The sequence below is a fragment of the Astyanax mexicanus genome, chromosome 2 (assembly GCF_023375975.1).
Source record: "Astyanax mexicanus isolate ESR-SI-001 chromosome 2, AstMex3_surface, whole genome shotgun sequence".
In the NCBI taxonomy this organism is placed as follows: Eukaryota; Metazoa; Chordata; class Actinopteri; order Characiformes; family Acestrorhamphidae; genus Astyanax; species Astyanax mexicanus.
The window spans coordinates 54539698-54784869 of NC_064409.1; the positions used below are offsets into that span (position 1 = coordinate 54539698).

The window sequence follows — 245172 nt, forward strand, 5'->3', positions numbered from 1 at the left end:
AAGGGCCACCAGCTGAATAAAATATCTTGTACATGATAGTCTGAATATCCACAGTCCATAATAGCATTAGATGAAGAGAGTGCACTCTTTCCTTACCTGCAACACCAGCCCACTTTCCAAAGGCTACGATTCTGAAACCATTCTCGTCCACCATTTTCTCATAATCAATGAGTCGCACATTCTGTACAGAGGAAAATCCCGACTTAACAACCTTGAAACATCTCTTTTAGCAGCTTTAAACTAATCTGGATTGCATTAGCTCTAACATAAAAATGTCATTATGTAGAGCTTTACCTTTTTAAGGATATCATCTAAAAGCCCCATGTTGGGCTCCTGAGCTTTGATGGTGTGAGAAAAGAAAGCGTAAGTTTTATGTGGAATAACTTTTTCTTCTGGAGGCCTCTTCACACCTACAATGAGAGAAGCCTCCGAGATGTCCTCCTGTAAGATGGCTCCTGCTTTCTCATAGTACTGAAAGAAAGAAATCAGTATGACTCAGATGTACTTGGTTTGAATCTGTGAGTTTGTACAGTTTAGTAGTCTGCTATTCCGTCTTGTTCTTCAGGATTTTGCTCACTTACTCTGTCGTGGATTGCTCTCCTGTTGGAGGGCTGCACCAGGACTTTATAGCCCTCAGCAGTGATTTCCTTTACATGGCGAGGAGCAAGGGGTGCACGCCTCTCCCATACGTTGACGTCCTCACGACGGATGCCCATCACACCCTTGTAGTGGTTTGACCTCCGCTGGCTGCACATGCAGCCCCTCACCCTTCTGCCCTGGTTCCTGGCAAGTCTCAGCATGGTTTACCCAGGCTTCAGAAAAGAGAGTTACAACTGCACAAATATAATGAGAATGATTAAATGATGAATAATAAAAAACAAGCTGCTTGTCAGACAGAAGGAGAAGACTGCAGCTGACCACAATTCTGCCAACTGAATAATTTCTGGAGGTAAACGTAAGGTTGCAGACCTGGGTCGACCACATGTCCTATACTAAAGACTTTAACTTTACATTTATTGATACACATCACATTGCTAATATTTTCTAGATTAAAGATTTGAAGTTACTATTGCATGCTTGCCTATAGAATATTCCTGATAGAACTTGTAGAATAGAATGTAATCTTGATTTTTTTATGTGCAAACTGTACATTGCAATTTGTACTTGTAGTTTTGATGTGAGAACTTGAATGTACATGTTTCAGGATAGTACAACTCTACAATTGCACAACTTCTTATACATTTCACTCCATAGAGCTGTTGCATAATTGATTTATGGATGTTACATAATTAATGAACAATTATAGAAGCTTAATTTATAATGCAAAAAAAGGTAAGGATGGTGCTAGTAACATGTGATTTTTTTGCACAAATTTTTATCTCTGGAACAATCTGTTACACTAGTATCACAGAAGGAACAATTAAACCAGAGCCCTGAGAACAGTGTGTTCTCACATGAAGTACAATACACATGCTGAAAAAAATAACATGTAACTTTTTTCAGTCAACATGCATCACCATCGCTCTAGACTGGACTGGACTGGATTTAAAGTATAAAAATTATAAACAGATAACAGTATCTGTGCATGGTCTTTTCACTCAGTAAGATTTAATCAATCTGTATCTTCTGTACACTGAGAACACAGGGAAACATTTGTAATTAGAGCCTGGGAAAGGAAATACAGATTTTAGTTGACAAGTTCTCAAATAAAAAAGTGCTATTGTTTTTACATGTTCTCACATTAAAAATGTACCTGCATATTTTAGTTAGCAAGTTCTTACATAAAAAAGTAAGTAAAAAAAGTAAAAAAGTAAAGCACAGCTTTAGTTGACAATAAACAAAAATAATTTATATTCTACAAGTTATCAGATCAGGTTCTACAAGTTCTCACGTTTTGCAACATACTTTACCTCCATAAATTTTCAGCCCAAGGGAAAGAAGTGTCTGATTAAAAAAGGACACCAGAGTCTCAATAGTTGAATTATTTACTATTCAGAAAGGATGAAGTCTTTATTCACCAAACTTAAAGATCTTGTGTCTGGTGTCCGGAACCTTTTTAACCCAAAAGAGCCCATGGTGACATACGTCTTACAGACCATTTAAAATGTGTAAAAAGTTGTTATACAAGTCTGTCCTTTCCTTTACCTCATGAAGTCCCTAAGTGACATAATGATCATCCTGAGAGCATCACAGGACAGGCATGTGAATGTGTGATTGTTCATCTGACTTTTTTTGCACAATGTTTGCGTGCTGGGTTAGTCTTTAAGATATAGATAGCTTCTATGTATTTTTACATATATTTTCATATCTGTTTAAACCAGTTTAACAATTCAAATGCTTTAACTAAATGTTTTACATTTTACAGTTGTATTTTTACTAAGTGTTTTTACAATTGCATCTAAAAACATTAATGTCATTAAAAAGTTACTTTATTTCAGTAATTTAGTTAAAAATGTGAAACTAATTTACACACAGAGTGATTTATTTTACAGCCAATGAAAACCCAAGTCAGTATCTTAGAAAATTTGAATATTATCTAAGACAAATCAGAACTTTTGGATGTAACACAGTCGACCAACACCTGTGGCGATTCAAATCATCACTGATCATCAGTTAATTTTGCATTTCATTTGTAAATCATGGGACCAGAGTCTAGAGGAAGAGTGGAGAGACACACAGCCACAGCTGCTTGAGGTCTAGTGTGAAGTTTTCACAATCAGTGATGGTTTGGAGAGACATGTCATCTGCTGGTGTTGGTCCACTTAGTTATATCAAGTCTAAAGTTAGTTCAGTGTTTTCCCAGGAAATCTTACGGCACTTCATGCTTCCTCATGCTGACTCTGACAACTTTTATGGAGGTGAGGCTTTCATTTTCCAGCAGGACTTGGCACACTGCCCGCACTGCCAAAAGTACCAATTGGTCTTAGACAATTAGAATATTATATAAGATACTAAAAAACTGGGTACTTATTGGCTGTTTCTCATTTTGAACTAAATTACTGAAATAACAAAACTTTATTATACATTCTGTTTTTTTGAGATGCACAAACATATTAATTGGCTTGTGCCTTTAGACCTGTTTTGTTAATCATAATAAAGCAGTGGTTCTCATTTCTGGTCTTGAAGATCTCCTACCTTGCATGTTTTGGGAGCTCACTTGCTCTAAACCACAGGATACAAATTATCAGCTTCTTATTTAAAGTCAAAACCGAAATTTAAGTTTTGATTTGTATCCACAAGCTTTTAAAAATATATCATTTATGCCATAGATGGTTAACAGTCATGGTCCCACAGTAAAAAATAAACATAAATGAGCTGCTGCCTGAACTGATCTGATGAAATTTTGAATTTGATATGAGTATTTAAGAATTGGTCTGGGCTCTGATGGATTAAAACACCTTTAATTAGTCACTAAATGTGTCAGGTTAGCTGGTTAGCGAAAGTCCCCAACCGTCACCAGTCTGTTTTCACACTTTTCAAGGCTTCAGAAATTAGCCTGTTCCTATGCTGATGGCTACTGTAACTATAGTGAGGTCACATGAGGTGGTTAGATATAAAGCAGAATGGCTCTGAGGGGTCCAATGGGCTAAGCGCTGCGACTATGATCAGGAGATCGCTGGTTCGAATCCTGTTTATGCAGCTTGCCATCATCATCATCAGCTACCGGAGCCCTGAGAGAGCACAATTGGCTTTACTCTCTCTCTCTGGGTGGGTAGATGGCACTATCTTACCACATCACAGCAGAAGGGTGATGTCTACAGCAGGAGGCGTCTGTGAGCTGATGTATCTGAACCGAGTAGCTGCGCTTTCCTCCGAGCACGCTGGCTACTGGGCAAGAGGCTTCACCCTCCTGGTGTTGGGGCATTACTAGTGATGGGTTTGGTAATTGGCCATGTAAATTGGGGGTGAAAATGGGAAAACAATTTGAAGATGAAAAAAACAAATGAAGCAGAATGCAGGTTAGCTTGATGGTTATAAGGTTAGCGTTAACCCTTTACCACAGCGCTCGCGGACAGGCAACAAGTGCTTCACAGGGTCTGTAAGAGGTGAGAAAACAGAATATAACAGGGCAGGTTAGCGGCGTTTACATACCTTTCAGCGTTAAAAGCGTGGCGAGTGGACTGAAGCGCGGCCTCGACCCCCGGTAATCTCATTAACAGCCGGGTGGACTGACAGACAGCCGGGCAGAGCCGCAGGTAACGAGACACACAGACAGACCGACAGGCAGACAGACCGCAGCGGGCTGGAGGAGGAAAAGGAGGCTCTGAACCCCCGAAGGACAGACTCTTCTCAGGACGGAGGCGACCTCCACTCGTCGTACGTGCAGCAGCAGAGTGTGTGTAATATACAGTGTACCCTGTGGGTCTGTACCGTAGACTGGTCTGTACACAGCGGCTGTCACAGGGCTGTGGGAGCGGGGCAGGCAGGCGGTGTAATGTGAGCCGAGCCCCTGCTCTCACCAATCACAGCCCGGCTCCTGGATCTGCCTCCTGCAGCCCGCGTCGCGCGCTTATGACTTCAGCAGGCAGGAGAGAGCGGGCTGCTGCACGCCAGCCTGAGAGAGTTATTTTTATCCACACGTGTACACATTTCTCTACTGGGTTACAGGACTGAGCTGTGTTCCCTGTGTACACATTTCTCTACTGGGTTACAGGACTGAGCTGTGTTCCCTGTGTACACATTTCTCTACTGGGTTACAGGACTGAGCTGTGTTCCCTGCTGACATGATTTGGACAAGACTTTTGTGTACCTACATTTAAACACACCAATGCTGTTAGAACCAGCCCTCACAGTGTTTTAATATGTGCTATTCCATAACCTGGGTTACAGGTTTGTTGTTCCTGTGTCTAAATTAAGGCCGTAAATACCTTTCTCGGTACCAGGAACGCGAGAAATGGACTTAGCTAGCTGGCTATGTTCTTGGAAAGAATGTTCTCGACAAGTTACCATAAAAAAACAAATAACTCACAAGACAGACATGTATAAAGTACGAGACTTGAGTAAACAAAGTAAGTTACAGCCTATTTAAAAGTGACTTAGTTAAGCAATAGGCCTAGTACACAGCGGGTGTGCTATTAGTGCTATAATCGGGTGTATTATTGTGATTAAACCACAGCTCAATTATCGCTGATTATTGAAAGATGTTGAGTTAAAGAGGACAAGAAAATGTGTTCTGTTTTATTATAAACACTCCGTGAGTTAAAACAGTTCCATTGCTGCCCTGTTTGCTGTTTAGCTGCATAGTGGCTAGGTTACCTGTATGTGGCAGAGTAATACATGTAGAGCTTCAATTACAGGGCATTACCGCCTGATAACAGTGTAACAGAGTTCAAACATACAAGTGTTTTATTGTTAGAATTCCCCAAAAATCTTCTCCTTATATTCTTCCTGTATTGATATAGAGTGGCTGGGTTGGAATGGCTCCTCCCCTTTTCCCCTCTTATATTTCCTCCCCTCACCCTGCCTCTTCCCTTTCTGTACATGATGTGTAATGGAGAGGTAGGTGTCAGAAACTGCTTTGATTTTAATCCAAAATAATCCTATATTTTAATATAATCGTAAAACTCCAAATTGTTCTATATATGTCCCCAAGTTTATTAACAACTATTGTACATTAAAATATCTTGCTAGTAATCAATATTAAAACTTTTAGATGCATGGTTGTGCACTGCTAATGCTACAGCACATGGTCTATGCTAGCATGCAGGCTAACTAGCTAATTATTCCCTGTTTTTATATGCTTTTATACTTAAGAGAGGAGCGGAGAGGAGAAAAGAGGTGCCAATCTAGCCAGAGCTAAAGCCTGTTTCTGTTTATCTGTTTATCAGGTATGAGGAGTTTTATTTTATGTGTTAAAAAGTTTTGTAGAGCGCTTAGGCTAAGTGGCTAAATGGCTGAGCTAATTATGCTAGTTTGAGCATGGTCTAACCTATTAAATGCTAAGCTAAATATCTTTGACTCTGTTATTAAGTTTTATTATCTTGTAAGCCTGTACATCTCTGCAAATATGGGCCCTTTCTGTACATGATGTGTAATGGAGAGAGAGGAGCGGAGAGGAGAAAAGAGGTGCCAATCTAGCCAGAGCTAAAGCCTGTTTCTGTTTATCTGTTTATCAGAATAAAATCCAGTAAAGACACAACGCAGAGTCTGTCATCTCTAACCACCGGTCACAACAGCACTCATAAAACACCTCTCAGCCAATCACATTCCAAGGTCAGAAGTAACTGTGGTATAATAGAAGTTGAAGAGTGCTTTTTGCCCTGCCAGCACTCCTTATAAAACGCACGTCTGGGCATCCACCCGCCCCTGGTAAATCGCCTTTTACACCGTTATCCAGGCTCAAAGTAACCCCACACCTTACTGGTAGAATTCGGATAGCCCTGACTTCTAAAACGAGGCATTAATCATTTTTAAAGTACACAAGCAGCTTATTAAAAACCACTGTTTACAACCCGTAACATAGCCTAATCTCCGGGCACTGCCATCTTAAAGTAAAGTCATGATCAGTACAGTGATTTATCAGGGGCAAATGGGTGCCCCGAAGTGCCCATTTTAAAGAGTGCTGGGCAAAAAGCACAAAATTACTGGATCTCGGAAATCTGCAGGAGGGCGGAGGTGGGCTATTTAACAAAGGTTCTCCTTTAGGTGGGAGTACTAAAGTATTCAGCATTTTTGTACTTAAGTATTGCAAGTAGTGTATTCTAAAATGTACTACTCAAGTACTGAAAGAAAAATGACAAAGTACTAGAGACCCAGGCTTGAGTAAGAAGACAAGTGTTAAATTGTACTGTCAAATAAGTGACTTGCGTAAAAGTTGACAGTTCTTTAAGCACAGCACAGTATTGCATTATTTAGTTATTATAGAAAGCAGTGGAAAGGCAGACTGGAAGCAGTGTGGTCTTATAAGACCAGTTTAATCCCTTGATTCACTTAGTGATAAGGAGCTTCATCAAACCCGGTGACTTTAGTGATAATGTGGATTTGGAATGATTTGTAGTAGAGTAAAAGTATAAAGGAATTAAACTCACCCAAATAAGTGGAAGTAGGAGAAAAAACAATACCCCAGTACAGTACAGATACAGAATTTCAGTACTTAAGTACAGCAGTGAAGTAATTGTACTTCACCACTATACATCTCTGTCACAAGAACACAACAATAAAATCAGCCTTTCAAATTAGTTCACTGTTATTCAAAGCTAGCTAGCTTAACCAGCTAGCTAAGGCTACCACAGGAGGGTGTATTAGACTCACCATATAAACGTACAAATAATCACTGTTTGTATCAAATTGTTCTGACAACAATACTACCAATTTTGCACCTACTTTTTTTAAAAACAGAAACAGGAGAGGGTGGAGAAAAGTATATTTATATCTCATGTGGGTTGCATTTCTTGGTTGCTACTTCATAGAAGGCTGTTCCAAACTACTGGAACTTCATATTCAATTCAGTTCAATTCAATTTTATATATATTTATATTATTTATATTTGTTGTCACAAAGCAGCTTTAAAGAGCAATGTGTCCAAGCCTTTTATGAGCAAGCACCACAGTGATGCCAACAGTGGCATTTCCCCCTAATTTTGCGTAATGACAAGAGGGGGCCATGTTTGTTTACTCTGTGTTGGAATTTCTGATGTGGACCATTGATATAGGTTACACCTAGAGTGTTAATAAACGTAGAGAATATACTCTGTTAGTTACAGGGTGTCACACAACACAAATAGATGGGAGTTTTGAGGAGTTCTATTTTTTCTATTTAATATTCACTACCTTCCAAAGGAGAGGAGCTGTGTTTATAGTTGACGGGTCTAAATTTAACACATCCACCCAAACGCCCATATGTCTGCTGTTACTATTCCTGTTCTTGTAGATTAACTTTAAAGCTAGCATCTTTTCTGACAGACTCCCAGCACCCACCACGTCAACTTCACCAGAGTTTCAGAACTGAGCTTCCCTCCACAGAATGGTAAGTGCAGATGTTTGTTCAACCACAGACGCAGTGCCTCTTCTCTGGAAGGCAGTGGATATAAATTAGCTAGGTCGCATGCTAGCTCTACACAGCACTATGTGTGTGTTGTGTGAAAGCTGGTTAGGTATGCTATAAATAAGGTTAAATAGCCTGTTGGAATGTTGAGTTAGCATAGCTAGATACTTTGTAACTTCAGACTGCATTTAATTTAAATTGGAAACACAAACATACAAGAATGCATATTGAGAAATGGCCTTTCTGAAAAATGTCTAGAGCATTCAGTAACTGTTTCCTATATGACACACATTATCAGCTTCTTTCTACTTCTATAATAATAAGAAGGGTACTTGAATTTGTATTTTAATTTGAATTTGTGTTCACTTTTCGTAAGCCACCATTTTATGCAATGTAATAAATGTTGTACAAAACAATGAAAGATCTACAGAATCTTTCACAAGTTGGTCACTCTAGTTAACCTAGACATCAAATATTTAGACACAGATATTAGGATCATGTAAGCTTTCACATTATATGTTAGAATCTGTGTGGTTTCTGTAATCTACACTGTAAAATCTAATTAGTTAACCTCACAATGTGAATAGGTATTTTAAGATGTCCCAACCAATGTTTTAGTGTAGTTTACTGAAACTTGAGTTTAATTAACCTTAAAGTGTAAATTGTGCTATTCACAATAAATAAATACATTTAAGTGAAATGTACTGTGTGCATACAACATAACTAATTTATGTAAATTGACATCATTCAAATTCACAAATAAAAATAATTTAATATATATTTTTAAAACAGTTAGCTAGGGTCAGGTAAGCTTTCAGATGGGGATTAAGCAATATATTGGATGATGCAGCATTTTAAATTGAGATTTCTCAGTGGAAAGTAAAATAAAAACTAGGCCAGACTAGGCTAGACCAGCACCTCTGTCTCAAACATTAACAGCTACCACCTTTTCTTACAACATAGATCATGAGTGGTCACTGTAGCCACTGAAGTCACTGAAAAAATGTTAACCTAAACTTGCATCCTTTAGGACCAGGCAGCTGTACTAGTAAATAATTTACAAAAGAACAAATAGGCCAATGTAGCCCAGGGTAATGAGTACACACTGATGGTGAATTGGGGTTGGGGGGCACACCCATATGCTAAAAGATGTTATCAGGAGCCAGTGGAAAATAGGAGTTTTACTCATCAAGAACGCACTGGCATGCTCTAAAGATCTCAATATTTAATTAAAACACCTCAAGTTAAAAAGGCTTTTTGATCAGTGATCAATGTGGCCTCTTCTTTTTTTATCTTCCAGAATATGGCCACCAATCCATTCTGAGCATGCTTATGTCGAAGTCTTTGTTCCTACTTAATTCCCTGAACTTAAAACAATAAGTAAAGCCATTGTTTTACCCTGCAAGTAACAGTTCACTCTAAACCCATAAGTTGTTTGAACTTTAATTAAGTCTGTTTTACAAAAAAAAATCTTTAAGTTGAAGCAACTTATAATAACTGAGTTTAGTTTGTTGCCATTGGCAGCTTCTTTTCCATGAGCTTAGGTAAATTTGTAGATCATATATTATGTTTAACTGTGTGTTCTCTGTGTTGTAGGCTGTAAGAACACGCATTGTTTTCTCAGCTGCAGTAACTCTGTGTTGGCTGTGCTCTCAATACTGTTCACTCTAGCTAATTTATGTGAATTAATGATTTGAAGAAAAGATTGTTTTGTCCACTGCATCCAGGTAAGAGTCTGTGTTACTTCAATTTTACTGTGATGTCATTGTTTATTTCGATTTTTTTTGTGGAGCCCCTTTAATTTAAAGTTTTTGGCTATAAAAACAACTACAATATGCTTATGTTGGGTAAAAACATCTTAATGTAATCATTGCAATAATCTTAAACAAGTAAGATAGATGGGTTGTGCAATATTTACTTTAACTTAAAAAGTTAATATAAAATATTTTAGGTACACCAAATTTTGAGTGTCAAGTACTTGTGGTTTGTCTGTTGAACTTAAAGATGAACATTTTTTCAACTCCATAAAGTATTATAAATGAGTTTTGACAATTCATTTGAGGCAACAAATTACCTCAAATTATTTGAGTAGACTTAACTTATTAGGGTTTACAGTGTACTTGCAAAGTTTACCAATTGGTCATGATTGCTGTTAGATTTAAAAGTGAATGTAAATGAGTGTATTGTATGCAATATTTTATAACTTTTAGGGTTTCAATAATTTGCTGTAGATTTGCTGGATATACTTTATGCTTTGCAAATAGATCCACATCACTACATCAGTGTTTATGTAGTGTTTTTGTTTAGTAATGTATACCACCTCATGTAACATTTCTCTAAATTTTATTTGTGTCTATTGATGTGTACCTTTTTCAGTGTCAGTCTGAACTGGAGCTTTAAACACTAAAGCTGAGAGCTTCCCCACCATATCTCATATTTGACACTTACACAAGTGGTTTAGCACTTCATAATCATACACTGCTCTTTATACTGTGATATTAATATTTGATGGCCACTAATAATAGTAATAATTAACCACGGCATTTAAACTGATGCAAATTAACAGATCCAACAGCCAGACCTGTAGGATTGTACGAGGCTGAAGTTGGTTTGATATTCGCAGCTCCAGATTCGTTTGGCTCGATATTCGCAGCCTCGTATTCCCCGGCTGAAGTTGGTTTGATATTCGCAGCTGCCGCTTCACTGAACCACCGTGAACTAAAGGGAGCGTTCACAAACACCCGCTGTTTATATTAAACACCTCACAGATCAACACTGAAGGAGATAGAATGAAGAAAAGCAGTACATCTGTTTATTAACAATGTAAATATACAATATCGTATTAAATGTAATTTTGTATATTGTAAAATGTATATTTTAATTACTGAATTTATAATTATATATTACAATAAATAATTAAATATATATTTAATAAAATTTTATTTTAAAAGCCATTGCGCTCAAAAAATATGAGGCAGATGTTCAAGTGTGATTTTGAAGAACTTTTTCATGTTCTAGTCTTCTAGTCTTCTTCTTTAAGGAAAACCTGGAAGTAGCCTGGCCCAAGCTGATTTTATACTTTAAAATGAACTGGCAACATGGCATACCAATCCATAATGCACAATTTTTTTATGTAAAGCTGATGTTCTAGTGTGATTTTGAAGGACTTTTTAATCTTTTTAATCAGACCAAATACACATGATCTGAAGAGAACTAGTCTTCTACTTTAAGGAAAACCTGGAATTAGCCTAGCCCGAGCTGATTTTAGACTGCACAATTAATTGGCAACATGGCAGCACAAAAAAATATTATTTAAAGCTGATATTCCAGTATGATTTTGGACTTTTTTTTTCAGAACAAGAGTTCTGGTATTCTCAAAATCAATGCTTTATATTCATTATTTCTGTGCAAAATGGCTTTCATGTCATGTTGCCAATTCATTTTAAAGGATAAAATCAGCTCGGGCCAGGCTAATTCCAGGTTTCCCTTAAAGTAGAAGACTAGTTCTCTTAAGATCATGTGTATTTGGTCTGGCCCAAGATTAAAAAGTCCTTCAAAATCACACTAGAACATCAGCTTTATATTCATTTTTTTGTGCATTATGGATCGGTAGGCCATGTTGCCAGTTAATTTTAAAGTATAAAATCAGCTCGGGCCAGGCTAATTCCAGGTTTCCCTTAAAGAAGAAGACTAGTACTCTTCAGATCATGTGTATTTGTTCTGGCCCAAGATGAAAAGTCCTTCAAAATCACATTGGAACATCAGCTTTACATAAAAAAAATTGTGCTTTATGGATCAGTATTCCATGTTGCCAGTTCATTTTAAAGTATAAAATCAGCTTGGGCCAGGCTAATTCCAGGTTTTTCTTAAAGTAGAAGACTAGTACTCTTCAGATCATGTGTATTTGCTCTGGCCCAAGATTAAAAAGTCCTTCAAAATCACACTAGAACATCAGCTTTATATTCAATTTTTTTGTGCATTATGGATCGGTATGCCATGTTGCCAGTTAATTTTAAAGTATAAAATCAGCTTGGGCCAGGCTATTTCCAGGTTTTCCTTAAAGTAGAAGACTACTACTCTTCAGATCATGTGTATTTGGTCTGGCCCAATATGAAAAAGTCTTTCAAAATCACACTGGAACATCAGCTTTACATAAAAAAAATTGTGCATTATGGATTGGTATGCCATGTTGCCAGTTAATTTTAAAGTATAAAATCAGCTTGGGCCAGGCTACTTCCAGGTTTTCCTTAAAGAAGAAGACTAGAAGACTAGAACATGAAAAAGTTCTTCAAAATCACACTTGAACATCTGCCTCATATTTTTTGAGCGCAATGGCTTTTAAAATATAATTTTATTAAATATATATTTAATTATTTATTGTAATATATAATTATAAATTCAGTAATTAAAATAAATATTTTACAATATACAAAATTACATTTAATACGATATTGTATATTTACATTGTTAATAAACAGCTGTACTGCTTTTCTTCATTCTATCTCCTTCAGTGTTGATCTGTGAGGTGTTTAATATAAACAGCGGGTGTTTGTGAACGCTCCCTTTAGTTCACGGTGGTTCAGTGAAGCGGCAGCTGCGAATATCAAACCAACTTCAGCCGGGGAATACGAGGCTGCGAATATCGAGCCAAACGAATCTGGAGCTGCGAATATCAAACCAACTTCAGCCTCGTTAGGATTGTGTTGGTGAGAGCGCCGGCGGGCGAGAGTGGTGTGTGTGTGGGGGGGATTAGCGCGCGCGAACAGAGAACTTTGATGGTAAGTGACGCGACTGTGGGAGCTGTTCAGTGTCGCGGTGCTGAACAGGAGCGCGTGTCTCAGCGTGTGACTTAAATATAAGTACAGTAAATATGGTTTCTTGGTGTTCTTCCGGAAAACGATCCCAACTTGTAGAAGACGATCTTGTAAACATTTCAATGATCATTAGCTAAGGATAAAAAGCTATAATATTATTTTAATTTCAGGAGCAGATTTTGATTCTGTGTATCCACATTCGTTTAGACGTATTAAACATGCCAGTCCAACTATACTGACTCACGCGTGCACAGTGTAGTATTTGGTATAAGAGAACATATACGCTATTGAATGGGCATGTAATTTAATTGCATATAATTCTCATGTTTTTTTAAGGTACGATGATTTTGTTATAGTGCGCTTGCAAATTTTTAAAGGGCTATTATTATTATTATTATTATTATTATTATTATTATTATTATTATTATTATTATTATTAGATGTTGTTGTTATGATAATTATTATTCCTACTACTAATAATAATAATACTAATAATTACCATTTTCTGTGATATTGTGTATATAAGTAAACATAATAAATGTGTTGGAATTTTGCCATTTCAACCCTTACTCTCTTTAAAGTGTGTGAAACAGACGTTTGTGTTTAATGAAAACGGCTATTACACACAAAAAGTTCTATTTGATATAATTCTAATAGAAAGAAACTTGCCTGATATCTGGAGCATTGTTTTGCTGTATTTTTTAAATAATAGAAAGTTTTCACATGAGACTTATTTAAAAAATAATAATAGAGCGGATATATATATATATATATATATATATATATATATATATATATATATATATATATATATATATATATATAATATTTTAATAAATATATAATACATACAAACTTTAAATATTACTTTATGTATGAATGGTAAAGATATTCATATGTACGTATGTTTGTGACATCGTGAACCTAGAGCAGTAAATTAAATGGGATTTTTTTAAGTGATCTCCCACAATGTGGTGATTAGGATTTGGGCCAGGATTGGTAGAAACGTCAGAGTAAAGTAACGTAAATTAAATATTTACAAAACATGTACAGTGCACTATACAAATAAAGTGTTTAACTCTGTGGTTTGACTTAAAACATTTCAGATTTCGCTCAGAGAACACGTTGATAAGTAATAAAGTTTGATTTAGTTCAATTTTTTTTTATATTAATTTATATATATGAATACCACAACAGCAATGCGTCGTCCTGTATGTATTTGTCCTGATCGTCAGCACTAAAGAGCATAATGTATATTTACGCATATTCTTCACAGGTCTGTGTGTTTAGCTCCAGCGCAGTGTAATCACAAAATAATCACAGTTTACAACACAAAGATGAGAGTCATTATCACCACCATAATCAGGGCGATTGTGTTACTGACAGTGATCAGTTTATTTAAATTAGCTGTACTGAAACAGTAATACAGTCACAGTAATAAATGGTTGGCATTGCATAGACCTTAATGCACTTCTCTAGGGGCACTTTCCACACTTCTGCATAGGCCTTTCTTTAGACGTTACACATTTCACTGATCCTTTACGTGTACAGAGGGGAAAATCACTCACCCTTCGCACTCACAGGGACGTGAGCTGAGACGTGGTGGTCCTCACACCCTCCCTCCCACCACCACCAGCAGCAGCCCATCCATCCACAATGTTTATCTCCGCTCCCTAATTATAGTTCATTTTCTCATTAGGCACAAGTCCCATTACTCCTCCATTACTGGGGTCCGAAACGCCTTTAGGCAGCAGCAGAACAGGCTGAACGACATGCCTCGAACGTCGAGTTGGAAACGCTTCAACATAAACCATACTTTATTTTACTGTATTTCCCCTTCTTATAGTGATTTATAATCTATGGGTTTAATGAGAAATCTGGTGTCAGTGGTAATTATTTACAACAAACCCTTGCATAATTCACGCTGATTTAACAACAACAAAAATGGACTATAAATAAGAAACACTTTGTACAAAATGCGGAAATGTACACAGCAGTATTTTTCCTGTATATCAGAGTTCACTCTCTATAACTTAACGACATCATTGCAATGGCAAATAAATAAAACGTATAATATAATAAAATGTACAACTTAGATTAAACCCTGAGAGTGAAAGGAAGGTTGTGAAAGAAAAAAACGTATTAAACCCCCTAAAAGCCGCTGTGTTGGGGTCACGCACGGTGGTCGCGCGCAGGATAATGCCAAAAGCAGAAGAAGGTGGAGCAGGCGTTGTGCACTCTTAAAAATAAAGGGTCCCAAACGGTTCTGGACTGTTCTTTAAACAGAACAAAAACCAAAAGAGAACCAAATGTGGTTCTTTTATGGCATTACTCCAAAAACAGTAAGAGAAAAAAATTGGCGCCTTTATTTTTAAGAGCGAAGAAGATGAGGATGCGGCAGATGATGATGATGATAATAATGATGATGATGCAGTAGGTCCAGGGCGCGGGCGCGCGGGCAGTGCTGAATGAAGCTCACTGTGTGTGGGCGGCAGTAGGGGTGGGCGGTGAGGGTGGTCCTGGGGAAACGTCGTGCAGTTTCCGGATGTGTTTTTTAAGATCAAAGTTTCTGCAGAAGCCCTTGCCGCACGTGGGGCAGGTGAAGGGCTTCTTGTCGTTGTGTGTGTGCATGTGGAAGGTGAGGTTGTACACCTGGTGGAAGGCCTTGTTGCAGATATTGCACTTAAACTGTTTCTCTCCGCTGTGGGTCAGTTTATGATTTTTATAGTTGCCTGCAGAGAAACAAAGAGAGAGAGAGCACGAGTGTGAATACACTCTAATAATAAACAATGAATACATTAGTAAATACAGAGTGGAATTCGTTTTCACTCATGAGGAACAGAAAAGTTTAAATAATGTAAACACTAATATTAGTTAATCTAAAGAAGAAATCTAAAGAAGCCTGAAAATTGTTGTCGCTGTTACGCAGAAACAGTATATCTCCAAACTGGCAACTTTACAGGATTAAAAAAAACCTCAATGTAAAAATATTTTACATGAAAATATGTAAATATGTATATTTCCAAACTGGCAACTTTACAGGATTAAAACCTTTTTTGCATGAAAACATTCATTTTAAATATATGTATTCATTACAAATACATATTATAACGAACAATAAGATTCTCATCATGTCAAAAAAATGAAAAAAAAAAAAAAAAACTAAACTAAAAACATGGAGTTTACGTGTCATCGACAAAATATTTAGAATATAATAAATGAAAAAAAGAAACAGCCAGACAAAAATAAACAACGAAAAAAAAAACAGTAAGTGTGTGTACCTTTTTGGTGAAAGCCCTTCCCGCAGAACTCGCACACAAACGGTTTGTATCCGGCGTGTATGCGCGCGTGTGTGTTGAGAGTGGAGCTCCGGTTAAACGCTTTCCCACACTGAGTGCATTTATGAGGCTTTTCCTGCAGAACACACACAATCACACCGAATTTACACACATTGTAAAACCGTATATTTTTAATATTTTTTTTGTATAATTTTATAGTTTAATACATTTAAATGTGAGACTGAATGCCTATTTACAGTGCTTATTTACAGTGATGTATTTAAATAGCGAATTATATTTCTTCTTCTTCTTCTTCTTATTATTATTATTATTATTATTATTATTAATAATAATAATAATAATAATAATAATAATAATAATAATAATAATAATAGTAATAATAATAATAATAATAATAATAGTGTGCTTTTGGTATGGTACAAACAACAATAATAATTACAAAAATAGCACAAATACATATACTATCACTGCTACTACCAGTAATAACAATAACAATAATAATAATAATAATAATAATAATAATAATAATAATGTGATATAATATCCCAGATTAAGTGTAGTGATTTTTTAGTGTGAGAGAGATGTATCTCAGTGTGTTCTATTTTTTTTAAGAGTGTGAAAAAGCTGTACCTGAGTGTGTATAATTTTGTGTCGGCAGAGAGTGCTCGCCTGGCGAAATCCTTTGCCGCACACTTTACACACGAACGGTCTGGCGCCGGTGTGCACGGGCATGTGGCGTGTCAAATTATAATGTGCATTAAACACCTGTACAAACACACACAAAAGAACAGAATTAAACTTCAGCTTTTTCTTCATTATCATTTCGATTTTACATATTTAATCAGATTTAAACACGCGAGCGTCATTTTCCTATTACAGACAGTAGAAAAATTCCCAACATTGTGTTTAACCGAGTCTAGAATAACCGCAGCATTTCGTTATCCGCACTGTTTAATAGCGGTATAACTTTTTTATCTGTACAATCGTTCAAAACTAATTTCAGAAAGGTTTTAGGTGCAGAGGTTATTTTAATTCCTACTGGTGTGTTCAAAAAGTATAGAAACAGCGACCCGTAAACAGTGTACTGACAAAACCAGCCTGAACTGCAAAATCACGTTATCAGTTTTATTTGTAAAATGTGTTCACAACATCTGTGAGAATATTATAATTCAGTGATACATGATATTTTCTCCTTTTACTGACCTTCTGGAAACTTCACTAAACTTTAGAGTTACTCGCTGTTCTCGTTAAATCATTGTTTTATTACTTTTAATGCGCGTGTGTGCCTGTGTGTGTTGTCTTACCTTGCCGCACACTTCGCAGGTAAACACTTTGGGTTTGCTGTGAGGCGCCCCGCCGATCTTGGCCGAGTTCTTCAGGAGTTTCTCTGTGAGCAGGTGCGCGCTCTCGGCTCCCGCGCGCGCCTTCTCCACCCACGCGGCCTTCTGCAGCGGTCCGTTCAGAAAGTACGAGGCCACTGGATGTAGCCCGAGCAGCCCCGCCGCCGCAGCAGCAGCGGGCGCGCACGCGCCTTCCGCCGCACAACTCACGTAGCGCGCGGCGCCTTGCAAGGCGTGCGCCGTGACCGGACTGAGCACGCGCGGCCGGAACAGTTTGTAGTGGCTGTGCTCGTGTTTGTAGCCCATCAGTTCGCCACCGCCGGGCGCGTGCACGTGCGCGTGCTGCTGCTGGTGGTGGTGGTGATGGTGGTGCTGGGAGAATGTTTGAGAGGTAGGCGCGTGCAGAGCGCCGCCGCCACCGAGCTCGAGCCCGTGCGCGGCCTCATAGGCGAGGGGCACAAGCGGCAGCACGCAGCGCAGCGCGGGGGGAGAGGCGCGCGCCGGGAACAACGGCATCGAGCGCGGCTCCGGGCTGCGCGCCATGATCCGTTCAATGGAGAAGGCCAGCGGCTTTACGGCAGCGGCGGTGATGGAGCACGCGGGGCCGCGCGGTGGCGGAAGGGAGCCGGGCGCTCCCGCTGAGGAGAAGCGCGCGCCGTCCATCGCCTCCGAGCGCAGCGCTCTCTCTCCCTCACTCTTTCTCTCCTTCTTTTTCCTATTCCCCACTATTTCTCTCTCACTCTCCCCCTGTGTGAGTGAGTACGTGTGCGAGCGCGCGTGCGTGCCGGTGCGCCTGAGTTTGGCTCCCTGTGAGCGCGCGTAGAGCGTGGCGCAGCCTCACCGCTGGCGATCGGCACTTATGCGCACCTCAGCGGGGCGTGTTGGCCAATAACGCGCCTCCAACTCACCAATGATAGAGGGAGAGAGCGCAGCGCAGCGTCTGGCCACGCGCTCACACACTCACTCACTCACTCACTCATTTACTTACACACACTCACCCACATTCACTCTCTCACTCACACAATCACTCACTCACTCACTCACTCATTCACTTACCCAGTCAGTATTCTCTCTCTCTCTCTCTCTCTCTCTCTCTCTCTCTCTCTCTCTCTCTGATGAAGCTCAGTGAGTGTATGAGCTGCTGAGCAGTGGGCGGTATGATCACCAGGGGCTGAGCACAAAACCTCTAAACGCCTCAAGGAGGCACAATAAAAAAACAAAAACACCGCCTCAAACAGTGGAGAAGTGGCCCCTCTGTCCCGCGTCAACAACTCAGACCAACTATAGGTATGTTAAAATAACATCAGCAGTGTGTTATTATTAACATTTTTACAGTAATGTTGCAGAATTAAATATAGGTCATTTTTTTGTTTAAAATACATCTGGATAAAATAAATGACAGAAGCAACACCAAACACCATTAAAATACATCCATGGAATTTTTGGGTTAAAATTTCAAACATCAGATTACAGAACATTTTTAACAACAACAACGATAATAATAATAATAATAATAATAATAATAATAATAATAATAATAATAATAATAATAATAATAGTAAAAACAATAATATAATAATAATTAGTGCGTGTGTAATAAGAGTAACAACAACAATAATAAAAACAATAATAATATTTATTTATTGAAGATTATTTTTGAATCCTTAAAAGTAATAAAAATATTTTTGGTTGCTGATGGTTAAATGTTTTATTACTATTAAATGTAATGTATTGATTAATATAAATATAAAGGAATATTTCAGGCATGAAAGCCTCTAACCTTTAAAAACATAGAATTCAGAATTGCAATGAATGATACTTTTGTAAACAAGAGCCCTGTTTATATTATATATCAAATGTCTTTACCTTATAATTTTATCTGATCAGAGATAGATTTTCCCTGAAAAGAAAGCACGAATGAATTGTAGCGGCTTGGTGTGGAACAAAGAATGACATTAATATAGAATAAAAATACAGAAATGGACAAAAGTATTGGGACAAACATAAACACTGAATTGGTGTCAGCTCCATTGTTACAATAAAGTCAAACACGTAGCTGCAGTTTGTCTTAAGAAATGTTTGTGAAAGTATGTGTTCTTGTAAAAAGCTCAGCATCTAAAAACAGCAACTGCTAGAAAACGGCAGTTTCAGCTGGATCTACTATAAAACAGTCATGGCATATTTATTTGTAATTTAAACGTTTTTAATATGTATAAATATATATATTAGATGTATTTATAAATAATGTATTAAATAATTTATAAAATCCTTTATCCGAAATTTTATAGGACAAAATCCTTATTTTATACAGCTCTGGAAACAATTAAGAGACCACTTTAGTTTCTGAATCAGTTTCTCAGATTTTGCTATTTATAAGTAAATGTCTGAGTAAAATGAACTTTGGTTGTTTTATTATATAAACTACGGACAACATTTCTCCCAAATTCTAGATAAAAATATTGTCATTTAAAACATTTATTTAGTTCATAATCATAACGTTTTAAGAGTACAGAAATCTCTTATTTTTTTCCAGAGCTGTATAGTTATCTGATTTATACGATGATCTCTGTGCTGATGAGTCAATAGCAACACACACACACACAGTCTCGTCTGGAAGTCTTAAGCTGTGATTTATAGAACTCTGAATGAGCGTGTTTGGGACTGGTTGGTGTTTTGGGATGTGTGATGTCGGACAGACAGAAAAATGAACAGAAACGCGCAGCTCACTTCATTCAGCTCGTGCACTTTTACAGCGTGCTGGAACTCATCAACTAAACAGTGCAATTCTACAGAGCTTTAATGTGTTCAGTTTGAGGAGAGCGGGCGGGTAGGGGTGACGGATTCAGCGAGAAATTCAAACTATCTCGAAATAAACACGAATTCCTCCATTTTCATCCAAAGAGAGGACTGGGCTGCAGAGCTCCTCTACCTAAAGCCTGCTGAAGAGCTGATAGTTCAAGATCATTTTCTTATCAGATCTGAGGCTGGGAAGGAGATAATTAGGCCTGTGGTGATTAGACAGGCTTCTTCCAGCAGAGGACAGCTGACCCCAGGCTCAGGCTTAATAGCCAGATGGAGGGTAGGCGGAGGGCCCATGCTGCTCATTTCTCCATCCTTTCCCTTCAGCTCCGCTCCTCAGTCCTCCCGGTGAAGAGGCTCAGTGGGCTGACTTATTATCTGCTGATGCAGCTCAGTCTGCACAGATCCACCGCTCTCAGAGCAGAGCAGAGCAGAGCAGAGCAGCAGAACAGGCCACCGGTTCAGCTCGGTAGGGTACACGTGCTGCCGTATTAAAAAATCTGGGCTTTTCTGTGTTGCCAAATTAAGTTTAGTCGATTTTCCAAAAGAAAATAAGATCAGTCCCCTACAGAAAAAGCATATTTCTGCACATTTTGCTGTTCATTCAATGCATTTTAAAATAAATATTGGAAAATAATTGTAAACTTGGAATTTTTATTTTTTATGTAGTCCTAGTATTTTAACCCATAAACTCTGACCCATTTCTGAATATTGATGCCAAATTACAAATTGAATCAGATAAATTCCGTGAACAGCTCATTCTTTTTAAGCCTATTCAAAGGTTAACTGTATTAAGGCTAACACCATTTCATAACTTGTATTTTAAGATTTTGATCCAGAAATCAGGCCATTATAAGTTATATAGCACGCATGTAAAACTGTATTACACATCCAGACGACCTTTACTCACTCTCATAATGTTTTTTTTTCTTTTTCGAATGTGATAAAGCTCTGCCATTTCCTATTAAGTCTATTTTAAATTTGTTTTTAATGTTTCAGGTGTATTTCTAAAAGAAACGGGTTTGAATGGCTAGAAACCACAGTGATCTTCAGTGCTTTACTAGAGAACAATCCGTAAACTAAATCAACAATGTTTATTTATTAGTGTATCATATTAGTATAAACATAAATACACAGTGAATTGATTTGATATGTATTAGGATGTCCAGGACTAACAGTTAGCACCCAGGTCCTTGTTTCTTATCAGCTCTTCTTTACATAAAATCTGTATTTTTATAGCTGTGCTCATCTATCAAAGATTTGTGCAGAGGTTCTCTCCTCAAATTATGTATTTTTGTTTTTAAATAAATATATATTAATACTAATCTTTAATAATATACATTTATCCAAGATGTTAGACTGTAAAAAGGCAACATTACATGAGAATGAAGATAACCTTCTTAACTTTTAAAGGAATGAAATGTAAAACGATTCAGTTCCATGTCATTTAAAGCATTGTTCATTCATCATTAATTTTAGACGAACTGTACAGAACAACTACCAAATTCTCAAAAGTGAAAAGGATGGAAGCGTAGATACAAGGTTTTTGCGTGTCAGCAACGATATGTATGTAATAATACTTTTATATATTATTTATATAAAGCTTTGTTCACTAACATATTTGAAATAAGAGGCTTATTAAATGTTTCATATGTCCTACACCTGATGCCGTTAACAGACAACATAATCACATATAAACAAAAACACTACAATATTGGATATATAATACATAAAAATAAATGACAGACTTGTGTTACACTAATAAATAATCAAATAACTATTTACAAAACAGAGAACCTTGTATCACTTAGCAATTCATTCCACACCGTCAGAATTAATGAAGTTTATATTTTTGTATCTTTATCTGTGAATCTACAGAAGAATATAATTATTAACTCAAAGACTGTTTAAAAGCTGCCAATCAAACAACAGTAAAGGGAAAAGCAGATATAGTATTAGTACTGTACACAAACTGCGCGGATGCGCGGAGTTTGGGTCATTATGAGAGCCAGCAGGATAATAAATATCTGCGTTTTAATTCATGTATGAACCGTAATTGTGTTATGTGTTAGCGCTCAGTCCGACTGAAACTAGACCAGACTGCACTGTGCTGTTAAACACGCCCAGCTGGCTTTTCAATGTAGAATTAACGTTGATGTTATAGTTGAATTGGATTTGGTGTTGATTTTGAAAAGTGAATCAACGTTGTACGTTCAACCTTTATTAAACCATAGCTCACTAAAACTATAAAATCACTAAATCGCTAAAGCTGAATATAAAAAATGTGACCCACCACCGCCAACCTGATTCAACATCTGATCTCAAAAAACACTAAACAGTAAACATAGAAATAGAACAAAAATTCCCCCAGATATGGTGAAGAATAGGTGCCAATTTAAAAAGTAGTTATTGCAAATATAAGTAAAACCACGTTTTCATTCCCCCATCCGTTTTTTTTATTTGTTTGCTGATGAAATGTAAAATGCTGATTCAAAAGGCAAAAGGTTGAGGACATTATGTTGTTTTAACCTTACATTTTTAACATTTAGACAACCATTTCACATTAAATGTTGTTTCAACGTTTTTTCAAAGTTGAAACAACAATCACATTTCAACGTTGAAGGACGGTTGTGTGCCAAGGGTTAATGCTGTGTGTGAGTTTACATTATTACTTTACCTCTGACACCAAACATGATTAAAAACTGAAAGAAAAGACGTAGACTTTTCCCAGGACCGGCTCATTTAGACAGGTTTCTGTGTGATGGCGTCAAATCAGGTAAAATATTTTTTAAAGAGAGTAAAACAAGTCTGTTGTTAAATAGCAATGTATACATATATGCACTTTATTAATAAGGGAAAAAAATGTTTTTCTTCATTATGTTAACATTAACATATAAACAGATCTTGTGCTTTACACGCGGCGACGTGTCTTATTCCATCAATAAACCCCGTTATGTATTGTATTTATTTATTTTACTAGTAATGCACATATGCATCATATGTCTCTATTTTTTTTGTTTACAGTTTAACATCATTTTAATTTCATCATCCTTCCACAGGAATAGACCAATAGTAATGCTTCAAAATTACTTAAATGATTTTTAAATTTAAGTTTATATGTGCAATTTAGGGAATAGAGTGTGTTTGGGTAGCATAATCTTTACATAGGCCTGTAATCTTAACACAAAAAGGGGATTCTTGATTGGGATAGTGAGCATCACTTTTTCACTTCTTCCCCCAGAAACAGGCATGTTGTCCAGTAATGAACTAAGGCTTTTTGAAGGGCAGGGGCAAACAAAAAAAGGACATCTACTGCATGGTATGGGTCATGTACATTCTATAGAGGGGGTTTGGATGAAACTGAAAACGTAAATTGAGAGAACATCTGAATTTAACGATATAAATTAGTTTTTTTTTTTGTTGCCTAGACTTACTAATCTCATTTTGAGAGCACAAATACGGCACACATCATCACATTTACTCCACTGTGTGGCAGCTGTAAGAGAATCCTATACATCAAACAACAAAACATTGTGTTTTCTACTAGGAAGAACACTCTTTTCAGACACTGTCTGGTCTAGAAGTGGCATAGAAGACACTTTATACTGGCACCTTGTTCTGATGGGCACTCATAAAAACACATTATCAAATTGTCATGATCTAGAAGGTACATCATATATTGCAAGTAGGGGGCACCCTAGTGGGCACATGATCACTTTTTCCAACCAAAAGGGCAGCCAATAGGACACTAATTTTTGCCATTCTTTAGCAAAGTCAATATAAAATAGTTTGAGGTTTTCTTTTAGATAAGTCTGTTAAAAAAATGATGTATAGGTCGGAAGGAAGTGAAAGCCAGTTTAAAAACTACAGCTTGTGTCTTTTCAGGTAGTCTATGTCCTGGCTGATTACTTTCATTTTTATATGTGTGGAATGAGATCCTAAGGCATGGGTACGAGATCATTAAGACATGGCCACGACTTATTAAGGTGTGTGTGTGTGTGGGGGGGGGGGGGGGGGGGCGAGTTAATTAAATCATAGCCATTAAGGCGTCCTTTTGTTCGACAGTTAACAAAGCAAGCAGCTCTCAGGGGCTGTGCACAATATGAATACATAAGGAACCTAAACGGGTATACTGTATACTGTCTGTGTTTCAGACAATCAGCTTTTAGTATTTGAATTAAGTGTCTTTTTGCTTGTCTCACTGCAAGAAACTCCAAAATATCACCATAATTCATTCCAAGATGAAAATAAAAGGAAACCAGTTCACTCCCCATTTTCTTACAAAAGATTATTTATGGATTAAAGGAGCATTGACGTAATATTTAGTTTCTTCATGCACATTAATTTCTAGAAAAGCAAGCTTTATTATTCTTTGGCTATGACTTAATTATCTCGTTTCCATGCCTTAATAAGTCTTGGCCACGCCTTAATGATCTTGTTCCCATGCCTTAGGATCTCGTTTCACGCATATATATATATTTTTTTACATAATGTCACTTTAGGGGGTCCGTAGGGACCTATAGTTGCAGACAGCAAATTTAAAGCTTGGATAATTGATTCAGATTATAAGTTCCAATTCTAACTGGTAACAAAAGGTTTTATTTCAAGTAATCTGGAACATTTCTGATATTAATTCCTTCATCATAAAATGTTGAAACAGTGTAAAGTAAAATTCATAACACACTGTAAAAAAACAAAAAATGTCCAAAATTGAGCTTTAATAAAGTCAATAAAGTCGCAGATGTTAACATTAAAAACACTTTTTATTTCTAACACTTAAAACACACCTGTGCACAGTTGGCACAGATGCACAATAGACAATAGAAATATAGCCTACATCTCTTCTTAAAATTCAGTGACAGATTCTTTTTTAAGTAAAACAGAGCTGGACATCAACAACATACAGTAATAAACACAACTGTGCACACAACTGATCATTACTTTCATAAAAGAATTAAACGTCAGATCTATATCATTATCAAACAATGCACGACTAGCATCTTATCCTCGCTTCAGACATTTGGCCGGCGTGTACCAACAAAGATAAAGCCACAGTGCAAAGAGCGGATCAGAGCATTATTACATTTTTGATCTGGATGTGTACCAGGCCTGTGACACTGTGACTCTGAAGCGCTTTAGTTAGTTTGTGTTGTTCTTCAGCAGTGCCTACATGTAGCTTCCATCACCAGCACCTCAAATGTTCACAGTTAGAACCAGCATTGTTGGACATTAATTTACCAAATCACTGGACATCAAATGAAGTACAACAAAGATCCAGATGTGTGAGCTGTCCGCGGGTGCTCTTTGAACTACACTGTACAAGCATACTGTAGTGACATCAGTAGAGCTAAGCCTGGACACGAGGAACTGGGGGAGAAACAGCCTTGTCCCGAAAAAATGTTTACTCAACATTTAATACATTTCTAAGTCAGGCGAAGTGAAACATGGGCAGCCAGAGTTGATTCATTAACCGTCCTCTTCATCACTGTCCCTCATGCTGATGCCTTGCAGGCCGTCTCCAGCTGACACCGCTGCCGTGGCCTCTTCTATAGTAAGCCGGTTGTAGATGGTCTCGTAGTTTTTGTTGTTTAAGGTGCTGTCCAACACTCCCTGCAGCCGGAAGTCCCGGTAGGATTTCTGTAACAGAGTGTAGATTAACAACATCTAGAATAATACTGATGATGTTCTGATTTACGCACATTTTGTGTGTCCAGAAGACAAGCTGGCGTTACCTTGACTATCTTGATTAGGGTTTTAAGCTGATATACATGGAGCTGCAGGTCCAGTCTGTCAGTCAGCCACACACACACTGCCTTCATGGAGGTGTTGTACCATTGCTGTGAACACAACAAAACAAATTGTGCTTATAGGAACGATTTAAGAAAATTGTTAGATATGTACAGTTTTTGTAGCACTCTTTAAATGTTTCTTAAAGACATGAGCTGATGTTGAGAGTCTGATGTCAGTAGGGACAACATTCCACACTCTGGAAGCATAAACTGCAAAATCCTGATCACTCTTTAACTTTCATTTGTGAAACAGTCAGTAACCCTTGGTTGAAGGACCTTAGTGACCTTAAGTGACCTCTTAAGTGGACATAAAAGCTCGTAAATATAAGCTGGGGCCTCATTAAGTACAGCTTTGCAGGTCAACACTAAAATGTTAAAATGAATTCTGTATCTCACTGTATATGTATTTAAGTATATATGGGAAAGATGTTTGCCTTTAGCTTCAAACACTCTAAATGGTTCTTTTCATCTTTGGCACAGAAAATTTAAACATGTTCTACTGTAACTCCAGCAGTCATTTCCACCATCATATTCAGTCTATCAGAGAAGAGATTAAGCCCAGAGAACTGAACAGCATTTCTGCATACAATAGATATTTAGCTTTCTCACTCAGATCACATTTGTTGATGCAGCGGCAGCCTGGTTTAAGTGACAATAGTTTTCCTGAAGTACTTTCGAGCCCCCGTGGCTGTATTCAGTACAGCAACATGACAGTGTCTCATGCCATGCCGTCTGTGGGCTTGAAGGTCACATTCAGCAGCAGAGCCTGGCCTTGCCCTACACGGACTGAGATTCCTCTGGATTCCCTGAATCTTTTCACATCAACATGTACAGTACATTGTAAAAGACCTAAATTCTTGCGTCGAGAAAACCTTTTTTTGAACTAATTGACAATTGTCTCGCTTAGTTTGGCACAAAGTGGTGAGCTGTGACACGTCTTTTGGCAAAGGACTGAGCTTTTGATGGAAGCCTTTTATACCCGGTCATGATACTCTCACCTGTCACAATTAATCTGCTTCAGTTTTACAAATTTTCTAATTTTATCCCATTCTCTCCCCAACTTAGAATGGTTAATTACCCCACCCGCTCAGTAGGATTGATGTAAGATTCTCGTAAGGTCTCTCAGACTCTGGCTGCTGCTGCTGCTGATTGCGAGATCCGGGATTAGAATTTCAGCGCCTTAGTCCAATCCTCATGTGACCAGAGGTGCCCAAATTTTTGTTGACCTTAGGAAATGTTCATTTACTCCCTTATTTTAAAGAAATCATATAAATCAAGTAATTACTAACTTAATGCAACTTCTTTCACTCTAATTTAAAAGAGACACTCCACCTGAAATCATAAGCATTCATCATTACTGAGATAAGATGTCTGGTATGCAAATAAATGTTTCAGAAATAAATTAAATGAGATGTTTCTTTGTATGAAATGGTGCATTATAAAGAAAATAGAGTGGTGTTACAGGAATCAGTCATACTGATTAGTGAACCTAATCGTGTCTTTTGAATATTTAAATATGATGCCGATAATTGCAAAAGTGTGTTACATCTAAAAAAATAGAAAAATAAAAAAATAAATAAAACAAAAAATGACCCTTGTAGTGTCCTGCATGTAAACATATATCATGAATGTATTTCTAAAACATGTTCAGAAATTTGCTATGAAGCAGCATTTGTGGTATCAGGCTGCATAATTATAACTTTTTTTTTTAATTCAATAACTGTGTAGTAGCTTTTAGAAGCACAAAACTCTACAGACTTCTGCCTCTCATCACCTCTTTCTGATTTTAAGTCAGACTGAATATGTTTAATTGGCTTTTCTGTTTTTCTAAACAGTTCAGTTCTGCAGAATCATCATCCTCGTCAGTGCTAACCACAAGGTTACTCTAGTAAGTAAGTATACATCACCTATCTTTAAAATACCTTCCATCATCAAAGTAAGAGTAAATGGTGGAGATTAGAGCCAGATGGACACTAGTATGCTACTTTATTTACATGTATCTTTTAATTCATTTTAATTAACTTCTACTACAATTATGGCTATGTAAGCATATAGCATAACACTTTAATTGATTTAATGCTGTGTCCATTCTTCATATTTAAATTAAAATAATGGTTATCATGGCCATGACCACAATGATGTCTACATGTTTGTCCTCAGAAGCAAAGTCACAAAGTCTCCCTCCTCATCTTTACAAACTGCTCACTACACAGCACACCCTAGTGCTGCGCTGCTCACAGTGGACAGCAAAGCCTTTTACCATGATGGGCTGGTAGAGAGGTCAGGGCTAGCCCACCTCCTGCCATGCTCCCCTTAACGAGAGCAGCCAATTATACTCAAACCTGCGGCTGCTTTTTACGATTGTGCGCTCCTGAGCTTAATGAAGATGCTCATCTGCCTGCACCTACACCTGCACCCACACTAACACACTCACTGAATCAAACATTCACTGTGAAGAATAACAGTATTACATTTACAAACCCTCCACAATTACAGTGGCTCTGCAGTCTACAGAGTTTTAGTCGAAGGCAATCTGATGTACATATAATGCCTTAAGAGACAGGCTTCTTGCTCATCATATTTGTTTTGATGAGCAAATGTCTATGTATGTAGTGTGGGTGTTTCATCTACCTGGATTTGTATTAAAAGTTTTGATATAGAACACAGAGAGTGTGTCTGAAAGAACTTAACGGAATTTAAGTCAGTGATTTATTTGACTTTTATGATCAAAATCTCTTACATTCTTATACAGTTATAGAATAGCATTATTGAAGCTCATTCCACCGTCTGCAGGACAACAGAATTGTCCAGATTTGAGACCTGCACAGCCTTGATACATTCTTATGTTATCAGAGCCCTGTCCTTCCCTAGGCACAGTGAGACAGTTTAAAGTAATGTAATAACACAATAAAATATAGCAGCAATGCATTCACAGACTTCTGTATGTATTGTTAAGCATACGTTATATATTGTTGCTGCTACACAAAAACCTTGTAATAGCAACATTACAAAAGAAGAAAAAATGTTTTAATGGAAGGCAATGGATAAAGAATTCTATTGGTCTAATTCATTTTGACATATTTTAACACAATGTAACAACTGTCAGATTCAATAAAAATGTTTAAAAAAAAATTACAAACAGCGAAGATGGAGCTACAGGCATTTTGCGTGACAGTGATGACATATGACCTAAGAATCAGAGTTGAGTCCATCCCATGAACATTTCAGTTAAGCACCAGCTTTTGAAAGCGCTAATGAAAAGATTGTTAGTTTCTCCATTCGCTTAACATCCTTCATTTCAGGTCTATGACAGTCAGCGGAGCAGAAATGATTGTGAACACTGCCAGCACTCATCTCTGAAGCAATCAGCAATACCACCTCCTACACTTAATTGAATGCAGACAAAATAGAAAGCAGAGGTTGTCCTTAATTGAGGCGCTTAGGCGGGAGACAGAAGCAGGCGGCTTGTGTGATGAGCTACTAATTTCTGCAGGTTAAGGGGAGCGAGCAGCATTTCTGCATCTCGCTATCAGTCAGGCACGAACACATTACGGAGAACATTTCCTTCCTGTGTGGCAATAATCACACACTTAAGTGTCCTCTTGTCTTGATCATTAAGGAGGCAGTGAAGGGCGTGTGTGGCACCTGTGGCCAGGCTGAAGGTCCCTCGCCATGCGCACCTCATCACACTCTTAATCAAGCTGATATACTGCTGCCTGCAAGGGCATGCGGGGTCTGATTTTTCCACTGCGTGGCTCAGTTTTATAACTGTATTCTCTGAAAAGTGGTGATATAAATCACTCATGTTCTGCATATCAACTCTACCAATCTGTACAAGAACATAAAAACTGTGTGCAAAAATAAACAAGAATACAGGCATGTGGACAGATCCAGGAGCTCTCTTTCTTTCTCTCACAGCCTGGCTGATGAGGAAGCTTCTGCCGTGACACAGCCAGACCCCCACTCTCAGCTCCCTCTCTGCGTGCATGACTGGGTGTGTGTGAGGCGCATTAGGAAGCATGGGGAGCGAGTGTGAGACGCATTAAGCATTCTGCCTGCCTGTCTCCTCGCTGCCGCTCTCTCCGACCTCGCCGCGGCTCCGCCAAATAAAGAGAAGAGCCCCAAACACAGCGTCTCTTCAATCTGGCCCTGCACACAAAGTTTCCAAACACAATATAGACACATGCTGCTGAAACTAGCTGTTGGATTTGTTTCTGCTGCGTCCCGGCTTTTCTGTTTTTTTTTTCGCTCGATTGTCAATATAAACAAGTCATCGTCTTCCTATTGTTCCACTTTGTATTGTGTATTAGTGAACGGCCTAGCATGTACAGAATATTGAAGACAGAAGAGTGTAGACACACATGCGGCACACACACACATACACACGGCATCCCCTCAGCATAAACAGGTCGACAGGGGCGCAGGGTGAGTGGACAGACACTGGAAATGGTCTCAATGGGGGTGATGAGTGCTCTTGAAGAGGCCTCATTGCCTCTTGCACCAAAAACTTTCCACACCTCCCACTCATTCAGTTCTACAATACAGAGAGGGGCCAGGAGCTGGGAGCCTGAGGGAGGAGGAGTAGGAGGTTGTAGGAGGAATTTAGCAACAAGGTTATGTTCAAATAAAATATGGAAAATGAAATTTTAGTGTTTTTTTTTTTCACAGTTTTCAGAATGAGTGTTAGTGCCTTTATTCTGATTTCTGAATGTTCCAAAGAAAGAAATCATGATCAAGCCAATACAAGATGTGAGCATTTAAGCCAGAACAAAAGCATCTATTTCTTAACAAAACATATTCAGTCAGGACAAAGGACTCTTAACATTAACACCGAATATATTTCCAAAAAAAAAAAAAATAAATAATGTATTAACACAAAACAAAGACTAAATGTATCTCTAAAGGCTCATTGGTCAAACACAACCCATTTTCTCCTAATGTGATTGTTCAAAAGTGTCTTTTACAGGAAAGAGCAGTGACTACAGCATAAAATAGAAAGCAGTAGCTTTCTTAAGATGCGCTCTGAGCCATGTGTCTATGAGCAAGTCCTCAGAGACCAGAGCAATCACAAGCAAAATGGAAGTGATCCCTTAAGTAAGGCTGTTTGGCCTTTACTGGCCCTGAAGGGCCACTCGCCTCTCCAGTTTAGATCAGACTTCCCGCAATAACAACCGTGTTGAGTAGCCATTACAGAGCTTCTACCAAGACATCAACCTCAACTGTTCAATCAGGTAAGTCATACATCCTGAAATAGCCCCGGTTCTATAAATCACGCTTACATAAGTCAAAGGAATCGGTGTGCATCAATAGCAACTAACATATTACATCGTCATGGGCATACCAAATCCCAGTCACTCCAGTTTCTTTGCTTATTACTTGGAAATTTGTTAACAATATTATTTCCTTCACTATAAATATAACCATTCCAGATGTATGATTACTACATCACAGTGCTCTCCAACCCTTTTTTATGAGAACTACCTTCTTTTAACAGAATTTATCTCCGAACCAATTCTAACACACCCCATTCTGAAGCAGTAACTAGTGGCATCAGGTTGTTTGGGTTAGGGTTGGATCCAGAGCCTACAGAGGAAGCAGGTTTGGGGACCACTGGTGTATGTATCCTAAATGTTTAGATGGTAGAGCTGTGTGTTGGAAAGAACCTGGTGATATGACATGATTCATGATACCGGTGTTACGATTCAATATATTATGTTACACTGCAATACTGTTAGCAAGGCAATATATGGCAGCTTTTATTAAACTAAATTTTAGAAAAACTGTCAGTTCAAAGGACATGAGGGGACAAGACTGTTGACAATTTGCATATCTGTGTACATTTTATGATTAAATCAGGCAAGCCATTAAGAATGTGTTCATATTTCCAATAATGGCCTGCTGTTTATTGCTTGTAAAGACAATAAAAAAGTTCAGCTCAGATATTGTGTTGGAAATAAATAATCTAATGAGTTATTTGTATTGTTTACACCTACAATGATGTTGTAATAAGTTGTTCTTCATACTGGACAGTAGTTCACCTAAAAACCTGAATGTCCATTCCATTTATTTACTATTTATTTATTTAGTTATTTAAATGTTATCTGGGTTCAGAGCTTTTTCAGAAATGTTCTTAAACTCTCAGTTGAGGAGCAGCTGTTGTGTTTTTGCATTTGTTGAGACTGAGCTGACTGAACTGAGTATGTGACGGGGAAGCACTCCTACCACCTTGTGCTTCACTGTGTAAACACACAGGTTGTGCCAGACAAGGAAAAAGTGTAAACTTTTCGGAAATGGATCACTTGCTGACAGGCTGATGGCACTGATGGTTAGATATACCAGGTATGTCTTGCTGTCTATTATGATATGTGTCATGTCTATAGATCACTCTAATCCTGACATGCAGCCCAGATCCTGTCAGGTTGGAAATAATACTGTGGTTGTGCGAATCAATACAAAATCACGAATCCTAATATCGCAAAACTCATGTGTATCAATACCTGTTTTTCCTTAAACATGCAGTATAAGTGAATGCTACTGCAAAGGCATATTGACACTATTCCGTGTGTGTGTTTGTGCGTGTTTTTGCAGTCACTTACATCAAAGATTTTCTCAGTGTACATCTCGTCATTGACTCGGTCTCTGAGAATGTCCTGATTTTGCCTCACAAATGTAATGTAGGTGTCTGCTAGATCCATACCAGGTTTCTAAGAGAGGAAGAGGAAAAGGAGGAGATGAGCACTGAGGGAGAAGAGATTGGTTTCAGACATAGCAAAGCAAACAAACCAGTTAATTGAACGTTTTACAGATAACCAACAAAACACCACACATCTTTGCATGCAAGGACAACTTTAACCAAGGCCTCAAATCTAATATGTAGGTGCTTATTGGTGGTCAGCAATGTTCAATCAACTTAAGAGAATTAAGCCCATTCAAGGCCCTGGGCAGACAAACTACAACCTGAATCTGAAGTCACACTTAAATACCGTAGAGAATTCCTGCCTGCAGTAATGCACCTTGAAGTGAAAAAGACATCTAAATCACTACAAATATCTCCCATCAGCCAAGTTAAAAACAATAACAGCTTGAAATACCCCTGAAACACTAATGCAGCGTCAAAGCGATGCTCTCGGTTTACCTGAGTGCCAAACAGAGGAAAAAACATTCCTATTCACTGAGGAGGAAGAGGCTCTAATACTACTGTAATTGCTCTGACACCTTTCACACCCATTTCTCAGGGGCTGACAGCCTCAGGGCAGAGGCAGGCTTTTTAGCACGCCACGTTCCCTCCTTCTCTGTGTTTAGCATGCTGGGAGATGCAGGAAGGCAAGCAAAGAGGAAATTCCCTCTCGGATATTTAAGAGAGAACTGGAGAAATAACTAGAGGAAGATATCGGAGGACACATCTCTCAGGTGTGTAACAGCTTGATCGACCCAACACACAGCTCCAGAGGTTTGCAGGATTACACACACTATCGACAGACCTCTGCCAGTAATCACAGTTGATACACTGTGTAGTGTTCCTGTGACACAATGTCAGGACATGGCCTTCATGGGTGTGACTAGGGCTGCTACCCGTCCTGTAAAATACAGAACGTCCTTTATTCGGCAATTAAATGTTGCATCCTGTATTAAACCAATATTTAAAGTGATTTGTTGATCATATGTAATGATCTATTTATTTGGTGGGCATCCCTAAGTGTGACCTATATGTAATATTTTATATATGTACCTGTGTAAAGGTATTAGATACCTGACAACGTATCTACGTATCTTGCACATTCTAATAAATACACAAATTAATTAACAATAGAGTAAGTCAGTATTTACAGTACCATTCAACACTATATAATCATTCTACAAAACAGTCAATCAACCTTTTTTAAATTCAGAGTAGATTGAGGGTGGCCATTATTTGCAATGAAGTCAAGTCAGAACAAAAAATATATGTTTAAATTGAAATATGACGGCATTCATAAAACTAAAAATAGGATAAAGAGCAAACAAGATACATATAAAGTTACACAAAGTTAAATCCAACGATATACATGTAATGTTCAAAACAGAAAAATGTTATAAAACAGAAAAATGATAATAAGTGAAGTGTTTTGTTGTTTCTAAAATCAACAGTCATTCTCCAAATTCGTATACAGCACCTTTAATTTTCACTCAAAATGAGCATTTAGAAGTAATTCACTTTTAGGAGTTTTCAATGTGAAAGCTGCTAAAGCTGCTAAAGCTGATGTACTCAGAAAAACATCCAGACCTCAACATCACTGGCAGTTTTCAGACCTCAACATCGCTAAATGTGGGATTACTTGGACGGAGTCTAAACAGTGTCTAAGACCGAAATTTGGAGGTGTGGAAAAAAGTACCTGCAGATTTCTGTAAACAACTGAACACAATTCTCCAGAATATTATAAAAGCTGTAATAAACTTAATGGGTCGAAACAACAAACTAAATTTCAAGTCATTAATTTAAATTCAAAATCTAATGCTAACTACAGCACACAATAAGTCTGATTGGGCCTCGAACATTAACTTTCCTGTTTCTGTGTCTTAAAAAATGTGGTGGTGTGGCCCACCTGTTCCTGTACAGGAGATCATTTGTATGACTGTGTGTGTGTGTGTGTGTGTGAGAAAGGTGTTAATCACTGGCATATCGTTGCCTCTGCTGTCACCTCAGGTATCCTAGTAACCCACGGCAGAGCTGCACCAGGAGGCCTTTTAACCTGTTCCCTCCCTCTCTACTCCCACCCTCTGTCTTTCTGACAGGGTGAGAAAGTAATGTGACACAAATACATGCTCATGCAACACACACACCCACACACACACACACACACGCACACACACACAACAAACCCCACTGGCCCATCGACTATGTTATCTGACAAAAAACAGCACAGCAGTGTTTGAGCCACAGCCGTCGGAACAATGCAAGAGCAGCCTGGGACAGGGAGTGTGTGACTGAATGAATGGAGAGGTGTGGGACAGACGGATTAGGGCCAGGTTAATGACCGGTTAAGCTGAGGGGATAAGCGCTGGGGATGGGAAACAGACGAGAAAAGGAAGGAAAGACAAATAAGCCGTAATTACACAGAGAAGCTGCTCTGGCTTACTGCCACTGGCCCATTCACTGCCCAGGTGCAGGTGTATAAATGCGTGTGAGAGAGTCTGATGTGTGTGTGTGTGAGTAAGGGAGAGAGGGAGAGAGAGAGAGAAGTGTGTGTGAGAAAGAGTAAAAAAAATATGAAGAAGTATGTGTGAAGTGTTTTGTATGGCATGTACAAGGTTCTGCAAGTGAGCTGGGCTAAATAGTTTCGAGCTGGAGTGCTAATGCCTATGTGTTAGCGTTAGCGTCAAATCAAAGCATGTGTTCCGGAGGGTGTGAATGTGTGACTCAAAGTGTTTAACGGAGCTACCCCAGCACAGCTCATCTTGCCAAAATACCCCCAGCCCTTGAATGGCAGCCTTCACAAAAGGAGCGGACAGCTTAACCTTTCGTGACAAGGGCCCAGAAAATGTTCAGTGCCAAAGGGCACACCGCAGCCCGGCTCGCTCGCCCGCCCTCTTTCTCCCTCCCCGGCACGGCTGTCAAACGGGCTTACAAGGTGCTGTGTTCCCCCCACACAAAAGCGCAAGGTGGAGGTTACATTCTAATTTAACGGAAAGCAGGGCTATTTGCCTGCTGCACACCTCGGGGAACTGATACCAACAGCACATGTTTATCAGGCTGGCGGTTGTAGTGAACAAGGGGGGGACCACCACCAGCACAACCACCAATTTAACATGCCTTGCTTTGTTGTGTTTTTTCAATGAATTTGAAGGAATACTGAGTGATTTTGTCCTAAATAATAATATTTCATATTTATTCTAATAAATGATGGACACAGCGTTTTTATTTGGTACTTGGATACTGGAGTGAGCCCAGTCGGCTCTGTGTCTGAATTCTCCATGTACCATGCTGCAGCCCAGAAGGGGAAAAGTCATGTGACTACACATACTGTAGTATTCTTTCAAGAGGACACTTTATGAGTACAAAGTGGAGGACATTTTAACATATTTAAAAAAGTAAAATGAATAAAAAAATTACATTTAAATTATAATAAATTAAGAAAACTAAACAAACAAACAAAACAATTATTTATGGACGATTACATTGGTAAGAGGTTTTAAATGTCAGTTTGATACATTTTTGATTATTTGCCCAGCCCTTGTACATAGAATAGAACAGAATAGTTAAATGGCTAGGGACGTGCTAATGCCAATTTACAGTGTATCTGATGTACATAATACGATGCCAATATATAAATACATGATAAAACATAGAAAGTGGGACTAATTCTACATGAATTAGCATTATAAAGTAATATAACATGTATTTCAGTTTAAAAAAATAAAAAATAAAAATAAAGTAATTGTAAAAAGATTCAATTAATTAAATTTTGAAGTCATTTTGGAGCCTTCTATTCTATTGGTAAAAACAACTTGCAAAAAGGTGATCTAACATATTTTACACATAATATATTTTACATTCAATATATATATATATATATATATATATATATATATATATATATATATAACAATAAAAAATAAATCAGTTAAATCTAAACATCTGTCCAAGGATGATCATGAAAGTATACATTTACCAGTATTAGTGTGCATCCTAAATGTAAAAGACCTTTTTAACACAAATACAGAAATGTGAATATAGTCTCAAAGTCTCGTGACATTAACACACACAGTCTTTTATCACAATATCATAAACAAAGTCCCTTTATAGCAATGTGATGATGTATGATGTCTCTTCAGTAAAACACTCATTTTGAGTATGAGGTTGGCATTAAAAAGCTTAATTTAAAGACTCCTTTGCCTGTTTGCTGTCTCCGTGCCACATCTCTGAACATTCTTAGCAATTCTTCTCTTGCTGCTTGTTGTGACCGCCCACTGTCAACAACTTGCCGAATCGTGAAACCGATTTGAAGCCAATTGGGTTACTAATTAGCCTCGCTTAGCCAGCTCTCCGAGGCACTCTGGCACTACAATAGCTCATTGCAAAATGCTAATTCCACAGCCATCTTTAATGTTGCCATTTGATGAATAAATAGAAGATATTTTGCACGATGGCAAGTGATACAGCGTTTATTACTCGCCTGTTGGTTTTCTTGCTGAGAGAGGGCATGCCAAAAGGCTGGGCTCAAACACTCAGCAAAGTTGGATACCACCGTTTACATGATATTACAAAACTGGCAAGCACACAAAATTTGCTGCATGCGCTAATAAAATACTTCATATAGTCACACAGCAGGCACTGAGGCATGCACACAGTAACCATTAACAGTTCTAAACGGAGTAACACTTACTGGGACATCCACATACTTGGCTGCTGCTTTTACCTTTAAAAGAAGGTGTACGTTTAATGTGCCATTCCATATTGCTATTTTTAGCACTTAAATTACAGTGAAAAACACTTACAGTGAAAGAAAGGATTGAAGAAAAGAATGTCCCTTCATCATATCGTGACAGCTTGGACAGCACGCTATCCAAAACAGCAGCAAACTGCAAACGTGAGAGAGAGGGGTGAAATTATATGAAACATGAATTATATCAAAACAATGAAAAACACTTAAGCAGCACAGATAATGCATAATAAAATCTTTATCAACCCATGAGAATGTGATAAATAAGAAGCTGCCTGAGTAATAGCAACTCTAAATGAAAATGACATCTCTGATAGTGAGCTGCTAGCTTGCTCAGTGAGAGGCTTCAGGAGGAAAATGTCTAGCATTCATGAGCATACTATATTCATTCCATCTAAATGGAAGTGCTTTGAGGCATTCACAGCGCCTGTGAAGGCCAGCAGAGGAGTTAGAAAAAGCCAAGCCTCGCTGTTGTGAAAATGCATCTGTTTCAAGGAAGTACATGAAAGCGTACCTTAGAAACCAGGCAAGAGATCATCTCTTTAAAGGCCTCATCGATCAGAACATCAATTTTAGAATGGTACTGTTGCTGTGGGGAAGTGAAAACAAAGGTGGAAACAAGAAACATCATAATGTCCTTAGGTTATAACACTAGTAATTAAGTAAATACTTAATTCACTGGTGGTGGAACGCAGAGAAGAATTCTCATTTTACTGTGAACTAAGACCAGTTTACTTGCTCAAATCCCAGCCTTGACCAAAGGCACAAAACAGCAAAATGAATCTTGTATCACCAAATCAAATGGACAACCTGTTCCAACAGCAGTGTAATCACAAACATATATTGTGGAGGAGAAAAATCTTCCCATGTAACAGGGCTGAGTTAAGCAGCTAATAGGCCCATTATGCCGGTGAATGGAATTCCTTTTCTCGTTCAGGGCAAAGGAATTTGAAGGATACTTTTTTATGCAGGCCACAATTAGGGCAGCCTTGTGTTTTTTTTTAAATGTCCCAACCAGCTGCAGCAAGCAAAGCTTCACACAGGATTCAATTAATCTGCCATTTCATGTCCAATAAGCCTTATTCTGTATTTTTGAGACTAAAAAAATGCTGGAAAAAGACAGGAGGGAAAAGATGGGAAAGGAGTTAGAGGGAGGAAGATACTACAGATACTAGAGAGAAAGAGGGAGAGAGAGAGAGGGAGAGGGGGAAAGAGAGAGAGAGAGCGAGAGAGAGAGTGCGTGTGTGAAAGAGAGTCTCCATTCGGCTCCTCTGAATAGATGCCTTTGCTGCATGCAAGGCAAGCAGGAGTTCATCTGTGCCAACAATGGCCTTTCACAGCACATCTAAAGAACACCCAAATTAAAAATTTCAATCAACAAAGAGCGCAGATCGGTGACAAATTGAGGGTGCTGAGAGGTCACCGTTGGCAGCCCTAATTTTCTTTTCACCATTTTTCACTACATGAAATGGCCTTTTTTTCCATAAACGGAATTATGGGCGAATCTTAAGGACTTTTTACCTCAATTAACACTTCCATGTTTGCTTTTTATATAAGAGTGGGGGCCAAATTGCAAGGGCTCTTTTTGCATTAGAGGAGATTAAATTGTGAGGTCTTTGCTGTGTGTGTGTGTGTGAAAACCAAAAGAACAATAATTTCTTTTGAAAACATTTATCTGGGAGTGATCCAGTAAGAGGCACTTCAGGGAGAATGCAGTTTCTAAAGAGTAACCTTGTGTTCTGAAATGTGGCAAACCCTGTTACACACAACTTCAATGGAAGCAAAAACAGGCCATCATTTACGGCAGTAAAATTAGCTTTTACATATAACAAACACGGACGTGCACATGAGCTGTCGCAAAATTCTCAGCTTTTGTTCCCAGATTCAATTGAGCCTTGAGTACTTTTCAGGGTGTCCAAACTACAAAGCATGAGGGTTTAAAAAGGAGCTGTTCCACTGTGCTGCAGGCCTGCACACCGTCTCGAGCTTCACACAGAACTTTAGAAATCTCAAAACTTTATAGTCCTTTCTCTCTGTGGTGCGTATAAAACAGTAATGAGCATGATCACAGGGAAACTTCAATTACCTTGAAAATGAAAAGTGAGTGAGAATGACAGACAGAAAGTAAGTAAGAAATAGACCTGAAAAAAGAGAATAATTATTTCTTATAACACAAAGTATACAAAATACTAAACAAATCTCTGCAAATAAAACAAAAATGAGAAATATTAGTTTTATCATTTAACCCCTTAACATGCCAGCATTTTTGATAAATTTCTGCCTCATATTACATAGCTATATCTTGTGGATTTCTCTTCAAGCATTACATATGAAGGTTTCATGTTTTATAAGTAACATTGTGAACAGAATGTAATAGAAAATGTTAAAAAATATGGAAGTAAATCTGCAACTCATAAAAATCATAAAATTGGAAATTCTCTGAACTTTTAACATTTAAAATGTATATTTTCCTAAATACAAATTAATCATTTCATGTCCTACAAACTTTTCATTTTGTTACGACTGTCTTGAATTTTTGTCAATTTTCAATCATGCAATGCAGTGAACATGCAGCTTCTCCAACTGTTCTGTAGAAGAATCTCTCCAAAACTCTCAAAGTTTCAGAATACAAATAACTTCTTTTACTGCAGAGATAAAGGGGTTTGTATTACCTGCACCTGTAGCCTGTATACAGGCCAAGGTCTGTTATGGGGTTAAACATGGGTAATTTACAAATTAATTACATGAAAGTGATATTAATAATTATAATCCCTATTATATTAATTATTTTAGTCTGCTAACTAACAAAACCTCAAATGAAGCTCTTTTCAGAAAAGATGGTTGGACTTACCCACTGTTTGTCAATCTTGGATTCATGTGATGATGAATGGGAAAATGAAAACAGCATATGAAGGGAAAAAAAATGAAGGAAAATCTTAACAGGGATCAATGAGGCAAAGGTGAGATGCTGAAGGGTAGGACAGCATGACATACAAACTAAGCATACATCAGACAAATAAAATCAAAACAAACATTTTATTTTCCTGCCACTATGACTATGTCAGTATGAATTTATTAAACGGATTCTATGATTATTATGTAATAATTAAGAGGAACAAACAGAATAACTAAAAGGTTATTCAAAATGTAATTTTCAAAATACATTTGGCAACACATAATTTGGATGGTCCATGACAAATACCAGAAATATATGCTCAACAAACTTTCAGTATCCATTAAGTGCAAAATAACTCTGATGAAATAAAATGAAAGTAAATCGCTCTATGGAATTATGGACATTAAGCCTACACCTACTCTAAACTTAACCCTAACACCAACATTGAATTAGCCATTAAGCACAACTGTGACCCTTACCTTAAACCATACAATAAACCTGACACTTAAATCAATTAAAAAAGAGTAAAAGGTAAGGTACAGGATTACATTCAATACAGAACAATTAGCATTCGACTTAGTCGGGTTATATTTAATAGACATTTGTTTAAACAGTGTTTTGAACAGTGTAAAGTGTAAAAGTTTACATGCTTGATCAACTAACTGATTAACTATTAACTACCAGTAATATAATCATATTGTGTACTTAACAAAATAAAAACAATGTAATTACAATGTAATGCAACAGGCTATTTATTTTTGTTTATTTATTTATATATATATATATATATATTTTTTACAAATAATTAACCCTTATTATTTATTTCTGTGGATTTAGCATTAAGTTGGTCATAAATAAAAGTTGCTGTATTTTACTCAAGAACTTTCAATGTCCCATTTTTGTGCACCAAATGGTCTTGATGTGGTGGATGGAGGTTACTGCTCTGGCCAATTTGCAGGCTAACTTTGGTGGCCATGACGAAGCTGAATAAAAAAGGCTTCACTAATGTAAAAATCTGAATGAGGTATCCAGCTGGTGTTCTCTTTCAGAGTCTAAGCACCTATTTCACAACAATAAAAAACTAACTAAATAAATAAAATGAATACATAAAAACGGCACATGCACTTTACTGGCCTTGGACAAGTCATTACTATATTATGTCCAATGATACGCTATAAAAGTGAGGTGAAATTCCTTCCTAGTTGTGTTATTATTTCATGCTGTTCTCCTGGAGAGTAATCATCTTCTTGGTAAAAAAAGCGCTGAAATCTTTACAGTTACGTTTTTTTTGTTCACACAAAAACACGAAGGCAGACAGAAAAGTTTCTGTGGGAAGATTTGAAAACAGGCATCTCAGTCAGTTACAAAACCAGACTGCAGCACCTTCTCTTGGTGACATACAGCTTCTTGTCAAGATGAGAAAATGCAGTAACATTCTTATCATGCTACAATCTTCACATGTAAGCAATTCAGAATAAAGGGAATTGGTAATTATGACAGATGTGTACAAAGGTATACTGTAGGAGATATCCCCACGTGGCTGTGATTACATACCTCTTGGCCTTGGTCAAGGATGCAGAGTTTTGAGCACTGCTTCTTTGCATCCATAAGAACGTTGAACATCGTGCACACGGAGAGGGGCACCCTGAAGTCGGTGGACTTGTTTGCTTTTTGCATCTTTGAGTCAAATGCTGTTTTGGTCCTGAGTTTAAAAGGGTATATATATTTAATACATACATCAAATGACATCTTAACATCACACTAATTTAATACTGGCGACAGCAACCAACAAATCAATGACTGAGCTCAAAGTCCATAAGTTCATTTATGTCTTTAGACAGTGATAATACAGAATAATACAGTGACATGCCAAGAGCCATGGGATACAATTATGCAAATTTATTATGAAATATAAGTTTTGAAATATAAGATGTTTTCTTGTGAGTGAGGCTGAACACTGGCCAAAGTGCTTATGGTAATTATTGGAGACCTGATAGTAAGTGCCAGATGGAAGGAAGATTGAATTTCTAAAGTTATGCAGACATTTAACCTTCCTCTCTCCACACTGTCACACTTGTACCAGGATTACATCATAGAAGACATTGTGACTGAGACCAGCAGTGTCTGGCTAGAACTGTCCATGTGATCAGACAAGCAGTTTTACCAGGAGGCCTCAAAACAGCTCTGGAAAAAAAATAAGAGACCACTTAAAAATGATGAGTTTCTTTAATTTTACCAAGTTGAAAACCTCAGGAATATAATCACGAGGAAGATGGATGACTACAAGCCATCAAACAGAGCTGAACTGCTTGAATGTTTGCACCAGGAGTGGCGTAAAGTTATCCAAAAGCAGTGTGTAAGACTGGTGGAGGAGAACATGCCAAGATGCATGAAAACTGTGATTAAAAAAACAGAGTTATTCCACCAAATAGTGATTTCTGAACTCTTAAAACTTTATGAATATGAACTTGTTTTCTTTGCATTATTTGAGGTCTGAAAGCTCTGCGTCTTTCTTGTTATTTCAGCCATTTCTAATTTTCTGCAAATAAATGCTCTAAAAGACAATATTTTTATTTGGAATTTGGGAGAAATGTTGTCCGTAGTTTATAGAATAAAACAACAATGTTCATTTTACTCATATACTTTAAATAGCAAAATCAGAGAAACTGATTAAGAAACTGAAGTGGTTTTTTACTTTTTTCCCAGCGCTCTATATATCTTGTTAGCTACTGCAGTGTCCTCTAGCTCCTACAAGACATGCCAAAACTGTATGATGCTAGTTCTTGTCCAAACACATTTGGCATGTCATTGCCCATATTATAAAGTATTAAAATAGGAGGTTTGTTAACCCTAACACATCCTAAAGTAAAAAAGGGGACAACACTAAAGTCAGCCCTTTCTAGTAAACCCTGACCTTTTGACACAGGCCTCCATCATGTCACTGGCCATGAGCTTCAGACGCTGCTCCAGATGTTTGGCAAATTCTGGCTCTGGCCAGTGCAGGTCCATCACAAATATCTGGAGGGCATCCAGCTTCCAGAACAGGTCCTCTGATGTTGCTGAGCCATTACTGCCAAAGACAACAACACAAATAATATTAGCCTTAGCTTCATTGATGTAGTTTAACGTTGATTACATTATCCAAACTCCAAGCACTACAATTGGTCAAATTTGCATAAAGTATGTATGCCTGATTCATAAATGAATGAAACCTGAGTAAATACAGGGTACATGAAGTGTTTTCAAACTGCAATAGTATGGCATATACGGTGCAGTTATGCCTCTGATTGAAGGGACAGAAGACATACCATTGAGAGTAGTTCTTTCATTATCTGTGTCTATCTTGTCCCTTATGTACAAACAGAGTAGTCATCGATACTCTTGAACACTCAGAGTGAGTTTTAATACAGAACAGCAATGGCTGTAACTCTGCTAACTTATCTAAGCCAACTTCAGCTGTAAGTACTCTTTAGAGAGAAGAAGGTAACTTAGCAACTATTTCAAAAGAAGGCCACAGTTAAATCATTTAGAGTGCTTTAATTTCAATTCACTGGAATCCTCACATGCTGTACATGGCTATTTAAATCATATTCACATGGATCTTAAGCGCAATGAACCTTGCAGTGATTCATCTGCAAGGGCATGAGTTTAAATGGGGCTATGAGTAGGGGCTCATAACTTAAATTCTTAAGTACAGGTTTATATACTTCTTTTATCCATATCATGACAACTCTTTATATCATTACCACTCGCATAGTTCCGACAAAACAATTCGGTCATACGTGGACTAAAGAGAGGAGAAGAAAAAAAAAAGCACAAGCTTTGTCTTTAAAGCATGAAGCTCCTTTTGTAGAATGCTACTGACTTTCCAGAGGCTCAAGAGAGCCTTAGCAAAGAAGACAGATGGACTGACACCACCGTGTCAACCACAGTTAACACGGCAACACACCGAGAGGCTGACACAAGCAGCATTCAAGTGTACAGCGCAAAACGCTCGGCAGTAAGGAAAAAAAAAGGGCACTCACTCCTCTCGCTGTTAAAAGACTGTTACCTTCACAAGTGGCAGTCCTGGAAAATAGTTTGGCAAAGTCCACAGTGCAATTAAAAAGGATGAGCATGAGTTCCCACTCGATTAATTAGCGGCGGTACAGTCCGTGAGGGCCCCCTCGGGGGTCTGCGCCGCCCCCTCAAGCCTGCGTGAGCGGGGGAAGAGGCAGTATGAACAAATGGACTCGCTTCTCGCCAGGCGAGGGATTCCCATGGGGGAACACGGCATTCTGACTGCCTCTAACAACCAGCTAACCACAGTCCCCCTGGACACACACCCACAGGACTACTCCCACTACAGACACTGTTTCAGGCCTAAAACCTGGTGTGCATTTACAGTCCAGACTGTTTACAATGAACGAGATCATATACATATTATGATGTTTCTGAACGTTCTCTCGTAACCGAGTCGTCAACATTTGGTTCTGCATTGAGCAGCTGCCAGCTTTAGCGGCGTTGGGAATATTTACTGATTTTTTTTTTTTTTTTAAGAAGGTTCAGTGAACTCTTATATGTCTATAGGCTCTATGTTTTTTTCTGCTAGAGAAGCAACTCTATATCTAGATTTCAACCCAACTAAGTGATGAAGTGGCATAAAAAAATATCCCTTGACCACAATAATTGACTTTTAGAGCCCCTTTATTGTGGAAGCGCCAAGTTTTTATGAAAAATATTTACCCCCAACATAGTCATACCAGTAAACAGTGTTAGAGTAATTGCGTTTAAATGCAAGCTCCATTGTTCCACCCAGGTTCTGCCAAGTCAAAAAAAAGAGACTTGGGATGAAAGCCACAAACACAAAGAAAGTTTAACAGTAATTCCATGTGGTCCAGCGGGATAAGCCCTGCCACTATGATCAGGAGGTCGCCGGCTCGAATCCTGTTAATGTAGCTTGCCATCGGCTACAGAGCCCTGAGAGATCACAATCGGCCTTGCTCTCTCTGAGTGGGTAGATGGCGCTCTCTCCCCTCATCACTCAAAAGAGTGATGTTGCTCAGCACAAGGCATCTGTGAGCTGATATACCAGAACTGAGTTGCTGCGCTTTCCTCTGAGTGCGCTGTGATGCTACTTTGCAATGCTGCATCAGCAGCAGTTTAAAAAGAGGCGCTGGCTGACTTCACATGCATCAGAGGAGGCATGTGCTAGTCCTCACCCTCCTGGTGTTGGGGCATTACTAATGATAGGGGGAGTAATTGGCCGGCTTAAACTGGGGAGAAAATGGGAAAAATTTGAAATAAAATTATATGTATATAAATAAGAAAGTTTAACAGTGACTAACACTGTAGTAAAGGAGTAAAGTCAATAAAAGGAAAAAATTATTGGTATTGGCCGATTTTCAGCCTGATCAAATCAATCAGCCATTTTCTGCAATTTCCTACACAACACCGTGGTTTTTCATTCAACTGCTAGGTGGCACTATGAACCTCACTCACATTAAAACCAGCGCTGAATTCCCAGCTCCACATAACAACAAAGTTTCACCAATCTCCTGTTTTTAATTTATTTATTCACTCATTTCTTTTTTATTTTAAGCGGATTTATACCAAAGTGTTAAAGACTTAAAATCACTAACCGGATAGGGTTTTTTGAGAGTATATCACAAAACCCAGTACAGTGAGATTCAGCAGAGCTAATGGCGCTAACAACACTCTGAGCTCCACAATGCGAAGAGAAAGAAAATAAAGATTAATACATAAATACATATTATGTATATACACATACACTCACATGCACACATTTTTTTTCCTTGAAATGTAAAAATTAATTTGAAAACTACATTTAATCTGAGAACCCTGGGAATATTTATGTGGAAATAAGTTTATAATAATATCTGTAGATATATTAACCCCTAATACAGGTTTAGGGTTTAATGGATTAAAAATAATCACAATTTAATCACAATCGCAATATTCTGTGGAAAAATTGAAATGAGATATTTTGCCCAAATCGTGCAGCCATAAAATAGACTGAGACATTCTGCAAGATAACCTGCTTTAGTTTGCTAAAACGTGATACTTTATCTTTTAGCAGGACAATGATCTAAGCACAAGGCCATTACATCACAGAAGCAGTTAAACAACAAAAACGGGAATGTTCTACACTGTTCAATTCAAAGCTCAGATTACAATCAAAAACAATCAGTGGTATGATTTGAAAACTGTAATCCACAAAGATTATCCAACCTTCTTTCCTTAATTTTCATTAAGGAAAATTAAAGGACACACGTTATCATTCAAAAGCAAAATTCACACTGTTCTCATTTGCATTGACATATTTACCAAATATAGACATGTCTATGATATTGTACAGCACAATATCATATATTTTTCCTCAATATTGAATACACAGAGTGCATTCTCAATATCATGACATGCTGGCGCATCAACTTGTAGTGAAATCTGATAAAAATTCTGCCGTCATGCAGCCATACAACCAACCAGGTGTGTGCCATATCGTATCATACGCGATAATATCGCCAAATATTTTGAATATCGTGAACGATATTATACCCTGAAATATCGTGACATATCACCCACCCCTAATTATCACATTAGGGGGCTACTTTTTGTGCTGTTTTTAGCAAAAGAAAAATTCACACTGTTCTCATTTCCTATTATATATCTACTAGAGACAGATTATATCTGTCCAGTATAATTTATTTTACTTAAATCCTGTATATATGGAGATATTTCTTATATATATGGATAATTATTTTTTTATATCTCAGTTAGCAATATCATATTGCAAGCAAAAATAAAATTCTAAATATTTTTTCTAATTTAGTGTTTTGTCATATCGCCAAAAGTATCGTTACTGTGAATATACTATGAAATATCGTGATATTATTTTAGAGCCATATCGCCCACCCCTACAACCAACCTTAACAATCTGCAGCCAATCTGCCAAAAAGAATGGATAAAAACAGCAAAAAAAAATTTACTACCCAAAAATTCCCCCAGTGACCAAGTCTATTGTTTGTCAGGCATCAAACTGAAAAATGGTAAATTACAGAAACATTCAATCATTTCACTTTATTTGCAGAACCGTTCCCCTGAAAGACATTGGGAAAGTGAGAATTTCTGCTTTAATGACTTTCTTTTCAAACAATCGAAAAAAGGAGCAGAAAACATGGCAAAATTCTCCATAGCGTAAGAAAAAACAAAAGCTCAGGTTTCTGGTACTCACAAAATATCTGGCAAATTAATTCCTTGCAAGCTGGGAATTCAAAAGCAAAACTATGTTAAACTTTTAAAATCCAAACATAAAAATGTAAAATGTCAAGTACTGGCACGGCATGACACTATCATTTAAAACATAATCCAAATCAATAGAGTTTCGAGAGATTTTTACTTGACCATGACATGATAAAGCAGATGAATGCACTGCACGTGAATGATGATTACAAACCAAGCGAGTTCATTTAAACATTCAAATTAAAACGCATGAACTGGCATAGCACGTGCATTCCGGATCACCATACATCTGAAACACTGAGAGCGGCACAGATACACACTCCAGCATGCCGATTAACATGCTCTATCAGACACATGTGAACACCATTTGGTTAAATTCTTGAACAAGCACGTCTCAATCATATTTACCATGAAAATGATTAATTTAGCTATAAATGACAAAAATACCATTTAAAACAAGCATTTTTTTCAAATGAGCAGGCATAAAGGAATCCTATTACTACACCTACACAAACTGATTCTAAAAAGGATCTGTCAACCTTTTTTTTTTTTTTTTTTGAGTATTCAATATTCTATTTTTCTGCAGCACACTTGGTTTCGGGTGCTTCTATAGGTTGGTGTGAGCTCAATCCAAAAACATAAAAAGCCTTATTTATAGCTATAATAAGCAAATGGCATAGCCATTAAGTATGGATGGTGCCCAGCTGGACCATACACACGTGTTATCACATAGTGGTCCCATCCAGGAGGGGGTGGAGAAGCTGGGCATCTGAGGAAGATTGAGGGGCAGGTTGGGAACTTTAGGCAAAGGCACACTTGGCAGATTGTTGGTAATAGTCCTGCCAGAGAGTGAGAAGAAAAAAAGAAGGGAAAAAGTGACAGAAGAAAAGAGAAAAGTGAAAAGAAAAATAAGGAATGGCTGAGACAAAGAGGAAAAATGACAGAGGCTTTAAAAGCAGATAGGAAAGATATAAAAGCTAACAGAGGCTAAAAGAGAAGTGAAGCTCTAGCCATAATCAGAAGGCAAGTAAGCATATAGCATTAATGTCTAGATTTTACATGTGGTTATTATCCTAGAAAGCAAATAAATTTGATAAATGAAAGCTAGGTGACAGTCTCTGCTTTAGTATTAGTCAACTGAAAGGTGGTGAAAGCCTTACTTAACTGACTGCCAGGTCTCTTGTTCAAAGCCACGATGGACAGACTGAGCGATGGACGACTCCATCAGGTCAATGTAGCGCACCACTAGAGGCATGTAGAGCTCCTGAAGGTGTTTGTGGAAAGTCCCATTGCACAGCTGAGCTAAAGGTGGGGAAACATATTCTCTTGACTGGTGTAGGATTTCTTTAACTAATGAACAAAACAAACCCTGTTTAAATGCATAAACGCACCCTCAAATGGTGAAATATACATTTCTGGCACACATTCAAAGCTAAAGTCAAACAACATCACATGAGAAGAACACAGATCCTTTGAGAGCTCACACTAAGTTTAAAGAGCACAGTTTATCCTGATCCCAGTTCATGAAGGGAATTTAGCAAAAAAAAAAAAAATGTAAAAAGCTAGTAGAAACAGCATGCAGTAGTGCGTGGGATAGAAGAGGCAGATGAGTAAAGGCAACACATTCCCACAAATCCCCATGGAATTTGTCCTAATGAAAGAGGGAGAGGGAGAGAGAGAGAGAAATAGGAAGGAAGAGAGGGTAGAGTGAGAAGGGGGGCGAGACAGACAGAAAGAGAGACCGTGAAACCGAGAGAGAGGGAGAGAGAGGAAGAGAAGTCTCATCGGGCATCATTAGTTATAATTCCCTCTCACTCTGTTCCTTCATTATGAACACTTGCCTTTTTACTCTGGTGTGTGTGTGTGTGTGTGTGTGTGCGTGTGTGTGTGTGTGAGCACGTTTCACAACCATTTAACATCTTGAGGGGATGATGAAATGAGATGATGAGCATTTAGCGATTGGGCGACATGATGGCAGCCTTTGAGCTTAAGTGCTTGATAGAAGTTGCTTTCATAAGTTTAATCATCAAGGCCCGAATGATGAGCATGTATAGGTAAAATGTACACACGTTTATTAGTGCCTGAAATGTATTAACGAGGCAGCTATTTCTCTTTTTATTATGTACATAGAATGACATAATTCTTTAAGTCTACTGTACAAACAGCACCGTACATTTTACCACCTGCAGTCCTCTAATGCTAAAATAACTGCACATTTTGTGTTCTAAACAACACATGCTTTCACTTACAACACATGCAAGTTTTTCTTCAACTAATTAATGTGTGACTGTCTCATATAATTTGCTGTGTAATTTTACATTAATATAGGTATCGAAATGTCCTGCAAAATTGGTATATGGCCCTAAATGTTTAGCTGTCAAGAGGCAGTAAAACATGCATTCGATCATAACCCTGACGAATAGGAAGAACAAGTGGAGGGCATGACAAAAACAAATGTGGCTACTCGACTAATCTAAATAAAGAAATAATCTGCAGATTAATCTACTACTAAAACAGTCTTTAGTAACAGCTCTAGAAGAGTCAAATACTTAAAAAAACTCACATGCAGGGGGGTAAAAATGGTACTGCTTAATTCTACTAAAATACAATTTTATTTGGTTTGGATATTTCTGTTAATCATTATACATTTTACTTAGCATAGTCATACAATATATCTTACTTGCAAGGTAACGAAATCTGCAAAATAAATGCAGAGGAATTTGGCCAATGGAAATAGCCAAATTTGTGAAAAAATGCTGAAGTGCCATAGATCTTCTAATAGATGCCTAATAGATCACTATATGCATTTAATTACTATGTTAACAACACTAGAGCTGAACACATTAACCACTTCACAAAACACAATCGTTTTCCGTTACACAGCTGCTGTTAATTCATGTGTTTAGCAGAAAGCGAGCTGGAGTTCTCTGGACGTTAGTGTTAACTCAGAGGCAACCTGCTGTGCTTTACACATAGCAGGTCAGAGAGACAGACATGAAGATATTCACGTGATGGTATACACAGGAGAGGAGTAAAGAGAAGAGGAATAGAGAAAAACAAAGAAAATCTGAAAAATGGTAAAGGACAGAAAGAATGAGGGAGAAAACAGCAAAAGCAGAAATAGTGAAAGCCAGAGTTAAAAAAAAAATAAAAAAAAGGTCAGAAAAATATCTAAAGATAAAGACAACTTTTAAATGAGAGAAATAGAGAATGAAAGAAAAACTAAAGATAGAACACAATAAAAATGGTAAAAGACAAAACAAAAGAAGTGAAACAAAGTGAAAAAAAAGAAAGCTGGGACTCACGGTCAGTGCGCAGGAAGTTGTTGAGCAGCTGAAACAGAGGGAAGCTGTCCCAGGAGTCCTGTGGCTGTACAGCCAGAGCAGCGTCCATGTCCACTGTGTACAGGGACAGGAAGATCTCAGCGTGCTCCGCCATCGCCTCTGACCACCAGGAGAAGGCCTATGACAAGACACAACACACACACACACACCACACAAACAAACACAAACACAAACACACACACACAGTTATCAAATCAACATACACAATGTAACAGATACAGTTCAAGCAGAACATCATGTCTGCAAAGAAACACAGAAAATAAAAGATAAAAAACAACCAAAAAACACAGAAAAGGTTCATAGCCGGAGCCAGAGTGTTCAAGGTTTTACTGAATTTAACAGAAAACACACCTAAAACAATGACAAGGGTGTTACCAACCACAAGCTCACTGGATGACAAGCAGTACAATAAAAAGGCCTTGAGAGCAGAGAATGCATAGTGCTCAAACCCCCCCCTCCCCCCCCACCACACACACACACACGGATGTGCTTTGTCCAAGATGCATATAGAATTCATCAAGTGTCAGACATATGCACAATCTTCACTGCCAAAGCAATCCTTTTATTTCATGTGTGTAACATTGGTACAATATCTGAAGGTAAACACTGCATTCTCATACACATGAAAAAACGTTGGGCACCCTTTGACTACTGACCACTTCAATTTATTTGATAGAAAAGATTAATACTCCCAGCCACAGAATCTTTTACTGCTATCAAGGTAGAAGCTTTGACTGTAGAAACACAGTCTCTCAACGGTAAAGCCACCACAGGTGTATCTGTATACCCATTTGTTTCATTGACAAAACGCTCCATTCTCCATCTCATTTTTCTCCTTAAAAATCCATATTTCCACCTCCAGTGTCCAATTCCAACAGTTAGTTCTCCCTGTCCTAATATTGGCACATTTTTATTTTGCAGAAATCAGTTTAAACCTTAATCTGTTATATCATAAGAGGGTGGTGTTAAAGTTATAAATTAATTAACTGATATCCTTGACTGGACCAGACCCTCTGTAGGACCAATAGATTTATCTGTTCATTACATGGACTAGCTGAGTTGTAATCAAGCTGTCAGGAAACTAGCTAGTTAATACTACCATTATTAAAAAGTGTCCTTCCAATAAAAAATCCACTATTTCCTGTTCTTTGTGAAATACTATAGGCCTCTCTGAATTATATATGCATGCTGCTCACTAAACTCTTCCTTAACCTCTATTGACTGCAGTAGCTAATTCCATAATTATATTCAGAAAAACAAGTCGTTCAGGAAAAGCACCGTGTCTATGTCATCCCGTGAATTAGTATTCATGGCCTCTGCAACTTTGGCCCGCCCACAGAGAGAGCTGAAGCCAGGTAGCCAAGCACGTCTCATCAGACAGGAGCTAACAGCGTTAGGAACAGCATGGCATGTTCCTGTATTATTTGTGCAAATATCACGTCAGTGTTATATGCTTTGCCCAGTAATGCAGAGCTAAGGAACAAATGGTTAGAATTTGTCTATGGAACAACACCAGTGAAGTACAATTAAGATAGGTAGGTGCATATTTTTAAAACAGTTATTTTTACACTAGCTAAACTTTCTGGACAGAACCACAGCATCCATGCTTTTCTACAGTCCTTGCTATCCACTAATAGTAAAGTGATTTATGCCACAGATGGCCAAACTTGCTGCCCTAATACCCCACCCCCACTCTTTTACAATTTTAGATTTTTATTAATGTTACATTTAAAACTGTAAACTGCATAAAATGTCACAAACTCTCTCAAGAACGGCCCCCTGAGGTGCTACAGTTGGCAAAGACCGTTGTGTCCCATTGCTGAGACCCGAGCTGCCAGCGATGCCACAGCCACCAGTGCCCAAGAGTTTAAGAGAGCGCACTAGGTGGGAAGCATTGCTAAGCCCCTCTCCACAGCCAACTGTAGGCGTATGTCAGGTCACATGTACAGGACTGGGCAGTTTGTGCTCTCCTTCAAGCATGTGCAGGCCTTCTGCAACTCTGCGTGAGTTTTAAAAGATGCACTGATTGGCTACACAGGCTCCCAGTTCAGTTGTTTACCATGAATTTACCAAGAGATAAAGGATGAAAACAAATGAGTCACAGTTTAACACTGAAAACGGCATAAAAGTAAACATTTAAGAACACAAAAAAAACAAAAAAAAAAAAAATGCTGTTATATTTATTTACCCAAAGGGACAATATAAACAATATAAAATTATGAAGCTCTGACTTACTGTATTATTACAGTAATTTTCTTTTAAAATCTTGAATATTTGTTCACCATTTCTAAAGAACAAATAATATTAAACAGTAGTAAGGTGGCCAAGCACATGAGTAATCTTTTTCTTCTTTTTCTCTCCAGAAATGATTGTGGACCCTAAACGAAATATTTTGCAATCCAAAATATCATCAGTGAAGGTTTATTACAAGTTACACAGTAACAGACTTATTTTTTGATTAGAGTAGAATAAAATCATACATGAAGATGGTTTATAGTTTCACCTTCAAATTGCAGTTATGTTGCATTGTGAATTAATTTATACAGCCATAGTAAGAGCTTGTAACTGGGTTGCCTGGATACAGTTCAATCCAAAATGTAATCACTTATGTTTAACAACATCAGAAGAGGTTTGAGTTCATGGCAATAATGTTGCTATTTTATTCAATGAGCGTAGTTATTTAGTGCTACATTGTGCTTGGACACCTACTATTACCACTTCATCAAAATTATTTATTATTACTATATTCCTAAAGTTGTGCATGTTTTTTCTCTTATTTGAGAAATCATCTAAAGAGCTAAAGATTTAACTTTAAACTTCATCAGTATACACACATTAATTTTAAGCACAAATTTACAGATTTTATCTGCACAGTATAATTTATTTTTTTACTCTTCGATACACAAGAGTACATGTTTATTATTGTAACATGATAAATCATAGAGTTGTGGTCATTCCTATACTTTTTGTATCATCGTAAATTAAAACATTACAGAACAACAAAATATTGTGTGTTTCTAAAATTGCGCAGCCCTTGTAAACAATACATAACAAAGCCATTTATAGGCCAGTTATAAAAATTATGATAGAAGTGTCAGCTGAACAAATGTGTCCTTTTCGTCTGCAAAGGATCAGAGAGTCTTTTCTGTGCTCAGAGGTAAAAGAGTGAAGCCTTGTTTTTTTCTGATCACTGTTTATTGTTAGACAGTATTCCAAGCATTAAAAGGCCACTAAATATTTCTTTCATCAGTCCTTTTGCCTATTTCCTACACACCTTGAAGCCTTGATGGCAGCTGCCCAAATAACAAAGTGAAAAAGAAAAGCCTGTCATTTGTCTTAAATTATTTCTCTCTCCGACCGTCTCAGGAGAGCCAAGAAATCTGTCCAAAAATGTAAAAAGTGCAGTAAGTCAAATGAAATATCGTGTGATAAAAAAAGAATGCTGCAGATCTACTGAAAGAGTCTATTGTGAGTAGATATCCTTGTGTTGTGTGAGTATGTGTGTGTTAGAGAAAGAGAGAGAGAGAGAAAAAGAGAGAGAGTGGTGTAGGAGGCTATGTGGGGAGAAACGCCACTCTTATCTGACTTCTTGTCATACTGGAGCTGGCCTTGAGGATGCTCATCTTCGAGCCTTTCAGAAGCAGCTTTTCAACAGCATCGGGCCAACTAACACCATTAACGCCTCCTTCACTCCCCCTGTCTCAAACACCACCACCAGTGTGTGTGTGCAGCTCATATGGGTACTAACACGAGTGGCTGAGGAGCTAAATCTTATCGTCAATCTGACAGGGATACAGAAAGTTAAAAACAAAAAAATCTTCTACATAGAATGTTCTCTATAAATCAACTATTTACAAGCTAGTATTTAAAGCTGGTAGAAATCTACCATATCATTTGTAATGGATCTCACTGATTGATTCATATAAATAAAACAAATATTTACCCCGGTATTCCAAAAATTGCCCACTTATTCTGGTCAGTTTCATTTGTTATGAAATAAGTGCCACTTTCAATAGCAACAGCAACACTGTGCACTGTAGCGTTTATTAATAGCCATTCTTAATACATTACTGAGGACAGAGGATTGATATTCCAGTCTTTAAAGCGAAGTTATGTAGCATTTAATATACAGCTCTGGAAAAAATTGAGAGACCACTTCAGTTTCTGAATTAGTTTCTCTGATCTTGCTATTTATAGGTATATGTTTGAGTAAAATGAACATTGTTGTTTTATTCTATAAACTACAGACAAGATTTCTCCCAAATTCCAAATAAAAATATTGTCCTTTAGAGCATTTATTTGCAAAAAATGAGAAATAGCTGAAACAACAAAAAAGCTGCAGAGCTTTCAGACCTCAAATTATGCAAAGAAAACAAGTTCATATTCATATTAACAAGTTTTAAGAGTTCAGAAATCAATATTTGTTAGAATAACCGTGGTTTTTAATCACAGTTTTCATGCGTCTTGGCATGTTCTCCTCCACCAGTCTTACATGCTGCTTTTGGATAACTTTATCCCACTCCTGGTGCAAAAATTCAAGCAGTTCAAGTTGGTTTGATGGCTTGAAATTATCCATCTTCCTCTTGGTTATATTCCAGAGGTTTTCAATTTGGTAAAAACAAGGAAAAACATCATCAGTGATCTTTTATTTTTTTTTTTCCAGAGCTGTATATATTTTTAATGCTACAATGTTTTTCTTCAATGTATGAACATTTTCTCTGCTTCTGAGCAGCTAAATGTATATGAAACGCATATGAAACGTTTTTAGCCTGACAGTGATAGATTTACATTAAGATCTCTTATCTTTAGTTCTAAGTCTTGTTTTGATTGTTGTAATATCCATGTATTTGGTGGACAATAATAAACACTAATTGTAGCGGTGGAAGCAGGAACAAACTTTACTTACCTCTCTCCCCTTGTGCGTTTTACAAAAAACAACATTGAGGAAGAGAAAGAGAGAAAAAAGAGAGAGAGAGAGAAAGTGCAGAGATATTACAGAGAGATATGTATGCTCCTATAATAGTACAATAGAGTATTCCACCAAAATTGTATGCAATATACAATACATAATTCAGAAACCATGCTTTTATATGCAATATGTTTTCCTTAAAGGTTTAAATATACTTGCATAGACAAAAGACTTCTTGCATGAATCCAAAATGTGATCTTTTCAAGCACTTCCATATATCTGACTATTTTCAGGCACCACCTGAGTTTCCTTAGTAACAGCACGTGGGACATTCATCTTATTAGGTGCAAATGCTTTGGCATTATCGTCATCTTCACAAGTGACAGCTGTTGGTGGCTGGAGGCCTAAAAATAGCCCCACACCTCCTGAACAGATGTCTACTGCTGCTCTCGCGTTTAGGTAAATGAGCACAGCCTCCATCAGCAGAGCCTCAACACCTATGATTGATCAATTAAAAAAAAAAAAGAAGGAAAAAGGAACACATGCAAACGCTCGCTAAAGTCGCTAAAGGGCTGTGGGCGTTGTTTTCATCTGCTGCTAGTATGAGCTGGCACTAGCTGTCTAACCAAACTCTTCACTAACAGCTGTCGTAGCGGCACAGTAAGGAAATGGACAGCGAGATGGTAAATGATCAAAAGTCGATGATAAACATAGGTTGTCATTGCATGTGTCAGCCTGTTCCTGACATGATGTAAAGAGTCTTGAAAAGGAAAGATCTTAATGAGTTGTTCTGAGGTTCTTTTAATAAATGGTGTTGTAGACTTATACAATTCTGACTTTTTTGCTTAGGTTTTTTTTTTTTTAAGCAGAGTGCCCTACCTCTGAGTGATGCTCATCGTTCTGTTGAAGCACCTCCATACACAGCTCCCCGAGACGCATCATGTCCTCTAACCTCTTCTCAGGAGGGGCCTGGGAGCTGTCAGCTGGGAAAAGAAAGGACAATGAAGCGTGCCTGGGTTGTATTGTCTGGTTTGCACTAAAAATAACAGATCAATGTGTTTGTATAAAAAGTGACAGTACAGCAGTAATGCTGTGTTCAAAACCTTCAAACTGGGCATAATCCGTCAGCTGGGAGTAATTAATAAGCGCAGCTTTTTCCAGGCACTTCTTAACAATCTTAGTCATCTCCTCAACAGGGACTGGTGTGGTGATGTCTTTCATAAGAACCTGCAGAAAGATGACCAGTATGTGATGCTCAATGCAGAATTGTATCAAAATGAGAATATTAGAAATGGTGATGCTTCATTTGAAGGCTACACACACAGGGACTTCATAAAACATTTACAATGATCATTATTGCAGAATTAAATAATATAGTAAAAATGTCTAGTCAACATCTAGTCTGCCAGGTGTACCCTATTATATGACTGTACACTATTATATTGTCTCCCTCCCAAAAACTACCTGCATGTAAAAATGAATAATTAATTATTATTAATTATTACTATAGTTAATTATTATTAATCATAGAAATGTTGTTGTGTGAATTTGGTTTGTTTGTTTATTTAAGAAAAATGCATATTTCAATGGAAATCATTTATATGGTCACTTAGCACGTGTTTATTTTGTGCAAAAAGGGCCTGTTTGATACAGTTGTTTAAAAAACAAATTGAAAATAATTGAAAAAACCTTAAAAATCAACTTCGATGTAACTTTTTTTTACTGCATTGCCAAAGTATCGGATCTGTATTTGGGGGCAAAACAATGTGATCAGGAAATCCCTACTGTCTAGTGTATGGACACTAGGTAAAACCCTCAGTAACACAACAGTAAATGTGGATGTGCTTATCTAGCTGCTGCATTACAGACAAAAAGGTACAGACCCGTTCTAGAAGAGACAACGTGGCTTTCAGAGCCCCCTCCGGTCGCCCAAAGGGGAAACAGTATCTACAGACAGGAAGGCAGAGTAACTAAATAAAGACAAGCAGAGAGTAATGTATATGAAAGTGCAAATCTCTGTGAGCAGCTGATAGAATCTGTGACAAAATACTGTTTTTCTAAAATTACAAGGACATTTCTTAAAGTCAAAATGTTTCAGATTTGTACAAAAACAAAAAGGAAAGCGAAAAGAAACAGGTGTCACCAGACTCGTGGAAAAACATCAGAATGAATGAACACAGGACGTGCTGAAAAAAGGCTAGTGGTCCTTAGTGGCAGTGCAGACCACAGGTGTTTGTGAAGAGCACTCAGTAAAGAGAAGAGGAGGGCCTCTCTGTCAGGCTTCTGTCCCATTTGGAAGGGTGGCACATGAGGCACACTTAACAAATGACTCAACCAGCTTTAATCAGCTTGGGCTGAGTCCTGCTCTTAGTCCTCAACACACCCCTCACTGGTTTTGCCTCTATATGCCACACATTTGCATAATCGTGTGTATTGTTTTGTATTTTTTTGTTTAGAGGTCTTAGCTTGTTATTAGGAGCTCTTTCTGTATAACTTCTATAAGGACTGTAGGCTTCATTAGTGGTGTATTGCCCAGCATGCTACAGGTGGACCCAGCAGGAGAGCAGCAGGGGCAGTGAAGCCTGAAGTGTGACTGGTGCAATTTAGAGCTTAGATTCTCTTTAATGCTATTTTTATTTTATATAAAACTATGGTGTGATAATCACAATACAGAAAAGTAACAAACCAAACTGTTTAAAAAATGTTATAATCATGCAGCTTTGAGGCTCACGCACACGTGAGCTCCATCACACGTCCGCATTACGCACCTGACTTGCAGTGCTATATGTAGCTGTTTTTAAAAAAACATTTCTTAAATAATAGGTCTATGCTTATACATTTTTAAAAAGCTTATTTTTTAACGCTCTACGGGCCTGGGCTTATAATGACAGTTTATGGGTGCGATCTAAGCTCTAGTGCCTTTTTTTTCTTTTCTTTTCTAATTTTTCCCATTTTCTCCCCAATTTAGCAAAGCCAATTACCCAACCCAATCACTAGGACCCCCCATAGTGATGCTACAACACACCAGGAGGGTGAAGACTAACACATGCTTTCTCTGATACATGTAAAGCCAGCCACCGCTTCTTTTCGAGCTGCTGCTGATGCAGCATTGCCAAGCAGCCAGGAGGAAAGCGCAGCGGCTTGGTTCTGATACATCAGCTCACAGACGCCCTGTGCTGTGGACATCACCATAGGCAGCTTGATGGCAAAGCTGCATAAGCCAGGGTTCGAACCTGCGACCTCCTGCTCATAGTGGCAACGCATTAGACCGCTGGACCACTCAACGCCCTGTAGCTGTAGTGCCTTTGCGTGGTTTAGCAGCACACCATATTACTACTATAGACAGGCTGCAAATATGACATACTCTTCAAATGTTTTTTGTCGCTTGATGAGTGTTTTACAGACTGAAGCAGAAAAGAGACAGAGCCAAGACTGAAGAGTAGAGGTGCTTTTAATATCTCTGCAAATAATCCTCATGCTACACAATGTCATAACATGCAGTTTCTCTACTGCAGTTCCTCTACTCTAACGCTGCTGTTGTTTATAGTCTCTCTATTTTTGGTCTTTTTATGAACTTACAAGCTGTTCAGTATCATTATTATTGCTTTGAAAAGGTTAATAATATTAAAGGTTGTCATTTTTCACACTGCCAGACACGCATAAGAAACACGGGAATGCTACGGTAAGAAGTGCTCACCTGAAATGTGTGATCTGGTTCTCTAGTAGAATTAACAGTCTGCTCCTTACTTCTTCATACTCCTCCTTCTCCTCCTCTGTCACGGTGCCCATTCCATCTGGCCTGCAAAAGAAGAGCCATCTATCTTTAACCATTTCGTGATTAAATATGACATTCGCTTCTTCTTAATATGCTTCACATTCTTAGAATTAGGAAGAAATTTCAGAGTATTTTTAAACTTAGTGACCTTTATATATAGAACCTCTGGTATAGACGTCCAGCAAAGAGTGAACAGATATAAAGACGTAAGTAGAACCTTTCTAGAAGATACATAAATCCAAAAGGATTGATTTATGATTAATAGATAATAGTTTCTCTAGTTTTAAAGTTATTGCATTATAAGAACTTGTAGTTTTACTAGATGGTTGGTGTGTATCCAAGGTAGTTGCAGCAGTGTATTAGTTGGTTACTTATTTGTTGCCAAGTGGTTGCTGTGGTGGTACTCTATATGATAAATGGGTGTTATAGGTGTATTTGTATTATCGCTAAAATGTACATATTTTGAGATATATATATATATATATATATATATATGAAGCTGTGCACAAGCATCTGGAGTTGGAACAGTGTTAATATGAAAATCAAAAACTGTTAAAGCTATAAACATCTGTAGCAATGTCATAAATCATCAAAAACCTGAATAAGACAAACCTGAATTGAATAAAATAGATATTTATGCTTAAGGGCTCCAAGTGGTCCAGCGGACTAAGGCGCTGCCACTAAGGTCGGGAAATTGCTGGTTCAAATCCCGTTCACATAGCTTGCCTTCAGCTGCCGGACTCCTAAAAATGCACAATTGGTTTTGCTCTCTCTGAGTGGGTAGATGGCGCTCTCTTCTCACATCACTCCAAAGGGTGATGTTGACAAGCACCGAGTCGCTGCGCTTTCCTCCGAGCGCGCTGTGATGCTACTCGGCAATGCTACATCAGCAGCGGTTCGAAAAGAGGCGGTGGCTGACTTTACGTGTCAGAGGAGGCATGTGCTAGTCTTCACTAGTGATGGGGGGAGACCTAATGAGTGGGCTGGGTAATTGGCCTCGTGAATTGGGAATAAAATGGGATACAAATTATAAAAATAAAAAAAATAAATAATTAAATACATAAATATTTATGCTTAGGTGTTTCTGTGTTTGCAATGTTTAGTATTTTTTTATGTTTTTTAGTGTTCATGTTTTGTAGTAATAATCATGAACCTACGACCTCTAACCATCCTCTGGTCAGGTTTATATTCTCAGTCTAATCGTAAGAAGTTTATTGCAGTGGGCAGGTCACGTGCAATTATTTTTTACTTTTCTTGCAACAAATGGCAGCTGCTCTTCATACGTCCCACAAACGTATGTTCAAGAAATAGATTACTACACAGGATACCATTATCTATAATCCAAATGTAATCACAAGATTTTTAAAGCTAAGCTAGTATAGTCTGTTACTTTGCATTGTGTCTGCCAATCCAAGCCTCTCCATGTTCTGTGTGAATGGCACAGCTTGATGCTAAAAACCAAGCTCTCTCTTTACATTGCGGTTGTAAGTGCAACTTGTAAACTGGTCTGTGCTCCAAATCCCTCTCTATTAAATGAAATCCCTCTTTTCTTTCTGACAAGAGCCGGCTAATCCCAACACAGCACAATGAGGGGTGTAAAGGGTTGTAGTCGATTTTCTGTGTGAGTGAGTGTGTGTGTGTGTGAGACAGAGAGAGAGACATACGGAGGAAGGGGGAGAGAGAGAGAGAGAGAGAGAAAGGGGGAGAGAACAAACTTGTCTTGAGCTTGTTCTCGATAGAAAAGGGACATCACGGTAGAAAAGACAGAGGGGTGTTTTAACCCCCATCCCCGTGTTCACTCTCTCTCTTCCCTTTCTCTCCCTCTGTCCCACCTCATTATTTCCAGTGTAGGCCTCATAGTTTAACAGCTGCTAACAAGAGGCCTGGGAATTGAACTGCGAGCACCAGTGTGAATTGCTCTGTTCTGCTGCTCTGTTTGTCCTTGTGCGAGTCCAGCTTACTCAACAGATGAAGCCGTGCTCCAGGTCACCCGCCGACCTATAATTACGCATTCACATTACAAGTCTACCTTTCTTTAAAAACAGCACACAGAGCCTCCAGGTATCTGACTAATTAGAACACATTGGAACCTGCATTCATTTGTGTGTACTCAGTTTATCAATTTTTATTTTTGAATGTTCTGTGCAGGTGAAAAATCTATATTTTTTAATTTCTTAAAATTTCTAAAAAAAAAAAAAGTACATTCTGGATAATTCAGAACGGCAGACCTAAACTCAAAATTTTTACATTTTAAAAACGTAATTTTAGTAAAAAAAAAAAAAAAAAAAAAAAAGAAATTAGTGTGTGCTACAGCTTTATAAGCTTATGAACACAGCGGCTACTTTACATTAACCAACTAAATATCTGGCAGTGCTGCATCACGCTTGGCTGGGCTGGTGGGAGTGGGGCGTTGAGGGGTAAACTCATTGTCCATACCTAATGAAGCAAGTGTGTTTGAGACGAGCTAAATGCTGACCCGGTGTTCAGCCAGTCAACGAGGGTTAATCAGTTATAGAAGACCACAGAAACCGCTCTGCGCTTCTGTAAGTGCTTAATCTAACTCATCACTGCTGTCCCACAAAACCCCTCTATTAGGGCTGGACAATATGGTCTCAAATCAAGAGCACTGTTAATTGAACACTTTACATTGCTTATGATAATTTAAGATTACTTTAATTTACGACAAACACTGCATTTCTTCTTTGGTAAAAGCTCTTAAGTTGCGGTTTGGGACCGGGCCGTATGGCCAAAATTTTGCATCACCATATTTTTAAAGATGTTGTCAGATTTATTTTACAGTATTTTTTTTTTTTTACAATATTTATTTTGTTTATTTTCTATTTATTCAGCATAACTGGGACTTAATTTTATACAGAACATTTTTGTGTCTAAACGATGCAGCACAGTTTCATTCTGTGCATTTCTATTGTATAATACAATTCTGGCATTCAGCACATTTTTCAATTTTATTGAAAGATTATGGCAATAAAGCTGTACGTTTTGTAGTGTTCATGATTTGTAGTATTACTCATGAACCTTTGACCACCCTATGGTCAGATTTAAATTCTCAGTTTAATCGTAAGTAGTTTATTGTAATGGGCAGGGCACATAAAAAACATTATTCACTTTTCTTGCAACAAATGGCAGCTGCACTTCAGATGTCCCACATGTGTATGTTCAAGTAACAGATAACTACACAGAATACCATTATCTATAATAAAAATATAATCACAAGACACAAATCAAAGCTACAATAGTTTTCTACTTTGCATTGTGTCTGCTAATCCAAGCTCTCCGTGTTCTGTAGGAATGGCACAGTTTGATGCAAAAAAAAAAAGCTGATAAACATATTTAATTAAAAGGAACTTAAGAATAAAGCCAATTTTTAAAGCCCATAATTGCTACTAATACAAATATTTAATGAAAAGTGTACATTTCAATACCATGTCAGTGTACAATGCAGCTGAAAACCAAGCTAATACACATATTTAATTAAAAACTGTATATCGATATTGTTGATGTGTAAAACATAACTTAAGAATAAATCCAAATTTTAAAACCTATATTTGCTTCTAATACACATATCATAAAAAGCGTACATTAATACAGTGGATATTTAAAAAATAGCTTAAGAATGAACATGTAAATCTGTCACTAGTACATTTTCTCTAAAATGCTTTTGCGTCTAAATTATGCAGCACATTATTCCATTGTGTGCATTTCTATTGCATAACAGCATTACGGTATTGTAAAAAATATACGTGGTCTATGCTAATTAACAGAATAAAAAAGCTTTATTTATTTATTTTTATTTAACATCATCTGCATCTTTACAGTTTGCCAAAACAAGTTAGAGCTCAATAGAAATGGAAAATGAAAGATTTTTTTTTACCATTTTAAAGATTCAATCTTTTTTATGCGTCGCATTTATACGCTTAAGTAAGTGTTAAGAGTGGGAGAAAGCTGAGAAAATAGTTTTGAGAATAATTTGCAAATGTCACCACCTGAGTTGACTACCGTATCATGCTGGAAATGACAGCCTTCTTCTCAGAGCAGAAGTTTATATATAATATTTGTTTATGATTATGCATCTTCTCCAGCACGCGCATATGTTCATGTTTATGTGGGTGTACGAGTGCGAGTGCTATCGTACAGTATCTGCACCTCCGGAATAAGTCACAAGTAAGAGAAGACAACCCAGACGCATGTCATGTTTACAAGGTGAGCCGAGTCGGGGGGTAGAGTTAGTAAATGCTTATGTCAAACTGGGCGTCTACGTGTGACGGACAGGCAAGTGAGGTGGGGATTGGGCCTGACAGGTGAGAAGGAGGATGCTTTGCGATTATTGTCTCGCCTGTCACTCCTGAGATGGCTGAACGCTGTCACTGGACACCCACAGGTGCATCTGCACACTAACACGTTAACTCCTGTGTGAACCCTGCTCGCTAGCAAGCCACGTTTACCCCACCGTGCATCTGTCATAAATAAGCAGCCATCACCCAATCAAACATGTCACAGGCATGTAGCTCCTGATGTGACAGCCAATCAGCAACACCATGTCAGAAAGCAACTCTGCCTTCACTCAGGTCGGATCCCATCACCGCATGTGCTGTCAGGATGCTGAACCACTTAATTTATGTCATACGTCTCATCTCTCTGAATGACTAGTGGCATTCAGCATCCTGAGACAGGCTCTGTATATGATAACACACACAGCAATAAGATACTTTACTGCAGAGCAGCATCTAAACAGCATGAGAAGCAGTCTTTGACCATCATTTGGAGGTTATATGCTATAGATTTAGTGAGCAAGGTTATATGAGCTCAGAAAATGTAACACTTTATGTTTTCATTTCCTACGATGCTGTGTGGTCAAGGTCTTTGGCCAGCATTAAAGCAATCTGTAGCCAATGACACACTTCATTTAGAAAGCTGAGGCGTAAAGATGCTACCTGATATTATATCTCTTTAACACTATTTAACAATAAACACAACAAATCACATCACATCACTGGAAAAAGGCTGAAGGCTTCCTCAAATCCACGGACAAATAGCTTAGCCAATACAGTGGCGTAAAAAAGTGTTTGCCCCCTACAGATTTCTTTTGTTTTTGCTTTTCCGTCATACTGATATTTTTCCGATCATCAAACAAACTTTAATATCAGACAAAGATATCCTAAGTTAATATAAAAAACACATTTTAAATTACAATTTAATTTATTAAAGGAAAAAACAGCCATGTGTGAAAAAGTGTTGGCCCCCTAAACCTAATAACTTGGTTGTGCCACCCTTGGCATCAACAACTGCGATCAAGTTTTACCAATAACTAGCAACGAGTCTTTCCCATCTCTGTGGAGGAATTCTGGTTCACTCCTATATATATATTTTTTTAATTCAGCCACATAAGATGATTTTCCAGCATGAAATGATTTTTTTTAAGTCATTCAGAGGTGAACTTGTTTGTGTACTTTGGATTATTGTCCTGCTGCAGAACCCAAATACACCTGAGCTGAGGTTACGATTAAATGGCCGGACATTCTTATTCAGGATTGTCTGGTAAACAGCAGAATTCCTGGTTCTATCTTTTACAGCAAGTTGTTCAGACCCTGAACAGCCCCAGACCATCACACTACCACCACCATGTTTTATGTTCAGTATGATGTTCATATCCTGAAATTTGTGGGGCCCAAACCTTCCACTTTTGTCACATCAGTACAAAGAATATTTACCCAAAGTTCTGGGGAACATCAAGGTGTTTTTTGGCAAATGTGAGATGGGCAGTTGTGTTTTTTTTTATCAACAGTGTTTTTTTTGCTTTATAACTCTTATAACTTCTTATTATTGAACCATGATCATTGACCTTAAATGAGGCAAGTGAGACCTGCAGTTCTTTAGTTGTTGTTCTGGGTTCTTTTGGGACCTTGTAGATGAGTTTATCATGCCTTTTTGGAATAATTTCTGTTGGCCTGCCACTCCTGAGAAGGTTCACCAGTGTTCAAAGTTTTCTCCATTTGTGAATAATAGCTCTCACTGTGGTCGGCTGGAGTCCCAAAGCCTTAGAAATGACTTTGTAATATTTTCCAGACTGATAGATTATCAGTTATTTTGCTTTCTTATCTGTTCTTGGATTTCTTCAGATCACAGCATAATGTGTTGCTTTTTGAGATCTTTTAGCTGCTTTATGTTGTCAGACAGGTTCTATTTAAGTGATTTCTTGATTGTAGAGGCCTGGCAGTAATCAGGCCTGGCTGTTGTTAATTACAGTTCATTTATGGTGGGGCAAACACTTTTTTCATACAAGGCTAGATTGGTTTGGATAGGTTTTTTCCATTAATAAACAATCTTTTAAAAAGTGCTTTTTATGTTTTCTCAGGTTATATTTGTCTGATATTAAAGTTGTTGTGATGTTTTATAATCTGAAAAAAGTAAGTATGATAAAATGCAAAAACAAAAGAAATCTGTAAGGGAGCAAAAACTGTTTCACACCACTGTACATTACGAGTTAAAATAGCATACAAATCTATTCTGACCAAAGTAGGGGTGATGGGGGATTATGACAATATTTTTATAATTTTATGACAAAGTATACTACTGTGGCACGCAAAATACTTTTGTTCAGAGCATACTGTGGAGCACATGTAACTGGACGTGAAAGCAGAGCAGTGTATGGAGTATTTAAATAGTGATTTAAAGATTTTTCTAATGCTTTTTGTCTGTCACAATATTGCAGATCGTTAAACTGCATTAAAATATTAATCCATATCACTCACACTTTGTGAAATCAAAGAATTATAGAATATAAAAGACTGTACTTGCACTTACAAGTTTCTCATAAAGAGAAAAACAAAAGAAGTTATTCCTAAATAATAACAGAGCTCTTGCATGCATAAAACCTCACAAAACAAACCTTTGTTCCCTCTGTGGGCTAATTCTCACACAGCCACTGAGGAATCTGCGGTTCTGAACAGACATTAATTATTCAAATGAATCTGCAAACTGACAAAAAGCCACTAGTGCCAGTTTTCATTTATACCTAGTGATTAGCCAGAGAGGCTAATCATAACCGCCCCTAATTGGCTAAATTAATGATCAGAGAGAAGCAGCACATCCATGTGTATTTAGCGTGGAATAAGTCAAATGAAGGCGATTTGCAGTAAGTAGAAAGCTAATAGCTTTAAAGAGGACAATCTACAAGCTGAACACAAAGGACTTAAACCAACAAGTGGACAAGAACATTGCTCATACCCAAGAGCCCCATTCATTCCTTGCTGCCTCATGCTCGTTTAGTTCATTTGGTCTGACTGACATTAAAAGACTGTAAAAACATATGAATTAATTAAGCTAATACAAAAAAAAGAGAAAAAAAGTTTTAATTAATTTACAAACAGTCAACGAAATAAATTACACATAAGGCTGTTATGTGAGACTAGCTAAAATAGATCCAGCACTCCCATGTTAATTGGTTTGCATTTCTCGATAATTAAGGAATGTTAATTAATGTAGCAAGGAGAAACCCATGCGTGCTGCTTTTGAGAAATATAACAACAAGACAGTGACACTGAATGGGTTTGCAGTTTTGTGTCTTTGAAATGATCTTTTCTATGATACTCATTATATTCATATGAAAGCACTTCAGAGCTTTATCTATGGTCCACTGAGCGACCATATGGAGTTCTGAATTTTAAAAACTAAGTGGGCAGTGAAGATATAGATGTGTGTGTACAGAACAGCTGCAGCAGAATGCACGTATTTTTATTCATTAACAGAATGAATTATGACTGAATTATGACTGATAGGGTAAGCAGAGATTGTGTTTCTGCAAAATACTCACCATTTTATTTGTTGTACTGTGTGATTGAATATTTATAAAAACAGGGCTTATTAGGCAGTATAAGGACATTGCTGTTTTGTTAGAACTGGTTTAGAGTTAGTGCTGGATGAGCTCAAATCAACAGCATATTTCTTTGGTACAAGCTGCTTGACTTCATGTTTGAGTTCCTCATGTTCCTTTAATGTCACAGACTGGACAAGGCAGAGTCACATGTCTACATATGTGGCGGTATATTTTCAAGGGAGCAGTACACACACAGTGGGTAAAGTTTCAATAGATAAATAAAAAAATAAAAAAATTAAAAAAAACTGCTAGGGGCAAAATTATTTTAGTTAGAGGTTCATTTTATTGGTTTTGATAGCTGGATTTGAACTGCAAATATTTGGCCACACCTTTTTAGAGATCATTTTTGTTTCTTTGTTAAATAATGGCACACTCATATATATCATAAGCTTATTTGAGAAAAAATGTGTTTTGGAATATTTAACAACTGCAGTCACAGTGTCTTTTATTTTTGAATCTGTTATGAAATACTGTAACCTTTAAATATTAGTCATTGTAAAACATTAACAATAGGAGCTAAAAAGGCAACTTATTTCTAAACATAATGTCTTGTGCCAAATAGGCCCGTTCCCTATGACTTATCATACAATAAATGGCCATGACCTCATTAATATTTGCTAATCATGATCTCGTCTATTGTGTTTATTTGAAACAATAATACTGACACACTGGCATTATCATTACCTTATTCATTTAAATGTTACCATATATATTTTTCCTGAAGCCTAGCTTCCTAAAAACTTTGATGATTTTGATTATGAAACGAATGCTTGTCTAGATGCAGGCACTGAACGGGTGCAATGAGGAGAATGAACTGGTACCTGTTCCCATGGACGTGAGAAGCGCAGAAGGCGTAGCTGTAATGGAGCAGGGTGGGGTCCACCAAGGCATTGTTCTCTGAGAATTCCATCAGGTCCTTCAGGTAGCAGATGTGGCGATGGCACCCCCTCACACCGTATCTTGCACAGTACTCATCCAGAACAAACACCTGGCCTGGGCTGAACCATCCCTGCACACACACACACACACACACACACACACACACACACACACAAACAAACAACAAAAGAGGTTGGCAGCTTCTCCTAAATATGTGAAAAAAAACTTAAAAAAAAAACTGCCTTTTTATAGAGGATAAACACATTTATTTATTGTACTTCGAGTGAGTTTTTATGACACAAGACATCTGATTTCACATACTCGCTAAATAATTTTTGTCTCATTATTTAAAGAAAAAAAAAGAAAATAAATAAATAAATAAATACAGTAACTACAAATTCAACTAAATGATACATACAGTAGTTCATTATTTGTAAGGCCACACCCTAGAATAAACTCCCCCCCAAGAAAACCCAAAAAAAAAAAAAAAAAAAAAAAAAAAAAAAAAAAAACTGTTTACCAGACAAAAGCCCTGTTGAAAAAAAAAAGAAAAAAAAAAAAAAGCACCCGATCTTTTTCCAACATTTTTTTAACACAAACGAGTGAGAGCAAGGTTAAGCGCAAACAATTAATTCATAGGCAGAAAAGTCACACATAATGCGGGCGGGTGAAGCGCGCCGAGAGGCTCCTGTTGCATTCATTAGCTCATTCATCCCTCACATAATAACTAAATTAGGCATGAATCTTACAAACTTAATTAAGACGCCTTCTCCGTAGGAACGTTAACAAATTAGCACTTTGAGGGGGCCGCTCGCCCACGGCAGTGCTGAAGGCTGGGAGTCGTGAGGACCGGCGCTGCACCGCAGACGCTCGCGGGAGGCCGCCAGCCACCAGGGAGCAGCAGGCACGGTACTGAAGAGCAGGCTGGAGACGGGCCCCCGCGACCCCCCAAAGCCTGCGTATGAAGATGAAGTGATCATTACCGTTAAAGATTGAGAGACGAGGAGTGCGGTTCAGAGGCCACACTGCGCTGACACATAGTGAGCGTGTTTTGACTTGAGTGTGTGCCTCATAGCTGTGCCTTCACATCCTCGTCTTCGCTTTCACCCTTCGCCTCCTCCTTTCTCACTCCGAGACTTTCTCTTGACCTGAGAGAAGCTTTAGATTATGTTTGTTCATGTTACTGAAAGCAACAACTCTTAATGGCCTGCCCTTCTGTGATTCACCTAGTCTTGTTTCACGATCATGTAGCTGTGCTTTCATATCAAAACCTCGTAACTTTTTTTTACACCACTGGAAAACACCACCTGCTCTTTACATTTACATTTCATCATGAATGAAGCAACAAAAATGGTACAAATTACTTGTAATTAAACGGTACTGTAGTAAATAATATATTTAAGATGTAAATGTTACAAAAACAACAGTATTAAGTATCAAAGAATGCTACTTTAAACCAGGGGTGGAAATAATGAATATACAAAATCCTGTTTTTTTAATAGAATTACAGATTCTCACTGTAAAATATTACTGGACTAAGTAAGTAGATATTCTCTATTTTATTTAATTTGAACAAATTAAAACAAGTACTTACTTTTAATTATAAAGAAAAGTAACACAAATATGCACATATTTAGATATAATTACGGTTATTGTTTAATTTCCTTGTCTTTCTATTAAGACATGCAAGTACACTTCTTAAAAATAAAAATACAGCTTATAGACAGGTTTACTTCACATAAATTGTCATTTTCATGCCAGCATAACTCAACAGAGCTGTAACTTTATTTTTCAGTTAAGGGTAAAGAGAAACAAATTTTAAAATAATAATAATAAAAATTAAAATCATTAAAATGTAGTGAGCTGACTTAATCCTCCAACAATCACACACACAAAAAAGTTGTCGGTACCTTTGTGTTCTTAGATGCTCATTAAGCAACTTTTCATTCCCCCCCATTCAGACAGTGACTCCCGCATTAAGGGTAAGTCTAGGCATGAAAATGCATTAACGTACATGCACTGTAACAGCACTGTTAAAATACAGAACTAGAACATAATTATCATTAATTTAACTGTGTTAAAAAGTGCATGGACACACATGTCCACCCCTTTAATTACAGCCTCATTTAAATGTTAAATGTTAAAAAAAAGTGTCTATAAAAGGAGTTTTATAGCTACATATCTACTGAGAAAACTTAGCTACACATACAATCTCTTGTGCAGTCGTCCTTTATGCTGGCAACTCAACTAAGTGGTCCCACCTAGGTTAGAAGGATTTTTAAATGGTTAAGTAGTTCAGTGGTGAACTACATGTATTGTTCTTACCTAAAAATAAAAGTTCATGACACACGCACACACAAATTACAAGTATGGTAATTTACGGAACCAAAAACAGATTTTCTACAAATAGATATTTTGAAATGAAGTGTGTGTTATGACTTTATATCTGTTTACATCTCCCCCATTAATGCCACTTTTAAACTTCCCAAGAACTACACTGCTCACCTTTGCTTGTTATATTGTCTCTTGTCTACACGTTACGATCTTACGTCTATATCTACACCTTCTCTCTAAAAATACCCCTCAACCTTCCACAGATCTTTCTTTCTTCTTTTCTCTCTCTCACTCTCTGACTCTCTTGTCTTCCCTCTCACCCATACATCGATCCCTCTTCCCTCTTTATCACTGTGTCTGTCTCTCTGCCTGTCTCTTCCCCAGATCTATTAATATCGCACCACTCAGAGCTGCAGCAGAATGGCCCTGTGCCGAGCAGAGTGCCACAAGATGTTCCACCGTGACAAACAGATGGCCTGCTCGTGTCTTGGCTCCGACCGCTCAATTAACCACTAGCAATTGACTGAGACGGCAGTCGCGTCGTCCTAACGAACGCGGCGCAGTCTGGCTCACACTGCTGCTCATAGTCTGAAAGACCAGGAAAATCTCCTCACACACACACACACACACACACACACACACACAGAGCGTCTTTACGCACACACAAAAACATCACACAAGAAGGGCTATCAATTCCGATACAATATTACCTAGAAGTGCAGTAAAAGAGTCGTATTTGTTTTTACTCAAACAGCTTAAAATGAAGAAAAATAATAAAGTTTAATAAATAATAATAAATTAAGTGAAAGGAAAAATTAAGGCAACGGACAGAATTGTGCTTTTAAATAAAAATAAAAAGTCATGCAGCATGCAGCTGTAATAAATGCACACACACACACACACAGACAGCGCAGAGCTGTGAGCATGCCTGCATTCACCATCTGCTTTTGTTCTCATCTTTGACCTCAGTCTTTGGAGTAAGTAGGTATAAACCATCACAGAAACACGAGGACCATCTCTGAAAGAAGACTGAAAGAAACTTTAGAAGACACCACTGAATCGTCTGACGAGGGGAAGGATGAAACACGAGAGGGCATGGACGAGGCATTCTGCGCACAAAACTCAGACGGCAGGAATCATACGAAGGCTACGTGGCAAGTCCCTTCGTCCCTGATCAGAGCTGTTTTAATGGACAGAAGGAGTTAAAAACCTGTGCTACAATAAAAAAAAAAAAGCATTCCACTCGCTGAAAGGGAGACTGAAGTCACACAGTTCTGAATACAAATTAGAAGCAAAGCCTTGCAACGATGTCTCTAAAGAAGATGAGGAGATGAGATAAAATACAACTAAATCTAATCGTCTTGATTTAATCTAATGCACCTCCATTATCTTTCTTCTGGTCATCGTAATTAACTGACTTGTGCATCTGAGATATAAGATAAAAAGGTATTTTAATTACGGAATTATCGAAGGTATTTAAATTATGAAGAAAAAAAAAAAACAGAAATAAAATGTTTATATAGAACTTGGGTTTTTATATTTGCATCATAAACATAAACATCCTATTTACATTCCTAACATATGTAAATACATAAATAAATAAACAAATAAACTCAAAAAATGTCCAACTATTTAGTAAGGAGAGTTTAGCAAAAATTATGTTAATAAACATAAAGCAAAAAGATTAACAGCATTTGGTTCTTTTTTTTTTTTTTTTTTTTTATCAAACAAGCACTTTGGCTCAGCTCATTTAATGGTCCCCTTTAAAGGACCCCTTTAAAAGCACCGGTAAAAGATGGCAATGAAATCAATAGATTTTCTCAATTAATTAATAAATTAATATATCAATTAATTAATTACTTTTAACGCTAGTCACTGCACAGAGCCACTTAAACAAACCTCACAAAATTTAGTATTTTATTCAAATGTAATAAAAATTCAATCTTAGACTTTAGACACCAGATTTGCAAGGGATGTAACAAAGATCAGTTGCTGATTACTCAAACTATCATTCACATTTACACTTAATTGAAAAGCAATATAATAGAAATCATTAAAACTGATTTTTCACACTGTATCATTATTCTGACTAAAATACAAATTCAAATATTCAGTCTGAACTATGCCCATTGCCCTCAATGCCACTGGCAGGAGGCGCTGACGATAAGGCAGCATGTTTTCATTAATAAAGCCTTAATTTCAGCACAGATGCACGCTTCTGCAGTGAGGTGAGTGAGTAAGTGTGTGTGTGTGTGTGCTGTGAGGTGGGAGTGTGATTAGAGATGGAACACGCAGTGGTGTGGGTGTGGGCAATTACATTAGGGCTGAACATGACTGGCCCTTGTTGCCCCTCATTTGCTGCAACATTCATAGGCGTCTGGTTTCTTACCTTTGTCATAGGGAAGGGGGAGGAGAGGTTATGTACTATTACACAACCTGATGAGTTAAAAATGAGGAAAAAAAGCAATGACAGACAAACCTGTGCCGGCACACACACTTTGTCGTGTGCCTGAGGGAAGCCTGAGCAGGATTACTGATTGAAAAAGCTAAGTATTGGTCTTCAAATCACCAACACTTGACTGAGTCTAATCCCTCTATCACACAACAACTGAGGCAAAAAAGTTGTCCTTTATGTCGCTGCATTTCCACAAAAAAGGCAACATTTATTGATTTTCCTTAAGGGCATAATTATTGATCAACTTTACCCCAAAATAAGATTCCAGTTTCATTTCACAATCACATTCTCCTGTCAGCTGACCTACAGACAGATGTACTAACACTACATTAGCTACTTGAATCAGTAACCTCACAAATCTAAATTATATGGTTGTCATATCCCCATCAAAAACCTTGTATCTCCATGACAGCTTAATCATTTACCTTCTGCTAAAGTAGCTGAGACCATGTTATTTGTGTAATCATACCAATGTCAAAAAGAAAATAAAATAAAAGAAAAATGTCATAAAATATGTTTATTTTAAAGTGTTTTGTCACTTTGCACCCACTCATGTCTACTTACATCTTCTAAAAGTTACCAAACAGCTGTTTTAATGGAAGCTTAGCTTCACTTCACTTGACAGATCCTCACTCAAACACACGTCACTGAATAGATTGTTCGAAACTAAAAAGATAAAAAAAAACAATAAAATAAATTAGTTTTAGAACAGTATTTTTAGCATTTAGAAGCTTTGTATGAAAGGAAAAAGTATTTTTTTTTGTCATATGCCAATGCTGCAAGATTATTATAGATCAAAATTGAACATGCAGATAATCACATAGACCTTTACTCCTGTACATCCCATATTTACAGGTAAAAAAAAACAACAACTTTCTTTTAATGGACATCAGAGTCCATCAGAGCCTTTCTATTTCTATTAATTAATTAATCAATAAATTCTAACATGACAATTTAGAGTCCCGTTTAGTCTGAAACATGGAACACCATTTAGAACACTGAGCCAACTGAGAAACTGTTGATTATTATATAAGTTGGAGTTTAGTAAATAAAGTAAGTAAAGTTTTTATTTTGTTTCATTTCTAATATTCTTTTAGATGACTTCTATTTCGGAAAGGCTAAGTAATTATTTGGTTAGTTCATCTAAATGGGAAAAAAAAAGAAACCAAAACAGGCTGTACTACTTTATTAAAAAAGCCATAGATATTGTACAAATTCTGATAAAGAAAGATTTTGCAAAAGGCATGAAAACTATTGAAACTAAATTTCACAGGAACTAAAGACATTCATTATATTGGCACCTATTTATAAAGTAACTGCTGCTGATCTCTCTGGAGGTCCAAAAACCTCTCAATACAGGATCCTCCAGTGACTGGCAGTTGGCATACAACTATATTCTGACCCCTTTTATCTAAAGCTCAGTAAGAACAATTTTACCACCAGGCTCAACAATACAGAGGAATCCCAGAGTAACCTGGATTGGAACAAAAAAAGATAATGTGTATCAGTACTTTAATTTGTAATATAATCCAAAACTCTAATATTACCATTAAGGTAAAAAAAAAAAAAAACCTTAATATCGTAGTGTCTGCTAAAGAGAAACAATGAAAAATGCCATGTGCATTATAGATATTTTATATACACATATCCCCTTAATAGAAAGCCAAATGCATTCACACACCGCCACAGATGTCCTTATCCCAGAATGCATGGGAAAAGCACCACATTCAGGTGGCCTTTGTGGCTCGCAGTGGTCTGAACAGGGCTTTTTGCCGTTCGCTGAAGTTTAATCAAAGGCATTGGCACCCTTACAAAGAGCTGAGCACAGACTCAGCCTCTCAGCAGAGAGCTGCAAAACATAAGGTACCCACTGAGGGCAGGTATACACGTAGGTATACCGGGAGACAAAAAGACAGGAGTGTTTAGCTGTGTGTTGCTCTAATATCATATCTTTTTGATCAGATGAGAATTAGAGAATTTGACTGTATTTTAACAGAGACCTGTTAAAATACAAACATTAAGAACGCTTAATGTTTGTAATTTTAGTTCTTATATAAGACCATATATTGGACAATTAATCAGGAATATTTTATACAATGTAAAGGGCAGCTGGTGTTACATACAAAAAAATATAAAAAGGAATGAGGCTACATGGTCTTGATATGACAGAAACAACACATACACTCATACACACTCTTTTATATTAAAGAAGACCCCGCACCTACAAGTGTAACAGGGAATATTTACTGGTGCGATGTAAATCCAGCCTCGTTCCACATTCATATAAGCAGTGTAACTCTCAGCACGGCTCTTTTCTTCAATGTGCGGAGCCGCTCAGCAGCAGTGTGGCGGGGCTGGGTTTGCTATCCAGGCTGTATTGATTGGAACCGTTTATCTTCCACTTGAGCATGAGCTCTCACTTAGCCTGAAGGGCCACATCCCTCCCCTGTGGACATTTAACCCCACACACACACACACACACACTCCCCCTCTCCAACCCCACGTCCCCAAACACTCCCGTACAAACACACACGCTCTGATAAAGTGCAGCACACGCTGGTGTGGCTCTGTAAAAATGTTTGCTGGCTTTTCAATGTATCTGAGATATTTTTGGCAGCAGTTATGAGCTCTAGTCCACTGCCAGTTCTTAATCTACATTTCTGTTCTGTAATTTGACACCTCAGTGTGTTTCACTGATTACATCTTTTCTATGAAAATCTTCCCACATTCTCTTCTACTCTGTAGAATGTAGAAAAGATCGAAGTAAAAAGCAGTAAAAACTCACTGATATTACGAAGCAAGGTACTGAAGCTGTACTTTTACAGTCAGAAGGGGAAATAATTCACTTTTTCAACTTTGTATCCATTAACGGACACACTGCCAAATAACAACACATACAGCTCTGAACAAAATGAGAGACCACTTTAGTTTCTGAATCAGTTTCTCTGCTTTTGCTATTTATTTGCTATTTGAGTAAAATTAACATTGTTGTTTTATTCTATAAACTATGGACAACATTTCTCCCAAATATTGTCATTTACAGCATTTATTTGCAGAAAATGAGAAATTGCCAAAATAACAAAAAAGATGTTTTCAGACCTCAAATAATGCAAAGACAACAAGTTCATATTTATAATGTTTTAAGAGTTCAGAAATCAATATTTGGTGGAATAACCCTGTTTTTTAATCACAGTTTTCATGCATCTTGGCATGTTCGCCTCCACCAGTCTTACACACTGCTTTTGAATAACTTTATGCCACTCCTGGTGCAAAAAGTCAAGCAGTTTAGTTTGGTTTGATGGCTTGAGATCATCCATCTTCCTCTTGATTATATTCCAGAGGTTTTTAATTTGGTAAAATCAAAGAAACTCATATTTTTTAAGTGATCTCTTATTTTTTTTCCAGAGCTGTACACACACACACACACACACAAACACAGGGAGGGCTCACCAGGCAGGAGAAAGAGTCATTCATGCGGTGGACGAGTGTGAGTTTCTGCAGCGTTCGGAAGAGGTTGGCGTGATCGTAACTGCAGGGCACTGCTGAGATGAGCTCCTCCACTCCTGCCTTCTCCAAACCTGAGCATAAAAAACACTCCCTTCAGTCTGTGTCATAACCATACATGCACATATGTACCCAGAGACAGTTCCTACAGATTCCATGCACTGAGATTTAATAAAGACAGTATAGTTGCACCAGTTCATATCAAGTACACACAGCTATTAAAAAAAAATAGCACACTTCACATTATCCATACCTAACCACAGAAAATAGGGGAACAATGCAAATGGAGACAGCAGCACCTGTCTATTAACTAACTTTTGCGCATGCATACATTCCAATAATGCTGAAACAATTTATTTTGCAGCCCTAATATAAAAGCGGTCACAAAAAATCTGATTAAATCCCATAAAATTAAAATTCCAACATATTAATGATGTGAAGTGAAAACCCAAAAATAATAGATACAGGCACATATAGTCACTGTTACACAAAAAATCTTGTATCTTCAATATGTCTATCTTACAGGAAAAGGAAAAAAACATTTTTACATTTCCAAGCCATATTGATGCAATTCTATTAATCCATTCATCAGAAAAAATTGACAATATAAAGAACAACTGACAGATCAACACATAAGAACAAATTTATGTAATGAAGACCGTGACAATATTCCTTGTAATAAATATCAATTTAAGTACAAATAACGTGTTACATCTCTGCTATAATGGACGGAGGAAAACCAGAGCTCACACTTTACAGTGTTGTGGGAATGATTACATTGGTGTTTGCTTGCATTGGCATCATCATCTTCCTGTATTTGCATGTCACCTCTTTTGGCCAAAGCTACCGTGACAGTCAGTTTCCATATTTCAGCAGTAAACATTAGAAACTGACGAGTCTGCTCGCACACATGGGAACTGTCAGGAGAAAGCTGCTGTCTATTTCAGTGCATTGTGATTTCCAGTTTTCAGCGTATCTATACTTTCAAACGCACACAAACAGAATGCGTCCGCTTGTGTCGGTCAGTCAGGAACTGCTAGTGTTCTGAAAGATTTTCATAAGCCTGAACCATGTAATCAGTTCTCAGAACGATTTGAATACTCTGCTGTTATTTAAATGCCAGCTTCACTTTGGCACCAGCAAAAGAACATGATGGCCTGTAGATGACTTCTGAGCGCTGTGTGCAGAACACACCAAGCTCAGATACAAGTGATGGTCATTCTGCTGAACCATTTTGACTGAGGCTCGACCTTGAAGAAGGCATTACACCTTTGTAAAGGTTTGATAGATATGAGAAACGTGTGTGCGTGTGCCTGTGTGCGTACCATCTGTCTGTACGCATTCCCATATGCACTTGTTTTTTTTTATTCTTTTAAATAAAGAACAAGCAGATGGGTGGTTTTGAGAGCGTGTGCATCAAGTCGAAAAGAGAAAAATGACACACACATGCAAGATGTTGGAGGGTACGGGGTCAGGTCAACGTGTGAGGGAGAGAGAAAGACTGCGGGAGGAAAGAAAAGGATGAGGGAGCACTAAAAGTGTGTCCAAGTTCATTTCCAGTCTTTTCATTGCGCTCGTCACACACGTCCTGAAAACCGGCTAATGGGGGACCCATCAAAAGCCTAACAGTCGCTGTCGGCAATCGAAAGAGCTTGCATATGCGGAGCGAGGTCCTCGCCCCGGGAAGACCACAAAAGACCAAGGCTTTTGAGACGCATCTCCTGACGCCTGCATGGCCAGCGGCACCTTCCTGAGCCGGGCATTAGTGATTGCTTTTATTAACGCTACCACTTTTGGCATGCCGACGACTTTGTGGACGCTTGTATGGACAGAGAAAAGCCCTGTGCGTGCCCAGGAGCACTGTGGGCATCTGTTAGTCCCCCCCTGACCGCTGCCTGTTAGACAGTCGCGGATCTCAGATCGACTCGCTAACACTTCTTCTCTCTCCTGGCCTGGAAAAGTGTCCGGGTCTCTATTGTGCCCACTCGCTTTAATTCCGATGTAGGTCATATTACATTCATTACTGGCAAAGCATCAGCTCCTTAATGTCATTTGGGAAAGGAAATGGGGACGAAGAACTGTTTGGGTGGGTGGGCTGGGGGGTTAAAAAGATAAAGAAACAAGCAGGAGAATGAAAGAAAGAACACAAAAGGAAATATAGATTAAATGCAGAAATAAAGAGGAGGGAAGCTTCATATTGATCCATGAGGCGCGAGCCTGACAGATCCAGTTCGACTGAAGAAGCATATTGATCTGTGTCAACTTTAACTTACAGCTATTATCTGTGGACGAGGGATGGAGAGAGGAGGAGGCGGAGGAGCGGGCGGAGGAGGAGGAGGAGGAGGAGGAGGAGGGGAGTTTGTCGTCTTTAATCTGAGCTGAAGGGCCGGGGCATGCCGCCCCGGTCCAGAAGAGGTAGGCCATCTCCCGTTTCTCTTCTTCATGGCAGCAGTCACATCCATCTGACACGAAGCAGCAAGGTGGACAGGGGCTTTATGACAGATATTAACACGGTGCTGAGCCCATATCACAGGTACAGCCCCCGCCGGTCACTTCCGAGCAGGCAGCTCGACTTTGAGGGACGGATGAGCCCAGACAGACAGGACATCCGTGATACACTGGGATATCATGGTGCAGACCCAGACATCTCTCACACACACACACACACACACACACACACAAACACACACAAGACTACTCTTTCAAACGGAACCCAAACCTCTGCTGCAGGAGCTCATCTGTGACGCTCATCTGGGCCATGAGACGAGGGGTCTGCAGTGGTCAGCGAAGAGACTAAGGCAATGGGACAGCACAGACACTGACCCAGCGTCATTCAACACATAGGTCTCATAGGCACATCAGGAATCCATGTAAATTCATTTTGAGCAAAAATTCAGCGTCCAAAGGAATTAACTTCACTCCAAGTTCAACATTTTAGAAAGTTTTTGATGTGATTTTTTTTTTTTTTTTTTTTACAGTGCAGTGAATGTAAAAGTCACATGTTGAACCAGGAATACATCACAGAAAGCATTAACTTCCACAGTGGACAGTAGGGGTGAGTGATATGACCCTAAAATAATATCACGATAATTCAGGATATTTCTGTGATATGACAAAACACTGTAATTTCAAGAATATATATACTGAATAAAATAATTAAAAAATGAATGTGTTTAGTATAAATATAACAGTATCATACATAAAAAACACTATTAAAATACAAATCTTTGTCTATTTTCTTAACAGTAACTTACTAATACTCTAAATAATAATAGTATAACAAAATTAACGTAAAGTATATTAAGAGCAATGTATAATATAATAAACTAAATAAATAACAATACAAATCTATGTACCAACAAAAATGTACCACAAAACTAAATTACAGCATATTAATGCATGTGAATAACTGCAAACAAACAATTAAAAGTAATTTTAATTTGCAAAAGAAATGCAACATTTAAGAATATCGTAATACCACATTAGAGGTTTTTTTTTTATCTTATTTTTTTTTTATGATACGTACGTTACGTACAACTGGACAGTGCAGTTGGTGGCGAATAACTGGTGGTGTCTGGCTAATCATATCTACCTTCAATGCAGGAGGGCCAACGCGCATATCCTGCAGGTTAGTGCAGCATTCTTTTGATTTTATCAGACATGACAAAATGGGATACAGTACTAGTTTCCGTTTCATCACTTTTCAACCATGACTTAAACTCAAGGAGCAGTTGGGTCCTCCCTGGTTATAAATGGTTCTAAAAAAAAAAATCAAGAACATTTTTGTGGACAATTCTAAAAACCAGAGACATGTTATGGTTAATAAAGAAATCTAATATATTTTTTGTAAACTCATAGAAATGATGGTGTTACAAAGGTTTCTTTAAGTGACGCAACAGAAAAATAAATGCTGGTTCCATAAAGAAGCACTTCGATGTTAGAGATGTTAGTGTGAAGAAGATTAATATCTCTAAAGAAGCTCAACAAGCCTATTGTATCATTTTCATTCTAAAGACTGTACTTAAAAAAAGACTTGAGGCCTTTATTGGGTCTACAGATGTTCCAATGATATTCTTGTCTTTGAATTTTCTCTTTCAGTAAGAAAAGGTACAGAGCCACACTTTCTGTATTGCTGTAAATCCATTTTCAAACTAGCATGCCTTTCACTTCACTTAAAAAGTGACAAAAAAGTGAGAGAAAAATACTGCATGAGGTCCAATACAATGTGATAAACAAGGAGAAGGAGGACCTTGAAGATATGAGACAAGATACACAATTTATTTTCACAAACTGAACTTTTTAACAAGAGCCGAGGAAGATGTAATGCATTTGCAGAGGTGGAAGAGCAGTGCTTGCCCTTACATTCTGAAATGCTCGCATGCCTGGGAAACACAGTGGCACTTTTTATTCGGACCATTGTCCAACATTATTCCAAGCAGCGCCGGATGCAGAGGAGGTGTTTAGAGGAGGTGATGGTGGCAACACTAAAAGGTACATGCGACTGAGGTGAAATTATAATTTGTTATTTTTTCTTTGAGAGGAGCTTAAAAAGCAGGATTCTCACTGGCATTCGGTTGTGGAATGTACCCTTTAAAATATTCTGGTCATGAATAAGCTATTATAGAAAGGTTCCCTGGTTATGCAGGCTGTGGAGTGAAGTGAGCAAATTGTAGCATTTGAGTTTTTGCGAGTGGTATTTCATTCACTCCGTGGCAGTGTTTGGGTCATTTAAGCCCCCCACTGACATTTGTTTAGAGTGTGTGAGCACGAAAGCTGCAGTCCAATGGATCGATGGCTAGCCACCCAGCCGCCACCACAACCCCGCCACCCACAGTATTGAAAAACCTTCAGAGAAACAGCTCTATTCTAACTGAAAGAGGAGCGTTTAGCCTGCGGTGAAACACATTAAAGTAAACAGGAACCTAAATAAGCAAACAAGAGAGACAAGAGCAAAGGTGGCTGGCTAGCATCATAAATTACACACAACATCCCATAGATTTGAGAGGATGCAACCTACTGAGTAATGAAGAAGGGCTGTCTTTCTGGATGTTGCCTCCTCTGCAGTTCTGCTGCTGGTTCTGGGCGGGTGGCATCGGCTTGTAGGATTGACCTGTGGCGCGGTACATGGCCTGTACCCACAGCATTCGGTCTGGCTCATCGCTTGTGGCAAATACCACCAGGTCCCCTTCTTTGACAGCACTGAAGAAAGCTTTACCTCCCTGAAGACCTGAAAGAGATTAGATGTGCACAGTAGAGCTGCTCTGTTTGTGTATAATCTTATGTAGTAATTTTAATAATTCCTACATTATATCCATTTTAGACTTCACAAAACGTATAAAAAAAAAAAAAAAAAAAGATGACGACACACGGTTAAAAAACTGATTTAATAATTATTTACTTGTTATCTTCCACAGAACATTATAACATTATCAAAAAAGAGTTTCAAGTATGAGGTATCAGGCCTCTCATAGCATTTCTCTCACCTGAATATATATTTCTATCTTTGTGATACCTACTGACAATATACTATACTAGCCCACACAATGTCAAGACAGGTGTCAAACAAATCAATAAACTCACTAGTGCAAGCATAAATTTAGATGTAACGGATAAAATGTCACTAAATGTCATATTTCATAAATAGGCTTGGGTATACAGAAATACTGATATGGTTAAAACTTTAAAACCAACATGTTTTTAAGTAAATGATGTGGTGATGCTGCAGTTGGTCAGGTCTTGGTTCAGCAACAGTATGTGCTGAAAGAATGAGGTCAGCTGACTACCTGAATATACCGAATATAGACCAGATTATTCCATCAATGGATTTTTTCTTCCCTGATGACACGGGCATATTCCAGACCTTAACCTCATTGAGAATCTTTGGGATGTGCTAGAGAAGGCTTTGTGCAGTGGTCAGACTCTACCATCATCAATGCTGCAAGATCTTGGTGAAAAATTAATGCAACAATGGATTAAAAGAAATATTGTGATGTTGCAGAAGCGTATCGAAACAAGAGGCAGTCCAATGAAATATTAAGAGTATGTAACCCTTTTTTTTGGAGGCAACTTTTTTTTTGCCAGGCAGTGTATATTTCGGTTCACAAATGTGCAGTTAAGACAATCACAGGCAGGAGGCGCCATGCTAAATCTGATTAACCGGGAACCAACAAACCTGAAAAACAGTCTAATAAATGTTTTTAAACCATATACTGGACTGTTTGCTCTCAGATATGAGGCTTTATCTTCTAAGCTTGACTGATCTGAGCCTCAGTCAGCTGTATCATAGACTATGATGCGGTGCAAATTCTGTTACTCTTCACATTTGACATTGGTCTCGCAGACGTGAGCTGTTACAGCCCTGAGCTGTAAAACAGTTGAGGCTTCATCCAATACTTTTTTATAAATTTGGGAATTGGGGTGAGGTGGAGTGGAGTGGTGATAATCCAACATTCTGCCCTCAGTAACACTCATGATTCCAAAAAAAAAAAAAAAAAAACATTAATAGAGATGTGTGAAGGACCTTTATTTTTTTTTAAATGATTTAAACATTAAAAAAATTATATATGGAGCCGTAATTTGTTCCTTCATGGCTCTATTGCTAACAGACATCTGAATAAGTATAATACTTGCTAAAACTGTGTGGTTCTGATTTAATTGAGTTGTAAAAGGCACTAGTGATGTCCCTGTGGTGCAGCAGAGGAGGCAGAGGGAGGAGCAGCTACCTGGCTGCGGCTCAGAGTAATCCACCGTGTAGCCGTCCAGCTGCATGAGCTCCTGCGGCTCCGACTTTTTCTCTCTGTAACTGCACATGGCGAATGTGTACTGACTGACCTGCAACACAACACACCTTTCACTGACACTCCTCTTTCAGACAGGCCACGGCAGATCACACACTCAAATGAGATAATTTATATAAGAGCTCTAATGGTGTCTTGACTGTTTGGAGGACAGGGCACAAGGGGTTTAATTATACATACTCTCTCTCTTACAAGGTTGAAAGGTAATTAAGTGGACTGGATTAATAAATAACCTCACCTGAACAAGGACAAAATATCGCCTCTTCCATCGCTTCCAAACTCTCTGTCCTAATGCATAGAGGTACCTTCCAAAAGAGACCAAAACATTACATTAAAAGACTACACATACAGATTCACACACACTGACTACTTGTGAATGTATTCAAAAGGTCTGATCAAATTAACCTAAAGCCTTTCAGTCACTTCAAATTGTTTTGGCTCCATAAAACCTATTTAGACATTTTTTCAGCACAATTTGAAATTACAGTTATTGCATTGAGGCAATTCTATCATTCTATTTTTCCCTTTACTTTTACATGGCCTAGAAATGAGGGGTGCCAGTACAACCTTGCATTTTTACTCAAACAAAAAGAGAGATCAGGGTAGAAGGAGGCTGCAAGCAATGAGAAATCAATTCAAGGCGAAAGGCTTTATGGAAGGGAGGCTGTGGGGAAGAAAGGAGGGAAGCGTGTCCAATGGAGCTGGGTTAACATGTGGCAGAAGAAATCATCCACTTGTGAAAATGATTTTCGGTTCACTCTCTCACACCTTTCATACACCCACGATCCCATTTTGACGACGTCAATATCCAGCAGTGGAGGGTCGAGGAGACCCCTGGTTTAGCAGCCTGGCCGCAGGCACTTTCCTGCCGGTCAGCCAGCAGCTCACTGAACTGACCACTGCACCTGAGTGTGTCTGCCATTTTAGCTTCTTCAGCCCAGGCTACAAATGTGTCAACAAAACTCCCTCAGAGGACAAGAAAGAAAAAAAAAAAAAAATACAGAGAGATACCAGCAGACAGTTTCACAGCCAGAACAACAATGAAAGGCAGAAAGAAAAAGGCAGAAATTCAAAAAGAAGCTTTTTGCATTCCTGCCTTTTTCTTTCTTCATTTTTTTATTTGGAAATATGCCTTCTTTTCTGCCTTGCTTTTTATCTCTTTTTTTAAAGAAAGAAAGAAAGAAATGCAAAAAGAAAGGCAGAAAGAAAGAAAATAAGAAAAGAAAAAAGAAAGACAGAAAAAGAGGCAGAAATGCAAAAAGAAAGGCAGTAAGTCAGAAATGCCAAAATAAAGGCAGACATCAAACAAGAAAAAAGTCAAAAAGAAAGAAATGCAAAGAAAAGACAAAGAAAGATGTACAGAAAAAAATAATAAAAGCCAAAAGAAAAGCAGAAAGAAAGGCAGAAAGAAGGAAATACAGAAAGAGGGGCAGAAAGAAAAAAATATTAAAATACAGAAAAAAATACAGAAACAAAAACAAGCAGAAAGAAATGCAGACAGTATGAAAGGCAGAAAGAAAGAACAGAAAAACCTCCAGCGGATTTCCCAACATCCCAAACAATACAAACAGCTGATGTTGATCAGCGATCAGAGAATTACTCATCAACATTAAAACAGAAACTTCATAGCTTCACTCCTGCGCCTGATTTTGTGTTAAGGTGATTTTATTATTATTAATTACCGTCATTATTCTAGTTTATTTAATTATTGATGTATAAATGTTTGTTTTTAGTTATCAGTATGTTTGTCCGGCCGCTGCAGCAGAAGAACACACTGCTTAACCTAAACCCAGAGCGCAGTTTCCCGCCATTTCTACAGCTCAGTACACAGGCTGCACCCTCTCCAATATTATTCTATATATCTGCTGTTTTCTTCAATATTCTCCGAGAAATCCTTCAGCCTGTTAGAGGAGGAGACCAATACCCTTACTAACTGCAGTCCGGTAATAATCCTCCAGAGCGCGAGCCGAGGAGACCCGAGCCCGCTGCTCCATTTCCTCACAGATAAACATGGAGACAGTGCCCTCGTGTGGTCAGTTAACCTAACTACACAAGTGTTTAATCCCCTTTACTAACTCAACAAACACCCAGCAAACACAATCATCAAGTTCTATCAACAGTTATGTCACAGCCTTGTCAATAGGTAACATTGGCTATATTGGTCTCAAGACCACAATTCAATAAATTCCAAATTCCAAATAATTTTCCATTATCTGACAATAGAACAAATCATATGTTTTGTCATATTTTATAACTTAATAAAAGTTGTGGGCAACAAAACAAAATTACATCCTATACATACATATTAAATCCCTCTTTGAGCCTGAATAAACAATTTACAATGCATAATTTACACAAGTTTTTGTAAGGAGGTTATAGTACTTTTAGTGTATATCTTTTTTTTTTTTTAAGATTTTTTTTTAGATTGTCTAGTTTTTTTTCCACACAATATAAAGGAAAGCTGCTGTGTGCAAATGATTTGGTCATTTTAAAAGCAACATGAGGTTTTTCTTTGGACAGCAATAATATACAGTACTCTTGCATGTGAAATTGTCACAACATTTTAACATGCAATCTTTCTTCACAATTCAGTGTAAACTTTCACACTTTTCATGAACACATTTCATGAATGGTCATGGTCAAATCCTAGGCTTAAGAGGTCATTACTGGTTTATTCATACTGAACTGATAATTCTGAATTGCTAAGCTAAACTGTCATGATTGTAAACCTTCGAAGAATGCAGCCTTTGTCATCTGATTATGTTTAAAATCAGTGAGAAGAATTTGTTTTAATCATTCAAAAATGTAATTCTTCTATTATGAATCAGTAATTTCCTACTTATTATATTCACTTGTAAGTAAACTTTTGTTTATTTATTTTTTATTATTATTTGTGAGCTTAACACATTAACTACTTGTCCTTGAATAGCATGCTACTTTCATTACATCATGCCAAAAGTCACAGGAAAGACACTAGTATCAGGTCTCATGCTAAAGTATTCCAGTACTCAGCTTCAGTCACAAGATAACACCACACAATTTATACAGGTGTGGGTGATCCCAAGCTTTTATCTGAAGTAACATTTTATGATAAACTTGCATACATGCTATCCCATGATTTTTAGCAAGTCAGTGTATGAGAGGTTAGTACATTCTTAAGCATCAAGACATTAATTATATAATAAATTATTTGTATGATTTGTATTTCACATTTTGTAAAGAGAAATTGGTAAGCATTACTGAAGCTGATTTCTGTTTAAAGTGATGGCCATCTGTGGACAAGGACAGGAAGAAAAGAGCATTAAAGAACAAAGTGAACTTGTTGAAATCCCTGAGTGAAGAACAGATCAAAAGATAGTTAGAGAGTCAACAGTGAGAACTGAGACCTGCGTCCTTTCACTTTTTTTACTGACAGACATGATGGTTCTACAGTGTTATAAAAACAGAAATAAAGAGTGAAAGAGAAAAAAACACCGACAGGCAGTCAGGGAGGTTGAAATTGAGAAAGAAGGCCAGGAAGAAAAAGAGAGGGAGGCAGACAGCCAGACAGACAAAAGCTTGATCAGCTGGCGGCTGTCCCGTTCCGAGCCGTAGAGGGGTCGTGCTGCCAAACTCAATAAACTGAATAGTTCCCCATTCTTCACTCTCCCCACTACTAAACAGATGGCTGCTTTTAATGGGGAGCATTCAACCTGAAAATCCTCCTCTTCCAATTCTGCTCCTTCTTTCCCTTTATGTATGAAAAGTCCTCAGGTGTGTGTGTGCGCTTTACTGGCAGAATCTGGAGCTAACCTGGCAAACGCTTGAAATGCTACAGAAATGGAAGGAACGCCTGAAATGCTACGGCAAGTGAGGGGGAAAAAAAAAAGGCCTTGTAATCTCTGATGCTGATCTGAAGGCTCAGGAGATGTTCCTGAAGGGCTTGAAATGACATCACTAGCAATCAGGCTGTGTTTGAGCTATAGCATAAGAGAAAAATGACATCCTCTCTAAATCAAGTGCCCCTGCAGGGCTTTTTTTATAGGAAGCTCTGTACTAGCCAGCCTTTTCATGGGCGTTAATATAGGATGTCACGAGTTCAGAGAAACAGGCACTATGAAAAAAAGATGATCCAATGGAGACTGCACCTGTGAAGCTTCCAGTCCCATATCCTTAACTGAAACATGCTTTGCTAGTTAGCTCTGGAATATTTATAAACATACCTGTACTTTAAATTAGGGATGTACTAAAAATTTGGCAACTAAATGTGCAACTAGAGAAGAATCCCTACATAACACACTGCTACATTGCGCAAATGTAGTGTACATATTTGTATACACCTCTGTATATGTCCTATGCGTTTATGTTATTTGATATCTCTGCGTAGCTTCATAGTTTTCATAATTTTACTGCTAGTTGTACAGTTAATGACTATATATGTGACAAATAAAATGTAAAATAGAATGGCTGAAAAGAATGCATGATTAAAAAGACACGACTGAGTTAAATTTAGTTCGCTAACTAAACATGATGAACTGCTGAAATAAATTCATGTTTAGAGTAGACTAAAGTGTTCATGCCGGTGTATTCCTAGTGTGAATGTATACTTAATGTGCATAATAAAAAAAACTCTTAATTTAGTTAGACTGCAGCATTATGTTTCATGGGTTTAGAGAAACAGATGCTGGATCAGTGTTAGGTTGCCATACTTACAAGAAAAGAAGTCGTCTCTTTCGAAAATTACACACGTCGATTCGGAGATTAAAAATAACCTTCAAAATTAACAATAAATTTATCTTGACTCATGATCTCAGATAGGTAAATATTATACTAGCCTACATGACCATGGCTGTCATTATCTTTAGAGAATTTCAAAAAATTTAAATACTATTACAAAGGTTGAATTAAAACCTTCACTGACATACACCATCAAATCACACACATGTTTGTGTGTGTGTGTGTGTATCTTAGTTGTGAGTGTGAATCTCTACATGTTGTGATCCAGGATCTCTTAAAAACCTCTTGTGAGGTCAGATACAAAACACTAATAACAGAAAGAAGAGCTTCTTCCAATTAGCCTGGGCCTCGCGGGGAGCAGCTCTATAGAGACAGCCTGCTGGGCCTCCTCAATAATTAGCAAGCTAATGGCAGAGGGCCGACCCCTGACCCAGCCAGGCAGACAGAGGACTGCAGCAGCCTGCCCACCTCAGCCCTTTCAGTGGCCTCGCTTTATGGGAACTACAGGAACTATGGGAACTGCCATGACCTACAGTCATGACTATTCATTAGTCATGGACCAGCTTGATCCTTTAGTGAATGTTTTAGTGAATGGTGCTATGAACAAAATCAAGGGCATATTTTACATTTATTATACATACACTGAATTTTATACACAAAAGAATGAATTAAAATTTACCTGAATTGACTGGAAATAAAATATTCTGATTGTTATTAAATTCACCGTTATATGAAAAGTATTTGCATTAGAGCAAAGTTCACATTAACCAACATTTTTGAGAAGAACAGATCTGTCAGTAACCAGGCTTATTGTTTGTTTATTTAATAGGCACATTAACTAAAATACATATTTTATGAAATTGCGCTTGATAAAATTGATTAAAACAGGCCTTCACTTACTTTTCTATTCAGCACTGTGAATGTGTAATTACTGTCTTTTATAAAATATTACAAATAATAAAACAAAACAACTGTTGCTGTGTTACTGGTTTAGTTGCTTATAATTGTGTCCAGGCAAGACCAACAACAAATATTTATGCGTTTGTAACATTACACATGTTTGGCCTGGTTAATTGCTTTGCATTTAAGTCAGTGCACTAAAATCATCACTTGCGTGGGCTGCATCTGCCTTTACTTGAAAATGACTGGTTTGTAGAATAGAGTGCAACTGCTTTGCTAAAAACAAAAAACGTTCTAAGAATGTTCAGCAACGTTTTGAAAAGGTTCCAGGAAGGTTAGCCTGTAATGCTACAGAAATATTTTTTCAGGAATATTCTTGTGACGTAATAATGATTTAAATCACAACGTTATTAGAACGTTTCTCACATAACATTCCCAGACAGACGAATACTAACCTTTCCTTAATGTAAAGAGTAACATTCCTAAATCTAAAAATTAAAAACACTAAAACACGTTTTAGTGTTTTCAGGATTTTTAACGTTGCATAACAATGTTCTTAAAACATGCAGAAAACTTGACTAATTTAAACGTTGACAAATTTAAACGTTCTAAGGATGTTAACTGTAATGCTCAGAAAACAACTACCGGTACTAACTAAAAAACTGTTAATGGGTAATGGTAGCATGTTGTCAGTTCAGTGAGTTGCCTTTCTAGTTGCCTTACTGCCAGAATTAAAGTTCCTTCAAAGGGCAGATGCATGATGAAGATGAATGATTACCCTTGGATTTATTTTATTTATTCTTAGAAGTAAGGTTTTTTGTAAAGTAAGTGCAAATACAGGAGTCTTGAACTGTAATCTGTTGCACCTATAACACTATATGAAGTGGATGCACAGGTAGGGTAAAGTTGGATTTTGGCTTTTTGGTTCTTTTTCTTCTTCTGCAGATGAATCGTCGATGAAAGCCTGCATCATCTTACTGTAATTGGTCTGAAAATCCAACTTCCACACTGCAAACAAACTGAACCATGATTCAGTTGCTCCAGACTAAGACCTGCTCTTTTGCTCTGAACAAATTTTGGGCTAGTCTACGGTTTGCATCCCTCTTTTAACACACTGTGGTCTTTGTAAGGGCAGTTTTTGGCCTCTAGATGGCAACATAATTCTTTTTCAAAATCTGTTCACATTCCCAAACAAAACTGAACAAAATTAGTTTAAATGATCTCTACAAATGACCAAGCAACTTTTAGAAACTAAATAAAGCAAAACTTCTTCATTTTGCTCTATTTTTACCTGCATCACAGAACTCTTCAAAGTGATAGAAAAAGATGCCTGACATATGCTGATCAAAACAGATCTCTGTCTCCCTCTTGTGGAACAATGAAAACATAGAATCTACACAAACTTTCAAAATCATTCCGACCGCTATTAAACGGGCCTCAAATATAAAATGATTATTTTTTATTTTATTTCTTTTGTTGTGTATCTAAATCGTTATTTTTTACACATTTAACACATTTTCTGTGCTGGATTCCAGCACATAACAGCCTGGAGCTTTTGATCGCTATCATTATTTTTACCCAGCATATAAAAAACACTGGAGCAGGTGGCGTGGCCTTTTTAATATGTATGTTCATGCAGGAGCCGCGCAAACACCCTGAGGGGAAAACCTACCCGCTGTGCTTCATGTTGGGGGGCTTGTCCATGCGTACGGCCAGTTTGATCTTCAGATCTGTATCCTGGCTATTTTTGGGGATCACCATCTTGTGCAGCTCTGCAGCTTTAGGGCCGTTTGTTGTAGGGTTTAACACCACCTGGTTAAAAAAACAATCATAGATGACTGAAGCTGATAATGTGAAGATGTATGTATAAGTGTCAGAAAGAAGTGAGTAATGGAGAGAGAAAATGAAAGAAATGCCATTAAAAGAGTGGAGGAAGTAGACGGAGAGGTGCAGATGCCTGGTGTGGGTTTCTAATGGGAGTCTCCATCTGTTACCCTGAGAGCCTGAGCCCTAATGACTTTAAGATTTCCTTCATGTAGCTCTGACTCATGCCTACACACACACTCAGTCACACATACACACACACAGACACACACACACACACATACACAGCTTATGAAAGCTTTTGTAAAATATATGTCTGCAGTACCATATAGCACATGCTCCTGACTGGGCCTGGAGCACAACAGTTTTAATGTAAGTGAAGTAATAATAGTAACAGTTTAATGTGCAGTAGAGAGCGTGACAATTAGCAGATGTGTTGAGATGGATTAAAGCAGGGGAACCATTAAACTGTGCATTAAAGCCCGTAACCCTCTCTGCTCTGCTATCTCTTCTGTGCACAGTGTGTAACCAGGGCATAGCAGCACTGAAATAGCTACAAATTAAGTCAGGTGAATGGTCAGAAGAATGAAGGTGGACAAATGAGCCTTACCCTTCCCAGCTCTTTGTCCTCCAGGGCCAGAACTCCGGTGCTTTCGGTGAACAGCTTCACTTTGACCACCGGCAGGGGGTGGGTAGTGGTGAAGTCCCCCTGGGTGCCCCACCTGCACAAGAACATAACACAGTGCCTTCATGGATGGCTGGTCTCTCAGTGTGTGCCCAGCAACCTGCAGCTGAGCTCAGATCAAACGCTGGATTTCAGCTGGCCCTGGACCACCGGTCATAAATGCCAACAACTGGGGGTGTTTTTGGAGCCAAAATTAACATAAAATAAAATTCAATTAAATACCCCAATTCAAAAAAGGTTGGAATGCTGTATACAATGTAAATAATTGTAAACAAAATTTTGCAAAACCTTATAGACCCACATTTTAATCAGAAAAGAACAAAAAAATATCAGATGAGTGAGACCTTTCATGAAAAGTTGAAGTTGGGATAGGGCCATGTCTACCACGGTGTAGCATCCTCTTTTTATTTTTTTTACAACAGTCTATAAATGTCTGAAAATTGAGGAGAGCAATGGCTGGAATTGGAGAGAAAATTGTCTGAATCATGACATAGTGGACCATGAGAAGTGGGGGGTTTTAGTAAAAAATGTTTTTTGGTCAAAATGTGGTTGACCAAGAGTTCTAAACATTTTATATTATTTATGATAACACTTTTCTGTTCATTTTTCTTTTAGATTTTATTAACATGATATTTTACCACAGACAGATTAAGCTTTACCTCAGCTAAGTATAGAGACAACGTGAGACGTATTAAGTATATATATATATATATATATATATATATTACTTCAGTTCCTTGAAAATAAAACCTTGTGAAGTCCCTTGTGGAGGTTGGGAAGTCACTGATGTCAAAGGTTACGGTACTTTCTTATAGAGACGTTTATCCAAGGATGACAGGGTTCATAGCGAACTCTTAGACATGTTTAACAGCCTGATATTTTATGATAACTAAATAATGAATTGAAATGCCTAATTTATATCTAAAAATCTTCCAAACTATAAGGTCATTAAAATAAATATGCTTAACCACTTACAACATACATTTTACCAAAATAATTATTCAAGCAAACCAGGCAGAACTGTGGACATGGTAAAATCCCAGCCCCTACATCACAGAAAACTGTATTAAATGTAAGTAAATTTTAACATTCCTTTCCTAACATTTTTGTAATAATTATTTTAGTTTATCACAAATCTTAAAAAAATGTATTGTTACACAGTATTAGCATGAAATTTTTATTGCCACAATAGATTTCCAGCAGCTCCTGCTCAACATTAATAATAAACATCATTCAATAAATTGACGATAACATTCTAAAAGGTATTCTCATTCGCTGGGGTATTTAACTATTACTGTTTATGAGAACTATCCTGTTAAATTGTGGATGTATACAGGGAAATATAATGATAATACATGCCAAATATTATGGAACAGCAGTATGTAAACTGATCATGAAGGATGGCTTGGAAATGCCCACATCTGTAATAGTAGTGGGGTGTTAGCTTGCTGAACACTGTTAAATAGTAACACAAGTGTGGCCAGCGTGCTCATGAACAAGGTGACGTGAATTAATGGAGATTAGCAAGGCCTGGATCGGAAGTTCCTTCCTAAAGTTGTGCAGATATTTAACTATTTAACATTTCTCAATCCAGATTAGTGCAGCATTCTTTAGAATCTGTACAATATGTGATACTATTTGTTGTCCCATGATATTTGGCATGTCATTATTCACAAAAAAAGGCTCCCAAAGGTGTGACCAGATATGTGTGTGAGAGATAGAGAGATGCAACAGATGCAGGTGGTCAAGCTGGGCATCATGGAGAGGCATGCTCTCACACACTTCAGAACCAGATAAGGTTTCTACACTGTGACTCAGCAGCTTAGCAATCTCACACACAATCTACAGCAGCACAGAAATAATGAGTGTGTGTAGTGCTGGCCACACACACACACACACACACACTTTAAATGACCTCACACCTCTTAGGAGCTGACGGGATGCCACAACAAAGTAGAGCTGCCATTTCCAGACCGCCAGTTTCCAAGGCAACCAAACGCCATTATATACATATTGAACTACAATTCTGTACAATTTCTATACATTATGTCATGAATTCAGATGGTGCGCTTTTATATATATATGGATACTTTTGTTACAGTACAAAAGATACAGTAAATCGATGGTGTATGAGAGAGCTTGAGAAATGTTGCACTCTTAAAAAAATGAAGGTTCTTTAAGAAATGTCAGAGAAAAATATCACTTCCATAAAGAACCATGTTTGTAATGAACAATTTCACTCCTTAAACCCTGTAATTAAACCCCCCATTCAGTTCACCACCCTCATAACTGCATTACCCTCATAATTACCAGTTTCATAGACCCTAAAATAGAACCCTGTAGGACTCCACAAAATACGTTTAACTGTAACCAAGTTGTTCACAGTGATTTTTTCATTAGGATTAATAACTAGGAATTAGGAATAATACACCTAGGGTATAAAAGGTAAATGTGTATTTGATTGTGCTCTTTCACGTACTGTATGCTTTTTTTGTGCAGTCAATCAACTGCTCTAGATTTTAAGCAGTGCCATAAAATAATCACTTTTGGTTCCATAAAGAACCACATTTGTGATCAAGATGCTTGTAAGTGTCAAGAACAATTTAACTCCTTAAACCATGTAATTATAGGCCTCCACTTCAGTTCACCACCCTCATAACTGCATTACTCTCATAATTACCAGTTCCATAGACCCTAACATTGAACCCTGTGGGGTAATTCATAGTAGTCTATGCATTAGAATTAATAAAACACCTAGTATTCAAAAGGGAAAGATCTGAGATTGTGCTCTTATATAAAATGTTATGTATTTGTATTATACAGTAAATCCATTGCACATTAAAGCTGGAGAAATGTTGCCTTAAAAAAAAAAAAAAAAAAAAAAGATGCTAGTTCTCTGAGTGGTGGCACAGAAGAATCACGTTTGGTTCCATAAAGAACCACAGTTGTAACAGAGAACCATTTAACTCGTTAAACCCTGCAATTAGACCCTAACTTCAGTTCACCAACTTCATAAATGCAATAGTCTCATAATTACTAGTTTTATAGACCTTAAAATAGAACCCTGGTGGGACTCCACAAAATATGCTTAATGGTTACTACTTTGAAGTAATTCAAAGTAGCTTTTGCATTAGGATTAATAACTCAATAATACACCCATGATTCAATAGGTAAAGGCCTATGAGACTGTTCTCTCTCATTTTGAACTAAGGCGCTAGTCCTTTAACCAATGCCAATGATGAAGAATTACTTTTGGTTCTGTAAAGAACCATATTTATAATATAGGTATATGAGTGTAAAGAACTAAATAACTCCCCAAGCCCTAAAAGCAGGATCTAAAATAGAACTTTGCGGGACTAAATATGTTTAACCCCTTACTAGCCTTGTCCCGTATACAAATAACTTATTTACATTCTGAAAAACAGACATTTGGAGAAGCTGCCTGTTTTCTCTATACTCCACTTAATAATTCCAGATCAGTAACAGGAATTAAGCCAAACTCTGCATGTTTGAAAATAGACGTAGAAACTAGACAAATTTAAAGGTTTAAAGGTTTGGAGGACAGGAACTGTTTGATTTGTAACTGTTGGATTTGTATTAATTTTAAAATGAAGTTCAGGAAAAAGCCAATTTTATATTTTCTATTCCAATTATGCTTTTCAGTAATGCTCCTTATCAAACATGACATCTTTTTATGCAATGCTTGAACATCAATGCTCAAGATTTAGTGGTGTTATGTCAGGCAAACAGAAATCCTGGCCTGTTAGGGGGTTAATGGTTACAATGTGATTCATAGTAGTTTCTACAAAATAGCAGAATTTATTTATTGTTGCTACACTGCCCATCCCAAATGGGAAATACAGAAAGGTATGCCAAGATCAGTTAGAAAAGTAACTGTGAAATCTCAAAACTGCCTAAATAAATTGGTATCTTTTGACATGACAAGAAGACAATTATTTTGGGTTATGTGGAGTTGTAAGCTATATCCCAATATTAAAGATGTGGTCTTCCTATTGCTAAGAATTTCGGATTCTTGACGAAATACATCCATCTGAACACAAATAACCCACATTCACGTGCACACAAACATGCCTTTGGTCCCTTCTAATTGAATCTGTCTAAAGCCCTGCTCTCAGAATCACTTAATCTCACTTTATTTCTGTGTTATCTAAAAAGTAAAGCCCAGCTTGTCCATGTGTAGTACATCTGTTTCCAGTGCCTGCAGACAATCCCTCACAAACTTAAGCAAGTGAAAATGTGTCACATGCTTGATTAAGCGTATCTTTTTCAGGCTGAGTACGAGCTTCCTTTGAAACACTGCATGTGGGAACACTAGATAAGCCACGAGGAGTCTGTGGACAAAACTCCAGATTTAAAGAAAAAAACTGTTGGCAGCTTCTTGCAAGTAATTTGACCCTAATCATCAAAGTGAGAGGAACACTGAGGCTGGGACTGGTGCGAGAATTATGCATAAGCTGAAGAGAACTACATGTTCAGACACTTCTCACCTACCTCACACAACTCAGATAATAGGACACTGCTTTGGTCATTTTAATTTTAAAATATTAATTTAAATAAGAAATACACGAAATGTTCCCTGGCAATATGCAAGTTTAAATGATACTGATAATACCCCTGAACATAACATAATTATGACCCAGTCATAATTTATTTAATCATAATGGTAATGTTCGAACCTCTCTTTTTTATTATTAATCACATTATTTCTGCTGCTGTGCCTGTTGAAGAATTCTGTATATAATTGATCACTGTTAATAAACAGTGCTAATAAAAAGTTGAAACACAGAGTGCATTTATACAGTATGCACTTCACAATAAATTCATAATCGGATTTTCGGAATTATCAACTTACGATGTCATGTAAACAGCATATTCTTTTTTTTTTTTTTTTAATTTTATTTTTTATTGTGGAAATGTATAGCAACACAAAGTCACAAAGCAATCACAACTAGATATTTCCATTTATCTTTTTTTTTTTTCCCCCCTCCCTTTTTCAACTTCTATGAACGAATCCCCATTATTACACTCAACCCATCCCACTATCTCCCCCAATCCCACACAGCATCCCTCAACCCCCCATCCCCCCACAAAAAAAAAAAAAAGACAAATAATAATAATAAACAAACAAAACTATTAAGCAACAACAATGGAACAAAACAAATAGACAAAACAAAGTCAAATGAGATCAGCAAGTAAATAATAAACAAATATATAACTAAGAGGGAAGGAAGTGATTTACTGAAGAAGGATTAATCAATGTCTGTTATAGATTTAATGTTGCTTATATTGCTTAGAATTGGTGCCCAAATATTTAGAAATTTTTTCCTAGAGCCCCTAAGGGAATATTTAATTTTTTCCAGCTGAATAAACTGCATCAAGTCTCTAAGCCACACAGAAGCTTTTGGTGGGTATTTTGATTTCCAGTGTAATAGAATTCTCCTGCGAGCAAGAAGGGTTGTAAAGGCTATGATTGTTCTGTGACTTTTATCAGATATACCAAATATGGCAGTAAGTGGATTAGGTTGAAGATCTATATTAAGAGATTCTGATAAAAATGTAAAAATTGAAAGCCAATAGGCGGTTAAAGCGGGGCAAGACCAGAACATATGGGTTAGATTGGCCGGGGTGTTGTGACACTTATCGCAATAGATATCACTATTGGAGTACATTTTGGCCAGTCTTGCTTTAGAGAAATGAACACGATGTAATACTTTAAACTGTATCAGGCCTAACCTTGCACAAGAGATGCTGTTATTAACCCTTTGCAGAGCACAGTTCCATGGTCCTTCTTCAATTACTATACCCAATTCCTTCTCCCAATCAGCCTTAATTTTAGTCAGAGTCAGATTTTTAAGGGAAGATATAACGTCTGTTAGTTTTGAAATCAACCCTTTTATGTTGGGGAGGGTTTCTAATATGTCATCCAAGACTGAAGTTTGAGGCAAGTTAGGAAAGTTCGGGTCCAAATTTCTCAAAAAGTGCCGGATTTGAAAGTAACGGAACATGTCAGATCGGCGAAGGTTAAATTTTGCTGATAGCTCATCAAAGCTTGGAAATGTGGAGTCTATATATGCGTCCTTAAAGCTAGAGATACCTTTTCTACACCAAGTAGAAAATGCAGAATCCAGTTTTGCAGGTAGAAATAAGTGATTATTGCATATAGGGCTCATATGAAGGAAGTGTTTAAATCCAAAGTGCTCTCTAAATTGATTCCATATTTTAAGTGTATTGATAACAATTAGGTTATTAGTAAAGGTTGAGGCAGACAGGGGGAGATTGGAGGTGACCAACGCCTTAAAAGAGGTCGAGATACAAGAGAAGGCCTCAAGTTGACACCACCCAGAATCTGGGGCATGAAGCCAGTGGATTATTTTTTGAATATTTGCAGCCCAGTAATAGTAACAAAGGTTTGGAAGGGCTAACCCACCCTGTTGCTTGGGTTTCTGCAGTAGCTCTATACGTATTCTGGGATTTTTGCCATTCCAAATAAACTCAGTAAAAGATTTTTCAACAGATTTAAAGAAAGATTTACTAAGATACAGTGGTATACTTTGAAATAAGTACAGGAATTTGGGAAGGACGTTCATTTTTATGCAGTTTACTCTCCCTGTCAGAGATAGATTAAGTGACCTCCATTTTTTCAAGTCCAGTTTTACTTTTTCCAAGACAGGAGAAAAATTTTCTTGAAAGAGGTTTTGCATGTCTCTTGTAATGTTTATACCAAGGTATTTGAAGCCTTTTTTCGACATATGAAAGGGTAGTATATTTTCTGGAATTTTAAGTGCCAAATCATTAATGGGGAAACATTCACTTTTATCAAAATTTAATTTATATCCAGAGAAAGTGCCAAACCTCTTTAGAATATGAACAATATGTGACATACTAAGAACAGGGTTTGATATATATAACAATAAATCGTCCGCATATAAAGATAGTCTATGTTCTAGTCCACCTCTGAAAATTCCATTAATTAATGATGATGATTTAAGTATGATAGACAGGGGTTCAATAGCCAAGGCAAACAGTAGAGGACTGATGGGACACCCCTGACGGGTTCCTCTTGATAGTTGAAAGTACTGTGATTGTTTGCCATTTGTGATAATCGATGCTTTGGGAGATGAGTATAAAAGTTTGATCCATGAGATAAAGATGGGTCCAAATCCAAATTTCGCTAAGCTCGAAAACATGTAGGGCCATTCAACCCTATCAAAGGCTTTTTCTGCGTCAAGGGAGACAACCACCTCTGGTGTCTCCCTGGATTTAGGAGAGTAAATGATGTTTAAAAGACGACGGATGTTTGCAAACGAGTGTCGGCCAGAAATAAAACCGGTTTGATCATCAGAGATCACGTTATGCATTGCAGTTTCCAGGCGTATGGCAAGGATCTTGGCTAAGATTTTGACATCACTATTCAACAAAGAGATGGGCCGATATGAGTTACACTCTAATTTATCTTTACCAGGCTTAAGCAGAAGGCAAATTGAGGCTTGAGTCATTGTTGGTGGCAGTACACCTTTAGATAACGAGTCAGTAAACATGTCCAGTAAAATGGGTGATAATTTATTAGAAAAAGCTTGGTAAAATTCTATAGGGTAGCCATCTGGACCAGGTGCCTTGCCCTTTTGTAATGCATGAATTGCGTTAATGATTTCTGTCTGCTCCAGTGGTAAATCAAGATCATTTTTAAGTTCTTCATTAATAGAAGGGGTTTGAAGGCTGTTAAGAAAAACATCCATGTCTGTGCGGTCTGAGGGTATTTCTGAGGTGTAAAGGTTTGAGTAGTATGCAGAAAATGTATCATTAATTTCTTTTGGGTCAATGGTTACCTCGCCGTTGGGTTTCCTAATTTGTGGAATTTGCTGAGTAGCTGCCCGATTCTTAAGCTGTTGTGCCAGAAGGTGTCCGGCTTTTTCACCGTGTTCGTAAACCAGTCCACGTGATTTTAACAAAAGCCGTTCTGTCTTAGTAGTCGTTACTAAATTATATTGAGTTTGAAGGTCTAGTTTTTTTTTATAGAGTTCAGAGGATGGAGAGATTGAGTACTGAGCATCGACTCTGTTTATGGCCTCAATAATTACATCTTGCTCAGCCCTGCACATTGCATTCATTTTACATGAGTATGCTATGATCTCACCCCTAATTACTACTTTTAGCGTGTCCCATAGAACTGATGGAGAGATGTTGTCTTTTTTATTAAACTCTATGAAATTATCAATTTTAATAGAAATTAAATCACAGAACTCTGCATCAGCAAGCAAAGTTTTATCCATCTTCCAAGAAGACCGAGTTACATTATTAAAAGGGAGTGCAAGATTCAGTATGACTGGTGCATGGTCCGATTCTACTATAGTTGAGTATTCAATTTTTTTAACTGAGGGTAGTGAGCTTTTTTCAATAAAAAAATAATCTATTCTACTGTAGGAGTGATGCACAGGGGAGAAAAAGGAAAAAGATTGACTCTGAGGGTATAGTGTGCGCCATGGATCGATGCATCCCAATTGCTCCATATAAACTGACAGTGTCTTAGCCATTTTTGATGGGATAGCGGACGTGGGGTTAGAACGGTCCAAGGCTGGGTTAATTACACAATTCAGGTCTCCGCCAAAAATCAATTGATGGGAATTTAACTCTGGTATCAGAGACATTACTTTTTGTATGAATTTTTCATCGTCCCAATTGGGAGCGTAGATATTAACCAGAACAACAGGATTGTGAAACAGAAGGCCTGATACAATCACAAAGCGTCCAAATGGGTCTGATTTTATATGGGTTGCGTTAAACTGGATCCTTTTATGAAACAATATGGCTGTTCCCCGTGTCTTTGAGTTAAAGTTAGAGTGGTATATTTGTCCAACCCAAGATTTTTTAAGTCTAATTTGGTCTTTTACCAATAGGTGGGTTTCCTGCAGGAATGCGATGTCACAGTTTAAGTACTTAAGATGATTGAATATCCTGGCTCTTTTAACTGGTCCATTTAGACCTTTTACATTCCAGCTAACAAAGCGTGTTCCCATTTTGCCTTAGAGATATAAAGCAGTAAAAGAATCTGTATACAAAAAAAAAAAAAAAAAAAAAAGAAAAAGGGGGGGTACAGAGGAATCCCAACCCTTAACTCATTCCCAGAACAAATGCCTATACTTGCTTCTCTTCTTGAGTCAAGCTGCAGGCTAACCTTTTCACATACGGATTTCGTAAAGTATAACCACATAACGCTGCTAACTACAGAGCTCCCAGAAAAAGAATAGGGTATTAAGGTGAAACTTGCATTACAGACGTGAGTATATACAAATGCTTCTAAGAAATCAAGTTTACACATTTGTAAGCAATCGAATTAAATGAACACAGAAACATAGGACCAAGGGCAAAATAAAAAATTTTAGCGCTACATAACCTCGTTTACGGTGGTAACATGTGTGCTCTTGGCACAGTTAAGACTGTGTTTAATAAAAGTTCAGATGACTATTTACCGGACCCTTGATCAAAGAACTTCTGAGCTTCATCGGCCGAGTTGAAGACATGGATGTTGTCCCCCAGAAAAACACGCAGCCGGGCCGGGTAGAGCAGGTGAAACCGAATGTTCTTCTGATACAGGGCTTGCTTCACACCGTTGAAGGCGGCGCGCTTCTTTGTGAGAGTTGCGCTGAAGTCCTGATAAATCCTGAGAGCGGAACCTTGATAACTCGGCTCATGATTCCTGGCCCAGCGCAGCAATGCTTCTTTTTGTTGAAATCTGGAGAAACAAACTAGAAACGGGCGTGGAGAGTTGTTCAGGCTGGATCTAAGCGATGGGGACCGATGAGCTCTTTCCAGCTCAGGTGGTGAAGGAAAGATATCCGAGCCCACCACTTGCATCAGCAGCTCAGCCATGAACTTGAGCGGGTCTTTGCCTTTTTCGCTGCCCTCGGGAATATTCAGAATGCGCAGATTGGACCTACGCGAGCGATTTTCAAGGTCTTCAAGACGATCTATAAGACTTTGGTTTGTACCACGCAGTGACTCCACGGTGGATTCGATCGCTGTTAGCCGGTCGAAGTTGTCTCCGGCCACAGATTCAACAGAGGTAAGGCGTGTTTGAAAAGAGTTGACTGTAGCTTGTAGAGATTCAATGGAGACTTGCAGTGGTTTAACAGCATCTCGAATGAGGAGAGAGATGTCCTCCTTAAGCGAGGACCTCTGCTTTGCAAATTCAGCAAATAGCTGGTCCGCTGTAATGAGCGCGGCATTAGCTGGGTCGTCAGGCATCGCTGCAGGCTGGGAGCACGTTGCGGTCGGATTAGCAAACGATGCTAACTTCCCCGCAGCACTGGTAGCGGCGCGCGTAGCCAGAATTTGCGCTCTTGTTTCGTGTTTAGAGTTCTTTGAGCTGCTCATTTTAGAGGACAGGTCCGGCTAGGAAGTCTACGTACACGTTTCGTGAGAAAAATAAGAGAGAAAAAGTTATTATTTAAAGTTTAGTCAGCCCTTAATCTGGGAGCTCGCTCGCCTGCGTCTTTCCCCTACATCCGGAACCGGAAACCATAAACAGCATATTCTTATAAGATCAGATGAGGGCCTAGAAATCAATTTACCAAGAAAAAAAAATTGTAAAAAAAAAATAATTTCAAGTCTTTTTGACAGTTTCTATTGGTCCATTCATCATGAAATTTTGGACACAATGTAAACAGCAATTGTAAATTGTGATTGTTACAGACAATATTTGATATTTGGTGAGGTTTGAGCATTATTAAATGCTTCTTTTTCCCCCTCTGTGTGTTTCTTTATTTTTTCATGACAGGTCACTGGAGTGAGGGTCGTCTTTATGTGACGTGACTGCTATTAATTGGCGAAAGAGAAATTTCCCACAGCTACAAAACCTGACTGTTTCGGCTGGCCATCTGTGCAGATAATTTCTTGTTATACTTAATCCATCTCTCTTATTTTTGTATATTTATACTACTTTAAATCAAGCCTGATTAGCAATTTAGTGGATAAGGCACTGCTTCTTTGGTCACTTTTCTCCTTTTCTCCTGGGAGGTAGGCTAGGAATTGTATTTGTTTTTCTTTTTCTTTTGGAAGTTTAGTTTTTATAGTGGGCACTAGTTAACTACTTTTTTGTTATGTTGGGTTATCAACTTATTTCTAAAGAAAAATGCTGTTTATACCCCGCTGTGACAGCGATAAAGGTAAAAAGTCAAGGCAGCAATTGCGGCATAAATAAAACGGCTTAAATAAAATGCCATAAATAAATACTGGTATACATTTTTGGAATGGAAAATATTAACAGAAACTACAAATACTAATGATTTTATTCAACATTCCCCACTGTGTTGCACTACATGTACTTAAAATTCTCTAATGAAACTCATTTCTAATGAGGCACGTTGTTGGTCAGTGTTCACCAGAAGCACTCCATATTGTGACATACTGTGATGTAATTTATTACAATAACTTTAAAGATCACCTTATTTACCAGCGCTAATTAAAAGAATGGTGAGCTGAGAGGTCCTGCTCGATTGTTCTTAAATGAATTACAGTGAACCTTTTCTGCTATGTGTGTATGAAGAAAAGGGCAGTGTGATTATCTAAAGGGCCAAGGCTGAGCAGCAGAAAGCCTAATAACCCCATCGGAATCATATCATAGACGCACTGCGGAGCCACACACTCACCTTAATCAAATTATTAAGAGAGGCATTTCAATTTCGAGTGCACACTGGGGGAGACAATGGGAGAGTCGCTGGCTGGATGAGAGAAAAGAGATGCAGGAGCACAGACGAGTCTCAAGGTAAGAAATAGTGCACTTCACCAAATTCCGGCCTTGCTATTAAAGGTTAAGAGATGCACACGAGCAAAGTTTTTCTGCATTATCTCATTTCCCCCCGGATGAGTAATTACTTATAGCCCTCTCAATATGATGATAAATGAGGCTAAATGAGAGTGCTAAATGAGAGTGAACTGAATAATCGATCCATTCAGTGCTCCAGATGACACGCGCAAAGGGCACCTGCCTTTTGCCAAATATCATCAGCAGTGGAGCTCATCTAGGCTTAATGAATACTTCCTTCATAGCTGCTATTTAAATACACCAGCTCTTGGAGATAAGCGCAGATCCCCCAAGACTGCCAAATTTCATGGCTGTATTTAAAGTTACCGGTTCAACACAGTTCAGCTGCCACTTAAATAACATGCCACACTTAAAACATGCACAAAAAATAAGAGCATGAAGCTTAATTATGCATTATGCTGGAACATCTACAGTCTGGGAACATGTTTTTAAACATGCATAGCTCAGAACCTGAGGGCAGTGACGCAAACTTACAAAAACAGAAGACAGACTGGACTTAATGACATCTGTGGTTGAAAAAAGTGATGTGTCCTCAACTGGACCTCTGCAGAAACAGTGCTGTGTCAAGATTGCAGAACATCACAACATCCAAGCCTGTCCCCATATTCCTTTCCCATGACTGAACACCAGAATCCTCAACAAACAATATGAGACATTCTCAGACACTAGGCATCAGACAGGCTAAAAGCTTCCCTCTTCTTCCTACATGCCCGCAAACACTGGCTTTTACTCACAGAGCAATCGAGGTCAGTCCTATCATTTCAGTAGACGTCGACTGGACCACGGAGCCATTAAGTCTGCTCACTGCGTTATGTAACACACAGCAGCCTTCAAGAGGCTTTAAACAATATCCATTGCCTCCATTCACATCCACAAAGATGCAAGCCACTGTGCGTCTCTTATATAAAAGTATAGCACTTTGCATTTCAGATATTTGCACTTCAGAGCATCCAGCTCAGCTTGTTTTAAATATGCCTATAATGCCAATAGCTATGCCATCACAGGGCTGATAAAACCTAAAGGGAATCACAGCGTGACAAAAGAGTCCCGATTTTGACAGCAGCCCACATAGTGTCAGAAAAGTCTTTTTCTGGGGACTCACAAAAGCTCACTAAAATACTATTGAAGGCATTGAAGTACTATGCCTAATATACTGCAGTGGAATAGCAGAAGTCCAGTACAAGTGCAGGATACTTTTCATTCGCCAAAATCTTATAATAAAGAATTGCATACTGGTTGCATAGTTGCCTGTTGTGTCTAATGATGCTTCTACACTCCTTCAAAATGTGGCTTATCTGTTCAACACTAAAAATACATTAATAAACAAATTATAATAAAATAAAATGAATATGTAACTTCTGAAACTCCTGAAGATAGATGAGAGCTCTTTAAAGAGCACTTACTCTTCTAACATCTCTAACAAACTAACTAGTTCCTAGTAACCTCATTTCCTTCTTCCCATTTCCTTTGGCCTCCTTTAGGCCTTGCCTAAAATGTTTTGCTTTGAACTTCTATGCCCTCTGTTGCCAACTGTAAGTCACTTTAGATAAAAGTGTCTGCCAAAGGTAATGTATATAATGAAATGTAATATAACAATTTAAAAGAATAGTTAATTCAAAATATATATGTTAAAAACACCCTGTTACATTGAGAAATATTTTTTTCTGGTGTAGGCAAAATGCAGTTAGTGGCAAAATAATAAATATCTGGGAAGTTTTTTGGTTTGGTGGGTAGTACACTACAGGACCCTGTCACCTGGCCTAAGCTTTTCTTCTTAATGGCATTTTCATTTTTCCCCTTGCATTACTTTTATACTTTTATTTTAGTTTTGAATTTTAAAATTAATTTGAAATGAGTAGTTTTACACTTTTACTCAAGTAACACACTTAAGCTGATACTTCAACTTCTACAGAATTTAAAACCCTAGTATCTATACCTCTACCCGAGTAATGAATGTCAATACTCTTGACAGCTATGTCAAAGACATGGTCGAAACTCTGTTTCCCCATTAAAAGTTAAATTTGATATTAAATTGCCACCAGCTGCATGCTAGCTATAATAAGAGTATGGGTTATATAATATTCAGGAGTTAATAGTCAATGTAAGATAAAAAACATTTTTGACTTTTTTGCTTTCTACACTGGTTAAAAACAAACTTTATCTGATGACAAGGGCAATCTGTATGCAGACCATTTTAAACATTATGTACAATTCAGCTCTGCCCACCATCCTTCAGGCTCTTCTCTGTTCTGGCACAGAGGAGGTTAATGGACCTACTCCAGCCTAGACATCTGAACAGTACCTCACTGTCTTTAAAGCCCCATCATTTTAGAATCACTTATTTGAACAATAATGCACTTAAAATAAAAATACTTTTCATGCAACATGTGTATGTACATATTCTGAATAACTCAGAAACAAGACTGTTAGAAAGGTCAGTATTAGGCATTATCCCTAAAGACAATCGGTTCATGTTTATCTGTTCCTAATTCTGAGTCAAATTCCACCGGTAATACTTCTCTACAGCGACTAGACAAGCTTTGTATTTGTGTGTGTGTGTGCGTGTGCATTTGCACATCTGTGTCAGCAATGGGTGCAACTCAAAGTAACTCAATGCATTCATTAGAAGGGGTGTCCAAAGATATTTAGACACATAGTGTAGCTTCACATTTTTGTAGCTAGTTTTCAGTACAGACCCTAGCCTATTACTATCAGAGTGTACTTTTGTATGTTACATTTACGTTAAATGTAAACTAAAAAACTGTAAATGTAAGCTGGTTACTGTATTTTTCGCACTATAAGGCACACTCACAATCCTTTAATTTTCCAAAAAAATCGCCAGTGCGCCTTTTAATCCAGTGCGCCTTATGTATGAATTTTACCAGTCAGGTTGTAAAGAGCAGTAAAGTCACTCCACTGAAGTACAGCGTTATACAGGAGACTGGAGCAGCATTAGCCGCTAACCGCTATTTACCCGTTCAGAGGTGAGTATATCGGCCTGTAGAGTTTACCGTGTTAAAACAAGCTACGTGGGACAACCCGCTAGTTAATAACGCCCTGGCTTAGTGGAACAATCAGGGTTACTCAGTTGACGCTAGCGGTTACCCACTAATGCTAATGCTCCAGCCTTAGTGGTGGGAAAATTTAAGAAGCTAAGCTCACTGTAAATAAATGAAAGCTTTACTCACCCAAATAAACATTTTTCAGGTGAGAAATCTGTGTAGATTAAAATCCAGTGCTCGTTTGACTTTAAAAGAAAGTCTTTTGTTTTTAACTTAGCTTAGTTTTACTTAGTTAGCTAGCTCCCCCCACCACCATCCAGTGGTGAGAACTGCTGAATATAGACATTATAGACAGAGAATATAGAAAATAGACATTAATTGAAAGTGCGCCTTATAATACGGTGTGCCTTATAGTGTGAAAAATAAGGTATTAATAGAAACTGCTTCATTTCTATTGTGTTTCAATACTCACTGTGGTTTGGATGCCTCTGCCTGGTCTGTCTGGAGCTTCTCTCCTCCTTCTACTTCCATGGTACAGTAAACGATTCTGTTCGGAGCCACTGACTTCAGCCCCTGCACCTCCATAATTACAATCTGCACAGAACCCAAAACACAACACTGATACTTCCTATTGTGCCTATTATCTATATAGATTAAAGGAATAGAATCATATGTATGTAATATATGTTTCACTGTCCTGTTTTTTGCTTTATGTCCTGTATTTCTCACTATAGTGATTGTCTCCACTGTTTGTGTGAGAACATCTTGAAATGAGAGTAGACGTGCAGATTCAAACATCAAGCCACCTCAAACATCACTACTACAATAAAAATCTGGACCTTTCTACTGAGATCCGAGCTTGTGTTTGAAGGCTTAGATTAAAGGAGAGTACAGTCAGCCATGATCCTACTGGATTCCTGTCTCTTTCTCCTCTTCAATATAAATAAGTGTCATATTAGTTATATAGACAGAATCAGGAAATGTAAGACTTCCTACCCCATCCAACATGATCAGGTGCGGCTCACTTGAATGGAATGTGGGTTTCAGATGGCCATGGTCTATGAGACTGAACATTTTTTTTTTTTTTTTTTACTGGGACCCGGTTGGGCTCCCCATACGGGCCCCATCAGTAAATTTTGCATTTCATTTGGAAATCAAGGGACCAGAGTCTGGAGGAAGAGTGAAGAGACGCACAGTCCAAGCTGCTTGAGGTCTAGTGTGAAGTTTCCACGATCAGTGATGGTTTGGTTTTGATGTGCTGTGTTTTATCAAGTCTAAAGTCAGTGCAGTGTTTTCTGGGAAAATCTTACAGCACTTCATGCTTTCCTCTGCTGCAACTTTAATGGAGATGTAGATTTCATTTTCCAGCAGGACTTTGCACACTGCCCACACTGCTAAAAGTATATAATATTCTAATATTGTACATGCATTGAAGAAAACCTTTATATTAGGAAACTCTACATTCTACCCATTTTTGTGTTTTCTTCCCCTACAATTAGCCCCTGACAAAGCACACACTGTGTAATTTAATTGGGTAATGCATTAAATTAGGTTCGTTAAAAATTTGGCTCTATTTCCTACATGTGAAAATCCAAATTGCAATATAGAGCAAATTTATAGGTAGGCAGAATTCGACAAAGTACTGCATGATGTATAATGTGGGTATTCCACGTCCGATAGGGTACATAGTTTGTTCGCTATATATTACAGTACATTGTGAAATTGTTGCATCTCATCAGCACACATTAAATAGCACTAAAGAAGGACTGAACTTCAATCTCCAGCTCAATATGTTGCTTACATGCAGTTATTGCTAATATCACATTACTTTTAATTGCCTTATTATTATTATTCTTATGTGAAGTAATTGTTGTTGCTCACACACAGACAGAATTATACTGGGAAATGATGGTGTATACAGGCCCACCATGTGGGAAAACTCCAGGCTATCAACCCTGCTTTGTATTCACCAATTACAGCTGCAGAGGCAATGTGAAGAATATGAGCTTCGGCAATATGTTTTTGGACACCACTACAAAAGAGCTGAACGCCAAAGTTATGCACTATATAACGGATAGAGCAGAGTTTCAGACACAGCTCAGGACTGGGACTGAGAGCCCCTGCTTTAGACTGTGCAGCTCTCTTAAGCACAGGGAGATGGAAATTGGCTACAAACTACAAACATCATCATAAAAAAGTCAAAAACAGAACATCTGTAAAAACACTGGAGATGGACTACAAACGTTTTGCTTACCTCCAGGGTGAAGGACAGCACTACGTCTGATTTGGAGAGCGGCAGGTCATTCTCGTCACCTATATCCAAAAAGCTGTTCATAGGTGTGAGTTTTGGCTTAATCTTAGGCTTCAAGTCTTTGGCTACAGGCAGGCTCTCGAGGTTCGCCATTAGCAGGTTGATAGACGATCTCAGCTCCTCCACGTACATCAACTCCATGTCCTTCGATGTAAACTTAGGGAACTTTCTCTCCTAACAAGAACATTGGGTAAAAGAGTCAGGGCAACATATTTATTAAGTCATGATAAACCTATATGGCAGGGGTCGGCAATTAAGTTTGGTCGTGGGCCATTACGTTGGTGGGCCACAAAAAAAAATTCTGTTTTGGAAAATGAAGTGTAATGGGATGGAGTGCTACAGACTAGTAGCTCTCCAGCTCAGAGGGTTGTTGAACCCAACTGCAGAACAGTTGATGTGAAAACAAGTAAACCCAAGAAAAAAGGAAAAAGCAAATAAATAAACAAACACACCGCTCCTCAAGCGGGATCGAATCCGTGTCGTCAGGGTCACGGTCCAATACACTATCGTTGCCCCAACTAGTGAATTGGGACAAGGTTGGGAAAAATCGCCCTTAAAAGGAGAAGGGGAGCCCAAGAATTGGTGTCACACCATGCATGACAGAGATAGATGGGAGGAATGTAAACAAAGAGAAGCATTTTATTTTTATTTTTTTTTTCATTATTGTTCATTATAGTTCAAACAACATGCTTGCAGGCCACATCTGGCCCGCGGACCGCCTATTGCCGACCCCTGCTGTCAATGTCAACTATGACATCGATACATGTGGTTTTACACTAAAATGATACCCAAATTGTATTCGTCCAAAAAGCAACACATGAAAAACGAAAAAGAAAAGAAATGGCTGTCAATTTTGACTTCCTGCTAAAAGAACATGCATCTAGCATTTCGGGCTGGAAAACGAAGCTCTGTGAATTGATCATTTATTGTGTAAAGGACATTTGCCAACTCTATAAACAAGTAAGAAAAGTATTATCATTTCAAATGACGGAATAATCTGCAAATCTTTCCGGAAAAGAGCATCTGCTAAACGAGAAAATGGGACGTCTTGCCAAACATGCCCCGATACAGACAGTTTTGTGTGTTTCGAGTACAAACAAATCTTTGGAATTCTCACAAGCACTCCAGGGGACCGAATCATAGTCTGTGTTAAGTGAAAGCACCCCACCGAATTCCCTGTAATGCCTATGCTGATTACATGCAATACAGTAGGGATCGGTTTTCAAGACAAGAGCTGTAGAATGCACACACACACACTTACACACACACACACAACGTAACTCTGAAATTACAACAACAGAAAAAAACACAGTAAAACAGAAGCTCTGATGACATACTCGGGCAATTCTCTCAGTGAGCTGCAACCTCCCATCCAATTCTCGGCGGATCTGTGCTGCCTGCTCATCCACATTGTCCAGCTGTGGGGAAAAGTAAAAACACAGTCAGCCTAAACAATTCAGCAAGCTTCAGTTGCTGACATGTAGTGACACTAGGCTGTCTGGATATTGGGAAAAAAAAAAAAATTGAACAATAACTAATTTATTTTATGTCACACTGCAGTGTTTCCTCTAATGTTAGGATTTGTTTGCAGCAGAGGTGGCAGGCTCACACCCTCCAAATCTCTTGTCAACTGGCTCTTTTCCCACTGAAAGATACAAACTGCACAGGACTAGGATAGTACGGTTAGCTGAGTTACATTTTTTGATTACCAAAAGTCTGGATGCAGGTCTCTGTGTAAAATTCAACTTGTGTGTCTTAAGTAAAGGGAAATTTATGACAAATATAAAAATAGCACTGTTGAGGTAAATGTATGATTAAATAGCACTGCTGATATAAGATGACTGTGTTATGTGAAAACTGAAATAAACACTGCAGTAAATACTGGAATAAATTCACGATTAGAAATCTAACACTGCTGCGTTTTGGAATTGCCTTATATTTTAGGCTATTACATTTATTCAATGGCTGATTAAAAGAAAACATGTAGAAAAAAAACGTGTGGTATTCTGTATTCAGCTTTCTGCCAAATAATTCTATTTTCTTTGCTTAGGTTTCTATGTACACCTATTGGATATGTAATGGAAAATGAGAACAGTGCAATGTGTCCTTCTGTTACAAGTAAGCTGTATCATTATATGTATGATTTAAATTTACTTAAACTTTACGCAACATTATATGTCCGGCAAATGCGAATATTGTGATAATAATGCTGAAACAATATACAGCTCTAGAAAAATTAGACTACTTAAAAATTATGATTGTCTTTGTTTTCACCAAATTGAAAACCTCTGGAATATAATCAAGAGAAAGATGGATGATCACAAGCCATCAAACCAAGCTGAACTGCTTGATATTTTGCACCAGGAGTGGCATAAAATGATACAAAAGCAGTGTGTAAGACTGATGGAGGAGAACATGCCAAGATGCATGAAAACTGAATAAAACCAGGGTTATTCCACCAAATATTAATTTCTGGACTCTTAAAACTTTATGAATATGAACTTGTTTTCTTTCTTGTTTTCTTACTCAAACAAATACCTATAAATAGCAAAATTAGAGAAACTGATTCAGAAACTGAAGTGATCTCTTAATTTTTTCCAGGGCTGTATTGTGCAGACTGAAATTCAATAAAGTGAGATGAACAGCTATTTAAAAATAATGATTTTTATCACCGTCATATTGAGGGGACCTTTTCACACATACATTTATACATTTCTTAATCCATTCACATAAGCACTCAGCGGGCCTTGCATCGTGAGGAGTGAAGGAAACCCTCTTTCATCCCCCTCCCTGGAAGTGTGACTCACACACTGCTCTTTAATTTGATCACACAGTAAAAACCTATAGGCGTGTTGTCAAGAAAAGGTTTCCTCTCCTTCGGTCTTTGAGTGGGAGATTCACACACACATGTTCACACACACTCACACACACACACACACACACACACACACACACACACACACACACACACACACACACACTCACGTACACACACACACACACACTCCTGCGCCCCAATCCTAACACTGTTTCCACTTGATAAGCCTCTCTCCCTGCGGCAGCAACAGGGGTGACTCTCTGCTGATTTCACACAGCACTAGCACTAAAGACACACCAAGTTTAGAAGAACCACCATACAGCAGTTTAGCATGTGCAGCATGTATGAATCATATGTGATGTGTGTGTAATGTGTGTTTTGTGCCTATTTTTGTATACATTTCTCATGGGTGTACATTTAATAACACTGAAGAGGGACTGCACTTCAGTCTCCAGCCCAGTCTGATGTTTATATCACATTATTATTCATTGCCTTGTTATTATTATACTCACAAGAATCAATTATCGCTCGCACACAGACAGAATTATACTGGGGAAAGATGGCTTATACAGGCTCACCATGTGGGAAGACTCCAGGCTATCGACCCTGCTCTGTTTTCACCAATTACAGCTGCAGAGGGAATGTGAAGAATACGGGCCTAATGATGCAGTTAGCCATGTCTAAGCACATAATAGGCCTGTACAGAACGGTGAGCTGGAAATGCACCTTTGCAGCAGTGCCAGTGCTTTCAGAGCACAAGAGACAGATGTAGAGAGCCACAGTAAATCTGTCAGGATACACTGACTGATACTGTGAGGGAATATCTCAGTTTATGACAGTGTATACCCGCACACACACACACACACACACACACACACACACACACACAAATACAGGTGTCAGTTTAATAGGACCTTATGGCTGCCTACAGTTACTGGTCATTTGTCATTTTTTATGCATATAACAAACACACAGTGTAAAACCCTTTGGGTTTTATGGTTACCGTATTTTTCACACTATCAGGCGCACCGGAATTATAAGGCGCATTTTATGCAACTTTAGTGAGAAACGGGGGTGTTGCCATGTTGCCATGCTGGGTGGCGAGACCTGTAAAGCTAAGCTATTTAAGTGAACAAAACTTCTTAAACTTCTTAAAAATTCTTAAAAAACATTTCAGGCGAAGTTAAACAAGCTCTGGGTGCAAATCTACACAGATTTCTCTCTTGAAAAAAAATTGATTTGAGTGAGTAAAGTCCTTTCGTTTATTTACAGTAAACTTAGATTTCCAGATTTCCACTAAAGCTGGAGCATTAGCATTAGCAGCTAACCACCAGCAGTAATGCTAATGCTGATAAAGCAGTGCTAGCCAGGGTTGGCAGCAGGCTACAGGCCGATATAACTTACCTCTGAACGGCCAAAGAGCTGGCGCTTAGCGCGGTTAGCAGCTAATGCTAATACTGCTGGAGAACTAAACAGAAACTCCTGTATAACGCTGCAGTTTAGCAGGGTGGCTTTACTGCTCCTTACAACCGGTAAAATTCATACATAAGGCGCACCGGATGAAAAGATGCACAGACAGTTTTTGGGAAAATTTTGCACCTTACAGTGCAACAAATACGGTACTGAGTGCAGTACATCTTTTGTTGCACAATTAATCAGCACCAATCTATCCCATGTACTATGGAAGGGAAAACTTCAGAAACAAAGCATACAAGAAGCCAATATGGCCATGGCATGCAATTATGTAGGTTCAAGTGTCAAGTATCTGGTGCAAAACTATTGCTATAGTTTTTAAACATCTCAATGTTTAAAAATCAATCTATCCAAATTGGGATATATAGAAATTTCGTTTGGGAATTACAAATGTCACCACACCAGAACAATGAAATATGTACATCCTGGAACTGGAAATCGGGAAGTGGACGTGGGAAAACGCTTCCAGGGAGCTGTAAACTAGGATTTGTGTTATACAGCAGACTGATGTTAGCAATACAATGGCACAACATTTGTAAGACAAGACAAGTCATTCCATCAATTAGATTACTTTGTCATAAAAAGTAGAAACAAGAGTAGAGGTAAAGACATGAACTGAAAGTTTAGGAAAACTTATTGTTTGTGTACATTTGTTTCTAATTTCCTTAGTGGATTTTTTTTAAGATTTGTACATCTGATGAACGTCTTGAAGCATGGACTAAAACGTCATGTGTTTACTTAAATACAAAAGTTTGTCTCTGGCAAAGACAGAGTCAAACACTAATAAAACACTGAAAACAAAGAACACACATGATTAAAGGAGTCATAAAATATCAAACTCTGTTTGCATGGCTGAATATTAACAGCTTGATACTAGAAATAGCTATAAAGTGAAGCTCAAACACAGTTGTTTCTCCTTGTTCCAAAAAATCCAGCATATTCACAACAGAGATGGAGAACAGGCCAGTTACAGATCCCTAAAACTTTTGTATTTTGTAACAATTATGTTTACACTATATTTATGGCCCAACAATATACTATAGGCCTCTAGAGAAAGCCCTAGTCAGAGCTGGCTAAACAATAAAAAGCACTGTTGACTTTAGAAGAAATGCTAGAGAGCAGCACATCACCACTAGATGCTGCTTATGATGGGAATATAGATTGCTACATAAACTAATACTCAAGTGCCCACATTCCAGTTTCCACAGTCAGGGAGATCAAATTCTGCATGCAACTAAGCAAAAGCCATGGAGGAAAACCAGATAACACTACTATTTTGACATTTCTCAATTGTCTGCTCTCTCAAACACAAACTGGACTAAACAAGCTGACTATAAAACTGGAGCATCTAAAAATATGTTTAACTTGTAAAACCTGTAAAATGTTCACTGTGCAGTCACAGTGCTGTAAATCTTTTATTAAAGTGCAGATAAAACATTTTATTATAAGCTCTTATATAAAAAGCTTTTTATATAAGAGTTTATAGTGTCATGCTTTTCCACTAGCTCTCCAAAAAAAAAAAAAAACAGCAGGGATGTGAATAGTATAGTGATATAATGTCTGAGCATTTTTAATCACAATCACACACAACAACAAAAAAAAAAAGTTATTTGATACTATATGCATTTTTGTTAACTTTAAAGGGATACTGTAAGAGACCACGTCAGTTTCTCTGTTTCTCTATTTATAGGTATATGTTTGAGTAAAATAAACATTGCATTTATTTGCAGAAAATGAGAAATGGCTGAAATAACAAAGATGCAGAGCTTTCAGACCTCAAATAATGCAAAGAAAACAAGTTTATATTCATAAAGTTTTAAGACTTCAGAAATCAGTATTTGGTGGAATAAACCATTGTTTTTAAATAAAGTTTTCATGCATCTTGGCATGTTCTCCTCCAGCAGTCTTACACACTACACTGCTTTTGGATAACTTTATGCCACTCCTGGTGCAAAAATTCAAGCAGTTCAGCTTGGTTGGATGGCTTGTGATCATCCATCTTCCTATTTTTTATAGTCCAGAGGTTTTCAATTTGGTAAAATCACAAGAAACTCATAATTTTTAAGTAGTCTCTTATTTTTTCCAGAGCTCTGTGTATTTGATTGACTTGCCCATGCAGTAATAAAGCAGACAGCCAGACAGAACCTGCAGTATAAGTAAGTGATTATAAAAGAGCAATAACATGGTGATTTCTAGAGCCTAACCAATATTTGCACAATGGATTTACAGTTGAAGTTCCTTCTTCCTGCTCACAGGCAGGAGCTTATGGGAGTGAATGATAATTGAAGGAATACGCCAAGAGAGGGAGCTGAGCCGCTCATTAAAGACACTGGTCACTGATTAAGAACTAATGGTGTCATCCGTATTCCATTTCTGACAGGTAATTAAGGACTATGCAAAAACAGATAAACAATGACATTCAAAGCTTATCTATGGCTAATTAGCACCTAATACAGTCTGTGTTCACACGCAACAGACCATAATGTGGCAAGCTACACATATAAGTGCATATTGAGGGGAAAAAAAAAAAATGAGCAGATCTAATTAAGGTATGGTTGAACCTGTGGCTGCAAACAGAACTCATCATACAGTCAAGCCCGGCACTTTAGTGGGTGAATTAAGGGAAATGTTGGCACTGAGGAAGCCATTCAAATGTGTTTATACTAAAAATACACTTCACGAAGAATTATGAAACCTTGTTATCCAGGAGACAGTAATCAGGCAAGTACGGTTTTAATGAACTGGTGTTAATTAACGAGTTTTTAAATGAATCCAACTCTGTTGAGCTGTTGCTAAGAACCTTGCTGATGCTGTATTATTTCATATACAGAGACTAAATCAATCAGTGCAGACAGATCTGTGTTTTAATTCAAAAGACACATTTTGCAGTAGGGCTGCAAGATACTGGAAAAAATTGACATTGCAATGTTTTTTTTTTTTAAACTATATATCGTGATATTAAACAATGCAGGACCTTTGACATCACCACCCCTGCTCCCTCCCGTGCACTGGGCATTTTAATGGGCTTTTAAAAGGTAAAAAACAGTGTTTTTCTATGATTAAAAGTGTGATTTGGGCTGTAACCGGAAATATTTGTGCAAAACTGTGCCAAACTGACTTATACAGCTTTTGACAGGCAGCCTGCCGCTGCGTTCACAAGCATGTACCCAGCAATGTAAAGGCCATGTGGTTAAGCCCACTTCCCCTCCTCCTCGCACTTTTCAGGCAGCAGCATCCTGTCACTCACTCAGACACAGAGACAGCACATATCTACTTTTTGTTCCAAGAATCAAAACACTGCAACATGACGTGTTTGATTTAATTGTCTTAGATGACATCACACGTCCTGCGATATGACTATTGCGCATGCACACATCACAATGATGATGCTTAAATGATATACCGTGCAGCACTGTTTTGCAGCACTATTTGGTCAATAGCATGTAAAAAATAATTCAAGTGTTATTATGGGGTTGCTAAGTGGCTGCTAAGGTGTAGCTAAGTGACCACACAGCAACTGCTATGCTGCCATGTCCAAAGGGGGCTTGCAAGTTGTTGCTGTGGGACACAATACAGTTGAATAGGTGTTATTAGGGTATTTATATCATGATATAACTTTTGCCCCCAATTCATTGCTATAGGAAAGAATCTGCAAAAATTTATTGCGATGTGGAAACCAGGTATCCCAACAAAAAGCTGTATACAAGCTCGAAGCATACAATCAAACCAAACAAGGTGGAGTTGGTATGGTGTTGATATCTTGTAAACAGCTGGTGATTTGTGAGCCGATGCAGTTATCCATCAGAAAAAATAAGAACATTAAAAAAGATAAGTATAACTAAGCCACACCTACTGCTAACAGGTAGATTAAGAAGAAACATGTTTTTTGAAGAGATTAATGACATTTCATTTGAGAGTATGAAGGATGTATATGGGTTTGTCAAGTATTAGAATAATACTACCAATGCAAATGCGTAGCGGAAATAGGGGTGTGCAGTTTTCCACCATTTTGGTTCAGGAGTACTGGGATCTGTGAAAGATCTGTTTTAAAGGACCAATATGTAACTTATAACTTCAGTAGTAAATGATAAAATGATCAGGATGTATCATCAGATATTAAGGAAACACGTTGAGTGAAAGCACTGGCAGCTCTTGTCAGCCGGGATTCAGCCCATACGTTCCTATTTTAAGTGTGCAGTCTGTCCCGGATTTTGTGTTAGTTTTGTCCTCTGACTCCTCCTGCTACTCCTTCCCCAACACTCCACTCCAACAACTCCACCCACCGAGGTTGCCAGCACGTACAGCGAGCGCAGCACAGCAAAAGAGCTAGCAGGGCTGGTTTAGATAAACCTCGGCTGCTACACAGCTTAGCATGTGTCAAAAAAAGCTCAGTGACCAAAGCAGGAATATAACAAGAGTGAATATTGGCAGTAAGTTTGAAAGTTAGAGACTCAGAGCTGAAATAGACGACAAGACAGACCCAGAGCTGCTACTTTTCTCCTGAACAGGTAAGCTAACTGGCTAGCTAATTCAGTCAGGTAATTTCACGGAGCTCCCGCGGTCGGGCACATTGCGGAGCTTTAGCTCTCCCTCGTGTAACATACAGTCAATATAACACTAGATACCGGTTTTAGAAGAGTTTAGAATTGCTGTATTTCTTCTCTTTGCCTCTCCTACTAGTCTAAACTTTGTGTAGATTGTGTAGATTCAGCCTCCTGAATTTGGCAACCCAAAAAAAGCTTTGTGGCTGGGGAGGGGAGGGCGAAGCTGACTACTTTTTGTGATGTTTTGAAATTGGACCATTTTACACGCTCATTCTCAGTTCCTACAGAATGTACTTTTAAGAGATTAGGCCGGATTCTAGCTCATGAACAGAATTTAAACAGTGTGATGTATTCTGGGCTAATATCATAGTGTGGGGATTGGAGAAAGATAATGCAAAAAACTGTCATTATGTGGAGAGTTTCTAATTGTTACTATTACAACATACAGTAACATTAAAGATAATAATGGGCCAATGGCTAATTATGCCCAAATAGACGTCATTAGCAAAGAACTGGACTGGTCTGCATAAAAATCTGCCCTCAATCCAATTCAACATGTTGGAAATGAATTAGAATGCTGACTGTGAGCCAGGCTTTACTATTAAGCAATAAAGGGAACCAATTCCATGTAAATGCTCAAAGTTATGAAATTTACATTTGCATTTAAAGCATTCAGCAGATGCTGTTATCCAGAGTGACTTACCAAACTGCTTCCCTGTCCACTCAGAAAATATTCATCGCCAATAAGAACAGACAAGTCTTCAAAGATACCCATAAGGTTTCTTAACACTGCCAGCACACAGTATCTGGGTCAACCTAATGTAGATCAGTTGGGTGAAGCCACTTTATACAACACTATATCCTCGCTGTCCAATGAAATACAAGTACCTCCAAAACAGAAACTTTAGTCAAGAGGCTTTTATTGTGAATTCATCTTCCAGGACCATGGTGCAACATGGAACAACAATACAATACAAAGTGCAACATATAATTAGAATTATTTCTAATTACAGGAGAGAGAAAAAACCTTCTAAACTTTTAATGAAAGTCAATCTAAAAAGAGTTTATTTCAGGTAATTTTGAAGTATTTCTATTGGTCCGTTCATCAAGAAATTTGTCACAGTGTAAGTTTGTCTGTTCAAATTACATAGTAAACTAAAAATCAACAAAAATGGATATACTTGTTTTTAATTGGACAGCAACGATATGGACAAGAGTATCCCCAACTCTTAAAACTTCTTGAAAATTACTACATGCAGCATAATCATTTATCATTTATAGATATAGTAGGCAATATTATGATGTTTTACTGTATTATGCTACAATTTCTTATCATATCGTATACATATTGTTTTAGGCAAATGTCAAGAATAAAGCCACTGAGCCAACCGTACGTTCCATTACAAAGACTACAATTAATCCTGTTTAATTGGAGGAATGACAGGACTGTTTGAATTAAAACCTTCGTAGTATGTATATGATAGTATTTGAGTTGTAGTTTTTAACAATCCTTTGCTTCTGATGTATTCTGACTGTCATCACATCTATTTAAATACATATCGTTTGTTTTGTGGATCATAAAAATGTTTTCAATAACATTGTGATTATTTTAACCATATCACCCAGGCCTAAGATATAGTGTACTGCTTACTGTGCGTCTGTACACAGAGTGAAAGTTTGCTCAGTACAGCACTTTTTGAAGTTTGAAATGTGTCTCAGTTGTATCTCCTGGGTTCAGATGTAATTCTGTCATGAATGACAGCAAGGGTGACCGTGTCAGCCCTCTTTCGGCCTGAGAAAAACAATACTGCAGAGCTTCCCAGTGCTTCATTCCAACACTGAGACATAGACACACACACATAAAAGTGACTTTTCACACACATTTACGCCCCTCCCAACTCACATATACACACCCTAATCACGGCTGGCCGTTGCTGTGATACCAAGTTGCTATTTTTCCCCTTTTACTCTATTTGGGTTTGGCCACCATTTCTATGACAACAAGGCTTAGGAACCTCCTAATGACAGACATCAGCAGCCTGGGGAAATGCATGCTAATGCCGCGCACCGTTCTCCTCAGAGCACGCCTTCCACCAGCTGAATTAACACGACCCATTAAAAACGAAGCTGCCTCCACTCACCTGGAACAGCACATCAGCGTCTTTCCTCCCTTTTCAGTATGAGCCTGAAGGCAGGAGGACGGCTAATGGTGCCGTGACCCCTGCGGTAAGTCAGGAAAAGATCAAGGCTACATTTTTTTGGGGCAGCACCAAGTTTTTTTTTGGAGATACGATCATCAGAGTGAGATGTAGCTAATTCATTAACGCTTCTTCCCGCCACTTCACCTGCCTGCTGTCTCCTCTGGCCCAGGCCACCGCCCGCTAATGAGAGATGACAGGGTGACGGGACGCAGAAAGGGCCAAATGTGTTCATTAGGGAGACGGTGACAGGTGCAAGGAGAAGGAGAGGCAGAGAGATAGAGGGATTATTCTCCATCTCTCTCTCTCCCTCTCTTAGCATGGCAGGGCCACTAGCCTCCCTCTTCAGAGAGGAACAGCTGGCCTTTTCCATTTTCTCACCTGAGCCACAACCCCCTTCACACAGCCCAGACAGCTGCCCCAGCACCTTTACTCCGTCACTTTCTGTCGTTCGGGCTGTACAGAGAGTACATTCTATTACTTAGCTAACTAAATCTGCTATTTTTTAACCTTATATACACACAAACATTGATATACATGCAATATTGATGTCTGAGAGCAGCCTGTTTTACCTGTTATCTATTTACTGCTCAGGAGAATTTCTAACTGATACAGTTTTTAAGGATTTGAATAACATCTTTCAATTAAACTAGATTGCAAGGTTGGTAAAATGACACTAACAACAAGGAGTTAAACTAAAATTACCAAAACAAATCCAACCTAGACTGTACAACTTTAAAGTACATGGACATCTCACTATCACACCTGTAATAAACAGTGCCTTTTTTAACAGCATTCACCTCTTTGGATCTATTTTATTAAATTATTCACCAATATATGTTTTTACAATAATTTACAAGAAAAAAAACATTAAGAAATCATTAAAATATTCATAAAAATAAAGTGACTGACCTAATTCAATCTAACTCAGTCTAGCAAGAAAATAGCATGTGTAAATCTAACTAGAGCAGGCCACCTTCACAAACTAAGGGAGCATGCAAAAAGAGGACTAGTCAGGGAGGCAACCAATACTTCTAAGGCTACCTAATCCCTGCTGTGAAGCATGTAATGGCAGCATCAGTTCAATTCAACACCTTCAGAAAAGTCACAGTTTGAAAGTACATCCTGTTCAAGGCAGACTTAAACATGTGCAAAATTCCTTCCACTTCTTAATGATGAATGTAATTCCAATAACTCCAACATTCAGATCAAATCACATCACTGTTTTATTTATAGCACTGTTTACTTTTAAAAGTCACACTTTTATTGGTTACACTATGTGGACAAAAGTACTGAGTTACCTGTAACTTTTTTTTTTTTTTTGTTATAATTTTATTTCTAAATTTTCCCATTTTCTCTCCAATTTACACGGCCAATTACCCAACCCATTCACTAGGACTCCCCCTATCACTAGTAATGCCCCAACACACCAGGAAGGTGAAAACTAACACACGCTTCCTCCGATACATGTGAAGTCAGCCACCGCTTCTTTTCGAGCTGCTGCTGATGCAGCATTGCCGAGCAGCCAGCACGCTCGGAGGAAAGCGCAGCGACTCGGTTCCGACACATCAGCTCACAGACGCCCGTGCCGCGGACATCACCCCAGGAGCGATGCGGGGAGCGCCATCTACCCACCCGGAGGGAGCAGGGCCAATTTTGCTCCCTCTGAGCACCAGCAGCTTTAGACGCTTTAGACTGCTGGACCATTCATGTAAGTCTGCTCTAGAGTGTCCTATTCTACTGGAAATAATTTTCTACAGGGACTAGACAAGCTGTGCGTATGCATTTGTACATCTATATCAGCAATGGGTGCAACTTACAGTAGCTCAATACAGTCATCTATAGTTTTGTACCACTAATCAATATTGGTTTTATTGACAAAAGCTTTGACATCTTATTTAGTCTCTCTCTTATTATTTGTTTCTGCCTTTTCAATGTTCACACTGTCTCCGTCTGCCCACTGCTGTCACTCTGAAATCTCCACAGTCTAATTCCGTCCCCCTCAAGGCCCCTTCAAACACAAACACTCGCCTCAACTGCTTCTGTCTTTCAGTCTGTCAGCCTGTCTCCATCTGTAAGCATTCCTCAATCCATCCCTCCCTGTGCCTGTCACTTATCCTGTCCTCAGACCCCCTTCACTGCCTTGGTTTGGCACGCTCACTCACTCACACTCCTGCACTCATCTGGCATTTGCTCAGTCAAGCTTTCATTGACTCCACGCTACGATTTCTTCATCTTATTTACTTTCGCTCACTGTAAACTGTTCTGGCAATGGCAGGTGGAACAGTGAGTTATTTGAGAAGGAGAAAGGGAAAAAAACTGGAGTAATCAAACAAAGTGAATCAGATTAGAAGATTCAACAGCACTGTAACGGTTAGAAATAATGAACTCTGTTTTATTTAAATATTCACAAATATCAACCAAGTTCATTTGAATAGCCTAACAAAACGTCAGTCAAATTACAGACTATAACGAAGCATCTCAGCCTGGCAGACTGTCATTACTGATGAATCACTAACAAGGTCAGTCATAGATCACAGACTGAGACTTGTAATAACACAGTTTTTGCCTTGAACAGCCGATTCTGAAATACATCACTTAATGACACACACACAAACACACACAGACACACAATTAAAGCATACACAGAAAAACAGATGAGAGCATATGAGATCAACAAGGAGAGAGAGCAATGGAAACAGCAAACAGGCAGACTGACAGACACACCGACAGGCAGACAGATAGTTAGACCAACAGATTGATAAACACACATAAAGGCAGACAGACAGGTTTAACAGACTAATAGAATGATAAATGGACAGACACACAGAAATAAATTGAAAGACAGACAGGCAGACACGTAGGCCAACACATGGACAGAAAGGTAGATTTCTAAACTGATAAACAGACATGCAGAGTGTATGATAGTCAGCTTTGTAGGAGGACAGACAAACAGGTCTGATAGTTTGATAGATGGACAGGAAGGCAGAGACAGACAGACTGGTAGACTGACAAATGGACAGACCAAATGACAGACAGACTGGCATAAGGGAAGACAGACAGATAAACCAATATTCAGACAAAAAGGCAGACATATAGGTATATGTACTGACTGCCAGACAGAGAGGCAGAGAGCATGGTAGAGAGAGAGAATGATAGGAGGACAGAAACAGATGAACGATACTTGAGTAGAAGGACAGACAGGCAGCAGACAGACTGGTAAACTATATATAAGCACCCATCAACTGAGTCCTTAAACAGCAAGTAAACTTTCTCCACAGCAATTTTATTTATTTTTATTTTGCCGTTTAGCTAAGCTATGTCTTTAACTCCGCCCTAATTGACGATAAAATAGAAAGAGTTGTGTGTACGAATCAGAAGGCCCGCTGATATTGGGGGTGGTTAAACTCTTTAAGTGTTAATTGATAGAGGACATGAAGAGCTCCAGAAATAGCTCATTTATGTGACACACATCTCCTATCTTTTTTACTGCTCCCTTTCTCCCTCTTAGTCATCTGAATTCATCTTTTTTATTTTCCTAAACGGTCCCTGCCAATCCCGTTTCCACGGTACCCACATGTGAGCGGTCCAGGGTAAAGGCAGTGTTCAGATCTATAGCACTTTAAATTCTTCACTCACTGCTAAAGAGGACCTTGTGCCTGAAGCTGATCTTCACACTCTGCCTTCCATCATAACCCTTTTCCTCCTTTTGTCAATTGATGAATACGCTGGGAAATGTCAGAGGGGACGGAGTCATGACATGTCAGAGGAGCTATTGAGGCTAAATATAAAGCAGACCTGACACCCAGCTAACATTCAAGTCTGATTTATTTGATTGCCAACTCATTAGTTTATTAGAAATACAGCTATTACATATATCATATAGATGTGAACATATAACATCACCTAATATTTGGATAAATATTTAATCACTTACAGTTTTAATCAATAAGTTTTGAACTGTTTGCATTTAATGGCATGTAGGGCTACGCTCATACAACTCATTTTATGTATATATATATATATAAAAAAAAAAACTTATTTTAAAATAACCTGGACCATAACAAATCCTCTAAACAAAAACATTGGGCCATTAATCCCTGACTACTTTGTGTAAAAAGTTTGACAAGTATATTTTTTTATGAAAGCATTTTATGTATGTATGGTTCCGGCACGTTATTTTGTGTTGCTGGTCAAAATTAACTGATATGACTGATATCATTTTCTGCCCAATTTAGCACACTAACTAGCACATGCCTCCTCCGATACATGTGAAGTCAGGCTCTGCCTTTTTTCGAACTTCTACTGATGCAGCATTGCCGAGTAGCATCACAGTGCGCTCGGAGAAAAGCACAGCAACTCAGTTCCGATACATCAGCTCACAGACGCCTTGTGCTGATCGACATCATCCTTTAGAGTGGTGTGGGGAGAAAGCGACACCTACCCACCCAGAGAGAGAGCAAGGCCAATTGTGCTCTCTCAGGGCTCTGGCAGATGATGGCAAGCTACATGACTGGGATTTGAACCAGCGATCTCCCGATCATAGTAGCAGCGCTTAGCTTGCTGCACCACTCTGAGCCCTCCCTATTCATACTTATGGGGAAAATAAATAAATGATAAAACTGAATCTGGAGCTAGAACAATATCATTATCTCAAAAACGGCAGAACAAAATATTTTTCTAACAACAGTCTCCTCTTATATAATAAATAACTTCCTTTGTTTTTATCCTGGATCAGCTCCACTATCAAAAGATATGTGTGTTTATATTATGAATAATCATTGGAAATTGAATGGAAATTAAATGTAAATGTATAATATGTATTTAGATATCATGTGTGAATATTAAGTCAAGGAAGATCATGATAATCAGATTCAATGAACATTTCCAGAGAGAAAATATCTGAATAGTTTCCATTTTATCAGAGCACAAGGTTAATCAATGTTTTACTACACTGGCTGGAGCCTTTTGACCTTATCTTCCACAAAACCAGCATGAGAGAAAACATTTGAGCCTAGGTAGAGTTTATGCAGACTAAACACATTTAAAACTGTTTAAAGGCACTGATTGATTGAATAATTAATTAAATAGATCAGCATTATTGTTTTTTTTCTAGATTGCTGATAATTGTTAATGTCAGTGTACTCTAATATAAATTACAAGGTCATTATTGGTGTTTTATTTGGTCTCTGGTTGGTGGTGGTCATGTTCTAATCAGATTGGATCAGCAGCACATTTGCCAGATACAGGTTAAGTTTAGACCGAACAGTTACAGCTCTATGCTCAGCCTGGTTGGGTTAAAATGGGAAATTCAAAAATAACTTAGACATGAAGTAGAAACAAGCTTAAGCAATATGTGGAATTCTAGGTAACCTAATGTATATAAGTGGTGTATTCTCTGTGCAGCTTTTTAAGCTTCTTGTCTGTGACTGACATTTGACAAGTCCTCATGCTGACATATCAGTAATGGACTTAAAATGAATGTGCCAAATCTATAATTAACTGAAGACCTGGGACACTCCTGAAGCTTTGCTAAATAATTTTAAAAGCATTTGACATATTAAGTTTAATTCCAGTGACCTTTCCTTCTCTGCTAAAAAAGAAAGTTGACTTTTGCTTCCAGCACTTACTGTTTATAAACAATTCAGCGGTACGTGAGCAGTGTGCAAATGTTACAACTGAACCCACAGGGGATGTGACTTGTAATAGCAAACAAAGCTTACCCATTAATGTAAAATTAATGTCTGTCAAAACAGACAATCAGAACCTCTAACTGACCTAATCTTGACCATGTCAATTATTTAAATATCTTAAAAAGTCTACTGTGTTCATATACTGCTTTCTTAAAAACATGCTACAGCATGTGTGTAGTCCTGCCTGTGACATAGAAGCAACATGAAGAACACAAACTTAAACATAAAGAACTTAAACTTCAGTATGTTGAGCCACTTATACCAAAAAATACTATGTCTTTCACTAAAATAATTATTAATCAAAGAATTTATGCATTACTAATCAAAGAAAAAGTTCAATTTATCATAATATTGCACATATAATATTGGGCCAGCCCAGGAGCTAGCTGTATCAGTTGCTAAAAATCAGAAGATCATACAAGCGTAATTCATTCAGGACAGTTTTAGGTACAGATGTACACATCAGAAATTACAAAACAATTATTTGTTAATTAAGCAAGAATCCACAAGAGGAAGTACTATAACATGTAATATTGCAGATAATCACAGCGGTGCAAATATAACATGTTATAGCACAAAATGTGTATTATTGTGATTATACCACAGTTCCATTATCACTGTTTATTGAAAGAGTTTGAGTTAAAGAGGACGAGAAAATACGGTCTGTTTGGAATAAAAACTCAAAATACTTCCATTGCTGCTCTGTTTGTAGCTGCGCTGTTTAGCAGCATTGTTGCTAGGTTGCCTGTATGTGGTGGACTAATGCATGGAGAGCTTCGGTTAAAGTGCATTACCGGCTGATAACGGCACTCATAAAACACCTCTTAGCCAATCACATTGCAGGGTCGGAACTAACTGTAGCATAATGTGCTGTAACATTCTTTAATAGTCTGTGTTGAAACGGCCTTGAAAAGTCTACTGAAACCCCGTTGACCCGTTTAAACCTTTGGGACACTATATCAGAGGTTTTGATTAATGGAATATGTAATATTGTACAACAAACTTTATTGCTAACATTTAGTGGTTTTGATGGTATCTGGAAATGTTGTGGTTGTTTATTTAAAACTATGTTTTTATTGATGAGTATATTAAAGGGTTAACTACATAAAATGTCTTTATACATTGTAATCTATGTTAGTTTGTGCCTTGCTACACCCTCTAATGTAGGTCCCCTCAAATATGGGACAGGGTTCTAGTCAAAGTCAAAGTCAAGTCAAAGTGTTTTTTATTGTCATTTCAGCTATATACAGAGTACACAGTGAAACGAAACAACGTTCCTCCAAGGACCATGGTGCACATAAACACAGTGTAGACAGAACAATAGTGCAACAGTACAAAAGTGCAGACAGACAATACAACACCATACAGACAAAGAATAATAAATATCAAGACAGTGTGCAAATTTTGCAGTGTGCAAAAAGGACCAGGTGAGGTAGTAATTACTCTTTTAAACAGTGTGCAATAGAGCCCAGTGAGGTAGTAATTACCTCTATTACACAGTGTGCAATAGAGTCCAGTGAGGTAGTAGGGTTTTTAGTGCTTTCCATTTTCTGGGGTAAGTGGGGTAAGAGTGTGTGTGTGCATGTACAGAAAAACCATCAGTTCAGTCTCTGCAGTTGAGGAGTCTGATGGCTTGGGGGTAGAAGCTGTTGCAGAATCTGGTCGTGCTGGACCAGATGCTGCGGTACCTTCTTCCCGAAGGCAGGAGGGAGAACAGTTTGTGTGAGGGATGGGTGGGGTCATTCACAATGCTGGTTGCTTTGCGGATGCTGCGGGTGGTGTAAATGTCCGTGATGGAGGGGAGAGAGACGCCGATGATCCTCTCAGCTGTCCTCACAATACGCTGGAGGGTCTTGCGGTCAGAGACGGTGCAGGTCCCAAACCAGGCAGTGATGCAGCTGCTCAGGATGCTCTCAATGGTCCCTCTATAGAAGAGTGTGAGGATGGGTGGAGGGAGACGGGCCTTTCTCAGCTTCCGGAGGAAGTAGAGACGCTGCTGGGCTTTCTTGGCTGTAGAGCTGGTGTTCAGGGTCCAGGTGAGGTTATCTGCTAAGTGGACACCAAGGAACTTGGTGCTCTTAACAATCTCCACAGAGGACCCGTCGATGTTGAGTGGAGAGTGGGTGTGTTGTGCTCTCCTGAAGTCAACAACCATTTCCTTTGTCTTGTCCACATTCAGGTGAAGGTTGTTGACTGTACACCAGTCTGTCAGCCGCTGCACCTCCTCTCTGTATGCTGACTCATCGCCTTTGGTGATGAGACCCAGCACGGTTGTATCATCGGCGAACTTGATAAAGCTGTTAGATCTGTGTTTTGCAGCACAGTCATGAGTCAGCAGGGTGAACAGCAGAGGACTCAGGACACTGCCCTGGGGGGCCCCCGTGTTCAGTGTGATGGTGCTGGAGGTGCTGCCCCCGAACCGGACTGACTGGGGTCTCCCCGTCAGAAAGTCCAGGATCCAGTTGCAGAGGGGGGTGTTGAGGCCGAGCGAGCTTAGCTTCCTGGTGAGGTTCTGTGGGATGATGGTGTTGAATGCTGAACTGAAGTCTATAAACAGCATTATGACGTAAGTGTCCTTCTTCTCCAGGTGGGTGAGGGAGAGATGAAGGGTGGTGGTGATGGCATCGTCCGTGGAGCGATTGGGACGATACGCAAACTGCAGGGGGTCCAGTGAAGAGGGCAGTCGTGTCTTGATGTTCCTCATGACTAGCCTCTCGAAGCACTTCATGATGATGGGTGTAAGTGCAACGGGACGGTAGTCATTGAGGCAGGACACTGTGGACTTCTTCGGCACGGGGACGATGGTGGTGGACTTGAGGCACGTTGGGACAGTGGCGCTGCACAGGGAGATGTTGAAGATGTCCGTGAGAACATCTGTCAGCTGGTCTGCGCACTCCCTGAGCACTCTGCCGGGGATGTTGTCTGGTCCTGCAGCTTTTCGTGGGTTGACTCTGCGCAGAGTGTTCCTCACATCCACTGCAGTCAGGCACAACACCTGCTCGTCCGGCTTGGGCATGGCCTTTCTCGCCATCGTGTTGTTTTGTGCCTCAAACCGTGCATAAAAGTTGTTTAGAGCATCAGGGAGGGAGGCATCACGTTCACAGGACGGTGGCATTGTCCTGTAGTTGGTGATTGCCTGGATGCCCTGCCACATGCGCCGTGCGTCACCCGTGTCCTTGAAGTGGCTGTGGATTCTCTGGGCGTGTGTGCGCTTTGCCACTCCGATAGCTCTTGACAGGTCGGCTCTCGCTTTCCTCAGGGCCACCTTGTCACCCACTCTGAAGGCGGAGTCGCGGGTCCTCAGCAGCGCACGTACCTCAGCAGTCATCCAAGGCTTCTGGTTTGGGCATGTGGTGATGGTCTTGGAGACAGTGACATCATCAATACACTTGCTGATGTAGCCAGTGACTGATGCTGCATACTCCTCCAAATCAACAGAATTGCCTTCAGTAGCAGCCTCCCTAAACATGTCCCATGCAGTGCACTCAAAACAGTCCTGAAGGGCAGAGATGGAGCCTGCCGGCCAGGTTTTCACCTGCTTCTGAACTGGTCTGGAGCGTCTGATGAGTGGTGTGTATGTTGGTGTCAGCCAAACACACGTGATCCGAGAAAGCGAGGTGGGGGCGGGGCTCCGCCCGGTACGCGCTGGGGATGTTTGTGTAAACAAGATCCAACGCGCTCGCTCCTCTCGTTGCAAAGTTCACATGTTGGTGGAATTTAGGGAGCACTGACTTGAGATTTGCGTGGTTGAAATCTCCGGCGATAATAAACAGTCCGTCTGGGTGTTTGTTTTGCAGATCGCTGATAGTCCGATAGAGTTCACACAGAGCCTCTTTAGCATTAGCACCAATGCTAGCGCTGGGTGGAATGTAGACAGCAGCTATTAGCACGGCGGAGAACTCCCGTACTAAATAAAAAGGTCTGCACTTGACTATCAGGAACTCCACCAGCGGAGAGCAGTGTTTGGCAACAGTCACAGCGTTGTTACACCATTCCGTGTTGATGTAAACACACACGCCTCCACCGCGGGTCTTCCCGGATAGAGCCGCGCTTCTATCGGCTCTGAATGCGGTTAGCCCGGCTAGCTGAATGGCGCTGTCCGGAATGTTGTCGTTGCCACCAAACACAGCAGTCTCTGAACTCACGCTGGGTAGTTCGCTGGAGTCGGATGTAGTCCAGTTTATTGTCAAGGGAACAGACGTTTGCAAGAAAGAGCGATGGTATAGCCGGCCGGCTAGGACTAGCCTTTAGCCTCGCGCGGATCCCGGCTCTCTTTCCGCGCTTACACTCGCACCGCTTGCGATGGCACTTCCGCTGGGCTCCGGCGTCAGGAAACAGTGCGGGCTGGCGACCTGGGTCTCTTAGCAGGCTAAGCTCAAGTAGCGTCTGCAGAACTTCGTCCGGTAGCGTGTTTTCTGGCTGGTTTCTCCACTGTAGCAGGGTCTGGCGGTGGTAGAACATGTGCACGGGTGTTCCGATGCACATATTTGCAGGAAATAAACGGAAAAAACAACAAATAGTAACACAAAAGCACTATTTAACGGACCCGGAGCGGCCGCTGCGTGTTAACGCGCCGCCATCTTGGGTGGGTAGTTTTACAGGTGGAATATGTATCTATATGAATATGTATCTATATGAAAAATAGAGATTTCATATGTATCTATATGAAAAAAAAAAAAAAAACAGAATTGATGCTAAAATTGTCTCCAATTCAAATGCAAATAACCTTAAATGAAACCTGGGACCCCGTCCACCAATTTCACAGCTTTTGTTTCATGTGTTTCAAATCCAGACCAAAAACAGTATAAACTGTGTCAAGCATCCAATTATATGCACTGTGCCTCAGTGTGGCTACCTCATTTCCACCTACTAGTGCTGGCTGGATACCTACTGGCCCATTAATGTGTCGACCACACTGCTAATTGCACTAATCCACCAGCAGTAATTGTGGTAAAGAGAGCGGTATCCACAGACCTCCTGCCAACTCCCTTTCACTACAGCTTTCCCCAGGGAGGGCTTGTGGCAGATGACACACAAGGGCATGCTGATTAGACCATTTCCCCAACAGCCCCTGACCTTTATGGAACGTCTTTAAAGAGACCGGTGATTGGGCAAAACCACCTGAGCTCAGGTAATTGAGGTAAAGGGCATGAGACGAAAAGGCATGCTAACGCACTCACCAATGTGAAGGAAAACATTACGAGTCATGGTTTATTCAGAGGCTATGAAATAATCTTAGTGCTCACATCTAAAATTAGCTGAACCTGACAACACTGTCATTTACTACTGCTCATCTCAAGATTTAAGGATTTTAACATTTTGGCACAAAATCAAATGCACAAATTCTGTTACCTGAATTATGCATTCAGGTAAAACTGCTTTAAGAAAAATAATGAGTTAGGATTGTTTCTTTTAAGCTGAAATTAGTACTGTGTCTGAGTGGGGAGAGGGCAAAATAATATGATAATTGAGGTCATTAATGCTTTTGCTATCTTTCCCGCAATGCCACACACAGTACCAGTCAAACGTTCGGACACACCTCTTCACATTTAATGTTTTTTTTTATTTTTATGTTCTACATTGTAGATTAATATTGAAAAAAAAAAAAAAACAGAACTATGAAGAAATGCATTTGACATTAAATAACACAAAAGTGTTAAGCAAGCTAAATTATGTTTTATATTTTAGATTCTTCAAAATAACAGTAACAGTATTAGACGTTATCCTGACGTAAAAGTTTTTTTCATCTGATGCCATTACCAACATTCAACCTAAAATTATCTTATATTGACGTTGGTGGCCGGCTGGGAACTTTTGCTTTGATGCCAACTTTATCCACTCTTGGCATTATTTTCTAAAGCCCTATCCGGACAGGATTTGTTTCTTAGGGGGTTCTGGGGTAATTTTGTCTTTTATGGGGGATCCTCTGTAATTATATTCCCATCAAGAACCACCATGTATGTGTTTTTCTCAGAAGTCCTCTGAGGAAATTAAAGGCTGAATTACCTACTGTTTTTCACTGAAATCCGTGGTCCTCCGGTAATTTTAGTCCCGTCCGGACTCACATCTCTGAGTTTTGTCAGCTCGCGTTTAATAAAATAGCTATTGGTCGACTGCCACGCAGCGTAATTGTGCTTCGTGTGCGTTTCCACGGAGATCCACATAAACACGACAGCGAGTGGAAATGGAGGAGCTACTGAACGCAAATTCAGTAGGATTCAGTAGCATTCAATACATAACAAATACTAATGAGAATTTGTGTCCAAACGTTTGAGTGGTACTCAGTGGTAGATTAAGGTGATGAAGGCCCCTAGGCTACACTTTGCATGGGCCCCCCATCCCAAACAATTTTACACAATGGCACACACAAAAAATATGCTATTTATAACAATGATGTCAATCACAAATACAAATATTTGTTTATAAATGTATTAATCACAACAATATAGGCATATCTCAGGGTAGTTCTGAAGATTTTTAAATTAGAATATTTTTATGTGCTGACTTAAACTGAAAGCTTTAGTGTAGCTGCATATTCTACCTTCAACAACCTGTAAACATGCCAACAGCTGTGTGTGTGTGAGTGTGTGTGGGTGAAAATGAATTAATGAAGAAAAAAAAAAAATGTGGCCAATCACTGGGTCCTAATCATTGCATGGGCCCCAAAGCTGCCGCCTATTGCAGGCTGTGCGTTAATCCGCCCCTGTTGGTGCTGTATATATATATATTTTAATAACAGGGTGTTTGGTAGCTCCCAGATACTTTTTCTGGCTTTAATAGCTTTGCGAACATGATTATAACGGAATGGCAAATTCATTTTATTATCTGCTTATTCTTACATCGATAAACCCAAGAAACACAGAATTAGAACTGAAGAAAGCTGGAGAGATATAGAAGAGCACAGGATATCCCTAGCTAAAATCACCAGATTAATTTACTCTGAAAAGGGGACTGCACTACAATGCACAATTTAGGAGTAATTTTTAGCATGCTCAGCACAATTTCACGATTTCTCAACAAAAACACACAGACTGTTATTTTAAATTTAATTTTAAACATAACGACAAAAAATTATTTCGCTGCAAACCTCAAAAAAGGAAAAATATAAAAGATATGATCTGACTAGATGCTGGGTCCTGCTATAACTGCCCTATAAAAGGCTCTCGGAGTAGAACCAGGGTAGTGTACCTCTTGGTGAGAAATTGTTGACTGCTACACACCTGTACCACACACATTTGCACAGTGCTCACAGGACTGTTGATGGATTATTCTCAGTCCAGCTGTGAAAATAAAACTTCAGCAGCACTGCTTTGTCTGATTCACTCATACCAGAAGAACCCACACTAACACACTACCATCATGTCATTGTCACTGAAGTGCTGAGAATAACCCACCACCCACATAATAGCTGCTCTGTGGTGGTCTATGCTGTGGGGTCCAGACCAGTGAAGAACAGGGTATAAAGAGGATAATAATGGTAAGGACTACAGTCTGCAATTATAAAACATTTAAGTGCTCCTATATGATCAGTAGAGCTGAAAAAAGAGAATAATGAGTATAGAGACAAGAAGGTCCTCATAATGTTATGTTTGATCAGTGTAGATTTAAATTTTATTTGATTCCAAAAGAAATTCTTGATGTTTTTATTTGTTGTTCAGTGAGTGTATTTACCATTTGTGAAGAAATAACAATTCCCACAACCCCAGAGAAATCTCTTTTATTACCTTACAAGTGGATGTGGTCTGAAGATCCTCTATAATTTCAGTATGTAAATTTCATTGTACTGCTTGGTTTATAGTATCTTTTACAAACTGATTAATGTTGTTTTCTAAAGCAAGCAGGCTTAGATTCATTTATGCACTGGCCCCAAACCAAACACTACTTGTACAGCAAAGGGTACATTAGCATGTGCATAAAACTTCTTTATAATCTCACAAATATATAAAAAAACAGTTTTTGGGCTGTGGAAATGTACTTTAATTTATAAAGACACTAAATTCTTACTTTCAAACTTAAGGTTAATATAAATAAGTTAATGTATTTGTCATTTTTTTTTGTGGGAATAACTTTCTTTATTATCCAGTAAAGGCTTTCCACTATATTTTAGAACATTACTGTAAGAAATGTATTATACTCAATAACAAAAAATGACCAACATCCTACCTCATTTCAAACTCCCCAATTCATCCCAAAAATACTCGATAGCGAATGAACCATCATTCCTGCTACAATTGTGGGGGCTTTATACTCTTGTAGTCCACGCCTGGCATTAGACTCAGTACCAATATGGTAATCTTTATCTGCTACAGAGCATCTCATCTCTACAGGGACTAGACAAGCTGGAGTCTGCACCTTTAAGTAGCAGAATGCATTTAAAAGAAGGGAGTTACTTTTTCTTTTTTGATATGAAAGCAATATTTACACTGTGTTCATTTTTATGATATATGTAGCAGAGACAGATTATATCCTCCTATTTTATTTCCACTCCAATCATTAAAACAGAGAGTACTTTATTTTTATTATGACATGTTGAATCACTGATGTTTTCATGCATCTTGGCATGTTCTCCTCCACCAGTCTTACCCACTGCTTTTGGATAACTTTATGTCACTCCTGGTACAAGAATTCAAGCAGTTCAGCTTGATTTGATGGCTTCTTCTTAATTATATTCCAGAGGTTTTCAATTGGTAAAATCAAATGAACTTATCATTTTTAAGTGGTCTTTTGTTCTTCCAGAGCTGTATATTGCAGAAACACACTTTGCAATAACCTTTTATAGTCTTTTTCTTCATAACATGCATAAAAAATGGATAGTATTAAGTTTGGCTGGCTAGATAGCTGGCTTGCAAATTTCATGGTCACCCTTAAATAGTGCAGCAGTTACATTCTAGCCCCTGAGGCTGATGCGTTTAAAATGGAATGAGAAAATTTGAACTGGAAGCTTGCAAATAGCTAACTTCATCTTCCCATCACAGAGGGATTTTAAACTAAACGATGCCCTAAGTTGAACTAAAGTTCAGCAGAGAGTTTGCTAAATTTTACCACTCCTCTGCTATTACAACAGCTAGGGTGAAACGATTCCTTTTGTAATTTTCTTTGCCTTAAGGAATCGTTTATTTAATTGTATAGCTCAAAGCACCGTATTTTACATGGACTACCTTTAATATGGCAATAATGACAAAAAAGGCACGGTGTTTGACACAAAAATCACACCCTATCGTCTTATCAGATTAATAGCTCATGAATTCCTAAAATCATCAGCATAAACCATTTAAATGTCTAGAAAGAGCTATAAAGAAATCCTACAGTTTCTAAAAATGAGCGTCATTTCCCTCCAGTGAGGAATCTGTGATTAATCCATTGTGAAAAACACCCAATAAAGCACTCAATGAAGCGCTCCTTTTTCAAAATTTCTGTAAAGCTAAAGTTTTTAAAGAAACTTTCACTTGTTTATTGCTTTATTTCTCAGTTTTCAGTAACATATCTCGTTCTGAAGTATAATCCAGTGTCTGAGGCCAGTTCTATGTCGTCTCTGACTTTCCCCACAAGGTCAGAGCATGATATCAATGCATGAGCTTCTAAACAAACAAAGTTTGGAACCATTGATTCAAATATGCACTCCTCAATGCGTCCAAACACCACACAGATCACACGATAATTCATAAAATATCAGCAGATTTTAAAAGTTTAAAAGTCTCCCAGCCTTCAAGGCATTGTGACAACACACTTTGTTACAGTTTGTTGCTATGCACAGTGTAAATTTAAGAAATAAAACTGTCATCTAAAAAGAATTGGTCGCTTATGATTAAGTGAAATGTCTTATTTCTCTTTAAATAAACTGATGCAAAATGTTTTAACCAACTAGATTTTAGTAGAATACTCCATTACTAAAATATTAGATGCAGAGCTGCAGCTCTAGAAAACAGACCGACAGGGCCTCCTACAGATAATCGCTAGTAGTCTATAAAGGCAGAGGCCTTTTAAATTTATTTATTTTGACGACCTCCTGAAAGTACTCAGGTTTCTTAAGGGAAGAATTTCAGTCATTTTCTCTTGTAACTCGTTTTTTCAAGGTGAAGGGCGACACTCGAAAACAAGAAATGAGGGTACAAATGAGAATAGAAATTGGCACTTCATTAACCACAATGTAGCAGACTGAAGGATTTGCAGAGCAGCTACAATATTCAACCCAACTCTTAGCTTGTGTAAAGGATTAACACAGAATTGCTCCCCGAGGATCTGAGCTGGGGCCACAGGCTGTGTTTTAAATGGCTGTGTAATTAACATACTTACCCAAATGTCAGCAAACCACACAAAATGCAGTCTAAATATAAACAGTAAAAATAATAATTAACAAGAATAACAATGTAACCCTTTCAGATTTAGCTACTATTTAAATTCACTCACCTGACAGGCATTGTAGAGCAGCTGATGCTCAAACTTCTTGATGCCCAAGATCTGCTGGAACATCTCATAGAGCTGCTCCTTACTGAGGATGAGCTCGGACACTGCGCTGAAGGGCATGCGGCCCTGCGGTCGCCGCTGGTCTTCATCGCCTCTGAAGATGGTGTCGTACTTGGTGATCCAGGAGCTCAGGACAGTCTCTTTGCTCAGGCCGTCAATCTCAGGTAAGCTGCGCACACGACGTTCAATGTTCTTCTTAAAGACCTCGCGGAAATCACTGGCTGAGCAGCCTCCACTCTGCACCATGCGGGCAACTCGATCACTCTTCAGAAAGCCCTGCAACAAAGAGACAAACGTATGTGTCAGATGTATGAGACCACTTTATGACAATGTTTTTCCTTGATTTTATCAAATTGAAAACCTCTGGAATATAATCAAGAGGAAGATGGATGATCACAAGCCATCAAACCAAGCTGAACTGCTTGAATTTCTGCACCAGAAGCAGTGTTGGGAGTAACGGCGTTAAAATAAACGGCGTTACTAACGCCGTTACTTTTTTCAGTAACGAGTAATCTAACTAATTACTCTGACTGTAACTATAACGCCGTTACCATTTTCGACACTCCGTTACTGCACGTTACTTTAGCAGCTGAATGAACTTTTTTTAACTTTGCGCATACAGACAAAGAGCCCTATCATACACCCCGCACAAGGCGTGTAGCGTGGCGCTTTGCCACCCGTCAACAGTCTATTTTTAGGCCTTGCACGCTTCCTTAAAATAGCGTTGGACTTTGGAATATATTAACACCGATGGGCGTGGTGGTCTGGAAATGATGTGTGTTGAGGTAAATTTCTGGCGTGTTTTTATCTTGGCGGCGGAAAAAAGCTTAGCGCGATTGCTCACCCTGCGCTCCAAAATACTCCATACCATCACATCTTTACCACATAAAAATAAACCACACCCAGAGCCTTCAGCAATCAACTATGAAAAAATATATATACTTAAAAATCTGCACTGTAACTATAAATTATTATTAGTTATATTTATTTCTGTCAGTTATAAGGATTTATATTTATGTTTAGTACACAGACTAAATAACTGTAACTAGGCATTCTGCTGTTTAAAAATTTCAACAGATGCTTATTCTCACTCAAATGCTGGAGTTTTGAAATGGAAAATTAAAAGAGAAAATAACTTTGACTGAACATAAATTTATTTTAGTTAACTTTGCTATTATTTAACTGAATTTCACTTTTATATCTGAAAAACAAAGCACATTGTCAATCTGGCGCGTGGTGCTGCCCGTCAATTATATAAAACTTAAAACATTTGAAATACACAGAAATATAACGCTATATGTTAGCATTCGTTTCTTATCACCAGGGCAAATTTATTAAAATATTAAATATATTAATTCATGAATTAAAATCTCGTCCAGCGCTCTGAAATGCCAGGCACGCAAAGTGGTGCTTGGCGCAGCGGCGCGGCATTGCGCGCAGAATAACCTCTGTCTTCTAAAAAAAAGTTTTTATAAATAAGATCTGACAAGTATACTAAAATTAATGTTATTAAACTTACTAAAGTACTGTTAATTAATAAAGAGAAATCAGGCAAAATGCGCTGCGCCTCTCTCTCTCTCTCTCTCTCTTTCGCAGCGCGGAGCTGAATTCAGCGCGAGGCTATAAATAATTTACAACTCAGTTCAGTTAAATAAAAATAAGTAAGGACCTGTAAGTTAATCAAATATTGTCAAATATAAAGGATAGGTTGAGGTTTTGGTGAGCTGTTTTCATGATTTGAAACTGAAACTAACCGAAACTTTTATTATTCTGCGCAAAAAGCCTGTGATTGTTTTAAATGAGTTTTTTAATGGATTTAAATGAGTTTTTTTAACGGATTGTTGTTTTTGTCCATTCTTTTGTTTTGTTTATATATACACTTATTTCTTTGAGTGTGGTTTGGTTTGTTTAATTTTTATCCCCAGACGTGTATTTGTTTTTTCCGTTTTTTTTTTCAGTATTACATGTCTTAGTAATTTTCTTTGGTCCTGTGGAGTTTTTCGTTTCTTATTTTTTTTATTCGTTAGACTATATTTTTGTCAACATTTTGGGTTTATTTTTGTTTGTTATTTTTCTAATAATAATAGTAATTACATCATTTATTTTCTTTATTTATTCTTTATTTATTTATTTTTACAGGGCGAAGTAACGCAATAGTTACTTTTACTGTTAACTAGTTACTTTTATAGTGGAGTAACTCCGTTAGTAACTCAGTTACTTTTTTGGAGAAGTAACTAGTAACTATAACTAATTACTTTTTCAAAGTAACGTGCCCAACACTGACCAGAAGTAACATAAGGTCACCCAAAAGCAGTGTGTAGGACTGGTGGAGGGGAACATGCCTAGATGCATGAAAACTGTGATTAAAAAAAAGGGTAATTCCACCAAATATAGATTTCTTTTGTTATTTCAGCCATTTCCCATTGTCTGCAAATAAATGACCTAAATGAAAATATATTTATTTGGAATTTGGGAGAAATGTTTTCCGTAGTTTATACAAAGAACAACAATGTTTTACTCAAACATATACCTATAAATAGCAAAATCTGAAAAACTGATTCAGAAACTAAAGTGGTATCTTGATATTTTCCAGAGCTGTATTTATTTTCTTAAACATTTAAAAAGGCGTTCACTTCATTTGTAATCCTTCAAGAATCCTCTTTATGTTGAGATGCTTAGAGGAAAACCAGCCCTGAAACTCTGAATGAACCAAAATAGGAAAATAATACTTTTAAAGCTGAATAAAGTCTTTTTTCAGTCGTTAGTGGCTCAGCTGTGTACTTTTTTGTAAATAAAATTTTATTTTATTATCCCCAGTTCTTACTCCTGTAATCCATTTCCAGGCTTGAATGGCTGTGTAGAATATCAGAGTCTGGGAATGGGATGTTTGTCTGGGTGAGAGATTTTGTGCCCCTGACAGATGTAGTAGGAACCTACAGAAAACCCGGGAAATATTTCGTCATTTTCGTTTATGTATTTCTCCCAGTAAGTGGCGTCTTAGGCATACATGAGCTGGTGAAGCATAAAGGCAGCAGCAGATGGAGACGATTCGCAGCTCCTTACTGCAAGTAATGGAGCGGAATAAAGCCACTTCAGCTGCCTCGTCTTGAAAAAGAAAGAAACGTGTTTATGTCGGAAGCACCATAATCACGACACGCGGGGAAAGACTGGTGTGCAACAGGAGCTAAGCTGGCAGTCCACAGCTACTCCACAGCTAAAGGTTACAGCATGAATAGCTCCGCAGCGCTGTGCAGCTCACATATCAGCCAAAGCTCATTTAAATCCCAACAGAAGAATCCAAAATGTGCATACAGGTAAGAAATGTCTAAAAATGTAGAAAATGCTGAAGAATTTAAATGATTTGATTGGCATATACTGGCAAACTTTACCAAAAAAATATACACTTTATAAAAAGTATAAGCAGACGCAGATCTCACATTGAATAAAAAGTAAACATCCAGAACGCAGGTGTAGTTCAGGGCTAAACCGACAAACAAAAACGAGTGTGTAAACAAACACAACCTTTAATAAAAAGGCCAATTTGTTCACTCGCTGATGTCTGAGGAGATTTCTAAAGGTATTTCTGTAGGTATCCCACTTATTTCCTCAGAGTGAAAGAGTGACTTGTAGCCCTGAACTTTTGACAGCGTGTCTGAGCGAGTGAATGAGTAAGTAGCCTAAATATTTCACGCTCCTGCGGGGAGAATTAATCACTTCCTCCCTCCCCGTCGAGGTGACTAGGGTAATAGGCAAGCTAGGAGGCCTGTGGCAAGAAAAGAGAACAAGAATTCACTTTTCTTCTCTTTCCTTAACACGTGTCCTTAGGCTGTTCTGTTCTCCGACATTTAACATCCCTATCGAACACCCATTCTTTTTACCACTTTATTTGGAATTTGTCCAAGATATTTTCCCTTTATTTCAATCACAGACATTACAGTTACATAAGTAATAACGAACAGAGAATATTGCCCTTCAAACTTTAATATGAATTGTATTGCTATTGTATCTTTTAATTTCCAGTAATTCCTAGAAGGCTGGGTGTATTCTTTACAGCCTTGTAATTGATTGACAAAATTTGCTAGAATTTGTTATGACATGCAATTCATACCTTCTAGAAAACAACTCTCTCATGCAGCTCGTTAAGGATGCAGTAAAATGTAGTAAAAGTTCGACCTTTTAAACTAATAAATCTGGTCAGATGAGGGCAGACTGGCACTCTACAGGAATCCTTGAACCCCTGAAAGTCTCCCATAATTGAAACTCATCCAGCACAGTAATAAGCTGTGCAAAGGTTACGACCTGTGAGTGCTCTTTCACAGCACAATCGAGCCATACTAGAAAATCATTTCTGATTGGTGACTCTGTTGTGTTCAATTGGACAATGGATGTGGACGGCTTTTCTTCACTATGTCAGTCTAAATCATAAAAGCACAGTTTTATAGCCTTGAAACTACTTCAACAAATTCACAGAGAGGCGAAGGTCCAAATTATACAGCAAATGTGAGTGTGCCAACTCTCCAATAAACAATGTAAATAAAACAAAAAATATTACTTTTAGTCCTGTCTGTATTACTTTAGACATTTTTTCTATAGATTTTCAAATGAATTCAGTCTCAGATTAGCTGTTTGGAACAGACTTCACAAGTCACTGGAGAATCGTGAATATGTGTACAACCCATTCAGTCCACTTAAAATGAGTTGAATGGTCTTATTGTGGAAAAAAAAAATATTTGTTCAGCTAAAGATTTTCAAGGTTTGCTCTAAAGGTAAGATTTGAACACAAGTCTCTTATGATTAGGCGCATCACATTCTTTTATTCATCAGGACACGGCCATGGCTATGACCCACACTTACAGTGTTTCATAGCTATTTACAATGTTACTTTCAGGGTGCCAAACTAAAACAGCAGGTGTACAAGGTGTCTGGAACCATGGTGCAGGACAAAACACCAGAATTTGGTCCAATCAAACAAGCTAGGTGGACCAAGACAGACAAACTGGACAATGGTCTGGTTCATTTGCAGTGTGATGGTTTATATTTTGGACTAATTACAGGAAGCTGGGGCAGGCTAACGTCACCCTTTAAACCATAGAAGAAGAAAAACAACTGGTGTTGTGCTGAAATTGGACTTCTCTTTTGTGTACAAACTCATCACGCAGCAGTACAGATTATGCTGGTAGGCTGGAAGGTAATTTCTAGGTGATTGATTATTTATCAAAATAAATAAAAGGAATCCAAGGATAATCTGTTATTCTCATTCTGTGGCCATGCATTTTTACTTTAATTGAGCTGAAAACTGTCAGAGGGGCAGAATTTTACACAACACCAGCAACTGAAACCATTCTACGAACCAGTCTACAAATCACTGCAGAGTGAAACCAAAACTAACACGCCTTTAGTGAGCATTCTAACTGCAGTTGGAACATTACACATATCCACAGAGAACACCAACTATGCTCAGCCTACACGAACAACAGCAATTTTCCTAATTGTCACAGGATTCAAATTATAAACTATGAATTATAATATGAATAGAATAGTAAGTCCACATGTAATAAAAATCCCTAAATGCAATCTACTTGTTATTCTGCATCATAAAATGGATTTTTGAAGTGAATGCTTGACTGAAAAGATAAGTCTGTCATACATTTAAATCAATCACTGTTAATTAAATGATCACAGATAATTGCCTGTGTACTGCATGTTTCTGAAATGAAAGCTTTAACTGAGAGAACTTTTAACTCCTCCAGCTTATTTTTATTACATTAGTTAGCATGAGAAAGGTCATAGTGGGTCCAGCAACCTATGCTTTGTGCGTTTACACACCTGAAAGACTGGACCAGACTCTAAAACAAAGTTAGTGTGTTTTTTTTTTTTGTTTTGTTTTTTTTTTTAGATCCAACCAATCTGAAAAGTCTGCAAGTCTGGACCAAACATGGCAGCTGTGAAAGTACCCTTAGATATAGTAATTACACTAAACCCAGGTCATAAAGCGCGGTCTTTAGAAATGCTTAGGCCTACGCTGCTTTTACATCTACTTTGATTGTTCTGGACTTTGAGACTTTTCAGTTTGGTCAGAACCGAAGCAGCAGTTTTCTAGATGCTTCATAATTTCAGACTAATTACAGGACGTTGAGTCAGTCTTTAGAGGAAAAACTAATTGGTGTTGTGCTAACTCCCCTTGGCACGTCATACAGCAGTATGAACACAAACACTTACACTGGGAAGTGATTTATTAATTTTAACAGTAAATTAACCCTTATTTAAAAAACAGAAATGAAAGGAATTAGAGGATAACCTTTATTACTTATTTTAATGTACACTAAGGGGAGTTGGATTTTAACAGAGAGCTAGAATTTGTCACAACACCTGGCAAAGAAACTCGCCGAAATCCTAACTAACATTCTACAAATCAATTAATATGAAGTATAGAGAGACCCACCCATGTAGCTGATGACGACAGGATGTAGTAAAGTTCTTGCGAAACTGCAGAGTGAAACCAAAACTAACGGGACTTTTCGGTCCGGACTTTAGATGTAAAAACGCCCTTAAAAATGTCAGGCTCATCTCCTGATTTTAAAGGCCACATACATTCTTGCTTTTTACAGTTTACTGTCCTCCTGCTTCTTTTAATAGATTTTCTATCAGGCGTAATTCTTTCTAGTTAAAAGGCTCTAATCATTGAAAATGTTAATGTTTATGTTATGAAGACTCATCTGATCTGCTTAAAATTGCTTTTGAATCAATTTAAAATGATTTAAGATTCACTAAGAACATTAGAGGGCCTAGTTATTGATGTAGACATACGTATATGAGACTCAGTATTATTATGTCTGAGGACTGAGATAGAGAAATTAGTTACTCTTTCTAAACATGATTTTATCTCTAATCGTTACCTAAATCACGTATAAAGTTGTTCTAAAAGACAATACCTGTCAGCTGCTCAACAGCAAATGCACTTATTGATGACCTTCTTAGACTTAAGCATTATCTTCTTTCATCACACCCTGAAGATATTGAGCATGTAGCAGAAAATCTACAATCTGTGCTCTGTTCAAACTCAGATAACACTGCAGCTATCAAGATTAAGGCAATGACCACACACATACCCGTTTTCACCACTGTTTCCCAACTAACTGGGAAACAAAGAAACTCAAATCTTTCTTTTGACTTTAGCTGAAATGATTACTTTTTTCCTCTTATTAATGTTTTTGTATTGTTTGTCCACAATTAAAACTACCAGTTGTCCAGTTGTCACAAACTGTCATTGGCTTGTGTATTGTGAACTGCTAAAAGACACTCAACAGTAGGGCTGCACGATATTGGAAAAAAATTACATTGCAAATGTTCTTTTTCCGACTATATATTGCAACATTAAACGATGCAGGGCCCATGACATCACCAGCCCCGCCTCCACCCGCGCACTGTCTCACGTCCAGACCAATCAAGAGCTGAGTCTCAAAACCAGAGAAAAACAGCAAAACATCAGTAATCGGCCCTTTAATCAGGCATTTAAATGGCTTTTTAAAAGTAAATAAGTGAATTTTTCTGGGATTAAAAGTATGAATTCAGCTGTAACTGGAAATATCTGCGCAAAACTGTGCTGGACTGAGGTGCACAGCTTTCCACACGTGTTTACAAGCACATGCCAAACCATGTGGATGGAGGCCATGCGGTTACCTCGTGTTTACTCATGCCCACCTCGCTTCCCCTCCCCCCTCTCGCTTCTCAGGGAGCAGCAGCCTGTCACTCACACAGACACAGAGACAACGCTGTGTATCTACTTTTTGTGTCAAGAATCAAAACATTGCAACATGACGTGTTTGATTTAATTGCCTTAAGTGACATAGCACGTCCTGCGATGTGACCATTGCGCATGCGCACATCGCGATGACAATGCTTAAACGATATATTGTACAGCCCTACTCCACACAGACATGTCACAGATGCTTGGCAAACATTTAGCAGGTTTATTATCTAGACCTGTTGGTAACTGTAAGTCAAGAGCAGCGACTGCCTACAGCCAATAGGATTGAGTTGAAAGAGAACCACACGTCCGACCAAAGTATATTCTGCATGGCATCACTTGTTCTCCCTTAAATTTAGTTCTTTCATACTGATGTGACAAAAATGTGTTTTTGGAGAGCAACCAGATGACTTGGCGATTTCCCAAGTTGAAGTTGGGTTATTCTTGAACCTGTGAAAATGAAAGACTGGCTTTTACAAAATCAGTCATGTAGTGTAAACAGCACAATGACCTGGTGACTCAAAAAGACACGTAGTGTGAACTATATGCATCTGGCACAGCTTCAGTACTTTAATGCAGTCAGAAAACTGATTCGCTATGATTAATTGGCTTCTTAAAATCATCTTCCTAGATCATTGCTACATTGGATATCCTAATGTCTCCAAACCACTGCTTACCAACAACTTGTCTCAAGTCGAGTCTCAGATTTACAGTATACCCAAATCACTCCATTAACAATCATTAAAAAATATATATACATAAAATACACAGAAAAATACATAATAATATACATAAAAAATACAATGCATGAATAAAAAAATGTTATTTTTAAATTCACTAATTGCAGGCATCAATACCCCCTGTATCACAAAGATCACAGAGAAAATATTGTCACATAAGTTGTGCACCCACAGCAGAACAATGGTGCTCATCAAGTTCGTCTTCAGTTTTGAACAGAATTCCCTGGCCAGCCTCTCAGTGTTCTTTCCCTCATTTCACCTCCACTGACATTTTAATGCTTTTCTTCAACACTGTTTCCAAAGTTGAAACTTTCAAAGCATTTTTAAAATATATAATTATTCCTCTCTATTCAAAATGTCATGTTTAATTTGAATTAATTCAGTACTGAAAGTCAACAGGTCACACACACAGCTGCACTGCTTCTGAATAATTGTTTTTCTCACAATGCTCGTCACAGACTTAAATCATCCTTTCTCTCAGATGAATTAGAAAATGGCAAAATCCTACATTAGTCTGCACTTGATATAGTGCAGGTTCTGTAGAAACTAAAAAAATAAAAATGAACTGAAAAGAACGAAAGCTTAGATTTACGTAAACACACTCAGAACTGAAGGCTATACAACTGTCTTATGTGTGAATATAAAGAGGACTATAATCATATACTGCTCTTTTTCTTTTATTACAATCAAATTGTCAATTGAGCTTAACCACAAACACTATATTAAATGCAGGAAGGCTTGACTAAGAGCATTTCCCAACCAACAGCACGTCAGGACACTTACCTTCTGTAATGGAAATATGATTAGAAACACAAAAATCATTATCCAGGACATTTAATCTCATGCAAATTTAATCAAATGGTACTTATTTGCTGCTTAGAACAGAATGAGAAATTGCACTATTCCTATATTCCATGACATATCTACCAGAGACAGATTATGTCTGCAAAATATAGTTTGTTTTACTTCACTCTTTGAGACATTGAGTGCATTATTAATATTGTGACATGTTGAATGATTGACTTCTGGTAAAAATTCCTACATCTTATAATATCCAATATACAGCTCTGGAAAAAAATAAGAGACCACATTTTACTAAATTGAAAAGATGGATGATCACAAGCCATTGAACTGCTTGAATTTATCCAAAAGCAGTGTGTAAGACTGGTGGTGGAGAACATGCCAAGATGCATGAGAACTGTAATTAAAAACCAGGGTTATTCCACCAAATATTGATTTCTGGACTCTTAAAACATTATGAATATGAACTTGTGTTATTTGCATTATTTGGGATCTGAAAGCTCCGCACCTTTTTTATTATTTTAGCCATTTCTCATTTTCTGCAAATAAATGCTCTAAATGACAATATTTTTATTTGGAATTTGGAAGAAATTTGTCTGTAGTTTATAGAATAAATCAACAATGTTAATTTTACTCAAACACCTACAAATAGCAAAATCAGAGAAACTGATTCAGTCCCCCCCCACCCCACAATGTTGCACAGTCCTATTTTAAATTGTTAAACTAAATAAAACTTGTAATTAATAAATTGTGCATTATCGCCAAGAAGTTTAAAAAATACCCTAAAATATTGTAATACTATTTACTTTTAATTACAGAAGTGAATTACACATAATTCACTTCTAATTAAGGGGAAATACTACTTAATTTTGAACACTATGTAGAAATGGTTGTAAATTCTGAACAGTTTGTGCAATATCTGCCAACCCTCTCCCATGCCACACACACACACACACACTAAAACTTTAGATTTCTTCGGTTCAAATCCCCTAAGGTGATGTATATTTGGCAAAAATACAAAACTTTTGTAACTGCGTAAGTACTTATGGAGCTGACTGTATTAGCCCACTGTAGTGCTGGTAATTATACTTTCATTTCAAAAGGTAACACGGTCACAATGGAGTGACCTGCTGTAGCCAATGCAATGGGCTCTGTAGGTTGGTGCCTAATGTCTCCATTTTAAGCCAGTACAAATGTCAGCCATTATTACTAATGAATCGGCCACCAAGAGATTTCCTCTCTCCCTGCTGCTCGGCTTAATTGGTGGTTTAAAATCTCACTCAATTATTTATAACCAACAGTGTGTATAGCAGTGTTTATTCCTGAGTTAAGAGATTAATAGGAGACAGAGACAGAGAGATGGAGAACCGTTCACAGCCTTTGATTAAGTCATTTTATGCTAAAATTAGCAGAACTGGCTCCAGACAGCAAGGCTAAAATGATCTGACAGTCATGGACTGGAGAGACACAGAGCCCAGAGTGACCATGAGACACAGAAAATCTGGTCTATTTATCATTTAAGACAAGATGCTTTACAGAGATGATGAGGATTAGAAATATGTACATGTAAACTATATGGAGTATTGATACTAGGGGTGGGTGATATGGACCTAAAATAATATCATGATAATTAATGGTATTTTTGCGATAAAGATACTCTTGGCGATATGACAAAACATTAAATTATTCAAGAATACAGTACTGCAACAACATGAAAATTCTATTATTGCATATGATATGATGGCACACCCCTAACTTAGATAATAAAATACAAGAATTGTAGGAGAAGCCAATGATCCAGAACGGTGTGATACTAATAATGCACTCCATATATCTCCATTAGGGTTGCAACGGTATGAGATTTTCACGGTATGATAACCGTCTCAGAAAATACCGCGGTATCACGGTATTACAGTTTGTTACATATATTATTAAACTGACCCTTAAAGAAATTACAACAAAGGTTTTTTGTTCAATTAACTATTTATTGTAGAAACTACACCATCAGGTGAAGGAAACCATGTTTTTCCACTACTCTTAAGGGCAGTGTATACATAAATAGTTGGTATATAACCAGATACTGCAGAAAGAGGGGATTTATTTCTGACATGATCCTCACAATAGGGATTTCTATTTTAAGGCTTTCACACCTTAAAACCTTCAACATATGAAAAACAGGCACGTCGGAATTTGAAAATTAAGGCATGTATGAGCTACTCACAGGTAAAGATTCTCTTTTATCTTTATATCTTTCTTTTATCTTTTATCTTATAATTCTGCAGTTTCTCAGTGTTTTCTGTCGTATTTTGCGGCTAGCGCGAGCGCTTACAACTAACACCGCGGGCCGCGAGGTGCCGCCGCGCTGCCGCTGTTATGCCGAATCCGACTCCCTGCTCAATCCGACTCCCGCTTCGGCACAACACCTCCCGCTGTAGAACTGCGGGAGTGAAAACAGCGCTTATAAATGAGTTAGTTAAGTTTCACTTTCAGTTTTCGTTATTTGGTTCGTTTTCATTAACAATATTAATTGGTTACTTAGCAACATTGTGATTATCACACCAGAGCTTTATTTAAAAATAAAATATATAATTAAAAAACAGATGCCTACATCTCAGACTATTTTCTGGGCAGAGAATCTAAGCTCTAGTCTGATGCACTTTCTGCCGTTCTCACCGCTGTGTGCTGAGCAGCTGAAGCGGAGCAGAGTTGCGCATGCGCGGGTGACTTTCTCCGCTGGCTTGCGTTTTACCGGTAATAAGCAAACACACACGGTATGATAACCGTGCATTTTAATACCATGGTATACCGTGAAACCGGTTACCGCTGCAACCCTAATCTCCATATATCCAGGACTAAAGTAAAAATAAATCATACTGGACAGATATAATCTGTCTTTAGTAGATATATCATGGAAAATGAGAACAGTTCTCCATTTTTAAAAGTAGCAAAAAAATAGTATCCTCATGTGATAATTAGGGGTTGCTGATATTTCAGGGTAAAAGTTCAAGATATTTAAAAATGTTGCCGATATTATTACGTATGATATGATATGGCACACCCCTAATTGATACATCTGACAATTCACATTTTTTCCCAAAATCAAGGTTATTTAAAGTAGTTTATCTTGCTTTTTGTTGGAATAAAAGTCTCACTAACACAAATCTCGACTTGAAAACATGGTTCTTCTATGAAAGAACCATTTGTAGCACCTTCATTGTTTAAGAGTGTGGTTCAGCTGGCTACTGATGCTTTAGTGTGTCAATGCGCAGCACCAGCACCCATAACACACAAGAAAAACAGCACAACGAGCTCCGACATCACAGGCTGTTTGATGGTAAGCTACACTTGAGGGTTTGCTGTGCTTCTATACTGGTAACCTTCAGAACAGGGCTCGCGTCTAAGCATCCTTCAGATAATGATGGCCAACACAGTCTCGATCAGTTATATGGCTGCTCATGAATAAAACATGCCTGCTTTTCAGAATGGAGCTGAATGAAACATTAAAACGTTAAATCTTTACTCCTTTCTTTCCTTCTCTTCTGACATCCAGACCGATTGCTTCCGATGCAACATAAACTACAAGCGCCTCAGGGTGGCTGCTCACACATGCCTGGAATTAAACACATTTACTTTTAGTTTAAGATATAGCTTACATACATTAAAATTTAGTCTGAGCACAAACAAGCCACATGAACTGAACACTACTGCACTCTATCTGACAGCTTAAAAAAAAAAGAAAACGCTTGGGAACACTGCTTTTATATTGCCGTTTTCTTCCACTCTCCCAACCATTCATTCTAGCCATTTTCCCCTTATCAGGTTTAACTAGAAGTGCTGCAGGCACCTTGGCTTTCCTGGCACAGCGATTACATTTGAATAGAAATCTCTGCAGCGAGCCTCCAGCCCACACCTGAACAGTTTCACACGACAAAACAGTTAGACAGTGAGAAAATGTTCTTTTCTTGCAGTTAAGGCAGACAAACAAAACAGACACATACAAATTTGGTTTATTTAATGCATTATTAAAATCAAGGCACTTTATTCAAAATAAATGTCATTCTAACTCTAATAGATATAGATTTACTGCATTGTCAAAAACCTGTTGTCTGTTGCTTGTCTGTATGCTAGGACAATTCTAGTCAGACACCTATAGTCATGATCATGACCATCCACTGTGCTGTCCACTGTGAGTGGTAATGTCTTCTATGATGTATTCCCAGTTCACACGTGACACTGTGGATCCAGAAATGTTAAATGCCAGTACAGCTTAAGAAACGGAACATCCCAACCATCTGACACCCACTATCAGACCTCACTCAAACTCAAATAATTCATACAGCCTTGCCTTTATCACGCTGGCCAGTGTTTAGTCTTACTCACAAGATAACACCTCACAACTTATACAAGTGTGAGCATTCCCAAGTCATCCCCAGAGGCAACATCATTTTTGTATAGCTGGCTAAATGTAGCCTACCATCTGACTTACTTACTTATCTAACCTGCATGCAAACTGTCCATCACTTATTTGGTTGAGATCCTGCAAAAGATTATTTTATATGGACACCCTGTTTCAGGTTGAAGCTACCTGTGGCAAGCTGAGGATAAGCATACAAATAGAGATTAGATTTTAAATGAACAGTAGAGATGCACCAAAATATTTTTTTGGTCTGAAACCAAAGAAAAATAAACATTTGGATATCTCTTAAAAACAATAATTTCAGGTTTCATAAAATTTGCTACTTTTCACCAGCAGTGCGATAAGTGCAGGAGAGGTGTGGTCCTGCCGCCACTGCTTAACAAATCCTTACATTACAGGAAACTATGCAATATAACGTCTAGTCTTTTTTCAGTATCCTTTTTTGGTCTATTCACATATTTCAGTTTAAAGTGTTTTTGTTAGAGTAACACAAAAGCCAAACACAATTAAAAAAGCAAAGAAAAAGAAAGTTCACACACAAAAAGAAAAAGAATTACGCTGGGTCAGAGTGACCATTTGTTTGGGGAACTTCATACAGCATAGAACAAGCAATGCTGGGTCATTTTAACTGTGTGTGTGTGTGTGTGTTTTATTATATAGTGACCCAGGGCTGGGCTGTGTAAGCCATTTTTATTCAGGATACTGAGGATTCATGGAATTCATCCATCCTTATTTCATGTTTAACCATCTGGCTCAGCTCCTCTGCCTCACAAGAATGATCCAAAACTGCATAATGAGGACAGAGGAGAGGATGCAGTCTGCAGAGCTTCAGAACATAAACAACAGCAGGGGAAAGAAGCTCACAGAAAAGACCACAGTCAACCCGACTCGCCCTGAAACATCACCTTTTCCTTCCTCTTTCCTTTAGCTGAAGATTAGAAGATCCAGGATCATAAAAAAGTCAACGCACCCAGATATGCTAACAGTTTGCCTCAGAACTGAGGCACTTATTAACCACAGTGGAGACTGTGCACTTTAACTGAGCCGGGTCTCATAACCCAACTGTGGGTTCTTACACTGTGTTACAGTACATGAACATACTGTTCAAAATATACTGTAATTCAGTGTAAACACTTTTTTTTATTCTATTTATAAACTTGGATGGGAGAGCAAGAGAAAAAAAAGAAAAGAAATGCGAACAAGAAAAACAGAAAGAAAGATAAGCAGAGTAGTAAACAAGAAGGGGTGAGAAAATGAGATACATACACACAAGAAAGAGAGAAGGAGAGCAAGAGAGAGAGAGAGAGAGAGAGAGAGAGAAAGAGTGATAAGCTAGAGGTAGAGAGAGACAGCGAGGGAGAAAGGAAAAGAAAAAAGAGTGGGGGATTATTTTAATCATTATTACTAAAAAGTAATTATATATCCGTCAATATTTAATTACTTTATTTTTTTTTATTATAGGACAAAAGTGAAAGAAGATAATATTGACTGACTAGTGAAAACAAAATAGAGAAAGAAGGAGGGAGAAAGAAAAAACAAGAGAGTGAACTTGCAATGGGGGGTAAAGATTAAGACTAAGAAGGTGAGAGAGAACAATAAAGACTGAACAAGCGAGAAAGAAAAAAGTAAACAAGAGGAGTAAACAAGAAAGAGAAAAAGAAAGAATCAGAGGAGTTAATGAGTGATTAGGAAAAAGAGAGACAGAAGTGAAGACAGAGGGAATAGAGTGGAATGAGAGAACAGAGAGAGAGAAGGGGAGAGAATGAAATACAAGGGCATTTTAATTTGGAAAGTGTGACATTTTTTCACAGAAAACAACCTGCTGACAGAATCACACTGACAGGTGAGAAAACAGTGAATTTATGTATTATTTCTACACATTACTAAACTTACATCAGCTCACACACACAGAGTCTGAATTTTAAAAAAAGCAAGACAGGTCTATTTTCATAACACAAACATGCAATTCATAAACTTTATGGCTGTCCTATTAACCATATTGTTATAGTTTGAATTTAACTAAGTAAATGTGGGGTTTGATGCTGCAGTTGTTCAAGTCTTGGTTCAGCAACAGTATGTGCTGGAATAATGAGGTCAGCTGACTACCTGAATATACTGAATATAGACCAGATTATTCCATCAATAGATTTATTTTTTCCTGATGACACGCGCATATTCCAAGATGACAATGTCAGGATTCATGGGGCTGGAATTGTGAAAGACTGATTCACACATGGATTGTTCACCACAGAGTCCGGTTCTCAACCTCATTGAGAATCTTTGGGATGTGCTGGATGGAGAAGGCTTTGTGTAGTGGTCAGATTCTACCATCATCAATGCTGCAAGATCTTGGTGAAAAATTACACTGGATTGAAATAAATCTTGCCACATTGCAGAAGCTTATGGAAACAATCCCACAGTGAAACCGTGCTGTAATCAAAGCTAAAGGCGGTCCAACCAAATATTAGAGTGTGTGACCTTTTTTTTTTGGTGGCAACTTTTTTTTTGGGCCAGGCAGTGTATAATAAGAGTTGTGATGATGCCTTGAATAACAGCAAACTTAAACTGAAATACATTCTTACAGTAAGAGAGGGAGCTCTTCATGCTGCAAACTGTGGACATGTGACGTAACAAATCTGCTGGAATGAGAACGAGCTAATGTGAGGTAGAGCTCCACAGAAAAACCAACAGCCAAGTCCTGAAATACCTTAGAGGAGCTTAAAGTAATCTTAAGATCTTTATTTAATCGCCTTTCACACCAATATAAACATTACACAGTTAACATTAGGGGTGGGTGGTATAATAATTCTATTGTATTACGATATTTAAAGACATTTTTCACAACATACACATTTTATAATTATTTTTTGAGATGCAGACAAAATGCATTAGTAGTGTTTTGAAACCCTGCTTATTAGATTGCAGTGCTGTATTCTTTCATTAGATCCAATTGTTATTAATGTACAATATATAATGATATAATTTTATAAATATAATTGCGGTATACTATGACAGTTTTAAAGTATTGTAATGATTTGCAATATATTGAATCGTATCCCCTCTGTATTATGACTCAATCATATTGCCAAGTTTTTGTGGATACATAGCCCCAGTCCGCACGCTACTTTAGCACTTAATAAAGACCCTGCATCAATTCCACTGCCTCTGACCTCGTACCATTCATTTCCTGCCTCGGCTTTGTTTACCAAGCCCGGCTCAAAGCATTTCCATAAACACCACAGAAGAATTTAGCATCCTTAACCTGCGGGAGCTCTGCACCACTCCTAAGTGGGCATGATTGACTATTTTTCCCTCACAATGCTTCAGCACTAAAGGACCAATTTGGCTGAGGCGGTGCATGATCATTACTGTACTATTCACACTGGTCAGGTTCTTTAGATTTGTGAGGCGAGGAAGTATAAAACAGACACAAAAGAGAGCTAAAGCTAATGATAAGCACATGGAGAAATTAACTGACCTTTTCAGCTCGGAAAAATGTTTTCTTTTTCCAGAGGTGAAGTCAGCTTTTGATTTATTTTATGCCTCGTCATTTCAGACAGCATGCTGAATTACAGATCTTTTACAGAGGGTTTTAGATTAGGTCTGACTTTTGCCAGTCCAAAGCATTTCAGTAGCTTGCTTACATTCATCTCTGAAAGGAGTGGAATAATAAGGCCAATGCATTTGCCTTTGCTCCACATTAAAGGCTGATATTTACTTTCAGAGGAGAGCATACTTGGCCTTTGATGTAACCTGACAAAAAGCATACTACAAAGTGCAGCATATAACCAGGGTGGTTTAGTTCACACAGACAGACTGGATGCTGCTGCACATGAGAATCCTGTCTGCGTGTCACAGTGACACAGCTTATACAGACTCATTGACGGCACACTGTGAAAACAATGACATGTTAAATACTTGTGGAAGGATGAAAATGGCAGCTCCCTTATCTACACACAATAGAGCTATTCTCAGCAAGGAACAATTGACAGATTTGTAAAGAAAAAAAATGTACAAGAGGTTTCAGCCACACAGCAGATTTCTGCTGCACTTCTACTTTCTTGGGCACAGCTGAAGTTTTTCACTTTCCCCAACTCTTTCGGTCTCAACTATGACAATAATACATTTAATGACCATTTAATGAATATCTTACAATATTGTCAAATTCCATTAAAAGGGATCAGCCGTCCCATTTCCACAATTACTGCTCCTTCTCTCTACTCCTCTCCTCCATTCCTTGACCTTATTCCAGGGTAGGAGAGAAGCAGTAGGAAGGGAGGAGGACAGGAAGAATAGCACAAGTTTCTGGATGCAGCCCCTGTTTTGTAAGAGGTGGTAGCTCAGGTGACCTTGTTACTTAGCCTAGTCAAACATTTGCCTTTAACATCAATCCAACCAATCATTAGCATTCCAGCCAGCAGAATATATTAACACACGTTCTGTCTACAGGACAAGAGCCTGGTAGAAGCTTACTTCTGTGTTTACATAATCTATAGTTTTAACTATATGGACCATGCTTTGTGCTTTACTTTAAGGTTTACCACATTTTTCACTCTATAAGGTGCACTTAAAATCTAGTATGCCTTATGTATAAATTTCACTAGTCAGGTTGTAAGGAGCAGAAAAGCCACTCCGCTGAAGTACAGCATAATACAGGAGTTTCAGTTAGCATTAGCCGCTAACCCATATTTCCTCATTCAGAGGTGAGTATTATCAGCCTGCTGCTAACCCCGGCTAGCACTGCTGGAGCAGCATTAGCATTACCCGCTAACCGCTCTAGCTCTTTCACCATTCAGAGGTGAGTATATTGGACTGTAGCCTGCGCATTTGCCGTGTTAAACAAGCTATGTGGGACAACGGCTAACAGACAAACTGCTAATATCTCCCAGGCTTACCAGAACACTAAGGCTTCCTTAATGTAGCGCTGTCGCTAGCTGTTAGCCGCTAATGCTTATGCTCCAGCCTTAGTGCTGAAATTTGGTAAACTAAGCTTACTGTAAATAAACGGAAGTGCTTTACTCACCCTAATAAACAGTTTCAGGATCTGTGTAGATTAACATCCAGCGCTCCTTTGACTTTTTTTATTACAGTTTTGTTTACTTAGTTTAGCTTCTCTTAACTTTATCCATCCATATCCATCCCCCCACCACCACCCAGTGGCGAAACCTGTTTTTTCACCCCATGTCATTCAGTGCTGATCGTGAACTCTTCCCTGAAGATATTTTACTCTTATGATCAATTTAATGTTATTTGGAAATTATAGTAAAACATATATTAAAAACTAGTCAGTCAGTATTTGGACAGTGACAATTTTTGTCTGTGTGGTCCTGTAAATAACCTCAATCAGGATCAGCATATGACTTGTGCGTGGACTTTCAAACACATCGTATGAAGTCAACACAAGGCTGAAAATCAAAGTAACACTATTACAGAGATAGCAAAAAAGTTCCCAACTAAAACAATAAATACTAAATAAAGAATGCATAGTCAAAATCAGCTACATTAAAAGGTCCAGAAGACAACAAGAGAAGACAAACACAGAAGCATAGATTTATGTACATTTACAACATCAGGTCAAGTGCACTCTCAAGAAGGCTGATGTATCATTCCTAAAGCTGACACTTAAGAGACGGCTTCATTACTGTAACTATGGAGGGCTTGCTTCAAGAAACAGGATTCTACTGATAACATTTAAGGACAATCAACTGACAGAAAATATCTGAACTGAGGAAACCAAGATTAACTGGAGTGTGAAGAAGAACAGAGAGGTTCAAGTTGTCTTAAGCAGTTATTAGACAAAGCAATAGCATATTATCTGTCAAACATGGTGTATTATAGCATGGGCATGTATGGTGGCACATAATACTGGGTCAGGGGTATTTCTTAATTATGTGACTGTTGATAGAGCAACAGAAAGTATTTTAAAGTGTATAGAGATATACATGCTGCTCAGGTTCAATCAAATGCTGCAAAACTGATAGAATGACACTTCACCGTACAGATAGATAATGATCCACAACATACAGAGAAAGCAACCCAAAAGCTAGGCAAAGAAATCTAATATTTAGTCACCTGACCTTAAGTCAAGTGAGCAGCTTTTCACTTACTGAAGGCAAACTGAAAGCAGAAAGATTCACAAACAAGCTGCAATGGCAGGTGGCTGCAGCAAATACATGATAAAAACATCTCATCTCAGCATTTGGTGAGGTCCATTTCCAGACTGCGGGCTAGAGGTCTGCACTCCCGCGGGAGTCCCGCGGGACCCGCGGGACCCGTCAGAATATGTTGCGGCGCGGGACAAAACTGAATTGTTATTGGCGGGAGCGGTAATTTAATCAATACAGGCCATGCGGGAGCGGGACCACATTAACATGTGGTCCCGCTCCCGCAAATTGATAAATAGTTAAGAAAATTATAATAATCACGCTATGATTCCCATGCAAGCAACAAAAAAACACAAGAAAAATCTCTCGGAGGATGGACACACACACACACATTTTCAGCATCTCTAGCAGGCGTGTGCAGAGGAGGGGGGGGGGGAGGGGGGTGTGTAATTTAAAGGACGACATTTACTATACTGGTGCAAAATAATAATAATAATAATAATAATAATAATAACAATAATAATAATAATAATAATAATAATAATAACAATAACATTGTTATTGTTATTATTATTGTTATTATTATTATTATTATTAATAATAATAATACAAATATTAATTAAACTAATTGAATTTAATTTTATATATTTTTACATTTATTATTTTATATAATATAGATCCACTTCTAATCCACTTCTAGGATTCTTGATGCACCTGATGGCATGTGTTTGGACTGCGAACTGAATTGCTGTTTTAATAAATACATATGTAAATTTGAAGCACTAAATGTAATTAATTCAATTCATATTAGGACTGCGGGACGGGAGCGGCGGGAATGTGTATGTGGCGGGCGGGAGCGGGATTAAAAGAAGTGATTTTTTTGCGGGAGCGGGCGGGAGCGGGACAAAAAGACGCGGGAGCGGGCGGGAGCGGGTTTAAAAAAACAGTCCCGCGCAGACCTCTACTGCGGGCAGTCACTGGTTGCTAAGGATTTGCAGCAAAATAATGCTCATATTTATAAACGTATTAATGTGTCTTATGTATGTTATGCCTTTAAATCAAACCTGACACTACATATAACAGTCACATCTAGAAGTGGACTGATCAGTGTTGGCGCTGATCACTGATACCAATTAAAGGCAAATTTGGTAAATTTACCTAAACTTAAACTGTCTGTAAATAAACATAAGGGCTTTACTCATCCACATAAACTGTTTAAGGAGAGATGGGTAGATTATTGTTTAAGACTCATTTAACTTTTAACTTTTTTTTTTTTAATTATTATTTCTATAATTACAATTTTGTCTACTTGGGCACCAATACTGCATGAACTGTCATGCATTATTTCTTAACAATCAACCACATTAAAAACAATGTGAAACTGCAGCTGAGAGTCTGCTGGAGAGCTTTGTTTGCTCTGCTACTCACTGTATGGGCTGAATTATATGCTGTCATTTATCATGTTTATCTATAAGTTTTACACAAATATATACTGCAGAAAGTGCAGAGAAAAAACTGCAGACTGGCCATGCTGAGCCTGTAGCCCTGACACTGCTAACAAGCAAGTGGCTGAAGCTGTGCCCCAGCTTTCTGTTTTAAGATTGGCTAATCGATTGGCCAATCACTGATCGCGTGTTTTGGCTGAAAATCGGCTGATAGTAATGCATAACCGATCGATCCCTCCATCTCTAGTCACATCATTTGATACATTTTAAATCCAGTATGTATAAATTTTAAATTTAAATTTGATAAGCGTTAACCCCAGACAGAACAGACAATCCACCTTGAAAATGCCAGTTGTGCATGTGATACACAATAGCAAAATAAACAGCGATCTTTAGTACGACATATTGTTTTTAATTTGCTTGTAAGATTGTAATTTGCTTGGCAGATTGTTTAATTATGCAGCACTGCTTCTAAAGATAAATATCTTATTTTGTTGGGGCCCTTTTTGATATAATCTGTAGTAAATAATGATGATTCAGAAGCCTAATTTCAGCTGCAAAAAAAGTATTATACAGCTTTTGTTATAGGGAGGGATATGATGGTTTGTAATGAACTGACAGATATGACGGCAACTCTGAAATTAAATCTTTAATTTATTACAAAGAACAAAACAGGGTAGAGTGTAGCACAACAGATATATAGACCCAATTACACAACCACTACAATGAGTTTTACTTGATAAAATAATTAGGATAACTAGGACCAGTTAGGTTCGCTCTAGGAGCAATACACATGGAAGAAATGAGACCAGAATTTGTGCAACAATAAAGTGTATTATAATGTCAGAATCAATTGCAATAGTTAAATAAAATACTGTAACAAAAATAAACAAATTCTGTAAATAAATAAATAAACAATTCACAGTTACTCATTTTCCAAAAGAAATTCAACCTTCAATAACCTTGGTCAACAATGAAAATGCTAAGTTTCCCCTTTGTATTTCAGTATTGTATATTTAATATTATATTAATTACTATTATTTCTCTAATCACCGGTGTTCTTTATTTTAGAGGTATTTATGCAGTTTAAGGTAAGTATTATTTTAATCTATTTATAGGTATTTTATAACTAATTAATTATTTCTTCCTTCTAGGTCTGACGGATTATTAATTTAAGGCAAGTATTGTTATAATTAGTGTTATCCAATTAAACCTCTAGGTTATTTTACACCAATAGTTCACCCTTTAACAAACAACCAAAAATAAAAAATAACAATTCTCTGTAGCAAAAACAATAATGAATGAATATCAAAACCACTTAGAAATTATCTAAATTAAATAACAGTAATCAAACCAATTAAAAGTTTAACCCTTTTAGTGTCTTTGTATTGAAATAGAAGTGTCCCTTTTCTTTCAAAAAAATAAACAAATTAAAAGTGTCCTTTTTTACTCAAATAATTTCAAAGTCCACAAATTTCTTTAATGTTCACTATCAAGTGTTTGAAAATGTGAATGAAGTGTAATGAAGTCACTTGGGTCCTCGGGCTTGGCTCGCCATCCTAGCACCGCGCACTGCACCGGCCATGTGCAGCTGAACGACACGAGGAGTGTTCGGGAAGATCATCCAATCCATTCCACCCAACAAAAAAACTGGCCTGTTTACATAAAACAGTGTCTGAGTATTCACATAACTCTTAACTTTAAGTACACTTACATAACCGAACTCAGCAAAAAAACATTACTTTTAACAGTATTACATTCAAACAGGGCTTAAATATCCAAAATACAGCTTAATAAATCTCCAACTTTCCATAAAATTACATTTAAGTGGATAAACTCATCTAAAACTTATCCAGTAACGTTAGCATAGCCTCAGGCTTATAATATATACACGAGGGTTAGCTTAGCATAGGCTTAATAAGCTAAATTCAATACGTTAGCTTAGCGAAGGCTAAATTAGCTTAGCATTATCTTAGCATAGATAATAGGCTCAATTCAACACATTAGCTTAGCGTAGGCTAAATTAGCTTAGCACATGCTAGACTCAATGGGCTAGCTTAGCATAACAAACCGCGTTAGGCGCTAGGCTAATTAGCGCTATTTTATTTCTCTATTTATTCGACAATTCTGATCAGAAAACATTTATAAACATATTCTAAACTCACCGAATCCTATCCAGGGTTTTCACACACCACCCCAGGGCACATGGACACCAGGTTCTACCTCCACCTGGAGATTACCGGAGCGTGTAACTGGCAAAGTTTCACGAGGCAGAATAAGTGAGCCTCTCTCCCTTCCTCCATTCTGCAGCCTCAAATCTAACAGCGGTCAGCTTGGTAGTGATTTACTCACTATCTACAGCACTGAATTCTAGCAATTTATAGTATTTTTTTAATACTTTGAGCTGAGAACTTCTTACATGACCTATCTCTCTTCTCCCGCAGAACTTTCTGGGTTAAAACAGCCAGGGATTGACGTCCACTAACCAACAGGCTCCGCCTCTGTCTCTTAGAGGATTATTATGATTGGCTGCTGTTTTGCACCTTGGATCATCTGAAGAACTGATTGGCTGCTGTTTAGCGCCTAAAAGTTTTATTAGGGTTCAAGCACCGAAGGTGCGTAGAACCCTATTGTTTTTGCTAAGATTTTTCTTCTTCTTATTATTATTATTATTATTATTATTCTTTTTCTCCTGTAAAAACAGTTGTGCAGCCTAAACCGTAAGTCATAGAGAAATGAAACTTGGTAGGTAGATGTAGGATCAGTGCATCTCGGTGGACAACAAAAATGGCACCGATTGGTCAAGTGGTGGCGCTATAAACAAGGAAATTCATTTTTCACAATTTTCTCAATAACTCAAAAACCATAAGACCTACATTCAAAATTCTTTTTTTGATGGATTCCTTGGGTCAATACCAACAACTTTCCAATTTGGACCATGCACTTCCGTCTATATAGATTTTGTGCTAATTTGCATAATATGCAAAACCTACTTTTGCAAACTAGTCCTAGGAATTTTGACCAATCCTGGCATGTTTGGTATCAAAACACTCGTGAGAGCATGCGCTTCAATATTCAGTAAGAAAAAGTTGAAATATGTAAACAATATGGCCGCCATATGCAAATTAGTCCTTCCGGATATATGCCCCATTCACTTCAAGAGGTAAATTTGGAGCACTGTTTCTCAGCAACCGTGCAACCTAGCAAGTTGAAACTTTGCATGCAGAATCTATCATACAGCCTCTAAAGGATGTTCAAAGGGCAACTTAATCAATCAACATGGCTGAACACCATCAGCCAATCAGCATTCAGCAGACATTTTGGCAGGCTGAATGTTGCCCAATCTGGATGATATTTGGCAGTTATGTTCAGGTGGAGACACTGTAGTGACCTGCAAAGTGCTGAAACAATCCGCCCACTGGGGGGCGCTGTTCCAAAAAAACGAGTATATGTCAATCATGCTGTACTATTTTGACATCTAATTGTTTTTGCCATATTTAGTACAGTGGCTCTGACAAATTTCTCAATACAACTATGTTTAAAAAGTGCTTTGTTCATTCATAATTGCTAATTGTTTGAAAATAGCTATATTGAAACTACTCTCTGGATATTTGGCCTATCACCTCCATTTCAGTCTTGCTGCACACTGTAGAGTCTCTAGGTAAATGTTCATTAAAAACATTTGTGAAAATTTCACATACAATACTCTCCAGGCATCAAGCAATCTGTGCGTCCTTGGAATTTCTAACCTAAATTGCTGTAACTCTGCAGTATTTGCTGTAATCTCACAATGTTAAAGACCTCTGTACAATATCACTCTGATGAAGCGCCATTTAATACAGAACTAGATTAAGAATAACTTGACATTACATGTCATATCAGAACATTCACTCCTTTGTGCCTCTTCTCAACATTAATAACAGGTGAAAGACTTTTGATCATTTCTAAATGTGACAGAATGTCTCCAATTGTGTTAGACCTTCTTACACATCACCATCCTATGCTCTAGTAGGCACCATTGTGCTAGTTGGTGCTTGATGAAGCGCCATTTAATTCAGAACTAGATTTATAATAACTTCGTAATTACATGTCATATCAGAACATTCACTCCTTTGTGTTAATTTAAACTTGTTTGGTCAAACATTTCAGCTTGTTCTGCAAAGGTTCAAAGGTCAATCTGAATACCACTTTGTGAACATTCTGGTTGAAGCCACCTGATCAATACCAATAACATGTAGACACCTTTTGACTAGTTCTAACTCACTTAATGAATATCCTACAAAGTTCACTAGATTTACATGTGAATTTAAGCACTGATCAGGTTGAAAGGCCTCTGCTCAACATTAATAACAGGTGAAAAACTTGATAATTTCTAAATGTGACAGGGCATCTCCAATCATATTAGACCTTCTTACACATCACCATTCAATGCTCCAGTAGGCACCATTGTGCAAGTTGGTGCTTGAACCCGATGATTGCCGCTTGCGGCTATATTTTTATTTATTATCTAAAATAAATAAAAACGATTTCCTTTTCATTTTAAACACTGTTGGGAGTTTTTCTTTTTCTATTAATTAATTTATACTGTTTCAGAATAAATAAAAAATTATAATAAATATATATATTCATTATTTACTTTCTGCAGTTATCTAATTTATCTGTCTTTGTGACCCATTTAAGACCTGGGTTACAAGAGCCTTAATAAATTCTTAGTAGTTTTGTTAATTCCTGTTAATTTGAGGGCATATTATCTCTTTTCTCTAAAAGGTTTTTTATGTTTCTCCTATCAGTCATGTTTATTTACTGCAATATGATAAAAGTCGCTAAATATTGGTGATTTTCGGTGGGGCTTTCAAGATCAGCTTATTTTATCATTTTTCAAAAACACAATTTTACACCAGGGGTCCCGAGGCAGACCTTAACCTCTGTTCAGTCTAACTGAATGCCACACAGATGGATGCTACAGCAGCATTTCATTTTCTAGTATGTTCTAAAACCAACTATAACATCAGTACAGAAGGGAAGATTTCTGCAGGGCCTAATCCTCCGTCTTTAATTCAGAGCACAACCTATTGCAATCGATAAGCTGCCAAGGCAAAACTTTCTGTCTGAAAGTTTTCTCACTGTTTGGAAAACTGTTCCATTTAAACTACAACTACACACTCAACAACTACCATGACCTTAATACTGGCGTAATCCATACAATTTAAAGATACTTTAAGAAATGTTTATGATTGTTTTTAAATATTCCAATTGACCAGGAAGGGTAAACAGTGTGCAAACACACAATAATAAAAAAAAAAATGTCAAAAAGTATGTACAAGTTAGGTTTATTCAACATTTTACACATTAAATCCAATTCAATAGACTCATTATGTCTGTTATATCTTATTTAATGCTGCTTAAAGTAGCGCTGCAACAACTAATCGACTAAATTGATTAAATTAATTATTAAAATAGTTGGCAATTCATTTGATAATAGATTAGCTAGGTCTACATTATAATACACATAAGTACATTTGCTTTCTCCTAATGTGGGAAAGTAAGCCAACCAAAGCCGTGGCAGTAAAGCTGGATGCATGTTGGAGCCATGGGTAAAGGAGATTCACAGAAAGTTTGTAATAGGGTAATTATTTTTTTTTTCCCTCACAATTTAGCCTTAGCATTTCCCCCACAAGTTTTCACTTCCACCTAAAATTCTACCTTACATGTGGTGGCTTACCCAAAACAAGCAGTTCCAAAACAAGCTGTAGTTTTTGTCAAGCTAACGTTGGCAACAGGTTATTTTTTTCTCTTGCTCAATGTTCCTAGAGCCTGCTAGAGTAATTTAATAAGATATCTAATTCTTGCACATTTATTTCCCACTCACGTTTCACGAATTTTCCATTCCACCTTAAATGCGGCAGCAGTTACATTCAGAGTAAATAAAAAAAAAATCAATCTAAACATTTTTAATAATAAATTTAAAGCCTATTTCAAGGCATTTTCTGACTCTGAAGATGCTTGGAATTTTATAATGTAACAGTTATGTTAATTATTCATGTAAACATAATATTTTAATAATAAACGTAATATTTTTATTAATGGTAGGTTCTGTGTTCTTAACACCATTACAGTATTAGTAAAGGCAGTTTGGTTTATTAAGTAAAATCCTGTATATCAAAATTGAGCTTTTTTCCCTGTTTTCCTCCCAATAAATGATTGATTATTAGAAAAACTAAAACAAAGCTAAAACAAATAGGTAATTCTAGGCTAATAGCTGACCCTAGCCATCCAGTTTTTACCATCTCATCTGACTAATGTCTTCTTCTTTAAAAACAAACTGGACTACCTTAGATTATAGCTGAACACACATCAGAAGTAGAATTTGAGGTGTTAGAAATGTAAGAAAAACAAATATTGGGAGTCCAGCAGTTGCTTGGTCATGCTACAATAAAAGCTTAGCTTAGCCCACTAGCTACAATCTTTTCAGCTAGTTAAGCACACACTGCTTTGAGAGAACTCAAAGAGGATACAGAGAAGACTAACATCATCCAGTATGGCTTGTGAATAAGTACAGTTAAACAAAGTAATTACAATGTTACAGTTCTAAAAAAAACAAAGCTATGTTATGCTATGCAGCTCATATGAACCATCACAGTGTTAAAGGTACATTCTGTAGGAACTGAGAGCGAGCGTGTAAAATAGCTATAGCAGTCCAATTTCAAAACATCACAGAGAGTAGTCTGCTCCGCCCACCCCTCCCCAGCCACAAAGCTTATTTGGGTTGCCAAATTCATGAGGCTGAATCTACACAAAGTTTAGACTAGTAGGAGAGACAGAGAACTTAGAGTACGAGCAAGAGGAGAGTGGACAAATACAGCAATTCTAAACTCTTCTAAAACCCATATCTATCGTTATATTGACTGTATGTTACACAAGGGAGAGCTAAAGCTACAGCTCCGCGAAATTACCTGACTATCAGCTAGCCTGTTAGCTTACCTGTTCAGGAGAAAAGTAGCAGCTCTGGGTCTGTCTTGTAGTCTTTTTGAGCTCTAAGTCTCCACCGTTCAAACTAACTGCCAATATTCACTCTTGTTATATTCCTTCTTTGGTCATTGAGCTTTTTTGAGACATGCTGAGGCTTTTTAGGCTGTGTAGCAGCTGAGTATTTACGAAACCAGCTCTGCTAGCTCCTTTGCTGTGCTGGGCTCGCTGTATGTGCTGGCAACCTCGGGGGGTGGAGTTAGTGTCGGGGAACGAGCAGCAGGAGGAGTCAGAGGACAAAACTAACACAAAACTCGGAGTGAAAACTTAAAATAGGAACAGACGGGCTGAAGCCCTGCTGAAGCTGACAAGAGCTGCCAGTACTTTCACTTAACATGTTTCCTTAATAGCTGATGATACATCCTGATCATTTTATCATTTACTACTGAAAATTAGTTACATATTGGTCCTTTAAAAAAGAGTCAACACCACACAAGAGCTCATTATGTTTATGAGCCCACCGTATTACACACCACACACTAAAGTCACACACCTTAGATTAAATGCAAAATAACTGATAATAAATAATTAAAAATGCTGATGAAATACTGAAGTATGATGAATGCTGATGAAGTAATTATAAATACTGATAATATGCATGAACATGTCAGAAAACAATAACAGACATGTACATGTACAGTATGTTATTTTATACTGTGATAAATTACATTATTCACCATGCCTGATCTTGACACACTGTCATAAACAGGTATTTTAATGAGAGAAATAAACAGATGAAGATTCTTAAGGGCTAAACACAAACTCTGCCGCTTGCTGAAGAGACCATGGCTCTGTCCTTAGGTCTTAAACTAACAGGTTGCTTGGTAACCTGGCGGTCCTCATAAAAATGTAATAGTGTTTTGTGTTTGTGTGTGTGTGTGTGTGTGTGTGAGTGAGTGAGTGAGTGAAAGAGAGAGAGAGAGAGAGAGAGAGAGAGAGAGAGAGAGAGAGAGAGAAAAAGAGAGAGAGAAAGAAAGAAAGAGGTGAGAGAAAGAAATGGTGAGATATGCTTAGATGGATGTGGCTGAGCATTAATTTTGTATTAAGTAAGAGAGTAGCACATGGCTTGGATCTAAACAAGAAGCTCCCTTGTGTTTTGCGTTTGTGAGACATACACAACGGTTCAAGAAAGCTGTGATAAAGGAGAACAAATCAGACATCTTATCCATATTTAATAACCAGATGGACATTTAAGACACAGGATGAAAAGAGCACATCTATACGAGAGCTGAAGAAGATTGACATTTCGGAGATACGCTTTCTGGAAGCAGTTGGGCACCTTACATCATTAACATGCTGTCTCAATACACTGTTGTCTGAGCAAATTTATTAGCGTAGCGGCTGATCGGCTGTTATAGTTAACAGCTCACTTCTGTATGCCACTTTTACTGGACACCCTCTCCCAAAGGCACTAAAAAAAACAGATGCCTTAATTAAGATACTCTTAACAGAAAGAACTCTGCATGTTTTTTTAGACCAATGTTTAACAAGAGCTAACTCTTTTGTTACATTGAGAACATTTGGTCTTTTTAGTTTTGGTTCCACAATGCAGTTTACTGAGTGAACTAAAGAACTTTAATACATCCTGGTCTTATCTCACTATACTCAACTCTGACTGGCTTGTAGAATGTATGTGGTTCATGGCACCTTTTACACCTGCTATTTTGGTTTGTACAAAAATCCAAAAATCCAAACCAAACAGTGTTCTTTAACAACAGATCAGTTTCAATTGTCTATATTTCATATACCTTTATAGTTTATGTAGAAAGTTGCCTTTAAGAAACACAGCTTAGCTTTAGGCTCCTGACCATCACATTTGTAACACTGAGTTTGCTAATAAACAGAGTAATAAACGTTTCCTGTGTAAGCGACCTCCAGACAACCCCCTTAAAAAAAGATGTTTAAGATGTCTCCATGTTTAACAGTTGGTAAAAAGTTTTATTCTTCCAATGTTGCTCATTTAGCCTGTTTGTACCCCCCAAAAAGAAAATGTTATTAATTACTATACTAGGTATTTTTATTCCATTCATCTTTACTTAAAGTTTTTTTCTTTCTTTAAATCCATTATATTTCAATCTGTCAGTACTTTTGGCTTGCGTGTGCTAAAAACTGAAAAATTTAACAACTTCAACATACCAATATGAAAGAAACACAACCTAAACTTTTCTTGTTAAATAAAAGCCATGTAGAGCCCCTTGTTTCTTCAGTGATTCAGTGTTTTGTGCTTATAATCATTTTAACAGAATAATTAATTAATAATAAATAATTAATAATATTCTATTACAGCTCGGTGAACCGAGAGTGACAGCAAATTCTTTTCACCTAAAATGTGTTGTGGTCTTGTTAGAGAACATTTTAATAGAACATTGGAGCCATAATCACTTGTTTTACGTTTGGTACACTTGAAAACACATACTTTTGTACTATTACTCAAGTTAAGGTCTAATAGAAGGACTTACTTTTACTGCAGTAATATTTCCCCTTGGGTATCTCTACTTAACTCAAGAACAAGGTTTGATTACTTTATCCAGCATGGCCTTTGGCATATCTAGATCCAAAAAGTCTTAAAAAGATGCTGCCAAAGGTTCTTCAAGTGATAAAAAGTCGCTAAAAACAAAAGCTCTACAAAGCGTATTTTAAGGAATTGCATAGAAGGATCATTCTTGTGAAAGACCTGAAATAAAATTGATTGAAGTGGATGTAAAGGTTGGTCTTAGCTGTCCTCTAAGCCTGAGTGCTGGCTCGGCCAGTCTGCCACTCTGCCATTTTGCATAAAAAGATCATAAGAGGTCCCTTATGAAAACAGCACACTTTAAGTTATCTGAATTACACACTAAGACATTTAAGTGTTCCCTTAAGACCTTTAGATTGTGATGTAAATGGGGTTTTATGGCGAGCAATTTAAAACTTGAATATATACATGAGAAATGGTCTAATTAATCATTACGTAAAGTTACAGTAGTTAAAGTAATATCACATTCATTATTCTAAGGGCTTCTTTGTCCTTAGTGGGTACAAGACTGCAACTGCTATGGGCTTTCTGCTGCTTGTGTTATAGAGCAATTCTCTATGATCTCACAGACTGCAAATCTAAAACCAGAGCATGTCCAGGGATGCAGTGGGACTCTAGAGATGAAAAACACAGTAAAGTACAGGAATGTTTTCTTAACCAATGACGCTTCTTGCATGCAGAATATCTGAACAGAGCTTGGAGTTCTTGATTATTTTATTTTTAAGAATAATAATTTAAATTTGTATGGGGGTGTCACAATATGTTCGGTGTCCAGCCACTTTAAGTCAGTAATCCAAGTTGTTTTATGCAATGAGGCACAACTCATTAAGAGGTCACTGACTAATGACTAAGATACTGACTCTTCACTCCCTGAAAAAAAACAAGATTCACAGCCTTGAAGGTGAGTTTAGATAATTAGGAGGTACATAAGGCAAGTTTAGTTTACAGAAGTATAAAATCAGATGTATGGGGGGGGGGGGGGTCCAGCAGGCTAAGCACTGCCACTATGATCATAAGATGTATGGTTTGAATACTGTTCATGTAGCTTGCCATCGGCTACAGAAACTAAAGCGCCGCTCACACTGTTGTCATTGTCTTGCCTGTGAGCTTCTAAGCTCTTAAACATGGAGCCAACACAACATATACACCAACACTTCTAGTTCTGTGGTATTCCTGGGGCATCTTGCAGCACAGCATGTTAAAGAGACAGCCATAGATTTTCAAGGATGTTTCAGTCATGAGCACCATTTCAAAAGCTTTAGCAAAAAGTTTTTGAAGTAGTGCATGGAAAAGTTTTGAAGTGCAGTTTCTTCTGAAAGTTCTATAAACTGCAAGGACACTGGGTTTGAGATTAAAGCATAATTATGACTCACTGTCTCACTCATGTTGTGCTCTCAAACCCAAACAATACCTGGAGAAACTATTCTATATTGTTGATTATTGTCCTATTGTGTAAGGTTCTTCTAGGTTTAAGTGTCTTGGCTGGATCTCGTTTCTTACTCATGAATATTCATACATGCAAACATATTGCCTCTGATTGGCCAACAGCACTGCGAGGCAGAGAGAGCAACACCAGTTAAAAACGTTTTAAAATAGACATTTTTACACTTATAACAGTCTTTGCAATGTCATATGTTACTTCACAACATTTGTTATGCCCTGCTAAGTGTAGTTCAGACACTGACCTAGTCTTAGAGTCTCTGTAAAACGCCAAATCCACTGGAGATCCTATGTAAACCTATGTAAACACAGAGGTAGTCCAGGTGCAGAAAGTGGATTTTTACTATTAGCTAGTATAAACATAACCGTTTTAAAAATACACCTACCTAGCTCAATTCTACTTCGCTGGTGTTCGTTTCATAGACAAATTTAATAATTTGTTCCTTATCTCTGAATTACTGAGCAAAGTATATAACACTGATGAGTTATTTGCACAAAGAACACAAGAACGAACTGCCATGTTGTTCCTAGCACTGTTAGCTCCTGTCTGACAAGACAGACCTGGCTGCGTGGCTTCAGCTCTGCCTGTGGACGGCAAGGTGTGGTCTGCCTGCAAGCCAAGGATGGCAAGGCCACTAATACTAATTCATAAATTGACAAAGACACAATGCTTTTTCTAATCAACTTGTTTTTCTGAATATTTTCGTTTACTAGCTACTGCAGACACTGGAAGTTGAGGAAGAGTTTAATGTGCAGCATCATATACAACTCAGAGAGACCTATAGTATTTCACAAAGACCAAAAAAATGGATTTTAGCAGAAGGTCACTTGGACATTTGAGTAGCCTAAAATCTCTTGAAAGTAACCTCTGGCATGTGTGACTATTTCCTATAAATTCTTCATCACTTTAGGAAAACAAAGGTGCACCAAACTATATAAAAATGACCTAGGGTTATTAGTGATATACAGTATTAACAGCATCTGTTACTGACTGATGTTCATTTTAGGATGCTGCCATCAGTTCACTGCATTTAAGTCAAGCAAAAACAGCAGAACACTGTTGGCTTCAATAGCTTGGCAGTGTCAGTGTGTGATAATGTACATCACAGGCAGTAGCTTTTACACTGTTCATATCAACATCGAAATTATACTGAATCAACCAAAATTAGGAAATATATTGTAATATAAATGTGGGCCATAGCACAACTGGTTTTCAATTAAAAGACAGTGTTTTTAAGTTTCACGGTCAGTTCCAAGGTGTGTACTGAACTTTTTTTAATATTCAGCTATACGGACAAAAACAGAGTTTAACATTCTTTTAACATAGAGTTTAACATAGAACTGTCATTTTTTAAATGGCAAATGTTTGGCATTTAAAGATTCTGGTAGTCAAATTCCCGATACTCTGCAAAGCCTGTAATTTCACCCTATTCAATTACTTTTAGCCATTCTTTCAGTCGTGTATTCAATAAGCAAAATCATGCTCAGTGTAGTTATGTGTGGTGCCTGACAAGAACATTTGGCCCTGAAAAACTCTTCAGCTGAATTTGAAGAGGCACCCGGTGGGTATTGAGGAGTTTTGTGAGCACTTAAAGCAGATAAAACTGAGCAGTAAAAATGATTCCTTGTTTAAAAAAAAAAAAAAAACAGCTAGTTGTAACAACCGCTGAGGCCTCCATGCTTCTGTTAAGACGGTTCCTTTTATTCCTCATTCTATATCTGATGAATATATCTGTTCATATAACTTTGAACAAATACTTCACAATCGTTTCGTATTCTTTTTAGAAAACTATAGCCTCAATCTTTTCTTGAGGCCTATCAATAATTTGTATCTTGCAGTAAAAGTATTGACACTGGTACATTCATGTTTATATAGACATTTTGATTCATGCAAGCCTTGAGTGAACAAAAGAATTCCCTTATCATTAACATGCATGTTTGAACAGATTTAATGATATAGGGCTGCTATAAAATATTCAAACTATTATGATTCTTGATTCATTTGCAGATTTTTGCATTAATTTGACATTTTTTTGACAATTTATTTTATGTGTCTGTTCCTTTTTCTAGGCCATAGGCATTTTTTTTCATACAGCTCTATTCTCCAGCCCACAAATCAAACAAAAAATTACACTACAGGCAGCCTAGAAGTATTTTCACGCATATACATGAAAAACTGTGTACATGACCTTGAATATAATCAATATTTTAAATAAAGATGAACCTGTAAAGGCTGGGGTTTCCTGTATATATTTCCTGCAAATGACTGTGCTATTCATTCTGCAATCTACCTTCTCTTCAGATGGTCATGAACTACTGTCATGTCCACTATCAATCATCGCAGTCTTCTTAGAGGGATTTCTATGTTAAAGTGACCCTTTACTTTAATGCTTCCTCCATGCTGTAATTTCCCCCAGGTGTGTAATAAATATGCAGGAAAGACTTTCTTGAATGATTTTAAAGAAGAATCACTTTGGATTCCTATAGAAACATGTTTGAAAACATGAAAGGTTGAGTGTAAGAGCCTTGAATTGATTAGGAATCATTACATCTTCCTTATATTCCTAAATCTATGTTTCTCAATATAAACAGGCATTGTTTCATTCTGCACATTAAAAACATGTTAATTACACTCACGCATGTACTGAAAGGATTTTTTTCTTTGGAAACAAATATGGCTTGTCTATTGCATGGCTCTATGTACACTTATTTTAACAGGACACACCCTCATATACCTTGTCAGATATTGTCAAGCCACAAGACCTACACATGAAAAAACTGCCTACTTAGTCCTGACCTCCAATAACGATTCTATCTAGCATTTACCTTGTTTCCCATTCCCTTCTATACTATAAAAATGGAGCCAAACATTTACAAGGATTTCAAGGATTCAAGGATTCAAAGAGATTTTGTTGTCATTCGCATCACATGTGGTACATGAGGTGGAACGAAATTGTGATCTCACAATCCAGTTTACACCCAGGAGCAATTGTTAGACAGATAAATATAGATAAAATAAAATAAAATAAAAAAAGAACACAATAAAATAGAGTAGAACAAAATAGACATCAAGATAAATACACAAAAAATAGGGAAAACAGGCAGGTGGCAGCAACTTGAAGTCCAGAGTGCAAGTTTGCTATAGCAGCATGATAGTGTGAATTGATTCATTTGCTGATTTTTCTTGCATTCATTTGACACTTTAAATTTGCAACCAGAGTAGGAAAGTGCCATATTGTTTTGTTAGCAATAATATCACCAACACTTATTATACCCTGAAATATCGTGCCATATCACCCACCCCTTAATTATCACATCATGGTAGTATTTTTTTGCTGTTTTTAGCAAAAGAAACATTCACACTGTTCTTATTGTCCATTATATATCTAATAGAGACAGATTCTATCTGGATATATGAAGATATTTGGAGTGCATTATTAGTATCATGACATTTGGGATCATTAACGTCTGTTATAATTCTGATTAAAAAAATCTTAGTTAGGGATGTACCATATTATATTGTATGCAATATTTTATTTTTATTTTGTTGCAGTAGTGTATTTTTGAAATAATTTTTTAATTCAGCGTTTTGTCATATCGCCAAGAGTATCGCTATCGCGAAAATACCATGAAATATCATGATATTATTTTAGGGCCATATTGCCCACCCCTAAACCAGAGTCTGTGCAGTAGAGGCTATAGGTGAAACTGAACTATCCTACATATTTGTTAGACCGATTTTTCCCCCCAGACCAAGCATCTCAGGCTGCCTTCATTGAGTTTACCGTGCAGCCTAAAGGTCAGGAGAGTCAGCACACACCGGTAATAATAAAAAATAAAAAAAATAAATGTCTAAAACTGTATTTGTACTCTGACCAGAAAATAAATCTGACTGCAATCTTGACTGAGACAAAGTACAAATACTACCAAGTCCCACTACATTAATGCCAGAAGGCTGGCTACAAACAAATTGGATCACAAAGGCCATTTTATGCTAACATCAGACTGAAAGAATGAATGTTAAGGACACCAGCAGCAAAAAAAAAAAAAAAAAACACATGATCAATAATAATACTATAATTAATTAACTAGTTGCCTGAAAACTCAACTATTTGCTATTATGGTATAGCTGCACTATTACTTCATGTAATGAGCTGAAAGGTTCTACACAGACTGTCTGTTGCAGCAAAGGACCTCTAGAAATGGGCGGAGCTACACATAATACTGCAGCCGGTTTCCTACAGTCTCTGGTCTCCAAAAAATCAATATGCATTACCATCTGTAAAAACTGGAACAGTATTATGTTATCCTGTTTTTTATTGTTCCGTCAGGCACTGTGTCCAATTCAAAACTACATTAATGGCTTCTCTCCTAACATTTTAAAACTGACCATTCGTATGTTTTTTACAGCGTATTTAGGTATTAAATGCATTATTATAACACACTTCACGCAACAACATGAAAGCATAATAAGTGGATGGAGAATCTTTGTGCAGAAAGATGTTGGAGTGATGAAGATCAGGGAAGCAGAAGACTCATGAAATTAGCCACCCTTGCATAACTGTGTTAAAAGGGGATAAAAAACATTTCTGTCACTGTGTGAAATTTATGTGACAACCATCACCAAAATGTTAATTAGTCAGAAATTAATCAGCATTTACGCAATCATGTACTCACTAGATCCCTGTCATGAATATGTAGAGAGAAAATGAATTACCACATTTCACTATAAATTAATTAACAAGTAACTCAACCAAAATGCTGTTTTATAATGAAAGGTGCAGCAGGCTTCTGGTGACAGGAATACCATTTCACTTATTTGCACTGCATTGAGACTACATAATGAACACTACCTGAGTACAGATCTACATGGATGATAAATGGCTAAGAATATTACATTATAATTTAAGAAAAACAAGAGAAAAATACACATTACCCTTGAAAAACATCAACCTGCAGCAGAATATTTATGAAACATGCATTCTTAGGTCATTCCTGTGCAAGGTTAGATTCTTATACTCCCAGGTTTTCCATTTCCTGCTCATTTCTAGTTGCAGCAGGACCTTGGCCTATTACAGCGGTCAGCAGCCAAAACAAGAGGAAGAGCCCTTCTGTACCATTTCAACAAAAATCACAGGAATTGTGCTGTAATACAGAATTGTTACTCTGCAGTATTCAAAGGTCATCACTGCACACAATGAGGGGAAAAAAAGTTTGTGTTCAATCAAATTACATATTATATAATATTTTCCATTATATTTGTACTTGTTGACACCCATACAGACATTTACAAGCAATAGTACACTCGAGGTTTGTACTATAACGTGTAATATTGGTACTGTTCTGCTGATCTACGGCACAATTTTTGCGATTACACCATAGTTCCATTATCGCTGTTTTGAAAGAGTTTAAGTTAAAGAGGATGAGAAAATGGATACGATCTGTTTGATTATAAACACTCTGCAAGTTAAAATATTTCCATTGCTGCTCTGTTTGTAGCTGCACTGTTTGGCTTGTAAGTGCTGCATCGTTGCTAGGTTACCTGTTTGTGATGGAGTAATACATGGAGAGCTTCGGTTACAGTGCTTTACCGTCTGATAACGGCACTCATAGAACGCCTTTCAGCCAATCACATTGCAGGGTTGAAACTAACTGTAGTATAATTTGAATTAAGCAATCATGTCATGGTGTAGTTGTTAATGTAAATTTGTGCAAAGTGAAAGTTAATTTGTTAATTTTGGGTTTTGTTGTGACAGTCGCATTTACTAAACAATAAACATTTTTGTTCAAACAAGCATATTTCTAAGAAAATGACGGATCATGTGATGATCCTACGCCGCCTGCGCATCCTGTATTATTACTACATCTCTGCCTTTTGTAACAAACCAAACTGTGTGAGAATCAGGTAAAAACTGGTAAAGTTGTGATTATTACAGGTGTATTAAACATCTTCATATGCATATGAGATGCATATGAGGACATTTACATTTCTGCTTCTCTACAGCATGATGCTTAATTTTTCTGAAACAGTAACTGTTCGGGCTCATATGGAGACACTGCCCCTACCATCCAGTGGTATTCATCCAGCACATTACAACATTAAATGTAATTGATTCAAATCAAGATGAGGGGAATCCCAGTCAAAAGTTTCTACAGCCAGTTCAGACAGAAACATGGGCCAGATAAAAACTCTAATCCAATTTTATTTTGAAACTAGTTTTAGTCAAATTTAGTTTATGGATTAATTGGGTCCTTCTGATTCCAAATAGCAGGGATAATTTTTACCACACCACATGTTTTTTTGCAAGAAAGTCTACGTCTCAGGAGAATATAAGTCTATGCCATTATCGGTGATGACAGCAACAGGTGGCACCTTTTTGTGTATGCTAGAGAACTGTCTTGCAATATATTAAGTATTGCAGAATTACAGTATTGTGATATCATCCCTATTTTGGGCAACAAATTGTGATAATATCGTAATTCCTATTTCTAATGTATATCTTCAAAATTGTGTCAGTTTATTGTGAAATTGTGTGCATTAAACCAAAACAATAATTGTCTGAATACATTTTACTGGTTGTTGCTGAACTCTGGCCTGTTCTATTCCTATATTTTGTAAAGGAAAAAGACAGGCGCACACGTGCACTGTAAGAGGGCTTGTCCAACTCAACAGTCTGTTTACACACCCAAGGGAAACCAGTGTAACAAAGTGAACTCTATATTTCAAAGTTATGACCGTAATGTCTACAGCAGGACACACGTCTCTGGTGCCTCAGTTCTGCACCTCATGTTTTTTGGCTTTAGGAAAACGAAAGTCGATGGAATGCTTTGATATATGTATGATATCCGCTGCATAACAATGAGAGCGACTTTGATCACCCAACTCATATCCAAATGAATGACTACCAGCAAAAACTTCAATGGGCTCCTACCCATTCTCCTACCCGTAATCCTAAAAAGATTAATATGATCTGATGTGGCAAGCTTTTTATGTGATATACTGTGTATGTTCTGATCAGACGTCAGCAGAGGTTGAGAGAAGAAAGGAAAAAGAATGAAAGAGAACAGAAAGAGAGAGAGAGAGAGAGAGATGGGGGAAAGCCTGCATACAGGAGTGCTCTTGTTTAGCATCCCACACATACGATTACAGCCTATTGATTTCCTTTACCAGATACTTATAAGAAGAGCAAACAAGGGAATGGTATTTGAGCACCTGCCCAGAAACAGCAGATCCTTTACATTTTATCTGTTTGCTAGGGTTAAAATAGGGAAAGGATGCGACAGAATTCACTAAAGTAATGTCATGTTTTACCTTAAATGAACAACATGCATTTTATTTTCTGTACTAAATCATAAAATGAACAGGATGTGTTATCAGATGTGTTATCAGACTACACTAAAATTAATGCACTAGCACCTCTAGACAGCAGGGCTTCAGTCAGTATGTTTTCCTTTTAACTGTGCATTACAGAGCGGAAATCTGTTTGTGTTGTAGCCTCTGCTCTTACCCACTTTCCAATTCCAATTCCCAGTCCTATTTCCTCACCCTAGGTTGCCAGGTATGAAACAGAACAGCAGGAAAACACAGTCTGCCTCAGCCATGCAAGTGAGTAAGTGAACTGGAACAGAAACAGCATTAGATGAACCTCAAACAAAAAAAGCCTCTGTATCCTTCTAAAAAATATCTATGACCAATTAAACCACAAGTAAATGCACACTTCAAACAAAAGGGTATGAGAATCACTGGTAAGATGGCGGAACAAGCGACCAAAGAAACCCACAAATGTAAGTATTTTCTTCTTTTTGTTAAAAGTGACGATTAGCACTATATTACCAGAGTTTAATGTGAAGTTTCAATGTTTTATGGCCAATTTTTTCATAACAAGCACAAAAAAAAAAAGATAGCTACTAGTTTGTCTCAGTAGCTAGCTAGCTAACTTTCCTGTTCCACCTTAAATGGTGCAACAGACAGCAGGGGCTGCACCATTTAAGGCAAAACTGAAAAATAAAATAAAAGCTAATTACACATTTCCACATTACAGAAGGATTAAGGAACAAAATTAATTAATTTCTCGACCATCCCTCCCTTTCTGAAGACATTCAATGCTCAAAAGTTAACTAGCTAACCAGCAGCAGCTTGGTTACTGAACTTTAGTGCTCCTGATGACTTATCGAGTGCTTGAAGAGTTATCCCAATTACTAGGGGGTGGATTTCACCCCTTCCCCTTATAACTCTGTTCAAATGGGAAAGGTTACACTTGAAAAGAAGGGGTAGGGGAAAGTGGTGTGGCCAAGGGGTGAAATGGGATTGGGCCTCAGTCTTGTGGTATATGTGCTCCATGTTCCAATGTGAATAAACTGTGGGTATACTAGATTTGCATATCAATGCATTGTGTTTTAATTTACATTTATTTACATTTTACACAGCCTTCCTACTTTTATGAAATTGGGGTTGTATATTCTATCAAATTTACCAGTGAAGATGCAGTGTTAGGAATCTAATTACAGGAAACTGTGTTTAACATGAGGATGAGAACTTTAGAGGAGAGGAGTGAAGAGGAGAGTGGATTTGCTTGCCAGGTACGCTGAGTCCTTGCCAGAGTGAAAGAGTAAAAAAGATACAATAGGGAAAAAACATCAAGCCACAGACAAGACTGTATTTTTGTAAAGTAGCTCTTCAAGGACTTTATAATGATGTGAAGAAACAAGACCTGATTCAGTTCAGGGTGTTTGTGGGCTCATCACAAGAAACAACTTGTCTAAAAATCTATTGATATGTTTTTATTGGCCTTCATCTTGAATTTTAGGACATAGGCAGGTTTTGGTCATGTTTGGTCACTGGTTGTTGAGCTGCATAACTATGGTCAGATTGGCAGCAGAGTGGTGATGCCTGAGGCAGAGCCTGGGGCACAGCCAGACGTACACCAGCAGTATTGAGGTTTGAACCCACACTCTCCCAGTTGCCTTCTTACTTCTCTTCTCAGTAGGTTAGCAGCTATCCTCAGCATATCAAAAATACATATGACTTCATATAAACTTGATAATATAGGAAATAAATACCTAATAGACAACTTTCCCTGGATGACCTATGAACTTTTAAACCACCAACTGTGCCCATCTGAAGTTAAATAACATCAGAAGCTGGTATTCAGCTGGATTTTTTTAGCAGGGATGTTGTGCTAAATACTTTTTATTAGGTTACGGTCTATTAAGAAAACAGTCACCATGAAGTGCACTTAAATGTACAATTACTGTCTGATGGTAGCTAACTGTTCCTACACAATCTATCAGTTAATCATTTAATGGAAACATAGCTAATAATTACCAGATATCAAAAGTATAGCAAAAGAGAGTTGATGTGTGCTGAACTGGGAACTAAATATACACTTGTTTAAAACAACAGCAACATGATAATGACCACGAGACTAGTAATAAGTGGATTTCCCAATTTTCACGTGTACACATAAAAACGATAGAAAAGTGTCTATCGTGCTACTTACCTTCTATCTTCCCCATCGTTTCTACAGTAATGTCATCAATTATTCATGCAAATATATATTGGCGTGGTCACTAGGGGTGAAACGATTACTCGAGTAATTCGAGTTACTCGATTTAAAAATTTGATCGAGTAATTTTCTGTGCCTCGAGTAATTGTTTATCTAATTAAAAAACTCAGCGCGCGGTAATTCTCGCTTTTAATGTGACAACGCACTTAGCGTTACGTCACCCGCGCACAGGAAGAAGGAGCAGGCAGCGGAGGTTTTAGTTGAGAAGAGGGTATTTTGAAGCGGCGAGGGAAAAGATCGACAACTTACGAGGAAAAAGAACAATAATAATGGAGCATTTTAGGCTGGACAGCGTGTATTCTCTCTTGCCTCCCACAACAGCACGCTTTTAGGCTGCACTGTATCAGCCAAAGACACGTTAGCACTGGAGCCGAAAAAGGTTAATATAACTCATAACAAATCAGTGAGATTAACAGTAATGTATCTTAATAACAAAACGACAGCTCTGTGAAGCGCTGATTATTAGAAATACTGTATAATGTATGGTTAGTTTATAAAAAAAGACAATTCTGGGCTTAATAGAGGCTTTATGTAAGTGAACACAGCGCTGAGGAGTTTATAAACAAATAGATGTCACCGGCTTGGTAGGATGAACTGGCAACATCTCTGCTGTTCAGAAGCTCAGATGTACAACATAATGCAAATGTTTATGCCCTTTTTATTGATTAATTCCTTATGGTTTTGATACTTACAAGAAATCCTTGTTGAAAATAATTTAACTTAATTTATTAAAGCAAAAAAGTTACATAATGTGGTTTTGCGACATGACGCTGATTTACGTTATTTGACAGACACTTTAAAAATGTTAATTGAGTTTATTTTGATAACTCAATTTAAATACCTGTATAATTATTTTTTTTATAAATAATTGCTACTCGATCTACCTCATCGGTTTTCATTTGATACATATATATTGCTGCAATAAAAGGTAGCAATTGTCATTTGTGAAAGTTTGGTTTAATGTTACTTCGAAATAAAGTTGGAAAAAAAGTAAGCAATGATATTATTTTGTCTTATTTTTCGAAGAATAACTGAAAACATACTCAAATGTTGTATATCGTGATATATATCGTTATCATGATATTAACAAAATCCATATTGTGATATATGATTTTCCCATATCACCCAGCACTAATTGAAACAAAGAAAATGGATTGGGAACTGGAATTGTGGACAACAAGTAATCACAGCCATGGCTGAGCATTTACAAGCAGATGATAATTAAGGATGTATTTCCAGCAGAAAACAGGTGTTTATAAATAAGAAAGTCTTGCCTCGTAGTAACTGCGCACTGCATTGCAGAAAGCCTCATCAGCCACAATCTGCGTATCTCCTCTCAAAAATGCCTGAAAGCGCTCCTTCACTGCCTGCAACTGCTGCTTGTTGAGCTGAAAGAAGAAAAAAAAAACAGGAGGAAAAAACATTAGCAAAAATGCAGGAACGTGCCAGAATGTTAATAAGAGGACACATTGGTTGGAAAGTGTTGGCATCCCTGTGGGGCTTCCTGATTGTTATAGTAACTCCCAGTGCCCAGTGATACAGAAGATAATAAAATTTCTCCAGTAATTGACTATGCTAATGCTAATCCAGAATATTTCTCATAAAAAAACTGCATATACAATCAAATCTATCTTTAGCCTTGGAGACATTGTGTTTATAACGAAAGCTGGGTTAAATGGACATGTGCTTCAGGTTTTCAGCTGTTCAAGTTTGACACAGTGTAAAGGATCTACATTTACAAAGCCAACACAAACAAACCCACCAAACCATTCTTACTAAGTTTATTAATCATTAAACAGACAAATGTGTACTATGTGCTGATTATAGTAGTGTGAAGAAATGTGAAGGTGGGAGTAGTTTTTTCTGTCAGTGTTAGCAGAGGCAGCTGGTGGAGCAGTGTGTGGTAAGAACCCAAGACAGAACTGTATAATAAATGAATTACAACTGAGAAAGGTAATATAACAAAGATATACAATATTACCATACTTCAGTGTAGGACTGATGATAGCAAATGTAATATTATATAAAATGTCAAAATATTACAGTATCTTTTAAAATTATTCAAAATTACAACAAAATATTAATTTAACTACTAAAACTTTAGTAGAACATTTCAGTTGAACCAAAAAACCCACAAACTTTTATATATTTTGTGACCAATAATAAAGCTGATATTTTGTATATAATAGTAATGTAACATAAAACTAAAAGTGCAGAATATTTAGTGAATGCACATAAACAGCAAACAATTATTTATACGAAAAAAAAAAGGTTCACAGTAAATGGCAAATTAAAGAAATAATTGGCTAATGAAACATAAAGCAATAACAGCAATAACAACATTAACCATCAAGGGGTCAATATGCAAGGCTATGAGAACAAAAAAACAACCTGACATTACGCACAAAGGTTTGCAGCTAGACAAGGAGTGCAAATATCCGGATGTGTTCTTACTCCTCCAGTGTTATCAGGGATGAATATGGAGTTGACTTGTGTGGAAAGTCCGATATTCCATAATAAATTTCAGCAGAATTGGATTATAAGAATGCTCAAACCCATAAGTACTGCTGTTGTGTGATAAAATTAAGTTGTAGGAGTTGTTTGGACTTGGTTGCACAATTTCCCACTGTTCTCACTGAATAAAAAGTAAACCTTTGTTTTATTATTTTACTTTCGGACCTTAAATAATGCAAAGGAAACAAGTTCATATTCAAAGTTTTAAGAGTTCAGAAATCAATATTTGGTGGAATAACCCTGGTTTTTAATTACAGTTTTTATGCCTCTGGGCATGTTCTATTACACACTGCTTTTGGATAACTTTATGCCACTCCTGGTGCAAAAATTCAAGCAGTTCAGTTTGGTTTGATGGCTGGTTATTATCTATCTTCCTCTTGATTATATTTCAGAGTTTTTTTAATTTGGTAAAATAAAATTAAAAAACTATTTTTTTCAGAGCTGTATATTTTATATATATGTATATATAATATATATTTATTTTTTTGGCTGTGATTTTTTTCCCACTACTTGTATTTCTGTGTGTTCTCATTCATCTAGCTTCCACGATCAAGGCTTTTTCTGCCACGGGATGATGGTGACCTCATCAATTATGCAGAAGTTCCATCTGCAGAATGACCGTACAGTGTCCTCCTGTCCTCGAGAGTTTGTGCCCATGTGTGGAACTTGTCAACCCTGTACTGACAAGCACACTAGTCCAGTCTTCAACCTGCAAACTCTGTATTGAGAAATGACTAATGACTAAAACAAAACCAAGACCAGGACGAGCAGAAACGGAGGCAATGTAAAAGACACACATTCAATTCTATAATACAAATCCATGCAGATTCTATCGCATGGTCTTTCTATAGATTTTATGAAGATCAATGCATCAACTCTACCAGACAGTGGCACTGGCCAATATCGCTTTACTTCCACACAAACACACCAGCTCACACTTTTAATTATATCCCTGCTTTAATCATTTAATGCTACCTTGTACTTACCACCAAATCTATATTAGCATAAACAGAAGCTTGGTAGCATTTTCTCCAGAATAGCTTTTGCCACTGTCTTGTTTCTAAGAAGGGGAAAGTGAAAGCCTTTGCTGGAGCAGCACTAATGCAGCCTACAGGCAGCGACAGTCATTAAGAGGTGCAATCGAGCGCAGGGATGTGACATCAGCAGCCAGCAACAGCGCAGCATTCACTTTTCTCACGTCTGCCATTCACTCGCATGGCCTTGGTGTCTCACACTTCTCATGCTGCTGAGCTTCAGCGCTCTGCCTTTCTGTAAGAATCAGTCTCCCTTCTTCCTCTACTGAGAAAAAACTTCCAAGTGAATTATATTCCCCACTTCTGTGTCCTGCTGTATTTTTTTTCTTCAAAGTTCAACTAAACATCCACCATCCTGCCAGATGTGTCTTATAAGAGTGATTCAGGAGAGATATCTTCTAGTTTACATTTCAGTCAGCTGCTGTCAGTATTGCAAAAAGTCAGTTATTGAAATGACATTATTCTTTATTATTTAATTCTATTTAACTGATGGTTGTACTGCAGCTGGGCTGGCAAATGGTGTTAATTATTTATACCGGATGGGTCACAGTCTCTTAGCCTCCTCATCAGAATGAGCCTTAACACAGAGTACAATTTGACCCCAGTTAACCTTAAAGCAGCATTATGTAATAATGTAATAATGTAATTAACAGCTTTAAAATCATTGCAATGATCTACTGACCTGTAATAATGAGAACAGTGTCTGTATATAGTGATGAGACGATCCATTTTTTTCAGCTCCGATCCAATTCTAATATAAAACTGATATAAAACTCCCAATACCGATAAAATGGCTATCTTTTAGTTTATTATTAGTTTTATTATTAAGGTTACATAATGAGGCTGAAACAGACCACACAGCCCATTAAAGAGGATACACAAGTGCATTTAATTTAAGTGAGTTCCAAAGTCATTTATTTGACACACTTTATATACAAACACACACTAGTTTTCTTTCAAATTAAATATTTTAATTTTTATTAAATATAAAAAAAAATTAAATATTAAATATTTTAAATATTAAATACAGGGCTCTAGTTAGCTAATGGCTAACGGCTAACTGGCAACGCTAACTGTATTTCCGAACTGAATTAATCTTTGTTTTTTAATAACGGATTGATTTCTTAGTGCTGGTTGGAGTGGGTAGGATCTGTGGTTTGATATTTGATGTGGATTATGGCTATAGCTCATTTGAGATAGTTACTTATTACATACACAACGCCAGAATGCAGCTGTTGGCCCGATGCTAGCTAGGCTACCAGCTTGCAGATGTTAATGTAGATGGTTAAAGGCTAACTGGTGAGGCTAAGTGTATTTCTGAACTAAATTAATCGCCTTTTTTAACAACGTTGTTAATGATGGGTGTGTTTGTGCTGGTTAGTGTTTGTAGATCTTGTGGTTTTATAGCATATATGGATTATGACTATAGTTTACTCCAGTCTGTAGTTAATACCTTTACAACACCAAAATGCAGCTGATGTCTGTTCAGTGCTTGCTAGGCTAACAGACAGCTGGTGTTAATCTGTTTACCCCTCGGATGCTGACTTTACAAATATTACATGTAGCCGATCTGCTGTTCAGCGTTTCCAAAGTGAAAACTCTGCAGACAAATTGACTTTTTTTTTTGTAGACAAACAGCTAAAGTTTACTCAGTCAGCTGCAGACTGAAGCTGCTGGGGCTTCAGGGTAAACTGGAACTGGAATCCGGATCAGTGATGCGTTTCATGTTAACGTTACGGCGGGTTTATTGTTCAGCTCAAGCTGCGGACTGGAATATGGCTCGGTAAGTGCATCAGTCGGGGTCACCCCATATGCGATATGCTGATTATGTCAATATCGGCCCCCATACCGATATTGTATCGGATCGGTCCCACTTCTATCTGCATATTATATCATACTACTACTTCAGGTTTGGCTCACTGCTAACTGCACTATGTAACTTCAGTGAAGTGGGCAGGTAAAACACTTGTGAGGAATGTATAACCATTATAATAGTTATACTTTTGTAAAATCCTGCAATACTACTACTACTGCCTCAGTCTGCATTTTTCTCTCACTTTCACTGATGCCTCTGTGTTTCTCATCTTATTTAAAATACAAAATACACATACAGACATGTGAAACAACTAACACCTAACCTATGCTTACAGACATTGGCGTAGGAACCGGGGGGGATGTTATATTAGAAACAGGTGGATTTGTCCCTTCCAAAAATGATATCGTTTCGCTCAGATCAGCTGTACTATTAATGAGGAGACAGACCGGACCAATCACGTAGCCGGTTCAGGTATTAAGTCCCGCCTCTCAGTAGAAACAGTCAATCAGCTTGCTGGTTTTGCGGCGCGCGGAGGAGAGGCAGTGTGCTGGTGACGGTAAGCCCCTCCCTCGCTGTGAGATTTAGCAGCGGGGTTGGGACACGCAGCAGCTTCAGCTGATTTTAAAACAGATCTGGATATACTGTGATTTTTCTAAAAGAAAGGTCACGGTAGGCTAACCACGTCAACTGTGATGATATGTTTCTGATAGCTGGTTAAAAATACACATTTTTTGAATCAGCACACAGATCAAAACCACTGTGATTAATAAACTGCAGCTGTGTGAGTGAGTTAGCTTAACTTTGGAATTAGTTAGATAGAGAGTCAGGGTTAAAAAACAAAAAAACAAAAACTATATATATAATGTTCAACTTGCCCTGTACCTGATCAGCTAATCACTATTTCATTTTCAAACTGTGTTTATTAATTTAGGATTACAGGACTTACTGTGAGCAATAATGAATGAAAATTCATTTAGCTAACTAGTTAGCTAGAAACCAGATGTAGTGGATAGTCAGAATGTAGTACAGTACTTTATGTTTGTAGTTTAAAGCAGTTTAACCCTGATCGCTGCCCAAAAATTGTGTTTTCCACTTGATCCAGCTGATCAGCTAATAAACAGTCCTTTACTGAGTTTACCTGTTAAAATCCTTTAGCCCTCTATGAAGCCTAAATTAATCATGTATATGCAGCAGTTCATTAGACACATTATACCACCTCTTACTTTATTAAGTGTCTTTAAACAGAGGAAGCTCTAGAATATGCAGAACAGTGTTAATATGCAGTAGAATATGTAAGAACAGGGTTGAGAAATACTGCTGTAACGTGACTTCTGTTCATTTGTAGTTCACAGTAAGACCACATGTCCTGACGTTTATAAAAATCTCTATGAAACGTAAAGTTACATTCTTTTACATAAAAGGACACCAACTTAAGAAGAGCTCTCAGTAGAAAAAAATAAAAGCGCAGGACCCAACGTTTTTTTTTTAAAGAGTGGAGAAAATGTAAATATACAACAGAATTGACATGCCAATACATAATAATAATAATAATAATAATAATAATAATAATAATAATAATTATAATAATAACCAAATCAGTTATATTATTTTAAATATTAGGTGATAACTGATCATTTTTGTCATATGTATATAATTCAGACATAGCATGCATATTTTTTTCTAACAGCAGTAACTGTAACGTGGAGTAACATGTTTAGGTTGTAAAATCATCTTTACTTGGATGTTAACAAAATACAGAAAAAAATATATTATTTGTGACTAAATGTAATTTCCACAAATGTTGTTCTAGGAAACTATAGGGTGGGCTTGGGTTTATATTGGCAAATGTGTCCCAATATCAAGCCCACTCCTACGCCCTTGCTTACAGTAAAAACATACAGTAGTAAGCAGAAACACAAATACAGCTGCTCAGGGGCCCAACAGGGGATGCTCGACACGCCTGGGTTTTGAACCCACAACCCTGCCTTCAGGAACTTACTGTTCTAACCTCTACGCTTCCACTGCCCCGTAATACAAGCACACTTTACCCTCACACTCAGTGTCAACTGCTCAGTGGAGTGGACGGCAGGGGAGAGTTGAGGAGTGTTTACTGACTCAGTGAAGAAAGATGCGTCTCAGTTGTGTGGAAAAGTGCTGATCTGAATGCGCTAAGTGATTCAGACAGATTGCTGTGTTTTGCAGTTTCTGGACAGTAAGACATTGAAAAGAAAAAAAAACAGCTGGAGTTGGAAGGCCATTGTTGTGTATACCGTCTGACCATCTGCAACAAATATAAGTGAGATTTCTATAAGAACAATGAAGTCTTGTTGGCAGTGCTTAGTTTCTTCCAACCGCCCACCAACTTATAAACAACCCTGAATACAATCACATGCAGCAACAAATTATATCACATAACAAATATGTTTAACTAAAAACTTGAAGATAAAATCATGTTTCTCATAAATGTTTGACAAACTTTTGCAACTGCTGTATGGTTTCCTTTAAAAATGTGTTCTGCCTTGACAGTTTATATGCATGTTCTTTTGAAAACAAAGGGAAATGTACGAAACCCATTGTCTATGATAATCATCAATACCCTGTAGATGATTTAAGATTGTATAGAGATATACAGACCCCTTAAAAAGTATGAGTTTCTTTGATTTTACCAAATTAAAAAACCTCTGGAATTTAATCAAAAGAGATGGATGATCACAAGCCAACAAACCAAGCTAAACTGCTTGTACTTTTGCACCAGGAGTGGCATAAAGTTATCCAAAAGCATTGTGTAAGACTTATGGAGGAGAACATGCCAAGATGCATGAAAACTGATTAAAACCAGGGTTATTCCACCAAATATTGATTTCTGAACTCGTAAACTTTATGAATATGAACTTGTTTTCCTTGCATTATTTGAGGCCTGAAACCTTTGCATCTTGTGTTATTTTACCATTTTTCATTTTCTGCAATTAAATGTTTTAAATGACAATATTTTAATTTGGAATTTGGGAGAAATCCTGCCTGTAGTTTATAGAATAAAACAACAAAGTTCATTTTATTCAAACATATTCATATAAATAGCTAAATCAGAAAAAAACTGATTCACAAACTGATGTGGTCTTAATGTTTTCCAGAGCTGTATGTCTGTTTATATCAGACAGTGAGCATTAATAAATACATTGTCCAGACAGATTTATAATTCCCAGATTGCTCCACTCTAGTGCTGCTCCTCTGGCCTGTCTGTCTCACTTTAAAGCTCTTCTGCTCTTGACTCCTTTTCTTCATTGATGCCGTTTTGCTTTGCCACTCCCTGAGCATGACAGTCCTCTGTATTGTCATGGCAACATCACCCACAGCGTGGCAAGCCTCTGGTTCTGAGGACCAGCCAGGCAACAGCACATGAAGTGCAGCGTTGTTGTTCTATATCAGGGTGAGCAAGGCTAATAATGCTAACACTGGACCATCTGCAATAAAATGCAAAACTAGAGGTGTGAGGGAATCTAAACAGCAACTGCTGGATCTGCGCACAAAATGAACTCGCTAATTACATGCTTTCCTCCATATACTCACCCACTCAAAGAGAAGGTGAGTTTCTTGTCTTATTACTATAATTCCAAATAATTGGCTTATTATCAAGGTTTACCAACTGCTTTCTTGTGGAAAAGAGGTGTTTGAAAAAGCAAAAACACAGATACGTGCAGTGTGAACCACAGTAACAGATAATAATCTTTCACTAAAGCCCTATCCGGACAGGATTAGTTTCTCAGGGGGACGTCTGTGAAAAATATTTCACACTTCTAATCAGTAAAAAAACTCTTGCATTCAGACTGCAATTGAAAAAACAGGGGGACCAGTAAGTTTTTTGGCTTGGTCTCAGTTACATGACATTGCGTTGTCAAGTGATATCAGGTTTTGCACACGAAGCACGATGGTGGCGTCTAAGTACTCAAAGACACTGGAGGAGAGAGAGGAGACACAGACTCTTATTTCAGTTTGGAGCAAAGGCAAAGTTTACGTGGATCTCCGTGAAAACACGCGCCCAAAGTGTAATTATGGTGTAAAAATGGGAATTATGGGAATAAAATCACAGAGGACCCCACATAAAAGAGTAAATTACCACAGGGCCGCCTGAGTAACTAATCCCGTCTGGACAGGGCTTTTGAGATCCAGAAAGAAAGTCATTTTACAGCAGAGTGGGAGACCTCTTGTGGCAAGACCCAGCTTCTACTCAAAGCACACCTTTAATTAATCTTTAAATTAAAGTTTTGCAGCTACTGGGGTTGCGTTTTGTACGCAAGTGTGTATATTATAATGAAAAATAATCCAACACAAGATAAACCATAGCAAAATCATTAGGTAAAACTGCACATACAGTAGTGTGAAAAAATGTTTGCCCCCTTCCTGATTTGTATGTATATGTAAATTAATAAACAATGAATAGTCCTGCAAAGAGGGTGGGTGGTGGCAGCCCAAAAAAATAAATAAATCAAGAATAGCAATAACTTTCTTGTGGAAAATAGCAGACAATGATCTCTCACCAAGAGGTACACTACCCAAAAGTAGCCTCTATATGTATTTTTACAGGGCAAGTGGAGAAGCACTTTTACCCCCTCTTGTGACAAGGCTCAGTTTCTAATCAGACCACAAGTCTGAGAGATATAACGGAGTTGTGCTGCAATCCGCGGTGCTTTTTATACAAGTGTGTGTGTGTGTGTGTGTGTGTGTGCTACTATTGCTAGTTACTGTATCCCATGACTTCTGACATATTCCAGGGAGGTGTGAGAGAATTTTAAACAGAAACTGTGTGAGCTGCTACAAAAATGAACCTGCTAATTACAAGCATTCCACCCATATATTCACCCACACACAAAGGAAAGGTGAGCTCTCTCCCTTACATTATTGTAATATCAAATAATTGGCTTATTATCAAGGTTTACCAATTACTTTCGTATGGAAAATGAGGTGTTTGATATAGAAAAAAGAAAACACAGATGCACGCAGGATGAAACCTGGTAATTGGTTTGCAAGAGCAAGTGTGGCAACTGTGTGCAACACTCCTATAAAAGCTCTTTCTCACTACACACCTGAGGCTCACATACAGCACAGTATGTGCATCGTGTGTGTGTGTGTGTGTGTGTGTGTAGGAAGCAGAACATACAGAAACCTTCTACACCATAGTTAAATGGTAATTATATAAAACACTATATAAAACACTATATAACACTATATACTACTTAAAAGTAGTACAATAACTGACTTCTTGCTAATACTGAAAAAAAAATCATTGAAATTAAAACACAGTTCTAGAGAAACACACAGAGTGAAAAATATTAGTGGCACAGTGCTTATTACTAGAGTTACACACCCAAAGTGTCTAAACATTTAAAAAAAAAAAGCTATTTTTCACTAATGCAGGTTAAGATTGTAAAAATAAAAACTGACATTGAAATAGTATTTAATTTTGCAATATATATTGAAATATTAAAAATATAGTTTTTTTTCAAGAAGTTAACTTGAATTGAATGATCCAACATGGCTGATTATTAATGCTGTAGTGTTACAGTTAGATAATACAGTGTGCAGAATTTCCCGTGGTGGCGTGCCGGTAGCTGCGAGAAGCCTCCCGTGTGGGGAGACCTCACAATGAACCTTTTACAGATGCAAGATGACTGTCTATATCAAGATCCAATATACTGTGAAGTATAAATGATATGCGCGTCAAAATTGTATTATCTTACTGTAAATCTACAGTATTAATAATAAGCAGGTTATAAATGTAGATTTCTGATGGTGATTATGTAACAGCTCATGAGCGGAAAATGCTCGTTTCCCCCTGCGTGAGACGTATTTAAACATTCAGATTGTGGGTCTAATCTGGTACAGGTGTTTACAAGGCTATTCTTCTTCTTTGTATCTGATTATTTAAAGGATTATCCTCCTCGTTCGGTCGGATAGGAATTGTATTCGGAATGACCTCAATCGGACTACTCTATTCCGACTGAGGATGTGCTCTATTCTGATTTAGCTATTAATCCGATTGTTAACAGATTATTAGGCTGCATGTAAATGTAGCCAGTGTTTACCTACAGTCCTTGGTGGAAACTGAACTAATCCACACACAGTGACTGGAGCACAGAGAATCAGCAACACAACTTGTGTTCTTCTAACTGTGTTCTTTTAACATGCATATAAATAGCTTTACTAACTAACACCACAATCTGAATGGTACTGCCAGTCTTATTTGTAATTATTGTAAAGTGTATAGCAGTAGTGTTCTATCTCATTCGCCAGTTTGGTTTCTGAAGTTTTTATTCAGAAACACTTTAGTTTTTCTTTGCAATTGCAATCAGGTGTGCTCTACCTGTATGAAATAAAATAACTGCAGCTGCATCAGCCCTTTGTGAATAAGACTGAATACCCCTGTTGTAAAGTGTCCTTACAAGCCAAAACACACTTACTTCTGAGATTTTCTGACATTTTCTCTCAGTGCTCAACATTATGGTAACAGCAGCCCACTGTATGTTGCTGTGGTGAGCAGGTATTACTCCAGAAAATACTGTACACTGGTTAACACAAATTACACAGAATGTCTGATTTAAGCTTGTTCTCTCTTTGTAATGTGTCTTAAGATTATTCCCAAAGTACAGCCAAGTAACAGCTGCCACTGTTCTCTCCAGTCATGGGAAAACACACATTACACCCAGTAATCAAACACACACACCCACCCCTTACAACAAACACACGTTCTCCAAATTTGGCACGTATTAATAACCCGTCCCACTCCACACAGAAGACCGGATACCAGCACAGTGCACACTCTCTCCCGTCAGCAGCATTCACACACACCGTGGACAGCTAATGGAGAAGAACATGGGAAAAAGAAAATGTACCCTCAGACCACACGCAGTGCTAACAAGCCCAATGACTTCCTCTGTTACACGACAGCATGAGGCAAAAGCATTAAGAGTCCATTAGGAGCAAAACAGCACAGAATAACAAAACTGATCATACTGATGCGGTGGTTACAAAACCCTGCACCTTCAAAATGCCAAAACTTCTTATCTTTAATGCAAATATTTTAATTAATTAGTTATTCCTGTTCATTCATTAGAGTGTTGTGCTCTTTAAATAAATCAAAAACCAAAATATGCGCATAAGATTGGCCAATTTTACAGTAGATCACTACAACTAGCTGTGTCAATTGATTTAAAAAATTACAATAAAATTCTAAGATTAAATGTTAATTAATTACATTTTGTCCTCCTTTAGACTAAGCTTTTAAATGTGAATAAAAGAAGCAGTGTTAGGAACACTTTTTCTGTGACTAAATCATGGATAAAATCATGAAAATATTTTGTAAATGCTGTTACTTACTGTATTTTGGGAAGGTGACAGTAAAAATGGTGTAGTTGGTGGTTTAAATCTGGCAGACAGCATCATTTTTTACTGTATTATAATATTTCCGTGTTGTTTTGTTGCTTTTTAAACTAGAATATTCTAATGTGCTGAGTTACTGAGTCCAACTGAAAGTTTTTATAGAGAAAGTAAACGCTAGCTCCATATTTCACCTTCATCAGCTTGAAGCATTGCTATATTATATAGCTAAATAAAACAGATATTCCGTCACCAGGATTTGTCAATCTTCTCACATGATAAATTTAATTTTATTTTTTTTAAGTTGCGCCTATTAGCGTGTTAAAGTTAAGGTTGATTTTAACATATTTATTTGTTTAGTTATTATTTGTATGACTAAATACAAATAATACAAATACAGTGAACGTCGCCTCGCTTTGCCAAAAACTCACACAAAGCAATCCAGACTGTTCTCATACAGAGTTCCCCAATGGTGGAACAAACTACCTTCCACTACCAGATCAGGAGAATCTCTCGCTATCTTTAAGAAACTCCTGAAGACAGAGCTCTTCAAAGAGCACTTACTCTCTTAACACCTCTAACACACTAACTACTTCTAACCTCATTTCCTTCTTCCTCTCCTTCACTCCTCTATCCTATTACTCCCCTTGTCCTCCTTTTATCCCTATCCAAATGAAACCCATACCTTGAAACTTATTTTACATTGTACTTGACTATTGTAAGTCGCTTTGGACAAAAGCGTCTGCCAAATGTAATGTAATGTAATGTAATGTAATGTAAATACGAAGTGACAAGTCATAGGACAGAAACTAGTATTGTGTCTCATGATTTTTTTTCATGACCCATGAAAGCTAAAGAATGCTGTTCTGACCTGCAGAATATATATGTGGAGCCTCCTGCACTGAATGTGGATGTGATTTCTGCCAGAGCTGCTTTTCCCTTTTGTATGGACAATTCTAGCCAGATGCCGCTAGTCACAATCATTACTACTCACATTGTGGATCAGAGAAGGTTAGAGGTCAGCACAACTTGGAATGGAATAGTACTGAATGTCATCTATTTGACACCCACTATCTGGCCTCATTCAAACCCAAGCCATCCACCGAGGTAGGACTTGATCAAGTTACATTCTACTGTCCCATGACTTTTGGCATGTCATTGTAGATTAAAAAAAAAAAAAAGACACCAGAGATGCACAGGCTTATAGGTTCTTGCACAGAATGTAGAAACCAAATCTAATATGAAATCAGAGCAAAAATCCATTCCAAAAAGTACATGTTTGAGAAAAAGAGGGCAAATTATCATGATTGACAGCCCTTTATCTCCGCTGAACAAAAACTTATCTGCATTACCATGGCACCGCACAGACAGCCTGAAGATAGAGAAGTTGCATTTTTTAGCTTTATTTGAACTGCTGGTGTGATTCACAGATCTTTAGGGTTTATTGAGGTTTTGATATCTGTGTAATGGCTCATGGCTGCTCGCTGTACTGAATGGGTGGAGTTTGTGTGTGGGCGGCAGGCCATAAATCTTCGTAGCTGAGGTGTTGTGTTATGACCTCCTGTCCACTACAGCAACCAGGTGCTAAACTCCTCCATTAAGCAGAGAGACAACAGGCTTCCAGATTAGCTTTAGCTCGCCAGGTTGCTCAGACTCAAAGAGTATAAGGCTAGGTTTAACTTGGGATGATATTCCTAAAGACATACATTGTACATTTATATTGTGGGTACTGGGGAGGCAGAATAGCATAATAATAATAATAAAAAAAAAAAAAAAAATATATATATATATATATATATATATATATATATATATATATATATATATATATATATATATATATATATATATATATAGGTTCCATGGAGCTTTAAAACTGGAAACTCTGACATGTAGTTAAAATGGTATCCATGTAGAAACTGTCTTTTTTTTATTCTAATCTCAGCAGCACGGGAGTAAGGAAGGAAACTGTACCGCTTGTTTTGCTTATTCAGCTTTTCCTGTCATTGTGTTCTGGTGTTAGTGCTGGAAGGTAGTGAGTGATTAACAAAATAAAAGAGAGAGAAATAAAATTGAGAAAGTAGCATTAAAATGCATGTAAATGGAAAGTGAAAGAAGAAAGAGGAACAAGAGAATAAACACAAAAAACAATAATAGAATACAATAGAAAACGACAGCAACACGGCTATGTTAAAAACATTAGGTAATAAGTCATGGTTATACAGAACTATCTAAAAATAAAAAGCTCCAATTGATGTGAGAAAATATAACCAGTGTCACAATTAAGTAGCAGATGATGGAGACACTAAATGGAGCATAATAATAGCAGGAACAATAAAGAGACAGAAATGGCACTGGTGCCTCCAGACATGCCACAATGAAAATAGCATGTGATAGCAAGTGACAACGTGAATAACCCTTAAAGTGGGCGCCTCTCTATGTACATTACACATCTCAATACTTAAATCTGAGTGTCAGAGGAAAGAAACACATCCCTGCTGAAAAATACTTATTTTTATTATTTCAGATGGTCTAAAAAAAAAAAAAAAAAAAAAAGCAGGTTTCTTAGGTGAAAAAATATACTATGCTAGTAAGCTAGCCAGTTAATCAACTCTTGACCAGCATAGTGTATGCTGATTTGGGTTGGATTTGGTCATGATGGTCATTCTGGTCATGCAGGTGACTAGGTTGGTGATGCTGATCTTGATGTCTGACCAGCGTGGCCAAGCTTGGTCATACTGGTTACTCAGATTGGTCTGGCTGATCATGCTTAAAGACCAACTAAACCAAACAAAACAAACAAAAAGATACAGTTAAGAAGCTTGAGCTGGGCAGGCTGTTTTTATTTTTCAGCAAAGATAACTAGTCTTCAACTCTTACCTACAAATATGCAAACCTAGGCAAATTATAAAGTCTGAAAATATGATGATGGCATTCCAGATATCAGATATCGCAGCTGATGAGATATTTGACTACGGCTGTCTGTAAATAACTGTTGAAAGTGCAGAAAAAAGCCCAACAAAACAGACACATGCACTCCACTGAGGATACATCTGACATAGTATACGGTATTTACAGTGGTTTGCAAACGTTTGGACAACCCAGGTCAAAAATCCTGTTTGCAGTGAACAGGTAAGTGAGGTGACACTCAATTGATCTGAAAAGGAGTGGGTCTGGAAGACTGAAAAAATATTTAGAGAACAGTTCACAGGATTGAAAAAAGGCCAATCAAAGCCCATGTCTGATGACAAAATAGTATTTTTATATGATAGGGATTTGTGTGGAGTGGTGGTGCACTGTTTTACTGTGCACTGAAATACAGCCCAAATACAGAACAAATGTTCTCCAGCTGTTAAGAAGGATGAATCACAAAGAAGGATGAATGGGCCAGAAGTATAATAACAATACTAAAAGTCTTCCCTTATAAGAACCGAAAGCCTGCTATAAAAAGTGTTTACAAGCTGTGAAACTTGCCTAAGGGGTTGTTAGTTTCTTTTATTGTTTTGAGGAAATAAATGTGCGTTGTGTTGTGGTGTGGTGTGTGTGTGTGTGTGTGTCTGTGTGTGTTTATTTAAAGTTAGTTTATTTAAATTAAATTCTTTGTCTGCCACTTTACAAAAAGCAATGCATTCATATTAATTTAGTAGGGATGCAACGATTAGTTGACGTAATCGACAACCTCGACTATAAAATATTTGTCGATGTGGAATATTGTTGTTGACACTTCATTAATGTGTGATGGAGAGAGAGAGAGAGAGAGAGAGAGAGAGAGCACACGAGTGAAAAAAAGGACGAGAGATGTAGAGAGATGTAGAGAGATGGAGATACTGTACTCTCTACACTCTATTAAAATTAAGTTACATGTTATAGTAACTACAGACTTTAATTAAAAAAAAAACTTCATTTTTCTTAGACAGTAAAAAACAGTAACAGTAATTACATACAAGCATACAAGCACAAGTATCCTAGAATCTCATGAAAAGAACATCCAGCCTGTGTACATGTTTTTTTTATAGTATGCAATGTGATTTTTAGTTTAATATATGTACATCAAACTATTACAATGTACTGTAAAATTGGTATTGGGGCCTAAATGTTTAGCTGTTCCAGTAGGAAGTATAAATGGAAGGCATGACAAAAAATAATTGTGACAATTTGACTAGTCGAAAAAATAATCGGCAGATTAGTCAACTACTAAAATATTAGTTGCAGCCCTACAATTTACCTCTGCACATTCAGGAGTGTTTTGACCTGGGTTCCTTCTGGAATATATTAGAGCAGTTTTTGGTACTTGGTCCCAAATAAATGTAATAAGTCGGCCCCAGAAAAAAAATGACCCAAAATCATAAAAAATGTTGTATACATTGTTGGATGGTTTTTATTGCTGTGGGAAAGCATCATATCCTATGATGAAGATCACATATGAGTGGAAAAGAGTAAGGAGGAGTGGTAAAGGAGTAGCCCAGCATCCTTAAGGTCTGTCACGACTCCTGTAGGCCTGGAGCTGCTGTCTGCTCTCTGCTGATAAACAGTAGCATGCTGAGCCTATGCAGAAGGGCGCCCACCACATGTTAGCAGCTGTGGAGGTTTGTTTCCAGACCCCTGGTCTTCTTTAAGTACCAGTATGTGTCAAAGTTGTGGCTGTGAGAGGAGCCAGTCCTGCAATAACTCAATCTGACTGCACGAGTGATTGAATCAAAAGGAATGACAGGTGTACAGTTTCCATACACAGCACCAGGAGAAAGCATGACTGATCTACAGACGGTACGCAAAAAAAATGACTGATCTACAGACGGTACGCATCGTTCATAAAACTATGCAAAATGTTTGATAGTTTCTTTTGCATAGTTTTATGAACGATGCGTACCGTCTGTAGATCAGTCATGCAGATTTCCATCCTATAGTTTCCATTCCATTCTCCAAACATGGAGGATTAATCCTCCATGTTTGGAGAATGGGATGGAAACTATAGGATGGAAATCTGCACCAAAGTAAGAATCACTATGGGCCCATATTCTATACTTTTGTTATTTTTAACCTAGAGACCACTTGGTGTGTTTTTAAGTACTGTATATTAAAAAGCATTAATTGTATATGATTGTTTCCGCTCTTATACTCTTTGGAACAAATAAAAAATAATTTCAAGAATACAGTACTGAAACAAAATTTACATTTAACACCCCTAACTTAGATATATAAAAAAATAAAAGAATTTTATCAGATTTGTAACAGAAGTCAATGATCCAAAATGTCAAGATACTAATAATGCACTCCAAATATCTCCATATATCCAGGATTAAACTAAAATGAATGATACTGGACAGATACAATCTGTAAATCTAGTAAATATATAATGGGAAATGAGAACATACATTTTTCTTTTGCTCAAAACAGCAGAAATATTTAGGTTATAATTAGGCGTGGGTGATATATAGCACGATATTTCAGGGTATAATATCGTTAACAATATTAAAAAAAAATATTGCGATATTATTGCTTACGATATGATGCTAATACACCCCTAATATAGAACCTAATTAAAATATAGTCCAGGGTGAAACAGAGCTTAGATCAGGCACAAAAAAAATCCAACGCGACCCTACCAGAGCCCTGCACACTATGTCCGAGCTTGACCCAGACCACTTCATAAACTGTCTTTATGAGCCCGAGCCCAATTTAAACATTTTTTTGCAAAAAGAAGCAGTAAACTGACCTTTTTAACCACAATTCTGAGTTGTTTGAATGAGCGAAAATCTGTTCAAGTGCAACACAGAAAAAGCATAAGCCTATTATTTAGGAAAACTTACACACAGTGCTGCAGGTCAAGTGTAAAGACTAATTTATAGAATATGCATCAAGAGCTGTGCGAAAAATTGTGCATTTCCTGCTACCAAGACGTGTTTATGCTCATTTGCAGCACATATCTATGGTGCCTGTACTTTCAGATTTCTGTCTGACGATCGTGTCCGTGATTGACCAACATGAAGAGCCTAGTAATTTAATTTTTTATGACTCTTTAAATATAAACCAATGCGAATAAGTAGAGGAGCTCAAGTGCCTGCACTGCGCAGGTCAGAACTGCATGATTATAACATGCAAATGTTTTTCACGATCACAGTGTAATATGTTACTTTGCTTGTTGTGATTAGCGCAACATGCTTTATAAAAAAAAACAAAAAATAAAGGCCTGAGAGAAATGGTAGGAATGAGGTAGAGCTTGGACAAACAATTTAAACTCTAGGCTGAAATGCTCCTCACAACACCACTTTTTTCAACAAAAAAAATAAATAAATAAAATCTAAAAAAAAAAAAATTAAAAATCGTATTCATTTAAACTTGGTCATTTTTGAGCATTTCGATTGGTCCATTTATCTTTACATTGTTCATCTTTACATCTTATCCTCTGATCCCACTGACAGCCCATTCCCAAGTCCTATTTCCACACTCTGGGTTGCCAAGTATAGAACACACATGCAGACAAACACAGTGTGCCTTGGCATCTCTTTAAAAGGCTATACGTCCAGAAACAGAGTAAATATTTGTAAAGCATTTGATAGATGGAGATAACTAAAAGACAAAAAGGACTCGCAGACAGATATCGAGCTTTCTCCTAAGATGTAAACCCTAAGATACGTTATCTGTTAAACTAAGCAGCATATTTGCTTCAGAATTTTCAGAATTTTATAAATACAGAAATTAGTTTTTTCAAATCATACACTAATTTTAAAACAAACTCTGTGAGGATCTAAGTAAGTTAGTGAACTTGACAAGCAACACGTTCTCTCCCAGTGTTGACAACAGTCATTCAAAAGAAACAGACTAATCATTGGTTTACAGTCTTATTTGAATGCAAGGCTGCCATGCTGTTGTGGAGGAGTATGTAGGAGGCGTACTGAGCTGTATTCATCTGCATAGAGATAGGCAATTGGTTTATAGGCAATTGCGCTCCTCTTCTTCTCTCTCTCCCTCTCAGCCATGGCCACTTTTAACTCCCTTTTCCATTTCCATCCTTCTCTCATCCTTACTGAGTCATATGAATCGTGGGGGAGGAGTCCCCAATTCATGCACACTATGTGGGCTTCTGGACCATGGAGGATGTGAACTGCATGAATTTTAAGGCAACTGTCAGAGAGCAGCTCTGGCAAGAAGGGAATATATGCGCTAGATGTAAAAGCAGTTCCAGGCGTTTCCCCCAAACTTCAGCTACTGCATAATGTCTGTGTCTTTTTCTAGCCATTTTCTTATCATGCATCTCAAATGCCCTCATGTCAGCACTAAATGAATTATTAAGCACTTTAATCTTTAATATTACTCACTTCCACATATAATGGAGCTACAAATAATTTTTGAGAAATCCCACAGAGAAACAAATTATGGTTGGAGAAATGTTTGGGTATAAAATACCTGTTTAATATCTAAAGAACCATTACTTGATGTTTCTTTACTGATTTAAAGGTTCTAAACACTCACGTGTTTTTTCTATATTACAAATATATTTTTTATGGAACCATAAGAAGTTTGTCTAGAGGAATGCTCAGTGAACCTATATTTTCTAAAGAGCATAGTTATCAAAACAGCCATGCAAATCATTGTAAGCTACATTACAAACTGTTAAAAAAAGGACACACTTCAATAGTTCAATCTGAAAAATAAGAATAATAACCAACATAGCAGTCATAATAAAAGCATTGCACATACTAATTTAAATCACATACTCATTCATTTTATGACCCAGTTTGAGGTTAAACTGCAAGAGAAAATAAGAATGAGCTCTCTCCCCAGACCATCTGCCAGACCAAACACCGGACACCATATAATTACATCAAGCAGTACGAATTTAAATGTCAATCAGTAGAGAAAGGATATATTTCAGAGTGAGAATAAGCCAAAACAACAAACAAAAACTTAAAAAAAAAAAAAAAACTAAACCAAACTCTCTGTCAAGAAAACAGAGAGAAAAACACTACTAAACTCCTAACCATTTCAACTTCTATTTTCCCCCAAACACATTAGTTTGATAAAGTTTTATAAAGTTTTGACAAAGTTTTATAAAGCCAACAAGCTAACAGAGCTGTAGTGTAGAGTGCTGGGTTGGTCTGGGTGGGATTTTCTTTCAGGACTTCAATAAGAAGGAGCATATTCGGCACTCCAGGCCAATTTTCAATGGAAGAATTGAATGGTGCCTCTACTGCTGGAAAATTAAATATGTTCATAAGCCTATACATTTTGTTCTGTGTACATGTTCTCCTGTACATCACTGGATCCTTTGAAGCATGAGGTAGTTAGTATGCCAAATGCGAATATTGCCACATGTACACTAATTCTGCTGCGCAATGAATTAGACTCAAGGATCCTAAACAGCAAGTTCATTCTGAGAGGCATTTGTTTACCCTGCTGGTCTATCAATATGACAAGTTTGATTGTTGTTTAAATGGATTTTCAGCAGGATGCAAGTAATGTAGGTTAAAATGCAGTTATCTTTTCTTTATCTAATTCTAACTGAAACATGATATAGCTTTTTCTTCCTAGCTTGCATTGAAAGGCTCTACAAATTGACCTATACTTAACATTATCAAACTGAATAAGGTTTTCATTTCACCTCTTTTAAAATAGGGGCTTAGGAACTCTCCGGGGAGCTCTTTCTTTGATGATATGGGGGCTTTATGTTGTGGGGGGGGGGGGTGTTATGGGTGTGAATGTGTTTATTTAGATGAATGGGGTTTCATTGTTCACCCTTCTGGTGTTGGGTTGCACGGGGGGATAAGGGTCTCCACTGGTTATCAGTCCTTTTATGACAGAACTACTGTTTTTTTGGCAATCTTTCATGCTGTCTCTGTCTCTAAATAGCTTGAAGAGATAATAACCTTGGCTTTTTACTCTGCCCCAGTGATGCTACAACACTACAGTGATTATCCCTAAAGAACGATGACAAATCAATAAGTGATACAACCACTGTAGCCTTACTCTGGTGTGGTCTACTACCATCTTGCAATATTACTAAAATGAATCATGCAAACTTGTAATGCAGATGATCTTGTATACAGTAGAAGAATGTACGCAAAACAGAACACATAGGGATCTGAACATATATCCATTTACCGCACTTCTATATGGAAAAGTTGACAAAGTCTGACCATTTGTGTCTGGCAAACCTTGAAATCTAGAATGTTTCTGCATCAAAGGTTTACTACTATTAACAAACAATTGGGCTCACAGTCATATATTAATATAAATAACTGTAACTAGAGAGACATCTAATAACCCATTATGTCTTTATGAACATTAATCATAGTACACACACACACACACACACACACGAAAATGCAGACTTGGAGACACTGTGAACTGAAGGACGAGGCATGAAAGTCAAAGCGACTGCTTATACGAAATGCCATTCTCAATTTCACAGAAACGGATCTGCCAAACCAGCCATTGTGTTTCTTCAATCAATAGTTTAGGTGCATCACACAGTTGTGCACACACACATGCAGTTCAGCAGGGAAGCTAGTTAATATTACACAGAAAACGTAAAATTTCCCCATTTTCTGACATTGTCTAAGATAAATGCTAACATTCTGCTCCCGATCAGCATCCATTTCAAAAGTCATTTAGAAAGAAAAGACAAAATGAGATTAATGTGCCAGCGAGCTACACCCACGGCATGTGCAGCCCTCTGGCAGCAGCAGAGCAAAGAAAAGATCTTGTTCTGAAATGATTCAAAAAATGTAAAATGAATAAAAGAAACGCAAGTTATTCTAAACTTTCATTTCTAATCGGTAATGTTACAAAGACATGAGATCAATATTAAAGCTTTTCCAGCAATATATTAACTTATGTTTTTCATATTAGGGAACAGATCGTCTAATAAAGCAAGCAGCACTTTGCAGTCACGACCTAATGCTTATTTTAACAGAAAAGCTTTTTAGGTACAGCTGTCTGATCCGTTATTCACATTTCTGCACAAATGTAGTTAATCTAAATGACTGTTTTCAGTGTCGGACAATGCAGACACAGAAACATCAAATTATGAGGATCTGCCCAGAATACTGCTGCATTTTCCACAAGATAATTAACTGGACCAGCAATTATCTTCCCCAGCAGCTGTATGCACTAAGATGACAGGTCACAGGTGTTTGGGGAAACGTTACCGAATTGCTTTTGTCGGTGAAGATGAGCCATCACCTGTGAATTACATCTAATCTCTGCTGTACTCTATTGTCTCCCAGCGCATTAAAAATAACATTTTGACAATCTAGAGCTAATTATTCAAAAAGAAACCTAAAATAGGGCCCTATGATTCTCCCAATGCAGAGAAAAATGGATTCCAAGGATTTTGGCAGATCTCTAGTATAATTGCACTGAAAGTACAGGGGTTGGACAATGAAACCCGATAGACAGGTTTGTTGGAAACAGGAGAGTTTAGGTGCACATTGAATACTGCCGTGATTTGGGCAGCCGTGGTTTTATGTTTTTTGGATACAATTCGGGTTAGCACCCGAACATCCCTTTCAGACAGCTTCCTCTTGCATCCACAGTTAATCCTGTTGGATGTGGTTCGTCCTTCTTGGTGGTATGCTGACATTACCCTGGATACCGTGGCCCTTGATACATCACAAAGACTTGCTGTCTTGGTCACAGATGCGCCAGCAAGACGTGCACCAACAATTTGTCCTCTTTTGAACTCTGGTATGTCACCCATAATGTTCTGTGCATTGCAATATTTTGAGCAAAACTGTGCTCTTACCCTGCTAAAATAAACCTTCACATTCTGCTCTTACTGATGCAATGTGCAATTAATGAAGATTGGCCACCAGGATGCTCCAATTTAGCCATGAAACCTCCCACTCTAAAATGATTGGTTTCAGTTTCATTGTCCAACCCCTGTGACTGGACAGTGATTTCTTCCTGTTTTGTATCTGCAGTCGTCTTAACCATATCCGAAATTAGGTTATGAATGAGGTTAAAAGTTCAAGAATGTTGACAATTAAATTTGACATTTAAAGCCTAAGTACACATCCTCATTCAGGTTTTGGTGTAGAGATTTGGAAACGTATTCCTTGGCCTGTTATTACCAAGCCATCAACTTTTGTTGAAGTATTTATGTTGACAATGGTTGCGCCTCTTATGATTTTTTCAGCTCAGCTGACGTACATTGTTTGGAATGCAGCTACATTCATGAGGCTTATATCTGATTTGGAGATTTTTAAAAAAGAATTGCTGAATAAAAACATGCAGAAACTGTACAAATTTCACATTTTGTTATGTTACATTTAGGGTTAAGTAATATTACACTGGTTCTACGCTCAAATTGTGTGATGAGTTGCACGAGGGCCAAACTATTTAGTACACATGGTATGAATCCTGAAACGCTCTTTTAGTCATATATGTACAAATATTTATTTTAAGACCCGATTCAGTATTAGCAACTAAAACTACTCATGAAGCAAAGCACATCAGCTTGACTATAATGTGACATGGTGACTGTAAAGCGATTGAAGGCCAGGTGAAGAATGCTATGTATGCACTTTATTCACACTGACTGAACAATATCAAATGATTTTCTGATATATAAATGCATACCTAGATAAATAGACATCCAATTCAAAAAGAAGTGCATTCGATCAAGAACCATTACAGGATGCTGCATTTCCTACAAGTCAATTCAACACCTAGAAAGACTACAGGACACAGTAACGGTAGATAAATTTAAAAAAGGAGGATTATACCAATTTGTCCAAACCACTTCGCTTTAAAGAAATGGAGGCAACCTCTGTAGACCTGAGCTAAGCCTGAACAGTCACCTGAACACTTGCAGTGCATGATGTGAAGCACTGAAGTGCCTCTACGGGCATCATTAGAAACAGGATTTATCAACTGGAACCATTTGCTATACAGCCCGGAGGGGGGGGTTGGGGGGGTGTTGGGTGATGCATAGACATCCAATCTGTCAACTAGACAAACAAACAAATTGCTAACAAGCAACAGGCAGCTACACGGTGCCAATATAGTGGATTAGAAGCTTGTGGACTCTGGCCTGTACTAGTAATAGAGTGCTTTACTCTGTCAAATGACCCAACAGCTAGGAAACACCATATATTTATTCTTTTTATTTGCATCACATTGGGAAAGTCATTGGGAATGTAACCAGGCTTCAAATACAAGCCAGGAAAGTAGATAAGGCAATCAATTTTTTTAATTGGATTTAAGGGAATTAAGGTTCTTTAAACTAAATAGGATGTCTCTCCTTAATTGAACTGTGAAAATATGTTAAATAAGACAAAGTTAAAGAATTAAGTGAGAAAGTTTTATATCGTTGTAGGCAGAGAACTTCTGGAGCATAATAACATTAATAATAATAATAATAATAATAATAATAATAATAACAACAATAACGCATCACTCAAATAGCATTTTCATACAGACTGCAAAACACACAGTTAATAAAATTTTGGTTTTAGTTAGAATTTGTGTTGTTGCATTTTGTACTGTTGCAAGTTGTTAAGGGCGTATTGTCTTCCTAGGAACCCAGGTAAAAGAAGCATTACTGTATTATTAATGATACCGCATTTCATGTGAACTTAGATATCGGGAAATCTGGAGATTTCATCTGGAATGTCCCCGCAATGTGGATTATCCTGTAAGAGTTCACAATCGCAGATGGCTGCATTGACAGTAAAAAAGCTGTTGTATTATCAGAGACTGTAAAAAAAGATGGACGCCGTGTCGCTGTTCCCATTCATTTTAAGAAAATGCAGCCAAAATCTTCCGCCATGTTGGCGATCCTGAAACCCGAGTCTGCGCAGTAGAGAGCAGAGGAGGGAGAAAGACTGTGGAGAGACAGCCTACTCATTTGAATAACCCCGCCCCTGAGGGCTGCCTCGCGGTCACAGGCTGCAGAGCGGAGTGGAGCGGAGCGGAGCTGACTGTCTGTTATTGGTCCCGCCCATAACCAGCCATTTTACAATAACCACACCTTTTTTAATAGAGCTGAATAACTTTTTTAAAAACTAATTCTGTGCGGATATAAAAAATTGACCATATAAGCAGAGGTTACTCTAGCAGTTGCATTAAAATAATGGAGGTAGAATTACAGTATATTAGAAAAAAACGTGATTGAAACTTGTCTGTTTTGCCATTGAAACCTATGGGGGTGGGTGGGGTTACACAGCTTTCTGCAACCGAACAGCAGGGGGCGCCCCAACTGTGGTGGCGTCACTTTTGAGAGATGATGCTCTGTCCAGCTATACACAGTCTATGCATTATACAGTTTAACATTTCTATAAATTTGTGTTTAATTTACATTAAATCTGTACACACAGTACTGTCCAACATCTAACTGTGTGCAAAATACCATTAAATTTATTGTTATCTATTGTCTATCCAGAACAGTACACTTTGTGTTAAAGGTCTCATTCCACTTTTTCTTGTTGTTTGTATAATACTATAGGTCTCTCTGAGTTTTATATGATGCTGCACATGGAACTCTTCCTTAATCTCCATTGTCTGCAGCAGCTAAGAAAAGAAAACACTCATGATGAGCTGATCAGGAAAAGCACCTACATTAACTCCTGAGTTCATGACCGTGCCCACCTTGGCTCAGGACCGCCCTGCTCAGCAGGCGAAGACAGGTAGGCATTCTCTGCTGCAGTGCTGTTAGCCAATCAGAGGCGATATGTTTGCATGTATGAATATTTCTGAGCAAGAGCCGAAATCCTGTCTTTCCTCAAACACCACTAATTCAAAGTAAAATAAAGCAGGGATATACAGAAACACTGGAGCACTTTTTTCACAAAATTGGCTCACATGGCATTTATTCATACTAGAGACCACAACTAGACATTTTAACATGAATTAAAAAACAATGGAATGAGACCTTTAAACTGTTTTGAAACAGTGCACAATTATCGGAATGTTTAAACTTTTTAAACAGTACAGTCAGGTGTACTTCAGATTTGTAAAACCAAACCAAATATTCCCGCAACACAACTTTCAGCATTTCAGTTTTCCTAATTTAATTGTTGAAAACAAAGATATCCAGTGAGAAATATCCGACAAAATGCTGGATAACCAGCCAAACACGCTTCATTTTCAGGGAGTGGAAAAGTAGAGCTGCGAGTCGTCAGCATTGCTACAAAAATTGATCTTGTATTTCTTGTTGACATTGCCTTGGGGTAACACTCACGAAGACAAGAACAAAGACCCTATTCCTTTATAGAACTCCAGTGAAAGTTTCTTTTATTTAGAGAACTAAAAGTGGTTCAAAGAAGCCTTTTGGCACATTCATTCTTAAGAATGTAGACCACTGCTTTCTTTTTTTTCCTTCGCTACTCTTGCTCCACTGTGTACTATTTATTCCTGTAACCACGCAGTATTTGTGTAGAAGACCCACTTCTTTTCATCAGACTTCCTGCCCTTGAAGGCAGACAGGGCAACGTTTACCAAAAAGTGTTCCACGGGGGGAAACGTGAAGAAGGGCAAAACCCACTGAGCCACACCATGACTCACCAACACTGCATACCAAAGAGATGTGCTTACATAACTCCGTGCAGAGATATGCATCTCATGGAGAGTTAAAGTGACAAGGGAGGGAGATATGACAAAGAGGATGGGACTCTGCCTCCGGCGAGGCGTTCGCTGCCAGTCTCCCCCACTCTGCTGAAGAAGTCTCTAGTGGTGGGAAGCAGGGAGATCTGCTTATGTAAACACAAACACAAAACCTATTAGAAAAAAAACCTAACACCCCAACACTCGGGTGCCAAAGGATTAGACATATGTGGAGGGAAGCGTGGGACATCCTTCAGTGAGATTTCCAGCCTGTCGTTCCCTGTCAGTTACGATCAAGTGTAGGAAAACTGTTAACAGCAGGCACATGAGAGCCAACACACGGGACCAGTCTTCCTTCAAAAAAAAAAAAATAATAATAATGACAAAGACAGGGGAGGACATGAAAGAGAGAGAGGTAAAGATAGGATTAAAAATAGAAAGTGAATAGTGGAGGGAGAAAGAGAAAGGGAAACACTCACACAGACTTTGAGAGCGCCTCAGTCAGCCCACTCATGGGTTAGCGCGGAGGAAAGCCGCGCTTTGAACACACCAGAACTGGCACTTATGTAAAGAAAACCTGGCACATCAGCAAAGAGTGGTCTCCCAGTGGGTTTAGGTATTTACATTTACCTTACGTTTTCTGCAGACAGTCCAACTCGGAGCAACACCCAAACAATCAACATTTCCACAATCAACTGAACTCAAATCAAACAACCTGAATCAAATGAATCATATCATTAACAGCTAAATATATAGTGCATAGAGTTCTGTGAGTCATAAAACATTTACTATGAGCACTTAATTTTTACTGTCTTAGAGGGATAGTCAAAAAGACAATGTTATAGAAATTCCCACAGAAAAGTTCCTAATGTATACAAAAAAACATGTAATAAGTACATAAGTAGTGTATACAAAAAAACATGTAATAACATGTTCTCATAAGACTGTTTTGTAACACCCACACCCGTATACCCACCCCGAGTTCAGGTTTGATAGTGGTTGCCAGATAGAACAGACAGTCTATTTCAGAAATCGTGCAAGCATTTAAAATTCCTCAATCAACAGTGTACTGTGAATACTGGAAATAGAACTTAGAAGGCATTATCACCCACAGTGGACAGCACAATAAGTGGTACTGATCGTGACCAGTGGCAAGCACATCCTGTAGGTTATGCAGCATCTTCCATGTACATTATTACTTCCTGTTGTGTTACTTTTGGTATGGTAATGTAAAGGAACTTCACTAATATTAAGATTCCTTACACTTACACATCTTTTGTATAATGGTTCTTTCTAAAAATAAATTATGTTCTTATATGGCAAAGGTGTCCTATCATAATTTGCTGCACCCGAATCACACCTAATTTCACTTGGTTGCTGAATTTGCAGATAAGATTGGACACACTTGTTCTATAGCATTGATGAAAGAACCATTTGAAGTACATTTTTAAATGTGTTTTCTGGTTTAAAAATACTTACATTGAAAAATGGCATTGAAAATTTCAGGTTCAGGTGTGGAACTGAAATCCAGATCGGTGAACTGTTTAATGTTATGGCTGTTTTGAAATCTGTTTGGAATCTGAATCGGCAAGTAGATCGGACTTGTTTGTCCGACATCTGGTTGGTTAATTACATCCAGATATAGGTATAGAGAGTGGATTGGATCAGTCGCGTCTATTACTTTATACCAGTTAAAGTTATACTCTATACAAAAATGTGTACCAAAAAACATTTGGTATTTATTATCCAGCCTTCTGCCTTATCTTTTACTTTTGTTCCGTTTTAGACAAAACATTTTATTTTGGTGCATCCCAAATTTTGTTCGTACGGTCTCAAACACAAACATACAGTGTATAATTAAAATAAAGAGTCTGTAAACCTGTAGTGTAAATGTTTTCCAACAAGTATTTAACTGAATGCCAGTCTGTTATTGAATGATCATATTCTATTCAAGGCCTTTTTTCCCTAAATGTGGCACTTTTACTGGTTTATTTAGTCTTTTATACCTTAGTTACAAACCTCACATAACTGCTTATGATACATTTTATGCATTGTGAAAAAGAACACTGATCATTTTCCATAGCATCCACTTTCAACTGCAGCAGATAACCTTGCCTCAGTGCTACAGTCCATGTTGAATTACACACTAGAGTCAGTTGAGAGGTTCATGCTTCAATATCAAATGTTAATGGGGTTATTTAAATGCTGTTTTTTTAAAAGTGTTTTTTATGTTTGTTTGATTTTTTTCCCTCCACACATTAAAAGAGAGCAATTCTCGCTGCAATTTCACTGACTGGTCATTATCCCAAACAAAATATTCCATAAAATGTTGCACTGGCCTCCCAACTGCTTGCTCCTCTTCAAATTTCACCCAAAGAGCTCTGCAGGCAGCAGCAGTAATGTGGAAAGCACTCACACAGAGGATTACTACTCATGCAGAGTGCGCACGGAATGAAATGCCATTTGTCTAAGTATCTGCTACCCAATTTCTACCACAGTGAAGGAGAACGATGAATAAGCTATACACATTACTGTAATGCAACATATCCCCTTTCCATGAAGAATAGCCTATTTCTGAATAAATGCACTTTTCTGAGATGTTGATATAGAATACAGGCATTTCAATAAAGAGCGCCCAACCGTTCTCACAATACCGGTTTGCCTGCTGAGATTAAAAGGTTTTTCTAACACACAAACAAGGATTCCAGCAAGTACACATAGGAGCTCGCTTGTTTACACACACGCTCTTAGGCTGAATCATGCCTGGTAATTACATGAACCTAATTAGCATTTAGAGTTTCCTTTAAAGCTCATTTTCTCTGGCTAAAAACTGAAAATGTTCTTCCACCCAGAATCAGTTAAAAGATAGCATTATACACTGGGGACAGTTGGTTCATTCAGAGACAGATGGCCATATGACCACTTTTTTTCTCATTAAATTTTCGCTTAGGAAATATTCCAGTTAAAGAAACAGACATTTCTGAGTTTCTGTAAAAAGCCAACATAATACAGCTACTAATATCCTTATCCACACATTGCCAATCCAAAACAATCCAAGAGCTTTGTGATTCCATATGGCAAAAAAGGAATACTCCAAGACAGAAGCTGCAACAATACACTCAGTTCACAATTCAATTCCATTTCTAATAAAGGGCTCAAAATTGTATATTCTTGTGATATTTTGTGAATAAAAATGTATTACTGTATCCATGCTTTTTGAGACTGTGGAGCTGAGAGGCAGGAGGACTGTAGAACATAACCTGACTTAATGGGTAAATGGCAAAGCATAATGGGCAAAAAAGGAAAATAACCACTTACTGTTCCAAACAAGCAGTGATCAAATGGAACACCAATGTGCTTGTAAAAATGGAATCTGCCATCAGAGCTGGTTAAAAAACAATGTTTTTTTTCCTCATAACAGAATTTTATGACCATCTCCTCATATTCACTACTCTTATTTAATGGTTAGGACCCCACAGGACATCTACAGAGCAGCCAATATTTGGGTGGTGGATCATTCTCAGAGACACTGCATTGACAGGGTGATGGTGTATTAATGTTTCTTGGGTTGTGCTGCTACGAGTGGATCAGACACAGCAGTGTATGGTCTGCACCCACTGAATATGTTTACAAGCAGGCTAATAATCTGTCGGACTGATAGCCCAATCAGAATAGAGCATGTCCATATAAACAGAATAGAGTAGTCCGATTGAGGCCATTCCAAATTCTATTTCTGTCCAATCGAACAAGGTGGATAATCAATTAAAAAATCCATTAAATAGAAGAATAATATCCCTGTGAACACCTGTAACAGATTAGATGCCCAACTGGATAGTGTAAGTTTGTATTGTGCACGTACATGTGCAGCACATTACTCCTCACTTGTCCACTAGTCATGGGCAGTGGGACTGGCATCCAGCTCACTTGCCATCAAAGACCTGGAGAACATAAGCTCTTCATCTCACTGCTTCTTTAACAAGAAAATGTAAACTAGGTTGTCCTGAGTCCGCCATACTTTTAATGCTGTTAAAGAAGCAAACCATACCAACTGCATACTCTGGAAACATAGCTAGTTAGCCTCTCACGCTCACTGTCATGGTAATGGATACGTGTGCACACCAGCATCATGTTTGATCTGACTAATTGTAGCATGCATATATAAACGGAGAGTTTACTCAGACTGTTGGAGAAACTGTACATATAAACACCTCAGCCAGATTCTAGAATTGTAATGAATTTATTCAGATTGGAGGAAAGCTTTGCATGAAACAGACACTGTCTACTCTATGACACAGTCCTACCTAGCTGGCCCACCATGTAAATCTAATGTCAGAGACAAAAGCAGTGAAGCTGAGGTGTTTAAAAACTCCAGCAGCACTGCTGTGTCTGATCCACTCACCAGCACCATATCAGTTTTACTGCAGTAACGATAACGAATCACCACCCAAATAATACTTGTGGTGGTCCTGTGAAGTTCTGACCATTAAAGAACAGGTTGAAAGGAGATTACTGTAATTAAGTATACATTAAACCAGATGGACTACAGGCTGTAATTATAGAACTACAAAATGCTCCTACATGGTCAGTGGAGATAAAAAACAAAACAAATGCACAATGGGTGTAGAAACAAAGATGCAGTCATACCACTCTGTCTGCACTTTGTATAACAGGTGAGATTCTAGTGTATACTAACATAGCATAACAAGCAATATCAAAGCAAAATGTTTAATTTAAAAGAGTGGGTATTAAAATAAATGTAAAACGATTTTATTCTTTGTTAAATTACATGGTAATATCCAAGAAAGTTCAGAATTATTTATACAAAAATACACAGATATAAATGTCAAACTGAAGTTTTAATCAAACGATAGAAGAGAAGCAAACACAGGCCACGTCAAAAAGGGGAAAGCATGCCTGCAGTCACTTTAATGCAGGTTTCAGATTGTGCTCAAACAGCCTTTAAAAAAAAGTGTTTTACTGATGCTGACATTTAACCAGTGCTGTTAGGTGTTGGTACTATGATCCACTCTTAACTGCTGCATTCAACCACACAAACATTAATATATATATATATATATATATATATATATATATATATATATATATATATATATATATATATATATATACACATATGATAGAAAAAAAAACACCTTCAGATAACTGCTTAGTCAATAGCAGCAGCAGGTGTATGGATGTACCAAGCAACATCTGCAGTGAAGAGTGCAGCAATGGTAATCCAGACTGTGACTGCAGAACACAACACATAGGAAAGGAAATAATGCAAAGGAGTTGTAATAAATCTCTCAGTGCTGAAAGAAACAACAGAACCCATTATAGGACACTGTGAGAGTACACCCCCCTCAGCACCTTGAGAGATAACCCAATCACATCACGCAAAATCTATTAGGTTCATCTGAATTCTTTCTGCCAGTAGAACCAGGAGACCAATGCTAATTAGTTGTGATGAACTCAGACTTGGAAAATCTATAAATAAATAAACAAATAATTCAGAGAGAGCAAATAAAATTCAACTTACATTAATATACCTGCTACATGTAGACCTCAGTACAATTTGAATAGATGCAAATGTTAAGCACAATACGGTGCAATTAAACTACAGTATTCGGTTAGGTTCATCAAGTAATTATACAGCTACAGTGTTTGCTTGTTAGCCTCACTGATTAGCGGTATTCTTTAGGCTACACAGCTATTTAGTCCCAATCTCTTGATTTCCCTTCGCATTTTGTATGTGGAAATGCTCTTACTTTCACTATTAAACATATTCCTAAGTTTTATTGTTGTTTTTCTATTATTTGATTCCATTATTTGATTTCACAAAAGTGATTGCTGATCATCATCACTCAAGATTTTTTGTCCACATCCTCGAAGATAATATCACACTACTGTCCATTCACTTTTTATTAATGTGTTTGACAGTTTTGAACACAATTTTAGTAGTTTCAGCAATCAGCTTAGAGGTTTTCTCTGCTTCTGAAACAGATTAATGTTTTTTTTCCACAACCACAGGATGAGTCTTTCCACAAGTTAGAAGCTACTCACTGCATCAGTTAGGCTTAAATAACTTGTTGCCAGCTAAAATATAATCACCCATGCAGTAATTGTCCAATAGGAGGGTGTTACCTATTTTCCAGTACAAACATTAACTGCACAAATGACAATATTCTACATACAAAATGTGACATAAGAGTCAATTCAGCAATGAAGCATCCTGCAGCACATTTGCCCACAGATGTTGTAGCTAGACCTATAGATCATGCACACTAATAGGTTGCCAAAAATGCTTGTGTAGCAATAGATCTGGCAAATGCACAAGACAAGGAATGCTTGAATTTTGCAGGACAAATCCTGGGAAACCTTGTTGTGTGTGGATATGTGTAAAATTCCAGTTGTTAGCCCTGCCACAAAAGGCAACACGTGTGGTCACAAGATGTCCTGCACATATTGCTGAGCTGTTGGTGTCTCTTGTATCACTACTAGGGCTGACCGATGTGATGTTTCCCAGGTCGTCACATTTAGAACAGAACCTGGATTTATCCTCAAAGATGATACAGTCTGTAGCAATGCAGGTTTATCATTAAAGATACCACTGCAAAAGAACATGACTGGCTGTCTGACAGGCTTAGAATGCGGGTAATTCGTTAAAACCACCATCCTGTTTCTTTCAGTCCACTGATGCGCCCCCTTTCAAAAAGTCAGTGAACTGGGCAAAATGTCTTTGTGCGTCTCGTATGTCTAGAAGTCAACTACTGCACTCATCATTATTCAGTTTCACAAACTGCTTTACAGTGTAGAAAATCCCTATTTTTTCACAGCATGTAAAGCAACAGGATTCAATGTAGACCAGCAAAAGTTTCCCATAACTGTATGAATGTTTATGGTGTTGAAAAAACCTAATTTACTTAGAGACATTCTTGCTGTCACAAAATTACAATGTCACTATTGTATTCATGAAAAATTGAATCAAAATGCCAACAACAACTGTCAAATTCAAACTATATCAAAAAGTAAAAAAATAATTAGAGTGACTACAAACAAGTTCCCATATAGGTGAAAAATAATATACATATTCAAATGGAATGTTGAAGAAAAATGTTCAGGGTTCTATATAGAATCATTACTTGTATTAATAACCGTAAAGGACCTCTTTTTTAGTTTGTAGTTTAAGGAAACATGAATGGACGGGCAAATGACTGGATTAAAAGGACTGCAAGGACTGCAAGGACTGATGGACTGATGGACTGACGACAGTGTTGACAGTTGTAGTATATTTATCAAGATCCATTTGGGGGAAGATCTAGTAGAGCAAAAAAAGAAATGAACAAAGAAATCAAGGAACCAAGGAAAGCACAGTTCACTCATTTTTTATAATTTCCTGCGGTCTCTGTTTGTTGTGGTGTGTGATGTGGTCTGTTATTCTGCTAAGTGCCTAAAATGGGATAGCCTATTTGAGCTTGTAGGTGTTTGATTAGTAAAAAATAGCATCAGTGCTAATTTAATTCTCTGGAGAGTCTAAGCAGAGAAGAGAGACATCAGCTCCAATTCTGTTAATAAAACGTGGGAAGTCCTACATCCTGACTTATGGCTTTTATGTGAATCATCAGCTCAGCTCTGGCAAGTCCTTTTTTCTAGGCATTTAAACTATTGTTCTTCTAAACTTTTATTTATTATGGTATCCAATGTATATTCTTTTTCTTCTTCTTCCTGTTTCTTTTTCTTTGATCAGATGTTCTTCATTTTTCGAGATATAAACACCATTCCAACTCCAGATTGTTCTGTCTAATTGTGTGATGGCTTGTGTACAGACAGTACACTCCCATACCCCTACTCCCAATAGGATCCCATTCATTTTTTTTTACACATACACTCAGCTACTCATGAACCACTGCTTGTCTGATACATACCATTTTGCATATTCACTGTATATTTGACCCAGGCACATTTATTAGTCCTTTTTTTCATACCTCATTACTCCACATTCATTTTCATTTCTACCAAACCCGTCTTCTCTATTGTCACACCATCACAAATCTGCATGTATACCTTTGGGGCCGGTCCCTTAACTCTAAACCACAGTCAAATCATTATTCCTCTACTTTTTTGTTCAGTTAACGTGGGTGGCATGTTTTAAGACTTCTCCAAATTTGATTTACGTGATTCATGGGCTTGTATAGAGCTTTAACTCTCCCATAAACCAGCTGAGAGAATATTCACAGCCCCCTTCCTCTTCATTACGCTCAGTACTCTCCAGTACTGTCTGTGTATGGAGGATTTCTTTGGACAAACCAAAAAATGGTGGACAAAAATTTTGCAACCCTTAATTTTGTCCAAATGTTTGTGGACACAACTTTATTACTCAGAATGCCATTTAGTCAAATATTTCTCAAATGTTGAGAGGAATCTCCTTGCTGTTATCTGCAAGTAAGCATATCAGATTTGCCTGTCTGAACACCACAAACAGGGCAATTTGTAAGATGCCCTGTGATTACCACCACTAATTCCAACAAGGTTCGGATCTGATTTGCAAAAATGACATAGATTTGGAAAGATAGATAAATCGATTGATATATAAATAGAAACTTTATTGATCCCAGAGGGAAATTCTGGACATCCAGAGGTTGTGTCTGCAGAGACGGGGGTGTGTCGAAAGGAGTGGCCGAGTGGCGGAATGAAAAAAGTGTCACGGAGAAAATAAGCAAGAAATGCAAGAAATGTTAGTGGGCACAGCTCTATAATAACAATGTATACGGATTTCACCTAATAGCAACACATTAGAAACACCCTAGCAACACCCTAGCAACTCCTTAGCAACCAAAATATATGCCACAGCAACACTGCAGAACGGCAGTCATACACACACACACTAGGCAGTGTGTTTTTGCAGGAGCTGTACTCTGTAGTTTTCAGCTGGTGTGTGCGCGTGCTGTGTGCTTTATAAACACCCCCTGCAGCTGCTGTGGGTCTCAGTGGTGAGCACGCTCTGAGCTCTGAGCTCGAGCTACTGAAGGGAAGTGCAACAGGTGTTTTTGGAGGGGGGTTTTGTAGGGATACCTGCCCAGCTTGCTAAAAACAAACAAGTAGAGCTCACTTTATAAACAAACACACACAAACACAAAGCTCACTCACTCGCTCACCTTCTGCTGTCGTCGTGCCATATCCGTGGGCTGTTTGGCGTTGAAAGGGTAGGCTATACAGCGCAGCACGAACACATAGATCTGGAGTTTGGTCTTTCTCTCGGACTCCTCTTTCTGGACTCTCTGCTGCTCGGTCTCGGTCTCCTCCGCAGGAGAGGAGGAGGCAGCAGGTGGTGGAGGTTTCTTGGCTGGTGTGCGCTGGTGAGCTCCTCCTGAGCTTTTCTCGGACTTGGGGCTCTTTTTCGAGGGTTTTTCAGGTGGCTGGAGCGGCGGCTCGTCCTCAGGTGGGAGTTCTCCCCCGGATTCCTCGCTGGAGGACGGGTCCAGCATGGTGAAGACCCGGCTCAGAGAACTCCTTCAACTTACAGGTAGAGAGAGAGAGAGGAAGCCTGGAAGAGGAGAGGGGTTCTGGTACTCTCTCTCTCTCTTTCTTTCTCTCTTTCTCTCTCTCCTCCTCCTCCTCTTCAGACGCGAAACCAGTTTTGTATGTGTGTGTGAACGTGTCGGTGTCAGCGCCACCGGGGCGGAGTTAAGCTGCCACTCAGTCCCCTCTGCTCGGGCTTCCGCTCACTCCATTCCCGCCTACCGCGAGCCTGAGCGCGAGCTGTGTGGCGCTATGCGGAGCCACCGCAGACAGGTACACAACCTGTAGCACCGAGCAACACGTGGGACGAGGGAGGCTTCTTAAAGGGCTAGCGAGGACACGCGCGAGCGTCAGGAAACACTGTTTTTCTAATACACCTCTAAATGTTTACAAACATCCTTTATACATCATTATAATGTAGCATTCAACTACGTTAGTCAAGTTACATCCATTGTTTACATTCTATGAAGCTTAAAGCTGACTTAAGTATTCGAATCTGCATTCTGAATATTTCAATTAAACTGGCCTGTCCTATTATTAACCCGATAGCTACTTAATGGCTACTTAATGGCGTAATTTATTAAATAAAAATTGAATAATGCCTTCTGTGTTTTGAATGTGTCAGGTGGTGGATTTTCAATTTATTTTATTTTTTTCTAAACTGTAAGCAGAAGCATTTCTGAGTGAAGAAGGGACAAAATATTGTGTTTAACCATCCCGCTATGCCTTATATTTTCATTTCAAACGCTTTTTGCAGGAGTTCTTCTGACCACGTCACACGTCTTTATGTACTTCAGTCACATGTACAGCCTCTAAAAGAAAATTCGGCTCATTTTTACTGAACGCGAGCGGCAGGTGGAGCAATGGAGACTTCAGAAGGGGAAACTCAGAACTAAGTAGCTCACCCATAGTAAAACTAAAGAAATGAAGGAGTGAAGTTTCTGATTTAGAGCTCTTTCTCTCTCTCTCTCTCTCTCTCTCTCTCTCTCTCTCTCTCTCTGGGGGATTGTGGGTAGAGGGTGCTGTGGGAGCGGGACTGGGGGAAAGTTTGGGTCGTTTCTTTTCCGTTCTATTTCCTTTTTTTTCTTTTTTTCCGTTCCATCCATGGGTATTTTTTAGTGTATAGTGAAAGTGCAAGTAGTTTTTGTTTTTTTGTTTTTTTTAGCGTTTTTTTCTTCTTTCTTACGGATATTGTTTCTTTTCTGAGTAGACCGACTAGGCCTGGTGGCGGGGCGCGGGGATGGCGTCTGCCCCGTTTGGGGACGCCCAGCACCTGACGCTCCGCCACGGCGTGAGGTGTGAGGTGGGGCCCGAGGTGTCTGTGGAGAGCGTGCTGCTCGCTGTAGGTGAGCAGGTGAGCTGTGAGAATATAGCGTCTGCATCGCGGATGTACCGGGCGGTGGTGGTGTTTGTGAAGGACAGAGCGCTGGTTCACGGGCTGGTTGAACGGGGAATCACGGTAAGTGATCAGTTTTATACTGTTACTCCGCTCTTCACTGCGCATCACAGAGTTATTATCTCTAACGTGCCGCCGGTCATCCCCGACGAGCTGATCCAGCGGGAACTCGCGCGCTTTGGAAAAATTGTAAGTAGTATTTCACCTATCCCGTTAAACTGCAAAAGTCCGGGGTTAAAACATGTGATGTCATTCAGACGCAGAGTTTTGATGGTGTTAAACGAGCCTACTCTGGATGTTTCGTTCAGAGTTATTCATGAGGGGAAGTCTTTCATGCTTTTTGCGAGCACTGGAAACATGGGATGTTTCGAGTGTGGAGACATTGGTCACAAGAGACTGGCGTGTCCACACAGCGCTGGGGCGGCGGGGCCGAGAGGGGGGAGCAGGGGGGGGAGTCAGGGTGCAGCGGGGACGGTCCCAGACCGGAGCGCTGCTGGTAGGGAGGCGGGGTCCTGTAGCAGCGAGGAGGCGGGGCCTAGTGGCGGCGGAGAGGCGGGGCCTAGTGGCAGCGGTTTAGGTAGTGCACAGACAGGTGCACCTGACGGAGAAATGAACAGGGATGAGTCTGGTATCAGTGAGGTGGTAGGTGGAGGAGTTGGGCAGGAGGAAGGGGAAGCTGGTACAGTCGATACAGGCAAGGGTGAGATTGTGGGAAAGAGAGCTAGGCAGGAGGAGGTGGAGGAGGGGGAGAGCGATGTAGAGGTTGGTACAGGTGAGGGGGAGACTGTAGGTAAGAAAGCTAGACTGGAGGAGGGTGATGGTGGTGTACTGGGTGTAGATGAAGTTGAGAATGTTATAGATGGAGAAGGTGAGGTTGCTGGTGCTGGATTGGTTGAGGCGGGGTTTGGTGGTGAGGTGAGTTTAGGTAATCCAGGTGGGGACAGTGGTGCACTGTGTGGTGTGGCTGAATTGCTGTCTATGAGTGATGGGGCGGAGATGGTGGAGCAGGGTGATTCTCAGGTCATGGCTAGCTCTGGGGGGACTGAGGGTAGTTTGGTGTCAGGTGAGGAGCTGGCAGATATGTCAGGTGACCTCAGTGTTGATATGTTTTCAGATGTTTCTGATGTTGCTTTTCAAGCTGATGAAGATCTGTACTCGGTGCAAGACATTAATACATTTCTGGATGTGACTTTTGGAAAGCATGTGGAGGTCCGTGATTATTTCCCGGATTTAGACAAATTCTTGGCATCTGTAGCACACATCCAAGTGGCGGTGAGCTATGATGTACTGAGTAAGAAAAAGAGATATAGGTTGAAAAAATTTGTGACAAGTATACGAAAGGGTAAGGCTTCTGTGAAAAGTTAGTGTGGATGGATCGGTCACAAAGGGTGTTTCTTTCTTTTTTTTGTGTATCTTTTCTCTTGTTTTTTCTGCTCTCTCTCTCTCTGTTTTTCCGCATGAATAGGCTTAGGGTGGGATCTTTAAACATTAATGGGGGCAGAGATGCAAATAAGAGAGCTCTTGTTGCTGAAATAATTGGGCATAAGTGTTTGGATGTAGTGTTTTTACAGGAAACACATAGTGATAAGGATGATGAGACAGAGTGGAGAATGTGGTGGCAGGGTAGCTTGTATAATAGTTTTGGTTCAAATCTTAGTGCTGGCCTTGCCATATGTTTTGTAAAAAGTCTACACTTGTCTAATGTTCATTGTATTGAGGTAGAACCTGGGAGGATTTTAATGGTAAAGGCGGATATAGAAGATTTTACTTTTCTTTTTGTAAATGTGTATGCGTCTACTAATGGAAGTGACAGAGTAAAACTGTTTCACAGGTTAAAGAGAGCTCTTCAACAGCATAGTACTAACTCAATTGTAGTTTTGGGGGGTGATTGGAATTGCACTGTTGATTTCACCTTGGACAGAACTGGAGAGGAGCCTTATCCACAGTCTGCCTTAGTGTTGAAGGGGTTAATCAGGGAGTGTGGGCTGGTGGATGTGTGGAGAAACAGGAATGAGGGAGTAAAGCAGTACACCTGGGTAAAGATTACTGAGGAGCGGATAAGTGCAGCTAGGCTAGATAGGTTCTACTGCTTAGATATGAATAATAATATGGTTTTTAATGTTCACATTACCCCTTCTGGCTTCTCTGATCACCATCTGATCATGATGGATTTAATGTTATCCAGGACTAGGAAATACAGTTGTTACTGGCGTTTTAATTTGAAGTTACTCCAGGATGAGTTTTTTCTTAAAAACTTTGTGGTTTTCTGGGAAGGGTGGAGGTCGTATAAAGGGGATTTTAATAGTTTAGTTTCATGGTGGGAGGTGGGCAAAACACAAATTAAGATTTTCTCTCAGCAGTATTCTGCGCATTCAGCAGCCATTTATAATAGCACAGTTCAGGGGCTTGAGAGGGAGATTGAGGTACTGGAGGCTGATATCACTGGATGTGGTGATATGAGTAGAAGGAATGTTTGGGTGAGAAAGAAGAAAACTTTGAGCTCATTGCTCCAAGAGAAAGCCAAGGGGGCGCTGATTAGAGCTCGAATGTCCAGCATTAAGGACATGGATGCTCCTACTAGCTTCTTTTTCAATCTGGAGCGTAATGTTAGGCATCAGAACCAGATGCTGTATCTTCGTGATTCTGACGGGTCTCTCATCACTGCACCTGCTGCCATGAGAAGAATGGCTGCAAATTTCTACACGGATCTTTACAGCACTGACCCATGTGACCTACCCTGCAGGAAGGACTTCTTGCAGGATTTACCAAAGCTGGAGGCTGCTCGTTCTGAAAAGTTGGACTCTGAAATTGAACTGCAGGAGCTTACAGCAGCTGTCCAACAGCTCTCGAATGGGCGAGCACCAGGCATAGACGGCCTTCCAGCTGAGTTTTATAAAACCTTCTGGTCTTTAATTGGGACTGACTTGTATGCTGTTTTTAAGTCATCTTTGGACACTGGGATTTTACCAGTCAGCTGTACTAGGGCAGTACTGTCTCTGCTGCCTAAAAAAGGTGATTTGGGACTCTTGAAGAACTGGAGACCTGTAGCACTGCTTTGTACAGACTATAAAATCTTGTCTAAATCACTGGCTAACAGACTGAAGGAACATATAGGTTCAATAGTCCATCATGACCAGACATATTGTGTGCCTGGTCGCACATTTATGGATAATTTGTTTCTTGTTCGGGATGTTCTTGATCTGTGTACTACTACCTCTTGTGATCTTGGTTTATTGTCCATAGATCAAGAAAAAGCCTTTGATAGGGTAGACCACTCCTACCTGTTTGACACACTTGAGGCATTTGGTGTGGGGGATGTTTTTATGGCCTGGATGAAACTCTTGTACACTGATGCCACAGTGCTGCTTAAGGTTGGAGGAGGACTCAGTCGTCCTATTACAATGTCACGAGGGATTCGTCAAGGCTGCCCAATTTCTGGTCTTTTGTATAGCTTGGCTGCTGAGCCTTTGTTGTGTAGACTCAGAGCTAAGCTTAAAGGACTGTCGGTGCAGGGGCTGCAACAGAACGTTGTGCTCTCGGCCTATGCGGATGATATTTCTGTTGTTATTAGAGGGGAAGAGGATGTGCAAGATCTCACACAAAGCTTATCTCTATATGGAAGAGCTTCCTCAGCCAGGGTTAACTGGGCTAAGTGTGAGAGTTTCATTACAGGGCAGTGGCAGGACAGAGGTTTCCCAGTGTTGCCAGCAGGTTTGCAGTGGGGGACCACCGGGCTAAAGTATTTAGGAGTATACTTGGGTCCTCTAGAATTTCAAAACAAAAACTGGGAGGGGCTAGTGGAAAAAGTGTGTGCCAGGTTGTCTAAATGGACCTGGGTCCTGCCGCGGCTGTCCTATAGGGGGAGGGTTTTGGTGGCCAACAACCTGATTGCTTCCATGTTGTGGCACCGGTTTATTGTGTTGGAACCACCTGCCTCCCTAGTCCAGGAGATCCAGAGGAGACTTGTGGACTTTTTTTGGTCTGGACAACACTGGACACGTGCCCCGGTTCTCTATCTGCCATTACATGAAGGGGGTCAGGGTTTGATTGACTTGAACTGTCGCATACGGACGTTTCGGCTACAGAGTGTGCAGAGATTACTGTACCAGGAAGGAATGGCGTGGGCTGCTACAGCCTGTGTACTTCTACAGCGTGTGGAGAACTTGGGCTATGGCAAGCATCTTTTTGTCTTGCAACTCAAGGACATGGACTTTTCTGCGACCACTCCTTTCTACCAGTCTGTCCTGAAGGCGTGGTCTTCTGTGCTGGTGATTGAAAGAGCAACGGAACCCTGTACCTGTGTGGAAGATGAGCCATTGTTTTATAACCCCCTGATCCAAACCCGGAGTCTTGTATCAAGGAGTATTCGGCGCTGTTTGGTACGAGCAAACATAACCACTCTTGGGGGCCTAAGGGTCACGGGAACTTGGAAGACTGTGAGTGTTCTGAAGGCTGAGATGAGATTTCAGTCTGATCGTCTGGTGCAGAGGTTTCTCGAGGAAGTGATGTCAGCGATGCCTGCTCAGTTTAGAGAGGCCCTGGAGCGTGGCGATGGGGTGGATCTCCTGCCTTTCCCCTCTCTGTCTGTAGGGATGGCTGCGGGGGACACCCTGGATGAGAGGGGATGGCTACTGTCGTATGCGGTTCCTGAGATGACGACTCTGGCAGATGCCTCTAGGAAAGCCTTATATGGAGCAAGCGTAAAGATGGCCTTTGGAAATGCTCTCTTTGGTCTACCGGAGTCCAAGTGGTCTGGGTTGTTGGCACCAGGCTCTTCTCCACGAGGGTGCTGGAGGTCCCTGTACAAGCCTCCCATAGAGAAGCGAACGGCAGACCTTCAGTGGAGGATTGTGCATGGGGCCGTGGCCACGAACAGATATGTGGCACATATTGATCCGAGTGTAGGTAGGGGGTGCCCGTTTTGTGGCAGAGACGAAACGCTGGGTCACCTCTTCCTGCAGTGTGAAAGGTTGGCAGGTCTGTTTGCACTAGTAGAAGAATGGTGTAGGGGGCTCGGGGTGGGTTGGACTGAAAGCCTCTATATTTTTGGTCCTAAATATGTGGCTGCTCGGAGAGGCACGCTCTGTCTCGTGAATTTTTTGGTGGGTCAGGCCAAGCTTGCTGTCTGGCTCACGAGAAAAAACAAAATTGGTGGTAGAGGGGCATTAGATCCTGTCCTGTTGGTTAAAGCGCTGGTACGGACCAGGATCCGTGTCGAGTTTGTTTTTTTTAAATTGACTCACAGACTGATGGAGTTTTCTGAGGTTTGGGGAAAGGGGGAGGTGTTGTGTTTTATTTCTGAGGATGAGTTTCTAATGTTAAACGTATAGTTTTTTCTCATGTTCTGTGGTTTTTTCTTTTTTGTGGTTTGAAAAAGAGCTATTTAATGTTTAATTTGTTTTAATAAATGCATTTTTAAAGGTCTCTCTCTCTCTCTCTCTCTCTCTCTCTCTCTCTCTGACTGAACCATAGACTGTATATAGCTGGACAGAGCATCATCTCTCAAAAGTGAAGCCATCACAGGTCGGGCGCCCCCTGCTGTTCGGTTTCAGAAAGCTATGTAACTCCATCCATTACAATGGCAAAACAGACAACTTTCAATCACGTTTTTTTCTAATACACTGTAATTCTAACTCCTTTATTTAAATTTAACAGCTAGAGTAACCTCTGCTTATATTGTCAAATTTTTATATCCCCACAGAATTCGTTTTTTAGAAGGTTATTCAGCTCTATTCAAAAAAGGTGTGGTTATTATAAAAGGGCTGCTTATGGGCGGGACCAATAACAGAACGTCAGCGCCGCTCCGCCCCGCTCTGCAGCCTGTGACTGCGAGGCAGCCCTCAGGGGCGGGGTTATTTAAATGAGTAGGCTGTCTCAACACAGTTTTTCTCCCTCCTCTGGTCTCTACTGCGCAGAATCGGGTGTCAGGATCGCCAACATGGCGGAAGATTTTGGCTTCATTTTCATTGAATGAATGGGAACGGCGACACGACGTCCATCTTTTTTTACAGTCTCTGGACTGAACATAAAACTGGAATCGGATTCATCCGCTCTGAAAGAAGACTGCATCACACCCGCCCAGTTTAAAATGATTCTTCCGCATGCTCGATGCAATTACCCTTCTCACCAGAGAGGGCCCTCAATCCCAAAACTTACAAATATTAGCATTAAACAATCAGATAAATAAAAAATCATTTTCATATCAATAAATAAAAAAATAAGAATTCTTATTTGGTATTTAAATCAACCAATAAAAAAATAAGGATTTAAGTATTTTTAATCTGAAAATGTAAAGTTATTGTTTCACCACGTTCAAAAATTCAAAACACAAGAAAATCGTTATTAAAATTCAAATGTATGAATTACGCCATTGAATATTGATTTTTTTGTCATGTCAATTAAATATAAATATTAAAGGTGCCATTTTGCTAGAAACCTTTGGTTCTTGCTCTTTTTGAAATACAGTAGTTCACTCTGAGTTTTATATTTATACTGCACGAAAAAAACTGTACCCCATCCCCTGAATTAGCCAATAAAAAAATAGACAGTTGACTTGTGACTTGTGAGCTGTGAGGGAGCGTCACAATGCTGTTAGCCAATCAGAGGCGACACGTTTGCATATCATGACTAGTTAAGACAATTTCAGGGTGATCAAGAGAATGCCAACTATAATTGTTTTGAGAGAAAAAAAAGTAAATTATAACAAGCGTTTATTAAGTATGAAAAATATAGATATACCTTCATGTACATCCTGCTTGTTTCCTCTCACAGTTCTGCAGGTGACTAATACAGTCACATTATATAGTTGCAGCTACTCACATATTAAAGGAACAGATACAGATGGTTATAGATAGCCAATTGGCTCACTTGAGATGGGGTTAACAGGTTGAAAGTGCTGTATGCTTGTTACCATAGTCACTACTGTTTGAAAATAACTTTACCTCCGTAATCCAGTTTCTAAAACAGAGATTTCAATCTTGGACAAAAAAAAGAAAATGTAATAAAAAAGGGAAAACACTGTGTATTTTTATATATTTATTTAGTTTAAAACTAAATAAATAAAGAGTTTCATTAATGATCATCCAGTCACAAATTACACATTGAAGTTGTTTGTTCTTTTAATAAGTCATTAACTAACTTGCTGAACCATTGAAATCAAAAATATATTCTGTTCCACAGGATCTCTAAGCCCTTCACACTGACCATGGGATGTGGATTAAGGAACGTCAACTGATTAAATGTTCTGAATCATCAAAGAGGCACACGGTGACCTGCAGCAAGGTTTTTGCATTTAACATTATAACAACTTGTGGCTTTTAATTAATTGAAATCTAATGGTAATTATGAAAAATTAATTAGTTGTCACCGAAAGGTGGATTTTCAAGGCCACAGGGGGCAAAACTAAAACAGAACAAATTGCAATGGCTACATTTCTTCTTTACAGATGCTCACTGGTCTGTTCTACCTGGACATTTTCACTCCATCTGGTTTGGGACCTCCTGTAAAGTGTCTAAATAGACCATAGTCTATATTGGTCTATTGCACTATTGGGGGATTACAATAGCCCTGCTATGTTAGAAGAGGGTAAATAATAATCTACAGAGCTCTGTTCAGTAAAGAACTTAATTTGACCACTCTGGCCTGCTTTGGATACCCATTCCAACATTCATTTTAACTTTTAGGAAGGTATATAGTGGTGAACTGTATGGCAAGAATTGTTAATTCATCCTACAATGCTTTTTGTCATTTGTTTAGCCTTTAATAAATTAAAATCTAATTTTAATTATTAAAATTGAATTAGCTGTCACTAAAAGGTGGGTTTTTAAGGCCATGAGGGGCAAAACTAAAACAGAACAAACTGTGCTCTTTTACTTTGGCAATTACAATATTTTTACAGTTTATCTTTACAGTCACTTACTGTTATGTCCCTGTACAGTCCCTGTTGTTTGGGGTCTGCCTTAATCTGTCTGAATAATCTGAAGTTGCACTATTGGGGTGATTGAAATGGCCCTACTATGTTAGAAGAAGAAATTATCGATCTCTGCAGAGCTGTTATCTGGAAGCAACCTAGTATAAAAACTTTGACTTGCTTCTGACACTCAGTCAGAATTTAATTTATGAATGGAAAGACAAGAATATGGATGATGTTTCCTGGAGTGCCTAAAAATAGTAATTTTTCCAAATCACGTTTATGTTAGTATTTGTTTTTATTTCTTTATTTCTTTTATTTGATTTCCATTTCTGAAGCAAAGGTCCCGTGGCATTGATCTAGCTCTTTTGTATGGATAATGCTTGTGCAGAAATGCACAGTAAATGCTCTGGGTCTGTCTAGCTGGCTGGACAACTAACAGAGAGGAAACAAAGACCCTGTTTACACCTGGTCACTTCTTCTGTCTTTTCAGGATTATATCTGATTATATCCAAGACATGTAAAAATGCAAATGTGAACAGATCAAAAACACATTTAAAACAAATTCAAATTCCATCACGCAATCATTTTTTTAGAGGTTGGTCAGAAAGGCATTTTAGCTACATGTTAAACCAGTATAAACACGTCAGTCTCAAAAACTAATTCACCATCTTAATTTTAGTCCCGTCCGGACACAAATCTCTGAGTATTGTCTTCTCGCGTTTAATAAAATACCTAATTGTCCACTGCCAAGCATCGTAAATACACTTTGGGTGCACATTTTCATGGAGATCCATGTAAAAACAACAGCGAGTGGAAATGGAGGAGCTGAACGCGATGTCATGTGACTGAGAAAGCCTAAAAACTCACTGGTCCTCCTGTATTTTCAATTAAAGTCCGGATACAAGAGTTTTATTACTGAGTAGAAGTGTGAAATATTTTTCACAGACGGCCCCTCTGAGAAACGAATCCCGTCTGGATAGGGATTTAAACACCAATCGTTTGCACCACAGAGTGGGAATTTTCTTTCTGTTTGGCCATTCAAACAAAATAATCTGGCATATTTACCTAAAAACTTGTTTACCTGCCACACACTCTCAATATAATAAGTGTTGATTGTGTCATTTGTGCTTTAGAGAAGTTTGTGTGTTGAAAAAATGTAAATTTTAATTTCATCATGTTGTGTGTGTTGATATTATCCAGAACCGGTTGTGCCAATATTTGAAAAACCTCCAGAACCCAAACCTTAAAATTGTTTTTAAATTAGTTTTATTCTATTCTATTTTTTTCTAATATGTTTTGTAAATAAAAACTAATCACTGCACATATACATTTAGATGTTCTTTACTTTAATTCAAGATACTATTAATTTTATTTTGAAAACAGATTTTATGATCATTACTTAGCTCTTAATGTGTGGAGATTGCTACAGAGTCTAATTAATTAGTACACAAATAAGCTTCATCTCACACTTAAGCTTTCAGTCTCTGAATGAGCAAAAAAAATCCATTATGTATGTATTTTGTATTAGGTATGCAAGCACAGCAATTTGCCCTTGAATCTATTATGTGAACACATTTTAAAATGCCACATATTAATAAAGTATTATCTATATTCATAGTGTTTTTTTTTAAACATGTTGTTGCCTTTTTCAAAGAGCATGACCGAAATTATTACATTTTCCAAACTGTGTAATCAAACATTTGCTCAAGAAATGCATAACTCCAGATCAGACTGGACCAGAGTTTCAGTTTTTAAATAGCTGAATTATTTCCTGAATAAAAACACCATGTACTGTATGCTTATGTAAAAACTTAATCAGAATGGCCTTCGTTAAGTGTAAGCAGACTGCAGCATTACGTATCTGTAATATTCTTGCTGCCACCTTTTTTCAGGCTTCCGTCGTGCTGGGCAGCCAGCCCAATTGGAGGAAAGCACAGCTCCTCAACTTCGATACATAAGCTTACAGATGTCTGTGCTGACCAACATCATACCAGGAGTGAGCAGGGGGGAGAGTGCCATTTACCCACCCAGAGATTGTGATACCAATGGTGCTCTCTTCTCTATCATGTATCAACAGCTGCTGTGATTCTTGTTCTTCTAGATCAGGGGTGTATATGATTCAGTACACTTTTTGAGAGTATACTTTTTGAAATGAATTTTATTAAGAGAAAGGTAGAATTTAATTGTTTTAAAGAAAGGTAGAATTTTCTTGGTATAAAATTGAATAGACAGAAAAATAACAATAGCTATAGTTTTTTTTTCATAAATAAGGTTTAAATTAAATTGTAGTTTAGTTTAGACGATAGTTCACAGTGTAAGATGTGAAGCACTGGTGCTTTTGTTTTAACATACCTAGGCCACTATCACCCCCCCCCCCCCCCAACACACACACACACACACACACACACACACAACAATGAAAGAAATTTACAGGTTGTGCTTTTTAATAACATTTTTAATCTCCTAATCAGCTTTGCTATAGATATTCATGATTACTTTCAATGTCTTTGTGAAGCACACTGTTCACTGAAATGTATAAAAAGTGCTCATATAAATAAAGTTATTATTCTAGTTTTGGTTATAAAAAGTATCATCTGTACAAAAAAACTCTATATACAGAACAGCACACATTACTTACTCCTTCAGCTCAAACACTTTGCCTTCAGACAGCTTACAAAACACAAATCATCAAATGTGGACACATTAAGTGTGTTCTTAACAACATTCACCGTAAAATCCACAGCAAGACTTTCAAAATAGTTCACAATATAATATTATTCTTGCATCTTCAACTTGGACCTGGAGAGTCCAAATCACTTCCTTCTATTTAGAGGTGATTTACTCATTATAATCAAGCACTCTTTGGCACTGCTCATTATTTCTCAGTATACTGTACAATATAAGTATATATAAATATGTATATATATGTGTGTGTGTGTGTGTGTGTATTATACAATACAGTGTAACTGCTCAAAAGCCAGTCGTGTTTGTAAGCCCGTGGCTGTTGGCCCAGTCTGGGAAGGTGTTCAGATCGAAGATTCCTGTCCCCCATGTACTGATAGCTAACAGGACTACAAGAACACCGATGATATTCAAGCCCAGTCCAGCTTTTACCTGTAAAGATGGATAAAAACATACTTTCATTACTACAGAATCAATTCATTTTGATTAATAATCTGCCATTGATAAACTGACACAATCACCACCACCCACTGTGCTGTCCACAAATTTTGTAATCCATTTACATACTGCTTTGTCTTGTCACTGTATATTCATCCATTGATTTGTTTTAGTGAGATGTGTTTTTTTTGTTGTTTATTAGTTAAAGAGAGACAATCTGTAAATTTTGGGTATTGGGTATTTGGCTGTTTCTCTGTAGGAATGTATTTGTAAAATGTGCATTGTGGTGCAGGTTCAGCTGTGCAATAGATGAGGATGATATAGCTGAGGATGATGTGCAAAAACAATAATAACACCCCCCTGGTAACAGCCAACCATTTGCATCTCACAACTATTAGAGGCACACTGCTCAGCACAATCAGCTCTCCCCTCTGCCCCACCTCTAAACCCATACATCACCCAGTGCCCCTCCCAAACTACTCCTCCTATTTTTAAGCATTTTTCAAAGTTTCCCTTTAAGAAACCATCATATTAATTAGTAGGTTACTTTAATATACACATATTATAAGAAGGTGAAATAACCTAATGTGGGATTGTTTGCTGCATTCTGTTTAAGGGTTACTCTACCATAATCTAATATTGGCCCTTTGAGATGAACCCATAATTTCAAAATGTATGTGTCCCACAATTCAACAACTAACTCAAGCAAAGCTTATCACTGTACAGTTCATTTATTTAATATTTAACTTTCAGAGACCTGGACTTGTGCTTGTTGTGCATTTTTAATTTTTGCAAGATATTTAGGATTTTTAGGATAAAAACTAAACTCTGTATTTGTAAAGGAAGTCATTTAAAAAATATATATATTACCTCTATTGGGACATTATTTTTATTATTTTATTATAAAAATATTTTTCCCATTTGGGATCAAAAGGACCCAATTAGTCCAAAAAAAATTTTATCTTTCTACAGTAAGTACATAAAATATTTTCAAATATAAAATTGGATGAGAATTGAATTTTTAGCTGGCCTATGTCTTTGTCTGTGCTGGCTGTAGAAACTTTTGAATGGGATTCCTTTCATCTTGTTTTTAATCAATTGAGTGTAATGTTGTCACGTGACCACTAGATGGTATGGGCAGTAAGGCCAAGGGGGTCAATGTTTTAAAAAATTAAGTATCATGATGGAGAGAAGCAGAAATATAATGTCCCCATATAAGATTTAAGACTTACCATATCCATAATTGAAAGATGCCCATATACGAAGACAATGGCATTTGGAGGGTTGGAAAATGGAAGTAGGAAGGAGAAGGAGACACTAAGGGTTGCAGGTATCAGCATGTAGAGGGGATTAACCTTGATAGCTTCAGCCTGGCAATGATAGACAGATTAATTTTAATTATGAATTCACAGCAATATTCTGGCAACTCATATAGTGTATTATTAACGTCTTCATATTTCACCCAGAGCTAGCATACCAAAGGAGAGAGGATGGGTAGGAAGATGGTGATGGTAGCTGGATTGCTCGCCACTTCAGTGACAGAGGTGACAATTATACAGGCGATGGCAACGATGGCCAGCACAGGGAGGCTTCCTAACGGGGTCATCAATTCAGCAACCCAGGAAGATAAACCAGAAACCTGAGGCGTGAACAAGAGAAGATAAAAAGAGGTGTGAATGTAAGCTAAATAAACCCGCAAAAGATAATCAGTAAATGAGTAAATGTTGAACCGCTGAGAGAAAAGCCATTATTCAGATATGTCTCAGACTGTAGGCTTTTCCTGTCTGAAACTGAAAAGTCCAGCACGGCTGTCAACACTCTTCCTTTGAGGCAACTAAAGCCTGGTCTTGCCATGACATTTGAAAAGCTGGATCAAAAGAGTGCAAGAACCGTAATGTTTAACCACACCACCCCCCGCCCCTCCCCAGACCCCGTTCCCCTACGCCAGAGGAATATTATGAGGCAAAGGTTTCATTATCTCTCTCTCTCTCTCTCTCTCTCTCTCTCACTAACAGAGTGAAATCTGTATACAGCACTGATAAAGAAAGACACTTGTTTGATAGCATGACAAGACTGGCATTTCAGCCATGTCATGCTGATGCTGTAAAAATTGGCACTGAAAAAAAACTCTTTCAGTGCCATAACTCCATTTAATATTAAGCTGTGTATATTAATGCAGAAACTATTGTGTATTATCTGATCATCATTAGGGTTTGCATGTCTTCAGGAAACGGATGTAAATTATAGCAGCAATATAGAGAGAAGAAGCATGAACTACTGCCTGCCACTAATCTTTACATGTAAATCTTTGCATCTAATTCTTCAAAATTAATACTTTTAAGAATGATACATAAGAATGATACAGTATTGTAAAATAAAATATTGCAGTACTTCAACATATCAATATTTTCTTACACCCCTATACAATATACAGCTCTGGAAAAAAATAGGAGACCACTTCAGTTTCTGAATCAGTTTATCTGATTTTGTTATTTATAGGTGTATGTTTGAGTAAAATGAACATTGTTTTTTTTTTTTTATAAACTACAGACACCATTTCTCCCTAATTCCCCCAAAAATATTGTCATTAAGAACATTTATTTGCATAAAATGAGAAATGGCTGAAATAACAGAAAAGATGCAGAGCTTTTAGACCACAAATAATGCAAAGAAAACAAGTTCATATTCACAAAGTTTTAAGAGTTCAGAAATCAATATTTGGTTGAATAACCCTGGTTTTTAATCACAGTTTTCATGCATGTTGGCATGTTCTCCTCCACCAGTCTTACATACTGCTTTTGGATAACTTTATGCCACTCCTAGTGCAAAAATTTAAGCGGTTTAGCTTGGTTTGATGGCTTGTGATTATCTATCTTTTACTTGTTTATATTCCAGAGGTTTTTATTTTGGTAAAATCAAAGAAACTCATCATTTTTAAAAGCTCTCTTATTTTCTTTTACCAGAGATGTATATTACCTTTCACTAGCAGCCACTGTATAAAGTACAGTTGGAGCATTTCTACTAGCTTATGCTAGTCATGTACTGTACCATTTGAAATACAATAACCATGGCATGGATTCCACAATATGTTGGAGACATTCCTCCTAGATTTTGGTCCATGTTGACATGACCGTTTCTCATAGTGGTTGGTGTGGCGCAGAGGATAACACCACTACCTGCCAATGAGCTAAATACCACATTTCATTTTTCATTATACCAATTCCCCCAGCCTGATATGTTGACACACGGCAGGATGAGTGTGGATTTCTGAGGATGGCAAAAGCAATCAAACCCTTTGACTTGTGGGCCTTATTGGAAATCATGAAACATCAGATCAGGCTACATTTTTTCAGACTAACTGTCCAGTGTTGGTGCCCTGTGCAGCCTCAGCTTTCTGTTCGTGGCTGAGAGCAGTGGAATGTGGTCGTTTGCTGTGATAGCTCATCTGTGTCGAGGTTTGCTATGTTGTTAATGAGATGTTTTTTTCGGCGAGTTAGCTTTTCTGTAAACTCAAATCAGTCTGTCTATTCTCTGTTGACTTCTTATGTTTCGGCTAATAGAACTGCATGTTGTTTTAGGGAGATTTTTTTTTTTTTGCAGTTCAGTCAATCACTGCACAGACACAATTACAGAGATTACATTTATTCCTCATTCTGATAGAGGATATGAATGTATCCAGAAGCTGCTCACTATTATCTGCATATATATAAATATGTCTCCATACAATCTGCCGATTTGATAAATGCACACATTCCTAGGTGCACAGTTGTTCCTAATGAAGTGATTGTTGTGAATGTCTATAATTCAAAGAAAAATAACACTTTTAATAACATGAAGTAATGTTACCTTGGTGCCCTCCGCTAAAGCAAAGCCTCCACCCACGAGCAGACAGATTTCCCAAGGCATACAAGCTTCAAACTCCTTCCATGAGATCATTGCCTCTGTTAGAAATTGACAAGAAAAGTTCACAAGCGCTTAAGGCAAGAATAGTGGTAAAGGGCACTGAATATAAAAAACACTGTCACATAAAATGAATAACATATCACAAGTATCTCACACACATTCAAAGGTCACTGTGCAAGTCTTAACGTGTAGATAGTTAAGTATATATACCATAGCCATCCGCAGTGGGTCTCTTAGCAGGGATGATGAAGAGAAAAACGCCCAGAATAAGAGCCACAGTGGCATCAGTGGCATAGCCTGGGTAGCTGCAGAGGAAGGGAGATTTCACTAATGAGAATAAAGTGGAGTAAATGAGAAGCTCTTCCAGAGCAATTAGAAATGAGTGTGTTTTGATAGGCTATCAATGAGAAAATGGTTATTGTTTTTGGAAAAGTCTCAAAATCTGAAACTCCCCTTTAGAGATGTATACTTAGTTTGCAGGACTTAATTGAATGTTGATCACACTAGATTATTATTTTTTATCCGCTAATGTGCCAGTATTAAGGTTAACAACAGAAGCGAGTGAGAATATAATGTGCCCTCAGCTAACTCACTCAGGAAATAGAGATGCCCAGCCTGGCATGAAGCCAGGATCTCTGACGAACCACAGCAGTGCCATCAGCGAGAAAATAACTAGGGTGATCTTCTCCTGTCGGCTAGAGGGAGCAAAGAAATTATGAATAAGAGAGCATGTCAGAAATTCATTCACCCTTAAATTGTCTTCTTTATGGTTCCATATACAGAAAAACATACAAAAGAAGCCTGTTTATAAATAGTATCCCAAAAATATTATAAGGTCCCAAAAATATAAATTGACTTATGTCAGATTAAAAAATTTATAATTAATTATCGTCCATAAAATTAAGTCTGCCATGATGTTTTATTAATATACAGTGACATGTAAGTTTAGTTACATCTAGTTATATCTTTCCCATTGGCTCCTGGCAGCAGCTATTTGTCTATTGGGCAAACCACCCTAATCACTGTCATTATGTCGTCTTTCCCCACAAACTAGTCTTATGCAGTTTATATTGTTGGTTCAATGCCAGGCCTAAGTGTTGATAGTAAAACAAGCAAGTACCGTTAACTGTTTTGTTTGAGTCTGACTCTAAGACGGCTAGTTTATCAGCTTATGACTAAGAAATAAAAAACTATGTTTGATTTATGTAGATTCAGTTGAGATATTGGATTGGGTTAACTCAAGTAAAAATATTGAATAGAGGAAATTAAACAGTCTTAGCATACAGTAATTATTAAATTACAGCAGATTTCAGGTAAAATTAAAATATGTTTTAGTTCCACTCAAATGATTACTTCCATTCCATATTCAGTTTTTCCAAATGTAATATAGAGGCCTCAAATGTTTTATTTCAATGAACTGAAACACATTTTAAAATGTAAGGTACAGTTTTTGAGACACTTCTTATGCACAGTTAACAGGATCATTTTTTGTTTGCTAGTTGTTTTTTTTACAGTTGTTGCAAACAAACACTTTGATCTCAGTCTTTTATTCTAAAGGGCCACAGTTCAGCATAGTCATTCAGCTCTAAGAATTAGTAATTGTGGTTAAAGAGCCAATAAACCCTAAACCATATTTTAACATTAATAGCTGAAATGTGTTCCTATGAAGTAATGAAACATCCTGCATAGTCCTGCATAAAAATGTATAAAAAATTCCTTACCCTTAAAAATATATATTTTTGTATTGTGGTAATTTCTGCCTCTGCAATGCCCTCGCAGGTTTAACTGTGCTATAGGCGTGATGTGTCTGTGTACTTTTGTATGCAGACTGCAGACACATTACAATATGCAGTTCAGTTTATCAATAATACCACCCCACCTGCTGACGTCCAATGATGCAAGCAAGGCTCACTCTCTTCAGTTCTCCCTTCTGTCCTGCCTCTAAACCCATACATCACCCAGTGCCCCTCCCAAACATTCTAACCCTCCCGTTTTTTACACTTCTTTTTTTAAATATGAGCTAAGAGTGAAGTCAGCCAAAAGCATTGGGTTTGGTGCCCTTTTAAAGCAGGGAAATCACCTAACTGATGTAAGATTTTCAGTTCTCTGATTTAACACTGATCGACATGAAAGGTGAGTCTGACCTTACGGGCCCCAGCGCGTTATACTCCTCCTTGATGAGCTTGGCTGCTGCAATCTCTCGCTCAGGACGGCCTCCTTTGGAGCAGAGCATGTAGCGGAAACTGCAGAGAGGATAGGAGATTTACTTTAGAATTCACACATGCCATTCATTTGTAAATCCACAATTCTTATTATAGATAACTACGGAATTACTGAGAAAATACTGCGCACTCTTATCAGGACAAAACCTCATTTAGCATCCAGTCACATGCATCACGTAGTTGGAAATGCAAAGAGCAAGAGGGAGAAAAAAGAGGTTTCTGTGGAACAATGTAAAAAGAGTCGTGAAATAAAAGTTGAGGGATGAGAGAAGGATGTGTGAAGAAGAATGTGTGTGATGACAGTGTCAGAGAAGAAGATTGAAGATTGAAGGCTGTGAAAGTGGAATAGGCAGGGCTGGATGAGAGGGAGAATAGGAGTCAGGTCAAATCATAGACTGTTTTATCAGTCAACTCAGAGAGTGCTCTACTAGGATCTCTTTACTGTATCATATTTTATTCATTTATTACTGGGTGACGACATAGCTGGCTTTATACTGGTACTCCTGTTTTGAAGCACCATAGCGGTGTGATTCAAAGAAGAGGAAGATAATTTGTGGCCCAGATAACACACTTATATGGGGCCTGTATTGGTCGTCCAACTGGGAACTGAAGTTCCCTGTTGGCCCCACATGTAGGTGCCAGTGATGGGACCAGGAAGAGAAAAACATGGGCCCTATATGGGTTGTACACAGCACATCAGGTGTAGATGGGCCCAGAAGCTCAACAGGATAAAATACATGTACAAACCCATTCAAAGCCCATGCCCACCTAGAACCTAGTCCACTTTCCCCCCATGTGAGCCCCACATGAGCACATTGGCTAGGATGAACATGCATAAAGAAAACAACGAATACTCACTCCAAGCCCAGGAACAGCCAGTGCAACCATACCCAGCCCAACAACATGATAATGATGCAAATCGGAAGGGAGAAAATAAACCAGTTCCCAAAGTTGATGGACTTGCACTCTGGGTAGAACCTGTAAAATAAAATAAGCACATTTATATCTCTATTAATTGTCTCCAAACCGCGGAAGTACAATACATTTAACACATTCATGGCAACCTATTGATGACTAAATGAAGACAAACAGGTGAACAAAAGAACAGAAGAACGTACTGATGAATATATTCAGCAAAGATGAGATTGGAGGATGTTCCTGGTAGTGTGGTCAATCCACCGATACATGCAGAGTATGCAATGCAGAGGGACAGACATTTACACATCATGTGATCTCTGTGGGTCCTGTACTTTGAGTTTAGTGGTGAATATGGCAGGTTCTGATGGAAAGAAAAAGTGTAAAACCACAGATTATCAAAATAAGGCAAAAAAACGATGCCAATGGATAGATAATTTGGAGTGTTTTTTTTTTTTTTTTTGCTGTGTATAGATTTACCTCTGTGGCATGATCTTCTTCAGGGACAGTCAAAACTATTTCAGTAATGACTGGATCAGCACTGTATTTAGGAACAAAAACACCAAAGGAATTTAATTTAATCATGTAGTGATTTTCCACCCAACTGAATTGTGCTTTTTCTACATGTAAATATCTACGGAACTACAAAAATCTAAACATACTGTAAATTATTATAAAATGTTTGTCTTGTGACGTTTTGTGTGTAACATATAAGCCATATGAACCATTAATATTTTTCTAAAGCCTGATGGCATAATTAAGCCAACTTAATGTCACTCTCAGCAGCAGATAAAGTGTTAATTTGCTTTTACAGACTTCAACATCAAGGCCACACAAGATCAATATCATTTAGATTACAAGTGAACACATAGGGGAAAGGTAGGCTGGAGGGGAATGACTACACACAGATGGTAAGCAATGAAGAGAAGACATGAGCTAATAGGAAAGGTGAGAGTTTCACTTATCAAGGTTGCACTTTCCAAACATAACACATGTATCATCCCAAATCCCCAAACTCTCCATAGACAATGATATAAGCTGTGTTATAAGAGTGTGGCCATGCTAGATTATTTCTTTATGTGCAGAAAATTAAACCTTGTAAAAAGTATCATAAAAAGCTAATCTATTTGAGGAAAAGAAACACTGTGTGTTCATGTGTAGATGCAAAAATGTAACTAATCTGTGTCACACCAGCATATTGTCTTTGTGTAAAAAGTTACCCATAAAAGCTTGCACTGTATTCTGAACCTGCTCACCTTTTCACTTCCTTGCCCTTTTCAGACTGTTTCTCAGCATCTGCCACAACAAACAATAGGTTACAGTTTAAAATGATACACAAATACTGTAGCTTTAACGATTGTTGGAGTTTGTTTTCGGAGCAAGCTCACTACCTTCCATCTGGAGTGCAGGATTGCAGATGCCAGACATTGCCTTCTCCTGATGGGTGCTGACCTGACCTTCTGCACTCATCACCTGCTGCATCACTGCCTCTACAATGGGCATCACCATGGCTACAGTAGATGTGTTGCTCAACCACATGGAGAGGAAGCCGCAGCCTACCATCATGCCCAGCATCAACCTGGGGAAAGAGATTATATTACAGGTCAGAGAATACAGGTCTTCAGAAATAGGCCAGCTTGTTTTTAAACCAATATCTATTATATATCTGTGAAAATAAATCGAGGAAGACCTACATGCCAGGGTTCACTCCAACCAAAGTGACCAGTTTGAGGGCAATTCTGCGATGGAGACCCCACTTCTCTATGGATGTCGCAAGACAGATAACCCCAAGTAGTAGCAGGTGGAAGTCTTTGAAATACATTGTTGCAACCTGGGAACAGAAAGTACAGGAAGTGAGTGATAGAGCTCTTAACAGTGTAGCAATACATTATTTTTTGGTTACAGGAAGAATTAATATCTAGGCCATTAGTTCCAGGATGTTGTGGCTTCCAGGATTGTGTTGTAAAGGTTGCACACATAACAATAAAAACATGTCTGTTTAAATACTGTTAATATTTATAGGCTGTTAATAATAAAAAAAAAATCACTAGTTGTTTGACCCAAAAAGGTTTTGAATAAAGTTTGTAAACTGTAAAATCAAGTTTTCTTTGTAAAAAGAAATAAAATCTCCTAGGGTTCTAAACATGATCAAGCTTTGTGTATCTTTTGATCCTAGTCTACAAACCAGCTCAGGATATTTTTTTTGAAGTAACAACGAAGCACTGTTGTAAGTTGCTCTGGATAAGGGTGTCTGCTAAATACCTTAAATGCAAATATAAATTTAAAAAATAAATAGGAATATTTTCTGTAATTAAATTTTTTTCTTTTTCAAAAAAGTCCTGTTGTATTCTGTAATTTTAAAGTATTATGACAGAACCATTTTTTTCTGGCACCCCTGTGGCTGTAAATGTTTTTTGTTTTTTTTTACACAGTCATGTTCATGCACATTCAGAAAAAGTTGAGAGAAGGTTACCACTGAGGACTTCATGATGCCGAAGAGAGGGAACAGGAACGCTGGAAGGAGGGCAGTAACAGACAGGGGCATTGCCTCCGTCATCCAGAACACCGCCATCAGAATCAGGGTGTATGCACATTCTGACACCTATTGAACAACACACACACATTTACAGATTGTCCATTCACTTTGTACATAAGGTATAAGGTAATAAAACTTACAGTACGATTTTTACAGCTTTTTCTACCTTTTTATATTCACTAAATTGTAAAAGACAGATGGGCAAAGCAATTTGTTTTTCAGTGAAACGCTTCATGATAGAGTAGTAAAGTTTACACAAGCCGCAAAAGAGGCTATAAGTCTATAAATCTACTATCTTAAATTTGCTGCCAAAAGATAATAAAAGTCAAAGATTAGTGACTGTAATCAATACTGGAATACTGTTTTATAGCAAGCTGTTATTAAAATCGGTGATAGATAGGATCATTGTACATATTGTATTTCTATCTATATGTTTTATTAATTTGCAGTCTACAAGTTTACAAATATTGATTTCTGGACCCTTTTTATTTAATGAATATGAACTTGTTTTCTTTGCATTATTTAAGGTCTGAAAGCTCTGCATCTTTTTTGGTATTTCAGACATTTCTCATTTTCTGCAAATAAATGTTTTAAATGGCTGTATTTTTATTTGGAATTTATATATATATATATATATATATATATATATATATATATATATATATATATATATATATATATTTAAGTTATATGAATACAATATCATTTCTGTTGTTCTGTACTCAGTGATTACTATAGTAAATGCAATAAAACAGAGAAAGTTCAGTTTAGTACCGTTAAAATTCAACTAATAAAAAAAATTACTGTAATTTATGACTGTTTTCTTTAAAACTGTGTTTTTTTCCCCTGTGGTGAATGCAGTCATTTACAGGTTGTCAATTAATTTGAAATAATTCTGAGCTGTCTAGAAGTTCTTTTGGTTAACAAAATGTTAGCTTGCACCCCACAAAAAAAATCTTGGTACCTCATTTCCCCAAATACATTTTGCTGACTCAAAATAATGCATATTGCTGCTCAGACTTTAATTAAGGCTTTGTTTACAATTTGTTTTTGATTTATACAGCTGTGTGTGTTTGTGTAGTCCTACCTTGGACGGGATGACCAGAGGCAGCGGCAGTAATAACAGTGGTGTAAGAAAGATGATGATCAGACTCCGATAGCTCCATAGTCCTACAGCAAACGCCCTCATGGTGTGTCTGGATGATGTGAAGTCAGGGAAAGTGTCTCCTGGAGGAACTTAAATAGGTAGCCAGTGATTAATCTTTGCCCTGGAGGTACCCTTAACCTATATTCCCACTGTTACTGGCCTGCTCATCTCAAGCCAGCCATAAAGCAATGACTCAGAAGATTAAGCTTTAACATTCAGAGAATCCTCACAGTTTACCAGGGGGAAATAGCATGACCCCAGTGACACTTATCATTTTCCAGCTATCACAAAAGAAAAAACGCAAATACAATAGTGCATTAAAATAACCCTTCCAAATTAAATATTTGTATATTTATTTAAGATAAAGACAGAAGAGAAGATCAAGAATAAAAATATATTTTTATACTTTTTAGGTGTTTGGAACTGTTTTTTGGGTATCAAAGTTTTAACTTTTAAGTCATGGCTAAACTATATTTTAAGTAAGAATAATGATGATAATCTTTTTAAAAAAAAGTCAATTTAGGACTGGTATACAGTAACAAGCTGCTTTCTATTAACATGACTTTGCTCTGAGATGCTTAGAAAGTATTCACACTGGCTTCTGAGAAGCAGCTTTTCCTAGATCAGCTGTTACAGAAACAGAACATTTTTCCCTCTAAAGCAAAGATCACTTTGCTCCTCAGGCCCAGTTAACGAGTAACGATGCCACCTAAAAAAAACAAACCCATAACTAATACATGAGAGTACATAACGCATGTTGCGGTTTCTCCTGGAAGGACTAGGTGCATTACATATACAGCCGTCATGCTTGGACAGTATTAATCTTTTATCTGTATTATCAGCAGTAAACAGATTGTTTATCTTTAACTTTAACCACTAAAATTCCTGAAAAAGATAAACCAGTTGCTTATGTCACTTCGCACAATAGTTCACAATAGTACTCTTGTTTCTCATCACATTTCCTTCAGAACATATCTGACGTCTTACTTTATCTGGTATGCTATAATTTATTGATTTTACTGCCTGTCCAGCGGTCTCTCACTTTTATTGTGATTAATTAATTATTGATTGGAAAAAGATAAAGACAAGGACAGAGAAATACTTGCTTCAGCTACGTCCTGATTAAATGAGAAGGTTTAGGACTACTTTGTGTTTTAGATCAGATAACTGAAGGGCTCTATGAATTACATTACATTACATTACATTACATTTCATTTGGCAGACGCTTTTGTCCAAAGCGACTTACAATAATGAAGTACAAAGTAATAGGAATTTAGATAACCCATTTTTAGATAGGGCTTAAAGGAGGTCGAAGGGAAATAAAGGGATAGAGAAGGAGGGGAAGAAGGAAATGGGGTTAGAAGTAGTTAGTGTGTTAGAGGTGTTAGGAGAGTAAGTGCTCTTTGAAGAGCTCTGTCTTCAGGAGTTTCTTAAAGATAGCGAGAGATTCTCCTGATCTGGTAGTGGAAGGTAGTTCCACTCTGTATGAGAACAGTCTGGATTGCTTTGTGTGAATGTTTGGCAAAGCGGGCGACGTTCATTGGAGGAGCGCAGCGGCCGGGAGGTAGCGTAAGCCTTCAGGAGCGAGTGCAGGTAGGAAGGAGCCTGTTCTGTCATCACCTTGTAGGCGATTGTAAGAGTTTTGAATTTGATGCGAGCATCAACTGGTAGCCAGTGAAGCTCAATGAGCAGCGGGGTGACATGTGCCCGTTTTGGTTGGTTGAAGACCAGACGTGCTGCTGCATTCTGGATCATTTGGAGTGGTTTTACTACGCAGGCCGGGAGGCCAGTTAGCAGGGCATTGCAGTAGTCGAGGCGTGAGATGACGACTGCTTGTACCAGGAGTTGGGTGGCCTGTTGCGTCAGAAACTGTGTAATTTTCCTGATGTTATAAAGCACGAAGCGGCAGGATCGAGCAACCGAGGCCACATGGTGCGTGAAGGAGAGCAGGTCATCAACAATAACACCCAGGTTCCTAGCAACCTTTGTCGGTGAGAGAGAGAGAGAGTCGATGCTTATAGAGAGGTTGTGTTGAAAAGATGGTTTTGCTGGTATGACCAGAATGCTACCTGTGGTTGGCTGGTTAATCTTTCTCTCATAATGATCTGAGGGATCTCTCTAAAGTCTTTATAAATGCCTCCTGATTGGTTGGCCAGGCTATAAATGTTACCTTAAGAGTGGAGTATTGCAAATAAAAGCATGACATTGAAATTATACAATCCAATCCTCCACTACATTCACCAGAAACCACCAGTACAGTCATTTACAGTTATTTTCTCACAATAGCCTTGAAGTGGAAGATAAGACACCTACACTGGATCTCCAATGTCCAATGTCCAAGTTTAGAGAAGATACTATAAATGAAGATTACAAACATCATTCCATCTAAAAGTATTAGTGTAAATACAGTGTCAGCAAATGGAAGTGAAAAATCAAGGGCTAACTTCTTCTATGTACAAACAGAAAGCGTTTACTTGCACTAATTATTAATCTGTTCATGAACAAGTACATTACACTGAAATTAAGACTTCTAAACTTATTTCTAAGAAATGTGTCTTAAGTAATCTCTGACCAAAAAGCACGTTAGGTACTGTTTTTGGCTCTTTAAGAAATGTTTCCCAAGAACTGCCCACGTGTTTAGTCTTTAGTACAAGAATTGTGGACCCTTTTCAAAGGCTTATCATTGAATGCAATTAGTTAAAAACACACCAACATCCCTTTACTTATAAAATAATTGGGATGTGACATAATATAATAAGGAAATGTGCTAATGGTGTACATCTCTTGTGGAAGTGCTTTATCCAGTTTGTTCTTCTTTAAATTGTACGCTACACAGTGAAAATCTGTGTATCTGTGTTTTAAAGTTCTTCTAAAGCTCTCAGTGCCTTGTTTAAAATGTCAGGACAATGAAGTGTAAAGCTACTTTGAGTTTGTTAATAGTGTAAACATAGTAATTTCTTTACATAAGCAGCACTATGCCCCTATCACTAGCACTGTAAGCCTGTTGGGAGCATTGGCTAAAAGCACTGTATTTTGTAATGCTGGGGAGAATGCAAGTTGGCTATCCAACAAAAGCTTATGCTCTTTATCCTGTTTCACTCTATCCATTTTACATAGATTACCTTTTTAAGGGGTTTCATAGAGCCAAAAAGGACTTTTGAACAGGTCAGTACTGAGCTATGTTATCTGTTAAACTGAGCAGTATTTTTTCCAGAATTTAGCTTTAGCTAATGCAGCCAGCAGTGCATTAAGCAAGCTAGCATGCTAACAGGTGAAATATGAATGATATAAAATCTGCATACGCTGTTTTATAATGTGAAACCAATAAAACATATAAAGCGTATACATGAGCTCATCAACTTACAGAGTATGACTCGTCCTCACTTGCCACTGCAAAAGTTGTTGAACTCATCTTGGGCTGAATTATGTAGGTTCAGTGATCTCAGCATGGAAACCTGTGTGAACTTCATGTCTGAGGAGGACAGGCAGGACAGATGACTCCCTCCAGTGTTTTGAAACTGGACTGTGGTAGCCATTTTGCACTGTGGGGGATTTTTAAACTTTGTGTGCAGGCAGTGTGTTTCAGAATACTCATATTCCTCAAAATATGCTTCATTTTAGTTGTGATATGCCCGTCAACATTTATCAACTTTCTCTAATCACTTGTGTGTCACAATTGCCAAGATAAAACCATGTCAGCTTCTACTCCACCAGCTGTGAACAGGCAGTTGCTGATAAAGTGTCAGTCTATTTATGCGCCCGGCAGAGTTCAATGTTTTTCTTGTCAACTGATAATCTGATAATTGATAAGAGAGTGAATAGGAATTGCGGCTGTACAGACGCAGTTGATTTATTAAACCTTGAACAAAGTAATTATACTCCCAGTCTCTTCCAAGCCTCTTTTCACTTTTTCCAAACTATAAACTACGCAAGATACTTCCTGTTGTTTATGATATACAGTGGCTGGCAAAAGTATTCATACCAATTCAACTTTTTCACATATAAAAGAATTCAATCCCCTTTACTCTAAAACCCCTACATAAAATCCAGTACAACTGCCTTCAGAAGTCACTTAATTAGCTAATAGAGTCCAGCTATGTGTAGTTTAGTCTCAGTATAAATACACCAGTTTTATAAAGGCCTCAGTGTTTTTTTTAGAGAAGACTAGTGCACAAACAGCACCATGAAGACCAAGGAACTCACCAGACAGCTCAGAGATAAAGTTGGGAAGAAATTTAAAGCAGGGTTAGGTTTAAAAAAAAAAAAACATATTTCAATTAGTACTCTTTAATTCATCACCCAAAAATGGAAATCTGCAAACCTAAAAGACATGACCATCCTCCCAAACTGGCAGACCAAGTAAGCAGACAAGAAGCCCAATGGTCACTCTGTTTTGTTGTTTACAGTTTGCCATAAAGCATATAAGGAATACAGCAAACATGGATGGGGGGATAAGGTTTTGGGGTCAGATGAGACCAAAGTTGAACCTTTTGTCTTAAATGCAAAGCGCTTTGTGTGGCAGAAAAGTAACACTGCATATGACCCTGAACACACCATCCACACTGTGAAACATGGTGGTGGCAGCATCATGCTGTAGATATGCCGTTTTCTTCAGGAGGGACAGAGAAGCTGGTCAGACTTGGTGGGAAGATGGATGGGGCTAAATACAGGGCAATCCTGGAATAAAAACCAGTTTAAGGCTGCAAGAGACTGGGAATGAGATTTACCTTCCAGCAAGATGCTAAAAATTTTAAATCCATGTTATGTGCTATTTTGCATTGGTCTATCACTTAAATGTCGTTTTTATCATTTTTGAGATTTTAAGTTTGTGGTTGTAAGGTGACAAAATGTGGAAGAAACAAAAAAATCAAGAAGTATGAATAATTTTGCATGCCACTGTAAATGGTGGATAAAAGTGTTAATTCCTATTGCAAAATCTTAACTCCTGTAGTTTTTCATGGTAGTTCCGACTCATACTACAAAATAACACAATAAACCACAAAGATAGGAATATTTTTGTCATAAAAAAGCTGTTTTAATCACAGAGCGTTTTTACATATCTATGAACACGTTACGTTAATGTTTTCCTAGCTCACACAAACTCCTGTTTCTAACCTTAACCATAACCATGTAGAGAATCAGATGGATTTTGCCAGATCTTTTGTAAATCATTTAAATATATCTGTAAATGAATCTACTATCAAAATAGCATGGGATTCCTTTCCCACACTATCGTGGAATTCTTTCTACTGTAAGCATCACTATGTTTGGTATTTTTTTCTCAATTTTTTTGCCAAGAAGCTAAAAGACCAAAAGTTTTTATATTGACACTGACGTTGAAAGTCATGGGACAGCAGCATGTAAATTGATCAGGTGTTACCTCTCAGGGGATGACTTGGGAATCCCCACACCTGTATAAGTTATGAAGTATTATTTTGTGGGTGAGGCTGAACACTGGCCAGCTTGCTCATGGCAAGACTACATTAATTATGAGACTTTGAGTGACACTGGCACTTTTAATATGTTTAACCTCAATCCACTCTGTCATATGTGTACTGGTAAGATGCCATAGAGGCATTAACACACACAGTAGACAGTGCAGGTGATGTTATGTGATTACTGTGACTGGTAGCATCTAGCTAAAATTTCAAATGCATGGTTGTAGATGAGGAGGAAATGGGTACTAGACAATTCTGACCTGTCCTTAATAGATAATTTTTTTATGTTTTTTATTTTTATTGAAAAATGCAATAACAACAATCCTGTACTGTTTCACACCTTAATATGTGTTTGCAGGAAGAACGACACAAAATAACATCTGAAACACTTCATTGCTTGGTATCCTCTGTGCTAAAACAACTTTTAAGTGACAAAGAATAACAACATAAAGTCGTAGATGTCATAAATGCTTTTTTGGAATGTGTTGCAGCAACATTGACAGATTGAGCCTACAGTTCTAGAGAGCACCTGAAGAAACATGAAAGAAAAAGTGAACATATTGGTGAGACATGTTTTCAGACAGTATACAATCACAAATCAAGGTATTTTTTCCATGTGCAGTAGATCAGAAGCAAGAGCAGGTTTTTGACCTTTTCCCCTAATTACATATTCATCTTCCAGTAATAACTGGGGTTATGTTTCATTCCTCGAGGTGTAATTAGTACCCTTGAACTAATACATTTTGGGCAACAGCAAATTAGTTTTCAATAGATCATTGTGGATATTGTATGTAGCCACAGACCTGCTTAATATGCAGAGCTGTATGCTGTCTACATGGTGCAATTTCATGCACAGTGTACTGTCATTCTAGCAAGCAAAACACTATTCTCTGCAAACACAGGTGTGTGTTTTGAGTCCCCCTTTATTTGCCTTGTATGTAATGCACCATGCATGAGCTGTCAATCTGCGTGACAAGAAAATATAGTAGAATAGAGCATAATGAAACACTATTTAAAGTAAAAGGCTAAGATGTGGGTGAAAAATGGATCTCAATAGCTCTGTTTCATGCTGGGTGTACTTTAGAAATCCATTAAAAAGAGCAAGTCAAGACAAACAAGGGCCCAAACCCTTTGTATGCCTTGCCCCTACCACTTAGCCCTTATCCCTTATTGGAATAAAAAAGTAGAGGGAAGTGTTAGAGGCTACATGGCCCTTCAACTGAGATTTTTTAGAGGTATACTACAAACAAAGAGCTGTTGAAAATCAAGGCAAGATGGCTGCCTGCACAAACGGGTAAATAAAACCACAAATAAATGTCCTTTGTTCAAAATAACATTCCTTGCATTATCTTAATGTAATGTAGTTTTAATGTATTATGAGATTTTTCTTTGTAACAAGCATGAAAAATGCTAGTAAACTGTTACGTTCCTTTATGAATTTGAAGCTGTGAAGGAACCCTTTAAGTTGCTTCAAGGTTTTTAGAAAACCTGACAGAATTTCATGAAAGTTCAACAAAACCACCTTGAGCTGCCTTAAAAGCACTTTAAGGGTTTCAAACTGAAGAACCCCTTGAAGTTCTTCAAATATATTAACAGAGCTGTAGGTCTCAGTAGCTAGTTGCTGAGGCTGCTGCATTTAAGGTCAATGGAAAAATCTGAACAAGAAGCTAGAAAATATCTAATTTCAGCACCAAGAAATTCTGGTAGAATAAAAAAGTCACCCAACCAAACAATACTTCGTTAGCAGAACATTTTCTGAATGTTATAATTGACTTCTGTCAAGTTTTTTTGGATGGTCTTAGAACATTTTTTACATTTTAACTTTTTTTTATATTATAACAATAATATTAGATATTAGAACAATATTTGGGAAATATTCTAATGACATAATGTAAACCATTATATCACATTACATATTTTCAGTACATTCCTGAAACATTATTTCTTTAACATTTGACTTTTTATGACATGTTCTGTTAGCTAGAGCATTAATCCACCAAGATTGCTGAACTTTATAGCTCCTCTGCTATCACAACAGACCGAC

General features: G+C 38.0%; 4 protein-coding genes and 1 long non-coding RNA gene across 17 annotated transcripts in view; all 5 read right to left on the minus strand.

Annotated features, from left to right (window-relative positions):
* The window catches only part of aass (aminoadipate-semialdehyde synthase), a 21748-nt gene extending 17283 nt beyond the window's left edge, over positions 1–4465 (minus strand). Inside the window, exons 1-4 of one of the 3 annotated variants that reach the window (XM_049474585.1) lie at positions 4093–4465; positions 582–812; positions 295–471; positions 97–181 (exon numbers count right to left, since the gene is read on the minus strand). In XM_049474585.1, the coding sequence (XP_049330542.1) occupies positions 97–181; positions 295–471; positions 582–800 (481 nt within the window). In that variant the 5' untranslated portion in view covers positions 801–812; positions 4093–4465. Of the gene's footprint in view, positions 1–96; positions 182–294; positions 472–581; positions 834–4092 lie in introns of all 3 variants that reach the window. The other 2 variants (XM_049474583.1, XM_007246574.4) reach the window with 2 other exon arrangements.
* Positions 4466–14168: 9703 nt separating this feature from the next.
* Positions 14169–18545, minus strand: fezf1 (FEZ family zinc finger 1). The gene is made up of 4 exons (XM_022672253.2): positions 17401–18545; positions 16727–16861; positions 16079–16211; positions 14169–15529 (listed from the first exon to the last, which is right to left on the minus strand). The coding sequence occupies exons 1-4, from the start codon at positions 18097–18099 to the stop codon at positions 15273–15275; spliced, it is 1224 nt and encodes a 407-aa protein (XP_022527974.2). The 5' UTR covers positions 18100–18545; the 3' UTR covers positions 14169–15272.
* Positions 18546–24936: 6391 nt separating this feature from the next.
* Positions 24937–214798, minus strand: cadps2 (Ca++-dependent secretion activator 2). 9 transcript variants are annotated; one of them, XM_007246561.4, is made up of 30 exons: positions 214176–214798; positions 179016–179129; positions 135887–136219; positions 110091–110171; positions 108697–108927; positions 106915–107036; positions 91524–91635; positions 90762–90901; positions 83712–83778; positions 83399–83507; positions 81694–81903; positions 76623–76750; positions 68326–68513; positions 59533–59634; positions 57719–57782; positions 56939–57062; positions 56715–56818; positions 50888–51044; positions 48743–48884; positions 48302–48421; positions 47575–47604; positions 43255–43410; positions 41895–42042; positions 40296–40310; positions 37959–38033; positions 37500–37583; positions 37388–37420; positions 32621–32728; positions 25968–26072; positions 24937–25872 (listed from the first exon to the last, which is right to left on the minus strand). In XM_007246561.4, exons 1-30 carry the CDS (start codon positions 214503–214505, stop codon positions 25702–25704), a joined length of 3903 nt encoding a protein of 1300 aa, XP_007246623.3. In that variant the 5' UTR covers positions 214506–214798; the 3' UTR covers positions 24937–25701. The 9 variants fall into 9 exon arrangements, with proteins under 9 accessions (XP_007246623.3, XP_049330547.1, XP_049330544.1 ...); XM_049474590.1 differs by having other exon boundaries at positions 214168–214234; XM_049474587.1 differs by lacking the exon at positions 40296–40310.
* Positions 157834–159785, minus strand: LOC125799021 (uncharacterized). Its single transcript, XR_007437828.1, has 2 exons — positions 159363–159785; positions 157834–158852 (listed from the first exon to the last, which is right to left on the minus strand). It is a non-coding gene; the product is annotated as an uncharacterized LOC125799021 (long non-coding RNA).
* Positions 214799–226368: 11570 nt separating the features above from the next.
* Positions 226369–241153, minus strand: slc13a1 (solute carrier family 13 member 1). Of its 3 annotated transcripts, none has more exons than XM_007246558.4 (16): positions 241055–241153; positions 237631–237779; positions 236481–236609; positions 235702–235838; positions 235396–235586; positions 235264–235303; positions 234488–234548; positions 234211–234371; positions 233951–234070; positions 233015–233113; positions 231464–231565; positions 231081–231175; positions 230814–230908; positions 228445–228606; positions 228200–228337; positions 226369–226961 (listed from the first exon to the last, which is right to left on the minus strand). In XM_007246558.4, exons 2-16 carry the CDS (start codon positions 237730–237732, stop codon positions 226818–226820), a joined length of 1776 nt encoding a protein of 591 aa, XP_007246620.2. In that variant the 5' UTR covers positions 237733–237779; positions 241055–241153; the 3' UTR covers positions 226369–226817. The 3 variants fall into 3 exon arrangements, with proteins under 3 accessions (XP_007246620.2, XP_049330549.1, XP_007246621.1); XM_007246559.4 differs by having other exon boundaries at positions 226370–226961; positions 235399–235586; positions 241055–241152; XM_049474592.1 differs by lacking the exon at positions 241055–241153 and having other exon boundaries at positions 237631–237784.
* Positions 241154–245172: the final 4019 nt, after the last annotated feature.

What these genes read in the sequence shown, in the direction of transcription:
- fezf1 (XM_022672253.2), bottom strand. Translation starts at nt 18,099, where the DNA reads ATGGACGGCGCGCGCTTCTCCTCAGCGGGAGCGCCCGGCTCCCTTCCG. An exon ending in CCTGCGAAGTGTGCGGCAAG is followed by an intron (nt 16,862 to 17,400) that starts GTAAGACAACAC and finishes GTGTTTGTACAG; the next exon opens with GTGTTTAATGCACATTATAA. An exon ending in ACAAAATTATACACACTCAG is followed by an intron (nt 16,212 to 16,726) that starts GTACAGCTTTTT and finishes TGTGTTCTGCAG; the next exon opens with GAAAAGCCTCATAAATGCAC.
- cadps2 (XM_007246561.4), bottom strand. Translation starts at nt 214,505, where the DNA reads ATGCTGGACCCGTCCTCCAGCGAGGAATCCGGGGGAGAACTCCCACCT. An exon ending in ATTAATTTGCCAGATATTTT is followed by an intron (nt 43,411 to 47,574) that starts GTGAGTACCAGA and finishes TGTCTTTGGCAG; the next exon opens with TAATGGCTCAGCAACATCAG. An exon ending in ACACTGAGAAAATCTTTGAT is followed by an intron (nt 26,073 to 32,620) that starts GTAAGTGACTGC and finishes TTGTGTTCACAG; the next exon opens with CAATGGTACAACACCTCCAT.
- slc13a1 (XM_007246558.4), bottom strand. Translation starts at nt 237,732, where the DNA reads ATGAGGGCGTTTGCTGTAGGACTATGGAGCTATCGGAGTCTGATCATC. An exon ending in CTCTGGTCATCCCGTCCAAG is followed by an intron (nt 236,610 to 237,630) that starts GTAGGACTACAC and finishes GTTGTTCAATAG; the next exon opens with GTGTCAGAATGTGCATACAC. An exon ending in TACCCATCCTCTCTCCTTTG is followed by an intron (nt 228,338 to 228,444) that starts GTATGCTAGCTC and finishes TATCATTGCCAG; the next exon opens with GCTGAAGCTATCAAGGTTAA.